General features: G+C 42.0%; 5 protein-coding genes and 2 pseudogenes across 16 annotated transcripts in view; 4 read left to right on the top strand and 3 right to left on the bottom strand.

Annotated features, from left to right (window-relative positions):
* Positions 1-55,224, top strand: part of PIGU (phosphatidylinositol glycan anchor biosynthesis class U) — an 86,549-nt gene extending 31,325 nt beyond the window's left edge. For all 4 annotated transcript variants that reach the window (XM_036092254.2, XM_078057110.1, XM_036092252.2 and 1 more), the window contains 7 exons: positions 1,257-1,357; positions 17,458-17,555; positions 29,004-29,158; positions 31,424-31,567; positions 34,312-34,436; positions 41,594-41,736; positions 54,788-55,224. In XM_036092254.2, the coding sequence (XP_035948147.1) occupies positions 1,257-1,357; positions 17,458-17,555; positions 29,004-29,158; positions 31,424-31,567; positions 34,312-34,436; positions 41,594-41,736; positions 54,788-54,901 (880 nt within the window). In that variant the 3' untranslated portion in view covers positions 54,902-55,224. The remainder of the gene's footprint in view (positions 1-1,256; positions 1,358-17,457; positions 17,556-29,003; positions 29,159-31,423; positions 31,568-34,311; positions 34,437-41,593; positions 41,737-54,787) is intronic.
* Positions 55,225-55,420: 196 nt separating this feature from the next.
* Positions 55,421-57,048, bottom strand: MAP1LC3A (microtubule associated protein 1 light chain 3 alpha). Its single transcript, XM_036092260.2, has 5 exons — positions 56,847-57,048; positions 56,503-56,558; positions 56,320-56,426; positions 55,865-56,034; positions 55,421-55,581 (listed from the first exon to the last, which is right to left on the bottom strand). The coding sequence occupies exons 1-4, from the start codon at positions 56,884-56,886 to the stop codon at positions 55,872-55,874; spliced, it is 366 nt and encodes a 121-aa protein (XP_035948153.1). The 5' UTR covers positions 56,887-57,048; the 3' UTR covers positions 55,421-55,581; positions 55,865-55,871.
* Positions 57,049-78,043: 20,995 nt separating this feature from the next.
* Positions 78,044-97,765, bottom strand: DYNLRB1 (dynein light chain roadblock-type 1). 2 transcript variants are annotated; one of them, XM_078057111.1, is made up of 5 exons: positions 96,956-96,978; positions 90,301-90,382; positions 88,755-88,830; positions 82,813-82,980; positions 78,044-78,398 (listed from the first exon to the last, which is right to left on the bottom strand). In XM_078057111.1, exons 1-5 carry the CDS (start codon positions 96,961-96,963, stop codon positions 78,355-78,357), a joined length of 378 nt encoding a protein of 125 aa, XP_077913237.1. In that variant the 5' UTR covers positions 96,964-96,978; the 3' UTR covers positions 78,044-78,354. The 2 variants fall into 2 exon arrangements, with proteins under 2 accessions (XP_077913237.1, XP_035948154.1); XM_036092261.1 differs by lacking the exons at positions 90,301-90,382; positions 96,956-96,978 and adding an exon at positions 97,643-97,765.
* Positions 97,766-100,152: 2,387 nt separating this feature from the next.
* Positions 100,153-221,842, bottom strand: ITCH (itchy E3 ubiquitin protein ligase). 7 transcript variants are annotated; one of them, XM_078057106.1, is made up of 26 exons: positions 221,722-221,842; positions 217,802-217,878; positions 209,195-209,329; positions 184,570-184,662; positions 175,268-175,409; positions 171,560-171,684; positions 170,181-170,318; positions 160,472-160,517; positions 145,829-145,986; positions 144,200-144,389; positions 142,887-142,982; positions 141,223-141,397; positions 137,026-137,095; positions 133,761-133,845; positions 128,926-129,054; positions 122,886-122,958; positions 122,004-122,075; positions 119,179-119,267; positions 117,311-117,470; positions 116,939-117,072; positions 116,481-116,621; positions 114,297-114,417; positions 113,732-113,836; positions 110,807-110,903; positions 105,921-105,993; positions 100,153-103,560 (listed from the first exon to the last, which is right to left on the bottom strand). In XM_078057106.1, exons 4-26 carry the CDS (start codon positions 184,637-184,639, stop codon positions 103,461-103,463), a joined length of 2,589 nt encoding a protein of 862 aa, XP_077913232.1. In that variant the 5' UTR covers positions 184,640-184,662; positions 209,195-209,329; positions 217,802-217,878; positions 221,722-221,842; the 3' UTR covers positions 100,153-103,460. The 7 variants fall into 7 exon arrangements, with proteins under 7 accessions (XP_077913232.1, XP_077913233.1, XP_077913231.1 ...); XM_078057107.1 differs by having other exon boundaries at positions 217,815-217,878; XM_078057105.1 differs by lacking the exon at positions 209,195-209,329 and having other exon boundaries at positions 217,751-217,878.
* A 22,308-nt stretch (positions 221,843-244,150) lies between these two features.
* Positions 244,151-246,658, top strand: LOC118527610 (MICOS complex subunit Mic10 pseudogene; annotated as a pseudogene).
* A 10,552-nt stretch (positions 246,659-257,210) lies between these two features.
* On the top strand, positions 257,211-257,307 carry LOC118527637 (U6 spliceosomal RNA; annotated as a pseudogene).
* Positions 257,308-277,110: 19,803 nt separating this feature from the next.
* Positions 277,111-288,358, top strand: part of AHCY (adenosylhomocysteinase) — a 12,856-nt gene continuing 1,608 nt past the window's right edge. The window contains exons 1-9 of one of the 2 annotated variants that reach the window (XM_036079500.2): positions 277,111-277,271; positions 281,829-282,019; positions 283,132-283,207; positions 284,693-284,842; positions 285,745-285,857; positions 286,320-286,527; positions 286,616-286,703; positions 286,804-286,921; positions 287,792-287,986. In XM_036079500.2, the coding sequence (XP_035935393.1) occupies positions 277,244-277,271; positions 281,829-282,019; positions 283,132-283,207; positions 284,693-284,842; positions 285,745-285,857; positions 286,320-286,527; positions 286,616-286,703; positions 286,804-286,921; positions 287,792-287,986 (1,167 nt within the window). In that variant the 5' untranslated portion in view covers positions 277,111-277,243. Of the gene's footprint in view, positions 277,272-277,594; positions 277,926-281,828; positions 282,020-283,131; positions 283,208-284,692; positions 284,843-285,744; positions 285,858-286,319; positions 286,528-286,615; positions 286,704-286,803; positions 286,922-287,791; positions 287,987-288,358 lie in introns of those variants that run through there. The other variant, XM_036079501.2, reaches the window with a different exon arrangement.

The raw sequence follows: 288,358 nt of genomic DNA, 5'->3' as shown, positions 1-288,358 counted from the left end.
ATATATCTCCTGGGGATACTTTTATAATAGTGGCAGCCATTTCTTTAAGGGTTGTGTAACAGGCCTAGCTGTAATTGTTGAAAAAAAAACACCAACAATTTCTGGGCCTTTGGCTTTAGAACTGCTGATCTTACAGCCCTTCGAGGTATTGGATTTAAGGTCTTTATTGGTGAATAATAATTATAATCTGTCCCTGACATGCTGGTATGTTTCTTCCTATCTAATAATCAGAATTATGTAACTGGTCTCCCTTTTCACTCTGTCTGCCAGGAAACTCAGAGCCAGATTTAAAGCTGATTATTACAGTGCTGTAGAAAGACCCTTTGGTCTTTTTTCCCCTGGCCCTTATTTTTTTTCTATTTACGTTTTTCCTGGTCTTAATTTTTTATTTCTGTTTTTATTTTGCTATTAGCTTTTATTATCTGTTCTCATTTGAGCGGCCTCAAATCTTTTGTGGAAGCAGGATAGAAATAAATAAAATAATCATCCATTATGACTATAAAATTTCCCTAATCAGCATTTTAAATTCATTTCTCAGTCCATTCCTTTCCACCTCAGAAAAAGACTAGGTTTTTCAGCTTAATTCCTTCCCAGTGGAAGTTCAAGATGCCCTGTGAAGTTCTGTGGCAACCAGCTTGTGGAATTCAGCAGATACTTACCCTGTCCTGAGGGTCTGGCTTGGGAGATACAGCTTGACTACCCAGAGGGCTAACCGCAAGCTGCTCTGGCCTCTTGGAGGAAAGGGGGGGTAGCCTGCATCAGAGCTTGGGAGCCTGATTGAGGAAAAATTACTTTCCTGGTTTTCAGAGATAACTGTAGCCATTCCTAAAATATATGACTCTGTGGGAATTGGTAAAATTTTATCATTTATGATATCGGAAGTAATAAAAAGAACATAGGCTTTCGAGCCAGAAAGTCCGGATTTTGAATGTATTGATTAGCTTATGAAACCTTGGGCAAGTTCCTTAACCACTGAGTCTCAGTTTCTCCATCAGAGGACTAATGGTGTTGCTAGTTTACTGGATCTCTGTGATGATATACCATGTAGCACAGAATAGGCAGTGAATGTTCAGCATCTTATACTCATTGGTCCCAACCCCATTTCATTCTTTTACTTAAGAGAACTCATTTCTAAGAAGTTGTCTTCCCTTGAGTATGGTGTTAGTAAATCTCTTGAATTGCCTGCCTATGGTGGCCAGGACTCCCTGGTGCTTTGACCGGGATTACTAATGCCAACATTGTATGTTTTTCCCCAGCTATCTCTTAAATCCCTACACCGTCTTGTCTTGTGTTGCCAAGTCTACCTGTGCCATCAACAACACCCTCATTGCTTTCTTCATTTTGACCACGATAAAAGGTAAGGCTCCAGAGGAAAGCGCAAAGCTCAGTCCCTGATTTGTGCAGGGTTTTGTAATACTTCTGCTGTGGATTTTTTTTTAAAAAGCAGTCCAACATATAAGAATATATTTTTTTAATTACACAAGTAATACAAGATTATTCTAGGAAATTTAGATAAGCTGAGAAAAAAATTAATTAAAAGATGCTGAAATCCTACTACTCAGAGAGTTATTATTAACACAGTTGGAAAAAAATAAACAATGGGACGCCTGCTTGGCTCAGTCAGAAGAGCATGCGACACGATCTTGGGGTCGTGTGTTCAAGCCCCGAGCTGGGTATAGAGATTATTTTAAAAAATAAATAAAGTTTGAAAAACAAACAGAAGAACTGAGAAAAAGCTTATGAGAATAGCAGCCCTCAGCCTCTCTTCCCATCCCTAGTTCAACTTCGAAAGAACTACTTTCTGGCTTTTGCTGGTATTTACTTCCATATTTCTTTTTTAAGATTTTATTTATTTATTTATTAGAGAGAGATAGAGAAAGCACAAGCAGGGGGGAGGGGGAGAGGGAGAGGGAGAAGCAGGCTTCCCACTGAGCAGAGAGCCTGGTGCGGGACTCGATCCAGGACTCTGGGATCATGACCTGAGCCAAAGGCGGACGCTTAACCGACTGAGCCACCCAGGCTCTCCTACTTCCATATTTCTAAGTAAGATCTCATATTGCTATTTCCTGAATTATAAATTTTAGACATTATTTATTGCATTCCTCTGCTGGGAGATAAAGATTCAGCTCTTTTGTATCATCACTTCCCCTTTACCTAATTTTCTTAGAGAAGTTGTATCACAGGTTTGATTAATCAGTAGTCAGTACCTATAGTTTATGACTCTGTATGTATTATTCATTGTTGGGCAAAGTAGTAACTACTTTTTCTTTCTTGTATAACCTTTTCTTTTTCCTGGGGTTAATAATTATCTTTTTTTTTTTTTTTTTTGCTTGTTTTTTTGTTTTTGCTTAGTCTTTTTGTAACAATCCCTTTCCCCCAGCTGTTCTGCTAGACCTATCAAGTGCAGTTTTTAAAAAATGTTTAATGCATCAAACAGTATATCAGTTCCATTATTTTTCTGAAGACCTCTCTCACACATCCTCCATCCTGCCCCAGTTCTGCCCTCTTTGTTTTCTGGGCCTGGTGCAAAGCTGTCGTACTGGGACTTCCCTTTATAATTCTCCTGTGTCGTTTCCCTTTTTTCCTGGATTCCTTCTCTCCTTCATTGATTTTTTCCTCCGTTTTGCTGAAGTATTTCCTCTAGTAGTTTCCAAAAAAAAGGGTGTATGAGGGGCACCTGGCTGGCTCCGTCAGTAGAGCGTGCGACTCTTGATCTCGGGGTTGTAAGTTTGAACCCCATGTTGGGTGTAGAGATTACTTAAAAATAAAAATCTTAAAAAAAGGAGTAGGTGTATGAGATACATATTTTGAGTCATTCTTTGTCTGAAAAATGTCTTTATTCTAGTTTAGCACTAAATAGTTGGGACAAGGTATAGAATTCTAGACTGGAAAAACTTTTCCTTCAGAATTTTGAAGGCATTACTTCACTGTCTTCTAGCATCCTGGTTGCTATTAAGCAGTTTGATGCCATTAAATGTAATCTAATGTTTTCTGAAAGATTCAGTGTTTTGAAATTTTATGATGCCATGTCTTGACATGGGTCTTTTTCCATTGATTATGCTGGGCACTTGGTAGGCCCTTTCAGTTTAGACACCAGTGTCCTTTAGTTCTAGAAGGTGTTCTTGTACTAGTTTTCAAATTCTATTTTCTCTGTCCTCTTGTTTGGGACATATATTGGATATTGGCCTTTCTTGACTGATCTAATTGGCATTTTATTTTCAGTGGACTTTTCCATCTTTTTTGGTGACTTTTGCTGGGACACTACTATGTTTTTATCTTCCAACTCTTCTACTGAATTTTTAAATTTTTAAAATTTTATATATATATATATTTTTAAATCTGTTTTTATATTCTTATGTTTATTTTTAAATTAAACTCTATGCCCAATGTGGGGCTTGAACTCATGACCCCAAGATCAAGAGTTGCATGCACTACAGATGAGCCAGCCAGGCGCCCCAAATTCTTTAATTATATTTTGAAGTTCTTTCTTCATCTCCAGTTGTTTCTTTGAAGCATCCTATTATTATTTTATCACCACAATATCCTTCCCTTATCTCTTGAGTTTTTGTTGTTGTTTTTTTAGTTTCCATCAGTTCTACACATAGTCCCTTTGTCTTTCTGGCCCCCCCCACCACCTTTTTCTTTTCCTGTTTGATTTGGGTTCTGTCTTTCACATGGGAGGGTTTTCTCTTATTTATAATCTTTGGCTGTCTGTCTTTTACTTAAAACTGGCACTAACATGTTCATTTGAGACCCTGTGAATGGGCAGAATCAGTCTTACCGAAAGGAGATCAGGCAGTGGGCTGGCCTTTTATCTTGAGGTATCCTTAAATGTCATTTATAGGTTTTCTTTTTCTCTGAAATGATTTAGGTTTTCTAAAGAAGAATCCGATGTCCTGCCTAAGGGTAATCAAGATGGATTTTGGGTGGGATGGGGGGCTCATGTGACCAACTGCTAGAGTTGAGAGAACAGGAACGGGTGATGTGGCTGATTACAGTATAAAGGGTTTATGTAATCTCATTACACTTCCCCTCAACCCATTACTGTGCATAGTATCCTCTAGACCTGTGCCTCTTTAGTGAGTGTTCTCTAGAACTGTGGTCTCGGGGGGTGGAGTAGTAGGTGGAAAGATGGGGTATGTAGGGGTTGTCACTTGGCTGCACATAGATGAGATGTGACCTGGGGTTCTGACTGGTCTGTATACAAACTTTCAGCTTGATTTCCATCTCTGTACCCCACTTTCGATAGTACCTGATGTCTTCAAGGTGCTGAATTTCTTGGAAACTCTAGGGGGTGAGTTGGCCTGATTTTTATTGCTGCTCCTCTCTGCAGGCCATTAAACTGTAATTTCTTCCATGTTGCTCAGTCATTTATCCCTCTTCCACCTGTTTTATGTTTCTGCTATTGTATTAAACTTTATTTTGCTATAATCTCCTCTTCTTTTTGTTTAAGACAAGTTTTATTCCTTTATTGTCATTTTAGTGAGGTTTTTGGAGGGAGAGAGGATATACATGTGATCAATCTACCAGTTTTAACAGGAAGTCTGTTAGCATTTGGAGTATATATTTCCAGATTTTTTTCCCCTCTTTTTTCTTTCAGACTTTTAAATACTGTTATTTAACTATTGCCACAAAAATGTTATTTAACAGGGGCGCCTGGGTGGCTCAGTTGGTTAAGCAACTGCCTTCGGCTCAGGTCATGATCCTGGAGTCCCGGGATCGAGTCCCGCATCGGGCTCCCTGCTCGGCAGGGAGTCTGCTTCTCCCTCTGACCCTCCTCCCTCTCATGCTCTCTGTCTCTCATTCTCTCTCTCGCAAAAAAAAAAAAAAAAATGTTATTTAACAAACTACTCCAAAACTCAGTGGCTTAAAGCAACAATAAGCCTTTACTTGGTTCATATATCTGAAAGTCAGCTAGGGATCAGCTGATCTAGGTTAGACTTGTCTAGGCAGTTTGTTGGTTTCACTGGGGGCTCATTCATGCATTAATGGCTGGCTGTAGTTGGCTAATCTAGGCTGGGCTCTTCTCCACATGTCTGTCATCCTCCTGGACCAGGGGACTAAATTAGGCATGGTCTTCTCATAGTGATAGCAGAGGTACAACTGTGAACAAGCCCGATCAGGCATGCACTTTTTAAGTTTCTGGTTGCATCACACATGCTAACATCCTGCGGATCAGAACAACACATGGCTGAGCTTGTGGTGGAGACTTCCATCCTGTCCACAATGGGAGGACATTGCAAAGTTATATAACAAAGAGCCTGGACATAGGGAGGGGTGGAGAATTGGGGTCAATAATATAATCTACACATATATTAATAAACACCTAGCCATGTTTAATGGCTACATACTATTCTATTGTATGGATGAAATGTGTAGAAATTTTTTTTTTTTTTTAAGATTTTATTTATTTATTTGACAGAGAGAGACACAGCGAGAGAGGGAACACAAGCAGGGGGAGTGGGAGAGGGAGAAGCAGGCTTCCCGCGGAGCAGGGAGCCCGATGTGGGGCTCGATCCCAGGACCCTGGGATCATGACCTGAGCCGAAGGCAGATGCTTAACGACTGAGCCACCCAGGCGCCCCTGAAATGTGTAGAAATTCTTTAACCAACTTCTACTATTAAATACTTAGCTAATTTTTTAGTTTTCAGCTATTTAAATAATACTACAGTTAATTTTCTATTGTATAGTAATTTCCACACCCATGTATAGTTATTTTCTTACAGTGAAGTCCTGGAAAGAGAATTATTGTATCACTGGGTGTGTACCTTCTTTAGGATTTCTGAAATTTGTTACTAAATTGCCTTCAAGAGTTTTACCAATTTATATTCCCATAAGAAGTGTATGAGAGTCTTTATTTCGCTACCTTGTTGCTGAATAGTTTGCATACTCAGGAAATAAAGAATCAAGAGTTATATAGAGTTTACATTCTCTTTCTAGGGTGGCATGGGAATGACTTAGGTCTTCATAAGACATTGTTTCTCTTGCAGTGGTTGTGGGTAGTCTTTCTGTAGGCTGTTTAATTTAACTTATTATCTGTGACTAGATATTGCATAACATGAATTTTCTTGTTCTGAAAATTGTGGTCATTTTGTTAGAAATGACTTTGAAATAGTGAAGACTCTTTGTTGTCTGTGCCTCAGTCCCTATTTCCAGAATGCCAGGCTCAGGTAGACCCACTCATTAAGGTACCTGGCTTTCATTAAAATAAGAACTCTATGCTGCAGCCTGGCAGAAGGGACTGAGCACCAGCCTTTGGAAATGCCACCTTGAAAATAGCCAAGTGCAGGGGCGCCTGGGTGGCTCAGTGGGTTAAGAGTCAACATTTGACTTTGGCTCAGGTCATGATATCTGGGTCCTGGGATCAAGCCCCATGTTGGGCTCCATGCTCAGCTGGGAGTTGGCTTGAGGATTCTCTCTCCCTCTCTGTCCCTCCCGCCACACATGTGCACGTGCGCACACACACATGCGCATTCTATCTTTCAGATAAATAAATAAATCTTTTTAAAAAAAATAGCCAAGTGCAGGGAAGCCTGGCTGGCTCAGTCAGTGGAGCATGCAACTCTTGATCTTCGGGTCATGAGTTTGAGCCCCATGTTGGGTGTAGAGATCAATCAATCAATCAATCAATACATACATACATACATAAATACATAAATAAGCAAGTCAGCCAGCCAGCCAGCCAGCCAAGTGCAAAGACAAAAAGACAGAAGACATGGGCTCTGAAGTTACATGCAAGAGGAGTTTCACACAAAAATGTGAGATATGCCATTTAAAAAAATGTCTTTTGTATGTTTCTTTAAATCAATGGAAAGATTTTGTTTTGGGGGAAGAACATGTAAAAAACTGTATGTATCTCTTTTGTGGCCACATTGTTTTTGGTTCCACAGAACAAAAATCCTTTTATTATATTGATCCAGATTTCTGTTAGATGAATACATAGACATTTTTGTAATGTTATACACACAATTTTGTTTTACTTTTTTTTCTTAAAGATTTTATTTAGGGGTGCCTGGGTGGCTCAGTCAGGTTAAGTGTTTGCCTTCAGCTCAGGTCATGATCCTAGGGTCCTGGGATTGAGCCCCGCATTGAGCTTCCTGCTCTGTGGGGAGCCTGCTTCTCCCTCTCCCTCTGCTGCTCCCACTGCTTGTCCTCTCTCTCTTTCTCTCTCATCAAATAAATAAATAAATAATCTTTATTTATTTATTTTAAAGATTTTATTTATTTATTTGACAGAGAGAGACACAGCGAGAGCAGGAACACAAGCAGGGGGAGTGGGTGAGGGAGAAGCAGGCTTCCCACGGAGCAGGGAGCCCAATGTGGGGCTCGATCCCAGGACCCAGGTGCCCCAATAAATAATCTTTAAAAAAATAAATAAATAGGGATGGGGCACCTGGGTGGCTCAGTCGTTAAGCGTCTGCCTTTGGTTCAGGTCATGATCCCAGGGTCCTGGGATCGAGCCCCGCATCGGGTTCCCTGCTCCGTGGGAAGCCTGCTTCTCCCTCTCCCACTCCCCCTGCTTGTGTTCCCACTCTCGCTGTGTCTCTCTCTGTCAAATAAATAAATAAAATTTTTAAATAAATAAATAAATAAATAAATAAATAAATAAAGACTTTATTTATTTATTTGACAGAGAGAGAGAGAGAGAGAGAGCACACAAGTAGGGGGAGCGGCAGGCAGAGGGATAGGGAAAAGCAGGCTCCCCGCAGAGCAGGGAGCCTGATGCAGGACTCAATCCCAGGACCCTGGGATCATGACCTGAGCCGAAGGCAGACTGCTTAACCAACTAAGCCACCCAGGTGCCCCCATTTTGTTTTACTTTTATCACTTATTTCATGTGAATTGTGTGACGTTGGTCACATGTTTGTCAGTTTCTATAAATCTAAATTTAGGGGTTTTTTTTGTTTGTTTTAACTTTTAGGAGCAGTTCATGTAAGTAGTTGAAGTACTTGGTAAGAATAAAATTCAAACGTATAAAAAGAGAAGTAAATGTCTTTCATCACCCTGCCCCACCTCTATTTCCATTCCTTGGTATATTTGTTGTGGGGTCCCAGACTTTCCCTTTTGTTGGACATTTAAGTTATTTTCCATTGTTGGCAGCTGTAAACAAAGACCATCACAAATAGCAATCTATTAAAATCTGTCAAAATATTTGAAGAATTCTATTTTAGTTGGGTCTCTGAATCACTCTCTTTGAGTATATTAATAATCTCTACTGACAGAATATACAATAAAGTTGGTTCACTTATAAAACCTGTGAGTCATTTTTCTACATTTCACATTTGTACCACATAATTCAATTTTAATAAAATTTATAAAGGAATAATTCACTCTTCATTTAAAGAAGAAAATAGTTGGGGGGCACCTGGGTGGCTCAATCAGTTAAGCATCTGCCTTCAGCTCAGGTCATGATCCCAACGTCCGGGGATCAAGTCCCACATCAGGCTCCCTGCTCAGTGGGGAGTCTGCTTCTCCCTCTCCCCGCCACCCCCTACCCTGCTCTGCTCTCTCTCTTTCTCAAATAAATGAAATCTTTTTTTCTTAAGATTTTATTTATTTATTTGAGAGAGCGAGAATGAGAGAGAGGGAGCACATAAGAGGGGGAAGGGTCAGAGGGAGAAGCAGACTTCCCGTTGAGCAGGGAGCCCAATGTGGGACTAGATCCCGGGACTCCAGAATCATGACCTGAGCCGAAGGCAGTCGCTTAACTAACTGAGCCACCCAGGTGCCCCTCAAATAAATAAAATCTTTAAAAAAATTTTTTTAAAGGGGCACCTGGGTGGCTCAGTCGTTAAGCGTCTGCCTTCGGCTCGGGTCATGATCCCAGGGTCCTGGGATCGAGCCCCGCATTGGGCTCCCTGCTCTGCAGGAAGCCTGCTTCTCCCTCTTCCACTCTCCCTGCTTGTGTTCCCTCTCTCGCTGTGTCTTTCTCTGTCAAATAAATAAATAAAATCTTTAAAAAAAAAAATTTTTTTTTTTTTTTAAAGTTGGGAGAGAACAGTTGGGAGAATTCACACAGAAGGAATATAAGTGACTAAAAAATATGGAAAAATATTCAAGTCCATAGATAATCAATAAAAGCAAATTGAAATAACACAGGAGTGGCTTATTTTTTTTCCCTTTCAAATTGGCAAAGATTTTAGAAGATAACTCTCTGTGCTGACAAGGGTGCTGTCAGATAGGCATTCTCCTACGTGGGGAGTTGACTTAGAAATCAGTACAGGCCTCTTGGGAAACAGTTTAGCAATAGTCTTAAAATGTTTGTACTTTTGATTTATTAATTCTACTTTTGAGAACCTATCCAAAAACAGTGCAGAATATAGACAAAGCTTTATGATACAAAGCCATTAACTGCAGGATTATTTATAATGACTAGAAAAAATGGAAAATACCTCAAAACAGAGAGGTCCCTCTGGCCCCCCCACCAATTGCATATGCCTGCATGCAAGTGCAAGCACTCTCTCTCTGAAAAAAAACAGATCTCAAAATAGAGAGAGGAATTGCTACATAAAGAATGGTTTGCCCATGTGTTTAAAAATAATTGTAGGGGTGCCTGGGTGACTTAGTCGGTTAAGCAGCCGGCTCTTGATTTTGTCTCAGTCACAATCTCGTGGTCCTGGGATCGAGCCCTGGGTCAGGCTCTGTGCTCAGCAGGGAGTCTGCTTGAGGATTCTCTCTCTCCCTCTTCCTCTGCCCCTCCCCCCACTCACACTCTCAAATAAATAAGTACATAAATCTTTAAAAAATAATTGCAAATTATGAGGATACTTATTTTTTAAGACAGAATACAAGATTGTATATTTTAATAAAATATAATCTCAACTATATTAAAACAACAAAAATAGAAAATAGATTCCAAAAGCATACTTATTTCTGTAGAGTAAGCTCATGTTTCTGTTTCCTTTTCATATCTGTTTTTTCCCAAAGTTTGTTTAGTGGGCACATAATTAAAAACAAATTTACTTGATTGATAAGAAGTTAGGGACAGTGGAAGTAAACTTGGCAACTCCCCAGATTTCCATGGAGCTAGTGTCCCACAGAACAGAGTGTCCTCATTGGCTCTGTCCCCTTCTCCTGCTTGTTCTCCTTTGGCCTCCTTTGTGGCAGTCTAGGGTTGCCTGGGACACATCAAGAGCTACAGGCCAGGACAAGGCCCAGGCCATTGTATTGTGATGTCCTTTTTGTGGAGTTGGCCAGCAAACAGGTCTAAGGTCAGGGTTGATGTTATTTTAGTGGAACAGTTTGGGTTTCACTTCAAAGGTTAGGGCTTTCGGTCAAGGGGTCGTCTGCTTTTCAGTGGCTAGTTAAAATATTCCATCTCTGAAATAATCATTAGGCTTTAAAAAGGGAAACAAACAGGGGCGCCTGGGTGGCTCAGTCGTTAAGCGTCTGCCTTCGGCTCAGGTCACGATCCCAGCGTCCTGGGATTGAGCCCCGCATCAGGCTCCCTGCTCCTCCCTCTCCCACTCCCCCTGCTTGTGTTCCCTCTCTTGCTGTGTCTCTGTCAAATAAATAAAATCTTAAAAATAAATAAATAAAAAGGGAAACAAACAGATGTTAATGGGTAGTCTTGCTTGTTCACTATTGGTGTTTGTCAATAATGAGATGTTCCAAACTAGGAATTCTTAAGATTTGCCACCTGAGGACCCTTCCAACTCTCCTTGTTTCACCAAAAGAGGTGTGTGTGCGCGACAGGACTTGCTTCTCAAGGAGAAAGAAGGACTCTCAGAGGCAGTCCAGGGCAATTAAGAGCTCAGGCTACTCTGATGTCGGACAGACCTGGTAGCTAATCCCAGCTCCCGTATTTCCTGGCTGTATCACCTTGACCAAATCAGTTAACTGTTCTGGTCCTCAGTTTCCTTATCTATAACATGGGATTGAGACAGTCCCTACTGTGCAGAGCAAATATAAAGATGGTACATGTAAAACACAGCATGGTGTGGGGGATGTACTAAGAGCCCAGTAAATAGTGATGCTGGTTGTTACTCTTAATAATGCCCTCTTTTTTAAAAGATCCCTCAGGATTGATAGGGGCTCCCTGAGCCTTCTGGGGAGGACTTGGAGGTAAAAATGAGAGGGTCTCTTCCTGGAGCTCAGCCCTGGAAGAGCAATGGCAGAGCAATGATCCTTAGGCCTAAGCCATCGCTTCCATATGGGGCTCCTCTAGGGTAAAGCCCTGCCCATGATAAAGCAGCCTGCGTTTTTTTCAGATCACAGCAGCTTCAAAACTTGCTAGTTTCTAGTTACCAGCTCTGTAGCCCTGGACAAATCACAAAGCCTCGGGAGCTTCCATTTGATCACAGAGATAATGTCTGCCTCATAGATTAGTGGAAGAATAAACAAGAAATAAAAAGTGCTTAGCATACTTCCTTAGCACAACCCATTCAACAAATAGTTGCTCTGCTTATCGTGATTTTTATGGATTGAGATCAAGAAGGTAGCATAGTGATGTAGTTAAAGAGTGTGGGGTTTGAAATGAGACTGGGTTCAAATCCTATTATTATTATTCACTAGTTTTGTGACCCTGGGCAAACAACCTTTTTGTGCTTCAGTTTTCTTTTCTGTAAAATGGGAATAATAATAGTACCCACCTTATGGAGTTATTGGAAGGACTTAATACATGTAAAGTGCTTACAGCTGTGGCCAGAGCAGAGTATGTGCTCAATTAATTATTATCATCACTGATATGGATGGTCTACTCCGAGGGTGCCTGCCCTGTTAAAAGAGCACTTGGCATGGAATGTAGTACGGTGGGCCAGCCCCCAGCATCAGCTCCTCTTTCCCAGCAATCTTGCTTTTTGCTCAGGCCCTAGTGCAGCTTCCTCTTCTGAGAGTCCTAGAGGATCTCAGCCCTTTTCGTCATGTTCTGGTCTGTCCCACTGTCTGTCCTGGTACAGGTCACTGTCTGTGACCCCTCTCTGCTCATTCCACTTATAGTCCATATCTTGAACCAGCCCCGAGAGCCCCACCTCGTCTGCATTCCTGCTCTATCCTGTAGCTCTGCCACTACCCGGGCCCAGATGGCTTCAAGGTACAGTGCCTGGGAGGCACTGTTACCCCAAGTCTTGCCAAGGCTTGATTTGGCCCCCGCCCTGATACAAAGAGAGAGTTGGAAAACATACTCAAAGCTAGATGGGTAGATAATGAAATTCCCAGATACTATAGCCTGGGCATACACATGTGACTGATTTACTTTAATAGTCCCATCATAAGGCCAGAGACTAGGGCTTGGACAGAAAACCTAGTATCCAAGTATCTGGGCCGTACTAGCAGATAAATAGTAGGCTGTCTTGTTTTGGTAAAACAGTCCTCTTGGCATAGTTCCTCCCGGCTAGATGAGTACGATGCCCTAGCTCTTGTCCAGATGGGGCTGCAGTTACAGGCATTATTTGAGATGTCATGTCTGGGCCTGTCGGTCAGTGCTTTGGGATGATTGTGCAGTCTATCACCTGACCCCTACCTACCTGCGTGCCGAGACTTTGTAGATTATAACTTTTTATTTGAAGTATTTATAAGATATATACAGAAAGTGCACAAATTGTTAGTGTACAGTTCCATGAATTTTCACAAAATGATGAGTAATCAGCACTCAGATTAAGAAACAGAATGTTACCAACATCCACAAGAGCCCCTTTTGTGCCCTTTCCCAGTCATTCCTCCCAACGCTTGCCTTGTTTTTGCCTGTCAAGCTAATTATAGCCCCCTCCACCCTTCTGTCCCTCGCCCTCCTGCCTGTGTTCTTGCTGTTCCCTTGGACTGCCAGGCCTCGCCTAATCATTGTTCAGAACTTAGGTGTCAGCTTCCCCTGATGGGCTAGCTTCGTACTTTCCTCCCTCCGTATTTTGCCACTGGTTACTGGGAGCTCCCTGAGGACAGCGACTGTCCCAGTTACCAGTCTTCCTGGCACCCAGCACAGGCTTGGCGTAGAGCAGGCACTCCAGAAGTGTTTGCACATCGCATAGTTTATCTAAAATATTTGAAGTCACCTTTTACTTTTCTCTCTCTCTTTTTTTTTTCTTTAAGTCGGCTCCACGCCCAGGATGGGGCTTGAACTCACGACCCTGGCTTGCTCTACTGACTGAGCCAAGCAGGTGCCCCTCCTTTTACTTTTCTTTATCTTTCCGGACCTTGCCCCAAGCACATATCATCATCCCTCTGCCTTCTTAATCCATTCATCTTGCCCCTTCAGGCTTTTTTCAAAATGTATCAGCCCTCTCTGAGTCTCTTATGTGTCTCCGTACTCCCCCTCACTTTTGCTCAGACTGTGCATGTGCATCCACACCTGGCCCAGCATCCCACACACCAGGCTCCTGACTGTTGGAGCACCACATTTCTGCCTCTGGACCACAGGCCTCTGCCATCCAGTAATTTACTCCACAGAGAGCCTTCTCTGTGCCCAGACCCCTGCCACAAGTCCTCAACTTCTATTCAGCAGGCTCCGTTGATTCAAAAGTCAGATTTCTTCTGTGCTTTGCCCATGTTTCATTACCTGTGTTTTAACACTTGCTAAGTTTTCCTTCCTTAAGAACCTGGTTTCAACTAGACTGATTGTGGTGCTCATTTAGCAATATACACAAATATCAAATCATTATGCTCTACACTTGAAACTAATACAATGCTATATGTCAATTATATCTCAATAAAAAAGAAACACTGGTTTTCTTTAGTGTGCTTGGATTTGTCAAAGGGATTCATATATATCACTGAATGACATTCATTCATTCATTCATCAGGTGTGCCAGGCACTGTGCTGGGTGCTGGAGGTTCAGAGTGAAGAGAGATTTATTGCCCTTCAGAAATTCACAGACAAGTGGGGAGAGAGAGCAACATTAGTAAATTGTTATGAGAGAGTATCAGTATTGAATGTGAGGGTATTAAATGAGGCTATTGAATGAATTAAGAGAATCGGCACTGGAATCATCTGAGTGATTCCATTATTTAAAATGATACATTATTACTTAACCTTCTGTTTCTGTACCTTGGTTTCTTTACCTGTAAAATGGGTAGAATAAAAATGGGTAGAAAAATAGAACCTTCACAAGATGCTTGTGATGTTTACTGAGGGCTTTTTTTTTTTTTTTTTTTTTTTTGAGTCCAGCGTTGTTCTGGATACAGAGGATAGGAGCCTGGCACCTAGTAAGTGACCATCATTAGCTATAATCACTACTGTTATCCTTTCTGCTTAGGCTTCATAGAGGAAGTAACATTTCAATTAGCCACTAGAGGATGGGTCTTTACCAGAAGTGGGGCAGGGAAGGACAGCTTGGGCAGAAGGAATAGGCTGAGAACAGACACAGGAATGAAAGGGCATGGTGTTTTCAGAAACTAGGGAATGGTCCAGAGTAGCTGGAGGATGGGATGTGTGTAGGAGAGCAGTGAGAGGTGAAGCTGGAGAATTAAGACCCAGATAGCGAAGTTTGTTGCTGGAGTTTGGACTTAATCCACTAGATGAAATAGAAGCATCAGAAGTGTTTAAAGAGGGGCTTGTCATGGTGTAATCTGTGTTTTAGGAGGATTCTTCTGGTACTTCTCTGGAGGACTAGATGGGAGGAGACTGGGATGACCATTGAGGAGGAGAAGCAACAGATGAGAGCAGGAACTGCAGGGGTGGATGTTCCAGAGGTTGACCAGCAGGCCGTGATGGCTGCTGGAGGGAGCGTGGGGCAGGGGAGGTGAAAGATCACTGCAGTATCCAGGGAGATATTGACACCACTTACTGGTAGAGAACAGCAGAAGGAACAGGTTTTTCCTTCTGAATGATTTCATCTAAGGAAGGAAGACTGCTTTTTCCTGATCTTCGGAGGAGGTGTTCTGAAACTCACAAGTCCGTTCTATTATGCTATGAGCCGTTTCTTCTCTCTTGGGCCTTATAAATAGTCAGCTGCTCCAGACAAGTAATTACTGATCTCAGGCAATTAAGGCAGGAGGTGGCTATGTTTATTTGGTTCCCTGGTGTCTCCTAGGAGAGAGAGGGGTGAAAGTCATGTGTTTGTTTTCGCCACATTTGTAAAAATGGATGGAGTTGGAACATCAGCCTCCCTCCTCTGCTAAAAGGGCCTCTTCTTTCTCTCACCCCAGTCTCTGCAGAAAGTCATGCTAAATTTAAAAGTTCTTTCCAGTTTTTTTCCCTCCCTTAGCTGGTTTCCTACAAAATGTTCAGATTTTTGGCCAAGTCAGGGAACCCTGAACCCACCCTAGCTGTTAGACTCCAGAACAGTACCTTCCCACCACTGCCATCTCCCTGGCTCAGAATTGACCTGGTCCTGGTTCTAGGCATCTGCGGCTCAGCGGGGATGTGGGGGCTTCTGCTGGTGGGCCAGCTTGGCTGGGCATGATCCTGTCCCTGCTCAGTCATGTTTACAAGTACCCTGGATATAGGACATCATGCCTGGCACTGATGAGCATGGTGAAACAGCCCACCCCAGAGAATTCTGTCCCTGGTCTTGTACTTCCAGCTTTTGCTCCTTTTTCTGCCTGCCTTCCATTTTCTTCAACCAGGAATTGTTCCTAGCTGCTGAGTTCCCTTGGTTTGAGGGGTGGAGCCCTCAAAGTTCTTTTCTCTCCACTCACTCTCCTATAAAGTAGTCACATTTGTAACCCTCCTCTTCCAAGGTGGCTCTGAGGTGTTTCAAGTATAGAGACTACTTTGGTCGGCAAAAAAAAATCCTAGGGATCGTCTCCTTCTGTTTGTTTTTGGAGCTGAGTTGGAAGAGAGGTAAAACCTCTCAGACTGAGTGGAGTGACTAGTCCCTCCTTTAATGAAATACCATTGAGAGGCTATATGTTATTTCCAGTAAACAGTTGACCCCACACTAATGAGAGTGACCATGAGTCCTATCATTTTATGAAACATTATCATTACAAGATACCAGCCTTGGACCATCAATCACACTCTCCTGATTTCTGGGCCCACTTTGAAACCTCTGTTGCAAATTTGGGTTCTCGAGCCTTGCTAAAGTTTTAGGGTACTCTGTGGTCCAAAACCAACTGAAAGAGAACAGCTATTTAGTTTTTTAGAAAAGAAATCAGTTGGGGCGCCTGGGTGGCTCAGTCGTTAAGCGTCTGCCTTTGGCTCAGGTCATGATCCCAGGGTCCTGGGATCGAGCCCCGCATCGGGCTCCCTGCTCCGCGGGAAGCCTGCTTCTCCCTCTCCCACTCCCCCTGCTTGTGTTCCCTCTCTCGCTGTGTCTCTCTCTGTCAAATAAATAAAATCTTTAAAAAAAAAAAAAAGAAATCAGTTTTGGGGCACCTGGATGGCTCAGTCGGTTGAGCATCCAACTCTTAGTTTCTGCTCAGGTCGTGGTCTCAGGGTCATGAGATTGAGCGTGGTGTTGCGCAGGCTCTAAGCTTAGTGCTCAGTGGGGAGTCTGCTTGAGATTCTCTCTCTCCCTCTGCCCCTTCCCCCCCAACCCCGCCCCTGCTCATGCGGGCATGCACGCGCCCTCTCTCTCTCTCTAAAATAAATAAATAAACCTTTTTTAAAAAGATTTTATTTATTTATTTGACAGAGAGCATAAGCAGGGGGAGCTGCAGTGGGAGAGGGAGAAGCAGGCTCCCCACTGAGCAGGGAGACCCATGTGGGGCTCAATTCCAGGACCCTGGGATCATGACCTGAGCCGAAGGCAGACACTTAACCCACTGAGCCACCAGTTGCCCCAATAAATAAACCTTTAAAAAAAAGGAAATCAGTTTTTTCTTATGACAAAAACAAAGCATGTTCATTATAGAAAGTTTAGAAAATACAGAGAAGCAAAAATTAAAAAAAAAAAAAATCTGTAACTCAACCACTAAGAGAAAATCATGTGAACGTGGGCCTAGTCTTTTAGTCTTTTTAAAAAAATTTACTTATGCATGTTTTTTTTAAAGAGATCATAGTATATCTTTTTTATAAATTTCAATTAATAGGATGTTATAGATATCTTTCCATGTCATTGCAAATTTGTTATATCATAGTGGTCCATTTTATGTAGGGAATGGGGACATTATTAATAAAAATTAATATACCTTAATAATAAGCACACGACTTGAAGATAGTGCATAAGGAAAGGGTATTGTAAAATAGGGATGGGTTTCCCAGCTCTGAATCGCTTAAGCGATAATTATGGGCTTTGTTGATAAGTTAAACAGGACATAGATGTTAATAGGCTTGATCCCTTTATTCATCTTTAGGCCAAAGTTTTGTGAAATCTTTCTTGGTCTGAAAATTTAAAGGAAACATAGTTGAGGTGTCTCAGGTTGCTAAAGTAAATAGTTTTGACTTCCTAGGTTTCCTTTCACAGGAAATCAAGCCAAGAAGCTCTCCCTGTGTGTGAGTTTGCATAGCATTTTGTACACAAGGAGACATGTGATAAGAACTTATTTGACCAGTTATGGGAAGTTTCTTGTTTGGGGGACTTGCCAAGTCTAACCCTGGTTGCTAAGGCTGGATTATTGCATATATTTATTTCTTTTTACAGGTAGTGCCTTCCTCAGTGCTATTTTTCTTGCCTTAGCAACATACCAGTCTCTGTACCCACTGACCTTGTTCGTTCCAGGACTCCTCTACCTCCTGCAGGTAAGCACTTGCTGGTCAGAAGCCAGCGCTCAAGTGACACTTAATACCTGGCCTGGTCATTGCCTGGGGGAAGGAAGGGCACGGCTCAGTTAAAGCAATGGGACTGGGTCCCTGTCTCACATTTACTTGCTTCTACTTGAAAACACGAACAGACACTTGACTAACTTTAAACAAAATGAGCCTAGTGACCATTAAATTCCAATTATGCACATCATTGCCAGTGTATGAGCGTATTTCATTTTACATGTTTATAGTTGGGATCTGCCAACCATCTTGCATTCTCCTCCTCTCATCCAATATTCATAGGCCCCTCTCTCAGCTCATTTTTTTTAAAAACTTCTGTATAGGGGCGCCTCGGTGGCTCAGTTGGTTGAGCGACTGCCTTCAGCTCAGGTCATGATCCTGGAGTCCCAGGATCGAGTCCCACATCGGGCTCCCTGCTCAGTGGGGAGTCTGCTTCTCCCTCTGACCTTCTCCCCTCTCATGTTCTCTCTCACTCTCTCTCTCTCATATAAATAAATAAAATCTTAAAAAAAAAAAACTTCTGTATAACAACACTCACCTTGTAAGGTTCTTGTAGGGATTAAATGTCGTGGGTGTCCCTAGTGCAATGCTGAGATCATGGCAGGTGATCAGTATTAATTGAAGAATACAGATTGCTGAAATTTATGGAGAACTTACTATGTCTGGCACTGTACTGAGCACTCTGCAGGCATCATTTCATTTCAAGCTCATAAGAACTTTATGGGGTAGGTCATATTATTAGCCATGTATTCGTCTAATATTAGCCATATTAGACACATGAATTGCAACTGGAATGTTGGGCGGTGCAGTCACTTGCCTAAGGTGACATGGCTGGCAAGTGACAGTGCTGAGATATGAACTCGGCCAGCCTGATGCAAGAGCCTGCCCTCTGTCTCTCTTTTCCACGCCATTGAGAATACACACATCTCCTCAAAAGCAAGAAACCACTTGCAGGTCCTGCATGGTCCAAATCCATTCTTAAACGAGAAACATTTCTTGAAAGTATACAGGGGACAGTGCTACCACTCAAACCAAGAAATGTCTGATTTCAGAGCCTTTGTTCTTAATTATAAGCACTGTTGCTAAAACTGAGTATATACCTCCATTTATTGAAATAGGCTATATGCTTGTCATTTTAAGTGACTTCATAATGTGTCTTTGTGTTGATGTACACAGTGATACATGATTTAGCTTGGTCTTCGTCCTGTGTGGGGAATTTGAAATGTGCCCTGGTTGTCACTGGTAGAAATAGTGTAGTAATTTGGTTTTCTTTAAGTTATTTCCTTAAGGCGTATTCCTCCAGCTGACTCACTGGACCCAAAGGTGTGAGAAGTTTCATAGTCCTAATTACGTAAGACTGGAGTGTTCACCAGAAAGCCTGAGCCAATTTGTAGTGCCACCATCAGCGTCTAGAGTGCAGTGCATCGGGGCGCCTGGCTGGCTCAGTCGGTAGAGCGTGAGAGTCTTGATCTCGGGGTTGTAAGTTCAAGCCCCATGTTGGGTGTAGAGATTACTTAAAAATAAAATCTTTTTTTTTTTTTTAAAGATTTATTTATTTATTTGAGAGAGAGAGATAGAGAGAGTGAGCCTGAGAGTGGGGAGGGTCAGAGGGAGAAGCAGAAGCAGACTCCCTGCTGAGCAGGGAGCCCGATGTGGGACTCCATCCTATGACTCCAGGATCATGACCTGAGCCGAAAGCAGTCGTTTAACCAACTGAGCCACCCAGACGTCCCAAAAATAAAATCTTTAAAAAAAAAAAAATGAAATGAAGTGCAGTGAACCATCTCCTCTCAGGTTTCCAGCACTGGCTTTTCAAATTTGACATATGATTGCTAGTCCAATAGATGTATCATTGCACTGTGAAGTTTTGCTTTGATTCTCTTTCTAGAGTCTTGTTGAATCCAAGAATTTTTCCACATAACAATATGCTGTTTGCATTTCCTTTATTCATATTTATAGTTCATTCTTTAGAAAGTCTGAACCCTAAGAGGAATGCATACAACCAGAATTTTTGTGCAACTATTTATCAAATAAATACCATTAAAAATATATTCATTTGTACACATGAACTGACTAAAATTTTTAAAATGGTTTTTTAAGCCAATTTCTAAATACTGCCTTTTGTAAAATCACTTTCATTTAAAACTCAAATTTCCTCCTGACATCAAGGGACAGTACAACTGAGTCACGGAATCGAGATGCTCAGCCAGTCACCTTATTCAGTCCCTTCTCTGTGCCTCAGAATGGGGATAATATAATATTAGTTACTGCAAAGGCTTAACACGTCAAGTATTAAAACAGAGTATAAGAGTTCATAGAAAGGACATGGTCATCAGTCTGAAGGTATGTGGGGTGATGAGGGGGGAAAGAAAATATTTCATTTTCTAGAGTCAAAGGAACTATAAAAATTAGTTTGTACTTCTTCCTTTGACACTACAAACCTACCTCCATTCTTCCAATGGAATCTCTAGAGGGTCCAGAAGGCAGGTTGCAGACAAGCTAATGTCTGATCAGTGCCAGAGGCAAAGCTGTTTTTCTCTTCCCAGGAAGAGACCCAGGAAGGCTTCAGGGTCAAAGGCAGGGGATGCTGCATCTGGATTCCTGGTGGGTCACTTATAAGAATGGTAGTTTAAGGGGCACCTGGGTGGCTCAGTTGTTAAGTATCTGCCTTCGGCTCAGGTCATGTTCCCAGGATCCTGGGATCGAGCCCCGCATCGGGCTCCCTGCTTGGCGGGGAGCCTGCTTCTCCCTCTCCTGCTCCCCCTGCTTCTGTTCCCTCTCTTGGTGTCTCTCTCTCAAAAAAAAAAAAAAAAAAAAAAAAAAAAAGAATGGTAGTTTAAGCTCATCGGGTCCCCTCCCCCCAACTTCACTCTTCCTCTGACCTTGGCTTATGGCCTGGTTTCAAATTAGAGAGAAGCTAAAATGTTACGATCTGATAGCATTCAGAATAAAATAGAGAGCCACTTTAGGGCACAGGACCTAGAGGCGACAGTGAAGGATATGCCAAGTGCATAGGACCTCCAGGCTGAAGCTATGGGGCTGGCAGAGGGAGGCTCATGGTGCAGTCAGGCAAGTTTCTAGTTCCCTCCTTCCTTTTGCTTGGGATTCCTAAGTCTTGGACCCCCTTAGATGGCTTGAGGTTCTTATTTTCTTTGAAAGAAAGTAACAGAAACCAGGGGGAAATACCTCATGAGTGTTCTTATGGTTTTTGCTTTAACCCAATCTGACCTTCTCTTGTCTGAACTGAAAAGGTTAATCCTGTGATCTCTGTACTTTCTGGAGCCTGGAGCAGCAGGTCACATGATATTAGCTTGCACCAAAGGAGCCAAATCCAACCAGGTCTTCCTTCCTTTCTTTCTTTCCTTTTTTTTTTTTTTTTAATGTTTTGTTTATTTATTTACTTGAGAGAGAGAGAGAGAGAGTGCCTGCCTAGAGCGCAGGCAGAGGAGGCGAGGAGGCAGGAAGGGAGGGGCAGAGGGAGAGAGAGAATCCCAAGCAGATCCATGCTTCGAGCAGAGCCCGGTGCAGGGCCCCATCCCACGATCCCGAGATCACGACCTGAGTCAAAATCAAGAACCAGATGCCCAATCTACTGAGCCACCCAGGTGCTCCCCCGACCAGGTCTTTCTTGATAACTGGGTCCTTCCCCAGGCCTTCTTTGGGACCTTATCTGGAATTTTCACATCTTACTCTCTTTCCCCAGCAACATTCTGTTGTCTCTGCTGCTTCCAGCGGGGACCAAGGCAGCGGTGGCAATTCTGTTAGCTTCCTTTCTCTTTAGAACAGGTGAAAATGAGTGTGAGCACTTGATCATGCAATTGCAATGAACTTTTCCACCAGCTTTGTTGCCTCTAATATACCTATCATGTAAAATATATCTCTTGGGTCTCATCCTGTTAGTCCAAGAACCTAGGTATAATAACTTTTGTTAGGTTTCAACCTCCTTCAGAGTTTTGGTTTTTTTTTCCTGGTAACTGACTTTTTGTCTTTTTCACCATATCTGAGAAAGAAACGGTTTCTGTATAGAAAATGCTTTTCTTTCTTTTTTTTTTTTAAGATTTATTATTTATTTGAGAGAGAGAGAGCACCAGTGGGAGAGGCAGGGGGAGAGGGAAAAAGAATCTGAAACAGACTTGGCGCTGAGCACAGAGCCGGATGCGGGGCTGGATCTCACGACCCATGAGATTATGACCTGAGCTGAAACCAAGAGTCAGACGCTCAACCAACTGCACCACCCAGGCACCCCTAGACAATGCTTTTCTCCCTAGTGCTTTAGAGAGTTGGGGGAGGGAGATAATTACACATTTCTCCCCTTTCTTATTGTAGTTAGGCTTTTCTTCCTAATTTTTTTAATACATTCGCAACCATATAACTTCTGGGATGTAACTACAGGTTACATTTTTCAGGTTGAGAGTATACAGCTCAGGGACCATACCTGGCCCACAGATGTGTTTTATTTGACCATGCTGTTTAATTATTTTAATTAGTTGTCAACATGTTAAAAATTCATGTTAAAAATGTATATTTCTGGCTTCTTTTGGAAAATTGGGAGATCTGTCTCCTTTAGACAAGGTACACCCTCTTCACAGTTTAGCATAGTTCCTGTGCTTCATTTCTATTACCCTTCGCTCATTTGTTACCTGCCTGGCCCCTGTAGGAATTTGAATATGTGTGTGTATGTATGTGTATGTGTGTGTGTCTATGTTTATATCCGCTAAAAGGTCTAGAAACAATGACCAACCCAGTATCAATGAGTATCCTTGGGGCTCAGATTGTGACCTTACAATACCATTTTTACCCATTAAAAGAAATGAGTTTCTCAGAGACATGGCTGATTCTATGTTTAGGGCAGGAAATGTACAGGATAATCCTAGACCATTGTGATACCAGATAACGAGGAAGCTATGAAAGGCTGCTGGGGTCATCTCAAAAGGACTCAGGATCCAACTTGAAGAGGCTCCCACTGACCAAAGATGGACGGTTTGAGTTTCATTAGGATTAGAATTACAATGGATTGAAACCCAAAATTATATTTAAATCCAGGTATTCATAATGATATTAAAAAGGTCAATTGGTAATTGGTCAAATTAGGAGAATTGACAGAAAACCAATTCATTACCTTGAAAACTGGAACTAAAAGGAAAAAATTAAGCATTTATCCTGTCTTTCCTGTACCATTAGGTAACCATATAGTAGGTGAGCTACTATATATTTTTGAGCTTGCAAATCAAGACAGATTGATAGGATAGCATCATTTTGCAACACTGGTTGATCTAGGCATTGAGCGTTAATAGCTACTAACATAAAAAACAAAAATCATGCCTCCTGAGAAAAGGATGCACCACCACCAGAGTTTTGCCAAGGGGATGCAGTTGCCAATTTGCAAGAAATACTGAAGAAAAGTATGTAATTAGCAAAAACCAGATTGTGGGAAGTTCTACAGGTTAAATGCCCAGGTTCTTCAACCCATGAATTGTAGGGGGAATGAGTGGAATGGGCTGGAGGACCTGTAAATTAAGAGACTTAAAAGTTGTATTAAATTTTTTAAAAATGGGCAAGCTAAACTATAGTGTAAAGGCATACACATTTTGATAGAAAATCATTAAGAAATGCAAGTAAGTGAGTACTCTACAAGCCGGGATCAGTGGTGACTTTGGAGGGAGGAGGAGACTGTGTGTGGGAGAGGTCACAGATAGAGACTCTGCGAGTGGCGGGACATTTCTTCCTCTTAACCATATGGATGTTTGTCTCATAATCATTCACTAGGTTACATATTTGTTTTATGTAGTTTTCTGTATTTTGTGTTCTATTTTACAATGAAAAGATTTCTAAAAATTGATACAAATATTTAGGGCACCATTCTCCCAACCCTTCAACTTACTCATTTCATTTTAAGTCAGCATTTGCTATTGAGAAAAAAAAGGTGGGCAAAATGAATGCTTATCTGCTCACTGGGAAATGTACAATGTGGACCTCTAGATTAAGTTAGGCTCTAGGGTTTATAAATAACAAGCCATCAAAGAAAGGATCACTTGAGTTTCTTTTTTAAGCATTTCAGGCGTGCCTCACTTGCTGTAATGGGAGTGGTCCTGAAAGATTACTTAATCTTTAATCAGACCCAGGTTTTTTAAATAGATTCAGTAAACATTCCACCTGACATTATATTCTCAAGGCTCTGTTTCCTAAAGCAAACCTGACCCCTAGACCAAGTCTTAACAAAAATTATACCTAAAATTTAATGCACATTTTACATCACAGATTTGCCAGGGGGAAAAAAAAATCATTTTCCACTCAAGCATCAATGGATTTGTGAAAAGCGAAACCTCATCTCCTGGATCTGTGCTTAGGACTCTCCTCAGAGAGTGGCTTTGAACAGTCTACCTGATTCAGTTCTTCATGGCTGTCTTTTTCACTTCCCACTTCCCTTCTTTTTAAATACCATTAAGTAGGGAGGAAGGGAAAAACAAACCAAAAGAACACTTTTACTTTCTCCCTCCCTGCCTCCCTTCCTTTTATGCTAGATGGCAGGCAGTATTTTTCAGGAAGAAGGGATCAGGATGATCAATTCCGCAGGGAACTCAGAACCTTAAGTGCCTTCCTCTTTGAATTTATCTCTGGATGCCTCCTCCTTGTGGAATCATTTTCCATCCCCAGAAATATAATATTCTCTTGAAACTTTGTTGTTTTAGAGCAGTGTTGTCAATAGAACTTCTTGTGATGATGGAAATGTTCTGTATTTGTATATTGTCAATTGTCAAAATATAAATAAGCTTTAAAAAAAGAAGTAGGTGCAATTGAAGTATTCAAAAGAAATGGAATTGATTAAACTATTTTAAAAACACTTACTATATTTGCATGAAAGGGGAATAAGAATCCAGGAAGGCCTGTAACTTCCTCCCTTGGAGATGGTGCCCGGGGCTTCATTCCTAATCCGTCTTCTGTCTAGCCTTCTTAGGAGGATTTCTGGTTGCTGATGTGACTCCAAGGACCACAGACCCATGCCTCTGGGATATTGTCATATTGTCACTTCTGCTTTGAGTGAAAAATTTTTTTGTTAAGTTTATTTATTTTTTTTAGTAATCTCTACATCCAGTGTGGGGCTCTACACCCAACATGGGGCTCACAACTCCCAGAACAAGAGTCACATGTTCTTCCAACTGAGCCAGCCAGGCGCCCCAAGTGAAGGTTTTTTACAATAGTTGATTGGAACAACTAAAAAGGGAGAGAGCTGGGACTTAATGGACCTTCTAGAATAATTTGTGTAAAGTGCTTTGTGCCTGCTTGCTAATGAATATTTGTTTAATAAATGTTGTTAAGTATACCAGAATCTGGTCTGGAACTTGCTTTTTTCGCAGAGAGAGTGTAGAGTGGGAGCTAACCCTCATCCACCTCAAACTTCTTTCATGGCAACCATTAAAGCACCTGAACTGCATACTTTAAAATAGTTAAGTGTATGTTGTGTGAATTTCACCTCAAAAAAAAAAAAAATCCAGTACTAATATTAGCCATTGCTCACATTTTTCTAGCTTTGACCTAGAAAAGGGGGTTCCTTTAAATCGGCTCTTGTGTTCGTTTGACAAGCCTCGTCTTTTTGAGCCTTTCCTTCCTTTCTTTCTGGTACCACAAGGTGATCCAAGTTCATCTTGTATTTTCCCTGCCCCAGCCCTGGAATCAACTACTTCTTTGAGGACTCCTGGTTCCTTTTATTGGTGAATGCTATTTAGAAACCAAGGGTTATGGGTATGCTTCTAGCAGACAGAGCTATGAAATACATACATGTACACTAACTGCCCCCCCAAACATGTCTGTAATTCTTTATCTGTCTCTTCATACTAATAGCTCGATCCCAATATCTGTTTATACTGATACCTGTGATTCCAGTCCAACACCACAGGGTTCACTTTAGTGTCTTCCTTTCCCTTGTGTATAATTTCTTTCTCTAATGCTTGGAAGCCCAACTTTCATTATTTACAGTTTATTTGCTAATATGTTCAGTTCTAGAACACACACAAAATTGTTCTAGAATTGCTGTGAGAAATACCCATGTCAGAAGTATATTTACTGACTTGATTATGGCACGTAACTATAATCCTTTTTGTCTTTAGCATGATTGTTTTGTCAGGCTCCTGTTTCTCAAAATCACTCAGATTTGTTCTTTTCTTCTCCCATGTGGTCCTTCAGTGTAGTTATCTTATTTATGATATAGTTAGGCTCATGTATTACTGTTTGTATCATTTTGGATTTACCCTACACCTTGGTTGGTTTTAATTTTTTGTTTATTTGGGGGGTATGTGAAGAGACTAAGAAATACTGCTATGGTTCCAAGAATCAGCTACACAAAAAACATATTCAGAGAAATATCACTCTATCTTCATCCCTGCTATCTTGTTCTTTCTTTTTTCTTTTTCTTTTTTTTTTTAAAAGATTTTATTTATTTATTTGACAGAGAGAGAGAACACAGTAGGCAGAGCGGCAGGCAGAGAGAGAGGGAGAAGCAGGCTCCCTGCTGAGCAGGGAGGCCGATGTGGGGCTCAATCCCAGGACCCTGGGATCATGACCCGAGCCGAAGGCAGACGGCCAACCGACTGAGCCACCCAGGTGCCCCTTGTTCTTTCCTTTTTCCTTCTTTCTCTGTCACCCTAAGTAACTATTTTTAGTTTCTGGTTTATCCTTCTTGTGGTTCTTTTGCACAAATGAGCAGGTACCTGTGTATTTCCTTCTTTCTTATATGAAGGATGGCATACTCTAGGTACCCTTTTGTGCTTTGCTTTTTTTACTATTATTTCTTGGAAGTCACTGCAGATTGATACACAGAGATCTTCATTCTTTTTTATAGTGGTGTAGTATTCCATTGTGTGGACATACCATAGTTTGTTCAACTTTTTGCAATTGCAATTGCAATCACAATGCTTTAATGAGTAACCTTGTGTATATGTATTTTCATATTGTCAGAGGGGTATCTTCAAGGTAGATTTCTAGAAGTAGAATTACTGATCCATAGGTAAGTATATATGTAATTTTTTTAGGTCTTTTAAAATTTCCCTCCACAGGGATTGTACAAATTTTTTATTCCCACCAGTAATGTATGATAGTGCCTGTTTTTCCACAGCCTTGCTAACAGAATGTGTTGTCACATTATAAAATTTTTGCCAGTCTGATTATGAGAAATGGTATCTCAGTGTTGTTTTAATTTGCATTTCTTTAAATATGAATGAGTTTGAACATTTTATCATGTTTGTGGATTGTCTGTTCATTTTTCCTCCTCATTTTTCTGTTGGATTTAGATCTGTTTTCCCTCAATTTTTAAGAATCCTTTATATATTAGGAATATTAACCCTTTGTCTGCAAATATTTTCTTCCAGTTTCTCATTTGTCTTTTTTACTTATTTATGGTGTTTTTCTTTTAACAGCTTTTATTTTTATCAAGATATAATTTACATAGCATGCAATTTACCTACTTAAAGAATACAACTCAGTGATTTTGGATATTTACAGAGTTGTGCAGCCATTACCACAATCAGTTCTAAAATATTTGTATCACCCAAAAAGAAATCTCATGCCCATTAAGCAGTAACTCTGTTTTTCCCCAGTGTCCCTTTCCCCTCTAGCCCTAAGCAATCAGTATTCTGCTTTTTGTCTTTATAGGTTTTCCTATCCTGAACATTTCATATGAAAGGAATCATACAATATGTGGTCTTTTTTTGACTGATTTCTTTCACTTAGCTTGAGGTTTTCAAGGTTCATCCCTGTTGTAGGGTGTATTAGTTCTTCATTCCTTGCATGTTTGTATTTCCATATGAACTTTAATCTTGTATAATTCCATAAAATAGCTTGTTGACATTTTTATTGGTATTGTATTATTGCATTGAATTTATAAATTAGGAAGAACTGACCTCTTTATAATTTTGAATCATCCTAAACAAGGACAGGGGTATCTGTCCATCTGTTCAAGTCTGCCTTAGTGTCTTTCAGGAGTGTTTTAAAATTTTCCATGAATCGGTTTTACACATTTCCTGTTAAACTTAATTCTAAGTTTTCTTTTCCTTGGTGTTATTGTAAATGTGGTTTTCCTTACCATTGTGGCCTCTAATTGTTTATTATTAGTGCATATGAAGGCTATTTGTATGTTAATTTTATACTCTGCTCCTTCACTGAATTCTGTTATTGCGTGTTATTTTTATCATAAGTAGTTGTTGCATATATCTAGACATTAATATGATTTCTTATTTTTAAGCTGTTTGTGTTACATATATTAATAGCTTTTCTTATGTTGAATTAACCTTGAGTTTTTGGAATAAATCCAACCTGGTCATAACCCAACTTTATCATGTATTGCTGAATTATGTTAGATAATATATCATTCAGCATTTTTGCATTTTTGTTGGTAAATGGTTTTGGTATAAAGCTTATGATATTTGCTGTGAAAGAGTTAATGTAAGATTAGAATAACCTGCTTCTTGAATGTTGGTAGAACTTTTCTGTAAAACTGGCTGGGCCCGCTCTTTCCTTTATGGGAAAAATTTTCATTACTAATTCAATTTCTTACATGTTTATAGGACCATTCTAATTTTCTGTTTCTTCTTGAATTAGTTTTTCCCTGATCTTTTATTTCATGCCTTAGAAAAATTAAAAGACTAGTATGATAAGTACCTTTTATTTAGATGACTCAGTTACCATTTTGCCACGTTTTCTATATCTATGTAGATATATAGATTTTTTTTTTCCTGACTCATTCTCAGGGAAGTTACAAATTTTTTAAAAATGTGCTATTCCTGTTTCCTACTTGGTTACTGATTTTTGTCTGTTTGATCTATCAGTTACCTACTGATGATGGTTATGTCTGTTTTTCTTTTGTAGACCTGTCCACGTTTGTTTTATATATTTTTATTTATTTATTTTTTTTTTTAAGATTTTATTTATTTATTTGACAGAGAGAGAGAGAGACACAGTGAGAGAGGGAACACAAGCAGGGGGAGTGGGAGAGGGAGAAGCAGGCTTCCCGTGGAGCAAGGAGCCGATGCGGGGCTCCATCCCAGGACCCTGGGATCATGACCTGAGCCAAAGGCAGATGCTTAACGACTGAGCCACCCAGGCGCCCCATGTTTTATATATTTTTAGACTGTGTTATTTGGTACATACAAGTTTAGAACTGTTACATCTTTCTGATAAACCTTTTATCGTTATGGAACATCTTTATTTTTGTAATTCTTTATACATTAAAGTTTATTTTATCTGGTAACAGTATAACTAAACTAGTTTTCTTATGCTTAGTGTTTATCTAGCATAAGTAAATCCTTTTCAGTCCTTTTGATTTTCAAAATTTTTCTGTGTCCTATGCTGTGCTGAAGGGATCTTGAAGTTTAAACTGATAATTTCCTTCTGTCCTTGACATCCCTAAATATACCATTTTGCCTTCTCTCCTAGCGGCAGTACATACCTGTGAAAGTGAAGAGCAAAGCCTTTTGGATCTTCTCTTGGGAATATGCCATGATGTACGTGGGAAGTCTAGTGGTAATCATTTGCCTCTCCTTCTTCCTTCTCAGCTCCTGGGATTTCATCCCTGCAGTCTATGGCTTCATGTAAGTAATGACTTCATTAGAAAACTCTGGAAGCTAATTTCTTTTTCCCAGCTCTAGCTGGAGTCAGAGTGTGAGCAACCACAGGGAGCATCTAGATATGGCGGTCCTCAAACTTCAATGTGCACCAGAACCACCTGCAGGGCTTCTTAACACCCAGATTTCCGAGCCCAGCCTCTAGAGGTTTTGATAAAGTAAATTTGGGATAGGAACCAAGAATTTACATTTCTAAGTAGTTTTCAGGTGATGCTAATGCCACTGGTCCAGGAACGCACTTTGAGAACCACAGGTCTAGCGAGTGTCTTCAGTCTAGTGAGATTAAAGATCACTCTCCAGGAACATCTGAAGCAACTACCAGTGTCTGCCTGGAAGGGTTTGGTTCAGTCCCCAACAGGAATGGATTCCTCTACTGCAAGCAGGTCTCTAACAGTTTTAAAATAAAGCCACCTCCCATGTGTCAAACTTTTAGAGAAAATCAAAATGGAGTATGAATTCTGCACACATTTCCCAATGCTCTCTGTGTGGTATGCGGAGGAGGCTGGTCGCTGCCCAAACCTCAAGGAACTCACAGCCCAGTGAGGTGTTAGTTAAACCTGTCAGGGTGAGGAAGGGATATGGAGTGGCAGACTCCCCTCTGGGATTCTGGACTGCTAATTTGTGTTAAATCCTTGCTGAGCATAACTGTTCGCTCTTCATGCTGTTTCTTAGATAGGAGTTTGTATTGCTGGCGAAAAGCTTTGCCTGTTTTTTTGCTGACCCGCAGACTGTGTTCTTTACCTCATTTTACAGAAAGGAAATGTAGTCACAGCAGGAGGCAAAGACGCGCCCTGGGTGGAGTGAACTCTGGTCAGTGAACTCTGACCATGAGCCCCTGCATATTTCTCCCTTCTCCATGCTCCATTTATTGCCCTTTTCACATTGTGAATTGACATCAGTTTCAACTCTGTTGTTTTTTTAAATAAAACATATAATGTAAATTTTTAGAAGAGCCAGAATGGCAACCAATCTTTATCTGATACAACTAGACAAAAAGTTTTCCAGTGAAATCCTTATTTCTCAGATGAGATCTGGGATCCTAGCTGGAACCTGCTGATGCTTCTGCAACACCCCAGAAGTCAGTGCCGTGTCAGGCACTCAGTTTCTGGCTCCTGCTGTGGGGATACAGAGCAAGAATGGGGAGCAGTAGGATCTTTGAGCTTGCTCCTCTAGGCAAGTCTTTGGAATGCCCCCAAGTAGATATTGTTTGTTTATTTTTTATTTTTTATTTTTTTTAAAGATTTATTAATTTATTTATTTGAGAGAGCGAGAGTGAGAGAGAGAGAGAGAGTACATGAGAGGGGGGAGGGTCAGAGGGAGAAGCAGGCTCCCCGCCAAGCGGGGAGCCCAATGCGGGACTCAATCCCAGGACTCCAGGATCATGACCTGAGCTGAAGGCGGTCACCCAACCAACTGAGCCACCCAGGCGCCCCTAGATATTGTTTGTTTAAAACCCATTCCTCGGGCGCCTGGGTGGCTCAGTTGGTTAAGCAACTGCCTTCGGCTCAGGTCATGATCCTGGGGTCCCGGGATCGAGTCCCACATCGGGCTCCCCGCTCAGCGGGAAGTCTGCTTCTCCCTCTCCCGCTCCCCCCTCTTGTGCTCTCTCTCTCTCTCTCATTCTCTCTCTCAAATAAATAAATAAAATCTTAAAAAAAAAAAAAACCCATTCCTCTATTGTTACAGTCATGGATATCTCCTAAATTTAAACATATGTATTTTAGGCAGTAAAAGAGGGGCTGGTCTTTTTTTTTTTTCTTTTTTTTGACAGAGAGAGAGACAGCGAGAGAGGGAACACAAGCAGGGGGAGTGGGAGAGGGAGAAGCAGGCTCCCCACTGAGCAGGGAGCCCGATGCAGGGCTCGATCCCAGGACCCTGGGATCATGACCTGAGCCAAAGGCAGACGCTTATGACTGAGCCACCCAGGCGCCCCAAGGGGCTGGTCTCTTGATTTCTAGCCTGAATGCTGCCTCATTTCAGATCTTTGATGCACGCCAGTTTGGTTCAGCTGATATTTGTTAAGGGTTATCATTTTCTGTTTCTCTGCCTCTTGTTTTTATTATTTACCTATATCCAGGGTGCCTGAAGAGCCCCTCACATCCTGATCTCAGTGGGGACAGTCATCCTTGGCTGCCCAGTAGTGACCAGAATCTTTAGGAGAAAACCAGGTCAAAGCAGACCATTTATAATTTGGCTCTCTTTTTTCCCCTCCCTTTGTTTTTTTCATTCCAGACTTTCTGTTCCAGATCTTACTCCAAACATCGGTCTTTTTTGGTACTTCTTTGCGGAGATGTTTGAGCACTTCAGCCTCTTCTTTGTATGTGTGTTTCAGATCAACGTCTTCTTCTACACCATCCCCTTAGCCATAAAGCTAAAGTAAGTGGTTGGACCTGCTGCTTCTTTGTCCACAGAGCCATTTGCAGTCTTACAGGTGCCTGTCAAACTGGGAGCATCTGCTCTCAGGTTTATGCCGTCTTTGCCCAGGGGACCTGCCCTCACTGGGCTCCGGTGCCAGGCGCCGTAGCCAGCAGTACAGTCACACACGAGTACAGGCTGCGGGGACGGCGCTTTGGAGCACCCTTGATACTTCCTCTGGCTTCACTCTGAGCCCACAGTGCTACTGAACCCCTCATATTTTGCATAAGAGGAAGGGTTTGGAGTTGGAAGGTGTCTTTGGAAAAAGTGGCTCTTGTTGGGCGTCCTCCATCACTATCCCGGTGACAGTAGGGACTCAGGATGTATTAGTTGGGAGGTTGGCTACCTGCAGCTCTGTTTAATCTTCTGATGAATTTCCTTCAAAAGGCTTATCTGTGGAGCTCTCTTCTGGAGTATAAGAAAGTGAACATGTATTGAGCCTGGCTCCATCCCAGCCCTTTTTAGGCTTTCTGAAAAGTGTTCATACTCAAGCGTTCCAGCATTTCTTGGAAGTAGGCATCATTTTATTACCATCACTTCCATTTTATAGTTGAGGAATGGACATTCGGAGAAGTGGAAAAATTTTCCCAGAGTCACACAGCGAGTGAGTAGTGGAGCTGGGATTCAGACCTACGTTTGCTTGTCTCCAAGATCTATCCTCATCCCCCTGCACCGTGCCAAACTCCTGAAAGAGATCACTTGTAGTAGCCCCTGGAAATTGTTCTGTTATCCTGGCTCGGGAAGGGAAGACAGGCTCTGACACACGGTCCAGGTGATGGTCCTGGGTGCCTGAAGGGCCCCTCACAACTGGTCTCAGTGGGGCCAGTCATCCTTGGCTGCTGGTCCAGGGAACCTGGAAGGGAATTTGGTTTAGATTTCAAGAGCCTGAGTTCTCTGTTCTAACCTTCCTGCCAGTCTTCATGGCCAGTGTACCAATGCACATGGTTCCCATTCTGTAAAAGCTCAGAGCTCATGCCTCCTTCCCACAACTTAGTTTTGGCCTGGCAGTCTCAGAACTCTGGCAGCCTTGCCCAGCCAAGCTCTCCAGCTGTCTGTCGTCCCCAGTCCCTGCCTTTGTTCTGGTCAGGCTTAGCCGCTGGGCTGAGAGAAGCCGGGAGCCCGGAACACCTTTCCTCATCTGCATAGCCCCTTTCATTGTCTGCATGGGAAAGGCCACAGGTGGCTCCTGGGTAGACAACAGCAGCACCGGCGTGTGACCCCCACCCACAGCCACCCCAGGTTGTAGGGACAGAGGGTATGAAGTGGCCTCCCCTGCTGGATCTGAAGCTCTGCTAAGTCTGCAGCCCCCTGCGGTGCTTGCTTCCGGTGCCAGCTTCGTGGGAACAGAGCCCTTCCGGCCACCTCTCTCCAGACAGTACTGCAGGAGCCTCGGGTCTCCATACTTTCTGTCACTGTACTTTCACTGGCCTTTTCATAGAAATGTTGCAGTTCTTACCAGCTACCTAAAAAGCCCGCAGCCAGTGATTTGGCTTATCTTTAGGAAGATGCTCACTGAGCTAGCTGGACCCTTCTAGAGCCTACAGGACTGTGAGACTTTGCCAAGCTGCGTCTGAAGCATTTGCTGTGTAAAACTGCTCAAGCGTTTGGGGTGTGTACGTGTTTGTCTCCACATCTCAGATTGACACCCACTGAGTCACCCTGACCTTTGACCTGCAAGTCAAGAATACTATTAATCTCTGAAGAAAACCTTAATGAGCTGGGCATCCAGGTACTGCGCAGAAGTAGGCCATATGCTTGTTGTTTAGGTACAGCTGAGGAGGGTGTAGATCTGGCCTTTTCCTGTTGGCTTCCTTTTAGCACTTGGTCAGCTCTCAGACGAACACTGGAGATGGAGCTCTGTCCCCACCCTTCCTGACGAGAGCTGTGATCATGCTAGGCACTCAGGAGAACAGTACTGGTGATGCTTAAGAGTTCTGGAGATAAGCAGTCCACTGCTTACTAATTCACCTACCTTCTCTGAACTTCCATTTCCTCATCTGCAAAGTGTGGGTGACGGTCCTGCCTACTTCGAGGAGTAGCTGACGCACAGTAGGGATCACATGTGATGGCACAAGGAAAGGGCCTGGACAGAACTTGGCAGAGTGAGGGTTTAGGAAATGGTAGCCGTTATTGTTAGTTTAAGGTAATAAGAACTCCAGTTCCAGCGCCTTGGAGCTGAAAAGCTGCCTGCAGCAATCAGTTCTCTTTCTGGAAAGGAGCGCATCATAGCTAAGGGTCTGGAGACTCCACTGACCATACTGTCAGAGAAGAAGAGCGTCGGCAAGCCCGGCACTTCCTGCCCTGGGTCCCGTTGTCAAAGGGGCCTCTGGCAAGGGAGGCTGCCTGATGACTCTAACAAGCAGCCTTTAGAGCCCAGTAATGAAGCTGACTTCATCTGTTTTCTTCCTTAATGGCTCCTAGGGGAAGGCCCGGAGCTGGGATGGGGGTTGGCGGGGGGGATGAGCTGTTTCTCTAGTGTTTGCTGGGCCCTCCTCCACCACCACCTCTGGACGTCTCTGGGTCCCCAGTTTTCTGCTGTGCTACTCGGTCTGGCCCCCATGTCCTGTGGGTAGCAGAGCCAGCCCCTGCCTGAAGTCCCCTGGAGAGCATTTTTGAGTTCAAGGGATGGGGTTAGGAGTCTCTGGGGGTGGACCTCGTCCCTGACTGATCTCTCCCTCTCTGTCTGTCTGCCTGCCCCACCCCAGGGACCACCCTGTCTTCTTCATGTTCATCCAGATTGCTATCATCTCCATCTTCAAGTCCTACCCAACAGTGGGGGACGTGGCCCTCTACATGGCCTTCTTCCCTGTGTGGAACCATCTCTACAGATGTGAGTACTCCCTCCTCTAAACCTCTGGTGGCAGATTTGTGTCAGCCGGGTCCCTGGATGAAACAGCCAGGGAAAAAGAAATTGATAGGCATTTGCTGGGCGTCTGGTGCGCCAGCAGCACTGGGAGAGAGACAGTGACCTGAGTGTCTGCCTGAGCTAGGTACTGCAGACCGGTGATGGTAATAACTAAGCAGCACTGTGGGCGCCTGGGTGGCTCTGTTGGTTGGCGGCTGCCTTCAGCTCGGGTCATGATCTCCAGGTCCTAGGATCGGCCGCGTCAGCTGCTTTTCCCGCTCCCTCTGCTCCCCAACTCCCCACTCGTGCTCGCTCGTTTTCTCTCTCTCTCTCTCAAGTAAATAAATCTTCTAAAAATGCTGCTTAGGGGCGCCTGGGTGGCTCAGTCGTTGAGCGTCTGCCTTCGGCTCAGGTCATGATCCCAGGGTCCTGGGATCGAGCCCCGCATTGGGCTCCCTGCTCCGCGGGAAGCCTGCTTCTCCCTCTCCCACTCCCCCTGCTTGTGTTCCCTCTCTCGCTGTGTCTCTCTCTGTCAAATAAATAAATAAAATCTTTTTTAAAAATTAAAAAAAAAAATGCTGCTTATTTTATTTCTTAAAAGATTTTGTTTTTTTGAGAGAGAGTGAGAGTCAGACAGTGGGGTGGGGGGGAAGAGGGAGACAATCTTAAGCAGATCTCCTGCTGAGTACAGAGCCTGACAAGGACTCGGGGCTCTATCCCACGACCCATAAGATCACGACCTGAGCCGAAGAGCTGAAACCAGGAGTCCGATGTTTAACTGACTGAGCCAGCCAAGGCGCCCCCAAATAACCACCATTTTTTGAACACTTACTCGGTAGCTACCTGGCCACTGTGGTTCTAAGAGTGTTATGTGCATTAGGTCAGTTTATCTTCACACCAGCCTTGGTGGGAAAATATCACCATTTTGCAGATGAGAAAACTGAGGTTCAGGAAGGTAGAGCCACTTGTTCAAGGTTACGTGATAGGTAAGTGGAAGGGCTGGCCATGAGCTTCTAGCTAGTGCTGTCCAGTAGGACTTTCTGTGATGATGGAAATGTCCTTTATCTGCACAGTCCAATAGAATAGCCACTGGTGTGACTCAGAAACTCAATTTTTAATTGAAATTTATTTAAATTTAAGAAGTCACACGTGGCTGGTAGGTACCGTATTGGACAGTGGAACAGTAGACCTTGGGCTTTGGACCGTTTCCCAGCACTGCACCTAAATGTCCACAGAAGGCAGATGGCAACACTGCACAGCTGCCTGCTCCGAAAACCCCTTCAGCTCTAACCGTCTCCTCCCCCTGCCTCCTAGGCCCCCAGGATTTTCCTCAGTTGGACTCTTAGCCCTCTGTGAGGGCTCTTTTCAGCGTAATGGGCTTCCTGAGGGTAGGCTGATTCACTCACCTCTGTGTCCCCAGCACCCAGGATCAGACCTGACCCATAGCTCAGCAGGTGTTTCTGGATGGGTTTTTTCAGCCTCCCTAATAAAGAGGCAGTGTCAGTGGCCCAACACCACTTGATTCTCTAAACTAAAATGGGAAGGGAGCTGTAGAATTTTCCTTGCCTCCAGTGGGTGCCCAGCAAGATGTCAAGAATGAACCTGGGGAGGGCAGGCTTCAGAGGAAGTAAATCTTTGTTATTATTTGGGGCTGTCTGGGTGTCAACCAGGAAGTGAAACCGACCAGCTGCTAGAAAGAAACCTACCTGTAAGCCGGGGCCTCTGAGCGAAGGTAAACAGCAGAGTGGGCGGGCCAAGCCTGGGCTGCCCTTGCAGGTGGTGACCTGTGGGGCGGTGACCAGTCCGACCTGCCTGAGAGAAGGAAGTGGCTGGTGTCTTCTGCCTGTGACATCCTCATTGCATAGATAAGAATCACCCAGTCCGGCAGGCTTACAGTCAGCCTGGTGCCCCTCAGCAGGGTGGCCAGTGACAAGTCATGAGGCCACCAAACATGTCAGCATGCCCCAGATTGTGACAGGGTGGGTCTTGGGTACATTGATCCTCTTTCCCCAAAAGTAGAGTCATTGTTTTCTTAGCTGGCTGTCCCACACGGGGCAGCTCTTGCTCTTGGTTAATCCTTCATCCCGTATTCCTGTACACGGCCTGGAGCCAGAAAGACTTGAATTTGGATCCTGGCTTTCCCATTACTAGCTATCTGTTTTTAGGAAATTCATCGAACCTTTCTGAGTCTCTGGGTTTTTAATCTGTCAAATGGGGAGAATATCTTCCAATGAGTGTTTTAAGTTTGAGAAAGAATATATGTAAAGAGCGCTGCAGTTATCACCAGCAATAATCATGCAGGGGGCCCCCTGCATAGTTCCGTGACCAAAGCTTCAGGCTAAGTAGTCAGAGTCATTGGAATAAACATATTTTTCAAAACTTGAAATAAGCTATTTTATGCTCTCTGGGGTTGAGGCAAAGAAAACAAGGATGGGGTTTCTAGAAACCTAGATGATCTAATAGATGCTGTAGCTGGCTGGCTGGGCAAGCAGTTTACAGTTCAGCTTGACCAAAGATCCTGCATGGAGCGTTGGCTGCCCCCCTCAATGGCCAGCTCCTGTGGCAGAGAATACTTGTGCTCAGGGTATCTGTGTGGGGCATGACAGCCGTGCGTCATTGCATTCAGCCAGGAGCATCTCCAGCCGAGTCCTTTGGACCTGTGGGCGGAGACTCGGAGAAGTCTGTAAGTCTAGGTTGGATATATTCACACTTGTAATGGGCTTAAGAATTCAGTTTAAACATTAGTTGCCAGTGCTAACCTGCCTGCTCACACATTCACCTTTTTGTTTTCCTGTCCTGGCCAGTGGGGAGAAGAACAGGTATGTGGGCCCTGCTCTGAATGCAGGCCCCAGACACAGGGGCTCTTTGGTGCTTGGGGCCAGGATGAGTCATACAGACACACAATTGCGGTGTTAGGGAACCGCCTGCTGGCAGAGCCCGTGCTAGTCTGCAGTGGCCTTGTCCAAAGAGCCAGTTACCAGAGGCTGCGTATATGTGTAGCATGTGTTTTGTTTTTATTAACTTTTGTATAAAGATAAAAGAATATGGATAAAAAACATACAAGTTATAGAGAATAATAATACAATAAGCACCTTTGAAGTTCCCAGTCCCCTCTGTGCTCCTCCCAGTGGGGCTGGCTTCTTCAAGTGGAATTTTATTTCTTTTTTTTTTCTTAAAGATTTTATTTATTTATTTGAGAGAGGGAGAGAGAAAGGGAGTGAGTACTAGTGGGGGGGGGTGGGCAGAAGCAGACTCCTTGCTGAGCCCAACATGGGGCTCGATCCCAGGACCCCAAGATCATGCCCTGAGCCTGAGCTGAAGGCAGCCGCTTAACTGACTGAGCCACCCAGGCGCCCCTAGAATTTTATTTCTGACCACCTGAGGCTCAGAGAGGGAAGGGGACTTGCCTGAAGTTTCAGTTTGTCAGTAACAGAGGCAGAGACTGGATAAGCCACCCTATGAGTGTGGTGGGGAATCTGATTCCCTCTGACCCAGTACGTCTGATGAAGGGTGAGCCTTTCGTCTCATCAGGCCCTAGTCATCTCTGACATCTCTGACACCTGGTGCCTGGAACAAGCTGTCCTGTGCCCCAGGTCCCCAGCACCGTGTGCTCTGGCATATAGCTTTAGTCCTCTGGCCTGTCAGCCAGCAAAAGTGAGTAGCAGCTCCCTGTTCCTGCAAAGGTCATCACAGGCCAGAAGCCAACTGGATGCTGGTGACAGTTCCTCAAGGCACATGGGAATGTATCTTTGCAGCTGTCTGTAATTGCAGCCGGGAGCTGCATGGGAGCCTCTCCTAGTCTCTTGCACTTTGTCACCTTCTTGTCACCCTGTCTGAAATCCAGAGTGGCGAGGCAAGGAACAATGACCTACCTGGGCTGTCAGGCCACAGGAGTTTTGTTTTAGGAATAGCGTCTATCTTTTTCAGCAAAATAATTTCCAGGGGATCAGAAAGAACCGCTGAGAGGGGCATCTGACGCTTCATTTCGGCTCAGGTTGTGATCTCAGGGTTGTGGAATCGAGCCCTGCTTTGGGCTCCACACTCAGCGCGGAGTCTGCTTAAGACTCTCTCTAGGAGGGCGCCTGGGTGGCTCAGTTGGTTAATCGGCTGCCTTCAGCTCGGGTCATGATCCCAGGATCCTAGGATCGAGCCCTGAGTCGGGCTCTCTACTCTGCGGTGGGGAGGCACTGCTTCTCCCTCTCCCTCTGCATGCCGCTCCACCTGTTCGTGCGCGCTCTTGCTGTCAAATAAATAAATAAATCTTTAAAAAAAAAAAAAAGAACCACTGAGAAATGTAAATAGTGATGTGGGAGTGGAGGAATGGCAAATAGATTTGTTCTCCTTTCTTGAGGTTGTAACATTGTTTACTAGTAATTCTCAATGCATGTATCCCTTTTCCCAGACTTCTTGTTCTGGGAGCAAGGAAGTCTCAGGAAGACTTGAGTCAGGTCCCTCCCTGCTTTGAAAACCCAGAATCATAGAAATTTCAGGTCAGAAAAGAGGACCCCTCAAGCACTCCAGGCCAGTGTTTCCAAATTGTGGGAGTTCACAGACCACTAATACTTTTTTAAAAACTCTGATGACAGAGTTGCCAACTTCTTATTCTGCTAAAGACATTAAAATAGTCAACTGCCAGCCATTCATCCCCATTTCATAAAAGAAAGGACTTTTTCACAACAACAACAAGCAACAAAGAGACACCTTTCATTTCTCATGAATCTTAAGTTCAAAACATTCACCTTTAACAAGAACTCTGAACTACCTTGTTCTGGTTATCATCACCGTGACACAGACCAGTGAAATCTCTGTTGCAGACTGGTCTGGGCCTCTTATTTGCCAAGGGTCTGCAGCTGTAATCCCACGCTTTGAAGCCTTGGCTGCATATTGGAATCACCAGGGAAGCTGTTAACAAACGACTATTGGTGCCCAGGCCCCACCCCTAGAGACTCTGATTGACTCAGACCAGGTGGGGCTCCCCCGTGATTTTATTTTGCAGCCAGAATTGAGACTCGCATGTGTAATCCAGTCCCCCTTCCGATGCATGAATCCCTGGTATAGCAGTTCTACCAAGTTTCTGTACAACCAAGACAAACAACCTTAATGTTCGGGAGGTTCCCCATCTCTGAAATCTCCCCAAACTCTGATTTGGAAGAAGGGATTTCCTGAAGGTCAGGATCAGAGAGGGGGAGGGAACTTCTGTTCATTAAGTGCCTGCTGGGACCCAGATCCATTGGTAAGTTGTTTTGTTTTTTTTTAAGATTTTATTTACTTTTTTGACAGAGACACAGCGAGAGAGGGAACACAAGCAGGGGGAGTGAGAGAGGGAGAAGCAGGCCTCCCACCGAGCAGGGAGCCCGATGCGGGACTCGATCCCAGGACCCTGGGATCATGACCTGAGCCGAAGGCAGACACCCAACAACTGAGCCACGCAGGTGCCCTCATTAGTTTATTTTAAATAATACTTACTAGTTTCTTTAAAAATACAATAAAGTGTAAAGAAAGATAAAAATAGCATATAATCCTACTGTCAGATACCCCTTATTGAGTTAAAAGGCAGGGGGAAGCACAGTATGATAGGCAGATTAATGCTGCCCTCCCCACAAAGATGTCCACATCATCCCCAGAGCCTGTGAATATATTACTTTATGTGGCAAAAGGATTTAAAGTTAAGGATGTTCAGATGGGGAGATTAGCCTGGAGGCTTATCTGCAGGTAGACCCAGTGTAATCCACAAGGGCCCTTAAAAAGTAGAAGGGCTTGGGGCGCCTGGGTGGCGTTGGTTAAGTGTCTGCCTTCGGCCCAGGTCATGATCCCGGGGTCCTGGGATCGAGCCCCGCATCGGGCTCCCTGCTCAGCGGGAGCCTGCTTCTCCCACTCCCCCTGCTTGTGTTCCCCCCCCCCCGTCAAATTAAAAAAAAAAAATAGAAGGGCTTGGAGGCAAGGGGCACATGGGGGATCTCTTCCACAGTTTTGCTGTGAACCTAAAACTGCTCCAAAGTCTATTTTCTAAAAAAAAGTGGAAGAGGGAAGCAAAAGAGGTCAGCGTGCTGCAGCGTAGGAAGGGACTTACTCTGGCCTTGCTGGGTGAAACCGGAAGGGAGTTGCGAGGGGGTTGTGCCTTGATTTTAGCCTGTGAGACCTGTCTTGGACTTCTGACCTCCAGAACTATAAGATAAACTGTATACTGTTTAAGCCACTGCATTTGTGGTGATCTGTTATAGCAGCCATAGAAAATACTCAGGAACACATCATGCCAGGTTTTTCACACATCTTGTTTAATCCATGTAAGCCACCTGAGAGTAGGCATTTTAGCCCTACTTTAGAGATGGGCAAGCTGAGACTCAGAGAAACTTGCTGGCGGAGCAGGGATTTTGTCTTTCTAAGGCCAAGTTTGGGTACACTGTCCTGGTCCTTCCCCTCCAGCTGCACCCCGCCTGCCTGCCAGTACCAGCCTGAGTTTCTGGTCCTCCCTGGGGTTTCTAGGAGAGCTTCCCCCCTGGTGGGATTTGGGATTCTATAATCCCTTTGGGAGTGTGGGGGTGTGGGGGGATGATGTCAGACAGAGAGGGTGTCAAAAGAGTTTTTCAAATCATCTAAGGAAAAGTAAAGGACATTTGAAGAGAAAGGCAGGGAACCTAAGACATGAATTAAGGAAAATGGAAAACATGTTCCTAAGACGCAGGGCTGTGGCACCATAGAGACTCTGTGTGGGGGAGGGGGCCTCTAACCTCCATGGGTTCATGCTGCTGTTCCCTTCTATGATCCCATGTGGACAGACAGCACCCTGCTTGGGGAGCGGGAAGGAATTACCCTTGGACACTCCATTGTCTTGCTGAAATGCCCCCGTTGCGGTGCCCAGAGGCCTTCACAGTCTTGCCAACGGTAGCCATCCAGGCCCACAGTGGGAGGTGCAGAGACCAGACCTAGGACTTCCCACCGGCTTTGGGCATGGGAAGCCATTGACTCAAGGGTCTGAGGCTTGCCTCTTGGCGCCGCAGGGCCTCTGAGTCTGGGGGGGGGATTTCTGCCTCTGAGCTACACCAGACTCTCCCTGGGCCTCTGCGTCCTGTGGGGCCATCCTCCCAAGAAAGGGTGCCGAGAAGAATCAGCATTCGGCTAACTATGACCATCTGTCTTTGCAGTCCTGAGAAATATCTTTGTCCTCGTCTGCATCATTATCATCTGCTCCCTGCTCTTCCCTGTCTTGTGGCACCTCTGGATTTATGCGGGAAGTGCCAACTCTAATTTCTTTTATGCCATCACGCTGACCTTCAACGTTGGGCAGGTAAGAGTCCAGGGCTGCACGGGGACAGGGATTCGTTTTGTAGCTTCAGACATTCAGCAAAGGCCGTGGGTTCTGCAAACTAGGCATTTGGACGTGAGTGAGGGGCCCATTCTTCCCCTGAAGTAGCTCCTGGTCCAGTAGAGAAGATTAAAGAAGAGAGCAGTAGAAAAGCTGAATTTGGCCAGCATTTATTGGGCACCGTGCTGAACCATCGCCCCAGTGAATTCTCCCTGCAAGCCTATGAGATAGTGTTATCACTGCTTTACAAACGCAACCAAGGCTTGTTCACACAGGTTGTCTCTTGCCCAAGGTCGTTGGAGGAGCCAAGAACCAAATTCAGGGAAGGCTCTGTTTCTGAGGCTACCCTCTTTCTGTAACAGCCCCTGGGCTGCGTGGCACTGTAGCATGGGCAGTGGGGGCGGGGGAGGGGGGAACAGGGATAAGGGGAGGAGAGACTTTCCAGACTGGGACAGCAGGAGCAAAGGCAGGGAGATGAGAACTAGTTCAGTCTAGCTGTTGGGTCAGTCGGAGCAGAAATCGTGGGACTGGGAGTAGCGGGTGAGGAGGCCGCAGGGGGTCAGAGAATGAGAGGTACAGCTGGGAGCTGCGATCTCCTCCTGACCCAGGGAAAGCCCCTCCCTGGGTGCCACAGAGCAGTGCTTCTCAGAATCGGGGTGAGGGGGCGTTGTTAAGAATGCAGATGCCCTGGTAATGTTTTAAATCCTATAGATATGTTGTGACTACCACAATTACACAGCTTCGTCCAAAAAAGCAAACAAAAAAACCCCCAGATTGCCTGATCCCACTCCCAATAGATATGGAAAACAGGGTCAGGAATTTGTGGTTTTAATAAGTTTTCCCAGAGATTCTGCTGCAGGTGGTCCCGCACACTTCTCTGAAGTTCCCTTAGGTCAGCTCCATCTTCCTTGTGGGGTCTTAGGAGAATCAGTTGTCCCGTTTACCACTTTAATTGCCGTTGGCACAGCCAGGCATTTCCTGTGCTTGATGGACTGGATGGGAAGCCAGGCGACTGGGGAGACGATGATGCCAGGGAGTGGTCCCCAGGGAGAGCCTTGCCTCCAAGGTTAGCTGCTGGGAAAGAAGAGGGGAGGAGCTTGGGCTTTCGCAGTGAGTGATGGGTCTGGTATTTCCTGCACAGACCTTTCTGGACAATTCTTGTCCAGCTGGGTTGTTTATCCTGGTCTGTGAACAGCAGGAAGAGAGAGGAGGGCCCTGTAGCCGGGGTGGGACCGTGCTGGAGGGTCCATCCTGGCTGTCACACACAGGGTAGTCATGGTGGATGCTCAGCTCCTCCTGCGGCCTGCCTAAACAGAAATGTGCAGGATTCGACTTCATACTCTAGGAAATCCAAAAGGTTGTTCTGGCCCTTCTGTCTTGCTGAAATCCCTTTAATTATCTTTGGAAAGTGATGGCTGGCGTGTGAGGGCATTGGGCCCGCCCTGGGCCTCTGCGGAGTTTGGCAAAAGCTCTGCTGAAATAGTCCACAGCTTGTCGTTGGGCCATGAGTGTCAGGTGTGGGTCAGGACTACAGTTGCAGTGATGACGAGGTATTCATGGAACTTGCCAGATGACTGCTTTTTTCCCTGTGGCTGCCTTTGTGAGGGAAGGGTCTCCGTCGATGGTAGGGGAGATGTTTGCAAGTGCTCAGGGACCATCGAAGGCAGGAGAGACTGGACCGTTGGAAGATGGGACTGGGGGTGGGAACGAAAGGCCAACTACATGGAATGTGCTAGTTGGTGACTGAGCTGTGGAGAAAAACCAGGCTGAGCCTTGACGTTGTCTTTTTACCTTTTTTTTTTTTTAATCTTTTAAAAATGTACTTTTAATCAGACAAGTAATACATGAATTCATTATTGCTGGGAAAAGAAATCAAACAAAATAGAAGCTTAGGGAATGAAAAGGGCCCCCAGGGTCCCCCTCTGTTCCCACCCCGGGCAGACGTCATGATTGGGATCAGTGTGGGGTGTCTGCAGATGTCGTCTGTGCATTTACGACCGCTGTCAGTACGCATGCACGCATGCTGAGCTTGTTTGTGTACCTGAAGAAATGGCCTCCTATTCTGGACACCGCTCTCGGACTTGCAGCGTTTCACTTGATGATCCCCTCTTGATATTGGTTCCAAGAGCCCATGGGCAGGAGGAACTTGATTGATTTGACTAGGTAGGCTCCTGCTGATGGACATCGAGGCTGCTTCTGGTTTTCTGCTATAAATGGAAGAGCCCTGGGCATCCCTCCACATAACCTTGTACACACAGGCCAGCGTTTTCTCAGGACAGACTCCAGGTGGTGAGATTTACTGGGTCAGAGGACATGGGCCTTGTGCATTTTGGCAGATATTGCCACGTTGCCCTTCAGACGGGTCAGACCAGCCTCCAGGCCTCCCAGCTGTGGCCCAAGTGCAGACATCACACACCTGTGTCATCGGCCGCCTCGGGTCTGGACTCTTGAGTCAGACAACTTTGTCGGGTCAGATGTTTTCTGGGACTGCTGGCTTTGTTTGGGCTCTGTGGCGGCTGCTGCCAGATCCCTGAAGGGACACATCACATGGGGGCACTTACTCACCAAGGCAGTCGCTTAAGTCCTCTCACTGTCCTGGAGCATTGACTGAGCAGAAGAGTGCCCGTCGTGAGGTTAGCACCTGCCTCAGGCTGTTGGGAGCCACAGAGCACAAATATGAGACAGAATTTTAGTCACTATTAAGTGTCCCCTCCTTAAAAAGGCCTTCCGTGAGGTTCCCCTGCTCCACTGTCTCCTTCTTAGCCCGTTTGTTTCCTTCCTAGCACTCTCCCAGTTTATAAGTTTATATTATTATTTCTCTCTCTGCCTCCGCTATTAGCCTCTGCACTTCATGCGAGCAGAGATCAGCCTGTCCTTCCCACTGCAGGGGCCCCAGCTACCAGCTCTGTGCTTGGCATAGAGCAGTTTAGCAACAGTTGCTGAATGAGTGAATGAACCAGAGATGGCCAGGGAGAACGGGGCGTGATTAAGGGCCCAGTGTGCAGAGTAACCACTGGAAGAATCCAGCAGGAACAAGATCCCCTTTCCTGTTGTGAGTGGTCATGAAAGCCCCGGGGAGCAAGGAGTAGCAGCTGGGCCTTTCAGACCTGGAGAACGAGAGGTGTGGGAGGTGGGCAGGTCGGGGGGCCAAGTCGCCCCCACCGGCCAAGGTTAGTGGGTAGCAGCTCTGTCCCTAACCCTTCTCCGGCTTCTGTCAGAACCTGGTCTCTGTGGCTGGGGAAGCCGCTACGTGTCCCCCACAGATCAAACCAGCCCTTGCTTCCATCTGACCTACAATCAGTGCTTCGGTTGCCATGTATGGCATTTGGGGACATGTCTTCAGTCCCATGGCTGGCTTTTCTCAGCTCTTCTAGCTGGGACGATACCTTAAAGTCCCCTGGTCCTCCCTCTCCCCTCCCTGGGCAAGACAGACCAGAGCTGTCCTGGGAGCCAGATGAGCATGGCTTTGCAGCAGGCATCCAGAGCCCAGTCTGTCGCTGGTGAGTGCGGAATTGAATGTGGAGAACATCTTGACCCGTAGATTTTAGGTCCTGCTCTGTTTGAGTTGGTCAGTGCCACACTCTTGTGATACGACAAACTACTGATAAATTCTTAGTAATAGGGGCGCCTGGGGGGCTCAGTTGGTTAAGCGACTGCCTTCTGCTCAGGTCATGATCCTGGAGTCCCTGGATCGAGTCCCGCATCGGGCTCCCTGCTCAGCGAGGAGCCTGCTTCTCCCTCTGACCCTCCCCCCTCTCATGTACTCTCTCTCTCTTTCTCGCTCTCTCAAGTGAATAAATAAATCTTTAAAAAAAAAAAAAAAATTCTTAGTAATACTGGCAAGTAAACCAGCGACTTAGGCTCCATCCTTTCCCCTGGGGCCATTAAGTAGTTTACAGTTTGTGACATGGATCATTTGTTAATTATAATTGTGCCTCAAAGTCAGTAACCAGGAAATGACAACAGTAAAACATCCATGGGCTGTGTGTGCGCACACACACGTACACAAGAAAGGCTGGGGAGAAGGAATGGTTGAGCTAGATTGCTTGGTTGAGGTCCTTTTTTACTTCCTCACAGTGTGACCTTCAGCAAGTGACTTCTCTGGGTTGCAGTTTTCTTAAAACCAGGCTTGATAACCCAGCCTCCCTGGGTGTTGAGAGGATAGGTCCTGTTGCCATTATTCATATGTTGATATGAGAAGTAGCACCGGTGACCTGCTCTTCAGGTAGCCAGAGCAAATCCCCAGGGAAACATTCAGACCGATAAACGGAAAGAAGGAGAACAAACTTCTTCCTTTTTTTTTTTTTTTTTTTTTTTAACTCTTTTCTCCTGCAGGTCAGTGACCAGCAGAAGAAAAATAGTCATCAAGGATTACATGTAAATCAAAATTAATATGTTAAGGGACACCTGGGTGGCTCAGTTGGTTAAGCATCCGACTCCTGATCTCAGCTCAGGTCTTGATCTCAGGGTTATGAGTTCAGGCCCCATGCTGGGCTCCATGCTGGGCTCCATGCTGGGCTCCATGCTGGGTTCCATGCTGGGTGTGGAGTCTACTTTAACAAACAAAAAAAGTAATGTGTCTAAATTTAGCTTTTTTGAATGAGTAAGATAAAAACATTCCACTCACCCCCATTCATCTTAAAAACAGGGAACATGAGGAAATCTCTTCCTAAAATTATAATTAATAGTGGCTCATGTTTAAAGAGTGCCTGCTAGGGGCCAGGCCCATATGATCCCTTTAATCTTCTGGATCATGTGCTTGTGTGGCCTTCTGAACCTTTCCTTGTGCGCTCGCATGTACTTGTATGCTCCTGGGGAAGAGTTTTATTTGTGTGTGTGTTTTATTATTGGCATCATGATGAAAATATGACTTTTTCCTTTTAATAAAACATCTTGGCGATCTTTCCCTGTTTGTGTAAGAAGGAAGCTCCTCACCACAGTTGACGCAGCTGCTCCCCTCCTCGGGGCCCTGTAAGCTGCTTTCCCTTATTTTTATCATAAGGAATTCACTTAGTCCTTATAACAGCCCTTTGAAGGAGGCACTAGTATTCTCTTCTCCTGGTGCCAAAGAGAAAGCAGAGGCTTGCAAGTCCCCAAGCTCTGAGGGGGGTGTTTATTCATGCTCTTGTTTCTCACGTCCTCTTGCTAGACAGGGGGTTCCATGAGGTCAGCCCCAGGTCTGTCTTGCTCACAACTATATCCCCAGCACCAAGAATATTCAGTGACTGTTCATTGATGAATAAGTGGAATGAGCTGGGATCCAAAACCACGTTTTATGACCAGTGATCCCATATAATCCTGTGTACCCTAACCTCCCACTTCTAGCATCTGTTAGGACAAAGCTGGGCCTGTGGCAGGTCTTGCTGGATTCCTAGGGTGTCAGAACCAGAACCCCCTTCCCATCTTCGCCTGTGGCTGACCCTGAGAGCCCCACTCCTATTCTATGTCCGTGTCTAAAATAGATTCCCTACTGTCCAAAACAGTGTCCCAGCTGTGTCTGGAACATTCCATGAGTTGCTGCCTCCTCACCGTGAGGTGCCAGCTCCGGTCCCTTCTCCTTATAGTGCAGACCCTGTAGATCCAAGGCTGGCCTTGCTTTGGCCACTCTGCTCTCGGTCTCCAGGGGGGCCTGGAGCCCTGGGGTCTGGGCACCAGCCCTCTCGTGTTGGGTCTGCTCAGGACTGGCTTATTTACTCCACCCATGAAAGCACAGTCCTGTCTCCTGGAATTGCCTTCCAGTTGGTCTGGTGTGTCATTCTGGGGAATGGGACAATGAGGAAGTAAATGTTTGGGGACGTGTGGGGCAGATCATCAGTGGTGGGGTGGTGTGTAACCCCCATTTGTGGACAGCCAGGGCCCATTTCAGATTTAATTCCGTGGGTCTGTGTAATCCTGGCTGCAAAATCCTGAGTCTGTGTGTGGGAAGAGGTGTTCCTCCTGACAGGAGGCGCCTGTGGCCCAGGCTGGAGTCCTTGTCCTCGTCCAGCTGCCTGTGCTTTGCCTTCGCACTGGTGGCATTTTGCCAGGTCTTCGTTCATTCCTTTGTCCCGCCATCCTCAGACTTTTAGCTCGGTGCTCAGCATCCCAAGCGTGGCTCTCACAGGCCCTTCCCCGCCTGCAGCCAGAGTGACAGGAAAAGCCTGAGCTAAATATAGGGAGGCAAGGCCAGCAAAAAGCCTGGGCTTTGGAGGCCCGGCCTCTGCAGTAACTCCCAGCCCCATCTGTCCTGGCTCGCTGGCCTTAGGCAAGTCTCCTAACTCCTTGGGCCTAATGAATTTGTTTGCATATAGTGGGCGCTTGCTATGTGCCAGGCACTCTGCTAGCAGCATGTGAGTGAGACACAGCTCTGCTTCCTGGGAGCCCCTGGTCTGAGGGAGAGAAAGAAAAGGAACCAGGCAGGGCCGGGGCAGCCGGATGGTGCCGTGAATGGGGTAAAAAGGCTGGGGAGCTCAGAGCTGCAGTGGGTAAGGAAGCTTCTGTGGGGAGGCAGCCCGTACATGGGGTGCCCGGGGGTGGGTAGGAGCTAACTGGTCTCTCTGTGGTGACACCTGTGCGGAGGAGAGCATGAGCGAGTGGGTGCGGAAGGCCGTCCCGCGGGCCTGGTGGGCGCCGCCAGAGAGTGTGAGCCCTGTCATGCTGAGGACCAGGCTGAGCCTGTGGGTTTTGGCTGAGGATAACTGGGATCCCATTCCTGCTTGGAAAACCTCATCGTGCCAGGAGGGGAAAAGGTGAGGGGTGTGAACCCGAACCGGGAGCACAGAGAGGCTGTTGAAACCTGGCGAGAGGTGCTAGCAGCTTCCGTGTCCTCCACCTAGAAGGTTGGCTGTGAGGACTCAGTACGGAGTTGGGTGGGGAAAGCTTTTGTGAATTGAAAAATGCCACATAGATGACAATTACCATCATAGCGACTTTGATCTTACCTTGTGACCTTCCAGACCCTGAGATGGAGGTCCAGTGATTTTCCCACTGTTTTGCGTCTTTAGAGCTGGAGGGTGGAGCTCTGTTTCTTCACCATCCCCTCCCACACGTGTCCATCCAGGCCTGAGTTGGGTCACGCCAAACCCGTCCAGCTCCACAAGTCGACCCTCGGCCCCTCCTACTCCCATATTCCAAGATCCGAGGTGGTGTGGGCAGAGGATGCTGTGCTTTGCCCATGGTGATGACCACGTGAGCTCCCCCAAGTGCAGGTCGGCTGTCAAGGGTCAGCATCTCCAGCCCAAGCAAGAGACCTGGGAACTGGGACATGCCTATGGCGAGAGCAGCTGCTTCTCTGGGAAGCTGGGGCAGCCCAGGGGCCAGTGTCGGCTGAGGCTTCTGCTCAGAGCCTTCCCCACCCCTCCGCCCCCGACACCCTGAATTAACAGCCTTGCTGGCTCAGAGGGCTCTGATACTTATTTTGCCTTTTCCCAAAAAAAAAACTCAGTCTTCTTGGCTAAGTGACAGGGCTGGGACCTGGGAGGACAGCCTCAACAGGAGTAGTGTAGACCACGGGTTCGCATGGGCCCATAACAGGACCCACATGTGTGGGTGCGCAGTCCTTTCACCCCTCCCAGAATCCTTAACTGGGAGGGACTCTGGGGGTGCCGGAGAAGAACTAAGGTTTGGGCCTCAGGCAGGACTAACATTGCAGCCTAAAGCTTCCCTTACCCGCCTGTGACCCTGAGTTTGCTCATCTGTAAGTGGCGCTTATAAGCCCTACCCCCAGAACGTTGTGAAGATTCAATGGTATGCTTTTTTTTTTTTAATTGAGGTGTAGTTGACACACAATGTTACGTTGGGTTTCAGGTGTATGACCTAGTGATTGTCAGCTCTGTTGTGCTCACCACAAGGGCAGCTGCCCCGTGTCCCCACGCAGTGCTCCTACCACCCACGGTGCCCCTATGCTGTAATCTTCATCCCCACGACCTGCTCACCACAGGAAGCCTGTCCCCCCACCCCACCCCCCACTCGCCTTCACCTGGTCTGCCCATCCCCCATGCCCTCATGATGCTTTTTTGTTAAAGGGCCTGGCCCGGGGCGGCTACCCAGAAGTTGTTGCTTTCCCAACCTGTGATGGAGCATGTTCTGACCATTTTACTCCACGTGTGAAGCACCCTTCCCTGTCCCCTGGCCGTCCTTTGATCCACTACCTTGTTACATCTTCATTGTGGCCCAGAAGGTAGTCCTGCAGCCCTCACGGCTGCTGGCGGAGAAGAGTGGTCTGATGAGCCCTCACTGGACTAATGCCGAGGGGCTGGGCACCCGCAAACCACTCCCAGAGCACCAGCCCTCTGCTGGGCCCAGGGTCCCAGAGCCGGAGCAGATGCCAGCCCGTCTGGTTATGGGGCAACAGGAAGTGACTCCATCCCAGGGGTGACATAAATGAGCATGGGCTTAGGGAAGACTCTGGGGCAGGAGATGCAGATGATCCCGCTCTAGGGATACGTAGGAGCTGTCTGTGGGAAGGGCCATTCCAGCCCAGCCGAGGCGGCGAGGCGTGGCCATCCAAGCACTGTTTGCGGGACCAGGCTGCGGTCAGGGCTTCTGGGGCGTGTGGGTGCGGTGCAGGGCAGAGTGGGGCACTAGAGGCTTCTGAGCAGGCGAGTGAAGGGTGCGTGCGCGTGCGCGTGTGTGTGACTGAGAGAGACCGTAAGAGACTCCCAGAGAGAGATGCAGAGATTGAGAGAGAGAGAGACACTGGGAATCAAGAGGGGCCAGGATGATGCAGGAGGCCTTCCGGCAAGAGATGGCAGTGGGAGGGAGACAAGGAGGCTGAGTTGGAAGTCTGAGGAAGGAGATTGGCAGGACTTGGTGGTTGATGGCAGGAGAGAGGCCGAGGAGTCCAGTTATAGTTTTCGAGGGCAGCTTTGAAGAATGGGCTGCCCGGGGCGCCTGGGTGGCTCAGTTGGTTAAGCGTCTGCCTTCGGCTCAGATCATGATCCCAGGGTCCGGGGATCGAGCCCTGCAGAGGGCTCCCGCTCAGCAAGGAGTCTGCTTCTCCCTCGCCCTCTCCCTCTGTGTGCTCTCTCTCTCTGTCTCTCTCAGATAAATCTTAAAAAAAAAAAAAAAAAAAAAAAAAGAATGGGCTGCTCTTCAGGTCTCTGAAAACACAGAGGAATGGAGCAAGGACTAGGAGCCACCATTGTGGGTAAACTAGTTTATCACTCACTTTACAGATGCAGAAAATGCAGCTTAGGGTAGGGAAAGTGACTTACATAGGGTCACACAGCCACTAACTCGCCCGTGCTATTTCTACTGCCCCTCACCCAACTCCCGCTGCCCAGACTGAGCAAAGGGGCTCTGGGTCTACAGCTGCTGTGTTGCCTGAATCCCGGCCTCTGGGAAATCCCTTCTCAGCCCAAATGGCAAGCCTCAAGGTCAGAAGAGGTTGTCTCGGCCAGCCTGCTACCAGCTGGGGGCATCACTCTGAAAGAGCCAAGCCTCCAGGCCAGCCTGGTGTCCACAAGATGCCTTCCCTGTGGGGGCAGGGCACCCAATCAGGACTAGTGACTTTGGTTCCAGACGGACCAAGCCAGCACACAGGGCTCTTTCCCTCCATGCCACCCTCCCCTGACACTTCATCCTGGAAAATTCCACAGACATAGCAAAGTTGAAAGACTGAACATTGAACACCCACATACCTACCACCTAGACTGTGCCATTAATGTTGTACTATACTTTTGTGATCACAAATTATCCATTCCTCAATCCATCTTATTTTTAAAATATATTTCAAAGTGAAGTACAGACATTTCCTGCATTTTCCTACTGAACAACTCAGCATGTATATCATTAACCAGAGTTCAGTACTTACTTACATTTTTCTTATATGAAATTTACATACAGTGAAAAACACAACTCTTAACATGTACATTTTCCAAAGCTGCCTTTCATTCAGCAGCATATTTTTTGAGGTTCATTTATATTATTGCAAATAACAATAGTACATTGCTTTCTTTCTTTTTTTTAAAGTAGGCTCCACACCCAGTGTGGAGCCGAGTGCAGGGCTTGAACTCAACCCTGAGGTCCAGACCTGAGCTGATATCAAAAGTCAGATGTTTAACTGACTGAGCCACGCAAGCACCCCAGTACACTGCTTTTTTAAAACTTTTTTTTAAAGATTTTATTTATTTGAGAGAAAGAGAGCACAAGCAGGGGGAGAGGGAGAAGCAGGCTCCCCACCGAGCAGGAAGCCTGACACAGGACTTGATCCTAGGACCCCAGGATCATGACCTGAGCCAAAGGCAGACGCTTAACTGACTGAGCCACCCAGGTGCCCCTTAAATAAACTTCTAAATTTCAGAATAACTTTAGATACAGAAAGTTCCCATATGCCCCACACCCAGGATCCGAGCCAGGGGACCACACTAATGTGTTCTGTCTCTCCCATGTCCTCTGCCCACTTTCTCACTCTGTCCCAATTTCTCATGATCTGGACAGTCTTGAGGAGCACTGGCCAGGTCTCCTGTAGAGTGTCCCCACTTTGGGTTTATCTGATGCTTTTCTCATCATAAGACTGTGGTTTGGAGTTTTGGAATGCTCAGGTACCATGCCCAGGACATGGTAGCCACCTGATCTCATACTGATGTTACCCTTCATCATTTGTTCAAGACAGTGTTTGGGGCTTCTCCAGTGTGGAATTACTATTTTCTCTTTCCCTGCACTGTTCTTTGGAAGTGAGTTACTGCATCTGGCCTGCCCGCAGGCAGGGGGTGGGGGGGCAGGCAAGAATTAAGCTCCACCTCCTGGAGGAGGGAATGTCTGCATATGTTACTGGAATTTTTCTGTAAGGATTCCAAAAGGAATTCTCCCTCCTTTATTTATTTATTCAGTCATTTATTGGCTGGCTTTTTAAATTGGTATTTTAGTCAATGTAATACAAATACATACTTTACAATGTTAAAGATTATAAGGAAATAGAATAGCTCCCTATGGCCTTAGAGTTATTTGCTCTGGTTCTTCTAAATACCACGCATACTCTGCTATTTGTATTTCTTGACTTTTTTTTCCATTTTATATTAGATTGAACTGTATGAAATTTCCAGTATTCAACCATTTTTGATCTGCAGAAATGGCTATTTCATATGGTTTGACCTAATACCTAGTATTTTGACTTTCTAATACTGGTGCAGCTGATTGTGTGTGACACTGGAGTTGGTTCCTTTTGTTTCATTGTGAATTGTGATTTTGTATTTGACCCTCATCGGACCCGGTTCAGGGGTCAGCCCCCACCCACTCAGCCCCAGCTCCAGGCTCTCCATCCGCAGACCGGGCACCTTGGGCCTGGGTGAGAAAGGGGCTGCAGGAAGTGAGGTCAGCCTTTGCTCTGGTACCTGCCCCCCACCAGCAGCTGTGGGGCAAGGCCTCCGGGGCTCCCTGGGCTGTCTACTCCGCGGATACCCTCAGCTGCAAGTTCTCTGCCCTGTGGCAGACTGGATCCCAGGTGCGTCGCCTTGCAGGGTCATGGCCACTAGGCCAGCTCTCCTGGTGTAGCCTTAGGCCAACTATTGAACCCTTTGTGCCTCAGTTTCCTCATCTATAAGATGGAGACCATCAGCCTTCCAGATGGGCTCCTCTGGTCATAAAATGGCAGGACCTTGTCCTGAGGCCAGCCCTGGTGTTGGTCCTCAGTTCTTCCTTCAGGCCCCTCCATGTTCTTCCTGCCCACAGTATGAGGCTGCCCAGGACAGGAGTCTCTGTGGGTCAGAGGCCAAGATCCCAGATTCAGCTCAACCTCTGACCTGCTCTACAGACCCTAGCCAGGTGTTGCCCCTGCTCTGGGCTTCCATCTTCTCATCTGTGCCAACAGGTGGTTGGTGCTGATGGTTTAAGAGGTTTCTGAGTGGCTGAGACCTGGGGTTGTGAGCCCCTCTGCCCTCCTCCTGCCCCAGACCCTGGGGGTCTTGGGATGTAATGGGATTGTAAGATGGCGCAAGTCCTTGTTCCTCTCTAGGCCTCTGCCAGGGGGATGGTAGCCTGAGCTTCTAGGGCCCTTTTAATTCTGTGGCCCATACAGGAAAGGCAGACTGAGCTGGGCATGGATACCAGGGTGGCAGAACCCCGTGGGGACCTTCCCAGTCCAGGGGAGGAGCCACAACCATCAGGCAGTCACACAGATGAAAGCAAAACTAATCTGGATGAATTTGTGTTAAGAAATAGAGGTTAATGGGGGCCATGACCCAATCTGGGGGGTGTGGGAGGGCTTCTCTAAGGAATCAGGATCCTTCCTGAGACCTGAAGGGTAAGGAGATGTTGACTGGATGAAAGGGAAGGGAACATTCCAGGCAGAGGGAACAGCAGAGATCCTGCAGCAGGAGGAAAGAGGCCAGTGTCGCTGGAGCTGAGGTGGAGCAGGAGAGAGGGTGAGGGACCAGGCGCAAGGCCTCAGAGCCCCAAAGGAGTTTGATCTTCACCTTAAGAGCCCTCGGAAGCCTTTAGAGGACCTTTCAGCTGGGAAGTAACAGGATGAGATTTTGTCCTGAAAAGCAACCTCTGGCTGCTAGGGAGAATGGACTGGACGTGGCGAGGGTTACAGGGGTGGGAGGCTTGGGACCAGGGAGCCCAAAGAGGAGACTGCTGTTGTTTAGATGACTGGCTTTGTCCAGGGTGGTAGCTCTAAGGACAAGTAGAAATGGGTGGATCTGAGAGAGTCTGGGATATAGAACCGCCAGGACTTAGCAGCCTTGTGTCCGGCAGGTGGAAGTGTCAGGTGATTCTGTGGCCTCAGCACCTGGAAGGAAGATGGGGGGGCAGGTGAGGGCTCCCAGGGAGCAGTAGCTTTGACAGGGGCTCAGCTGTACTGTGGAGGAGCCCCTGGGCACCCAAGCAGGGAGGCAGAGGGGCGTCTGGGTGCAGACATACCATTGTGGAGTTCAGAGGCCGGAGCTTGGGTGGGTGGCATAAACCCACAGGGTTGGGATGGGATGGGGCAGTACAGGCAGCTTCTGAAGTGCAAGACCTTGCAGGGTCTCCCCAACACCTGCCTAGCCCCTCAGCAACCCAAGGTTCCGGGGGAGGTTCCTCAGCACTGCTCACAGCTCCTCTCTCCCCGCAGATCCTGCTCATCTCGGATTACTTCTATGCCTTCCTGCGGCGCGAGTACTACCTCACCCATGGGCTCTACTTGACTGCCAAGGACGGCACAGAGGCCATGCTCGTGCTCAAGTAGGCCTGGCTGGGCCCAGGGCTGCATGGACTTCAGGGGGTGGAAGGGCCAGGAGCTGGGCCCAGCCCTCGAGCCGGAGTTGCCAGCAGAGGAGTCCTCAGGCAAATGAGGTTTGAGTCCAGGGTTCCGAAGCTCTGGCACCAGAGGGGAACTGGGGCTGGCAGCAAGGCCGGTGGGGAGTAGCCAGGAGCACCTCCCCTTGGACCCCCGCTCTTTTGGCTCTGCAGAGCAGGGAGCCCCCTCCGATGCTGGATAGGGGAAGAAGCAGGGGAGCAGGATTTGTTAGGTTGTGGCTACTTAATAAATGTTTTTTGTTATGAAATCTATCCTGGGCCCACACTGAACTCCTGGAAAGGGTGGACTTGGCCTTGAACACCACCCCCATATACTACACACTGGTGTGGGTTTCCAGAATGAGCCCCAGGTCCACAGCACACAAGTCTGTTCCGTGGCGAGCTGAGACTGGTGTGAGACAGCCCCGCTGGCAGCCCTCCCCACACCCCAAGCAGCTGGAGGCAAAGGGCCAGGCAGGCCTGAGCAATCTTTATTCTGCAGAGGGACAATGACCACAGATCCATACACCATGTCAAGACCAGGTGAGCCAGGGGCCAGTCCTTCAGGGGTGGGCAGGTCCAGGCAGGGGGGCAGCGCCTCAGGTGAGGGAGGGGCAGTTGGGCAGGGGCCTAAAAAAAAGACAAATCACACCGAGCAGGGGTGCTGGGGGCTGTTCCCTACCCTCCCCCATCCCAGCCAGCACCCATGGGGACAACCCTAACAATGGCCCAGGATCCACCCAGGGGCAGAGTAGGTGTGGTTGGTGCCCCCTGGCTAGGGGGGGCAGCATCCCTGCCTAGCCCATCTCGGGCAGAGGCAGTTCAGTTCAGGAGCCAGGAGCTCCCTGGGCAGAGCCTGACAGGGCCCTAACCGCCCCCCCCTCACGCCCAGGCCAACCCCCTCCCCCCCTACTGCTGGCTCAGAAGCCGAAGGTTTCCTGGGAGGCGTAGACCATGTAGAGGAAGCCATCGTCGTCCTTCTCCTGCTCATAGATGTCCGCAATGGGTGTGGACACGCTCACCATGCTGTGCTGGTTGACCAGCAGGAAGAAGGCCTGCGTGGGGTTCAGCTGCAGGCGGCGCCTGGGGTGGGCAGAAGAGCAAGCCTGCGGTGAGGGGGCCTGGCTGCTGGGTGGGTGGGTGGAGCCCTGACCCCCCCCACCTCCCTCTCTCCAAAAGGATTCTGAGGCAGCTTCACACCCATCCCAGGCCCTTCTATAAGCCCTCACCTCTGACCTGCCACTGACCCCAGCCCTGACCTTGACCTTTCCCAACCTCCCCAAAACAGGGATTCAAGGCCCGGCCCTGCGAGGGCCCCGCCATCCCCAAAAGGACCCGAGCCCCCTCTGACTGCTGCTGCCCACACACCGGATGATCTTGACCAACTCGCTCATGTTGACATGGTCTGGGACCAGGAACTTGGTCTTGTCCAGGACCGGCAGCTGCTTCTCACCCTTGTAGCGCTCGATGATCACCTAGGGGTGGGGCGGGGGATGCGTGAGCCGGGCGGGGCCGGGGGCCGCGGGGATGGGAGGGGGCGGCGGGACTCACCGGGATCTTGCTGGGGTGCTGGTCGCGGATCTGCTGCACCTCCTTACAGCGGTCGGCTGCGGACAGTGGGCGGGCAGTGAGGCGAGAGAGGTCCCGCTCGCCGTTCGCCCCGCCTGTCCCCGGCCCCGCCCCCCCGAGCCCCCGCCCCCGCCCCCAGGGCCGTCAGGCCCCAGGGCCTGGCACCCGCCGGGCTCCGAGGCGAGGCCCCGGCCCAGGCCTGAACCTGCCTCCCGGCCCGGGGCTCTAGCCCGAGTCTGACGTCACGGGGCTGACGTCGCCTGCGGCAGTCCGGGTCAGTCACGGCGCCCCTACCCCGCGCCCGCTGACCGCCCGCCGGGCCTCACCGAAGGTCCGCCGCTGCTTGAAAGGCCGGTCCGAGGGCATCGCGCGAGCCCGGCGGGGCGCGCAGGCCGGGGCTCCGGGGCGCGCGGCTTGGGGCTCTGAGGTTCGGGGGCTCCGCCGAGCTCAAGGGCTCCGGGGCTGTGAGCTGAGCCTGGCGGCGGTGGCTCGGGGAGGTAACTCGCCCGGGTGACGTCAGGTCACAACATTCCTTAAAGGGGAGGCCGGCGCGCCGCTCCCATTGGGCCGACGCAAAACCCGCCCGCCCGGACCCGTGACGTCACGGCGCAGAGAGCTGGACTCGGGGCAAGCGCCGGGAAGGGGCGGGGCTCCCCGGCGCGTCACAGTCCTGTGACGTCATGGGCTCCCGGCCCCTCTCCCCCGAGGCCGGGGCTGAGAGACTGGCGGGACTGCGGGCAGTTGGGGGGGCTGACTCGCTGCGCGCAGGCCAGTCTGGGGCTCAGCGGTCTCCGTTCCCACTGGTGCTAAGTCATCCCACAGCACACTCGGAGTCTGTTCCGTTCCAGAGATGGTGCGAGGCACTGGGGTGACAACAGTGAACCTAAAGACCTCCCCACCTTCGTGGAGCTCATGGTTACAGGAAAAAAAGCTGGGGGGGGGGGGAATTAAAACATGAAAGAGCAAGATGCTAAAAAGAATCACAGGTTTTAAAAGGAATTTCTAGAATTAGAAAAACCATTGAAATTCAGGTCTCAAAGGATGAGACCGGAAAGTAGATTAGACACAGCAGAAGGTAAGTCACTGAGCTGGAGGAGAGAGAAGCTACTCACCAGAGAAACAAGGTGATGGACAATGTAAAAGGTGAAAGGACAGGTCCGTCAGAATTCCAGCAGGAGAGAAAAAAAGTGGGAGAGGCAGTTCCTGAAGAAGAGCTTCCAAACTTGATTAAAGACCAGGATCCTCACATAAAATCTGGAGCAGGATAAACAAAAGTAGCATCTTGGCACTTCGTAATGACTTTGGACTTTGTAATGAATTTACAGAACTCTAAAGAGAAGATAGGAAAATGGTGAGCAACTCAACTGGTAAACATGTAAGTAGATCTAAAACACCGTGGAACATGAACAGTGATGATCCAATTTGTGAAGTACAAAATGAGAGGACACAGCAACATGTCAGACTGAAAAGGGTAATCAGTTCAAGTGCTCTTATTTAAGGGGAGCAGGATAAAGATACTGGTAATTGTCCAGCTTTGTATATCCAAGTGTGTGTTTCAGACACTTATGAGGGATCATTAAAAGAATGGAAAGTATAGGGGCGCCTGGGTGGCTCAGTTGGTTAAATGTCTGCCTTTGGCTCAGGTCATGATCCCAGAGTCCTGGGATCGAGCCCCACATGGGGCTCCCTGCTCGGTGGGGAGTCTGCTTCTCCCTCTCCTTCTGCCTGCCACTGCCCCTGCTTGTGTGCTCTCTGTCGGATGAATAAATAAAATATTTTTTAAAAAATGGAAAGTGTAACTGCCAATGCAGAAAAGGAGAAAAAGGTAGTAAAGAATGGTATAGGATACAAAAACTAGAGGTAAAAAAAGGTTTTACATTCACCTATTAAAACATGATCAGACTGGCCAAGGAAAATAAAATGCAGCTCTACATGCTGTTTACAAGAGGACATTTAAAATGTAAGTGCACCAGGCACCTGGGTGGCTCAGTTGGTTAAGCGACTGCCTTCGGCTCAGGTCATGATCCTGGGATCGAGTCCCACATCGGGCTTCCCTTGCTCTACAGGGAGCCTGCTTCTCTCTCTGCCTCTGCCTGCCACTCGCCCTGCTTGTGCTCTGTCAAAGAAATAAAATCTTTAAAATAAGAAAAACATAAGTGCACCAACAGTAAAATGATGGGAAGAGGTATACTAGAGAAAAGCTAACCAGAAGGTATATCTATAGCAAAATCAGACAAAATAGGCTTTAAGACAAAAGACATTATTAGAGGGCGCCTGGGTGACTCAGTCGGTTGAGCGGCTGCCTTCGGCTCAGGTCGTGACCCCAGGGTCCTGGGATGGAGCCCCACGTCGGTCTCCCTGCTCAGCGGGAAGCCTGCTTCTCTCTCTCTCCCTCTGCTGCTCCCCCTGCTTATGCACTCTCTCTCTCAGATAATAAATAAAATCTTTAAAAAAAAAAGACATTATTAGAGATAAAGAGGGTGACCACAAAATGATGAAAAGTACAACTTTTAGGAAGACATAACAACTCTTGTAAAATATACAAGTTAGAGGTTTAAAAGACTGAAAATGTATAAAACGAAAGTGATAGGATACAAGGAGAAATTGCCAGATCTTCCATCACAGTAAGAGATTTAAGACCTTTTGAAGTAACTGATTGACCCAACAGCCAAAAAAAGGATATAGAAGATACTAATGAACCCTGATAGAACCGTGATCCCAATATTGTTACTTTTAAGCACACAAGAAACATTTACCAAAAAAATGACCTAAAAATGGCCCCAAGATAAATCTCAAAGGTATCAAATAGCCCGTCCATTTCATGGAGACCATATTTCTGTGACCACAGACCGAGCCAAGTAAACCCCAAATGTTTGGACTTTTAAACATCTAAAAAGCAGGGCACCTGGGTGGCTCAGTCGTTAAGCGTCTGCCTTCGGCTCAGGTCATGATCCCAGGGTCCTGGGATCGAGCCCCGCATCGGGCTCCCTGCTCAGCTGGGAGTCTGCTTCTCCCTCTCCCTCTCCCCCTGCTTGTGTTCCCTCTCTTGCTGTGTCTCTCTCTGTCAAATAAATAAATAAATAAATAAATAAATAAATAAAACAAAAACATCTAAAAAGCTTTTTACTCAAAGATGAAATTCTGTAGAAATGAAAACTATTTAGATTAAAAAAAAATGAGAATACATATAAAAACTCATGGTAGGGGGAAGGCAACTAAAGCATCATTTGGCAGATTTATAGCCTTATTATAGTAGGTAAGAAATACAGAAAATTTACAAGCAGAGTGTTAAATTTTTTTAAAGATTTATTTATCAGGGGTACCCGGGTGGTTCAGTCGGTTAAGCGTCTAGCTCTTGATTTCTGCTCAGGTCATGATCTTGGGGTCATGGGATGGAGCTGCACACTGGGTGCAGAGTCTGCTTGCGATTCTCCCTCTGCCCCACCTCCTGCTTGCACACTCAAATAAATAAAATCTTAAAAAAAAATGATTTCTTTATTAGAGGGTCACCTGGGTGGCTCAGTTGGTTGAGCAGCTGACTCATGGTTTCAGCTCAGGTCATGATCTCAGGGTCTTGCTATTGAGCCCCATGTTGGGCTCTGCACTCAGCAAGGAGTCTGCTGGAGATTCATTCGTCTCTCCCCCCCTCCCTACCTCCTTCCCTCTCCCCCTCTCTCCCCCTCCCCCTGCTTGTGTGCACACACACTCTCTCAAATTAGAGAGAGTGTGTGTAGGGGCAGAGGGAGAGAGAGAATCTCCAGCAAACTCCCCACTGAGTGCAGAGACTTACTTGGGCTGATCTCATGACCCCGATCATGACCTGAGCTGAAATCAAGACTGGGATGCTTAACCGACTGAGCCACCTAGGTGCCCCTAAAGAATTTTTAAAAGGAGTAATAGTGTCAGCCCAAAGAAGTGGAAAGAAGATAATAATGAAGAGCAGAAATTGAAATAGAAAACAAAAACACTAGGATGGACCACAAAACAAAATGGGATCTTTGAAGAGACCAATAAAATGAACATTAATGTGCAAAATGGACATAACTATAGTTTCTAGCAGAAATGATAAAAATAAGAATGTTATAGGGGTGCCTGGGTGGCTCAGTCAGTTAAGCGTCTGCCTTCGGCTCAGGTCATGATCCCAGGGTCCTGGATCGAGTCCCACATCGGGCTCCTTGCTCAGCGGGGAGCCTGCTTCTCCCTCTCCCTCTGCCTCCTCTCTGCCTACTTGTGCTTTCTCTCTGTCAAATAAATAAAATCTTTAAAAAAAATAAGAATGTTATAAACTTTATGCCAGTCAATTTAAAACTTAGATGAAATGGACAATTTTCTAGAAAAAGATAATTTGCCAGGACTAATTCAAAAAGAAATAGACAAATGAGTAGCCATATACCTAAAAAAAAATAATAATCCAGCTGGTTTTCTAGGTGACTTCTCCCCCGCCCCCCAAAAAAACCCTGCAGCAAATATACTTTATGGCAAAACACTATACTATATGGTAAAATGTTAAGCATTATTCCCTTTAAAGCCAGGAACAAAATTTTGAATTTTGTCATTGAACACATTGCAACATTGTATCAAGGTCCCAGCTAGAGCACCAAGCCAAGAGAAAGAAAGGAGAAGCATAACTATCACTCACAGCCAGAAGATGCAGAGGAACCATGAACAATAGAAGACTGCTAACTAATATGAACTAATATCATACCATGTTTTAGAGAAAGATGGGGAAAATAGGAACTCTCCACACTGCTGATGGGAGTGTAAATCTTTTCAGCCACACTAAAGAGCAATTTGGCAAAATCTACTGAAACTGAAGATGCTTATATCCTACAGACCAAGAATTCCACTTGCTGTGTACCATATGAGCTCAAGGGAACACAGTTAAGTATGTTTAATTGGAGCATTTTCATAATAGCAAAAAAACTGGGACTACCTAAATGTCCTACTGAATATCTTGGGTATTCCTTTAACAGAGCAAAACACCGTGAGAGAGAAGGGGTCAGCAAACTTCCCCTTGAAAAGGCCAGACAGTAAATATGTTTGGCTTTGCAGGCCTTTTGATCCCCAGCAACTACTCAATTCTGTTGCAGTGTGGAAGCAGCCTTGGGGCCCAAATGAACATGGTTGTGTCCCAATAAAACTTTATTTGCTAAAAAAGATCTGGCCTGAGGCCTTAGTTCACGGACTCTTGATCTAAAGCTGTGTCAAAATGGACAAATCTCACAAAGTTACAGGACAGTGTGGTCAGAGCTGTTAAGTGCAGCTGAAAGAACTAGATCAGCCATGGCCTTGGGGAAGTGGTTACTCCTCTCTTTTGTCTGACTAAGCCCTGGATTGAGGCTACAGTGGGGGAGGGGCCCAACCCCCAAATCCCAAGGTCTGTGCTCACTCTTCCTCTTACCTGACCTGTCAGCAAGACTGACACTCCTTCTTCCAGTCTTCTGGTTTCTCTCCCCACTGCTTCCTCCTCTCCCCCATCTCCCTCGAATCCAAAGGTCTGGTCTACTCCAGGTCTCTACTTGAACGCCTAGGAGACATCTCAAATTTAGCTTCCCCTAAATGAACCTATGCTCTTCCTCTAAAATGTGCTCCCATTGTAATCTTCCCTGTCTCCAACCGTCATCTTTGACGCCTTTCTTTCTTTCACTACCCACACATCCGATCCATGCTCAAACCCTGCTGGCCCACATTTCAAAATAGCTCCAGAATCAGACCAGTTCTCACCACTCCCACCACAACCCCCAGGCCAGAGCTGCCATCATTGCTTGCTTGACCACTGCCAGTAGCTCCCCTCTGGTCTCCTGGCTTTGGTTTTGCAAGCCTCCATCTGGTCTCACTACACTGACGGCAGCTTTCCTGTGCACACAGGAGTTGGGTCCACGGTTTCTGTGCCCCACTCATTCAGAGCAAAAAAAGCTCCACAGTGGCCCATGAGGCCTGTGCCATCTCCCTTCCTGCTACTCCTGGGGTCTCATCTACCCTCACCCCCTTGGCTTCAGCTACACTGGCCTCCTCGCTATTCTGGGAACCCCAGACATACTTGCGCCCCAGGGCTTTTCTGTACTTGCTGTTCCCTTTGCCAGGAACATTCTTCCCCAAGATCTCTGTGTGGCTCACTCTCTCATTTTCCAGGTCTCCTCAGGGAGGCTTTCCTAAATGATTTTATTTACTGTTGCAGCCCCACTCCAATCACTCCTATCCTCCCTCCCAATGCCTTGCTTAATTTTTTGCCAGAACAGTTATCACCTTCTAATATGCAATGTAATTTTTCTAAGCATTATGCAAGTTTTCAGGTACATGGAACACTGGAAGTCATTGTCAGCGATCACCAATATACCCACCAGTTACATTCTACACTTAATGCTTGTTCTATTTGCTTTATCATCTGTACATCCATCTATCCATCTTTTTTATGCATTTCAGAATAAGTTGCAATCCAACGTTCATTTATGACAAGAACACTCAACAAAGTGGTTATAGAAGAAACGTATCTCAACATAATAAAGGCTACATATATGACAAGCTAACACCTGACATACTCAACAGTAAAAAGTTGAAAGCTTTTCAAGATCAGGAACAAGACAAGATGAAGGCAGAGAGGGAGACAAACCATAAGAGACTCTTAAGCATAGGAAAGAAACTGAGGGTTGCTGGAGGGGAGGTGGGGGGGGGATGGGGTAACTGGGTGATGGGCATGAAGGAAGGCACGTGATGGAGTGAGCACTGGGTGTTCTATGCAACTGACGAATCACTGAACTCTACCTCTCAAACTAATAATACACTCTATGTTAATTAATTGAATTTAAATTTAAAAAAAGGACCCCCCCCAAAAAAAAAGATCAGGAATAAGACAAAGATGCCCACTCTTACCACTTTCATTCAACACTGTCTTGGAAGTTCTAGCCAGAGCAATTACGCAAGAAATAAAAGGCGTCTAAATCAGAAAGGAAGAGTAAAACTGTCACTATCTGCAGATGACAGGATATTATTTTTTAAAAGAGTTATTTATTTACTTGACAGCACAAGCGGGGGAGCAGCAAGCAAAGGGAGAGGGAGAAGCAGACTCCCCACTAAGCAGGGAGCCTGATGTGGGGCTCGATCTCAGGACCCTGGGATCATGACCTGAGCTGAAGGCAGATGCTTAACTGACTGAGCAACCCAGGCGCCCCTGATGACAGGGTATTATATATATAGAAAGCCCCAAAGACTCTACCAAAAAACTGTTAGAACTCAAATTCAGTAAAGTTGCAAGATACAAAATCAGTATATAAAAATCTGTTGTGTTTCGGGGCACCTGGGTGGCTCACTCAGTTAAGCGTCTGCCTTTAGCTCAGGTCATGATCCCAGCATCCTGGGATCGAGCCCCGCATCGGGATCCCTGCTCAGCAGGGAGTCTGCTGCTCCCTCTCCATCTGCCTGCCTACTTGTGATCTCTCTGTCAAATAAATAAAATCTTTAAAAAGATCTGTTGTGTTTCTATATGCTAATAATGAACTATAAGAGAAATCAAGAAAATAATCCCATTTAAAATTGCATCAAAAAAGAAAAAAATACCTAGGAATAAATTTAACAAAGGAGGTGAAAGACTTGTATACTAAAAACCATAGGACATTGATGAAAGAAATCGAAGACATGAATAAATGGATATTCTGTACTCATGGATTAGAAAAATTAGTATTAAAAGGTCTCTATACACAAGCAATCTACAGATTCAATGCAATCCCTGTTAAAATTCCAATGGCATTTTTCACAGAAATAGAACAAACAATCCTAAGATTTGTATGGAACCACAAAAGATCCTGAATAGCCAAAGCAATCTTGAGAAAGAAGAACAAAGCTGGAGGCATCACACTTCCTGATTTCAAACTATATTACAAAGCTACAGTAATCAAAACAGTATGGTATTGGCATTCAAAACACATAGATCAGTGGAGTAGAACAGAGATCCCAGAAATAAGCCCATGCAAATATATGATTAATTTATAACAAAGAAGCCAAGAATACACAATGGAGGAAAGGACAGTCTCTTTAGTGAATGATGATGGGAAAACTGGACCACTACTTATACTGCAATGAAAACTAATTCAAAATGGATTAAAGATTTGAATGTAAGACCTGAAACCATAAAACTATAAGAAAGCATAGGTGGTAAGCTCCTTGACATTGGTCTTGGTGATGATTTTGGGATTTGATACCAAAAGCAAAGGCAACAAAAGCAAAAATAAACAAGTGGGACTATATCAAGCTAAAAAGCTTCTGCACAGCAAAGGAACCATCAACACAATAAAAAGACTACTACCAAATAGGAGAAAATATTTGCAGGACACCTGGGTGGCTCAGTCGGTTAAGCGTCTGCCTTTGGCTCAGGTCATGATCCCAGGGTCCTGGGATTGAGCCCCACATCGGGCTCCTTGCTCAGCGGGAGTCTGCTTCTCCCTCTGCTCCTTCCCCCGCTTGTGCTCTCTCTCACAGATAAATAAATTTTTTTTTTAAAAAAGAAAATATTTGCAAGTCATATATTTGATAAGGGGCTAATATTCAAAGTATATAAAGAACTCATACAACCCAATAACAAAAAAACCAAAAACCCCAATCTGATTAAAAAATCATTAGGGGGCACCTGGGTGGCTCAGCCGTTAAGCGTCTGCCTTTGGCTCAGGTCATGGTCCTAGGGTCCTGGGATCGAGCCCCACATCGGGCTCCCTGCTCGGTGGGAAGCCTGCTTCTCCTTTCCCACTCCCCTTGCTTGTGTTCCTTCTCTCGCTGTGTCTCTGTCAAATAAATAAATAAAATCTTTAAAAAAAATAAAAAATAAAAAAATAAAAAATCATTAGAGGATCTGAATAGACACTTTTCCAAAGAAGATATACAGAAGGCCAATAGACACCTGAAAAGATGCTCAACGTCACTAATCAGCAGGGAAATGCAAATCAAAACCACAACGAGATACCACCTCACACCTGACTACCTATCATCAACATAAGAAACAAGTGTTGGCAAGGATGTGGAGAAAAGGGAACACTCGTGTACTATTGGTGGGAAGGTAAATTTGTGCAGTCACTGTGGAAAACAGTATGGAGTTTCCTCAAAAAATTAAAAACAGGAACCTAGCAATTCCACCTCTGAGTGTTTATCTGAAGGAAACAAGATCTCTAGAAAAGATATACGCAACCCTATGTTTATTGCAGCATTATTTACAATAGCCAAGATACGGAAACAACCTAAGTGTCCATTGATAGATGAATAAAGAAAATGTGGCGCACACACAGGAATATTAATCCATAAAAAAGAATGAAATCTTGCCATTTGTGACAACATTGATGGACCATGATCTCACTGATACGTGAAATCTAAAAAAACAAACAAGCTCATAGACACAGAGAACAGATTAATGGTTGCCATAGGCTGGGAAGTGGGGTGGGGCAAAAGGAGTGAAAGGGGTCAAAAGGCACACACTTTCAGTTATAAATAAGTCAAGGGGGGTCCACCTGGGTGGCTCGGTTGGGCATCTGATTCTTGGTTTCAGCTCAGGTCATGATCTCCAGGTCATGAGATCGAGCCCCACCTCGGTGGGGCAGTGGGGAGGAAGTCAAGGGGATGTAGTGTACAGCATGGTGACTAGGGTTAGTAAAATGTATATTTGTGTATATTTGAAAGTTGCTAAAGAGTAGATCTTAAAAGTTCCCATCACAAGAAAAAAATTTTTCTAACTATGTATGCTAATAGTTGTTAACCAAACTTACGGTGATCATTTCATAATATATACAAATGTTGAATCATTATGTTGTATACCAAAAAGTAATATAAATGTTGTATGTCAATTATGTCTCAATAGAAAAAAGGAAAAAAACCAGTAAGTTGCAGACATCAGTTCACTTTATCTCTAAACCCTTCACATCCCTATCAATGTGTGGTTTTGGTTATTTTTTTTTTCCTTACAGGGACAAAATTTACATACAACTAAGCACAGATTTTAAGTGTGTGTTTGAGGCATCTTGGCACCTGCGCAACCCAAGCTCCTGCAAAGAAACAGAACACCACCATCACTTTTTGGAAAGTTCCCTCTTGCCCCTTCTCAGTCCATTTCCACCCTCACCTCCAGACGCAACCACCACTTGGACTTTTTCACCATAGATTGGTCTGAGCTGGTCTAGAACTTCATAGAAACAGAACCATACAGTACATGCTTTTGTATCTGGCTTCTTACCTCAGTATAAACATTTTGAGGTTCATATTGTTGCAGATACCAGAAGACCATTTCTTTATATTGCTGAGTAGTTTCCATTGTAGGGATGCACCACAGTTTGGTTATCCATTCTCCTACCGATGGACACCTGGACTGTCCAGCTTTTGGCGATTGTAATGAAGATACTATGAACATACCTATAACAGTCCGTGTGGACATACTCATTTTATTTCACGTGGACAAATATCTAGGAGTGGAATTGCTGGTTTATGGGGTAGGTGAGTGTTTGGTTTTATAAGAAGTTACCAGATCTTTTTCTTTTTCCTTTTTTTAAGATTTTATTTCTTTGACAGAGAGTTAGCGAGAGCAGGGACACAAGCAGGGGGAGTGGGAGAGGGAGAAGCAGGCTTCCCACGGAGCAGGGAGCCCGATATGGGGCTCAATCCCGGGACGCTGGGATCATAACCCGAGCCGAAGGCAGACGCTTAATGACTGAGCCACCCAGGTGCCCCTCCAGATCTTTTTCTAAAGTAGTGGTTCCATTTTAGATTCCTATCAACATTATATGGGAGTTGTCGTAGCTCTGTATCTTTGCCAACATTTGGTGTTGCCAGTTGTTCTAATTTTAGCCACTCTAGTGGGTGTGCAGTGGTATCTCATTGTGGGTTTACATTTAATATGGCATACAATTATTACAAAAATGATTTTATTTCTCCCTCCCACTTTCAAGCCTCTTAAGGGCAGCATTTACTGTGTGTTTGGTTCCTGCTCTATCCCCTCTGTCTGTTCCTTTACACAGTGGCAGAGAGATGTGGGTCCAAAGTAGCTTTACCTCTTACTGGAAAACTTTGAGCACATTCTTTTCCCCTGAGCCTCAATTTCTTCACCTGGAGACACTAACAGAACCTGCCTCTGAGGTCAAGGATCTGTATCAGTGAGTGACCAGGAGCGCATGGAGCTCGGGCCGGGAATCAGATGGACCAACTTTAGTACCCAGTGCTGTGGTATCTTATTCAAGGCAATGAACTCACTTATAAAATGGGCCTCAATTTAGGAGGACCCAGGAGGATTGAGGTCTGAGTCAGGGTCATTATCTCTGAGTGAGGATTGGTTGTTCCTGTTTACAAACTCTAAGTGGAATTTTCCAAAGATTAGAGGGAATGAAACCCGCCCAGGGGTCCCCAGGCCTCTGGCTGGGGCTGCCCTACCCTCACTCCTCGAAGTCTCTCTGGCTTCACGGGGAAGTATAGGCCATGACCACCAGTCCCACTGCCCACATGGTGCCTCGCTCCCTCTGTCCCCTCCTTTCCCTCTAGCCGGGGGAATGCTCAGCTCTCACCCTCCCTCCCTGAATGATAGGGCCGGGGTTGCTCCTCTTACCCTCCCCTCCTATGTCCTCACAGTCCCTGCCCTCCCCACACACTGGCCTTCAGAGCTGGCCAGTCCCCTGGTGAGGTTGCCTCCCATCAGCCTTTCCAGGCTCTGGCTGCACCTAGGAGATCTCATCCTGCCATGGCCCTCATCTCTCCTCAGCCCGCTCAAGTCATCCTGGGTCATGTTCCCATTCACACCCATCAGTGCCTTCAACATGACAGTGACTCCCAGATCCCTACTTCCGCCTCAGGTCTGGGTCCTGCCTCCTGAGCGAAGGTTGCCTCAGAATGTTTAGGCTTCTCAGGGTCAACACATCCAAGTGAAGCCACCATCTTCCCCAATATCCACCCCTCCTGCTTATCCCCACCTGCCCTCACAGCCCATCACCCCAGCCTGACCGGGTCTCAGCCGGGCTCTCCCCTTCAGTCACCAATCCAGTCACTCTCTGAATCCTCTCAGACCCCTCTGTCCCCTCCCGACCCTCCCCGCTGTCACTCTGCCAGGTCAGCTTGGGCCCCCAACTTCCCGGCTCTCAGCCTCGACCACACACTTCCCCACCGGCCTTGGAACACCACCCTCTATCAATCACTTCCCCACTGTCTCCACTCTCTCCTGCCGAGCACACACTCCACAGCCCACCCCAGTTATTATTTCCCACAGCCCAGAACTCCCTCATTCTGCCGAACGACCCGGCAACACCCCAGTCCTGGTGAAAGCTGCGCCCCTGCCTGCAAAAGATGATGCGAGACCGTTGACCCAGCACCGCTCAGCTGGGCCCTGCCCAACCAGCCGGCCACGCTTCCCCGCGCAGCTCCAGCCCTCCGACCCCGCAGCCCCCTGAGCCCTCGCCCTGCCGCCCCTTGGGGGCAGTGGACTAGCTGCCCCTGTGCTTGCCTAAGCCAGCCCTCCCCCGGGCCCGGGGGCCATCCTTCTCCTGGAGGCCCCTCCGCGTCTCTCACCAGCAAACAGACCTGTTCTGGGAACTCACACACCCCTCCTCCGCTCCCTTCCCAACCCACTGCTACGACCACTTTCTCCTTGAAGTTCTTCCTTCTCTTGGCTTCTGTGGCGGAGACTGCGGACTGTTGCCCCCCTGCGCCCCCCACAACCATGGTGCTACTCCCCCTTGGAACAGAACCCCGAATGTCTCTTAGGGCAGCCGCACACCCAGCTTAATTTCCCAGCTTCCACCGCAGTTAAGAGTGACAAGATGACAAAACTTTTGTCTATAAAACATAAGTGTTGCGGGACAAGATCATCCTACCGGACATGGTGGGCGTCTACAACAGCAAGACCTTTGACCAGGTGGGAATCAGGCCCGAGATGATCAGTCACCACCTACAATCCTGTGAAGCACGCTGGCCTGGCCTTGGGGCCATCCCTTCCTCCTGCTTCAAACCCCTCAAGTAGCCTGCTTGGTTGTTATAAGGGCATAGAGTGCTCTTGGGGCGGGGGGGGGGGGGGGGGGGGGGGGGGGAGGGTGGAAAGTGCTATGTGGGGCTTCTGGGAACTCTCCTTAAAGGGAAAGAGTACATCCTTCTGTACCCCCATCCTCCGTCAGCTGCCTAAAACTTGAGTGTGATGGCTGGGGCTCTAGCAGCTATCTCGGATCATAAGGACAAAGGCTATACCCTGGGGATGGTGGAGATGAAAGCTGAAAAGAGCCTGGGTCCCTGACGACTTTGTGGAGTCACCATTCCAACCCTGGACTGCTGACTGGATAAATTTTTATCTTGTTTAAGCCACAGTTATTTTGAGTTTTCTGCAGCTGAACTAAATCCTAATTGAAAGAGCTTTTGTCTCAATTGACTCTCCTAGCCTCCCTCCTTCTCATTCTCTGCTAGTGTCTGCTCCCGGAGCAGACCTCCAGAGGTGAAGTATCCCTGGTGATGCCTTCAGACCCTTCCTCTCTCCTTTTGCTCTCTCTTTCACTCTGGGTGAATTCATGTAAAGCCCTTGGCTTTAATCACAGGTTTACGGTCCCAAGTCTGTATGTCCACCACAGAATTGTGTATTCAACAGTGTGTTCAACATATCGGACACATTGATGTCTAATAGGCCCAGATTAAGCAGACCATTTCAAAATTGTTGGTCTCGTCCCCTCCAAAATTGCTCCCCATCTCAATCAGTGGCAGCACCTGGTTGCTCAAGCAAGCACCTAGGAGTCCCCTGGAGGTCTCATTCCTTCCCTCCCACCAGTTCAGCAAGTTCTGATGCTCTCCTTGGGAATCCCCCTCCTACACCCACCCCCAGCAAGGACCCCAAGTTAATCCTCTCACCCAGGCCACCATCAGTGCTCACCTGGCTGACTGGGCTCCGGATTCCACTCAAGTCCTGCATTCTCCACAGAGCCACCAGAATGCAAAATATGTGTACACTTTTAAAGATAGTAGGAGACGTCAAAGATAATTTATGCTTGCAACAGATTCTTTTTGATCTATCCCTCCAGATTCCCCCTGGAGTTCTAGAAAACTCTCCTCATTCTTCAGTTATTTCACTGGAAAAGGGCTAGAAGCACTAACATCATATTATAAGCATAGCTTTAGGTTATTGCAAACTCTCAAAATTTAACCTAAATAATACTGGTAAAATACAAAAGTCAAATAACAATTTAACTGCTTATTGCTGTTTCTTCTGATATTTACCTTCATGTTTCTTTTCTTTTTTTTGAAAGAGAGAAAGAATCTTAAGCAGGCTCCACGCCCAGCACGGAGCCCCAAGCTCGGTTTGAGGTCACAACCCTGAGATCATGACCTGAGCTGAAATCAAGACTTGGATGGACGCTTACCCACTGAGCCACCCAGGCACCCCTTACCTTGATGTTTCTAAGCACTGTGGTTTTCCTCTTATTTCTTTAAGGGAATTTGATGCTTTTTTTTTTTTTTTTTTTTATTTGACAAAGAGAGACACAGCGAGAGAGAGCATATAAGCAGGGGAAGCAGGAGAGGGAGAAGCAGGCCCCCCGCCGAGCAGGAAGCCTGATGTGGGGCCAGATCCCAGGTCCCTGGGACCGTGACCTGAGCCGAAGGCAGACACTTAACTGACTGAGCCACCCAGGCGCCCCAACGGGCTTTGACTCTTGCCCCTCATCACCCTTCCCTTCCCCCAGCAGCTGTAGCACCATTCAGGGTTTATAGTAGTTTGCCTACAAACTATGCACAGCTGAGCCACATGATATGTGCTAGATTTGCTTTTTATTGTACAATTTTGTATTTCCTGGAATTTAGGTTTACTTTTTTTTTTCCCTGCCCCAATATTAAATTATCCCTAAATTTGTTGCAGAACTAAAAATCTCTCTGAATCCACTCAAATACATCAAATAATCGATCAGTTTTTTTCTACTTGGAAACATCCTTCTCCCCTGTTTAGGACTTCTCACTAGGTTTACTGCCCTGGGCCCTTCACCATCATCCTGAGGTATCCCTTTTGTCTCTCTGGTGTTGGAGTCTCAAATCGCCTGAACCCCATGTCTTATTTTCTTTGCTTTATGCCCTTATTTTGATGTACATTCTTCGGTAGCTTCCTGAGAAAGGGTTCATGGCAGATAAATGCATGTGATCTTATATGTCTGAAAATATTTACCTTAATCTCACACTTAACTAATAGTTTGGCTGGGAACAGAACTCTGGGTTGTAAATAATTTTTTAATCAGAATTTTGAGGGCATTGCTCCACTCTGTTTCTAGTGATGCTGTTGGTCCAATGCTGTTGTAATTTCTAATCCTTGGCACCTGTTTTTCTTCTCTCTCTGGATTGTGTCTGTCCACAGTGTTCTGAGATGTTATGATGGTGGGGTCTGGCCTGGGTCTTTTTATTTAAAAAAATTTTTAAAGATTTTTATTTATTTGACAGAGAGAGACACAGTGAGAGAGGGAACACAAGCAGGGGTGTGGGAGAGGGGAGAAGCAGGCTTCCTGCCGAGCAGGGAGCCCAACGCGGGGCTCAATCCCAGGACCCTGGGATCATGACCTGAACCGAAGGCAGACACTTAACGACCGAACCACCCAGGCACCCCTTAATTTTTTTTATTTTTAAAAAATTCTTTATTTAAATTCAATTTAGTTAATATATGCTGTATTATTAGTTACTGGGGTAGAATTTAGTGATTCATCAGTTGCAGTTGGGTGTTAACCCAGTGCTCATTACATCGTGCCCTCCTTAATGCCCATCGCCCAGCTACCCCATCCCCCCATCTACCTCCCCTCCAGCAACTCTCAGTTTGGTTCCCATAGTTGAGTTTCTTATAGTTTGCCTCCCACTCTGTTTTCATCTTTTATTTTTCCTTCCCTTCCCCTATGTTCATCTGTCTTGTTTCTTAAATTCCACATGAGTGAAATCATATGGTATTCGTCTTTCTCTGACTTATTTCGCTTAGCATAATACTCTCTAGTTCCATCCACATCCTTGCAAATGGCAAGATTTCATTCTTTTTGATGGCTGAGTAACATTCCATTGTATATATATATACACCACATCTTCTTTATTCATTCATCTGTCGATGGACATCTGGGATCTTTCCATATCTTGGCTATTGTGGACGTTGCTCCTATAAACATTGGGGTGGCATGGGTCTGTTTTAAAATTAATTTCTCTGGTCACTCAGATCTTTTGATCTGGAAACTTAGGGCCTTAGTTCTGGAAAACTTTCTCATAGTCTCTTGATAATTTTCTACCCTCTGTTCTTTCTGGAACTTCTGCTAATCAGATGTTGAATATCCCAGAAGGATCCCTCAATTTTCTTAACTTTTTCATCTTCTCTTCCTTTCTTCCTCTTTTGAGGAGATTTTCTCAAATTTATCTTGCAATTCTTCTGTTGAGATTATTCCCTTCATATTTTTAATCTTTTGAGAGTTCTTCCTTATCTCTGAGTATTGTTTAGCTTCTTGTACTCGCAACCATGGCATGTGTATAAGGCTTGAATGATGTCCATGGTTCTCAATTCTAGGTGCATGTCACAAAAACCTGGGAAGCTTTTACAAACTAATGATGCTCAGGGATTATGATTTAATTGGTCCAAGATGGGTCCCAAGTGTAGTTTTGTTTTTCTTAACTGTTGTCTCATCTCCACTAGAAATAAGCTCTTGTTTCCGTTCCTTTATGTCTAGACATGGGGCCTGGTGCATAGTAGGCATGAGCTAAATAACTGTTGAATGAATCAATGAACAAAGCACTACTTTGTAAAGACTGTAAAATAAGAACATGTTTTCTCTAAATATATTTGAAAACTTAGTAAAGTTTTCAAAGTCAAACAAGTCTTGTATGTCAACAAAGTATTTAAAACCCAGAATTTTTTTAAAAAATCATGAAATTCCTATTTCATCTTGCCTTTAAGGCAAGTTTTTAATAACATATTTCTTGTGAACTAGGAAGTTAAAGTCTAGTAATTTTCATCTCAGTTTCTACTGAAGCTCCAAGGCACTAGTGGCCGCATGCTAAGAGAGGAGCGGGACAACGCAGGACTGCAACACAAGGGGGCCCAAAGTGAGTCCAGACTTCTGCCTGATAGCCAGCCTGTAAAAGAGGTGGAAGCTAGAGGACGATCGTTAGAAGCTGTCGATATGCTTTGAGTCTCCACCCATGGAGGGAAGTGGTGGATGATTCTGCTTCACCTCAAGCTGACAGAGGCAGAGCGTGTAGAGGGGGACCCTGAGAACCAGAGGCCAACAGGAAAGTTGTAAGGGGCCAGCAGGGAGCCTGCAGGTAGGAGGACAGCAGACAGGTCTTGAAAACATTCATGAAAGATGGACCAGAAGGATGTTTCAGCTTTAAACATGTCAGGCTTCAAGAGCCAGAACCGAGTTCCAACAGTACTGGTAAAGTGTGCACTTTCCTCTCCATCTCACTCCCCTCTTAGCAACATGGGGCAAAAGAGGTGACACCACAGTCAGGAAACAGGGCCAAGCACTTGCTGCCTACCCTGTGTCCCCCACCACGGAGGGCAAGGCTGGCAGTGGGCTGAAGGTGGGCAAGGGGCAGTCTCCATCTCCAAATTCAGTTAAAAGGTTTTGTTGTTACACTGGACCGGACACATCATCTACCCAAAAGTGATGAGAGAAGCCTCAGGACTTGTCAGACATTCCATCCAGGGGCAGGGGAAGAACAAGCCCCGGAGAATAAATTTATTTATTTATATTTTATTTTATTTTTTTAAAGATTTTATTTATTTATTTGACAGAGAGAGACACAGCGAGAGAGGGAACACAAGGAGGGGGAGTGGGAGAGGGAGAAGCAGGCTTCCCGCAGAGCAGGGAGCCCAATGCGGGGCTCAATCCCAGATCATGACCTGAGCCAAAGGCAGACACTTAACGACTGAGCCACCCAGGCGCCCCCCGGAGAATCAATTTAAAGACAGTGGGAGACCATAATAAAGTTGCCTTTTGATCCAACTGAGCTTGTTTAACACAACAGTTGAACTAGCATTTTGTGTTATTTTCTTTTGCAACTGAATACAATTGATCAGCTTAAGTTCATTGACATTGGATTGTGGCTCTACTGATTTGACCTGTTTGACAAATTCATGATTTCTACCTGCTGCAATAAATCTATGAGATCCACATTTCTCTTTTTTTCCCCTGGTAATTCACTAGAACCTGAATTTGGCGTGGAAAGTTGGTTTGGGATTCTCAATGAAAAGATGTACAGAATTACAGTTGGTCTGAGTCAAATATACATAAGAGGAGAAAGCCTATAGTTCCTGCAGTGTTTTGTTTTTTTTTTATATCCAAAGATTTTATTTATTCATTTGAGAGAGAGGAGAGAGCAAGAGAGTGCACATGAGAAGGATGGGCAGAGGGAGAGGGAGAAGACTGATGAGCAGGGAGTCCGACCTGGGGCTCGACCCTGGGACATGACCTGAGCCAAAGGCAGACGGCAGACGCTTAATCGATTGAGCCACCCAGGAGCCCCCTGCAGTGTTTTAAAGATTTATTTATTTTGAAGAGAGAGAGAAAGAGAATGCATGCATGTGAGCAAAAGCAGGGGGAAGGACACAGCGAGAGAATCTCAGGTAGATTCCCTGCTGAGCGCCAAGCCTGACCAGGGCTCAATCCCAGGACCCTGATGATCACGACCTGAGTTGAAATCAAGAGTTGGATGCTTAACCGACTGAGTCACCCAGACGCCCGTTTTAAAACACATTTTTGGAGGGGCGCCTGGGTGGCTCAGTTGGTTAAGCGACTGCCTTCGGCTCGGGTCATGATCCCGGAGTGCTGGGATCGAGTCCCACATCGGGCTCCCGGCTCAGCGGGGAGCCTGCTTCTCCCTCTGACCCTCTCCCCTCTCATGCTGTTTCTCTCTCTCTCAAATAAATACATAAATAAAATCTTTAAAAAAATAAAAAAAAAAAAAAATAAATAAATAAAACACATTTTTGGAGAAAGGCAATACCAGCTTACGGAGCAACATGAGAATTCCCAGACAAGTGGCAAGTGCTGAGGTGGATGTTTGAATGATGGATGGAGCTGAACCTTGGAGGGAATCTAAACAGGGGTTGCCTCTGGGGAATAGGGGTGGAGTCTGGCTGGTAAGCAGCAGGAGAGTTTTCTGGGGTGATGTGATCTTGAAAGGGGGCTCAGTTGGCTGGTAGAAGCACTTGTCACGGAAGTGGCACACTTAAGATTTGTGCATTTCACTGTACATAAATTTCATCCACCCTCCAAAAAAGGTAAACTAGTTAATAACATGCATGTTTAAGTGTTTAGGAGTGTCTACTGTCTTCAACTGTCCTTTGAAATATATCAAAAAAACAGGATGGATGGATGAAGGAATGGTTAGTTACATGATAAAAAAAATGTAGCAGAATGTTAACTGTAGAATTAAATGTAGGATATTTAATTATTTCAACTTCTCTGTATGTTTGAAAATTTTCACAATGCTGGCAGCCTTATATTATATTGGCAAATGTACTTCTGAGAGGCGCCTGGGTGGCTCAGTCGGTTAGGCGTCTGCCTTTGGCTCGGGTCATGATCCCAGGGTCCTGGGATCAAGCCCCATGTCCAGCTCCTTGCTCAGTGGGGAGTCTGCTTCTCCCTCTCCCTCTGTCTGCCGCTCCCCCTGCTTGTGCTGTCAAATAAATAAATAAAAGTCTTTTAAAAAAAAAAAATGTTCTTCTGAAACCCAGAAGCCATGCCCTCCCCCCATGCCCAGGACAGGTGTCAGCTTCTATCCTTAGTAGGTATTATATTCCCATATACTTGCTAGTTAAAGTACAGAGACCCTAGGGAATTTGCATGTGTTCTACCATCATTGAAACTTTTAAAAACCTGAGTTTTTACATCTTAGGATGAGTCCAGCGAGTTTTACGCATTGTATCACAAACTGGAACGCATCCAAAGTGGGCTTCCCATGTGTGAAGAAATCCCATTGCCCAAGGGACTTGGAGGCAGAATATATGTTCAGGAGTCATCTTGTTTTCACCAAGCCAGACTGAGCCTAAATCTTCCTTAGGAACTTGAAGGAAAGGTTTAGGAATTTTAAGGCAAATAAGCGGGCGTGGGAGGAGGACTAAGGGAAGAAAGGAGGGTCTGGTCTCCAAGCTCTTGCTCTGGAGCCAGACCACCTCCTTCCCTAGGGACAGAGCCCCTCTCCTCCTTTGGAAACCTGACTTTGCCACGAGGTCATTTATGTTGATCAGACCTTCTTCCCCCATTATCCTTCTTGGAGAAACTCAAGCCAGAAGGACACAGGAACCTCAGACTTAGATCCCAGCTTCCAGAAACCTCTGAGAACATAGATACCAGTGACCATACCTCACTTTCTTCTAAAAGATTACTGATCCAGGGTCATTTTGCTCTGGTCCTACAATCCCCCCTCTCCTCAGGTATGCTTCCTGAGCCCACAGGGACAGGGCAAACCTGCAATGTTTTCCCAGAGAATCAGTTTTCCTTGGAGATTTGGGGAAAATTATTTGAAAGGACTACTGCTATATTAAGACAAACATGGATATATTATGGAGTGGAAAATCCCTATTATCTTTCACAAAAAAGGGAGATTTTGAAAAAATTTTGCTGAGCCCTTATAAACTACACCCCCAGGCTCCCAAGGGTCCATCTTTTACTCCCCTGATACCATTAAGGAAACTTCACTGGAAAATTTAGAAAAGTATTTTTGCTAGATGGAAGAACTCACTGTAGACAAAGGTTACTTCTGGCGAATGAAGGGCAATGAAGAGGGATTTCAAGGTTTATACTACACAGTTTTGAATCTTTTCCCTCTGTAAAGAAACAAAAGACAAAAAGAAAAGCCTAATAAAAATAAATAAATACATGTGGTTTCTGGGGGAAAAGTCCCAGAGTGCTACTGGATGACAGGCTGCCTACAGCCTCACAGAGCAGCAGGCACGTTCTGGGGGCCCTTCCCCCCCGCCCCCCATGAGTCTAAGGGAAAGAAGGCACACGTTTACCTGTTTATGAGCTCACTCAGGTAAAGGGGACCATCGGGGAATTCTGGGAAGAAGGCGCAGAAAAAACAGCTTTTGGAGTCAGAGACTGCGCCACAGTTGTGAAACCTCGGGCAAGCCATTCTCTAGACCTCAGTTTCCTCATCTTTAATACGGCTTTAATAATGTCTGCAGGGTACTGTGAGGATGATAGGAGTCAAGGTATGTAACACACCTGGTGTATTCTGGGTACTCAACAAATACCACACCTGGTGTATTCTGGGTACTCAACAAATATCACTCCTTTCCTATCCCCGGTGTAGTGCAGCAGAAACAAAGTCTTTCAAAACAAGAGAAGTGGCTAGGGACGAGAGGCCCAGAAACCAGGGTACCAACTATAAACCGGACTCCACTCAGCAAGTGTGGCCACAGGCGCAGTAGGAAGCAGGCCTCTCTGAACCACAAATTCAATCCGCCATGGGGGCCGGAGGCAGCACCGGGGCTTAGCCTTCAGACCATGTGATTACGCCGGAAGACAGAGGGGCAGAGAGGCCTTTTCAACCTAGTGTTTAAAGACACACAGCAGGGTAAGCATTTCAGTTATTTTTAGTTAAAGAAAAACAGCCTTTTCCAAGGGTGACAAAGTGAACTGAAGGTCAGGAGGAAGTAGGGTGTGGGCTGCTCAAAGCTCTTGCTCCAAAATCTGGAGGTGAGGAAAGAAGGCCCTCCCAAGGATTCAAGGGTGATTGGCCAGCAGAGGGATTGATGACTTTGGTCACTGGGTTGGTCTAAGTAGGCTCTAAGGTGATTTCCACCTGCCAGTTGGTTGACATGATTAAACATTATTATTCTTGGGAGCTATTAAATTAAGGAATGATGCAGGGAGCCAAGAGACTGGCTTATTCAGTTGGATTCTGAATCACAATCAGGAAATAGTCTTTATCTGCAAAAGAGAAAAATGAAAAAATAAATCACTAAATCATTAAATCATTAAATCACCAACCATAAAAGGGGAGGGGAACAATAAAAAGCATCAATGCTCAGCCTACTTCCTACTGTCGGGAAAACGGAAGATGAATTTGCAAGTCTCCCAAGGGGGCTTCTGCCGGGAAAGCAGAGCCCCTCCCACCCGGCAGCCACGGCCTGCAGCACGTCCTCTTTTCTAATCTTCATGGTACGGCATGGTGCCAACAGGGAGGTAGGAGTAACATCCCTGTTTTCTGGGTACGAAAACTCAGGTTCAGAGAATTTAAATGAATTGCCTATGGCAGTGGTTCTCAAACTAGAGGGCACATGAATTACCTGGAGGGCTGGACTCAAAACAAACACTACTGGGCCCCACCCCTAGCCCTTTGGATTCAGTAGGTCTGGAGTGGAGCCCAAGAATTTGCATTTTTTTAAATTAAGTTTTTATTTTTAAATTTGTATTTATTCCTTTAAAGTTCTGTTTATTTATTTATTTACTTACTTACTTCTCGCTACACCCAACGTGGGGCTCAAACTCACAGCCCCGAGATCAAGAGTCACATGCTCCTCTTACTGAACCAACCAGGGGCCCCTAATCAAGTTTTTAATTTTAATTCCTGTATAATTAAAAGAATTTGCATTTTTAACAAGTTCCCAGGTAATGCTAATGCTGCAGGTTCTGGGACAACCACTAGGTTAAGGTTGCTCTTCATTTTATTTTAGAAGAAACTGGAGAAGCAGGGCATTTCAACTTTGCCCATTTAAACCAAAATATTTATCAAGGCTTCCATGTGCCCAGTCCTGGGCCACCTGCTTCTCATATGGTACCTCAATAAATCACTCTATGAGACAGACACTAGTGTTTTCCACTTCACTGATGCCCTGAGAGTTAAATGACTTGCCCAAGCCAAGGCAAAAACTCAGTGTGGGGTAGCTAGCTGGGTTTGACCCAGATGCTCTGCATGCCTCTGGTCTGCCCTCTGTTGAAGAGGGGAGAAATGGCAGGACCTTGGCCTTGTCTGCTTTGTGTGTGCTGATTCAAACCTAAAGTTTGCTTCTTCCCATGATGACAGGCTGTTGCAGATTGGCAGAAACAGATTTTATAAGACTAAGAGTTTCATGGCTAAGCAATCAGTATAAGTTAAAATCACTTACAAATAAAAATAGAAATAATTAACAAGCCACCAATAGAAACAGACAAAATTAGCAATATAGTGTCTTTTCTTCCAAATATCAAGCTCTAAATTCAATAATATCATTCCAAGTGCTTTGTGGGAAGCAGAGTGTTAAAGCTTGATTATGCTACATTAACTTGGCCTTATATTAATGAGGTTAATAAATGAAAACCAAAAGTCTACCTTAAAACGTCTTTTTGCACGGGCTATTCTGGGCCAGGATGGGGTGAAATCTGGCACACATATGGAGGACTAAACTATCTGAAACTACCTGTTGTTATTTGTGGTCTGGGAAGCAGCTTCTCAGTTTGATCAACCAGAATGATTAGGTGGGAAGAAAGGGACAGTGGACTTCCTTCCTGGGCAGAGCTCTTCCAAGTTGTTCCCATGGTGTGGGAAGCTAATTATAGTCGCAGAAGGACCCATCTCAACATGCAGCAACTAGGCCTGTTCTATGCTGGGGGCCATCCCCATGGGGCTTGTGCGCTGTGGAAACCTAAGGCAATCTAGTCCTAATGCTTCAGAGGCTCTTGTCAGTGGCTCCGGCCCACAAGAGTTCTGGCACCAAAATCCTATATATATTTTTTGCCATATCAAAGTGCATGAGTCAAGGTGTCAAATCATTGGTTTTCATCTTAAATACCATGTCCCACAGACATTCCTGACCCCCATCCCCACAGCTCACCCCACCTCTTACTCCCACAGTGCAGGGTCAGCAATGGAGGGAGATTTAGGGAAATCATTCATGTATTTACTCATCAACTATTTGTTAAATGCTTACTATGTGCTTACAAATCTGTCTTCTTAGAACTGTCTAGGCGGGGAGACTTAAAAATGCAGATGAGCAGGCTGGTTGGCTAAATGAAAAAGGCCAGATGGAGCGCTGCCAGCAGCAGGATGGCATGTGTGAGGGCCCAGGGAGAGAAGGTGGAGTCTCCTGAAGCCCTAGAAGGCAGCAGGATGGCTGGAGAAGTGGTGAGGTGTTCGGAAGGAACACTCACCCTGTTGAAGGCAACCTCAAAAAGTCACACAGCTCTCCAGCACAAGAGAATGTGTGTGTGTGGCACTGTGGAAGCGTGAGTGCGAGACAGAGTGAGCGAGCAAGAGTGAGAGGGTGTGCAGGCCCTCCCTGCAGGCCTCTGTGTGTTGCTCAGAAGGAGTCCAGCCATTCCATCCTCATCTCCACTGACAAACCTGAGGGGCTTCTGGGCCTGTGAACTCCAAGGAGAACCTCTAACTGGGGAGTTGCCAACCCTGGACTCAAGCACTAACCACACCCATTAACTGTGAATGCCTGTGGGTCCTCAAGGGCAAGCTGGAGATGCCTTTGCTGTCAAGGTGAGAATGGACAGTCAGGAACATACAGACGACTCTGCCGTTCTAGAGGAGACGTTCTTGGAAGCTTTAAGCTTAAAGAGAAAGCTGTCCATGGAGAATCTAATTTGGGAATCACATCATTTGTCCTTGCCTCACAATGTGTGCCTTCCTGTGGGCACAAAGTCTGCTCTGACATGCAGGGCTATGACATGCAGGGTCAACAGAGGGACCATTCCTAGCCTAACTTTTAGGGAAGTGGAGGTTTGTGTAGCCATACAACATGAGTCTTAGGAGGGATTTGAGTTCAAATATTTCCCAGTCTTTCTACCCCACCCAGAGCCAACCCACTCAATCAGATGGGGTGTCTCAGGAGACCAGAGCAGTATAGTACCTTACTTGACAGTTTATAGACATGGAAATAGTGGTTCAGACATATTCCGTGACTTAAGGTCACACTCAAAAGAGATAAAGCTGGGAAAACAGATTTTGTCTGCTGCAATCTGGTATTCCTCACAGAACCAGAGGCATCATAATGGGTTGGTAAGTGATGCATCAAACAGTGATTAAACTGATAAACACCATACAGCATGTTTTTGGAATAAATGCCTCTGAATTATCCTATGTTCTTCTCTGTGACCAACCTGCTCTGTCCCTACCCCTCTAGGAAGTGTCCCAGGGAGATTGTGAGCCCCTGTGACTGGGTCAATGGTTCTCCCTTTGTATCCTTCTAAGCAACCCGAATGGGCCAGAACAAGCCTGAGAAAAGAACCAACACTGCCCTGCTACTGGGGTGGTTAACCCATCAGATTACCCCAGAATTCTGCAACCAGCTTCCTCATCATCTGTGTTGCCAAGCCCAAGGACATTCAATTTCCAGAGCCTCCCTATGACCCTCCTTCATCCAGGTCCCAATCACAATCATATCACCTCTTGCCTTAAAAACCACCACAGGGTCAAGTCCACACAGGTAAGTTTGGTGTCTGATGCCTCTTCAAAAATGGACCAAACATCTCACCTCTCATTCTTTCCTACACATATTCTGATGGCCTAGACAAGCTGGACTGCAGCCTACCTGCATCATCACGTGCACACTTAACTGTGTGGCACAGCCAAAAAAGAGAGAGGGAGGAACAGAAATAATAATATAAAAATAGTCCTGGACAATTAATCTGTCCACTACTCCAGTCTGTGAGTGAGGTGATGCAGGCCAGGACAGGTAGCCCTGATGTTCCCTCCTGTGGTGCCAGTCCTTGTGGGCTCCTCCCAGGAGGCGCATTTCATCATCCTGCAAATGATCCTAAGACCTAAAGACAGGTATAGTTTGTACTACACAGCTCTTAATGCAGGCCAACCACTGCATGAGAAATAAAAGCAGCAATCTGTTCCAACACTGGAGGAAAAACTGGCCATATGGGGCCCAGAGAGACAGGACTATACTTTAGAAGTGGGCAATTTAACATTTTTTCAAGGATAAAACGACCATATGATATTTTTGTCTTGTGCTTTGGTTTCAAATTACTGAGTTCTTTTTCCTTCAAACATAGCTTTCCCACCCGTTCAACTTGCTTACACTCCTTCCTGTGCCTTCTAGATTCAGCCCAAATGTCCCCTCTTCTGGGAAGACCTAATCACACCTTCTCTATGTTCCGTGAGACCATGATTCCCCTCTGTGGCCTAAACCCTAGTACAGGGTCTGGCCTAGAGTCACAGTGCATAAGTATTTGTTGGGGATACCAGCCAGAGACTGGCTAGGCAGCGAGGCAATCAACTCTTACCTTCAATTCTTCAGGCCTTGCAATGGCACCTATGGGGACACTAATGTGCCAAGTATTCTTGATAAGCTATCCAGAATATGCTGTGACAGTTTGCTCCCAAGTGGGAATGTGGAAGACCTCTTACCTGGTGCAACCATAATTTCATTTTTCTTGGAGCGAATTCGCAGGAAGGTGAGGTCATTCTGGGGGTCGATTTCACGCACCGTGCTCCGGGCCTTCAAGATGAAGTTGTGCATGAGGTTGGCATACTGTGTGGTGGTGGGATTGTCCATGGTGCTCTTGATGGGAATGCCTGAGGGGAGAGCAGGGACTGAGTAGGAAGTTGGAGCCCCTTTCCTCCCAAATCCCAACCCCACACCCTTAATTCAAGAGTACCGGACTAGCAGTTAACAATCAATGCCACTATTTACTGAGGACTTGACAGGCACAGTGCTGAGCACTTTAAGTATGGCAGCACCAGTCCCCGGAATTATGTTGGCGGTGGAATCACCATCTTCACTCGCCAATGAGGCAACAGAAGCTCTGAGCCTTCACACAGCACAGAAGCAGTAGGGCTAGGATTCAAATGCAGGCCTGTTGGCTCCACTGCTGGGCTCCTTCCACAGGCCACACTGTCTTCACTGGTTTCCAGCAATAAAAGAAGAGACTATCATTCAGAATACTTAGAACCTGAACAAAGAGGACAGCTCTTGTGAATTTGTAAATACTGAAAAGTAGGAAGAAGAAAAAAAGGTCAGCCTATGCCAAGACATTACCATCACTAGTGCTTTGCTCCAGTTCCCACCAAGGGAGGCTTAGGGCCCAGCTGTAAACACATGTCTATACACATGTTGGTGCCCCTCAAATTAAAGCATGTTTCTCTGTCTGCATATAGACTTGTAAACAGCATCGCTATTGCTTTCATAGAGCCCACAACTGGCCATTCCACAGAATTAATCATTCCTTTATTGTTGGTACATAGGCTGGATTTTTTTACTTAATTACTATGCAGTGAACACCATTGTGTACCAAGCCTTTTCTGTTTTGAAGATTGTTTCCTTGCAATGAACTATTAAATGGACCTCCCTTACTGGTCAGTGCCTATCATCATGGAGGTGAAAAATGGGGCTCAGCTTGAGCCACCTCAGGACACAACTGAATCATCAGGTGCCTATGAATCACCAAGACATATCAGCAGAAGGCTCCACTGAGGAAGACTTAAGTGCCCACAGCTGACAGGCAGTTCTGATGAATGTGGCAAAAATGGCTCCTCACACATAAGTGGCTAGATTTGGGGGCCCATGACCCTGCTGGTCTGGCCCACAAGTGACCAGCTTAAGGACTGGCCAAAGGCAATTACCCTCAGGCCTACTCACAGGTGGCAAGAAGCTGGCCCAATCTTGTCTTTCTTAAAGCACAGGAACATGAGAGTGGGCAGAAGAGGACATAATAGCAAGAGAAGCAGCTGAGTCAGAGAGGCTGTTTTGAGCCAAGTGAAGTCATGGGGACAGACTGTAGTGATCACTTGCCTTCAAGGGACAAGAGGACTAGATCATTAGGGTTGCTATTGGGTCCTGGATGGGGACAATGTGCCCACCAGGCCCCACTCCATAGCAGAATCTTCCTAGGGATGGCAGTATGAGCAGCTGGGGTGATGACTGAGGAGGAACTCTGAAATCTGATGACCTGGACTTACACCCTGGCTCTACCCCTTCATGGCTATGTGGCCTTACACAAGTGATTTAACCTCTCAAGCTTCCGTTTCTTCATCTGTAAAATAATGCTTGTGCTGTGAGGATTAAATATGGCTAATTCATTTAAAAATGTTTAGCAAGAGGGCGCCTGGGTGGCTCAGTCGGTTAAGTGACTGCCTTCGGCTCAGGTCATGATCCTGGAGTCCCTGGATCGAGTCCCACATCGGGCTCCCTGCTCGGCGAGGAGCCTGCTTCTCCCTCTGACCCTCCCCCCTCTCATGTACTCTCTCTCTCATTCTCGCTCTCTCAAATAAATAAATAAATCTTAAAAAAAAAAAAAAAATGGTTAGCAAGAGTACAAATGTAATGTTGGCTTGTTATCAACATCACTACACAATAAATCCCATCCCCCAGGTAACTTGAGGGGCCAATCTCAAGGCCTGGAGAAGTTTGGATGATCAAAACTCTTGACCTTCTCTTCTTATATACCATAAGGCCATCTTCTCTCAGTCCCTCTGCCTGGAACTTTCCTTCCTTCCCCATTTTCTCATAATTCCCACTGATCCCTCAGGTGTCCATTTTCTGGTGGATCTACCCACCTCCAGATGTGGTCAATGCCTCCATTCTACCGATCCCACACAATTTTCCTTCAGAGCAGTTTCCTCTGGAGTTTGATATCACACCATTATGGAAGTGAGCAGGACCAGGTCTGATTTGCTCACCATTGTCCTTAAAGAGACTTCACTAAGCATTTATTGCAGACCATAAATGAGTGCTCTCAAGGGCTCCTTCAGCAGTTCGAATACTGCCATGAGTTTGATCACATTTCTACTAAGTGAGATGTGTATAAAGGAGACAAGAAGCTAACCATTTGTTGGCTCACTTTAAAAACAAGAGAAAATGTAGAGGTAGTAAGAAGGTGGGACAGGGACCAAAACTGGGGAGAATTTCAAATAAGGACAAGAGATCAAGTCCAGATTCACAGGATGTCAGAGCTGGGGACACCACAAAGACAGCCAAATGATTAGGTCGCCTACTCTAAGCTTCTGCCTTCACAAATGGGGACTGTGCAGCCTGCAGAAGTAGCTGGTCATGAGGGAGCACGATTTCTAACTTGGGGCTCAGATCTGTCAAGACCAAGGTTGAATAGCCAGGTCCTCCCACCAAACCCAGCTTCATCAATCAACAATAAAAAACATTAACAATATTTAACAGAGGCAGTAGCCCCCCGCCTTATCTGTGGTTTCACTTTCCATGGTTTCAGTTACCCGCATCAACTCTGGTCTGGAAGCAGATGATCCTCCTGATCAGGTCAACAGGAGCCTAATATTGCCTCACAATGCCTATGTCATTCACCTGACTTCACTTCATCATGTAGGCAATTTTATGATCTCACGTCATTACAAGAAGGGTGAATACTGTATAACAAGGTATTTTGAGAGACAACACTCACATAATATAGTATACTGTCACTATTGTTTTATTACTAGTTATTGTTGTTAATCTCTTACTATGCCTTATTTATAAATTTAACTTTATCATAAGTATGTACATATAGAAAAAACCATAGTATACATAGGGTTGGGTACTATCCTGGTTTCAGGCATTCACTGGAGGCTTTGGAATGTATGCCCCATGGATAAGGGGGTCTACTGTATTTATTAAGCACCAACTACGTGTCAACATTGTTCTAGGTGCTGGGGGTACAGCAATGAACACAAGAGACAACTCTCTGCCCTCGTAAAGCTTACACATTTGAGTCTTTTATGCTGCCCTGTGTGGGTAGCAGCAGAAGATGGCAGGGGGTCTGAAGAGGTACAAATGGAATGGAATATTCCTTAAGTTCTTGGTAATTCCATTTAAATTCACACTTTTACTATGAAACATCATTTAAATTTGGCCAGGGCAAAGATGTCAAAGGCAGTGGCAGATGGCTGGTAAGTGACTGGGATATGTGTCATTAGTTCAGGGGCAAAAGCAATCACTCTGGGCTGGGGTGGTCGGGAAACGCATCCTGCAGGAAAAGGCAGCTGAGCTAAATCATGGGGGTAGGAAAGCCCTAGATGGGATAATAGGAATCCTTAACTAATCATCCTTCCTGGAAGCTTCCAGAGAGCTTAAAGGCCCTATAGAGCAGTGAGTTCTGACCACCTCCATCCACAGCTGGGTGACCTTGAACAGGTCACCTAATTTCTCTCAGCTCTGGGTTTCTCATCTGAAAAATGGGCAAAACCCCTGCCTTGCAGGGTCACGGTGTGAAATGTGAGACTAAAGTGGAAGGTCTGTAGATGGGACACAAATTAAAAATAAATAAATACATGCAATAATTTTAGCATTTATATGGCAGTTACCATACATCAGGTACTGTTCTAAAAGCTTCCCTTAAAGGAAGGTAGTATAATTATCCATATTTTACAGATGAGGAAACTGAAACAGAGAGGTTAAGTGACTAGCCTAAGATCACACTGCTGATAAAAATTAAGTAGAGCCAGGATTCAAACCTAGGCAGTCTGGTTCCACATTCTATATTCTTAGCCACTGGGCAATACTGCCACATTAGTATATGAAAAAGAAGTGCCCATTAGTATCCAAAAGGTAAGCATTTGGTGCTATATTCTCCCAATGAAAAAGCTCAAGTTTGGGGGCAGTTTTAAAGCAAAACTGAAGGCTGTGACTTGCAAATACTGATGGAGGCCTATTCCCTCCCCATTTGGGAAACAACCCCAGGAGCTGCTCCCTCCCCATCTGGGGTCAAAAAATGTCCAGTCTAAGACAGTCTCTCTGGGGAGATATACAAATAGTCTTTCAGATCTTGGAGTAAGAAGCAGCCAAAAGAGATTGCCCGGATCAACCACTCCACTTATGGCAGCTGAGGTCTGAAGAAGGGAAGAGGAAGCCCCAGGCCCTCCAGCTGAGCAATGGCAGACCTGAGCTGGAACCTGCTCCTGCCTCCACAGTGTCCTAAGAGCCCCCAACCTGCTGCCTGCTTTGACCACATGGTATAATTAGAGTTTGACAAAGCTGCGGAGCATGTGCTATGCGCTGCCTAGTTCTGGGCTGGCCAGGGTCTGACAACTTGGAAAATAACATTCTAACTAAGGACATGCCACTTCTACTTTTTCACCCTTGATGACTTTCATTCTGCTCTATTTAAGTAGGCATTATTGAGAATTCTGCCTTTCTAAAAACAAGGGTTAGAATGACAACACATACACACAGAGCTCTCAAGGAGTCTCGAACAAATCAGAGTTGACTAAATGCACTGCACTAGAGAATGGGGGAGCCCAGCTGGGTGACCCTGGGCATGGCCTGGGCTACAGACCAGCAGCTACTCTCTGTTCCTGCACAGTACAGTGTGGGAGAGAGAGCACAAGTGCATTCAGACAGACTTGGCATGAAATCTTGGTTCTATAATGGCAGGCAAATCAATTAAATTTCTAGACTCCGTCTTCTCCACTGCAAAATGGAGACAACAGGGCTGCTTTACGGAATAAATGAAACAATATGTTTGTAAAGCACTGGCCTGTGGCCTGGCACTGAACAAGTGTGTGATAAATGTTAGTCGTTTTCTTCACCATGTCTACTGCAGTTTGGGAAAATTAGTATCTGTACTCTTCTAGTTGTTGAAATAATGCCATAGAAAAGGAGGGAGGGATGCCTGGGTGGCTCAGTCGGTTAAGCACCCGACCCTTGATTTCAGCTGAGGTCATGATCTCAGGGTTGTGAGATTGAGCCCCCCACTGGGCTCAGCGCTGGGCATGGAACCTGCTTAGGATTCTCTTTCTCCCTCTCCCTCTGCCCTCTCTGCCTGCCCCACAAAAGGAGGGAAAAGCTATAGGTATTAAGAAGTTGACCAGAGTATTATCTAGTAAAAAAGTAGAAACAGGGGCACCTGGCTGGCTCAGTGGGTAGATTGTGCAGCTCTTGATATCAGGGTTGTGGGTTTGAGCCCCACACTAGGGGTAGAGTTTACTTACAAATAAAAGTAGAAACCATATAAATGGTGGATGGTGGATAAACATCGTACTGGCAGTTAAAAATTTTGCTTATGTAAATCATGAAGAAAAAAAGCCAAAAAACAAGCTCATGAGTAAACATATGAAAAAGAGTAACAATTATAATTATGACCAAGAGAAGATGTACCTGGGCAAGGGCTAAAAAGCATGGCACAGTAAAAAGTATGATCTGTCAGGGCAGTGGGATTGAGTGAATTTTTTCTTTTTTAAACTTTGGAATTCCAATAATAGTGCTAGGACACTGGAAGTGCTTAAAAAAGGGTAAAAATTAGATCCTGTATATGAAAGGGCTTAGTAAACAATAAGTGTCATGCTGTGTTTGGGCTGTCTTCTTGGGGCCTGCCTGTGAGCAGGTCATGGCCAAAGGGAGGGTGTACCTTCTGTGTTCACCACGATGATGCCCTGTACTCCCTTCTGGCTCTGAAGTCGCTTCAGTGTCTCCTCCACCTCTGCCTGCCAGAGAGAACAAGACCCAGGTTAGGAGGGGTCAGGAAGACCAGACTGACTCCCTCATACTCCCGGCAGATTAATCACACATTTGTCTTCCAATAACAAACAAGTGACATCCAGGCACATGGCACCTCCTCAAAGCTCCCCAGGCCTGTTTGGAGTGGTCCCTGGGCCATCCACAGGGCTTAAACCATCTGCTCACAAACCCCAGCATGGGGCGTGGCTACTCCTGGCTCTTTGCCCACTAGGCACTATTACCTCTCCCTGCTTAGCTATTTGGGAGCAGAATATAAATACCTTTCTTGGGAGTATAGACACATCCATGACTCACATATTTGGGACACTTGGGAGACCAGATTCTGATGATTTGAAAAAACCCTAACAGTGGCGTCTAATAGGAAGGAGACTAAGTTGTCATTTGTGGCCCAAACAGCACAAATGAAAATATTCCGAAGGAAGAAAAATGACTCCATGAGGATAAATTCAGTGACTTAGTAAGCTAGCATCTGAGACAGTGTGACACACGGCACACAGCCACAGGAAATGTGCCTGGGGAAGGGGCTCATTAATCCTGATTCTCCAGAAACTAGCACATGGCATTTGGGACCTCACCCTATCATGCCAGGCCTTCTATATTAATATCACTCCCATCTCTTTTACCCTTCCTTCAACTCTCCATCTCCATGCCTATACCTCCCTATCTCTACATCTTTTTTACCCTAACAAGGAAATCCAGTAAATTCTTCTAGGCCATCTAAGACATACCTCTTCCACGAAGCCTTTACTGATCCCCCAACTCTGGAGTCTTTGCCCATTTCTGACTCCCCAAACTCTTGACTGTACCTCTCTAGGAATGCATTAGATACTGGTTTACTTGTTTCTATAATGCTCTGTAGAACAGGTGCTCAGTAAACAACTGCTTAACTGAACTAAGCCAAATGTGTGGATGGAAACTGGCCTTAAAGTGTGCTTGTTCTTAGGAGGCCCCTTCCAGACCAGTCCAGAATCCAGGCAGAAGCTACTCAAAGGCTGAGTCAGGCTATGTTGAAAACAGACGCCATCCACCTAAAGAAAGTGGTTCCCCACCCCCAAGGGCTAATGAGTTGGCCTGGAGGGGAGGAGCTTCTAAACAGTGATGGAGAGAGCACAATGAATTATTGTTTTTCTAGTAGGAACAAGGCTGACAATCCAATCACTACCACCCAGTCCCCAATGATGTAAGAATACTCAAATGCTGGAGAGAAGAGCAAACAAGTTCCTCCTACGAGATGGCAAATAGCCTGACACCTCATAGATCTGGAGCCTGAGTAAAAGGACAGGGTTAGCTCTGTGGACATGAGAACAATACAGTGGTTCATGCATGTATGAGGTCATAATTCATTCAAGACTTTCCGTGAGCTCCTATTAAGTGCTATTCTGGGGAGGGGGGGTAAAGCACAATAGTGGTCAATATTACACAGTACTCAATCTGACCTGGTAACTTTCCCGAAACTCATCCTGAGGAAATAACTTAGAAGAAGAATACAGCAGGATGTTTGCTGCTGTGACCCTGCAGCTGCAAAAAACAGAAAGAGCCAAAAATGCCCAATAATTAGGAAAAAAGCCAATTATATTATAGCATGTCTGTTCACAGGAATATAATACACACATTAACAACGGTAATCAGAATATTTATATCACTACAAAAAGTTTATGATATAACATTAAGTGAAAACAGCTAAATGCAAAAATAGAGTGCCTGATGAGGGCACATGAAAACAAGCAAGCTAGGGCTCTGAAAAAAATAAAAGCCACATTGAGAGCAGGGAATTATAGATAAGGTTTTCTTTTTTTTTTTTTTTTTTTTTAAACTTTTTTTTTTTTTTTAAAGATTTTATATATTTATTTATTCATGAGAGACAGAGAGAGAGAGAAGCAGAGGGAGAAGCAGGCTCCCAAGGAGCAGGGAGCCCGATGCGGGACTCGATCCCAGGACCCTGGGATCATGACCTGAGCCGAAGGCAGACGCTTAACCGTCTGAGCCACCCAGGCGCCCAAGGTTTTCTTTTTTTTTAAAACAGCGTCTTTTTACTCCATTATACTGTTTCTACTTAAAAACATTTTTTGGGGTGCCTGGGTAGCTCAGTTGGTTAAGTGTCCGACTCTTGGTTTCGGTTCAGGTCATGATCTCAGGGTCATGGGATTGAGTCCCTCCCACATCAGGCTCTGCACTCCGTGCAGTCTGCTTGAGATTTTCTCCCTCTCCCCCAACTCATGCTCTCTCTCTTAAATAAACTAAAAAAAAGAAAAAGAAAGAAAAAAGAAAACCAACAACAAACCACCAAACCCAAACATTTTTTTAACCCTTCTCCGTGTATCCAAGAAAGAGATCTCTAATATGAGGACTGTAGAGCTCTGACATGCTCAGCATTGACAGCTCGGTCAATGTGCAATCAACCTAAGAAGGGAAAGAAAGCTAAAATCAAAGGTGTCAGAATAGAGGTCTGAAATATCCCCTGGAGGTTCGAAAGTGGGGCTTAAATGAAAAAGATGAATACTTCATAACTGCTATTCACTTCAGCCCTACTTCAGGTATATGGGTACCAGAAAACAATGTGCCAGACATTGTTTTAGGCCTGGGGATGCTATAATGAACAAAATCTAACAAAAACCCTTGGAAGGGGCAGACATTAAAAAAAAAAACAAAAACAAGTAAAATATAGTGTCGGATATATCGGATATAGTAGGGAAGGGGATCTGGAATGCAGGGGTTGATGGCATTTTTTTTTTTTTAAGATTTTATTTTGTTTATTTGAGAGAGAGAGAGAAAGAGAGAAAACACAAGTTGGGGGAGGGGCAGAGGGAGAAGCAGACTCCATGCTGAGCAGGAGCCTGACGTGGGATTCAATCCCAGGACCCTGAGACCATGACCTGAGCCAAAGGCAGATGCCCAACCAACTGAGCCACCCAGGCAGGCAATTTTAAATAAGGTGGTCAGAGAAGGCCTCACCAAGGTGAGAGCTGAGTAGAGATCTGAGTGAAGAAAATGAGGGAACTAATGTGGATTTCTAAGGAGAGTGTTCCAGACAGCCTGAAGAGCAAGTACAAGAGCCCTGAGGTAGCATGTTCCAGGGCTCACAGGAACCAGTGTGGCTGAAGTGCAGTGAGCCGCAGGCGGCCAGATGAGAGAGGGAGCCTGGGTCAGACTAGATTTCAGTGGGTTTTGTAGACCACAGCAATGACTTTGATTTTTAATGGGGATGATATGGGGAGCCACTAGCAGGTTTTGAGGAGAGGAGTGACAAGATCTGATGTTTCAAAACAATGGCTCTGGTTGCTGTGTGGAGCACAGACTGCAGGGGGCAAGACCAGCCCGCCTGAGCCTGGGCCCAGACATGTGCCACTCCCTCTGAAGGAAGCAGCCTTCTCTCCCTCAGTCACTGCTTGATGTAACTAACTTGCAACTCTTTGGATTCAGCTCATGAGCCTTCTGTGGGAGACCTTCTCCCCTCTTCTGTCCCTCTTCTAGGTACCCTTGGCACCCTGCCTTCACAGCACTTACCACAATGGGATGTAACTATCTGTGCTCCTCTAGACCCAAAACACCCCAGGAACAAGGACCTCAACTTTATAGCCCCACTACCCGGCATAGTATAGGCTCAGTAAATACTTAAGGAACAAATAAAAAGCATTTTTACAACCATGTTTTATAAAAATCAACCTCTTCAAGTATAGGAGGGGGGACATAGCCTTACAATACCCAGGGTAAACAAGAGCTAGGGTTTAGGTGATCCTACGTTTAATGAGAACCTGCGACCAAGACCTGGCTGCTTAAAGAAAACACACACCAAGAAAGGGAGGATATACAATTTATACATTAACCTGCTCAGTACCTGCTACAGGTCAGATATTGGGATGAATGTTTTCAGACACCTCTCTCATCTGAACCTTCCATGGTTAGTAGGATCTCCATTTTACAATGAGGAAATGGAGATTCAGAAAGGAGTTTTGCCCAAGGACACACAGCAGGTCAAGAGAAGAGCTGAATATGCCACTGACCATAACTGATGAGGTCCCTGCCTGCAGAGAGCTCACATTCTGGTGAAGAGACATTCTTTTTTTTTTTTTTTAAGATTTTTATTTATTTAATTGAGAGAGAATGAGCGCAAGTGAGATAGAGAGCACAAGCAGAGGGAGCTCCAGGCAGAGGGAGAGGGAGTAGCAGGCTCCCTGCTGAGCAGGGAGCCTGATGCGGGGCTCGATCCCAGGACCCCGGAATCATGACCTGAGGGGAAGGCAGGCGCTCAAACTGATTGAGCCACCCAGGTGCCCCAAGATTTCTTTCTTTCTTTTTTTTTTTTTTCATGGCTGATGGCGAAGAGACATTCAAAAATCAAGTAACCATGATTCCTGCAGAGTACAGGGACAGGGCTAGGAGGCAGGGAAATATACTTTGGCTAGTGTGGTCTGGAACACCTGAGGATGTAATCTTTAAGCAAAGAACTAAATGATGAAAAAGAAAAGCACTCCAGGCAAAGGACTGAAAGCAAAGCCAGTGAAGTGGAAACAAGTTTGGCATGTTTAAGGAATAGAGAGGGCTAGTATTGCCAATGTTTTTTGATTCTTTGCTAATTTGATAGGCAAAAATCATATAACAGAAAGTCAACTTTTCTTTAACTTTTAAGAGTTATCAGTGAAGTTGAAATGAAACTTATTGACTGTTTACATCTCTCAATTTTGAGTCTTTTGATTTTTCCACATACTTATTGATTTTCAAAAACTTTTGTATGTTAGGAATATTAGACTTTCGACTAGTATATAGTTAAATATAATAAAAATATTTTTCTGTAAGACTAGAGAATAGTCTTTTCCAACATGATCCTAACCAGCAGGATGGGGCTAGGCCTGGGTGAGTTGGGGATCGTGAGGTCTAGAGGGGTCTCCAGGAGACAAAGGGCACCAGCTATCTATCTGGGTTCAGGAGAAAGTGCTTAAAACAAACCTCAAGTTCAGACTTAAAAGAGCCAACAAGAAAAACTAATGTTGCCAAAAAGCCACAAGCAGCAATCCTAGGCAGGCATCCAAGTCATGCCAGCTCTAGATCAAACTTTGTCATTCTGCAGAGCTAGCCAACTGGTACCAGAAATATGGTGGATATGTAATAGAGTGGATATGGAGTCCCTCAGGGTTGGCTCACAATCACAATCCTGTCCTGCTCCTAGAGAGAGCCCAACTAGTATCCTCCGCATCCTGGGTCCTAAGTACTACTAACATGGGTGTCTCCATCAGGCAAGAAACAAGCCTTCTGGGTTCTTTAGTTCCCAGCTGCGTGTTGCTGACAGATAGAAAAACAAGTAGCAGTAAAACTCCAGGATTATTTATTGGTTCAGCATAAGAGGATTAACCATCAGAAGCATATGATTCACAAAGAAACTGTGACCAATCTGACTGCTAAGCATAAACATTTGTATAATTTGTATTGTAAAACTTGTATAAAACAAAAATGAATCAAAAGGACAAAAAAACCTGCATCTAATATAACAAAAGAGTAATTCCAAAACATCACACAAAAATGATTAAGAAAATAAAGTCTAGGGGCACCTGCGTGGCTCAGTTGGTTAAACGTCTGCCTTCAGCTCAGGTCATGATCCCAGGGTCCTGGGATTGAGTCCTGCATTGGGCTCCCTGCTCAGGCAGGAGTCTGCTTCTCCCTCTACCCTTCCCCCCTACTCGTGATCTCTCTCTCTCACCTTCTCTCTCTCAAATAAAGTCTTAAAAAAAAAGAAAGAAAAATAAAGTCTAAAAGTTAAGTGGGCAAAAAGGATACTAGCAGAAAATATACCTAAGAGAAATTACAAACACACAAACATGTTCACTGTTTCTTGAAAAAGGAGACATTTCATTTCATTCCTAAAAAAATGAAAAATTGTAGCGATGAAGTACCTTTTTTTTTTTTAAGATTTTATTTATTTTTTGACAGAGAGAGAGACAGCGAGAGAGGGAACACAAGCAGGGGGAGTGGGAGAGGGAGAAGCAGGCTTCCTGCGGAGCAGGAGCCCGATGTGGGACTTGATCCCAGGACCCTGGGATCATGACCTAAGCTGAAGGCAGTTGCTTAACGACTGAGCCACCCAGGTGCCCCTGATGAAGTATCTTTTTAAATCTAGCAGTTATGGCAAAATTGGTACAAAGGCAATTCAACCTTCTGGGAAAGCTATAGGACAACACTACTGCAAGACCCATAAGTTTTGGTCCCTTGGCCTCGAAGTTCTTTTCCTGAGAATTTCTCCTAAGGAAATACTCTAATAATTTTTTTAAAATACTCTACACATACAGAAGTACTCATCACATCATTATCTCAACTAATGAAGAGCTAGAAATAACCCAAATGTACACCAGGGGGAATGGTTTCACAAATTATGGTACAGCTATTTTACTATTATTTGGTCACTAAAAATAACTGATCACAAAGGTGATGTAACAACAAGGTTAAATGTCTTTGGACATTAAATCAAACAAAAAAGAACAAGAATGTACATCTTGAAAAATAGGCACATGTGAACCAAGAGGAAGGAGAACATACAAAGATGAAAATAGTTGTGTGGTGAAGTAAAACTAGAGAGAATTATGGATGATTTTTATATCACCATTCTGAAGGGCAATTTGGCAGTTTCTACCAAACTATAAACTATGCATGCCCGGAGTAACACTTCTAGGAATCTATCCTATATCTGACATAGACACTAGCATGAGCACACACACATACAAAAAGATAACAGTTACTGCAGGGGCACCTGAGTGGCTCAATAAAATGTCCGACTCTTGATTTCGGCTCAGGTCATAATCTCAGGGTCCTGGGATGGAGACCAGAGTCCAGCTCTGTGCTCAGTGGGGAGTCTGCTTGAGAGTTCTGTCTCCCTCTCCCCCCGCCCACTTGCATTCTCTCTCTCAAATAAATAAATAAATCTTTAAAAAAGAAGACAACAGTTACTGCAGCATTGTCTACAGTGAAAAACTGTAAATCACCTAAATGTATTTATTGCAATGGAATGTCCCCTTAAAAAGAATGAAGATTTGTATATATTGCCATGGAAAAATGTTTGGTATTTTTAAGTGAACAGTGTAAGCTTTAGAAGGAGGTATCTCTTTATATAGCCTAAAGTAAACTTAATATGTAGAAATATAAACCTTCCAGTTTCATGTGATAAACAGCTTATATATAAATGTGCTTATGCACTAATCAAATCTAGGAGGAAACACACCCAACTGCCAACAGTCGTTTACCATAGCAGAGTGATCTGGGTACCACATGCACTTTCTACATTACATACTTTGAAACTGCTTGAATTGCTTAATATGTGCATCTAAATATGTTTTGCCTTTATGAGTATAAACACACAGTAGCATGGTACAGGTTACAGTAAACTACCATTTGTGTCAGAAAAAGAGGGAGCAGGGGCGCCTGGGTGGCTCAGTCAGTTAAGCGTCTGCCTTCAGCTCAGGCCATGATCCCAGGGTCCTGGGAGGACTGCTTCTCCCTCTCCCTCTTCCACTCCCCCTGCTTGTGTTCCCTCTCTCACTATCTCTCTCTCTCCGTCAAATAAACAAATAAAATCTTTAAAAAAAAAAAGAAAGAAAGAAAGAAAAAGAGGGAGCATATACATGCCTGTATATACATAAGAAACTAATTTTCAACTCTGGAGACTGAGGCTGGGGATCAGGGCTGAGTGGGAGATTTATTTTTCAGTTAGATCCTTTCAGATTATTTTTTCTTACTGTGTGCAAGTATTATCTGTTAAAAATTAATTTTTTTTACAGTTTAAAAAGTGATGTGAAAGATGAAGTTACATATGTTTTAGTGATGTAAACACATTCTCTGTGGTGTAATAATAAATGAAAAAAGCAGAGTCCACAATTGTACATTCAACAGGAGCTAAACTATATTAAGCGAAAACTGAGGACAGAAAGACAAGAATATGTCTTCTAATTATAAGTGCTTGCCTCTAGGTCATGGCACTGTTCCTTTTTCCTCTGCCATTTTTCTTGTGGGCTTTACATTTTTAAGTAAGATTTTTTATTTCACATTTCAGAAGTCTCTTCAAGCTTCCTACAAATCAGGAGGATAAAAAACACGAGAAAACAAACCTACAAAGGCATAAAGAGCCAACAGTTCCTGCCAGCAAGGTTTTGGGATGCCCAAGGGTGGACCCCGTCGATTTCTGATTCATGCACCAAGTTCCAGACGCTCGAAAAAACCACAGGGACAGAAAGGCGTCAGTCAAGCTTCTAGGGTTCAAATCAACCTCCGCCATTTCCCGAGGCAAGGCACTTCATTTCACTCGGCTTTAGACTCCAAGTATGTCAAATGGGGATACTGGTCGCACCTACCTCACAGAGCTCTGGTGAGGAGGAGAGCCACGGTACGGAAAGCGCTTAGCAGTGCCTGACACAAATTAAGCTCCCAGGAAACATCATTATTGTTATCGCGCAACGAGGCCCGGGACGCTAGGATGCAGGGGCCTGTGAGCCGGCCTCCCCATCTCCGTCAGACCCTTGCCGAGGCCCGAGCTCCTGCTTCCGGTCACGGTCAGAGGGATCCGGTGGCCCCCGCTTGGTCCCCTCTGTCCCCTCGGTCCGGGTCTGGAGGCCCGCGCTGCCCGGGTTCCGCCCTTCCGTCAGCTCGGGCCCAGCCCTGCCCAACCCTACCCAGCTCCGCGGATTCCCAGCCCGGCACTCTGAGACGCCCCCGGAGAATGGAGGGCCAGGCGCAGGGTGGTGGGCGGCCGTACTCGGCCACTTTCCGGCCGCCAGCCACAAGCTCCGGGCGGACACTCACCATCTCCAAACAAACGGGTAGCTCCGCGACCCCGGCACTCCGTCCAGTCCCGGTACCTTTCCGCGCCTGCGCACAGCACCCCTGTCAGAACGGACAGCTCTGGTAGCCTATCAGGAGCTAGCGTGGGACCGGTGGACAGGCGGGTCTTTGCTCCCCCAGGGCTTGTAGGGAATTTACCAGGCACTGTCCGAAAGTGAAAAGCAGAGGAGCGCTTCAGCTATGGAAAATTCACAATTCCTTCTGTGCCGATGCTGATTAGTGGTGTCAGAAGAGGATCTCAACTCTCAACCGAGGTCTGAGCTGGCTCTGGAAGCCCTGGGTGGACGGTGGTGGGCGAGCAGGAAAGCGAGGTCGGGGGTTGCTGAGACCCCCTTTGCGCCCCGATTAAGGCAAAATGAGGCGCGGTGCCAAAATGCACCGAAGGCACAGTAAAGTCAGGTAGTGGGACTGGAGTCATGCATCTCTGGGGTCTCCAGAGCGACCCCCTTAGGAATATTCCGGGCAGGTTCTCAGATGGAGTGGTCAGGGCTGGCCTGGAAGTATGCAGGTTTAGGACTCCGGAGTTCAGCTCCACCCCTGGGTTACCTTGGAGAAACCACTTTACATCTCTGTGCTCCCTCATTTTCTCACCTTTAAAAGGGGGGAGCCTTCTTCGCAAAGCCCTACGTTGTCCTGTTTTCTGTTCTTTTGCCTTTGTTAGAAAACAAAATTCGTTGGAGTAAATTTGAAGATCTAATTGGCTTTATTACACGAGTCATGAATCGGGCAGCATCCCAGCTAAGTAAATAGAGGGAAGCTCTCCTGAGCTATACAAAGACCTTTACAGTCAGAGAGAGGGCATAAAAAAAGAAAGCAATTTATCAGCAAGGAACGATTTATTTAGGCCCTTATAAGGGGAGAGGAACGGGTCAGTAAATTTACTAGTATTGACCAGGAAATTCCATGTTGACTGGTTCAAGATTACATTCCTGGGGAGGTTGCTCAATTCAACACAGATAATCTAACTCCAATTTTTCATTCCACAGCAGCCTCTCTTAATTAGGGAAGAATGTGGTGCTACTTCCAGGGGGGTCTGGATGTTAAAAGGATCGGATAGTGACTTTACAGTAAAGTGAGAAAACTGAGCAGACACCATCTTAATCAAAGGATCAAGGTTAACATTACTAGTAATGGAATATAAACGTTTAGGCAGGCAGGCTTTGGAGTCACAGTCCAGAATTCCAGTTTTCACTCTTTGCCACTGAATAGCCTCAAGTTAATCACTTTGAGCCTCCATTTTATTATCTGTAAAATAGAAACAATCATCCCTGAAAGTGGCCAGGAAGACTAAAAGACAGTTGCATGTGGCATATCTAACAATGTTTGGGGCATAGTAATAAATGTTGATAGTTGTCCTGGGACTAAGTGTGTGGTATTGGTTGCTAGGATGGGGAAGACAAACAGAAGAGCAGGTCTGAATTAGAAATGAGGAAGAATAATAGTATGAGTGTTTTCACCGTAGATATGACTGCAAATTCTCAAGGTTCTGTCCTGTGAGGTGCCTTGAGGAAACCCTCTTGCCCACCGCAGCTTTGCTTAATGGGAACCTGTTAATAAGGGACAAACATTATCCTTCTGAGGTCTTCACTGAAGATCCTCCTCTTGCCAAACAGCAAGATACCCTGGAATCCTCCGGCAAATGTCCTGACCACAAAGGAGCCCTACAGACACATAGGTTTGTTAACTGAAATAGGCTGGGAATGACAGCAATTTCTGTTCTAGAGTTACACCAACAGGGGACATTTCCTAAAAGTCCAGATAACAGCAGTCAGTCGGCCACAGCTGAGTCTTGTTTGATGTTTTTTGTATGGTCTGGGACCAGAAAGCCAAATGGTAAGAACAACTATTTCCCATGGAAATTTTCCACATGCTGGGAGGGACCAGTCTTCCCCCATTTTCTCAGCCACACTGAAACTAGATCTTTCTAGCTGCTTATTTGAAACATTAAACAGGATAGGGTCTACTTCTCCGGACCTAGGAGAGACCTGCAGTTTCTGTCCTCTAGTCACTGTTAGTTCAGCGTTAAAAACCAAAAACCAAAACAAAACCAATCCCCTTAGCCTCTCACCACTGGTTCCATTTTAAATGAGAGCATGATCACCTGGTGTCCTAATAAGAAAAAGGTCTACTGAAGCTAGAGAGTAGGACAGCTTTTTGAGGTCAGTCTTGGTAACGAGCTGGTGGTTCTCTACTCAGCACCCATGCTGGGGTCCTGTTTTAGAGCACCTTTGGTTGTCTTAGAAAAGCAGATGTCTTCATTTTGGTTCTCTTCAACATAGGTGACAAATCCAGTCTCACCTCAGTGGGTCTTTCCAGTTTTTTCTACCTACTCCACAGTACAGGCAGGTTATAACCTGCCCACTTAAAAAAGCAGAGAGGCAGAAATCTATACAACTCAATCATACAGAAAGAAGGCTTCACTGTAGGTAGGGAAAACCTCCTTACTCAAGACTAACAGAACAGTGTGCAAATAAAGGACCAAAAAAGTTTAATTATAAACGCAGTCTTACATCTTTTAAGGAAATGCAAGTGAGGCAGCCCCGTGAAGGACCTTTATAAGAGCACTTGACTCCCTGTGATATTTGTAGAGTTACCTGAGTATTTGAAGTTACAGTTCAAGAAAACAAAGGAACTCCAATACAGTAATACACAATCCAGTGCTGCCATTCCTTGTTTTTAGTAAATGAAAGCATACCATATATACAAATACTTTTGTAAATAACTCTAATAAAAGAAAAACAAAAAATAAGGGGGGGGCTGGAGATACCAATATTAAGTAGAAGTAATTAACCTAAAGGAGTTCAGATGGAATTACATCCAAAGCAAGGAGGGTAGTATAGAAATAAAGTCTAACTCCATGAGTCATCCCTGGTAACATTTTAGATTATTAACCAGATAAAAAGTGGCAGAGTGGGCTTGACTGAAATAGTTCATTTAGGATGAGATCTTTGTGGGCAAGTGAGTCATTTTTCACTTAAATTTCTGATGCATTGACATTGATACATCAATCTCTTGATGAAAAATTAATACCTGAATTTTAAATAGAGTTATTGTAAGTCTTATGAAATTAGATTCTTCTGCACTCTGATACAAGATCATAAAAGACAGAGCAGGAATTTATTATTATGAGCTGCTGGATCAGTTTTAAACCACTCTATCTGATGAAATGAGTGAGGTCCTTCCCTCCTGACCCAGGCTGTGAAATGCTGCCTTCCCCAATCTCCCAAAAGAGCAGAAGAATAAGGCAATTGCTCATTTTACTTTGTTTTTATTTCAACATAACATGCAGTAAAAAAAATTAACAGGATTTATTAGCATTTACAATGCTTACAAAGAAAAAGGACTCTAAAAGCAATTTAGTTCAGATTTAAGAAATCGCTCTAATTGAACACTTACAATAAATCTATTTCCAAATGTTCAGTTTGGACCAAAGTTTAAAATAGCATTTGGTAGGTATTTATGTCTGCTGTCTATTTGTAGTACTTTTATATAACCTCTGATTCTTGGGATATCCAGCCCCCATTTTCCTAACACAGCAGGGAAGACATATACATGTGGCCATTTAAATTAAAGGAAGAAATGGAGTAAGGGAGATCCCAGGCTGCAAAAATATATACAAGCATTTACCTTTTCCAGAACTAAACGTTTCTTCCATAAAAATATTAAATAGCCAAGCCCTATAGAACTAGGGCTGGGGCTACTTCAAATATAACTATTCTGTATTTTAAAAATATAGGGCAGAAAGCCTTTTGGGTAGTATTTATACATTTTCACACAATATTTCTAGGTCCCTAAATGAATCATCAAGCACTATGTAGAACAAAAAAAAAAGTCTACTTTTTTTTACATTATTTAATTTAATCTCATAAATCTCTAGGAAATATTGTAGATAACTACATTTTAAGAATTCACCTCAACAGTAAGACTTTATAGAAGGCTTTATCTCCACAGCCATATATTACCAAAGTTCAGATTTATATAATGAATGGATAGTTGGCAGACATTCGCTCTGTAAGACAAAGCAATAGCATTTTCCCCCTACCAACAAAAAGGCAGAGTCCCTACTTGGAAACAACTACGGCTTTTAGAGACCATACACTTCGTGGAGTATATGGAATAAAAAACAAAGATAGGGTTGGGGAGAACCTAATCTCCCCCCTTTACAGTGACAATTTGTAGATGAGGCAACCCTTTCACTCACTTAAGTCTGCTTTATGATGGCAGTGTTTTAGAGCACAGTTACACAAGTTTAAAAATGGTTTTGTTGTTGTTCCAGGATGTAAGAGTAGTTAGGGACAAAGAAAAACCATTTTCTTTCCATGTGGAACAGGGTTTGCTACTCTCTGCTTATTTTTGGCTCAGGGCTACTTGTTCATGTTATGCTACTGAAACCTGCCAAAGTCCTGTTTCACGAATTATGAGGCTGTCCTCAGGGTTCAGCTGTGATGGGGACTCAGCTGACTGAGGCTTCATCCCACTGTCCATAAAGTTAAACCTCTGACAGCAGCCTTCCTGACAGAGTCTAAGTTAGGCCAAGTTAAAAGAATTAACTATAGAGACATTCAAAAGTGCACTAATCAGATATCAATGGAGCAGTATGAAATTAAATAGTCACGGGAAAAAGAAGGAAAAGCCTGTTAAAATTTTTTGGAGTGAACAGAATATCCAATTCAGGACAATGTAAAGAATGGAAAGGACTACTCCAAGGTGTCAGAGAAATGATAATTTGAAGACTTAATTCATACAGAGAATACATTTCTGTGGTTACTAGAAATGTATTGCTAGTAAATGTATTACTCCCTTCTTTTTAGCCAGTACCACAGCTCTCCCTCCCTAATGAAAATGTAATTTAGAGGATGTTTCATTGACCTCTTTCTTTGGGTGTAAAGTACTCTAGTTATAACTTGAATTCCTTAGCAATAATTAAGTATAACTGAAGTTGTTGGATTATGATAGATGCAATTTACATATAGGAACATACAAAAATTGTCAACGATGGCCTTTGATGAATTTAGCTAAATTAATTCCAATTCTAGATTAACTTTTATAAAACCACCATGAAGGAAGTACAGTGTTAATATTGTTTGTAAAGTTTAGTATTTGCAATTAAAACAATAAAACTTCCAAATGAAGAGAGTTATAGGGCCATTTGCAGGCTGGGACCAACTTCTCCCTGAATTCAAAGTAACAAAACTGCTTTGTAGAGCGATGCAAGAGTCTTGCATCACTTTCCAAGGATAACAGCAAAATGATGCATGGATTCATGCTCCGGAAGGAAAAACAACAGTCACGCCAGGCTGAAATGAGAGGGAGAGCACAAGCCAGAAGTTTGCTCACATCCCCAGAAGCTGGGCTAAGTTTGCACTTTTAACAAATACCTCTCACCACGAGGCTTAAGATCTTACATATTTCATGTACCAAGGGACTTCCCTGCATATCTGCAGAAATCTCTAAAAGAAAAAAATCTACTCCCAAGTGAGATTTTTGACACACATATACAAAACTGTTGTTAAGGTAACAATCTAGTGGAATAAGACAAGGCAGATTTCATTGCTGTGTTAAATCTCATGTTAAGCAAGGTTTGATTAGTCATTTGCAGATCTGATTTCTGGAAACACTGAGTAGAAATCCAGAATCACTGGGAGATAAATCTTACTTACACTCAACTCTCTAAACAGTCACAGCCCAATTTTACAACAAGATGTGCAATAAGCAGAGAAGGAAAAGGACAGACATTGCAAATAAGTTCTTGTCCTTTGGTGGCACAAGTTCTTGGAAGTTACTCTTGTCCAAATCCTTCTGTTTCTTCAATGGCAAATAACAGCTTTTCTTTCAGTTGCTCATAGCTCTTGTACGGTGGCAGGTCCAGGCGGTTAAAACTAAAAGTAAGAATTGTTAGCTTGAGAAAAGGAAATATACAAAGAATCATATGAGCAGTCCAGTATATAACAACATTTGTTTTAAAGTCAGGCAAAATTGAGTTCAAATCCCAGCTCTGTCACTGGCCCTTTGAACAAGTGCTTTTACCTTTCTCAATTTTGGTTTCTTCTTTGGTAACATGGGAATAACAATATTTATCTTTCAGGGTAGAGTGAAGAACTAACAAGTGTATATAGAACACAGGGCCAAGAGTTAGTCCCCTCATACTCTCCCATTCACCCTAATCTAGATTAGTGGTCAGCAAACTTTTTCTGTGAAGGGCTAGATAGTAAATACAGGCTTTGTAGGCCACAGGTCTCTTATCAAAAGGTTTTTAGTACAGATCTTCCTTGACTTACGACGGGGTTACATGTGGATAAACCTATGATAAGTTAAAAATATCATTAAGTCAAAAATGCATTTTAATACATCTAACCTGCCAAACACCATAGCTTAGCCTAGTCTACTTTAAATGTGTTAAGAACAGCTTCATTAGCCTACAGTTGGGCACAATCACTGAACTGAAAACCTATTTTATAATGAATTGTTGAATATCATGTGATTTATTGAATACTGTACTCAAAGTGAAAAACAGAATGGTTGTATGCATATAGACTGGTTTAAATATACTGGTAGTTTACCCTGATGATTGCTGGCTGATTAGGAGCTGCAGCTCACTGCCACTGCCCAGCATCATGAGAGAGTATCATACACATATTGCTAGTCCAAGAAAAGATCAAATTCAAAATTCAAATTACAGTTTCTACTGAATGTATATTACTTTCGCACCATCATAAAGTCAAGAAATCTTAAGTCAAACCATCTTAAGTCGGGGACTGTCTGTGTACTACTTAAACAATTTTCTGCTTTAATATCTGATATTCTATTCCTACTGAATTTCTCTGTCCTATTCTTGGCTGTGAGGTTTTAAAGGGCATCTTCTAATTTGGGGCCATATTATTATCACCTTTATAAGGTAGTGAGTTTGCCATAAGACTCTGGCCCCTCTGCTATATTTTAAGGATAAGGCCTAGGCAAATGTTTGACATCAGAAGAAATAATGCTATCCACAAAGGGAAAATAAATCTACAATCATAACTTTTGTTATTTCTTGCAAATGAAAACCTGGAACTTAACAAAGTAATGAGGCTGGGTTTTGTGTGTGACTGAGATAAACTGTTCACAGGAGTGTAATGGTTCAATCTGTTCCAAGTTTGAAAAAATCAAATCAAAAATGTATTTGTACACGTGTACAAGGTGAATGTACAAAAATCAACTGTATTTCTGTACATTAGCAATGAATAATCTTAACAATCTGAAATGAAATTAAGAAAACAATTCCATTTATAATAGCTTCAAAAAGAATAAAGTACTTCCCCCAAACTGATCTACACATTCAAAGCAATTTGTATCAAAATCCCAGTTGACCTCTTTGTAGAAATGGACAAGCTGATCCTAAAATTCATATGGAAATCCAAACGACTTAGAATAGCCAAAACAATCTTGAAAAAGTTGGGAGAATTCATACCTCCTAATTTCAAAACTCATTACAAAGCTATAGTAATCAAGACAGTGTGGTACTACCACTAAGGAAAGGCAAATGTATCAATGGAATAGAACTGGGAATCCCAAAATAAACCCATGTATTTATGGTCAACTGATTTTCAACAAATGTGCCAGTGTTATATTTTAAAAACCATGTGTATGTATATGAATGAAAATATAAAGGAACAGACACTAAAACAAGTATAAAGGGCAGATGGGAGAAATAAAGGAATATCCAGCAAGGTTACTGAAATGTCTCACAAAATAAAGTTCAAATATTGTTGATGTTAGGTGGGATTCCGACATACTATATTTGAATTAAAATTAGGGTTGTTTTTAGTTCTGTACATTTTTGGAAATGTAGTTAAGTTACATTTATAATGAGAAAATATTTCTGTTCTCCCAAAAGCTATGAAAGCTTGATTTCTTCTGCTTTCAGAGAAAAGTTAAAAGTTTCCCTAGTATCACATTAAAAAAAATTCAGGGGTAGGAAAAGGGACTGACTACAAATGGGCATAAGGGATCACTGTGGAGTGACAGAAATAATCTAAAATTGGTTGATGGTTACTGCTCTGTAAATCTACTAAATAGAATTTAAATGAGTAACCTTATGATCTTTAGTAGTTTTACTGTACATAAATTATGCCTCGATAAAGCTATTATAAGTAATTCAATACCATGGGGAAATACTTCATTTCTAATTTCCAACAGGCTTTAATATCTACAGGGTAACTGGAAAAAGGCTATTTTCTCTACTCTTTCTGATATTACTTACCATGTATGACTTCTGGGTAACCAATTCTCTTTTCCAACTTTTTCAATGCAGAATTTTTGTGGTCCATTGCTCCCTAAAACAGTGAAATCATCAACAGTTTGATACTCAGTGCTTCTCAAATTATGACCCCCTCAGTTGAGCAGCATCAGCATCACCCGGGAACTTTTAAGAAACACAAATCTGGGGCTCCTGGGTGTCTCAGTCAGTTGAGCATCCAACTCTTGATTTCAGCTTAGGTCATGATCTCAGGGTTGTGAAATCAAGCCCTGCATCAGGCTCCGTGCTCAGCGTGGAGTCTGCTTGGGTTTCTCTCTCTCCCTCTCCCTCTGCCCATCTCTCCACTTGTACACGCTCTCTCTCTAAAATAAATACAATCTTTAAAAGGAAAAAAAAAAAAACAAACACAAATCCATAGGCCCTACCCAAAGCCTACTAAACTGAATCAGTAGTTTGTGTTTGAACAGGCTTCCAAGTGATTCTGATGAGTACTAAAGTTTGAGAACCATTTTGTTAATGTATGCCCAAGAGATGAAAATGCAGTTTTATCTGGCACTCCTTTGCCAGAATAAGAGAATGCTATAACTAGTATACCTAATAAAAGAATACCTAAAAAGCTTAATTTTAGCTTTAAACAAAAGAGGAAAACTACAATCCACTGTCTTATACAATAAAACTTTATTTAAATATAACCTAGCGAATTCAATATTAACAATGCTTGTGCTTATAAGTCCTACAGAACCCTTATACACTTATACCCACTTCTTGTCCCTCCTCTCAGTTACCTTCTGTTACAGACAGAGTGAATGGTGATCCTAAAGCACTGGTTTTCTAAAAGGTCACTACCAATCCCTAGAAAGTATTTATTGGTAGTCACAATGACTGGTAGTGTTACTGGACTTTAGAAGGGGCCAGGCAAACTAAATGTTCTGCAATGTGTGAGACAGTCATACTCAAAGAATATTCTTATGTCCTTATGTCCCTCTTGACCAGTACAAATATGCATTGGTAGTACTTTTGATTTAATAACATCAAAGTATTTGCACAAGCAGTTATGTGAAAAGCCCAGTAAGACAGGAAATGGTGATTATGAAAAAGGATAGTTAAAATTATTAAGCTCAAAATTATGTTAACTCACTCTGAACATTGTCTCTACTCAATACAGCATTTCTAACCACAAAGATGGAATGTTTTAATAGTGCTAATTAATATATAACAGAAGAGTCTGGATTGCATTCAAAAGACATAGAATCAAATATTAAAAGAAATAGGAATGATGGGATCTTAGTGAATTTCACCAATAAAGGCTATCTTACAAATATGTCATCTCATCCTAAATGCTTTCTAAAACTTTATGGAATGGTAAGACATCAAGTTGTATATATTATAATATACTGAAATTATTTTTAGGTTGCCTGCTGTTTTCAATCTTATTCTGACATTGCCCCTAAACCACACAAGTTCTATGTGGACTCTTGCACCTATGTGCCTATTTTCAACCCATTTCAACTTTCAAATAATATGGTCTCTGAGGACTTTTTATGTATCAGAGCCTTGGCCTGTGGTGGAATTTCATCATAGACACCACCTCATTTTTCTCTACTTTGATCATCTGTAATTTATTTTGGCAGGTCTATTATCCCTACTTCATTTCGATTATTTCCCTGTTTTTCTTTCTTCTTTTTTTTTTAAGTAGGCTCCACACCCAGCACGGAGCCCAATGTGGGGCCTGAGCTCACAACCATGAGATCAAGACCTGAGCCGAGATCAGAGTTGGATGCTACACCGACTGAGCCACCCAGGTGTCCCTCCCTCTTTTTTTTTTTTTTTTTTAAAGATTTTATTTATTTATTTGACAGAGACAGAGATAGCAAGAGCAGGAACACAAGCAGTGGGAGTGGGAGAGGGAGAGCAGGCTTCCTGCCGAGGAGGGAGCCTGATGTGGGACTTGATCCCAGGACCCTGGGATCATGACCTGAGCCGAAGGCAGACGCTTAACGACTGAGCCACCCAGGCGCCCTCCCCCTTTTTCTTAATCATATTTAATTAAGTCTATTATTTCCTGCCCTTTGTTTTATTTTTATTTATTTATTTTAAAGATTTTATTATTTATTTGACAGAGAGAGCACAAGCAGAGGGAGAGATAGGGAGAAGCAGGCTCCCTGCTAAGCAAGGAGTCTGAGGTGTGACTCGATCCCAGGGCCCTGGGATCATGACCTGGGCCGAAGGCAGCCGCTTAACCGACTGAGCCACCCAGGCATCCCTATTTATTTTTTTTTTAAAAGATTTTATTTATTTGACAGAGAGAGACACAGTGAGAGAGGGAACACAAGCAGGGGAGTGGGAGAGGGAGAAGCAGGCTTCCCGCGGAGCAGGGAGCCCGATGCAGGGCCCGATCCCATGACCCTGAGATCATGACCCGAGCCGAAGGTAGATGCTTAACAGTTGAGCCACCCAGGCGCCCCTCTCTTATTTTTTTTAAAAGATTTTATTTGGGCGCCTGGGTGGCTCAGTTGGTTAAGCGACTGCCTTCGGCTCAGGTCATGATCCTGGAGTCCCTGGATCGAGTCCCGCATCAGGCTCCCTGCTTCTCCCTCTGACCCTCCCCCCTCTCATGTACTCGCTCTCTCTCATTCTCTCTCTCTCAAATAAATAAATAAAATCTTAAAAAAAAAAAAAAAATTTAAAAGATTTTATTTGTCAGAGAAAGCGAGTGGACAAGTAGGGGGAGCAGCAGGGAGAGGGAGAAGCAGGCGAGCAGGGAGCCTGATGCGGGGCTCGATCCCAGGACCCCGGGATTATGACCTGAGCCGAAGGCACTTAACCAACTGAGCCACCCAGATGTCTCTATTTCTTGCTCTTTCTATCTGTTCTTTCATATTCTAGTGTTTCTGATACAGAAAGGTTGCTGATCTTATCTTAAACCCAAACCTTTTAAGTAGGAACAAGTATCTACTAACTAGTATCTTCTAACAGTTGTTCCCAAATATACATTGATTGAGATAAATATTTCATTATAAGTCACTTCTTAAAAATTTTAGTTAGTGCTAAGTTTATGTATTTTTTTTTTGAGTTTGTAGGTACTTTTATTTCATGTCTACCAATTTTATTCCAGAATATTGTAGAGGATATTATAAATATTTGTTATAGAAATGGGATGTTAGATCTGTCAAGGTTGAGAACCATCACATTACATTGTTATATACATCATTCTTGTAACTTTCTCCTCCTACACTGGGTGGAAGGTTAAACTAGATGGCCTCTAAAAGTCTGTGAACCACAATCTCCTCTCGGCCTTCCACAGGTATCCTCCTGTGTTATTTTAGATAGCTCCACCCAACCCAAATATTATTCCCAAGAGCTCTTAGTTCTCATCTCTTAAATGATCAGATCTCTAGTTTATACTGAAGCTTACACAGTTTTTACTCATTTTGGTCATTACCTTACTTCCTGAACCACCAACATGGGTTTTTTTTTTTTTTTTCAAATTAAGAGAGCATTCTCAAAAGGTGCCCCTCTCCAAAAACTTAGTAATAATAAACCTTCTTTGAGACCTCTCTGGTGCTGGATTAAAAATCTCCTTTCTATATTGCTTCTGAGAGATCAGAATGTGTAGTTCTCCTCTTTCCTCTCTGGGCTCCAAATTCTTTAAGTCTGCCTCTAGGCTATTTCTGTCTCATCCCTAAATACAAGGGTTTCTAAGCATCAGCCCTCTACTCTTTGTATTCTATTTCTGCATAAGCCAACCTATTCTAATAGCTTCAAGTGTCACTGCTCTACTCTTACCTCTAAACTCCTACTTTGGCAACACCTACTAAACTGCCCCTCTGGCTCCCTGGTTTTCTTCTGATTGTCTGGCAGTTGCCTTGAACTCAAGAGGTTCTAAGCCACTCGTTATCTTCCCTCAAAACCTCTAAACCATGTTCTTTACACTTTACAACTTCTCCATTTCTCTATTTTTCAAAACATGGTTTTATCCTTGGCATTCTTCCTTTATATCTCATCTTCTAATCAAGTCCTATTTCTACTTTTGAAACTTCTCTAGCATTTATCCCTTCTTTTCCATCCCTACCTCCATCTCCTAAGATCAACTGCTCCAATATTTTCTTCCTCTCTTCAGGGTTTCCCTTATCCTTTAATGCATGCTATACCTTGCTATCAAATCTTCCTAATATGCAGCTTCAGCAAGTTTTCCTCTCTTCAAAAGTTTCCAAAGCTTCTAATACCCTCAGAGTAATGTCCAAAATTCTTCTGGTCTGGCTTTTAGTCACTGTATCCAAAATTGCCTACTTAGTTCTTCAGTTCTCTCTGCTTCAGCTGAAACAGGCTTAGGGATCATAACTTCTGTTCTGTGGTACTTGGCATAATGCTGGTGTTAAAGATTTAATTTACTTAATTTATTATCAGTCACAAAAGTATTTTCATGGTCATTCATTTCCAAACAACACACATTTTGATCGGTGACTACTATGTGACAAGCACTATGCTAGGCACCAGAAATAAAAAGATGAAGACATGGATCTGTATCTCAAGGAGCTCCAGGTATAATAGAGGAGTGTTAAGCACATCATTAAAATATAACACAACCAACAGTGCCTGGCTCGTAGGAGACACTAAAATGTTTGCCAATGACTGAATGACCAAACAGATTTACATATCAAATATTGCTATCCTATGAAGTTAAAATGTGGGATCCAGCCTTAGGGTTAAAAATTTCTAGAGGTAAGGACTACAAAGTGAATTAATAGTTTATACAAATCCAGGTTAACTGTGACTGGTTGGGAAAATGTCTATTCTCTGTTATTTCTGATAAGTTTTATACACGCTGATTTGATATAACCATGTGATAAATAATTTTCTGTACAGGAAAAGTGATCCTGTATACATACCCATGAGGTCAGCAAATCCTCCAACTGGCAATCGGCAGGTTCCAGTAACAAACTGCAGAAGTCTCATTCTCTTCTCATTATCAATTTCTTTAACAAACTGTTAAAAAAAACAGCACACACAAAGATAGATATATATATATATATATATATATATATATATATATATGGTCCTATGTTACGTTTAGCATAAACAAGAATGAAAAACGATCATTTCAAATGAACTCCCAGTGTTAGGTGCACTAGATAATGACTATACCCCACCACTGTGGATGGAGGAGCTTCTCCATGTTTGTCAAAGCCCTGCCAACCTTCCCCTATATAAATCTTAGGACCACATCCTTTCAGGGAGATAGAAAGAGAAGGGTGCCCTCTGCCTAAGAGCTCCCTACTCACAAAGTCTCAAGATTAGCTCTTTTAGAGCAGCCCCTTATTTTACCTCCCAGATATGCTTGTCCTATAGGATATTGACGTGGTTACATGGGACACAAAGCTTGAGTCAGTATGGACTTTTTGGTTTTATGAAATGAGATCAAGCTCATAGAACTCTGATCCAAATACATCCCAATAACCTCCTTCTCTCAACATTCTCTAGGTTTTGGTGTAGCTATACACTATCAGAATCAGGTGGCTTTCAACTCCTACAACTCTGGTTCAAAACATTAGATTTATGGAAGATGCTTTCTAGCCTGTAGCACAAGTATTTTGACTCAGCCAAATATTTTTTGTGAATAATTTTTATCCTATTGTACTACTGTCAAGTATTTTAAAAGGCTAATCCTATTTGCTATAGAAGCTCAGTTTATTTGGGTTTCTTATTAATTTCTTTACATAAGTAACAGACATTTAAAAAATTTTTATTTTTTTATTGTGGTAAAATACATATAACATAAAATTTACCATTTTAAGCACACAATTCAATGGCATTAAGTATGTTCACAGTACTGTATAACTATTACCACTATTTCCAGATTTTATCATCCTAAACAAAAACTCTGAATTCATGAAACTTATTTCCTCATCCCCAACAGCCCTTGTTAGCCTCTATTCTACTTTGTCTCTATGAATTTGCCTCTTCTAGATACCTCATATAAATGGAATCATGGAATCATACAACGTTTATACCTTTGTGACTGGCTTATTTCACTCAGCATAATATTCTTAAGGTTCACCCCTGTTGTAGCCTATCAGAATTTCCTTTCTCCTGAGGGTTGCTGGAGTGCAGGGGGGTGGAAGGGATGGGGTGGCTGGGTGATGGACATTGGGGAGGGTATGAGTTGTGGGGAGCGTGGTATATTGTGAAGACTGATGAATCACAGACCTGTACCCCTGAAACAAATAATACATTATATGTTAATAATAATAATAATAATAAAAGAATTTCCTTTCTTTTAAGGCTGGATAATATTCCATTGTATGTGTATACCACCTTTTGTTTATCCATTCATCTGTTGATGGACACTTAAGTTGCTTCTACCTTTTGGCTACTGTGAATAACGCTGTTATGAATATAAGTACACAATATGTGTTTGAGTGCTTGCTTTCACTTCTTTTGGGTATACCTAGGAGAACTGCTGGATATGTTAATTTATGTTTAGCTTTTTGAGGAGCCATCAAATTGTTTTCCACAGTTGTGCACCACTTTACATTCCCACCAGCAATGCAGGAGAGTTCCAATTTCTCTACATCCTCAACAGGATGATTATTTTCTGTTTCTTGATAATAGCCATGACAGTAATGGATATGAAATGGTATCTCATTGTGGTTTTGATTTGCACTTCCCTAATGATTAGTGATTTGAGCATCTTCTCTTGTGCTTATAGCAGGTATTTTTTGAAGACACACCATTATGATTCCAAACCAGGTTGCTCCCTTAAGTTTTGCCTTCTAAACATTATATAATTCTTAATGAGGTATGAATGATGAAAACCATACTTGAGACAGTTCCATAAAATTCCAAAAGTATTTAGATCAAATGCAGGGGAATCATCATCTGAAGCTGTCTTATACCCTCGGCAAAGGTCCAAGGTGTGTGTTGCTTACTCAGCAATAATTTTTTAAAAATACTGTTATAATCTTTTTTTAAAAATTTTTAATTCCAGTATAATTAATATACAGTATTATATTAGTTTCAGGGGTACAATAGTGATTCAACAATTCTATACATTACTCAGTGCTCATCATGATAAGTGTACTCTTAAGCCCCTTCACCTATTTCACCCATCCCTCCACCCACCTCCCCTCTGGTAACCATCGGTTTGTTCTCTCTAGTTAAGAGTCTGTTTTTTAGTTTGTCTTTTTCTTTTTTTTAAAGATTTTATTTATTTATTTGACAGAGAGAGACACAGTGAGAGAGGGAACACAAGCAGGGGGAGTGGGAGAGGGAGAAGCAGGCTTCCTGCCGAGCAGGGAGCCCGAAGCAGGGCTCGATCCCAGGAACCTGGGACCATGAGCCAAGCCGAAGGTAGATGCTTAACGACTGAGCCACCCAGGCGCCCCTGTTTCTTAAATTCCACATGAGTGAAATCATATGGTATTTGTCTTTTTCTGGCTGACTTATTTCACTTACTATTACACCCTCTAGATCCATTCATGATATTGCAAATGGCAAGAGTCCAGTCCTTTTTTTTCCCTTAAGATTTCATTCTTTTTTATGGCTGAGTAATATTCCAGTGATATACACCCCCACACACATTTATATATATATATACATACATAGACCACATCTTGATCCATTCATCTATCAATGGACAGTTGGGCTGTTTCCATAACTTAGCAATTGTATAATCTGTTCATTTATTATAACACATAGGATGGAATAAGGGGCCTGAATATACTGGTACATTTTGTTCTGTGACTTTCTTCCATATGTGATAAGCAATTTCTAAAAAATTATGATGTTCTGCCAATAGAAATAAACAGACAAACCTGCCAAAACCACATGATTTGTTTGCTTGTCCTAGTGTAATGACGGTAGATGGCATGTCTTTGCCAGTCATTCAAATCAATCTCTTGCATTCCACATAAAAGGACCTTTGGAGATTTAAAAAAAAAAAAAAGATGGTTTCTTTACAGCCTGTATAAAACTGCTAGACATAGAGAAGAAAGACTAATATTCAACAACTTTCAAAAAACAAATTAATCAGAGGCGTAGGCTTATAAGCTGTGCATCAAGAATTGTGTCTAAATTACTTACGAAGGTTGAGTTTCCATGGATAGTGTCATATATACACATATTCAAAAAGAAATACACATATTCAGGTAAGTAAGTCATTCATTGTAGAGAGGTTCTGATAGTAATTCTTTTTTGGGGGGTAAGACTTTTATATATTTGATAAATTATGGACTTTTTAAACCACTAGGGATGCTTCAAAACATCCTGCTAGCATAAAAATACTATTGCTACTGGAAAGATGAGAAAGTGAGCTGAAAGCAGACACCTGAAGGCATTATTTACTAGCATGCTGCAGAGGAAATAAGAAAAACTCATTACCTCTAATTCCTTTGCATCAAAGTATTGCAAATACTGCTGGGGAAGAATTTCATTAAAGCCCTCAAAGAAAGCTTGTGTCTGTTCTTCAACACCTCGAGACAACCTCCATTCAGCTACCATTCTGGTAAATAAATATTAAAAAAGCTATCAGGAAGTTTAGATTTTACTTTTAAATTCTGAGTATAAAAGTAATTTTTAAAAACTTTATTATGAAAAACTTCAAATATTTATAAAAGTAGGATATAATGAGTCCTATGTATATCCCAGCTTCAACCCAACACCAATCTTATTTCATTATGCCCCTACCCGTACCTAGAAATCATATACTATCATTTTAAACATAAATAATTCAGCATGTATCTCTGTAAGATAAAGTCTCATTTTGAAAACAATCACAATTCTATTATCACACAAAAAAGTAAACAATTCCTTTACAGCCAAGTATTCAGTGCTCAAATTCTGACTGACTCAATTTAACATACTGCTTCAATCAGCATCTAAAAAGGGGTCATACATTGTAAAAGTCTCTTAAGCTTTTAACTTATAGATACCCCCTTGCAATTTTTTTTTTGAAAGAAAATACTTTTTTTGAAGATTATTTGAGAGAGAGAGAGAGCACGCGCGTGCATGCGAGAGCAACAGAGTGTGTGGTGGGGGGAGGTACTGAGGGTGAGGGAGAGAGAATCTCCAGCAGACTCCCTGCTGAGCAAGAAGCCTGCAGCGGGGCTGGAACCCACCATCCTAAGATCATGACTGAGCCACCCAGGCGCCCCTTGAATGAAAATACTTTTAATGAAAATTCTCTACTAAATATTCTAGATTTCAACTTTGACTTTTAAAAAAGATTTTATTTATTTGAGAGATCGAGAGAGATAGAGAGAGAGTACGAATGGGGAGAAGCAGAGGGAGAGGGAGAAGCAGACTCCCCACTGAGCAGGGAGCCCAATGCAGGGCTCAATCCCAAGACCCCAGGATCATGACCTGAGCCAAAAGCAGACATTTAATGGACTGAGCCACCCAGGCGCCCCTTGAGATTCTTTTCAGTGACTTGATATTACATGGCACAGTGGTTACAGAACTGGTATTGAAAAGAGTGATCTAGCACTATTTCTACTCTTAAAACTCCCACTTTTGGAGAAAAAGTGAAAGTTCTATATAACCAAAATTCTTTTCTATCCCTTTATTATCTTCGAATTGTGGTTAAACTGAAAATATACCAAGAAAGGTGTATAAAACCTATCAGTACCCATTAGATTAATTCTTTGTAAAATTTAGTTTGAGTTAACATACAGGATAGTCTCTCTACCCTGCTGCCTCCACAAGAATCTGTTATACCTTCTCATTCATCTGCTGCCAGACTTGTTAAAAGAAATTTAGATTGTCTACTGAATATGGTCATTAATTTCTTGTAATGTGGCTTCTTTATCTACCACTTGGATGTAGTTCTAACTGTTCTCTTAAGGGTTATTATAACTTATTAGCCTCCACATTTTCTAAAGATTCCTCATTTTCCTTGGCCTCTGAAATGCAGGACATGGCAGAAGGGGTATCAACTCTGAGCTGCCTGACAGCACCACTATGCTTCCCTATTTACTATTTGTGACTTGTGCTTTCCAGCCTTCCTATCTCTGCTTATAACTTTTTTTTTTTTTTAAAGATTTTTTATTTATTTATTTGAGAGAGAGAGAATGAGAGAGAGCAAGCACATGAGAGGGGGGAGGGTCAGAGGGAGAAGCAGACTCCCTGCCGAGCAGGGAGCCCGATGCGGGACTCGATCCAGGGACTCCAGGATCATGACCTGAGCCGAAGGCAGTCGCCCAACCAACTGAGCCACCCAGGCGCCCCTCTGCTTATAACTTTTGTTCTCATTTCTGCACAACTGAATTCTCCCCAACCTTCAAAGCTTATATTAACTATCATCAGTTACTTGCTCCATGATTACAACTAGAAGAAATAATGTCTCCCTCCCTTGACTTCCCATAGCACTTTCCTTGTTCCTCTAACAACACACTTGTTAAGGTAGAAAACGATCATGTCCTTGTTATATACGATCAGTTCTCATGATTAGTAAAAAGGCAAACATTATCTTTTGAAATACTGTCCACCGGTATTACTAGGCAATTATCAATGTGTGGTAGCCCAACAGAAAGGCTAAAGTATGTTAAAAGGAGCATTCTCTCTCACCTGATATATTCCTCTTTATTTTCTTCTGTCACAAGAATATTTCCACCATTAGGTTTCAAATCATGACTCTTGATTTCACCTAAAATTTCTTTATCGACAGAGAAGTACATTTCCAAACCACATTCCTCAATATTGTTTTCTCTGCACAAATGAAATTAACACTATTTGTTATACTAATTCAATCATATAAAAAGTATTTAAAGGATTGTGTTCTTCAATAATTACTATAAAACTATAACATCAAAATAATAAGAAAACTGGAGAGATTATACTCTGAAGTCATATTTTGCCTAAGATATTGGGTGTATTCTGTAAAATCTATTGTATTAAAAAACAAAACAAGTTTAATATTTAAATTCAATAAACCAACTGCATGCTTACAGTTTGGATAAGCTACCAACACCATAATGAAAGCATATAAGACTATATTTTGATAAATTAAATGGAAACAAACTTACTTAACCCAGATGAGAGAATTGTAAAATTCTGGATCAATAGATTCTAAATCCTTGAGTCCAACTGGTTTGTTCAATATACGCTTATAGAATGGCAAAGAAAAGCCTGTGTCTATGAATTTCCCATGGAACAGAGCCTATATGAGAAGAAAATAATACCATTTATGATAATTTTATAATAAAATATTAGATGAATTCTTCCCTGAAAGCTCCCCTGTCATCTATTATGGCACATTTTTGGGAAAAGGGCAAAGATAACAAACCAATCTTAAAAAATTTCTTAGTGATGAGAAATTTCAAATGAGAAGGTTAAAGAAACAATGCTTTAGTATTGTTGAGTTAGCAAAGTAAACACAGTTCTCCACCTGTACTTACCATGGCAATAAACCTGCCAATAAAACGAAAATATTTCAGGTGATCTGGATTAATGTAAGAAGCAGGATTAATCTGCAAGCAGTAGTTATCCTTCCCTGCATATTCAAACAGGCAATACATTGGGTTCAACACCTCGTGTGACAAAAGAAAGAACCACTCTCTGAAATCAAAAGAAAATTTAGGGTGAAAAAAACCATGCCAACAAATCAAAGAGCAGTGCTACAAAGTTCTCAGGGATCTACACTCCTCAGTTGGTGAGAGTTTTCTAATCCCATGTTGATTTTGAACTGCTTCTGTTCAAATAGACATCTAGTTTACAGAGATGATATTTACACACTGCATATTATATTTCAAAGAATCTAAGACATCGTCGACTTAAAAGACACCATTATTTGATGAGCCACTAAAAATTTTTCTAATTGTGATACATATCCCAATGTCAGAGACGTTAAAATGTTAGTCTTAGAATCAATGAAATACTATATAGAGGCCAAGTTTAAAATTCACTATTAACCCATGTAGTTAGAGCAGCTGAAAGAAGTCTAATATTACCCCATCTGTTACTCAACCTCACAGTAATCCTCATCAAATGACACTGCTCTCTAAATTTTAGGTAAATATGAAAAAACTTCCAATTTCACGAAGATAATAAAACACTTAATTGAAGTCACTCATTCATTAGAAAAATGCTCTGAGGAGCTCTAATTCAACTGTTGTGAAAATACCAACCAATATTAACATAAGATTATAGTTACTATATAACATGGGTGGGCCTGGTAGGTAGAATGGATCTGGGGCAATACAGATGATACTAGCTTGTGTCTGAGATTTCTTTTCGTGAGTTCATGGCCTCTGGTGGTAATGCTGCTTATACTTTAATACTATTTGATTTTCTAATTAAGAATAAATGATTGCCCTCCTCCTGAATTACCTTTAACTTATACAAAATTCAATGTTTCTATTCATATTTATTATTTACCAGTGGTTATTTCATACATTTTGAAATGTGAACTTTAATACATAACATAAATAAGAACTACTAAAATATAGCCATCATTTAGTGAGCACACAAAAATGGAGGGTCTGAACTAGGTCACTAATAAACACTAATCCTAGAAAACTAGATGTGACTATTCTTTTTTTTACAGATGAAAGATATTTGCCCCAGGTTGTACTAATGAGTGCAGAAAAAGGATTCAAATCCAATCTTGACTCTAAAGTCCTTGCTTTCCACACTGCCACTGCTATGCAAGTATTTAACCTGATGTGCTATATTGTTATGGAATAAGCAAAGGAATTTCTTGAGTTTGTCTTCTAGGATTTGATTAGAAGCTCCAATATTAAGAAAGCAGAATTTAACATTTTAACTCCTATTTTACACATCCCTCTGTATTCTTAAAACAGCTATATTAATCTCAGTTGGGAACTGAGTGGCTATTATCTGTATCAGTAATCTGTGATGGGGAAAATAACCTGATCACTATAGGGCCTTGTATGCTCGCTCTGTGGAACAAAAAAGAGGTGGTAGACTGAACACTGGCTTCTGGTTTGATGATACAAAGCTTGCATCCAGGCTCTACATCTTAGTTATGTGCTGTAGGTTAGTCTCTGAACCTCATTACTTATAAAATTCTATCTCACAGGGTTATCCTGAGGATTAAAATGAGTAATGTGGGGGAAATCTACTAGCAGTCCTTTAGAAAGTGCTGAATTAGTGTTTGCTGAACTTTGGTAGCTGCAGAATAAAGGTACAATAATTTGCTACATTCATTTTCCTGAAATAGAAGATTGAGAAAATACTTGCAAGCAAAGTGAATGATACCTTTGGAAGAAAGGAACTAAGTTCTGAGTATTCATATTATCACTACCTTGCTACACCTCCATAATCTAAGCCTTCTTCTCCTGGAAAAATCACCCACAAACGTCTTCGCAGATCTTGGGGATTGAAGCTCATTATCTACAAAATAATAAAAGGATTGGTAAAAGCAGTTGTTGAAATATCATTCTACCACTTCCAGGTCTGAGATATTCTTCCTTATAAGTAACTTGAGTTTCCCATGACATAGAATGGTGTTTGTGGTCTAGTCAACACCATACATACAGAAAATACATTAAAGTTTTATAATATTTTATAGATATTATACACATCTATATATTTTTCTTTTCTTGAAGATTTTATTTATTTATTTGACAGAAAGAGACATAGCGAGAGAGGGAACACAAGCAGGGGGAGTAGGAGAGGGAGAAGCAGGCTTCCCCGTGGTGCAGGGAGCCCGATGTGGGGCTCGATCCCAGAATCCTGGGATCACGACCTGAGCCGAAGGCAGACGCTTAACGACTGAGCCACCCAGGCGCCCCTACACATCTATATTTTAATATACCTTATAGATACATAATTTTCTTTTAAATAATCCTACTTTTGACTTATCAAGTTGCTTCTGTCACTTGCTTAGAGCAGAGTAACTGTGGGCATGGTCCTTTGTCAGGTCATTTGGGTGGTGAAGGGCTTGGTTTGGTTATGTTTGGGTTTGTTTTACAGCCAAAAGTACACATAACAGCGTTTGGCTAACCTGGAAGTGAAAACCAGTGGCTGCAGAAAGAATATAGTTAATTTTGGAAACTCATTCTCAGTGGAAACCTATAAATACCTGGAAAAATACTCAAATTTTGTGTCCTACTAGAGTGGTTAGTAAGATCATCTTCGTATTTGAAGGACAGCACCATTATTGAAATATTAATAATGAGTTCATGATTTGGGTTTTTCCTTTGTAAAACTAATTACTTGCCTAAAATTGGGCCAAAGAACATTACAAATATTACTCTTAGAAAAGAAAGTGACAGGGCCTGGACAAAGAGAAGTGGACTTAATGCCTCTGTTTTATGAAATTAGAATGAACTCTCACATTAAATATCCAAAGAGGCCCAGTAAGTAACCTGCTTATGCCAGGGCTCAGTTCCCACAAAATAAATATATCACTTTCATTAATTCATATACCACTAAAAAAATCCCAGATGTAACAAAAAATTCAATGCTTATGACAAATATTCTACAAATACTCTAGGTTAGGCACATAGCAATACAAATGACAGATATTAAAGGTTAAAACATTTGTTTTTGTTGGTTTGTTTCTTGCTTCCTCTGGCTATTCCTTGTCCTTAGGGCTGCTCCCCAAAACCTAAAGCTGTTTTTGATCTCTCTTGCTATTCCCCCAAACCTGAGACTGTTTCCCTTTGGAAATTCTGGTTGTTTTTTCTGCCCTGTGTCTGATTCTTTAGGATTTGCTGTTCCCTAGGAAAAATATCTTTTAAGTAGTACCCTTTAATAAATGCCTAATACTAAATAAATTTTTTTCTCCTGCAATTTCCCCAATGAGCAAAAACACTCACTACCCCAAACAACTTTATCCACCACTTAGGAAGAAAATTTGATGCTAATTTTGCTATTAGATTTGTCACTCTTCCAAAGCAATCAAATTTTTCTCCTAAGTTTTGGTTTCACATTTATTTGATGGATATCAGATCTAGGGTGACAATTTTAAACAACTGTTTTAGTACCATCTGGTCTGTCGGTCTGCAAAAGTCTTTAGGTTTCAAAAGTCAAAAAATAAAGGGATATTTAATCATGTTTTGCACCTTTCAGCACTGCAATAGCAAGTTATGGTCCAAGAAACTGGCCCACCAGAGACTGACTACATAGTTATGAATATGAAAATTAGAAGCAGGTAATGACTGGAGTTGGGAATGGCCTTGGAGACTTACATCAGATCAAGGGAATCACTAATTCTCTAAATGACCTTAGTCAAGTTCTGCTGCTAAAAAGCTATCTGCTCCTACTTAGCAGGATGTCAACTGGCTTTTCTCTTCAATGTTAATTACTGAGGTTCCATTAGGAAATGTACATAACTGTTTCTGAAAGCAAGTAGCCAGCTAAGTCAGACGGCCTGCCAACCATCTCAGAAAATCTCTTTTCCCTTTGTATTCATTTTGAAGCTGTAGCTACCACAATTATCAACAGGTGCTTGATAATAAAAAAATTAGGTCCATATCTGGCCATAAAATAAGGACTAAGTAGATGTTTTCATTTTAAGACAGTTTTTCACTGGCCATTTTAATCTCTACAACAAAATCACTTAACATTTATTTGCAGTTGGTTAAGTTGCAAAATAAAAGTAAGTGTAAATTAACTTGGGTTCTGAGGACAATAAAAAAATTTGTTGACTATATCTTTTTTTATTTTGGTATCATAACCAATGACCAATTTCTTTCCTACATAAAAATTTTTTTGTAAAAATTATGAGTGACAAATGCTTACTGTAAAAATGCAAGTAACACACAAGTATAAAAGCAAAATCATCCCCTCTTCCTTTCTACCCAGCCAATAATGTTCATATGGATATTTCTCTGGCTACCAAAAACCTACCTTTTTACTCAAATATCTATTTCAAACTGACCACTTAGCTTAGAAACGAAAATCTGAAACTCACCAATTACTTTAAATTACTCTGACATTTCAAAAGCACAAGACATATACATATACAAACATATACATGTTCCTACAGTGTAAGTACTAATGCAGCTGGCAGTACTTAATTTAAGGACTCCAACTCAAAAGCCCAAACTGTTTAGACCTGGAACCAAAAGTGGTTCTGGGCAGGCAGCCACAGGGCAAATTATCGAGTGAATAAGACAGTACCTGCTGAAAGGAATCTTCAAACAATGTCTTTCTTGTCACTGTAATCTTTATGTGCTGTGGCATGGCCAGTTGCTGAAACATAAGAATGACTTAAGTCAACTCTCTCTATTAAAATAGCCTATTGAAAAACCAAAAGAGTGAAGTTCTATTTACTTTTATCTTTGCTTAGAGAAACAAGTAGAGTATGAATATGAACTTATTTCAATACTGTTTAACCATGCATTTGTGAGCATTCATGCTAATTACAGATCATTTGATATATAACAAAAGAAAACAGATCTCATATGCAGTGCTTACTTAATGAGTCAAATAAATCTTTAATTTTATTTTCAAAAAGCTAACTTAGATTATTCTTGCTTGCCTGGGCCCAGTTAATTACATGAGTTTGAAGTTTAAAAATATTCATCATAGTAACATTTTGATTAGTACATTAATTTTATTTAGAACCCATAAAGAAATCATTAATTCAGAAAATATATATCAGAAATAACTGATCACATCTGGGAAGAATACTCAGAATGTAACTATATATATATATACATATATATATCAAATATTAGATATGAAAAGGGCTGGTTACAATCTATACACCAGAAAATGTTTTAACTCATTTGTTTGAAGATTTTTGCAATCTTAGAATTATGGGTACTGAAAGGAGAGTAGCACTTTTTTTATTCAAACTGTTTCAAGTTTATTCTTCTGGACTACAGAAGCCACAAATGATCTAACTGATAAATCTTTTTCTTTGCCCTAAAAATAGAAAAAAGAGATTCCAATGCTTCCAATTTTACCTGTTTTTCTATGAATTATTTTCACAATCACTGTGTAATATAAGCAACATAACAAAAGAAAGGGAGTACAGAAAAAAGTCCTGATACTAACCTGACACCAGAACCGGAAATACTGAACTTTTGCCTTGAAGTCCCGTACATAGGCTATCTGTGGTCCATTGTCTCTGAGGAGGAATGTTAATATGACATATTTAGCAGCTCGTAAGATAATATATAGAAGGAAAGCAAAATACCACACCCCCTTAGTACTCAGTCAAATATAAAAATACTGTAGCATAGCATACTCCTAAACACCACCTTAAAAAAAAAATTTCCCAGGACTAGTTTTTTGTTTTGTTTTGTTTTACTTATTTGCGAGAGAGAGAATGAGAGACAGAGAGCATGAGAGGGAGGAGGGTCAGAGGGAGAAGCAGACTCCCTGCCGAGCAGGGAGCCCGATGCGGGACTCGATCCCGGGACTTCAGGATCATGACCTGAGCTGAAGGCAGTCGCTTAACCAACTGAGCCACCCAGGCGCCCCCCAGGACTAGTTTTAAATGACAGAAATTTAGATCTTTTTAAAGGCACTGTTGTGGGATTTTCTTTTATATATAGCGAAATCTAACAGGACTAGGTAAAGGAAGTTCTATCTGGGAATGTTGCCTATCCCCAAATCCATTCTTTCCTTTATCCTTAAATCAGACTTCTGATATCTACCTGGGCAGACTGCTACCTAGAAAAAAGATTACATTTCTCAGCGTGGTTGTGTGACTTAACCATGGCTAACGAGCTGTAAATGTATAGGACTTCCGCAAAGGCTCTTTTAAAGAGAGTGAAGATAGCTAGAAAAGGATTTTCTCTTTCTCTCTTTCCAATTTGTTGTTCCTCCATATTCCAGCCTAGAGTGGATTGATAGCAGAAGTTTCAGCAGCTATCACACACTATGAGGTAACTGAGAAAAGAGCCCATGGTCTGGGATGGTAGAACAGAAAGTAAGAAGCCTAGATCACTGATGACACCATGGGGCTTCCAAGTAAGCCCTGGACTTACTTTCTTTTTTTTTTTTTAAGATTTTATTTATTTCACACACACACACACACACACACACACACACACACACAGAGGGAGAACAAGCACAAGCAGGGGGAGTGGCAGGCAGGGGAGAAGCAAGCTCCCCGCTGAGCAAGGAGCCCGATGTGAGGCTCGATCCCAGGACCCTGGGACCATGACCTGAGCCGAAGGCAGCTGCTTAACTGACTGAGGCACGTAGGTGCCCCGCCCTGGACTTCCTTTAAATTTGTTTTCTAAATGTTCAGTGTAGAAATACAATTGATTTTAGGGGTACCTGGCTGTCTCGGTCAGTAGGGTGGGTTTGGGCCTGTGTTGGGTATAGAAATTACTTAAAAATAAAGTCTTGAAAAGAAAATGAGGGGAGGGAAGTTCCCAATGAGTTGGGAAGTGTTCCCATTGCTTGTATTTTATGAAAGAATTTGAATAGGATTGATATTATTACTTACAGTTTTGATAAAATTCACCAGTGGAAGCTGTCTATACCAGAATTTTCTTTGTGGGAAATTGTTTAATTATGAATTCAATTTCTTTACTAGATATAGGGTTATTTAGATTTACTATTTCTTCTTGTGTTCATTTTTGTAACTTGTATCTTTCAAGGAATTTGTCAATTTGATCTAAAATATCAAACTTCTTGGGGCACCTTGGTGACTCAGTTGGTTAAGTGTCTGACTCTTGATTCTGGCTCAGGTCATGATCTTAGGGTCTTCAATTGAGCCCCACATTGAGCCCCACATCAAGCCCCACATTGGGCTCCATGCTTGGCTTAAGATTCTCTTTCCCTTTCCCTCTGCCCCTCCCCTCCCTCTCTTTAAAAAAAAAAAAAAATCAAAATTCTTGGCATAAAGTTGTTCAATATACACTTTGTTATCTTTCAATGTGTGCAGGATATGTAGTGATGTCCTTTCACTTTCATATTAATTTGTGTTTTCTCTTTTTTTTCTCCTCAGGTTTACTAGGGGTTATTGATATTATTAATTTTTTTCAAGATCCAACTTCTAGCTCTGAGTTCTCTATAGTTTCATTTTCATTTTGTTAATATCTGCCTTTATGCTTATTTCCTTTTTTGTGCTTATTTAGGGTTTAACAAACTTTTTAGAGTAAGGTGAAAGCAGTGATCACTGATTTTATACCTTTCTTATTTTCTAATTTAATCCTATACAGAGCAAGAAAATTTCCTCTGAGGACTATTTTTGTTAAACCCCACAAACTGTGATATGGTGTATTTTTATTATCATTGAATACAATGTTTCCTAATTTCTCATGACTTTATTGAGCCATGGGTTATTAGCAGTGTGCTTAATGATGGAAAGAAACGTATTTCTGTCATAAAGGAACCACTATGGTTTTAAGGTTTTCTGTTTTATATCTGTTATTTACATATTTAAATATTTTTAAACATTTAAATTCAATTAATTAAAATACATTATTGGTTTCTGAGGTATAGGTCAGTGATTCCTCAGCCTTATATAATACCCAGTGCTCATTACATCACGTGCCTCCTTAATGTCTATCACCCCGTTACCCCATTCCCCCACCTCCCTCCCCTCCAGCAAGCCTCAGTTTGTTTCCTATGATTAAGAGTCTCTTATGGTTTGTCTACCTCTCTGATTTCGTCTTGTTTTATTTTTTCCTCTCTTCCCCTATGGTCCTGTTTTGTTTCTTAAATTCCACATATAAGTGAGATCATACGATAATTATCTTTCTCTGACTGACTTATTTCACTTAGCATGATACCCTCTAGTTCCATCCACATCCTTACAAACAGCAAGATTTCATTTTTTTGATGGCTGAGTAGTATTCCATTGTGTGTATGTATATATACACATACACCACATCTTCTCTATCCATTCATCTGTCAGTGGACATCTGGGCTCTGATAGTTGGGCTACTGTGGACATTGCTGCTATGAATATTGGGGTGCAGGTGCCCCTTCAGATCACTATTTGTATCTTGGGGGTAAATACCCATATTTAAATAATTTTTAATTTCATTAAAACCAAGTGGCCTGAATTTCTAGTTTCTTCTTTACATATGAAAGTTTTTTAAGATTTTATTTTTAAGTAAACTCTACACCCAACGTGGGGCTTGAACTCACAATCCTGAGATCAAGAGTCACATGTTCTACCAACTCAGTGAGCCAGGAGCCCCCAACACTTTTAATAAGCAGAAATTATAAAATTCAAAAAGTAACAAGAGGTAAACATTGCCCTGATATCAAAGCCAGAGACACTACAAGAAAACTACTGACCACTATTTCTGATGAACTGATATGAGTCCACAACAAAATATTAGCAAACTGAATTCAGCAGTATATTCCCTCAATATAAGAGCCATTTATGAAAATCCCACAGATGACAAACTCAATGGTGAAAAATGAAAGATTTCCTTCAAAGATCAGGAAAAACGCAAGGCTGCCTGCTCTCCCTTCTATTCAACATAGTATTAGAAGTTCTAGCCAGGGCAATTAGGCAAGAAAAAGAAACAAAAGGCATCCAAATTGGAAAGGAAGAAGTAAAAATTATCTTTGAAGATTATATAATATTTAGAAAATTCTAGATTCTAAACAAAGAACTATTAGAACTAATAAGTACATTCAGCAAGGCAGGATATAAAACAACACAAAAATCAGTTGCATTTCTATACACTAACAATCAATAATCTGAAAAAAATTTAAGAAAACAATTCCATTTACAAATAGCATTAAAAAAAAAACCCAGGAATTTACTAAACCAAGGGGGTAAAAGATTTGCATACTGTAAAACTACAATACATTGTTGAAAGAAATTAAAGAAGACAAATAAATATAAAGACACCCTATGTTCATGGCTTAAAAGACATAATATTGTTAAGATGTCAAAACAAACCAAAGAGAATTACATATTCAATGCAACCCCTATCAAAATCCTAATGACATTTTTTTTTGCAGCAACAGAAAATTCTATCCTAAAAATCATGAAATCTCAGGGACCCTAAAAAGCCAAAGCAATCTTAAAAAAGAACTTGGAGAACTCACATTTCCTGAGTTCAAAATTTAGTAAAACCTACAGTAATGAAAACAGTGTGGAACTAGAATAAAGACAGACATAATGACCAATGAAATATAAACTCCAGAAATAAACCTTTTGCATATATACATACGGTCAAAGGATTTTTGACAAGGGTGCCAAGCCCATTCGACAGTCTTTTCAACAAATGGTCCTTGGAAAACTGGATCTCCATTTGCAAAAAAATGAAGTTAGACCCTTTCCTAATACCATTTACAAAAATTAACTAGAAATGGACCCAAAACCTACACCTAAGAGCTAAAGTTATAAAACTAAAGTTATAAAAATTTAGGTCAATGCACAGAATAGGAAAAAATATTTGCATATATTTGATAAGGGATTAGTATCCAGAATATAAAGAACTTCTAAAATTCAAAAAATAAAAAACAGGGCTCCTGGGTGGCTCAGTTGGTTAAGTGACTGACTGCCTTTGGCTCAGGTCAAGATCCTGGAGTCCTGGGATCGAGTCCCACATTGGGCTCCTTGCTTGGCAGGGAGTCTGCTTCTCGCTCTGACCCTCCCCTCTCTCAGGCTCTCTCTCTCTCAAATAAATAAATAAATAAAATCTTAAAAAAAAATAAAAAAGAAAAAGAAAATAAAAAACAACCAACCAGATGCAAAGATGGGCAAAGAAGTTGAATAGACATTTCCTCAAGGAAGATATACAAATATTTGGTCAACTAGCACATGAAAAGATGCTCAAAATCATTTATCATTACAGAAATACAAATAAAAACCATGAGATACCACTTCATACCCATCAGATTGACATTTTTAAAAAACAAACAGAAAACAACAACCATTGATATGGAAAAACTGGAACCTATGTACACTTTTGGTGGCAATGTAAAATGGTATACCCACTGTGGAAGACAGTCTTGAAGTGCCTCAAAAAAAAAACCACAGAATTACCATTGACCGGGCAATTCCACTTCTGAGTATTATACACAAAAGTGAAAACGAAAACTCAAACAGATATCTGTACACTCACATTCACAGCTGCGTTATTCACAATAGTCAAAAGATGTTTGAAACAACCCAAAAGTCCATGAACAGATGTATAAATAAAATATGGTATATACATACACTAAAGTATTATTCTGCATTAAAAAGGAGTGAAATTCGGATACAAATGTAACACAGACGAACCTTGGAGATACAATGCTAAGTGAAATAAACCAGTCACAGCACAAATACCATATGATTCCATTTATATGAGCAGTCAAATTCATAGAGACTGGAAGTGTTAAGAGTTATCAAGGGCTAAGGAATGAAGGGGACAGGAGAGTTATTGTTTAACAGGCATAGAGTTTCAGTATGGGATGATAAAAATCTTCTGGAGATGGATGGTGTTGATGGTTGCACAACAAAGTGAATGTACTTAATGCCACTGAATTGTACACTTAAAATGGTTAAAATGGTCAACTCTGCTGTAAGTATTTCACCACAAAAAAACACCTTAAATAAAACATGTTAAACAAAACAAAACATAAAGTTACTTTTTAAATATGGAAAAGAAAAACAAATTGGAGAATTGAAAGAAAGCAGGCATCAGAAATCAGGGATTAATTGGTGAGCAGTACTGTACTGATAATTTCTATTTTTTTTTTTTTAAGATTTTATTTATTTATTTGAGAGAGAGAGAGAGAGCACAAGAGGGGGTAGGGTTAGAGGGAGAAGCAGACTCCCCGCCGAGCAGGGAGCCCGATGTGGGACTCGATCCCGGGACTCCGGGATCATGACCTGAGCCGAAGGCAGTCGCTTAACCAACTAAGCCACCCAGGTGCCCTGTACTGATAATTTCTAAATAACCTTTTTAGTGCTGTGTGAATAGATAACATATGAAAGGTCTCTAGGAGAAAATATGGTGATAAATACATAGGGTAATAAAAATACAAAATATTTAGTGAACAATGACCTTTGGGCAACTCAACTCAAGAAACAATAAGAACTGTATTCCTTGCTAATTCAGATCTTCATAACAAAATCTTAGGATCAGTCTTACTTCTAATCTACAATGTTTAGAAAACTCACAGGGCAGATTTTCCAGTGCGGGGATCAATATAGGTGGTTGTTCTTCTATTGTGGTCCACAAAGTATGGAATTCCATCAACTGTGAATCTCATTTCCCAGCCTTCAGGTAAGGGCTTTTCATTTAATTGGCTACAAAACACAGGCATACAAATAAAAAATGTTGACCTGTTTGTTTCCCAAGTACACAAAACAAAAATTATCCATAAATGCAGCATCATTTAGATCATTTAGTCCAGTATTTCCCATTATTTACTAGACCTCTCTCTATAGATATTCTACAAGCATGTTAAACATATCAATAGGTTCATGGAACCACCATTCAGTTTCCACCTACCTGGCCTGTAATCCCCATCTAATGACCCACCTAAACAGCTTTTGGTAACCAAGTTCTGCCCATTCTGCCTTAGAAGCCTTCATATTCATCGCTTTTTCAATCCCCAAGAACATCCTTACCCTGGCATCATTCATCTCTCTTCTAAACTTTCATAATGGCCACCAAACTGGTTTTCCTGCCTCTAGTCTCACTCTGGTCCTATACTCATTTCATATTGCTGACAGAGTACTAAAACAGAGATCTGATCATGATTAGTTCTCTTCTTAAAGTGATATTCACTGTTCACACTACCAATGATAAGCCCTGAACTCTAAACAGCCAGCACTCACTCTGCCCTCAGCATTCCCTTTCAGGTTTAACTCTGCACTCTAACTCCAACTCCCTTCTGTGAACCCTGTGATTTCATAGTGTAGTGCTACTCACCATTTCCCTAAACAAGACATGATCTGTCATACCTCCAAGTGAAGCCTTTCCCCTTGTCCAGAAGATCTTAATTATTCCTCTGTTAAGGTAACTCAACTGTTCTTTCTGAAGTATTTCTAGCCACTTCCTTAATACCTATCTTTAGACTTTGGTTAATCCATCTTCAGTTTGTTAAGAATGTATATATAGTAAGACTATAAGAGGAGTAAGTGAGACAATATATTGTCTCTCAACTTCAGTTTGTTAAGAATGTATATATAGTAAGACTATAAGAGGAATAAGTGAGACAATATAAGTAAAAAGCTTCACACATAGTAAGCCCTCAAGTTGTAACTATTAGTATTCCCCCTACTATATATTGGTCATTCTCTTTGAGTCTCTCAAAGTACTTCCTTCATACTGCCAGCACAGCATTTGTCAAGTTTTTCAGCTTGTGTATCTGGCACCAACTTCCCACCCTGCAAATACTACATGAGTTTTAAAATAGGAACTAGATTATAAGGCAATAGTGCATTTTTATTTGTTATAATATTAAAATAATTGGGCCATTAAGCATAAATATTAAAAACTACTTACTTGTGAACCTAAGAAATTTTTACATTTTAAAATATTCCACTAGAATGGGTAGAGAATTATTGAATACCTCCTTTGTAGTTTGTATCTGTGTGTTGTCATATTGGCAGCTACTCTTTTTAATTAGTTAAGTATAATAAGTGTTCCAAGTTTTTACCCATATTTGCCAGTTTGTTTTCCTCTATTCTACAGCTTCAAATTTTCTCACCTGGTGGGTTTAGTGAGAGAGAGAGAGAAAATGGTAATGTCCAAGTTCACATCAGAAAGGAAGAAAGGGAGGGGTTGGGGGCATTTAAGCTGACTGGTTTGAGAGAGCCACTATTGCTGACAGGATTGTCATTTTCCTTAAGTGTACCTCAGAACATAAAAAAAAAAAAAGTGAACTTCAGAAGAACAAAAGGCTGAGAACCATTGTCTAGAACAGTATTTTGTAAACTATGTCGAAAGGTTAAGAACATTTAGCTTTATTCACGGAGCTGAATAGAAATGTCAGATAAAATAGATTATCAAAAAATTTTTAAAAGGTAACACTTATTTGTTATATTTTCAAGATAAGCTCAGTAACAAATTGTTGTCTTGAAAACAAAACAAACTGGATAGAACTGGGTCATTTGTATTATTTAGTAACATGATTCTCACTTTAGCCCTGACACTTTAAAAGTCTAAGGAGGAACAAAAAATGGTGGCAAATTACAGAAAGGTGACATGGTCTATTCTGTCCTTCAAGACAGAATTTTACAGAGCAATTTAAAATGTTACCTTTGAAATTCTTCTTCATTTTTGGGAAACTGAATATATTTAAGTTAAATATTGTAACAACATAAAAAATGCTGTGATGGGGCGCCTGGGTGGCTCAGACGGTTAAGCGTCTGCCTTCGGCTCAGGTCATGATCCCAGGAGGTCATGATCCCAGGGTCCTGGGATCGAGCCCCGCCATCGGGCTCCTTGCTCAGCGGGGAGCCTGCTTCTCCCTCTCCCTCTGCCTGCCGCTCCCCCTGCTTGTACACTCTCTGTCAAAAATAAATAAAATCTTTAAAAAAAAAAAAAGTTGTGATATTAGTATCCAGAAACAGATTTTATTTATTTATTTTTAAAGATTTTATTTTATTTATTTGACAGAGACAGAGACAGCGAGAGCAGGAACACAAGCAGGGGGAGTGGGAGAGGGAGAAACAGCCTTCCCGCTGGGCAGGGAGCCTGATGTGGGACTCAATCCCAGGACCCTGGGATCATGACCTGAGCCGAAGGCAGACGCTTAACGACTGAGCCACCCAGAGCCCCAGAAACAGATTTTAAATTTAAAGCATATCATTAGAACAAAGGTTCTTAACTTTCAATCAAGGGATGTGTGAAGAATTAATCATACCAAAAGAGAGGTCTGGCCTCTGCCCTCTGCTACTGGGAGGTGATCTCTAGGCCTCTGGAATGTCCTGCATGTCAGGAGTATCTCTGTTTGCTTGGGAACTCTGAACACCAGTCAACAATGTGATTTATGATGGAGGCTTTGGGACATCTCACATCAATTCCAACTTCTGGAGTAACTAGAAACTGAAGATATTAGCTCAAACTCTGGGACAGGCCTAGAGGCTAAAGGTTAGCTATCCAGGCAGTACATGATGGAGCCCCAATAAAAACTCTGGATATAAGACTTAGGTGAGATTCCCTGGTTGGCAATACTCCACGTATACTATTCCACATCAATTCTGGGTATTTAGATCCTTCTCACATTCTGTCCTGTATCTCTTCCTTCTGTTGCTTGTAATTTGTATCCTTTCCCTATGATAAATGTAACCGAGTATAATAAGCTTCAGTGAATTCTAGTCTCTCAAGTGAGTTATCAAACCTGAAAGTGGTTGTGGGAACCCCTAAATTCATACCCAGTTGGTCTGAAGAGCAATTCTGGGGATCTCCCAGTTTGTGGTTGATGTCTGAAGTGAGGGCATTCTTGTGGAGATTGCTCTCTGGCTTTATAGCTTGCCAACTTCCTTGCAGAATAGAACCCTCTGGTGGTCTGATAAATGTACAGGATTAGATTTCATTATGGGCTGAATTGTGTCCACCCACAAATTCCTATGTTAAAGTACTAACCATCAGTAACTCAGAATGTGACCTTATTTGGAAATAGGTCATTACAGACATAATTAGTTAAGATGAGATCATACTGGAGTACAGTGAGCCATTAATCCAATATGGCTGGTATCCTTATAAAAAGGGGAAGAAATTTGGACACTTGAGACATGCAGACCTGAAGAATGCTATGCAAAGACTGCAGTTATGCTGCCACAAACCAAACTACCAGAAGCTAGGAGAGGGGCTTGGAACAAATCCTTCTAGTGCCTTCCAAGGGAGCAAAGCCCTGCCTATACCTTCATTTTGGGCAGCTCTAGCAAACTAATACAAGTACTATTACATAATGCTACAAAGAAAAGCAAGTAGGGGTGCCTGGGTGGCTCAGTTGGTTAACGTCTGCCTTCAGCTCAGGTCCTGATCCTGGGGTCCTGGGATCAAGCCCCACACTGGGCTCCCTGCTCAGTGGGGAGCCTGCTTCTCCCTTTCCCTCTGCTGCTCCCCTTGCTTGTGCTCTCTCACTCTCTCTCTCAAAGAAGAAAGAAAGAAAGAAAAGAAAAGAAAAAAAGAAAGAAAGAAAAGAAAAGAAAAAAAGAAAGAAAGAAAGATAGAATATACAGTTACCAAACATTAAAAAGACAAACTTGTCTTTGAAATACAAACTTCCAGTTATGAAATAAATGTCACAGGGATGTAAGGTACAGCAAAGGGAATATAGTCAGTAATACTGTAATAACTTTGGTGACAGAGGGTCATTAGATTTATTGTGGTGATAATTTCATAATGTATATAAATGTCAAATCACTGTTGTATACCTGAAACTAATATAATATTGTATGTTAATTATACTTCAATAAAAAAGGAAAACTTGTAATAATAGTATGTGTCTATTAATACATTAACTAGCATGTTCTTGCAATATGTGTAAATAGTATTTTGAGATAACTGCAACAACTGCAAAATGCTATTAAAAACCTATGATTTCTATACTGGTGGGAAAGTCCTAGGCACTGCTAATTCTACTATGGTTGTAGCTTATGATCACAATGGAAGGAAACATTCAATTTCAGGTAAAGGTTAAAAAACTAAATCTGTATTTATTCCCCCTAAGTCACATATTTCCTGAATTTTCTCCAGTGATCCCAGGTTGCAAAACCCTGCTTTAGACTAATCTGGACTTACTAATAATAAATAGGAATATTTGAATACATAGTATATTGGTATAAACCAATGACTTTTTTCCCCTACTCTCAAGAAACCCACATCCATTATACGACAGTAATAGTGTAATTTTTTTCTCTTTCTAAAGGATATGGGTGAGTAATGTTTAAGGACTTTGGGGAAAGAACTTGTAACTTGATTTTTTCCATAACTGAGTCAGAAATATAGTACAATCTTTAAGAGATTATCTATATACTAGTAACTGAAAGTTTCTTACCCTTGACTTCTGGGGTCTTCCCATTGTGTAATACGAGTGTTGTGGTTGACAAAATATACTCTACCATTGCTGTCTGTTCTCTTCTCTTAAAGAAAAAACAAAAAGGCAAAGCATTACGGTTGGCATAGTCTTCTTCCACAAACTAAAATAAAATGTGCTGAATTTGCCCACTTCTCATTGCATTGATTTTATAGCTTTCAAATCACAACTTTAAAAGGTTTAATTTATTCTTTCACTTTTAATTCATATACCTGCTAGAGTTATTCAAATATCATTACATTCTAGAAGCTAAACAGATTTAATTCACAATGCCTGGCCCACAGGACTTTTTTGTTCAATCTAACCAAAGGCAGCAAGAATAATTAATGTTTTAACTTTTCATACATGACCTCATTTTATCCTTAACAGTCCCAGGAGTAGATGGTTTATCTTGAAGATAGGGAAACTTGGGACAGGTTAAGTGATCTGCCCAAAATCTCAGAATTGAGTAGCAGTGACAGGATGGAAAGTCAGGTCTCTATTCAGGCATTTTTTGCATACCGCATCACCTCCTTTCTTACAATATAATGGGGGAGGAGGGATACAACTTGTTTCTTTGTTATATGCTAGGCGTTACTCAACTACGGAAGACACGGTTTCAAAATATATCCTCTTCCTTAATACACTCAGTTCCCAAATCCTAAATATGTAGAATAACGTTCTACACAAAGGCTGGGCAAAGGGCTCAGTTCTTTAGTTTACTGCCTTTGAAACTGCTACTTCTTTCCCCCATCTACCTTTGCTTTAGGATTCTTCTTGTTTTCTTATTCCTGCTCTACAAAATTTCTCCTGTATTCCTCAGCTTTCTCAGTAAGGTTTAGAAGACATATGGATATCATTTTCTCTTTTAATAACAGAAAAGTCCTTGAAATTTTAATATTAAGTTCTGCTGTTTTGAACTACTGAATTCTCTATTCCATTACCAATTAATTCTTCATCAAGATAATTCCTGTACCTGAATTTTTTTAGATGTCTCCAAATGAGGTAAGTGAAGTAATGAAGAATATAGAATGGATTCCAACATTTTTAAAAGCATAGTTTCTAAAAATTAGCAATTTCAAACAAAATTTTAAGGTTAAATTCTAAGCTGATGAAGCCATTTTTTTATCCCTTTGATATCTTTTTTTTTTTTTTTTAAAGATTTTATTTATTTATTTGACAGAGAGAGACACAGCGAGAGAGGGAACACAAGCAGGGGGAGTGGGAGAGGGAGAGGCAGGTTTCCATGGAGCAGGGAGCCCGATGCGGGGCTTGATCCCAGGACCCTGGGATCATGACCTGAGCTGAAGGCAGACACTTAACGACTGAGCCACCCAGGTGCCCCTGATACCTATTTTTCAAATAACAATTATTTAGATCCTTTGGCTCTTTCTCTGAGCAAGCTATTGCAGGACAAGTCTTTAGCCAAATTATATAGTTTTGTCAAATTAGTATTTGGTGACTTTTAACTACATCTCCAGCACTAATTCCATGATTTCGAGTATAGTGGTAATATGGGAGGTTAGAAGGGATATACCAGTGAGTATCCTGAACCCCATCCTAACATCTCAGCTACTTATCTCACTTGAGCCTAAGATGGAAACAGAACCCCAAGTGTGCGTAATACACAGATAAATGGGATTCTGCATCTTGTGACACATTGTGAATATTAACACTGGCTTCACTGGTCATGGCATCTTGAGTGTGAAAAGTAACCAACTTTAAGTCTGTCTCTAAGGCAAAAAGAAGCATCCACAGTGCTACAGCTGGCTACATAATAATGTTAGTTAATATTCTTGGCAGTCACATAAATATAAAATTTTAAAATATATTTGTATCCAAATAATTTTTAAAGTAATTTTTATAATCTAAAAATAATACCCTAAGTGCATATCTGCCACGTAAGTTCAGACTTCAGGGCCAGAGATTTTCTCTTCAAAAATTAACATGAAGCAGGATAAATTCAATAGAAAACTTCTTTTCTATATATGTTCTAAGTATATACTGCTGATATCAGCATTTCTTGGAAGAAGCTGTGAAAAACAAAATTTCAAAAGGTGGATGCACTTGCAACTGAAGGCTCATCTGCTTTTAATGAGAGGAAGTACTGTGGCTTTAGAGCTGATTTTACTTTGTTGAAAAAAGTCACATGATAAACAATACTGAGATTACTGAATAGCAAAGTGAATGCAGATTAGAGCCCTTCCTGACTTGATGAATAAAACAGTAAAAAAACAGAAGCTTCTTGCCGTTCTATGTATTCACAGCAACTCTCAAAAGGAGAAAATATCTTTATACTTGATGGGTAAAACCAGCTATATAAAGTCCTATTAGACTACACTGTTGAACCAAAACCATTCTTTTTCTCCAGCCTCTTTAGTTTGCATGTATTAAAAATTCTTCATTGTCAGCTTGTGAGGTGGTAATGTCTGGTCCTAGCACATGAAGTCTGAAAGGGATGAGGAAGCTGGATTTAAAATACGTATCATGGAGGCACATGGGTGGCTAGGTTGGTTAAGCATCTGACTCTTGATCTCAGCTCAGGTCTTGATCTCAGCGTCTGAGTTCAAGCCCCACGCTGGGCGTGGAACCTATTTAAAAATAAATAAATAAATAAATAACGTGTCACAAAAATAATGCTGTCTATTTCAGAATGTAAACATAGGCTGTAAACTGGGGTTTTAGTTTCTGGGTCAATCCTGAAGATATGTCAGGTAGGGTTTCATCTGTTACAGTACCAGTGTTGTCACTGATTGCACAAATAAGGCATGTGCCCCAAAGGCAGAGAATCATAAAGCAGTGTTCAATCTAAGTAACAGGGTGATCATGAACTCATCTAGGAAGGGGGGTACACCTCAACTTCAGAAGTGTGAAACCTAAAAATAAGCAGAATGTAAAATAAGCAAGGCAAAATTCTGATAACCTGGGTAAGCTGGGATTGGGTCTTTAGAGACAATATTTTAGGGAAGTGTTGCTGGCTAAAGTTAGGAAAAAGAGCAAGATCCTAATGATGACCAAAATATTTTTAAACTTTAAAAGAGTAAAATAATTCTGAATTCCAATAAAAGTTAACTATTAAGACAGTCAACTTAGAACTTCTAGGAAATTTAATACCTATTTGGCACTCTGAATTAAACTAACACATCCAAAAACTTCCCACATATTCACTCAAGCAAGAGCAGGCTATCATCCATAAATATCTGATTTTTAAAATGACAAATGCAATGAAAAAAATCATGTGACTTACCCCATCCAGGTGGCAGGGGACCAAGGGGATCAAATTCTTTATTTTGTGATGTAGTAAACAAATCTTGATTCTAAAAAGAATAACAACAGCAACAACAAAAAGGTGAATTAATGAACAACCTAACTAGATAACCTGAAAGCAAGGTTACGAGTTCTGGTAGGTCTTCCTCGGTCATGTGCAATGTAACACAGAGTTCACATCTTAGAGATGTGTCACACAGTCAACAGATATATGCCAATACACTCTGGAGAAAGAAAAAAAAAATCTTTGTAAACATTAATGCTTGAAATTATTTGAAATTCAAATATTACAAATATATAATCCTCACCCTCAAATGATCGTTTTCTTCTTCAGCTATAACTCAGTAAATTAGAGAAATATATAAATCCCCAAAGAGTTATTTATAAACAACAGTACCCAGAGTCATCGGATGGCTGAGACTAACCTTGTATTTCTAACTCAAAAAGAAAGAATCATATACAAAACATGGGGTATATACAAACATTGTGGAAACAGAGTTGCAGGAGCAGGAAGAACAGGCTGTCAGATGAGTGAAAGGAAAGAATTCCAGTTGGAAAGAGTTGATAAATCTAGATCTGTAAAGAAGACTTCTTAAACTTCTGGTTTCAAATGACCACACTGGTAGAGACAGAAGTCTGGCTAGATAAAAGGAAACCATTTGGAAAAATGAGTCAACCATTAAAATAAGAGAAGCAGAAGTCATAGTGACTATGTAGGGTTAATGGGTATGTTTTGGTTTAAATGTATAATAAAGTGGAGATAACATGGTCTCTCAGGAAGATTTGGTTAAACCCTTTCTCCTTCAGTAAGATAAAATGAGTAAATAATAGATTCTAACTGCCCTTTTTTTTTTTTTTTTTTAAAGATTTTATTTATTTGACAGAGACACACAGCGAGAGAGGGAACACAAGCAGGGGGAGTGGGAGAGGGAGAAGCAGGCCTCCTGCTGAGCAGGGAGCCCGATGCGGGGCTCGATCCCAGGACTCTGGGATCATGACCTGAGCCGAAGGCAGACGCTTAACGACTGAGCCACCCAGGTGCCCCCTAAACTGCTTTTTAAACAAAAATTATTAATGGAAAAAATATATGAGTAAAATAAGGAGAGTGACCCCTATATACCTAGCACCAAGATTCAACAATTATCAAGACTGCCAAATTTTCTCTTCCCTCTTCTTTGCCGAGTCATTGAGTCATTTCACCCCTCTGTATTTGAGCAGGTCTTTCTAAAATTTGTGGACATCTTCTCACATAACCACAATATTGTTAATCACATCTACCAAAGAATCTATGTTAATTTTATCATCTAATAACCGGTCACTAATTACATGCATTTGATTATTTGTTCAAGTCAAAATTCAAACAAAGTCCTCACATTACATTTGGTTGAGTCTCTTAAGTCTCTATCTATAGCAGTTCCCCCTATTGTTTCTGGGGTTTTTTGCCCATGTTATTGACTTATTACAGAAACTGGGTAACTGACTGAAAGTTTTAAAGCATATGACAGATATTCTATTTCTGATTAAACAGCTCTTGGAAGATAGACCTATCAAGAACCGGCCTTGCTCCTCCTGATAGACACAATTATGAAAAGCAGTGAGAGCAGAGAGACCAGGGAGAAACACTATAAAAGGTCTGAATACTGGTTATGGAACAGGTCTAAAAAGTCTGGCATATGACAAACTATTATGATAATTTTCTAAGACCCAAGCCTATCCCAAGTCTAAGACCCAAGGCTCTTCCCTAGTTAAATAAACTGGGGACATGTACATTGAAGCCATGGGTGGGAAAGAGCCATTACACAGTGTTCCAACATCAACCATTTCCATTCTGAGGTTAAAAATGCTAGGTGTAGGGATGCTTGGCTGGCTCAGTCAGTAGAGCATGTGACTCTTGATCTTTTAGGATTGTGAGTTCAAGCCCCATGTTGGGTGTGGAGCCTACTTAAGAAAAAAAATAAAAGTTAGGTGTATGAGAGTCTACCAGGGGAACAAAGGCCACTTTATAAAACAATATGCCAACACCCCACCACTTTTTAAGCAGCTGATAGTAAGAATGTTTAATTCATTCAATGCAGTTAATATTGCTGGCTGTGTTAAAGGTAGCTAAAATAGACTGTTTAAGTTATGATTTAAAACTATTCTATAACAAGAGCAAAGTGGAAGAATTAAAAAAAAAAATGGTCAGATAATTTTGGATAAGAGTAAAAAAAAAGAACATGGACAATGAGATAAAAAGCTGCAATTCAAGAAAAGTTCCAAAGACTCTGAGTATCAAATTGGTGAAGTTTACAATGAAGCAATATATACTGTTGGTGCCCTGGAAATATATGCTAAATCAGTCTTTTAAAAGAATGTTTTAAAAGATGATCTACTGTAAAAGTAAGATAAAGAGCACATTTACAATGTGGATATGAGGGAAAGAAAAAATGAAAACTAACATTTCTATCCATCTAATATGTGCCAAACATATTAGGAACTTTATTTTACAGAATCCTCAAAAAAATTCCTGAGGAAATTTAATTATACTTTTTACAGATAAAGTAAATGAGTCTTGATGAGGTTAAGTAACTTTCTCAAAGTCATATACAGAAAGTAACTGTATCCCCAGGATTCAAACCCAGATGTGTCTGACTCCAAAGCCCATGTTCTTTCCAATGGACACCCATGTGGAAAATAGCTTTAAAGAAGGCAGGCAAGCTAGGCATTCAAACCTAGAAGAAATTTGGCCAGGTATACCAAAGCTGATTATAATTTAAAAGAAAGGAAGATGTTAAACAGCATAGAAAAAAAAAATGAGTAGGGTAAGACAGACAAGAGACAAATTAATTTCACTTCTAAAACCACTGGGAAGAAATATAATGACAGCTGCCTATAGAAGGTGGCAGGAGAAATCGTTATATGCAAGAATCTTAGTCATAACTAGGTAGTGAAGGGAAGGCTGGTAATAAAGATGATTTTTTTTAAAATTTTAAATCAATGAATGAAAACTATTATGGTCATGAGATCCAAGAAATAGACAGGAATATGGAGAAAAGGGGGGAAAAAAATGCTCAGAGAGGACAGTAATTTAATCCGATGTATTCTAACAGAGAGGATACCAAAGGTGGTAGAGGGGAAGAGATGAAAATGGAGGTCAGCTTCTCTTGAACTCTTGGAGAGTTGATTTTCTTTGGTCTAAGTTCTTTTTTTTTAGGATTTTATTTATTTATTTGACAGAGACAGAGCGAGAGTGAGAGCACAAACGGGGGAACAGCAGAGGGAGAGGGAGAAGCAGGCTCCCCGCTGAGCAGGAAACGTGATGAGGGACTCGATCCCAGGACCCTGCGATCATCACCTGAGCCGAAGGCAGACGCTTAACTGACTGAGCCACCCAGGCATCCTTTTGGTTTAAGTTCTAAATATTACTCAAATGAATCCCTTTTGTTTGGCCCATAGAATCATATTTCTCCAAGGACTATATTCCTTTCCTCAGAGAAAAGATCTATAATACTTTATGATTTGAGAGACTATAAAATTCCTAGCACCAAAGACTGCGTTAACAAAACATTAATGTATTTTGGTAAACTTATAGCTATTATTGCAATATTACTCTAAAGAAAAATATGTACAAACTTAAACCATTTCCAGAAAGGAAATGCATACCAAAGATAATATAGTTTTGAAGCTAGAATAATATATTTAGCATATTCATATAAGGAATCAAATTCCTTTAGTCTCCCAGGGCACCAATTAATTAGGTAAACTGTACTTTCATATGTTACAAAGTGATTCAATTCTGTCATTAGTTCTATATAACCACTTAATAGTCAGATGCTCTTAGAGCCAAACCTTCAAATATTCTGCCAAGCTAGGGAGTATTAAATTTAGAACTGTTTTAATTCTCTTCAAACCACTTGGGTTTATTTTTACTATCCTTTTGCCCATGAATTTTAAGTTGTCCTAACTTCTTTTTTATTTTTGACATTAACAAAGCAAAGGAGGTTGAACTTTAGAAGTTTTCAAAGAGGTAAGAATAGATCACATGCACAAGAATACTCAAGACAAGGTCTAAACATAATATCTATCAACAGCAACAACTTGGTGCCCTCTTACTTGTCTTTTATTACTTAACATTTCACATGCAAAAAAAGGTTAAAAACAAATACTTATTAAGTTTATAGTGTAACAGGCTACTTACCCCATAAATAAATCTCTGGTTAAACTGCTGCATTGCTCCTTGCAGCTGACTACGTTGGAGCTGCCACTGTTCATAGTTCCGGACAGATTCCAACGTTGGCCTCTGCCACGTTGTTGTTCTTGTGAAATGGTCAACATAGTAAATACGTCCCATGTTGTCAACCCGCCGTTCCCAGCTAAATCAGGACAAAAACAACCTAATTCAATAATTACTTGTCATCTAGATATGAACTAAACAGAACTTCATCATGGCCCTGGTGCAGGTTTGGTAAGATTTTACCTTAAAGTACTTTTGATTTACCTGAACTCTTTTATTTTATATATTTTTAAACGGTCCCTAAGTGAACACAAATGTTTTTAGAAATTTTTCCTTAAAAGTTAAGATGTATCAGGTTTTAAAAATACAGTGTATATTTAGTGAGTAAGTCTCAAATAGTAATTAAGAAAAAAGTTCTCATTTTCTTTCCGACACTCTTTTGACTGTTGAAATCCTAATAGGGAGGGACACAATTGTATATACAGCTTTTCAGAAATATCAAAAAGCACTTTTCCCGCAGAATTATAACTGATCATTTCAAATGGGTGCATAAACTTTTTTTTAAATTTATTTCAGAGAGAGAGAAAGTGCGCAGGAGGTGGAGGAGAGGGAGAGAGAGAATTCCCCACTGAGCGTGGAGCCTGACATGGGGCTTGATCTCACAGCCCTGAGAACATGACCTGAGCTGAAATCAAGAGTTGGCTGCTTAACTGACTGAGCCACCCAGGCGCCCCTCAAATGGGTGCATAATATTAAGTAAACATTAATACAATAACTTGTTGATTTCTACTTTGTTTATGGTTATTTCCAATATTCTCGTTTTATAAATAGTAAAATAATAAATACCTTTAATACATCAATTTTTTTCTTCCTTTGCATTACTTCTTTAGGATAAATTTCCTGGAGAGGATTACTAAGGGTATGTGCATTACTATAGTTAGATATACTTTCTGTAAGAGTTGCAACTAATTTATACTACCACTAGCAATATTATGTGGTAAAGTTCCTCTACAATCTCACCAATACTGGATACTATCTGCTAATTTAATAAGTAAAACAGTATCTTTTAGGTGTGTATTTGAGATCATAGCAAGATTAAATATTTCCCTATGTTTGCTGCTGAATTCCCTTGAATAAAAATATTTTCTTCCATTTTCTATAATGTAAATGTTAAATGTTTAACATCATGCATTAATATATCCTTTAATTCCCTAACTATTCTGCAGTGACTTCACTATTATAAAGTTTTTTTATATAATAGGGACTTTATCTTCATATATTATGACGGGCTTTAATAATTCTTATTCAGTTAAATAATTACTCTTGAAGAAACTAATTCTAAAACCTTGTGGTTTTAGCCAGGTAAAATACAGAAAGGAAAACATGGAAATAGCAAGACCTATGAAATCTTTAAGTCAGAAATGAATAAAAATAAATCATTCACCATGCTCAATCAATTCTCTCTCTTCTTTCTAATTTGCACCTACCACAACACAAAGTGGATACTTTATGGAAACTTCAGAAAAGACTGAAAGGAAGAGGAAAACTAGGGATATAGGGAAGATTTTGTACAGATATAATATTCTATAGTTCTGAATACTTTTTTCTTCTTTAATTCAGATACTTACCCAGGAGGTAGAGGTTCTGGTCTATCCCAGGTTGTTCTTTTTTCAATATGATCTACATAGTAAACTCGTCCATGCTGGTCCACTCTCTGCTCCCAACTTAAACACAAAATTTAAAAGGCACTTATCTTTGCTATTTTCTCTTATATGACCATATTACAGAACTGAGGCAAATAAGCATGTCAATATAAAAAGAAGATACCAAAAGAATTTAGGAATAAAGTCAAGAAATGTTATCCTGAGGATGACAGAGTGGGTAAGACTTCTTCTGCAGCAGTATCTGCTCAAGAGATGCCTTGTATTTGTAAAGAGGTTTGAGGTATATGCACTCAGGAAACAAAGTCTACCTCAATCTGATCGTGGTATATGAAAGACTTGGTGAAAAAAAAATGCTGTAATTAATGTTTTGAAATCTGAAGAAAGACTGAGCTGCTAACTGAAAGGCAAAACACAATGTGTTCTAGAAGAACTGAAATCAAAGACTAAGATTTTATCAGATGTGTCTCTGCACAGTCTAACAGACAAAATCAATCTGGGTATTCTAGTCTCCTTGATAGGTTAATCCCCAAAGAGAAGAAGACAGGAATAAACCATCACAGCTTAGAAGTACCAATCACTTTGGAGAGCACAAGTTTCTGTTTGCTAATCCCTTGCACAAATAATTTTCTAATTTGGCTTCCCGTGTAGGTTTCGCAAAAGGAAAATGGCCCAACTACCCACAGTAATATCTGTTTAGCAATTAAAATTTTCATCATAAGGGTTTATTAATTTATCAAGCAATTAATTTTAATTAGATTCCAAGCCCTGGATTAATTGAATGCCACAATGTATATAAGTATGTAAACTATTAGAGCATTAAATTTTTAAAATAATTAGAAGAGATTAAAATGGGATTATGAATACTAATTTTCTCAGTTTTTTAAAATTATTACCACTTTGCTATAATGACTTTATGATGGGAAAATTTTATTTTAAAAAGTGTTTTTTCCCCCTTCAAAGAGAGAGCAATCTGAATTAGGTGACTATTTTATATTACATGGCATTGGTTAACCTACTATGGTTCAGAGTCCTTCAATTAAAAACAAAAAAACCCCACAAAAAAACAAAAACCTTTGCCCTGGAAATGAGGAGGGGGTGGATTTCTAATGTGGTGAGTTTTTTTGGTTCAGTTTGACTCTAGGCACAGCACCCCCAAAATCAGTTACCACTGCTTGAAGATGGTTTTTTAAAGAATGGAGTTCAGTATTATTTTCCTTATTGGTAAGTATATGCAAAAGCTGAAAGCAAACAAATAGTAACCAAAAACAGTTACTTACCCAGGTGGTAGGGGAGCCTGAGGTACAGAATTTAATGGCCTAGGGCCTGAGCCTCCAGATATAGTCAGAGGAATTATTAATCCAGATGTTGCTCCTTCAGATGTATTTGAATTTATATTTGTTGGTGGCAGAGAGCCTGTACTGGATCCATCACTTTCAGAAGTGGCAGATGGTGAACCATTAACAGATGCTATAAAAGATTTGTGGGAAACAACAATCTTTTATTTTCAGATAAGTTTAGGATAGAATTTTAACTTTAAAAAATAAAAAGGTAGGGGCGCCTGGGTGGCTCAGTCGTTAAGCATCTGCCTTCGGCTCAGGTCATGATCCCAGGGTTCTGGGTTCGAGCCCCGCACTGGGCTCCCTGCTCAGCAGGAAGCCTGCTTCTCCCTCTCCCGCTACCCCTGCTTGTGCTCCCTCTCTCGCTGTGTCGCTCTCTGTCAATAAATAAAATCTTTAAAAAAAATAAAAAAATAAAAATAAAAAGGTAGATGACAAACAGAAATTTTAAGATGGATATGCAGGTGAAAATTACTTAAACTTTTTAAATAATTTTTTAGGTTCCATCTACCCTATGTCTCTTTATTAATTATGAAGCACATACAAATTCTGATTTCCTGATACAAGAAATAAAAACTATTTAAAAAATAAGGAAAGCACTGATATCCTTTGGTATTATAAGTTCATTTTGTAATTTTCCAGATCCTTAAAATTGTCTTTTCTATGAAACCCTGAAGATCAAAGACCAATTTTTGATGTTAGTTAAAATACAGAAGATCTGACTGTTAAGCAACTACATTCTTATAAACAGTTATAAAGTACATATTACATTTTCAAGAAAGACTTGACAAAACAATTCCTCAGGGAAGTCACCAATATTTTGATAAAGTAGTATATAATCTTAAAGGCTAGGAATATATTATTAACACATTTTCTACCAAAAAAGGGGGGAAGATGTATAATTAAAAACAAAGTCGTTTACTAAAATGATTTGTAGACAACTAATTTACTTTTCCAATAATATCTGGTTTAATTAATTCATATTGCCTGTCTACATACAGAAGGAAAAGTGAAAGATTAAATATTCTATTCTGGGTAATCGGGAAAAATGGATATTCTATCTACAGAGGTTTATATTTTTACTACATGAAATATGTTCATTTGTTGTATAATTTTTGCTTCAAAATGTGAGTATCATTTAGCATTATTGGGTTACTTGCCATTTCTAATTGTCTTTTAAAGGATATAATGATAATAAGCAAGCAGATCCTTGACAGTATGACATGCTTATGTCCACACTATTACAAACCCTGCCGAAAAGTTGCAATCTTATCTATACTGCCTATACTTTTAATAATGCACTTATGGTTCTCTTTTTTTTTTTTCTCACTCTCAATAAAGCACTTACCTCAAGAACTTCACCCTGGAGGAAAAACTTAGGGAAAAGGCACACATTAGTCTACCTATAGAAAGATCATTCTTGGCCAAAACTTAAATGTAAAAATACAGCTAGAACACTGACCTAAAAGGGTCTTTTGACACTTACCTGAGGATCAATTCCCAAACAGAATATTATTTACAATCACAGTATGGACAGGTACATCCCTAGTGTATGGCTGGAATACGCACCTGGTCTACATGGGGTAGGTGGAGGTGGTCGTGAAGGTCTTGGAGGCCTAGAAGGTTTAAAACCACCATTTGAGAGTGATGGAGAATTATTCCCATTGACCTTCCTATTTTCACCAGCCCCTGCATCCTCAGGCTCATCTGATCCATTTGTGTTTGTTCTGAGTAAGAAAGGGTGAAACGGAAGGGAAAACAAATGCTCTTTGAATTTAACAAAAATAAGAAGACCAGAACTTAAAATTTCTGGTCAGCCTTATCAAATACATAAATAGCCCTTGGGTAGAGTCTTATATACAACCCTCAGAGCCCACCCAGATATAGAGTAAGGGGTTGCCGAAGGGCACAGAAACACTTGTGAACCTTCAAAACTATTAGGTATGGTGATTCGGATTTCAAGTAAGTCTTTGGAGGCCCTATAAGCAGGAACAGAGTCAAATTCTCAAAATCCCAATACCTTAGAAAGGGCACTATTTTATTATGAGCACAGATAACATCACCATCATTTTCTTGGTTTCCACTGGCTCTTGATATTATTCAATTTTGGGATAGGGCTGACTGTTCTATGGCAGAAGAAAGAAGTACTTATATCCCAGAGAGAAGATGCTTTCTCTCCATCCCAGGAAATGGTATACAAAACGCTGAAAATTAGTATCTAGAGCAGAGGTGCCCACAGACCTTTTTTTTAAAAGGAGGTATCATTTCTTCAAAGCAATGACATTAATTGAGGGAAAGAAAAGAAAGGGGAAAACAATAACAGGAAACATCAGATTGAAAGTCATTACTATGGTCAGCTAAATATAGTTGATTCTTTTCCCAGAGGGATCTTGTCATGAATTAGAAAGCAAAGAGTGAGTGTATCCAGTTTGAAGATGCCTCAGCTAAGACTCTGCTATCTACTACCTGGTAAGCAGCAAACTACTACACAGTATTAATTCAATACTTTACTGGACCTTCAAAATAAGCCTGAACAAAGTAAAATCTAATTGATTCAGGAAATTAAAATTGACAGACAGCACCATATATTAAATCATTTTCAAACTATGTTCCCCTAAAGTTCTTTAGGGCCTTTCTATTCAAAGTATAGTCTTAAAACAGAAGCAAGGGCAACATATAAGAGCTTATTAGAAATGCACAATCTAGGGGCAATTGGGTGGCTCAGTTGCTTGGTTTTGGCACAGGTCATGATCTTAGGGTCTTGGGATCAGGATTGAGCCCTGCATCAGGATCCGAGTCTGCCTGTTCCTCTCCTCTCCCTCCCCCTCTGCCCCTCCCTTCACTCACAAGCATGCTCTCTCTATAATAGATAAAATCTTAAAAAAAAGAAAAAAAAAAGAAAAAGAAATGTACAATCTTGCACTCCACTCCCAGGATCCACTATATCAGAACTAGCCTTTTAATAAGATCCTCAGGTGATCTGGGCAAATAGTAGGATATGACAAGACTGCTTTGGGGGTGACTCAAATGCTTATTTTGAATAAAAGGAACAGGTCAGTAATTGGCAGTCGGCACCTGGTTAGTGCTGACTGCCCACAGGAAGGCCAAGCCATCCCCAAAAATGAACTGAAGGCAGGAGGAGGAGTCAGCTTTGACACTGCTCCCCCTCCCCTAGGTGCTGAGTTCCAAACCCATTTTGAGTAGTATGCCTTTTTAAGACTCTTGAGTATTGCCTCCCATACTATTTCAAGAGATTACTAATTAGTTCTTAATGGTTTTGTGTTTTTTTTTAAAGATTTTATTTATTGGGGTGCCTGGGTGGCTCAGTTGTTAAGCGTCTGCCTTCAGCTCAGGTCATGATCCCAGGGTCCTGGGATCGAGCCCTGCATCAGGCTCCCTGCTCCACAGGAAGCCTGCTTCTCTCTCTCCCACTCCCCTGCTTGTGTTCCTGCTCTCGCTATCTCTCTGTCAAATGAATAAATAAAATCTTTTAAAAAAATTAAAAAAAAAAAGATTTTATTTATTTATTTGACAGAGAAAGACACAGTGAGAGAGGGAACACAAGCAGGGGAGTGGGAGAAGCAGGCTTCCCACAGAGCAGGGAGCCCGATGTGGGGCTCGATCCCAGGACCCTGGGATCATGACCCGAGCCGAAGGCAAAAGCTTAACGAGTGAGCCACCCAGGCGCCCCAGTTCTTAATGTTTTTAAGAAGTAATGTTTTTTAAAAGATAGACAACAAATGATAGAATGGACCAAAAGTAGGAAATTGAGGTTTCTAGCTCTGACTCTGCTAAGTTAGATGACCAAAGAAAAGTCACTTAATCTTTTTTTTTTTGAGAGAGGGAAAGTGGGGGTGGGGCAGAGAGTGGGGGAGAGAGAATCTTAAGCAGGCTCCATGCCCAGCAAGAAGCCCATCACTGGGCTCTATCTCACAACCCTGAGATCATGACCTGAGCCGAAATCAAGAGTCGGATGTTTAACAGACTGAGCCACCCAGGCACCCCAGTTACTTAATCTCTTTGCACCTAGTGCTAGTCAAGTTTTAGGAATATTTGAGTAAGGAGGAACATTCAGGGCATGAGATAAATCTGTTATTACAAAGGTGCAGCAAAAACTGGACTCCAAAAATGCTATGTTCTCTTGAGGATTAAAATCTTGGGAGATTTTAACATCCATGCTGTTTACTCTTCTAACAACCTGGCCTCAGTTTCTCAACACTGTTATCCTACAACCTGGGTAATATGATGGCTCCTTAAATTTCCCTGATGCTTAGAATTGCTCCTGCTTCCTAGGTCTTTAAATTTTCAAATCTCTCTACCTACATATAGCCTTCTACTCCTTCTGCTGCCTCCTACTTTATCTGTGATTCACTCCCATCATGACCTTTAACACCCTCTATCTTCATAGTCCATCAGCTTCCTTCAAGTCCCACTTGGGCTCCACCATAGGCTACTACTTCCCCTAGTGTCTTTAATTCCTTCACTATTGCCCTACATCCCCCAGCCCCAAGCAATTTTTCCACTACAACTAATCCTTCATTTACTTTTTCTACTACTATTCTCTGGGGCCTAAAAGTAATGATGATGTTCCACTGGCAAAATCAGGTGTTATTTAGCAGAGTAAATAAAATAAACTAGTAAAAAAAAAAAAAAGTACCAAATTAAAGGGGCAGTCTGTTCTATAAAAGGTCCTTATAAATTTTCCACTGTGCCCAGTAAGGAAAAGTCCAGAGGTTTTCTTTTCCAATGTCTACAATATACAGTCTTTTCTTCCCCCCTGTTAATGTATGTGCTGCCGAGGTGAGCACTTTTTTTCCTGTTAAAAAGAAAAATCACAGCTCAAATCTCCCGGGAGCTAAACAGTTAGAAATAACAGAGGACTATGACAACTTAACACCATGGATTCATTGGGATTGGTGTACTGATGTTAAAATTAACAGTAATAAAAAAAAATAATAGTAATCTGGTAGGGCAAAGGACTTTTACTAGGTGCTATACAATTAAAAAGACCTATGCAAAAGACAAAAATTAAAATTGTTTCTTGAGTCTCCATCTTCTTATCCTGGCAGACATCAGTTTCCTAAAGCTTGCTCGTTTTAGAGATTGAGGCAACAAGTGCTACAGCTGACCTTATTTAACAACTTCAACTGGACTACCCACACTGCTTGGAAATCGATCATTTTCTACCTATCTAATCTACTCTTGACCACTTGCCCAATCTGTAGATGTCCCTGATGTTGCCTCTTCCCTAACATGATGATTATCTGCTATCCTTCAACTGTCTCATCTACCTTAAAACTTCTCTACTCTGAAGTGGCAGCAGGTGCCATGTCTGGCCACAAAGATGGCAGAAGCCCCTGAAGCAGGCCAAGGAGATGGACGAGGAAGATAAGGCACTCAAGCAGAAACAGATGAGGGGCAGAAAAACTCAAGGAGCTAAAAGCAATGGCTGCGGGGAAGGGCCCCCTGGCCATAGGTGGAATTAAGAAATCTGGCAAGGGGCGCCTGGGTGGCTCAGTCGTTAAGTGTCTGCCTTCGGCTCAAGTCATGATCCCAGGGTCCTGGGATCAAGCCCTGCATTGGGCTCCCTGCTCCGTGGGGAGTCTGCTTCTCCCTCTCCCACTCCCCCTGCTTGTGTTCCCTCTCTAGCTGTGTTTCTCTCTGTCAAATAAATAAATAAAACCTTAAAAAAAAAAAAAAAATCTGGCAAAAAGTAAGCTGTTTCTTGTGCCTGAGACAATGGTGTTCCTAATTCCACTCCTATTTAAACATCTGGATTCCCTATCTGTTGTAATATCTATTGCCAACTATAGCTAGAATAAGTCTTGTCTTAGATCCTGCTGTACATTTAAGAATAAACTTCTGTTAAAAAATAATAAATAAAAAAAATTAATCAATCGTAAAAAAATTCTCTGTGCCGCTAATCATTTTCACTTCTTTGTTTCCCTTTTTTGGGGGAAAAAGAAATTTCTTCACTCATTCAAGGCTAATTTGTCTGTGTGTCCTTGATTTCAGCCTATATCCTCTAGGACTTTCCATCATCATTTAACACCTTTCTTGTATCTTCCATCATCTTCCTTCTTCCAGATCTTTCCTCTCCCTTCACAAATATAATCAAACCCCTCAACCTAAAACACTTCCTCAATCCTAACTGCTCTTCAGAGCTGTTCTTTTTCTTTTTAATTTAATCTCTACACCCAATGTGGGGCTCGAACTCATGACCTCGAGATCAAGAGTCACATGCTCTACCAACTGAGCCAACCAGATGCCACCCCAAAATTGTTTGTTCATTCTGTTCCTTCATTATGATTTTTTGTATTTACGCAATTAATGTATTTAGTAATTTTAATTTTCCAAAGACATTCACTCTTTCAAAGTGAAAAATAACTTCTAATCATAAAAATCACCTTCCGTCCTACATTCTGGAGATCATTACCGCTAAGACATGGACTCCCATTTCTTGCCAATCCTATTTCATTGGCTGTGTATGTGATTGTTAAATGTTTCATATCTTGAGCAAATCTGTGTTTGTTTTGTTATTCATTATATACCGCACACTTCCCCAAATTACTCAAAACCTTTTATAATATCTAATGACTACAGAATACTCTAATGTATAGACATGTCATCACTCAAACATTTTTTCTTCTCTTTTGGTGGTGGTAGTGGGAGGTGGGTTTCTATTTCCTACAGACAGACTGCCAGAATAGAACACCTGGGTTAAAGTATGCAAATATTTTGAAGGCTGAAATACTGACTGCTAAATTTTTTAAAAAATATTTTCAAAGGTAATTTTCCTATCAGTTAGTTATGAAAATGCCCATTTCACCATCAAGTATGTAAATATTTTTAAGTATTTGCTAATTTGGTAAATAAAAATGTTAACGTTCAACAATATTTCATTTACAAGCCATCTGAGTTTCTTCTTCCATGAACTGTAGGTATCATCTGTAAATTTTTCTGTTTTAAAAGAATAGTTTTCCTTATTATTTGCAAGATCTTTTTACAAGCTGAGGATACTAATTTATCTTTTTAAAAATATTTTATTTATTTATTTGAGAGAGAGAGCACGAGTGGGGGTGAGGGGCAGAGGGAGAGGGAGAAGCAGACTCTCTACTGAGCAGGGAGCCACCCAGGCACCCCAAGAAAAATGTTTATTTTAAAAGATGGGAGCATTTAATGCTGTCAAATACTGTAGAAGAGAATGAGGTCCTAGACTAACTAATTAAGCCAGGGAAAACTGGCTGTGTGGGGGGGGAAAAAAAAGTCAGGTTAGAGCATCAGCTTGTTCCAAGATCAAAGTAGACTCCAGTTGATTTTAAAATTGATTTCAAGGGGCGCCTGGGTGGCTCAGTTGTTAAGCATCTGCCTTCGGCTCAGGTCATGATCCCAGGGTCCTGGGATCAACCCCCACATCGGGCTCCCTGCTCCGCGGGAAGCCTGCTTCTCCCTCACCCACTCCCTCTGCTTGTGTTCCCTCTCTCGCTGTGTCTCCCTCTGTCAAATAAATAAAATCTTTAAAAAATAATAATAAAGTTGATTTTAAAAAATGAAACTATGAAATCTTTAGAAGAAAATGTGAATAGTGAACTTATTTCTAAATAAATTTAATTATATAGAAATCTAAAACTCTTCTGTATATTTTAAAATATTGAATTAAAAGGCAAATGACAGATATTTAACAGTATGAAAAACGATAAATAAGGGGCGCCTGGCTGGCGCAGTCAGTTAAGTGTCTGCCTTCGGCTCAGGTCATGATCTCAGGGTCCTGGGATCAAGCCCCAAGTCGGGTTCCCTGCTCAGTGAGGAGCCTGCTTCTCCCTCTCCCTCTGCCGCTCCCCCTGCTAGTGCTCTCTTGCACTCTGTGTCTCAAATAAAATCTTAAAAATAAATAAATAAAAACATTTCTCTTAACTTCTGGGACAGTGCTTTTCTAATCTTTTACTCTCACTTCTTACCATCTCTTCTTCAGTTTGTCTTCTTCTTTCCATTCACTAAATACAGGTTCCTATGGTTCTGTTCTTGTCTTCCTTTCCTTTTCCAGGAATTTTCCCCTAGAGTCTCAAATTCCATGATTTCAAAGATCATCTCTGAAATGATTCCCAAATCAGAATCGCTCATCTTTGTCTCATTCTCATCCTCTGGTATCAAATTATCAACTAAATGCAGGAGATCTAGAATAACTCTCCAATTCTAAAGCTACTGTTCCTCCCATGTTCTGGTTCTGAGTGGTACTGCTATCTTCACGGAAACTTGACTTTTCTTCTCTCCTGTGCCTCTTGACACTGAGTAAAGTCTCACTGATTTCACTTCTACATTCTCTCTCTCCTCTTCCAACATCAGTGCCCCAGTTCTAACCCTCCTCCTCTCCTACTGGATTACTGTAACTACTTCCTGCCTAGGTCTTCCCATCTTCACTCACCACCATATAATCCAAACTATACATGATTATCAAATAAAGTAATTTTTCAAATGGAGTTCAAATATTTTCAGAGACTTTCCTCTCCACAGAAAGATTCCATGAGCCTATACAGGTATATCTCAACAATACTGGTTCCAGACCACTTCAATAAGGCAAGTATTAAAGTCAAATTTTTTTGTTTCTCAGTGCATATATGTTTACACTATACTACAGTCTATTACATGTGCAACAGTATTATGTCTCAAAAAACAATGTACTTACCTTAATGTAAAAATACTTTGTTGCTAAAAAATGCTAACCATCATCCACCCTGAAAGTGATTCAAGTCTTAATCTTTCTGCTGGTTGGAGGGTCTTGCCTTGATGCTGATAGCTGCTGACTATCAGGGTGGTGGTTCCTGAAGGTTGGGGTGGCTATGGCAATTTCTTTTTCTTTTTTTTTTTTTATTATTAACATATAATGTATTGTTTGTTTCAGGGGTACAGGTCTGTGATTCATCAGTCTTACACAATACACAGCACTCCCCACAACACATACCCTCCCCAATGTCCATCACCCAGCCACCCCATCCCTACCACCCCCCTCCATTCCAGCAACCCTCTGTTTCCTGAGATGAAGAGTCTCTTACGGTTTGTCTCCCTCTCTGGTTTTGTCCTGTTTCATTTTTAACTCTTTCCCCCTATTTGGCTGTGGCAATTTCTTAAGACAACAATGAAGTTTGCTAGAACAAATGATCCTTCCTTTCACAAATGATTTCTCTGTAGCAATGCTGTTTGATACCATTTTACCAAAGTAGAACTTCTTTCAAAATTGGAATCAATCCTCTAAAACCATGCCACTGTTTTATCAACTAAGTTTGTGTAATATTCTACATCTTTTGTTGTCATTTCAACAATCTGCACAGCATCTTTACCAGGAGTAGATTCGATCTCAAGAAACCCCTTTCTTTACTCATCCATAAGAAAAACTCCTCGTCTATTTAAGTTTTATCATGAGATTGCAGCAATTCAGTCACATCTTCAGGCTCTGATTCTAATTCTAGCTCTCTTGCTATTTCCACCACGTTTGCAATTACTTCCTCCACTGAAGTCTCAAACCCCTCAAAGTCATCCATGAGGAATCAATTTTTTTCAAACTTCTGTTAATGTTGATATTGTGACCTCCCATGAATCACAAATGTTCCTAATGGCATTTGAATGTTTAATCCTGTCCAGAGGTTATCAATTTATGTTGCCCAGATCCATCAGAGAAATCACCATCTACAGCAGTCATTAAGAAATACATTAAGAAATATATTTCTTGGGACGCCTGGGTTGCAAGGTAGGTTAAACATCTGACTCTTGGTTTCAGCTCAGGTTGTGATCTCATGTTCATGAAACAGAACCCCCCACTGGGCTCCATGCTCAGCCTGGAGTCTGCTTGAGATTCTTTCCCCCCTCTCTCTGCCCCTCCCGCTCGTGTGCACTCTCCCTCTCTCTGAAACAAAGCTTAAAAAAAAAAAAAGAAATTATTTCTTAAATAATAAAACCTGAGAAGTCAAAATTACTCCTGGATCCATGGGCTACAGAATGGATGCTGTGTTAGCAGGCATGAAAACATTAATCTTGTTGTATATCTCCATTAGAGCTCTTGGGTGACAGGTGCATTGCCAATGAGCAGTAACATTTGCAAGGAATCTTTTTTCTGAGCAGTAGGTCTCAAGAGTGGGCTTTAAATATTCAATAAACCTTGTAAACAGATGCACTGTCATCCAGGTTTTGTTGTTGTTTATAGAGCACAGGCAAAGTAAATTTAGCATTAATTCTTAAGGGCCCTAGGATTTTTGGAATGGCCAATGAGCACTGGCTTCAACTTAAAGTCACCAGCTGCATTAGCCCCTAGCAAGAGTCAGCCTGCCCTTTGAAGCTCTGAAGCCAGGCACTAACTTCCTTCCAGCTATGACAGTCTTAGTCGGCATTTTCTTCCAATATAAGGCTGTTTCGTCTATATTGAAAATCTGTTGTTTAGTGTAGCCACTTTCATGAATTAGTCAGATTTTCTGGATAACTTGCTGCGGCTTCTACATCAGCACTTGCTGCTTCACTTTGTACTTTTATGATGATGGATATGGCTCCTTTCCTTAAACCTCATGAACCAAACACCACTCACTTCAAACTTCTCTTCTGCAGCTTCCTCACTTCTCTCAGCCTTCATAAGCTTGAAGAGAGTTAGGGCCTTGCTCTGGATTAAGCTTTGGCTTAAGGGAATGTTGTAGCTGGTTTGATCTTCTATCCAGACTACTAAAATGTTCTCCATATCAACAATAAGGCTGTTTTGCTTTCTTATCATTTGTGTGTTCACTGAAATGGCACTTTTAATTTCCTTCAAGAACTTTTCCTTTGCACTCACAACTTGACTATCTGGTGCAAGAGCCCTAGCTTCTGGCCTATCTTTGCTTTCAAAATGCCTTCCTCGCTAAGCTTAATCATTTCTAGTTTTTGATTTAAAGTGAGAGACATGCAATTCTTCCTTTCACTTGAGTACTTAGAGGCCACTGTAGGGTTATTAATTGGCCTAACTGTCATAACTCCAGGAATAAGGAGGCCCAAGGAGAGGGAGAGAGAGACGGAAAAGCCTGTCAGTGGAGCAGTCAACACACACACAACATTTATCAGTTAAGTTCACCATCTTATATGGGCACAGTCTGTAGTACCCCAAAACAATTACAATTGTAACATCAAAGATCACTGATCACAGATCACCACTACAAATATAATAACGAAAAAGTCTGAAATAGTGCAAGAATTACCAAAATGTGAGTGACACAAGTGAGTGAATGCTGTTAAAAATAATGGTGCTGATAGATTTGCTCGCTGCAGGGTTGCCACAACCCTTCAATTTGTGAAAAACAAAATATTTGTAAAGCACAACAAAATGAAGTATGTCTGTATTTACAAACCAAAATCTCCATCTGGCCCCAACCTATGTAACATTAAAAATAACTAACATTTATTGAGGGCTAAGCACTTACGTGATTTAAAAAAAAAAAAGAGTCCCACTTTAGGTCACAGTAAAGCATAACAATTATGAATTGAGGCTCTGCAGGTCAGGCAATCCCAGGTTCAACTATGCTACCACAACATTAACTCAGGTAAGTTCCTTTCCCTTTCTAAGCCTCAGTTTTCTGACACCCATAAAAATGATACATACCTACCTACTTCATAGAAATGTTCAAGATTCATTGAAATGACAGGAAACATGCTCAACATACTGCCTGACATATAAGAGGCAATAAATACTAACTGGTTGATTCTACTCTCAAATTCACCACCTGCCAGTTTCCCTTTCAATTACTCTATTTTTAGCTATTTATGCATGCTGTGACTGAAGATCTCCAACAGAACACCCTGTGTTGTTCCCCCTCTCCATAACTGTTTTTCTTCCTTCCACCTAGAACTCCTTCCCCTCTCCAATTCCCCAAAGCATGCAAAGCCAAATTATAATTATGCTTTATGGTCTTACGTCAAATGCCATTTCTTCCATGAAGGTTTTAAACGTTTTATATACTGATAATAAACATTTTTTTAAAACCATCATGCATTGGGCGCCTGGATGGCTCAGTTGGCTGGGTGACTGCCTTCAGCTCGGGTCATGATCCCAGGGTCCTGGGATCGAGCCCCACATCGGGCTCCCTGCTAAGCAGAGAGCCTGCTTCTCCCTCTCCCTCTGCCTGCCGCTCTGCCTACTTGTGCTCTCTCTCTCTCCCTGTGTCAAATAAATAAATAAAATCTTTAAAAAAATAAAAAAAATAAAACCATCATGCATTATTTTCTTATAATAAACAAAAATTTTTAAAGTTCAACAAAAGAAACAAGATTCAAACTAGTTCTAAAGTAAAAGAGTATGAGATTAAGGCAGAATGACAATTCTGCAAGGCGGGATTTTCAAGAAATAGACTTCGTTACGTAACAAAAAATTTCCCATAATATTTTGTTGTAATCTAAGAAATAGCTATATGTCTAACCATAGTGGTTCTCAAAGTATATGGCCTGGTCTAACATCATCAGCATCACCTGGAAAAATGAGCACAAATCTTGAGCCCAAACCTAGACATAGCAAATTGGAAACTGGAGATAAGACACAATCTGTGGTTGAACAAGTCTCCCAGGTGATTCTGATGCACTCGGAAGTTTGAGAAACACAGCCACACTAAATTGCACTGGTGGTTTATTTCAGTTCCTTTAATAAGTGGGTATATGAAACTAAAACCTGAAATGGATTTTGAAAACATGGAAACCTATACGATATACAGAATTGTCAGTGTGAACTTACCACCACCAACTGTCTTTTAAAAGGAATTAGTTACAAAGTATGTGCTTTACTATGGCTTTGTTCCTCTGCTCCACAATCTTACAAACCTCTCCGTATCTCATCATACGTATATATCTAACTTACACATAAGCCTGGATGTTTATAGACAGGATAAAGAACCCTGGAGAACCAAGATGCTAATACAATAAGGTCATAACAGTCAGGAAGGTACTTGTAATAACAAAATCTTGAATACTAGGCACTGATCATCTTGAACTTCATAAAAATGACAGAAGACAACACTGAGAAACATAAAACATCCAGACATGTTACAGAGAAAAGCAGACTAACAACACTATATTCACAATATACACAGTGCCTGAATTAGGACAAAAAAGTAAAATAACCTAAGGTTGTTTAGTCATCTTCCTAAATGATAACTGGGGCAACGGATTGGAGGAGAGGGGCACAAAGCCCTTGCCCACTGGGTATATATATTGCCCTGCTTTTTAATCTTATAGTTAAGAAGTTTGCAAATAAAAGCAAAGGGGAAAAGCCAGTCATGGCCATGATTATTGCGGAGTAACATTCAAAAACATCTGACAATTTACAAAATGCTTTTCAAACCCATCACCTCAGAGGTATGCTCTCTGGAATAAAAGCTAATGCAAAGGAATTCATGCTTAACACAAAAGACAGGCTCAAAGATTACTCTGGCAATCTCAAAAACCTGTAAGACACTATTCCTCAGATTATTTATGACAGTGATTCACTTGGGAAGATGTAAAGCATTGATTAAATAGATGGCATGAAGCTAGGCTCTAGGAACGCCTTTGCAAGAAATTTATAGTTGTCTAGAGTAGTTTCATAACGTATTTTAAGAATGAGATTTGTAGGGGCACCTGGCTGGCTCAGTTAGTAGAGCAAGTGACTCTTGATCTCAGGGTTGTAAATCTGAGCCCATTGGGTGTAAAGCTTACTTAAAAAAAAAAAAAAAAAGATACTTGCAAAAAAAGAAACAAAATGACTTAACCTTTCAAGGAGCATACAAAATTCTATCACATTCTCACTAATGGAAAATAAGGATTTATTATGCAAAAGAGTTCTCAACTCATGAATGCAAACAAATATTAAAATATTATTATGCAGAAATTTTCAGGAATTCAAAAAACTTCTATTAAACATATAACTAAAAAGAGGCACAAAAGGCTTATGTTCCAGTCTACAGAGATATTTATATAATTTTAAAAACCTTTTCTATTGCTTTTTAATCACACTGAGCAAGAAAAGCAGTTATTATTGGGGTGCCTGGGTTCAGTTGGTTAAGCATCAGACTCTTGATTTCAGCTCAGGTCATGATCTCAGGGTTGTGAGATTGAGCCCTGCATTGCTGGGCTCCACACTGGGCATGGAGCCTGCTTAAAATTCTCTCTCTCCCTCAGTTCCTCCCACCCTTCTCCCTTAAAAAAATTAAAAAATAAATAAATAAATAAAGCAGTTACTAATCCCTGAACAAGATGTTACTAGTCCTTAATATTTCACCTCTTGTGAGATTAGTATGAGAGATGAGTCTTTGTCGCAGGAGTGACTCTGAAGGTAGATCTCTATTAGATAAAAGACAATAGTTTCATATACTTTAATTTCCCCAAAGATCTTGCTGAGTTGTCTTTTCCTTTAACTTTTTATTATGAAATTTTCCATACATCACAAAAGTAGACAGACCTAGTACAACAAACTCCCTATCAACTCAGCTTCAACAACCATCAACATTTTGTTCTACTTGCTCCACCTCTTCTCTCCTGCAACACTTGACGCTCTAATACCTCATCTCTTGGGGTATTTTCCCTTATGTTCTGTGATACTGCTTTTCTATTCTTCTCCTCTGATCATGACTTCTGTGGTTCATCATCTTCCTACTCACTGCTTACTCAGTTTCGGAAAAACAAAGAATTCAATGGGATTTTGTAACGCTTTAAGATACATTACTTACTGCTTTAAGACTAGAAGCATTTCCTTTCCTAAGTTTATCTCTGATAATCAGCTTCTAGGATAACTACTAAACACTTAAAAGTTTAAGTCAGGGGGCACCTGGGTGGCTCAGTCCGTTAAGTGGCTGGGCCGACTCTTGATTTTGGCTCAGGTCATGATCTCAGGGTCCTAGGATGGAGCCCTGCGTCAGGCTCTGTGCTCAGCTGGGAGTCTGCTTAAGATTTTCTCTCTCTCTCTCTCTCTCAAATAAATAAATCTTTGAAAAAAATTTTAAAATAAAAGTTTAAGTCAGTTAACACAACCCAAGGCATTCAACATTTTTCAGGCCCCAGACCTCAAGGCAGATAGGTACATGAAAGTACTGAATCTATTGGCACCTGGCTGGCTTAGTCAGAAGAGCATTTGACTCTTAATCTGGGCATCATGAGTTTGAGCCCCATATTGGGTACAGAGATTACTAAAAAAATAAGTAAATAAACTTAAAAAAAAAAAAAGTGCTGGGGCGCCTGGGTGGCTCAGTTGGTTAAATGTCTGCCTTGGGCTCAGGTCATGATCTTGTGGTCCTGGGATTGAGCCTGCATCATCGGGCTCCATATTCAGTGGGGCGTCTGCTTGCACCTGCCCTGTACCCCTCCTTCCCTCCCCCCACACCCCCCACTCATGCTAGCTCTCTCAAATAAATAAAATCTTAAAAAAAAAAAGTGCTGAATCTAGGGTAATAGTGAACAGCTGGTACAAATCTCTGCTCCTTCTAACAAAGGCCCAAAAGATACCACAGATCATGACGACCTTCCCATATACCGAAAGCTTATATCCCAGCTTTCCTAGAAAAAAAATTTAACAGTCCAGTGATGGCCCTAGGATTCTGAACTCCCTGCTATTGTAAAAGTGCCAATATATTCACTTTCTACAAGCTGAAGGAAATACTAGCAATTCAGGTATCCCTGGCCTACTCTGGAGAACTGCAATCAGATGAGTTAAGAGTCCTGAAACATTCACAGATACTTCCTTTCTTACCCTGAGCCCTGAATTTTTTTTAAAAGATTTTTTTTTTTTTTTAACTAATCTCTACACCCAATGTGGGGCTCAAACTCACAACCCTGAGATCAAGAGTTGCATACTCCAGGGGCGCCTGGGTGGCTCAGTCGTTAAGCGTCTGCCTTTGGCTCAGGTCATGGTCCCAGGGTCCTGGGATCGAGCCCCGCATCGGGCTCCCTGCTCGGTGGGAAGCCTGCTTCTCCCTCCCTCAATCCCCTCTGCTTGTGTTCCCTCTCTCACTGTGTCTCTGTCAAATAAATAAATAAAATCTTTAAAGAAAAAAAAAAAAGAGTTGCATACTCCAGCCATTGAGCCAGCCAGGAGCTCCTGAGCTTTGAATTTTCTGACCCTTGTTTATTCTTATAGCAGTCTGAACTTTTGTTTTAGTCAAACTAAAATTTTGACTACAATTAATATTCGTTCTCCCTTGTCTCTTCTTATATTCTGTGGTAAAGCAACAAGTGAACTCTTACCTTGTTTCATCCTTGGGTCTGGAGCCATCATCATTCTGTGAAGCACCTTTAACATCAATAAAATTTACACAGAAAATGAAATTCAAAAAGTGGTTTTCACCTTCTTCCTAAACATGCAAAGCCTTTCATTAAATCTTGTAGAACATACTATAACTTAAATTTCAACATGATAAAAAAAAAATTTCAACATATTTAAAAGGAAAATGTGATAAATGTTCATGTGACTGAAATTAGAAAAGTTTTACCAAAATGTTGTGTCAATGCTGATTATGTGTAAGAGATGTTAATTAGTCAAGGTACTATTACTCATGTCCTACTTCTGCCTTTTGAAATATATGTTTGCTTGATTCTAATTCAAATCTAATACTTCAGCCATCTTTTATATTCCAAGTATCTCACAAAAAATTCTGATCACCATCAGGATGATGGATAAAACAGACTTTGAAAATAAAAAAACTAGTAACATCTCTCTTATGCAAGGGCCTGGCAAACAACTTCAAGAATGGGAAAGGCACCAATTAATTTCAAAGTGGCAAATTAATGTCACAAATTTCACACTTTTCCAATTTTATTCATGGAAAATATTCTGAGGATTCAGTAAGGGACTGTGCACTATAAAAGTATTAAAGAGTAGGCATAGTGATCGCAGCAAAAATAGTAAGCAGAGAAGGAAAAACTATAAAATGCAGAAACAAGAATTCAAGCTTAACAGTCTACATCAATGTAGTTAAAGAACAATAGTCCCTAAATACAGTCATAGTTTTAAACAGTAAAATCATCACTATTATTGCTCCAAAGCATAATTAATGGATTAGTTCATTTAAAAAATGTTGAATCACCACTACACTATACCGCCTCAGCAAGGTTGGCAGGTATAACATCTTGTCTAGAAATATTACATTAAAAAAAGTGGGGGCATAAAAGATACAGCATAAGGAAATACAGTCAATAGTATTTTACTATTTTGTTACCATACAACAAAATGGTATGGTAACAAAATATCCAGAAAAAAACAAATTTTTGGAGATAAAATAGATTAGTGGTTGCATGGGGTTAGAGGTTAAGAACAGAATTTTGTGTAAATAAGTTAAGAGGGATCTTACCAGGGGGATGAAAACGTTCTAATCCTGATTTACAGTAATGGCTGGACCACTCAGTTAAATTACTAAAAATCATTAAATTGTAGACTTGCAATGAATGCATTTTATGAAATATAAAATACACTTCAATAAAGCTTTTAAAAACATGGTACAATGAAATGCACTTTAGCTGAAAAGGGCACATTTCAGTTTTACAAGAATTATTTTTATATAGAATATATTCACCTACAATAGCTGATGAGACAAATGAAATCAGAAAAGGAAATAAAAATATACAGCATTAGTTACTACAATCAGTCATTTAGGATCCCACTTTTCTCAAAAATTAAGAAAATCATTTGGAATATTCTATTTAAATCTACCAATAAGTGCCACTTCTAAACTTCTTTTATTACACAGAAGCACAGTGTTTAATCACAAGGACTTTGAGGCCAGACTGCCTGGTCTGTATCGTAGCTTCATCATGTACTAACTTCATGACCTTAGAAAAGTACACTTGATTTTCCTGTGCCTTTTACCTCACATATAAAATGGGAAGAATAAGGACACCTACTTCATAGAATAGTTGTGAGGATTAAGCATAAATATTTAGAACAGTGCCCAGCACATAAGCACTCCATAAATATTAGCTATTACTGTTTCTCAAAATTTACATTTCATCAGTATGTATAGACAAGGGCCATTTTTGTTCAATCTTCTATTTCACTTCAATACAGAGGTGAAGCCATAACTATGAAATGTATGGCATAAATTAAATAGACCTAATCCTGTGTTTCCAGAGAATAGTTTTGTTTTTGTTTTTTTTTAAAGATTTTTTTTTTTTTAATTTATTTATTTGACAGAGAGTGAGACAGCAAGAGAGGGAACACAAGCAGGGGGAGTGGGAGAGGGAGAAGCAGGCTTCCTGCCGAGCAGGGAGCCCAATGCAGGGCTCGATCCCAGGACCCTGGGATCATGACCTGAGCTGAAGGCAGATGCTTAACAACTGAGCCACCCAGGCACCCCGAGAATAGTTTTGTTTTTTTTTTTTTAAAGATTTTATTTATTTATTTGAGAGAGAGAGAATGAGAGACAGAAAGCACGAGAGGGAAGAGGGCAGAGGGAGAAGCAGACCCTCTGCTGAGCAGGGAGCCCGATGTGGGACTTGATCCCGGGACTCCAGGATCATGACCTGAGCCGAAGGCAGTCGCTTAACCAACTGAGCCACCCAGGCGCCCCCGAGAATAGTTTTTTTAAAAGACACAAAATATCTGACACTTACACAATGAATGTCCAAGAAGGAAACAATGACCATACTTAAAAGTTTGCATTTTATAAATGTATTGTTCTTTTAAAGTATTCCTGCTCCAAATTTCCTCAACAAAAAATGGGATTTCTAAATGCACACATTTTACCCACAGGACACTTTGGAAGAAGATCTACAAAGATCTCTTCTATTCAGGGAGCTACTCAAAAGGGCTTTCCTGCCACAAAATAATAGCTGGTAGATGAAGCAGTTTAACACACTGTTCTATTTCCTGAGTGCCTAGCAATCTTAAAAGCAAAACAAACAAACAAGTGAACAGATACTAGAGCCGGAACAGGGTGCAGGAAGCAAATATGAAAAAAAAAAAAAAAGTTATCCTGATGGCTATTATCAGCTCTGAGATGGATCAGAAACAAAGGCTTGGGATCCTGTAAAGGAGCTGAAGTGTTCCCAGGTATGTAGCATACCCTGGCACTAGCAGAAGCAAAAGAAACTTTCTCTGGGGCAATTAATCCCCAGTTTAGGCCACTGATTCCCAAAGACAATAATAAAAAATAAACTGGCAATCAAAGAGTAGCAAAAACATAAGAAAACAAGCCTCAATGAAGGAGAGACATAAAAACATATCCCCAAAGATTTCTGATATTGGAATTTCTTTATATATATATATATATATATTGGAATTTTCAAATGAATATAAAAAAACTGTTATCAAAAGAAAATTAACAAGCAAAAAACAAGAAACTATCAAACAAGCACCAGCAATTCCATTCCTAGAAATATACCCAAGAGAAATGAAAACATGTGCACAAAGAAACTTGCACACAAATGTTTATAGCATCATTATTTATGACTCATTAAAGGCAAAAGGTGGAAAATTTTAAGTCACATGTCCACCAGTGGAAGAAAGGATAAACAAACTGTGGCATATACTATTCAGCTGCAAAAAAGGAAGAACTGATATATGCTTCAACTTGGATAAACCTCGAAAACAACATGCTAAGAATCCAGACATGAAAGGTCACGTACCCTCTGAGAAACAAACTGAGGGTTCTAGAGGGGAGGGGAGTGGGGGGATGGGTTAGCCTGGTGATGGGTATTAAGGAGGGCACGTTCTGCATGGAGCACTGGGTGTTATATGCAAACAATGAATCATGGAACACTACATCAAAAACTAATGATGTAATGTATGGTGATTAATATAACATAAAAAAAAAAAAAAAGGTCACGTACTGTATGATTCCTTCTTTATAATATACCCAGAATAGGCAAATCCACAGAAACAGAAAGCAGATTAGTGTTTACCAGGTGATGGGGGCGGGGGGGAAGTGATTATAGAATGGACAATGGTTCATTTTTCTGGGGTGATGACAAAGTTTTGAAATTAGAAGTGGTAGGTACTATCATTATGAATATACTAAATGCCACTGAATTGTATACTTTGTGAGGTTAATTGTATGTTGTGTAAATTTCACCTCAATTAAAAGAATCACAACAAAAACGGTCATATTTGAAGAAAAAATAAGTGCTATAAAGCTGAAAATGCACATATCAATATGTACCAACAATTCCATTCCCAAGTATATACCCTACACAGACTCTTCAACCTGTGTACCAGGAGACATATAAATGTATAAATGCATAAATATTCAATCTGTGACTGTCCATAATGGCAAAAAACTGGGAAGAAACCAAATGTCTTTTGACATAAAAATGGATAAATTGTGGTATATTCACCTAATAGATTATTATACAGCAATGAAAGTAAGTTACAGATACAGTAATATGGATAAATCTTAAAAGGCAAAATCTATTTTTATAGAGCTCAAGAAAAAGGGAAAGTAATACACTGTTTAGGGACATGCATATGTATTAAAAAAAAATTTTTAGGGGCACCTGGCTGGCTTAGTCAGATTACTTAAAAATAATAAAAAATCTTAAAAAATATTTTTAAGCAAGGATGTGATAAAATCTAAACCAACAATGATCATATTATATAGCCTTAATACTTGGATTTTTTGGTTTTGTTTTTCAGGATTTCAAATATTTTATTATAGGAAAAAACTTAGGAAAAGGATGATATCCTTTTCTGGTTTTATTCATTTGGTAAACAAGTATTTATTAAGCATCTACCTGTGTCAGCCCTTCTAAACACTGGGAAAACATTCAGGGAAACAGAAAAACAACCCCTATCCTCATGGAGCTCACACTAAACTAAATATATTAAAGTTACACATAATGTAAAATATAATAGAAGGCAGAAATAGGATAGGAAATAGAATTTTTCTATGGAGAAAAGAGACAGGACTTGATGAGAGGGCTGTTGAAACATTGGACAGATGGCTGGGAAAGACCTTGCAGAGAGGGTGACGTTCCAAGTGAATCATAAGGAATACTGAAGGAAGAGAGCTCAAGCCGACAGAAGGAAACTGTAATGGCCCTAAAGCAGGCGTGTTCCTGGAGTGTTCAAGAAACCACAAGGAGAGTGGTGTCACTCAAGAAAATTGCATAAGAGAGTAAGAGATTAAGCCATCAATGTAGAAGAGCTTTGGATGTGGGGCCACAATAGGCCTTATAGACTTTTAAGGTACTATAGAAAATCACTGGGAGCTTGGGGCAGGCATCTGACAAGGTCTGTCTCATGTTTTCACAAAACTACTCTGGCTGTGCATTAAAAAAAAAAAAAGGCCAAGGGAGAATAGGGGTGGACATCACTCTCCAGCCTTCTTTTCCTGCTCTGTGCCCCACAGGGGTAACTGTAGGACATATATTAACCACTAATTGGCTTCTTTGGCTCTGGCTTGCATTGGGTTCAACTAATGAGACACAGGGGAGATTGGGAGGAGACTAAGATTTATCTCTTTATTACCCTCTTCTGCTGTTTCAATACTTGGATTTTAAAGTAGAACTAGTGGAAAGTTTTCTTGGCTTCTTGAGGAGGGCAAACTCGTTAATGTTCTGAGCATACATAGAAAAACAGTCAAAGATAAGTAAGTTTCCCTCCATAAAATCATTAGTTGGTGCTCAGACCCCATTGAGATCTAGTAATTTCAAATAATATTTGGGAAAGCAAAAAATTTAAGCTAGTTTCTTAGAATCTATTATACTGATAAGAAAACATTATAGATATATTCATATAAAAATCGCTATTTATATTAAAATTAAAAGGAACCACAAAAAAAACTAGAGTCTAACACAAGAAAGTAAGATAAAGTCAAAACGGAATGGAACACACAATAAGAAGCAAAGGTCAGGGCGCCTGGGTGGCTCAGTCAGTTAAGCGTCTGCCTTTGGCTCAGGTCATGATCCCAGGGTCCTGGGATCGAGCCCTGCATCCGGCTCCCTGCTGAGCAGGAAGCCTGCTTCTCCCTCTCCCACCCCCCCTGCTTGTGTTCCCTCTCTTGTTGTGTCTCTCTCTGTCAAATGAATAAATAAAATCTTAAAAAAAAAAAAAAGAACCAAAGGTCGCATGTGCTGAAAAACCTATCCCTAAAATAATTTTAAATACATCAAGAGTATACATGGTAAAGAATAAAGATCTTTACAAGAGTATGCTCCTTATTTATAATCATGAATTTAGAAGTAAAATAGATTTTTATTTGTCTTTAGGAAAAATAATGTCTTTGACAGTAATACTTTTCAGGGGTATATTTGGGAAGACAGGTGTTAAATTAATAATCTACCACGACAACCCAAGAGGTAAAAATAGATGAATGGGAAGTACTTGCAGGTATGAACAACTGCCCACACTCAATTTGTTGAGTTAATTTAGATCTGAGTGCTAAAACAGTAAGTCTATCTAACTAAAGGATTCTTCCCAGAGATGCATAAAGACCTATTAACTCTGTACTTAAGTAGAGGAAAACACCAGAGCAAATTATGAAGTTATTTTCTAAACCAGAGAAATAAGAAAGAATATCAAAGAAAATGCAACAACTACAACTAACACTCATTTGCATATTAAACTTGTTTTCTGAGCCAGGGCAGGGGGTGGGAAAGTGGAGCGGAGATTGAAAGCTCTCTAGTTTTCAAATACAGCTTGAAGATAAGTGGGAAGAAAAAACAAACATGCTGAGTAAGTTTTGTTTCACCTGAAAAAGGTTTACTTATGTAACTGCCATTTTTAGAAAATTTATCCACCAGGGGTGCCTGGGTGGTGTAGCTGATTAAGCATCCAACTCTTGGTTTTGGCTTAGGTTATGATCTCAGGGTCGAGAGACGGGGCTCTGGGGTCGGTGCGGAGTCTGCTTGAGACTCTCTCTCCCTCTGCCCTTCCTCCCCTGCTAAATAAAAAAAATAATAAATCTTCAAAAAAATCTGAAAAACTAAAAAAAAAGAAAAGAAAGAAAATTTATCCACAAAAAAGAATGAACCAAAAATTTCTAAGTACCCAAAGAGATAATACTATCCCATCAGGAAAACCAACTTTCACAGTATATTTAAATATACAGCAAGCTATTATTTGGTGACTTTTAATACTAAAAGTCAGACAGTGATTTCTTTTCATAAATATCATTTAAGGGTGCCTGGGTGGCTCAGTCATTAAGCGTCTGCCTTCGGCTCAGGTCATGATCCTAGGGTCCTGGGATCAAGCCCCGCATCGGGCTCCCTGCTCCACGGGAAGCCTGCTTCTCCCTCTCCCACTACCCCTGCTTGTGTTCCCTCTCTAGCTGTCTCTCTCTCTGTCAAATAAATAAATAAAATCTTTAAATAAATAAATAAATAAATAAATAAATATTTAAAACTTAACCAAAAATATTTACATCTACAAGAACAAATTTCTTCTAGGAAGCATCCTACGTTTTCTTCCACAAAAAAACTTCTAACTGAGGCTCCTGGCTGACTCAGTCAGTTAATAGAGCATGTGACTCCTGATCTCAGGGTTGTAAGTTCAAGCCCCATGTTGGGTGTAGACATTACTTTAAAATAAAATCTTTCTTTAAAAAAAACAAAACAGGGGCACCTGGGTGGCTCAGTCGTTAAGCGCCTGCCTCCGGCTCAGGCCATGATCCCAGAATCCTGGGATCGAGCCCCGCATCGGGCTCCCTGCTCCGCGGGAAGCCTGCTTCTCCCTCTCCCAACTCCCCCTGCTTGTGTTCCCGCTCTCGCTGTGTCTCTCTCCATCAAATAAAAAATCTTAAAAAAATAAAAAAAATAAACAAAACAAAAAAACAAACTTCTGACTAACATCCTTAGGGAAAAAACATCTAAAAATCTTTAACAATAGAAAATTATTGGAATACAAAAGCAATCTCCCTCATCCCCCCCCCAGTTCTTATCCAACCAAACAACTGCAGGTGCTAGAAATTCAATTTTCGTACTAAACTCTAATTTTCATTTCTAGCCTGTAGTTAAAGTTACAGAAATGGAACCAAAGAACAATACAAGTGTAGTTCCCACCACACATGCTTGTGCATTCAACTGGATTGTTTGCTTACAACTCATGATTTGATTCAAAGTTTCTAGGTTTTTAAGAGTGAAACCAATAATATACTGGAAAGAATAGGAAACATCAATAAACATTTGTGTCTCAGTCTTGACTCTGCATCATAGCAGTTGGTATGATATTGGACTTACTATTTGAATTGTCAGAACCTCACTTACCTTATATGGAAAATATAGGTTTTGCCTTACAAATCTATGATGGTTAAATGAGTGTATATGTAAACACACCAACATAGTGGTTGGCACATGGCAAGCATTCAAAAAATGGCAGCTATTTTATCTGGCAACCACTGTGACTTTCCAGTTAAAAACCTCTTTCTACTTCAAAGTATCAGGTTAAATTCTATCAATTATTTTCCTACCTGAGTGGAAAACTGGTGACACAGAAATGTTCACTTCTGTGGGCAATAAACAGTAAAGTCTTAAGTATAAATATGCAGTTTAGATTCTACTCTGAAAAATGAAGACTAACATGATTTGTTAATTATTAAATATTATGCATTAGTAATAGTTTCAACTTGTAGGGTGTAAAAAACTTGGGAAGCTATAAATACTGAGTTTAGAACAATTTAACAATGAAATTTAACTTATATATTATCTTCCAGAATTCTGATTTACAGAAAAATTTGACCATTCAAAGTTCCTGTGAATGGTAGTCAATTAAAATGAACTCATCAACTCTGAAGTAGTACAGTATGACCATTTCAGAAATTTCTCTCCACCCTCATTAACCTCAAAGAACCAATCTGGAAGATACACTGGGACTATCTTGAAGGTCCTGCTATTAAAAAAGAGTGTTAAGTTGGGGCGCCTGGGTGGCTCAGATGGTTAAGCATCTGCCTTCGGCTCAGGTCACGGTCCTGGGGTCCTGGGATCAAGCCCCACATCGGGCTCCCTGCTCGGCAGGGAGTCTCCTTCTCTCTCTCCCTCTGTCCCTATCCCCCTGCTCATGCTCTTTCTCTATCTCTCTGTCTCAAATGAATAAATAAAATCTTAAAAAAAAAAAAAAAAAGTCGTAAGTTAAAGAAGTAGGAAGTCTTCCAAAGCAGAAACAGAAGAATAATAACACCTGACAACTACTAAATGTTTCTAAATAATGCAGTTTCTAAATAAACAAAAACTTCGTCAGACTAATCAAGGAAACCATTAATCTGCTCTTTGTCTTGGGGCCTCTAAGTTTCACTTGAAATCTACGTTTCAAGTGAAAATACACTTAGCACATTAGTAAGTGATGAAGTATCTAAAAAGGAATCCACTAAGTAGTTTTATTAAGCATGCTAGCTATACAGGCTACTAATTCAGGTGCCGAACTTCTTTCAACTACAGTTCATGTTTCATGTTTATTATTCCCTTTAACAAAAACTATTAATGATAAAAGATATATTGGCCTACATATAATGAATTGATTTTGTTATTATTGTAACACAAAGACACCTTTATAAATGTAAACTACAGAAATGGCAAAGGAATGGCAAATGGACTTCAGCTTGTATTGGCAGTCTGGTACAGTACTAAATAGGATTACCAAGTACTAAGCAGGATTTCAAGTCAAATTTAAACTCAACCAGATACTGCTACAGGCAAACTATCTCTGCCATTGGCACTGGAGAGGATGTGGCATCACAAGCCACATTAACTCTCATCACTGGCCTACAAAATAAATACTTTATGAATCAATTCATTACACAGTCAGCTCTGATTCAACTTTTATGTGGCTAGCTTTTCAACTTATAGAAAAATGTTTTATTCACAGAAACAATGCACTAAAAGGAAAATGATTAAAATTATCAATGTCCCTTTTTAAAAAGGAAATAATTTCTTTAAGATGAAAAAGAATAGCAGTAATTACATCAGCATTCTTTGGTGGCTACTGTTAAGAAGAATCATTAAAGAGCCTATACAAAAAGTGATTACTTACTTTCTGAACCTGTAGTTTCACCATTGGTAACAACTTCAGACTCTAACTGCAGCCCATCAAGACAAACTGACAAGTCTCCTATTGTCTCTGTTGGCTCTTTGTCACCTACAAGCTGTAAAGTCATAACTACTTCCTCAACTGTAAAAGAATATAATTACAGAACAAAAGGGTCACTTTTTTTTCTTTAAGTCATCTTAACTGTTAAAAACAATGTCAGAAAAACAATATTTATGTGTTTATAAGTTTTTAGTATACTTCACTGAGGCCTTTTGACACAAAACATTTAAAAAATAGAACAAAATTTGCTAATGCTTAATATCCATAATGTAAAAAACTAACTAGCTCAATCATCTCATTTGTTATACTCATTCCATCCTTGCATAAAATACACCAGCAGGATTATTCAGCTGAATAATTCAACATATGCCTGAATTTTATTGAGTGAAAACATGTAACTTAAGAATGGATTGTATCTCAGGAGCGCCTGAGTTGCTCAGTTGGTCAAGCTTTCGACTCTTGATCTCGGCTAAGGTCTTAAGCTCAGGGTCCTGAATTCAAGCCCTGTGATGGGCTCCATGCTGGGCGTGGAACCTACTTTAAAAAAAAAAAAAAAAAAAAGAATGGATTATATCTCTTAAATCTTAAATGAGATTAGGAAGTATGTTTTAGATAGTCAAGGGGTAGAAATATATCTATGTTTAATTTTTTTTAAAAGATTTTATTTATTTATTTGACAGAGAGAGACACAGTGAGAGAGGGAACACAAGCAGGGCGAGAGGGACAGGGAGAGGAGAAGCAGACTTCCCGTGAAGCAGCGAGCCCGATGCGGGGCTCGATCCCAGGACCCTGGGATCATGACCTGAGCCGAAGGCAGACGTTTAACCACTGAGCCACCCAGGTGCCCCCAAAATATCTATGTTTTAAAATCATGATATTAATCAAAACAAACATGTTTCAAGCTTATTATCTATATGTTATATATACACACACAAAAAAAACCACAGCCACTTAAATTAGGAAATTTTAAAAATAAGTATTTGAAAAGAAAATCTGCCAAAATATTAACCCTATTTGTCTCTGAAATGGGGTTACATTTTTCCTTCACCTCTGCTCTATATTTTTTAGTTTTCCATAATTGAGCATGTTGTATTTTAATAAGTACCTATTTATTAAATTTATTAAAAATATTGGGCCAAAATGAATGGCTAAACCAAGGTTACTCAGAATGCTTTAATAATTCAAGGTTCTTCTCCTTATTATTATAACCAAGTAAACTTAAAAACAAATAGTGAACATAGTCATTCTATATCTTTTACACATGAATTTTATATAGAAAAACAAATAGCCTAGCACAATTTCTGTTACTTTTATATACATACGTTTCATGTTGTTTGACTTTAAGGTTTCAAAGATATCTAATGCAGCACTTCCCAACAAAACATCAGATTTCAGTGTCTGGTGACTCCACACACGAAAATGTAATTTACTCACAGGGGTGACGATACTAAAAGTAAAGAAAGGTAAAAAATATGTATTATTTTCATTAAAATACCACAATGGGATCCTAAATAAATTACAATTAAATTTTAATGTCTAAAATCTATTAACTGTAGACCTTATAGCTTACTGTACAACCAATAGTGCCCATTTTCTATAATCTTATGGAAAACATCTGAATGTTACATGCTCACATCATTTTCATTTGTAGTTGAACTACAGGCGCAACTTCATGCATGTATCATCAATAAAAGTAAAACTGCTTATCATGCTACAAACTGTTAGAAATCTAGTTTTACTTTAGTAAAAAGTTAATTTACCTTTATAAAAAAGTTAATTTATAAATTAAATCCTTATTTTAGGTCAGGTAGTATAGTAAGCCTGAGGTTATATCATTTAATCTTCACAGCAACCCCAAGAAATGGGAATTACCACCCCCATCTTCAGACATAGAAACTGCTATTCAGAGAAGTTAAGCAAATGCCCAGCATCGCACAGCTAACTAGTCAGTGGCAGGCTGTAATTTGAACAAAGGTCTGGCATTAAAATTTGTATTGAAAAGTTCCTCAGTCTTGGGGAAAAAAGAAACAAAAAAGTTCTTCAGTCTGCTACATGATTTGAGGATTGTTAGATACCCCAAGTTTCACACTGCTAGAAGGAAAGCGTCCATGATAACTGTCAAATATAGACTCACTCACACCTTGCCAAATGCCAATAAAGAATACTATCTGGGTGCACCTAGGTGGCTCAGTCCTTCTAAAAGGTAATCAAATCTGGAGGGGGACAAATAAACACTTTCTCAGAAGTCTACCTATATGCCTATTCCCCCCATCATCATATTTCCACCACCATTTTATTTTATTTTAAGATTTTATTTATTTATTTGACAGAGAGAGACACAGAGAGGGAACACAAGCAGGGGGAGTGGAGAGGGAGAAGCAGGCTTCCTGCCGAGCAGGGAGCCTGATGCGGGGCTCGATCCCAGGACCCTGGGACCATGACCTGAGCCGAAGGCAGATGCTTAACAACTGAGCCACCCAGGCGCCCCTCCACCACCATTTTAACAGTTTAAACAAACTAAAAAATTTTCATCTTAACACTGCCTCTTCTTCTGGGGGATGGGGAAGGAGAATGTATTCTTTCTCTTTAAAATTCTCAGATGTTATGGGACGCCTGGGTGGCTCAGTTGGTTAAGCGACTGCCTTCGGCTCAGGTCATGATCCTGGAGTCCCAGGATCGAGTCCCACCTCGGGCTCCCTGCTCAGCAGGGAGTCTGCTTCTCCCTCTGACCCTCCCCTCTCTCATGTGCTCTCTCTCTCACTCATTCTCTAATAAATAAAATCTTAAAAAAAAAAAAAATTCTCAGATGTTATGTTCAGAAGAACATATAGTACAGATCAAGAAAACACTTCTCCATTAGGTATCTGGTAAATCATAATGGGGATAGAATAAAAGAAATGATTACTTTTACTTCAATTTGAGAGAGGATAAAGTATACTGTCAAAGATGGTCTTACCTAAATTATTTCAATTCAATTCTAGAGAGAATGCCTGCAATGGAAGCCATGTTAAAATTGCAGACCAATCTGTTGCAACTTAAAAATTCAAAACTTGAGCTATGTGTTCCCCCAAACATCTGGGCTCAACAAGAGCACTATCATAAGCGGCTACAAGGAGAGTTTCTTTTTTCTTAACTTTTAAACCACTAAGGAATTCACATCATTATCAGCTTAAGAGCCTCAAAGTGCACATCTAGTGAGCACAGTCAGTAGCTGGAAGAAACTAGATGAGTATTCAGTCAATACTCAATTATTCTGCTGAACATCTCTAGTCATTATGGAGGCTGCGAACTTTTACAGATTTCATTTGCTTTTCTAAAAAAATTTTACGGGGCGCCTGGGTGGCTCAGTCGTTAAGCGTCTGCCTTCAGCTCAGGTCATGATCCCAGGGTCCTGGGATCGAGCCCCACATCGGGCTCCCTGCTCCGCGGGGTGCCTGCTTCTCCCTCTCCCACTCTCCCTGCTTATGTTCCCTCTCTCACTGTGTCTCTCTCTGTCAAATAAATAAAATCTTAAAAAAAAAAAAAAAAAATTTTACTCATATAATTTAAAATTTAGAGACAATCTCTAACAGATCATTAATTAAAAACAAAGACTAAACATTGTTGAAATAAATACAGATGAGAAACATTAGAATGACACTTCTTAAATTTCACTCATTTGCTCAAAATCATCATAAAGTACATCAAGATGCCCTAGAATCCAAAATTCATGTTAAAGAAAAATTTAGGTATATCCAATTTGTTTTGTCATTTATTAGGAATAAATACTATACACATAAGCATGTATTGTATGAAGAGCATATAGTTTCAAATATCTTATCTCACCATTTAAAAACAAAACTTTTCTTTAGTCATTGGTTTATTTCTCTAGGGGAAAAAATGCAAGAATTCCAAATGTTAGTTAATAAAAAACAATTTTTGTGTATTTGATGTGGTAATAACCAATGATATTTTGAACTACATTTTAATATAGTTGGTCCCCAAACTAAATATGCTATATTATTTTGAAATCCATTTGTTGATAAATCATGTTTTCTTCCATTTTAGTAAAAACATTAAACTTAATCTATAATTCTCTTCAGTGAGTGTACAATACCAACACATGGGGCTTTGTCAGTAAGTTTTAAAAATTGAGCTATCTGCTACTTCTGTGAATTCATTCCACAGATAAAAACACCAACATACAGACACAGGAACATGGATGTATAATACAATGCTGTGTGATAATACAACATTAAAAACCAAGTGATAACAGGAAACTAGTAACATAAATAAATAAATAAATAATAAGGAATATTATGTAACTATATAAGGTATGTTAGATCTATATGTATACAGCTAGAGAGATAACCATACTAGGTAAAGTATAAAAACAGAGTTCTAGAATAAATGTATAATTTCTTTTAAAAAAAGGAAGAAAACCCCTGTGTAGGTTCCATGTGGGCATTGTAATTAAAAACACAAAAACAAAACTATTTTTAAAAACTAAACTAAAAAATAAAGTGAGCAGGACACCTGAATGGCTCAGCCGATTAAGCTAAGCGTCTGCCTTCAGCTCAGGTCATGATCTCAGGGTCGTGGGATCCAGCCCCTCAGTCTCAGGCTCCCTGCTCAGCAGGGAGTCTGCGTCTCTGTCTCCCTCTCCCTCTGTCCCTCCCCCCTGCCCATGTGAGTTCTCTCTCACTCCTAAATAAATAAATAAATAAATAAATAAGACTAAAGTGAGCTACTGATAGCTCTAAATTAAGGAAAGAGCTGCTAAGAATCTTTCTAGGCCCATGACCATGGGCTCTCCAGATACTGTTCAGTAGCAACAATGATACCATCATCAACTAAACTAGAGAAGGTAAAGGAGAGACTGGAAAAATAAATATCTAAAGAGAAACAAAAAGGGGACTAAAGAAAGGAGTCCTAGGAATAGGGGAGAAAGAAAAAATGAAAGAGGAGGAGGAGCAAAGAAATTTTTAAAGCTTCATTTCTATTCACCTACTAAACTAAATATACATTATAGAAAATACTTTCAAACCTACACTGTAAGGGGTTGCTTCCATTTGGGACTGTTCGTATTGTTGCATTTTTCTGTCTTCTTTGACTGTCCGTCTACTGTGACTTCCACATAAGGACTTGGTCCAAACCAATTCTTTTTATTTTCTTTAAGTTTCGCTGAAATGACTAGGCAAAAGAAAAGGGAAAATATTTAAATATTTGAAATGTTAGTTCATCCTTCAAATCAATTTAATTTCATAAAGGTTACACAGAACATTATTACCTTTACTCAGAGAGGCAGTTTTGCTCTAAAATATTTACTAATTTTATTCAGTCATGACCTTTGTATTTCCTTCCAACCTAGTAAATAAACATATTACTTCCCCCATATCATGCACCCAAATTACTATTACTATACCCCCAATGTTGGTATCAATAGTCTCAGAACTCTAATGTCAATTAAAAAGTACAACAAACCTGGTCAACAAGTATTTGAATGCCTACCATGTACCAGATACTGCTCTAAACTGTAAATAGAGTAGTTTACAGTATAGAAAAGGCTCTGGCTCCAGGGAGATAATATCCTAGTTAGAGAAAGTCCATGTGCTGAAAAACAGGCTAACATGGCAGATTATGACTTGGTAGTAAGGAAGGCCTCTGAGGAAGCACTTTTAAGCAAACATCTAAACGACAGGGAGTTAGCCACTGAGAAGAGAAGTGGGAAGAGCATTCCAGAGAGAAGCAAAAAAAACTTGGCATATCTGAGGAAACTATAGCAAACAGGGAAGTATGGTAAATGAGGTGAGATCACATTTAGCTTTGTAAGCCCAGATAAGGAATTTGGATTTTATTCTAAGCATGCTGGAAAGCCACCAGAGGAAGAGAGTTACAAACTAGGATTATTTTTTAGCATCTCATATATCTCATATTATAAGAGCTTCCTACAAAGTGCATCTTAAGATACTGACTCCATCATCTTCACCCTTGAATTAGTCAGTTTTGCCAAAAAATAACCTTGTCCAAGCCCCTTGGACAGTGTAACAAGTAGATCTGAATCTAGCAGAGCACCTCATGGTTCCCACAAATGAGAACTCACTGCTCCCCAATAAAGGAGGTGATCACAGCCATGGAAATATTCTACAACCTGGATATCTATTCTAGCAGCAAAGCACAGAGAATGCCAGTGCCTATCAAGGTTAAGGGACCCTTGGAGTTGCTAGAGGAGTCTGTATAGCAGCTACCCAAGAAGCTCAATACATAGTTCAAAGCACAGACAGTCTGGGCATCCCAGAAGTCCAGTCCCAGGTAGCAGCCATGAATCTCCTGACTTCACAAGTACCACATACTTCTGTCCTTTGGCACTTATGTGCCTTTTTTTGGTAGCATGCAAGCCAGCTACAGGGTTAGTACTCCAACAATGTATGCACATTCTATAAATTAGAGTTTCATTATTATTTTGGAATACTTGGTATAATAAAGTTCAATCACAGATTTGAAATCAATATGCAGTACCAAAAAAAGTATCTGTCAAAGAAAGAAAAAGAGCTGTAAGACATATTACTGAAGTAGGCAATAAGGAGCCCTGAGGAATTTTAAGTAAAAGAGTGCGATTCAACAAATTTACTGAGTGCCTACTACATATATCAGGTATTATCTGGGGCACTGAGAATACAACGATGATCAGACTAATACTCAAAGATCATTCTATTGCTGTGGGAAAAATGAAAGGGAAACAAAAGTAGGAGTTAAGAGACTACTAGAGTCATCTAATCAAGAGATGACAGTGGTTTGGACGAGGATGGTGAACATGGATATGGGGAGGAATAAATCTTTTCTAAGGAGAACCAACAGGATTAGATTACATGAGCAAGTTGGGGAAAGAAGCAAGGATAACTCTCAGGTTTCCAGCATGAATAAGTGGATGGAAGACAGTATCATTTAATAAGATGGAAAAGATCTGGGAAACAAGTTTGAGGGGGTGGCATGGGCAAGAAGAAATCAAGAGTATTATACTGAATGTATAAAATTTGAGATATGTGAGACATCTAAATATAAACACTAAGAAGTCTTTTTCAGAATGGAAAATATTCAAGTGGGGACCAGACCTATCTCTGATTAATATGTACTACAAACCTCTAATACTTAATACAGAACAAAATTCAATCACAGATTGCCACAGAAAAAATATAAACCCCTTATTTTTCATACATTTCTGGTGTGAGAAAAGGTGAAAGAGCCTAAACAATTATTCAAAGCCCACCATTGTATTTCAGGGACTCTTACGATCCTCTGAAACTGATTAAACCTAGAACAAAGCAATGTAGGCCTGACAGGAAGGAAATGATCTGCCCTCAGGGGTTTTTTTGGATTCAAACTTTTGGGGCGCCTGGGTGGCTCAGTCAGTTAAGCGTCTGCCTTGGGCTCGGAGGCTCAGGTCATGATCCCAGAGTTTTGGGATTGAGCCCCACCCCACATCAGGCTCTCTGCTGGGCGGGGAGCCTGCTTCTCCCTCTTCCTCTGCCTGCAGCTCCCCCTGCTTGTGTGCGTGCACGCGCTCACTCTCTATCAAATAAATAAATAAAATCTTGGGGGGAAAAAAGGATTCAAACTTTTGAAGGTTATTTTGCCACATAATCCCACCCAACCCCACTAGAACCATTTTAGGAAACTTTGGTAAAGGAAACTAACACCAACTATTAGTGTTTGCTATGTGTCTAGATGTAAACATTGTCATTTCAATACTCAAGACTATTCTGTGAGATAGACTATCATCTTAATTTTTACACATAAAAAGACAAACTCAAAAGAACTTAAAAGTTTGCCCAAGGGTCACTTGTAAAGCCTGAACAAGAGATATTAAGTGCTCAAATCTCAGTTTAGAATGCATAAAACTTTTGTTATAGTCTTAATATTAGAAAATAGATCACCTACTACTGCCTGTAATTTAAATTCCTATAGTAAATTAGAAGAATAAAAACAGTAAACTGTACAAGAGGGAACCAAAAAATGTCAGTATCATCTGTTACATGGGCTACTGCAAAGGTCTCTAATAATTTTTCGTTTTTAACCTCACATCTGCAAACTCTCACAACTTCTAGAATTATCTTCCTAAAACAGATGTGATCATGTAAGTACTTTTCAAATACTTCTCTAATGCCTGCAAAATGAAATTTAAACTCTGGGGTATTTTACATTGTTATGTACCTTTTCAGCCTCCTCCTATACCAAATCCCACCCAGCCCCCTGGGATTCTAACCACCCTTAGCTGTTTGCTGTCCCTCACAAGGGCCATGCATTTTCATGTGCTACTCTGGAAGATCCACTCACAAGGATCCTTCTTCCTTTTCTAACTAGTAAAATCCTATTTCTTGAGAAACCAGCGACCCCTTCTCTTTTGATTCAATGCTTCTTTATTTTTTTTTTTTTTTTTTAAAGATTTATTTATTTATTTATTTGAGAGAGAGAGAATGAGAGACAGAGAGCATGAGAGGGAGGAGGGTCAGAGGGAGAAGCAGACTCCCTGCCGAGCAGGGAGCCCGATGCGGGACTCGATCCAGGGACTCCAGGATCATGACCTGAGCCGAAGGCAGTTGCTTAACCAACTGAGCCACCCAGGCGCCCGATTCAATGCTTCTTTAAACCTAAGAAGTTAAATTGCTCCTGCCTCTACGTTTCCACTGCATTTTCATATTTACATATGGTTCCTACAGCTTTTCATTCTGTCTTAGCTTTTAGTAAATTTACTGGTTTTTAGTTTAAATCACCCTGTAATCCCTGTCATGACAAGGATGTAGACAGTCTTTTAATTCCTACAGCACTTAGTAATTTAAACATGAGAGACATTTAATCTATTTGTTGAACCAAATGATTAGTAATGGTAAAAAACAAGTTTCCCTGCTTTATTGTTACATATACACATACAGTATCTATTGTATATAGTTTCATGGCATATATTAATGTTCTTCTGGGCGCCTGGCTGGCTCAATCAGTAGAGCATGCGACTCTTGATCTTGGGGTTGTGAGTTCGAGCCCCAAATGGGATGTAGAGATTACTCAAATAAAAAACTTTTTAAAAATTTTAAACTTTAATGTTCTGATCCTTTCTGAAGGTCAATGCTTTGACCTGGCTTTGGTTCCTCATCCTAACTCTCTAGTACAAAAAACTAGACAATTTAATTTTTTAAAAAGATTTATTTATTTATTTTGGGGGGGTGGGTAGAAAGAGAGGGACAGAGAGTCCCAAGCAGACTCCCCACTGAGCATGGAGCCCAATACAAGGCTCAAGATCATGACCTGAGCCGAAACCAAGAGTCGGACACTTAACCAACTGTGCCACCCAGGCACCCTAACAATTTAAATATAAAGAAATTAAAGTGAATATCCTAAGCTTATCCCATCCTATTTTGAGAACTGGGAGGCTACAGTGAACAAGGTAAAACAAGTAAGGGTGCGGAGACCCGGTAAATTAGCAGTATGAACTGATAAGAAATAAAACCAGTTAAGCAAGGGCTAGCTTTGTGGTCAGAGTTAGGCCACAAGAGGCCTCTGTGGCAGAACTATGTGTTGGTTAGACAGAATTTTATATAAACTCTGAACTTTAAATTTAAGTAAAAAGGGCGTTCCTAGTATCCAGAGATTACAGTCTTCTAGTAAATTTGGGAAAGTACAATATTATTTAATTCCAATTAGTAATAAAATCAAGATGGTTTCTCCTCTTCAAATGATCAGTTCTAAGTAAAGATTGAGGGAAAGAAAGTTCTAGGAAATACCAAAGTTACTTATTTTGCCCACATAGTATAATGCTAGCACACAGCAAGCATCAAATAAAAAACACAGATGAGTTCAGAATAATAGCTGAGGTTATGTGTAAAACATAATCAAACAGGAAATGGCTAAAGACAGGGAAGGACATAAGAAAACAGACTTATGTCCAAGGTAAGGGACCAGGCCATTCAATTAGAGAAAAAGAGGACCCAAAAACTCCAATTGTCAAAATCAGCAGATTCTGATGATGGACAGGGATGTGAAGGATAAAGGACAAAGAGGGAAAGAAAATTTTAAATATGTGATCCACCAGTTATCCTCCTCATAACAATGTTAACACTTCCATTCTGCTCATAAATTAAATTTTTACATAAACATCGATGATCTTTCACAAATACTACCATTCTTGCCATTCATTCTGACAATATTCTTTTAAATTTGGGGTGCCTGGGTGGCTCAGTCGGTTAAGCATCTGTCTTTGGCTCAGGTCATGATCTCAGGGTCCTGGGATCGAGCCCCGCATTGGGCTCCCTTCCTCAATGAGGAGCCTGCTTCTCCCTCTGCCTGCCGCTCCCCCTGATGGTGCTCTCTCTGACAAATAAATAAAATCTTTAAATAAAAAAAAAAGACAAGAAACTAGAGCAGAACCAGAGTAGGATTTTAACTTTGACACTCAATTCTCCTATCAGTCTTTCACACCAACTTTCTAAAACACAAATACAATTGATTACTGTTTGTTAAAAGCCCTAATTACTTCCCATCTCTTCCAGCAATGATTTTTTTTGTAGCCCTGACACATATCTGAAGGAGATGACCCACTCGCATAAAATTTTCATGGCTCCCCACTCTGCAGCAGTGGCTTTTAGGGGCACTGGCGAAGTCTTGTGCATTTCCCTGCTTCGTGCCTCTTTTTTTTTTTTTTTTAAATAAAGATTTCATTTATTTATTTGACAGACAGAGATACAGCGAGAGAGGGAACACAAGCACGGGGAGTGGGAGAGGGAGAAGCAGGCTTCCCATGGAGCAGGGAGCCCGATGCGGGGCTCGATCCCAGGACCCCGAGATCATGACCCGAGCCGAAGGCAGACGCTTAACGAATGAGCCACCCAAGCGTCCCCTGCTTCGTGCCTCTTGCTCATATTCTCTCCTAAAAAGATTCCTTCTACTCCCCTACATTTTTTAAAAATAACTTCCTACATTTAAATAGCAAGATGCTTTAAGCACCGCCTCCTTTCACAGCAACTCTGGTCAAATACTGGTATCTCTCTTTCCTGACCAAAGTTGTTCTCTCTTCTTGCCATTACCATATGCTATGGCATTTATTTTTTACACTTGAATATTTATGCCCTCCTTGATTCTAGAAAAATGTTGAGGCAGCTTACCAAAAAAAAAAAAAGAAAAAGAAAAGAAAAGAAAACAATACTATAACTGATCCATTAACAGAAAAAAATACAATGTCATTAAAGGGATTCGTGCAAAAAACTTAGTTCTGAGGTTTCTAGCATCAAAAGCAAAGAACTAAACAATGACTTACGAAGAACAGTTGATTTATTCAACTTGGCACATTACTCTTTATAATCTTATGCTATTTGTCTCATATCTAATGATATATTTACCAAATACATAATTTTTATCCATTCTTCATGGGTTTTTTTTGTTTTTTTAAAGATTTTATTTATTTACTTGACAGAGAGAGACAGAGAGAGGGAACACAAGCAGGGGGAGTGCAAGAGGGGGAAGCAGGCTTCCCATGGAGCAGGGAGCCCGATGTGGGGCTCGATCCCAGGACCCTGAGATCATGACCTGAGCCGAAGGCAGACGCTTAACGACTGAGCCAGCTAGGCGCCCTCTTCATGTTTGTTTTTATTAAATTATTTTTGCCGGGGCGCCTGGGTGGCTCAGTGGTTAAGCGTCTGCCTTCGGCTCAGGTCATGATCTCAGGGTCCTGGGATCGAGCCCCGCATCGGGCTCTCTGCTCGGCCGAGAGCCTACTTCTCCCTCTCCCACTCCCCCTGCTTGTGTTCCCTCTCTCACTGTGTCTCTCTCTGTCAAATAAATAAAATCTTTAAAAAATAAATAAATAAAATAAAATGTTTTTGCCTTGTATTTGTGCATTCTCAGAAAATGTAGAACCAAGATTAAAATCTAATAAATGGCAAGAATTTTGTCTTCTTGAGGTGCATTCAGGCATTTATTAAATGTTCTTCCTACTATAATAATGATGATAGCAAATATGATAAACAGTATACAAAGAAAAAAGTCAAAAGTAATATAACTGAAACCTAAAGGAATAACAGTATCATCTCTAAGGACTAAGATGATAAATAAGACCCCTATTATTTTACCAAGTTTTTAAAAATAAAAAACATGTGTATTACTTATGTAACCTGAAAAGGTAAAGATTTTTTTTTAAAGATCATTCCAATCCAAGGTTTCAACATTAATCTGCCCAAAAAAAGAAAAGTAATTAAGAAGCTGGCTCAATTTAAATCAGCTACTCAGGCTAGCTTCAGGATGGGGAGCAGGGGAAAACAATCAGAATCTTGCTTAACAAAGAAATATTAGTATCTTTCACTGAGAATCAGACAGTGCTAAGGCAAGACACTAGTGAAGGAATCCCCCAAAATAAGTTCTAAGATACTGTCACCTTACAAAAGTCCTATTTTTATATAATTCAATCACTTTTAGGTTTTGAGGAAGATAATAATAAGGATATGGTTTGTGGCCTAATATTCATAATCCAGAAGTGAATATAAGACAGGTGTAATAAAGGGGCTCCTAGACGGCTCAGTTGGTTAAACATCCACCTTCAGCTCAGGTCATGATCCCAGAGTCCCAGGATCAAGCCCTCCATCAGGCTCCCTGCTCTACAGGGAGTCTGCTTCTCCCGCTGCCCCTTACCCTGCTCGTGCTCTCTCTCTCAAATAAATAAATAAAATGTTAATTAAAAAATAAAGACAGGTGTGATAAAAGCTAAAATAGTGGGGTGGCTGGGTGGCTTAGTCAGGTGACCATCCAACTCTTGGTTTCAGCTTGGGTCATGAACTCAGTGTCCTGGGATCGAGCCCTGTGTTGGAGTCTGCTTGAGATTCTTTCCCCTCTGCTCACCACACCCCTCACTCGCTCATGAGCTCCCTCTCTAAAATAAATAAATAAAAATTTTTAAAAAGCTGAAATACTATACAGAGAATAATTGTCCTGTAAGAAATAAATGCCATTAAAAGGATAAAGACTAAGGTTTCACTGTGTGATACAGATACATGCATGTCTGAAAAAACTCCGGTGACTCACCAAATAATTTATCTATAAATACCTACAAAGAGACCATATGGAGCCAGACTGTTAAAGCTCTTAGCTCAGGCTACAGAAATTCTATACTATAGCCAAATAGAAGCACCAAAGGTTTTTGGGCAGGAATTGTTACATTCCATAACAAATGGCATATTAGAACATTAGGAATACTAATGTGAAAGTGATACACTTGGTTGTATGGTTAGAGAAAGACAGATATATTAAATAATAATAGCAACCAAAGGATTTAAATAGACATTTCTCCAAAAAAGATACACAAATGGCCAATAAGCTCATGAAAAGATGTTCAACATCAATAACCACCAGAGAAATGCAAATCAAACCCACAGTAACATACCACTTCACACCCACCAGGATGTCTATAATCAAAAAGACAGGTAACAAGCATTGACAAGGATGTGGAGAAATTGGAACCCTCATACATGGCTGATGGGAATATAAATGGTGCGGATGCTTTGAAAAATAATTTGGAATTATTCCTCACAAAGTGAAACATACATACTATATGACCCAGTGACTCTACTCCTAGGTGTATACTCAAGAAAACTGAAAAGACAAACCTTCACAAAAACTTGTACACAAATGTTCATAGCATTATTCATAATAGCTAAAGAGTAGAAACAATCCAAACATATATCAACTGATAAATGGATAAATAAAATGTAGTATGTTCATACTTGCAATATTACTTGGCAATAAAAAGAAATGAAATACTAATGCATGCTACAATACAGATGAACCTTGAAAACATGCTAAGTGGAAAAGAAACAAAAAGCCATACATTTTATGATTCCATTTATATGAGAGATCCAGAATAGACAAATCTACAGACAGGAAGTAGATTAGTGGTTGCCTAGGGCTGAGGGTGGCTAGGAGACATGGGAAGTCCTCCAGTAATGGGTAGAGGTTTCTAAAATTGACTGTGGTGGCAGTTATTCAACACTGTGAACATACTAAGGATCAGCAACCCTCTATATGAGTAAACTGTGTGGTCTGTGAATTACCTCTCAATGCTGTCAATACAAAACAAAAAACAATAGCAACTGCCCAGACACCAATATTTAATAGGAGAGAAAAAACAAAACCTGCAAAATACCCAAGAATATCCCAAAATAAAAGCATAATTTTTATACAACTGAACATTCTGTTCATTCATTCATTAAGCAAATACTAATTCAACACCTGATATAAAAGAGCCACTGAAGATTTTCTTAAGATTATTTTTATCTTGGGGGAAAAAAGTATAGCAGTAGATCTTTTTAAGACTTACCAGTGATCTGAAGTTGTGATTTCATGGTCAGGCTACCCATTGAACCAAGCTGTGATCCACTGCCAGACATACCACACCAACGGGACGGCAAATCTGAGCATGGAAAAGGAGACACTGTAAACATCAAAAGATCCCATATAAAAAACATGTATAGCGCTAACCAGGCTATTTCCATGTCTCACTGAAGACCACACAATAATAGTGGCCTTAGCATTGCTAAATAAAATTTTCAATTCTAGTATTCATCCTGCCTAACCTATCAACAAAATGACATTGCTTATCATTCCTTCTTCCATGGTTTACATTCTTCCCTGGAGCTCCCAAGACACATTCTCTAGGTTTACGTCCTACCTCACTGATTGTTCTTAGGCTCCTCTGACAATACCTCCTGTTTTCTCCCCTCTCTTAATGTTGGAGTGCCCTAGGGCTCAGTTCTTGGTTCCCTCTTACCTCTCTATACTCACTTCCTCAAGGATATCATCCAGTGTTATGGCTTTAAATGTCAGCTATATACCAGTGAGTCCCAACTTTATATTTCTATCCCAGATGTCATTCCTAAACTCCAAACAAGTTCCCTTGGGTATCTAAAAGACCCCCCCACCCCCCACAAACTTCACACATCAAAGTGAACTCCTGGTAACAACTCCATCCTTTCAGATGCTCAGGCTAAAAACCTGGAGTCATCCTGCCTTTGTTTTTTATTTCCCTTCCTATCTTGCCAGCAATTCAACACTCTCTATTTGCAAAATATATCCAGAATCCAACCATTTCTCACCAACTCTACCATCAATCTGTTCATAGTGGCCACTGACAGCCTGACTTTTTTTTCATGGATTATGCCTCCCTCCTAAGGTACTCCAAGTATGAACAGGTCTCCCTGTTTCTACCTGGTGTCTAGCTTCTCCCTCTTCCTCGACCCCTCCCCCCTGCTCGTATTTTTGCTCGCAAATAAATCTTAAAAAAAAAAAGTTAGATCATATTCTACTCTGCTTAAACACTCAGTAACCTCTTAGTTAAAAGAGAATCCAAACTCCTTCCCCTGGCTTACAGATGCCTGACTCCATTCCACCCATGACTGACTCTCTGATCTTACCTCATATCATTCTCCCCCTTACCCATTAAACATCTAGCTTTCTTTCTAATTCTCAAACACACTAAGTCATTCCAGCCTTTGTACCTAACTGCTCCCTCTGCTTTTTCCTCTATCTTTAAATCTCTAGAGGCACCCGAGAGGCTCAGTTGGTTAAACATTCTGCTCTTGATTTCCGCTCAGGTCATGATCTCGGGGTCCTGGGATCAAGCCCCACATGGCTCGGGGGGTGTCTGCTTGAGGATTCTCCCTCTGCCCGTCCTCCAGCTCATGTACACACGCTCTCTCCCTTGATCTCTCTCTCAAATAAATAAATAAATCTTTAAAAAAAAAAAAAGCTAACATCTTGTATTTAGGCTTCAAGTTAAATATCACCTCGTCAGAGAGGTCTGGACTTACCCAATCTAAAGTAGTCATCCTATCACTTTATATGACATCACTGAAAATTTTCTAGTTTATTGACTCTAAAGTCCACAAAAGTAGGCACCTTCTCTACCTTGTTAATCAGTGCCTGGACTATTCTGGAAGTTTTTTTTTAAGTCCACAATTTCACCTGTCACAATACCTAGTATCAAAAATACAAGAAATAACAAGTATTGGCAAGAATGTTGAGAAAAGGGACCCTTGTGCACTGTTAGTAAGAATGTAAATTGGTACAGCCACTGTGGAAAACAGTATGGAGGTTCCTAAAAAAATTAAAAATAGAAATACCATATGATCCAGTAATTCCACCACTGGGTATTTATCCAAGAAAACTGAATACATTAATTCGAAAATATACGTGCACCTTATTTTTACTGCAGCATTATTTACAACAGATAAAATATGGAAGCAACCTAAATGCCCATCAGTAGATGAATGGATAAAGATGTGGTGTGTATATATATATAAAATGGAGTATTAGGGGCGCCTGGGTGGCTCAGTCGTTAAGCGTCTGCCTTCGGCTCAGGTCATGATCCCAGGGTCCTGGGATCGAGCCCCGCGTCGGGCTCTCTGCTCTGCAGGAAGCCTGCTTCTCCCTCTCCCACTCCCCCTCCTTGTGTTTCCTCTCTCGCTGTGTCTCTCTTTGTCAAATAAATAAATAAAATCCTTAAAAAAAATAAAATAAAAAATAAAATAAAATAAAATGGAGTATTAGCCATAAAAAAAAAATAGGATCTTGCCATTTATAAGAGCATGGATGGTCCTAGAGGGTATTATGCTAAGTGAAATAAGTCAGAGAAAGACAAATACCATATGCTTTCACTTATATGTGGAATATAAAACACAAAACAAAGGAACAAACAAAAAAAGCAGAGGCAGACCCATAAATACAGAGAACAAACCGGTGGTTGCCAGAGGGGAGGGGGTAAGCAGACAGGCAAAATGGGCAAAGAAAGTGGGAAGTACAGACTTTCACTTATGAAATGAGTAAATCACAGGGATGAAAGGTACAGCATAGGGAACACATCAATGGTGTTGTAATAGTGATGTATGGTGACAGATGGCACCTACACTTGTGGCATGTATAACATATAGAGCTGTCAAATCACTATGTTGTATACCTGAAAATAATGTAACATTGTGTGTTAACTATACTTCAATTTAAAAAAAAAGTCCCAGGGGCACCTGGCTGCTCAGTCAGTGGAGTATGTGACTCTCGATCTTGGGGTTGTGAGTTTGAGCCCCACATTGGGTATAGAGATTACTTAAAAATAAAATCTTTTAAAAAATTAATAAAATTTTTTAAAATAAAAATAAATAAAGCAAGTAAGTAAATAAGTCCAGGGGTGCCTGGCTGGCTCAGTCCGTAGAGCATGCTCGAGCAGTCGATAGAGACTCTTGATCTCAGGGTTGTAAATTTGAGCCCCACACTAGGTGTAGAGATTACTTAAAAATAACATCTTAAAAAGTTTTGCCTCTTCCAGAACATCAGGTAGGTGGAATCATACAATTTGTGGCTTTTTCAGATTGCCTTCTTCTACTCAGCAATATTACCAAAGGTTCCTCCATACGTTTTCATGGCTTGACAACTTTTTTTTAAAGTGCTGAATAATATTCCATTGTGTTTGTACCACAGTTTATCCATTCCCCTATTAAAGGACATCTTGCTTGCTTCCAGTTTGGGGCAATTATGAAAAAAGCTGCTATAAATATTCACATACAGGTTATTAAGTTTTCAATTCAATTGAGTAAATAGGTATACAACTGCTGGATAATGGTAAGCCTATGTTTTAACCCTGTAAGAAACTGCCAAATGGTATTCCAAAATAGTGGTACTATTTTGCATTCCTACTAGGATTGAAGGAGAATTCCTAGGCAGCTAGGTGGCTCAGTCAATTAAGTGTACCTAAACTCAGGTAGTGATCTCGGGGTCCTGGAAATGAGCCCCAGGTCAGACTTCCTGCTTAATGGGGAGTCTGCTTCTGCCTCTCCCTCTGCTCCCCTTTCCCCCACCAGCTCATGCTCGCTCTCACTCTAATAAATAAATCTTTTTTAAAAAAAAAGAATTCCTATTGTTCTCTATCTTCACCAGCATATGGTATTATTAGCTTTTCAAAATTTTGCCAATCTAACAGATGTGCCGTGACATTTCACTGATGGTTTAATTTGCAATTCCCATGACATGATGTTGAACATCTTTTCATATGCTTATTTGGAATCTATGTTGTTTGGTAGGGTATCTCTTCAGATCCTTTGCTCACTTTTTACTTGTTTTCACATTATTACATTTTAAGAGTTCTTTATATATTTTAGAAACAAGTCCTTTACCAGATTTGTGTTTCACAAATATTTTCTCACAGCCTATGGCTTCTCCTTTCATTCTCTTAACAGTGTAAAGGTTCCAAAATGTGGGTGTACGTGGGGGATGGGGGTGGTTTCCTCACACCAACGAGCAATTCTCCGACACCAGCCAGGTGTCCTACAACTTAATTCTGACACTATCCACCCAGAGATAGCATCAGATCCCACAGGTTAAGTGATCAGTCCTACAAGCTCCCCCACCCCACTTCAGATGCTAGTCCCAAGTCCAGGATGCCTTGTGCTGACTAACCAGCTACAGATTGGAGGTTCTAATGATTACCACCTTGGGTCTGATTAATTTGTTAAGAGTGGCTCACTGATTCCTAGGTTACCAGTTTATTATAAAAGGATATCACTAACAGCCAGATGAAAGAGATGCATAGGGCAAGGTATGGGGAAAAGGTGTGAAGCTTCCAGGTCCTCAGCCAGTGCACCACTCTCCCCAAATCTTCCTGTATTCACCAACCTGGAAGCTCTCTGAACCCCGTCCTTTCAGATTTTTATGGAGGCTCTGTTACACAGGTGTGGCTGATTAAGTCACTGATCATTAACAACTGAACTCAGATCTTCAGCCTTCTCCTCATTGTGGGGGTGGGACTGAAAGTTCCAATCTCTAATCACATGGTTAGCTCCAATGGCAACCCGCTTCTATCCTTAAGACATCTTCTAGGGGCGCCTGGGTGGCTCAGTCATGAAGCCTCTGCTCAGCAGGAAGCCTACTTCTCCCTCTCCCTCTCCTGCTTCTCCCTCTCCCTCTCTCCGTTTGTGTTCCCTCTCTCGCAGTCTCTGTCAAATAAATACATAAAATCTTAAAAAAAAAAAAGACATCTTCTAAAAGTCACCTCATTAACACAACAAAAGACACCTTTATCACTCTCATCACTTAGGAAATTCCAAGAGTTTTAGGAGCTCTGTATCAGGAACAGGATTGAAAACCAGATATACATTTTTTATTATAAAATCACAGTATCACATAGTGCATTTTAATAAAGTCCAATTTCTAAGTTTTGTCTTTCACGGATTGTGCTTTTGGTGTCATATCTAAAAACTCATTGCCATCTCTTCAACAAACGGTGCTGGGACAACTGCACAACCATATGTAAAAAAATTAAGTTGGACCCCTACAAAAGAACTGTGGTTGTATGTTTAGACCTGTCTAGAAGTTACATGAAGGATTGGCTCAAGAACTTCTCTTGCCTTTGTTCTCCCTGCCTGGGAGCTTCCTTCGGGCTGAGATAGCTTCCCAGGCAGTGTTTGTCAAAAGAATTTAAAAGCAAATGTATTAACCACTGCCACCTGGGGCAAAGGATAATAGGTGGGGCACACAATAGATATACTGAAAAGACTGGGAAGGAAGAGACTAGCGAACAAGACATTTGGGGGAATGAGGGCTTTGAAAAACTCTTGGGTATTATGTTAAATATAGAAGTCCTTGCACAGGCCCAGGGGTGGATGCATGCTCAGAAGGGTCAGAAGATCCTGGCTCTTAACTCTGACCTTCAGGCTCCATGCAAACAGGAAGTAAAGGCTAAGACAGTTTTAAACTGCCTGGCTAAGCACAGGAGTGTCCAAACACAGCCAATCTGCAAACATGGTAGTGTTTGGGGGGTTTTTTTGGTTCCAAGTTTTTAAGGATATCTGTCAAATCACTAGCTGACCACTAATCTAACAGAACACAGACTTTAGTGGCCATACATAACAAAGAATACAGACTATACAAAATTAGTTTGGAAATGTCACCAAATAAGCAAACAACCACAATGAGCAGCAATAAGAAACCATGAAGTGGGGGGCACCTGGGTGGTTCAGTCGGTTAAGCGCTGGACTCTTATTTTGGGCTCAGGGTCATGATCTCAGGGTCCTGGGATCGAGCCCTGCAATCCTGGCTCATGCTCAGCAGTCTGTCTGAGGATTCTCTCTCCCTCTCCCTCTGCCCTTCCCCCTGCATGCACATGCTCTAAGATAAAGAAGTAAATCTTATAAAAAAGAGAGAAAGAAGAAAAGAAACCATGAAGTGGGAGAAGAATGATTTCCAGAACATTCAAAATGTTCAGTTTTTCATACTAGCAAACCAAATTCAACACATTAAAAGGCTTACTATACTATGACCAAGTGGGATTCATCACTGGGTTGCCAGGATGGATCAACATATAAAAATCAGTGTTATAATTAAAAGGCTAAAAATCACATGATCATCACAACTGATGTAAAAAAAAAAAGCATTTGACAAAATTCAATAGTCTTTAATGATAAAATCTGCCAAACTAGGAATAGAAGAAATTTACCTTACAAAATGAAGGATATACATGAAAAGCCCACAACTTTCACTCAGCGGTGAAAAATTAAAAGCTTGTCCTCTAATACTAGAAATAAGACAATGCCAACTCCCACTGCTTCTACTGAACATAATACTGTAAGTCCTAGCCAGAGTGATAAGGCCAGAAAAAAATAAATAAAACAATCCCACTTACAATAGCACCAAAAATAAAATACTTAGGAATAAGCTGAACCAAGGAGATGAAAACTACAAAACTCAGGGTGTCTGGGTGGCTCAGTTGGTTAAGCATCTGCCTTCGGCTCAGGTCATGATCTCGGGGTCCTGGGATTGAGCCCTGCCATCAGGCTCCCTGCTCAGCGGGAAGCCTGCTTCTCCCTCTCCCACTCCCCTTGCTTTTGTTCCCTCTCTCGCTGTGTCTCTCTCTGTCAAATAAATAAATAAACCTTAAAAAAAAATAATAAACTCTAGCAAAGAAATTTTTAAAATAAAAAAAGTAACTATAGTAAAGGTTAAGGAAAAACAGAAGTAGAGATAACAAGCAAGTAACTTCAGTAAGCTACAAAGCAGACAGACCAATGCTAATTGACAGCACACTCAAGAAAGTTGACTCCTATGTTGGTAATAGAGAAAAGCCTAGAACCAAGATGGTTTACACTGTAGCATCTTCAAGAAAGGCACCAGGTAATCCTGGAAGTAGGGCGTAAAGTTAAGATACATAAGCAGGATGAAAGCTATCTACCAAGCAGTTTGATTCCTAAAAATCCCCTACTTCACACCAGAAGGCTCAGAGGTTTTTTCCTCTAGAGACAGTAAAGTAGAGCATCTCTGGAATGGGAGATGCCAGGCACAATGTAAGGATGGACAATAATATCAAAAACAGGAGAATTAAAAGACATGTTCAAACTGAATGACAAAACTCCCATCCTCCTTTCCCACTGGCTGTAGCTCACTGTAGTTAAGACTTAACCAACCAGGCAGTAGATAGGATAAGTCTTTTTATGAAGTACCCCAACATCATAAAAGGTTATGCAATAGATAACCCTATAGTGAGGTTCTCTGTTAACAAGCTTCTCCTTCCTACACACACACTCAGAGCTCCCACCCTGATTCTTAGTCTCCCATCCTTAAACATGATAAAATACTAGCAGGCAATATGAAAAGCTTCTATCAGGAAGTGATGCCAAAGAAAAACAAGGAGAACTTTAAAAAATGTATTAACATCCTCAGAGAGATGAAAAGATACAACATTCATGAAACAAAAATAGGATGCCATAAAAAAAGAACATTCAGGGGGGAGAAAAGGAATTAGGATGAAAACTGTTCCCAATAGGAACAGCCTATACGATGGAGATGGGCTACACTAATTTTGTAAGCTCGAGTAGTCTGAAATTGCCAGTTCTGTACATAGGTTGTCAAAACACTAGAATAGGGATCAGCTGATACATGCTGCTGCCAGACTGACAAAATAATTTGGTTGCCAGAGCTATGATGTAATTTTAAATAATCTTGCAGCTTTAAACTATTTTTTGGTCCCTGTTGGGACGGCTAACAACGTGTCCTATTTTTCCTATGAGACTTGACTGCAGAGTTGAGTTTTCCATTCTTTATTTTCATAAACATCTTTACATTTAAAATCCCGTTACCTAAGAAACCTTGCAATTTGGGAAAGGTTAACTAATATAATTTCCAAATACATTAAGGAAGTAATGTAGATTCTGAATGACAAATGTAGTTAATGTCACCTAACTAACCATGACCAATATATAATATTCATCATTTTATTCATTCATCACATTCATTTTAGTTATTAGATAACAAAGTATCTTCAATCTGATGCTCTGAAATAGGGAGTTTTTCTGTAAAGGACCAGGGAGTAATCATTTTAAACCTTGTGAACCATATGATCTCTGTTAAAACTACTCAACTACCTTTTTGTGTGACAGCAGCCATAAGCAACACATAAAATGAATCAATGAGACTGTGTTCCAGAAAAACTATTTACACAAATAGGCAGAAGGCCAGATTCCTTCAAGCATGGGCCATAGTTTGCTAACCCCTTGTCCTCAAGAATCAAAGTGAAAAATGGAGGTACTATTTAAGAACACCCTACTTGGGGCGCCTGGGTGGCTCAGTTGTTAAGCGTCTACCTTCAGCTCAGGTCATGATCCCGGGGTCCTGGGATCAAGCCCCATGTTGGGCTCTCTGCTCAGCAGGAAGCCTGCTTCTCCCTCTCCCATTCCCCCTGCTTGTGTTCCCTCTTTCACGGTCTCTCTCTGTCAAATAAAGAAAATATTTTTAAAAAATAAAAAATAAGAACACCCTACCAGGGGCACCTGGGTGACTCAGTCAATTGAGCGTCCAACTCTTGATTTTGGCTCAGGTCATGATCTCATGGGTCATGAGACTGAGCCCTGTGTCAGACTCTGCACTCAGTGGGGAGTCGGCTTGAGTTTGTCTCTCTCTATCCCCCACCCCATTATATAAATCTTAAAAAACAACAACAACAACAACACCCTATACACATCACCATTACAGCTGAAAACTGGGAAATATGGAAGGGCAAAATACCTTGAGACATTAGGATAAAACAATTGGATATGAGCGGAAAATCTTGTAATTAATTGTTTTACATTTTCTTCTTTATCCTCATCACTACTCCCTTCATTTGGCTCTCCTTATACTTACCATACTAATTTCAAAATTTCTCCTTATCTAACCCCAATCTGTCCATATGGTGTTGTCAAAATGTTTTTTAAGATGAATTTTCTACACCTCTAATGACCCTCACTTGCCTATTCTTTTAACTCACCTTCCACTCTCTCATATATACCACCCATGCTTCAACCATACAGAATTACTCATCCGACCCCAACACTCCATCTGTTTAATACTTCTTTGATTTACTTATCCTGTTCCTTCTATTCAAAATGTGCTCTGCTCCTTCCTTAACTTCCCATTCATCTGGTCTTCCTCTTATCCTTCAACATTCTTCTCAAGCATTTTATGTGGTAGCCTTCCCTCAACTCCAAAGCAGAAATAATGAATTTCTTCTCATCAACCTTACTGCATGTATTCCAGGAGATATTATAACATGGTAATTAATTGTGCAGGCTTTGGAGTCAGAGCTAGATCCACATATCATCACTGTTATTTACTGTGCAAAAGTGAACAAATTACTTAATCTCCGAGCCATGCTTTCTTCATCCAAAAAACAGGGATCATTTTATCGTAGTTTTAAAGACTGAGATAATACCGTAAAGTGCTATAAGACAGCTTTAAACCTAACAAGTGTTCAATAGCTGTCCCTTAATATCTGTTTGCAAATCTTTCTCCTCTTTCAAACTGTTTTCTTGAGATCAGGGGCCATTGATCTTTACATTGCTACAGCTGGACACAATGCCTGAAGCACCTTAATAGTAAGCCCTCAAATATCTGTTGAATCCAATCAACAAATATGTAAAACTTACGATAGTCAAGGTGAACATTTCTCTAACACCTCAGAAGAATTTAGGATACCTTTCTTATTAAACATTAAAAGGCTTAAAAATATCTATTACAATCCAAACGACTCACCACTGTCCAATATTTCTCTAAATAAATGGGAGCACTAGTAACCTGTACAAAAGAACCTCTACTTGTAAATAAATGAGGTTACAAAAGGGTGTTGTGTTTGTTCTTAGGTTTATAATAAAAATATAAAAGCAACCAATGAATACATGCTGCAGAAAGTTTCCCAACATAACAGTAAAAACCACAGATTTACAGACACACTTGGGTGGCTCAGTTGGGTAAAGTGTCTGACTCTTACCTCAGTTCAGGAGTTCAAACCCTGCACGGAGCCTACTTAAAACAAACAAAAAACCCCACAGATTTACAAAGATAAGAAGGCTTTTGCCCTACTAGAATTTAAAATGTGAGAAAGAGCCAAAAATAATTAAAATTATAGAAAATTGACACTGGGGGCGCCTAGGTGGCTCAGTCGTTAAGCGTCTGCCTTCGGCTCAGGTTATGATCCCAGAGTCCTGGGATCGAGCCCCACATCGGGCTCCCTGCTCGGCGGGAAGCCTGCTTCTCCCTCTCCCACTCTCCCTGCTTGTGTTCCCTCTCTCGCTGTGTCTCTCTTTTTTTAAAAAAAAAAAAAAAAGAAAATTGACACTGTGTTCTCTATATGTGCAAGTAACATAAGTAAGGAAATACAGGCTGTAGTAATTAATTTTGACTTTGTAGGCAGGGAGAATTCAGACAAGATGCCACAGAAGAGAAGCACTTGTGGGTGAAAAAGGGAATAGGAAGAGAACAGGAGATTTACTTAAATTTGGCCAACAAACAAGGCACAAAGGGGGAAATGATACAATACTAAAGAATGGACTACAAAAATCAATACACTGGGCACCAAGCCCTAGCTCTGTTGTTACAAACATTAGAAAGAAATAAAACTTGTAATTAACCAGCAATGTGAATGTCTTCCTAGAAAAGCCATAAGCCTCTATATAATACAACTAATAATAAACCTAGAAAACTGACCAGTTATCATGGACAAAGTGGAAAGCAGAAAACCTTTAAGTGAAAAAAGTAAAAAATATTTATCTCAAAAGCCAACTATTTTTGGATAACTATACAAATGTGTAAACATAAAACATATTCATAACAGGGCAACACAAAGAGAAAACAACAACAAAAGCTAGGTTGGCACTCCTGGAATTCAGATGGAGTTAAGAAAGAAAGAATATATAAAAAGATTTTAATTCTTGGCCAGTTAGAAGTCTAGAAGCCATGGTAGCCAGCCTCAAAAATGTCCCCCAAGGGATGCCTGAGTGGCTCAGTTGGTTAAGCGTCTGCCTTCAGCTTAGGTCATGATCCCAGGGTCCTGGGATGGAGCCCTACATCAGGCTCCTTGCTCAGCAAGGAGCCTGCTTCTCCCTCTGCCTGCCACTCCCCTTGCTGGTGTTCTCTCTCTCTCTCTCTCTCTCTCGCTCTCTGACAAATAAATAAATAAATAAAGTCTTTAAAAAAAATGCCCCCCAAAAATCCTTATCTCCTGATATTCAAAACTCTTGTGTAATTCCCCTGACAGTGACACATGGTTGGCTTATAAAACCAACAGAATATGGTGGAAGTAAGAGTGTACTATATTTAAAGCTAGGTCATAAAAGGCATTACAAATTGTTGCCTTGATCCCTAGGATTGCTTGTTCTGAGAAGTCAGCTACCACACTATGTAGACATTCAAGTGGTCCTATGGAAATGCCCAGGTAAAAAGGAAATGAAGCCTCCCACCAAAAGCCAGCACCAATTTGCTAACCATGAGTGGGCGACCTTGGAAGTAGATATTCCAGTCCCAGTCAAGACTAAAGATCAATGCAGCCTGATATGTAACGGATATCAGGAGGTACCAAGAGAGACCTTAAGCCACAACTGCTCAGCTAAGCTACTCCCAAATTTTTCACCCACAGAAACTGCAGAAGATAATAAGTTATTTTTTTTTAAAGATTTTATTTATTTATTTGACACAGAGAGAGACCGTGAGAGAGGGAGCACAAGCAGGGGAGTGGGAGAGGGAGAAGCAGGCTTCCCGCCGAGCAGGGAGCCCAATGTGCGGCTCAATCCCAGGACCCTGGGATCATGACCTGAGCTGAAGGCAGATGCTTAATGACTGAGCCACCCAGGCGCCCCAGTTATTATTATTTTAAGCCCTGAACTTCAGGATAATCTATTGCATAGCAATAAAACACTAACAGAGAAGCCAAGGTATAATCTTGGCTAAGTACTAGGGTAACGTAAGATCTTTGCTCTAAATTACATGAAGAAAACTTACACTGAAGTACCAACCTAACATGCTTAGAACTTATCCTGAAGTTCTTACTATTCAAATAGAAGGGTATGTACTTATCTGACATTTGGTAATGATTTATTTCTTAAAAGGCAAAATAAAGGGTAGGATGAATTATGGGAGAGTGACCATTTAATTTTTCACACAAATTGGGATGGTTCTGATTGTGAACAGGGACAAGATGAAATGCTATGTCAACAGGAATAAACCAGATCTATACTAGGCAAACCATGACATAAAGCCACACTAATTGTGGATGATAGGTATGGAAATTTAAACTGCTAAAATAAGGTAGTATAAAAGAAAAAGTATTAAATTCAGGAGGCAGCAATAAACTACAAGCATCATCATCATAAAAAATTACTAGTTTGGGCTCAGTCGGTTAAGCATCCAACTCTTAATTTTGGCTCAGGTCATGATCTCAGGGTTGTGAGCCCTGTATCAGGCTCTGCAACAGGCTCTGCACTGAACTTGGAGCCTGCTTAAGATTCTTGCTCTTTCACTCTGCTCCTCCCCGCCTTAAAAAAAAAAAAAAAAAAAAAACTAGTTTGGGGCACCTGTTGGCTCAGTCAGTGGAGCATGCGACTCTTGATCTCAGGGTTGTGAGTTCGAGATCCACTTGGGTGTAGACATACTTAAAACTAAAATCTTTAAAAAAAATAACTAGTTTGCTGAATAATCATGTGCTGGGAACTGTTGTAAAGAATTTTACATTTAGTAACTCATTTAATACAATCTCCCCATAATGAGTTGAGTAGTGGCTCCCAAAATACTATGTCCACATCTGATTTCCTGAAACCTACAAATGTGACCTTACTTGGAAAAAGGGTCTTTACAGATATAATTAGGAATTTCAAGATGATATCATCCCGGATTATCCAGGTGGACTTTAAATCCAATGACAACTGTCCTGTTAAGAGACACACAAAAAGCAGAAGAGAAAAAGGCCACGTGAAGACAGAAATTAAAATTATGCAGCCACAAGCCAACGGACACCTAGAGCCACCAGAAGGTGGGAAAAGGAAGGAAGGATTCTCCCTAGAGCTTTTAGAGCAAATGCAGTTCTTCTGACATCTTGACTTCAGACTTCTGGCCTCGAGAACTGTGAGAAATTCTCTATTTTAAGTCACCAAGTTAGAGGTAAGTTGTTATAGCAGTCACAGGAAATTAATACATTCCCTATGACATAGATACTACTATCCACATTTCACCAATGATGAAACAAGCACAGAAATGTTAAGTAATCTAATAAACCAGAAGATCTGGGGATAAGAATAAAAAGTAATAAAACAAACTGAGGGTTGCTGGAGTGGGGGGTGGGGTGGGAGGGATGGGATGACTGGGTGATGGACACTGGGGAGGGTATGTGTTCTGGTAAGCGCTGTGAATTGTGCAAGACTGTTGAATCTCAGATCTGTACCTCTGAAACAAATAATGCAATATATATTAAGAAAGAAAAAAAGAAGAAGAAGAATGTAGCAGGAGGGGAAGAATGAAGGGGGGGAAATCGGAGGGGGAGAAGAACCATGAGAGACAATGGACTCTGAAAAACAAACTGAGGGTTCTAGAGGGGAGGGGGTTGGGAGGATGGGTTAGCCTGGTGATGGGTATTGAGGAGGGCACGTTCTGCATGGAGCACTGGGTGTTATGCACAAACAATGAATCATGGAACACTATATCTAAAACTAATGATGTAATGTATGGGGATTAACATAACAATAAAAAAATTAAAAAAAAAAAAGAATAAAAAGTAATAAAACATAATAAAAAAACTGGTTTGGAAATAGTATTTGGAGGCTGGTCATGGGGACTGACTTTCCCTTCAAAATTTAGCTGAGCTTAATAAATGAAGAAGAAATGAAAGAACCATTATTTTGCAACCTCTAATGTAATAATTGAGTCAGGCAAGAATCATCAATAGATGATGGCATTTTAAAATATATCCATAAACTATTTGATACTACTCCCTTCAAAAGATGGAACCTAATACCCTGCCTCTTGAATGCAGGCCAGATTTAGTTACTCTCTTCTAATGAATAGAATGTTCATGAATAGAAAGGACAGTATGTGACTTCCAAGGCAAGGTCATAAAAAGCAATGCCACAACAATGTGTAAATATGTAATTTTGTAACATCAACAACTAAAATGGGTAGTGACAGAGCTCTAAAGTAACAGCTTTTTATATTATTGAAATTAAGCAGTTATAAATTCAAATTAGAGTATTATAACTTTAGGACTTTAAATGTAATCCCCATGGTAACCACAAAAAAGTTATAGAATATACACAAAAGGACACAAGAAGGCAATGTAAATGTTTCACTATCAATTAAACACAATGACAGTAATGAAGGAAATGAATGACCAAAAAAGCTATAACACATATGGAAAACAAAGAGTAAAATGAGGAAGTCCCTCTTTACCAGTAATTACTTTACATGAAATGGACTGAACTCTCCAATCAAAAGACAGAAATTGGCAGAATGGATTAAAAACATCATCTGATCATATGCTGTCTACAAGAGACTCATTCTAGATCCAAAGACACAAAAAGGCTAAAAGGATGGAAACAGATAATACATGTAAATTATAAATAGTAACCAAAGGACTGCTGAGGTAAGTCTACTAAAGTCACACAAAGTAGACTATTTTTTTTTAAGATTTTATTTATTTGAGACAGAGAGAAAGAGTACGAGCGGGGGGGGGGGGGGGAGGGGCACAGGGGAGGGGAAGAGCAGAGGGAGAGCGAGAAGCACACTCCCCGCCGAGCAGGGAGCCCAATGCGGGACTTGATCCCAGGACTCCGGGATCATGACCTGAGCCAAAGGCAGACATTTAACCAACTGAGCCACCCAGGTACCCCCAAAATGACTTTAAATCAAAAAAGGTTATGAGACAGGGGAGCCTGGCTGGCTCAGTTAGGGGAACATATGACACTTGATCTCAGGGTAGTAAATTCAAGCCCCATGTTGGGTATAGAGATTAAATAGATAAACAAACAAACAGAACTAAAAAAAAAGGTTATGAGACAAAAGATGTTACAATATTAATAAAAGGTCCAAAACAGCAGGAAGATACAGCAATTATAAACATTTACACAACTAGTAACAGGCCATCAAAATATATGAAGCAAAAACTAACACGTTTGAAGGTAGAAATAGACATTTCTCAGCATACTGAAAGGATTATACACCAAGTAGGTTTATTCCTGGCATTCAAGGATGGTTCAACATATAAAAATTAATCCATATAATACACCATATTAAAAGAATGAAGGGAAAAAAACCATGATCATCTCAATTGATAGAGAAAAAGCATCTGACAAAATTTAATATCCTTTCATGATAAAAACATTCAACAAAGTAGGAATAAAAGGGAACCACCTCAGTATGTTAATAAAAGCCATATATGAAAAACCCACAACAGACATCATACTCAATGGTGAAAGAATGAAAGCTTTTTCTTGAAGACCAGGAATAAAGCAAGGATGCCCACTCTCACCACTCCCATTCAACACAGTCCTGGAAGTCCAAACCAAAGCAATTAGGCAAGAAAAAGAAATAAAAAGAACCCAAATTAGAAAGGAAGAAGTAAAATTCTGTTTGAAGATATGATCTTTTATATATAGAAAACCTTAGAGATTCCACACACACAAAAACTGTTAGAACTAATAAATTCAGCAAACTAGCAAGATACAGAAATCAACACACAAAAATCTGCTGCATTTCCATTCATTAACAATCAACAATCCAAACAGGAAATTAAGAAAACAAATCCATTTATAAATTTAGTAGGTTAAGCATCTACCTTCCACTCAGGTCATGATCCTGGGGTCCTGGAATCAAGCCCCAGTCTGCCTCCCTGCTCAGCGGGGAGCCTGCTTCTCCCTCTCTCTGCCCCACCCCCGCTCCTGCTTTCTCTTGCTCTCTCTCAAATATATAAATTCTTTAAAAAGAAAACAAACAGTAAGACATTTATGAATTAACCAATGATGTAAAAGACTTTTAACACTGAAAACTATAAAACACTGCTGAAAGAAATTAAGACACAAATAAATAGAAAGACATCCTGTGTTTATGGATTAGAAGTCTTAATATTAAGATGTTAACACTACCCAAAGCAGTCTACAGATTCAATGCAACCCCTATAAAAAACCCAGTGATGTTTCTTGCCGAAACAGAAAATCCATCCTAAAATTCATATAGAATCTTCAGAGACCCTGAATGGCCAAAACAATCTTGAAAAAGAACAAAGTTAGAGGACTTATATTTCCTGATTTCAAAATTTAGTACAAAGCTGTAATAATCAAAACATTGTGGTACTGGCATAAAGACATACAAACTTATTCCACTGGACTAGAACAGAGAGCCCAAAAATAAACTCTTACATATAAAGTAAAATGATTTTTGACAACTGCCAAGACCATTCAATGGGGAATGGTGCTGGGAAAACTGGATGTCCACTTGCAAAAGAATAAAGTTGGACCTTTACCTAACACCATTTACAAAAATTAAAAATGGATCAAAGACCTAAATGCTAAGACCTAAAAATATAAAACTCTTAGAGGAAAATAGGACAAATGCTTCACAACATTGGATTTGGCAAGGAGTCCAATGACACCAAAGGTATAAGCAACAAAGAAAAAAATAGATAAACTGGACTTCACTATAATCTAAAACTTTTGCACAAAAGACACTATCAACAGGATGAAAAGGCAACCTACAAAAGAGGAGAAAACACTTGCAAATCATTCATCTAAAGGATTAATATCCAGAATATACAGAGAACTCCTAAAACTCAACAACAATAAAAACTTAATTCAAAAATGGATAGTGTTTGAACAGACATTTCTCCAAAGAATGGCCAGTAAGTACATGAAAAGACACTCAATACCACTAATCATTAGGGAAATCCAAATCAAAACCACAATAAAATACCAACTCATACCCATCAGGATGGCTACTATCAAAAAAAACCAAGATAATAACAAATGTTGTCAAAGATGTGGAGAAATTATAATGCTTGGGCACCGATGGTGAGAATGTAAAAGGATATAGCTGCTGTGGGAAACAGTATGGTGGTTCCTCAAAAATGTAAAAATAGAATTACCATATGATCCAGTAATTCCACGTCCTGCTATATACCCAAAAGAATTCAAAGTAGGGTCTAGAAGAGGTGTTTGTACACACAAGTTCATAGCAGCCTTATTCATAATAGCTAAAATGTGGAAGTTACCCAAGTGTCCATCAATGGATGAATGGATAAGCAAAACGTGGTATATACATACAATGGAATAGTATTAGGAAGGAAAATAAAAGGAAGTAAATTCTGACACATGCTATAACATGGACAGACCTTGAGGACGTTATGCTGAGTGAAATAAGCCAGCCACAAAAAGATGATTCCACTTATATGAGCTACCGAGAGTAGTCAAAATCAGAGACCAAAAGTACAGCAATAGTTACACCAAGGGCTCAGGGGAGGAGGGGATGCAGAGTTATTGTTTAATGAGGTAGAGTTTCAATTTTGCAAGACAAAGAGTTCTAGAGATGGATGGTGGTGATGAATGCACAGTGATATGAAGGTACTGAGTACCACTGAACCATAGACTTATGATGGGGACGCCTACATGGCTCAGTTGGTTAAGCGTGTGACTCTTGGTTTCAGCTCAGGTCATGATCTCTGGGTCCTGAAATCAAGCCCTACATCAGGCTCCACACTCAGTGGGGAGTCTGTTTCCCCTCTCCATCTCCTTTTGCCCCTCCCTGTCTCCTTTTGCCCCTCCCCCGACTCACCTATTATCCCTAAAATAAATAAATACATCTTTTTAAAAAATGGTTATGATAGGGGATGCCTGGGTGGCTCAGTCAGTTGGGTGTCTGCCTTCAGCTCGGGTCATGGTCCTGAGGTCTTGGGATCAAGTCCTGAGTCAGGCTCCTTGCTCAACGGGGAGCCTGTTTCTACCTCTGCCTGCCGTTCCCCCTGCTCGTGCTGTCTCTCTCTCTGACAAATAAATAAAATCTTTAAAGAAATCCTTAAAAAAATGGTTATGATGGTAAATTTTACTGTTACATGCATTGTACCACAATTAAAAAAAGGGAGGGGCGGGTGATGCCACTTTCCCGGGTTACTTGCTCTCAGGGAAGCCAGCTGCCAATTTGTGAGGAGACTCCAGCAGCCCTATAAAAAGGTGTATGTGGCAAGGAACCGGGGTGCTTGAGTGGCTCAGGTCATGATCCCAGAGTCCTGGGATCGAGCCCCACATGGGTCTCCCTACTCAGCAGGGAGTCTGCTTCTTCCTCTCTCTCTGCCCCTCACTCATGCTCTCGCATGCTCTCTCTCTCAAATAAATAAAATCTTTAAAAAAACAAAACAAAACAAAGAGACATAACAACAAATGTGTAAACCTTGATTGAATCCTAGATCTGAAGGCAAAACCATAAAAGACTTTTGGGGGCAACTGGGAAAATCTGAGTATGAGTATTAGTTGATATTATGGAATTAAGGATAATTTTCTTTGAAGTAATAACACACTCATGGTTAGGAAAAAATCCTTTTTCTTGGGAGAAGTAATGCGAAAGTGTTTAGGGGTGAAATATCATGATGGCTGCAACTTACTTCCTTATGATTCAGCAAAATCAAAAGTATCTAGAGAGAGAGAGAAAGTAAATGTGAAAAGATGTTATTAACTGGTCAATCTAGGCCAAGTGCTTACAAGTATTCACGATACTATTCTTCTGACTTTTCTGTAGCTTAGATTTTTTTCAAAATAGCTGGAGAAGAAGAGGAAGAGGAAGAAGAATATAAAGAGTACCCCATCACAGTGAGATACCATGACATTCCTATTAGAATGGCTACAACAAGAAAATACTGACAATAACAAGCACTGACAAGGATGCAAACATCCTTATATTGCTGGCTGGAACACAAAATGGTAAAGTCAATATGGAAAATATTTTGCCTACTTTGCCTAATTTCAACACATTTACCATACAACCCAACAATCCCATTTCTAGGTATTTACCTTAGAGCAGAGTTCTTAACCGGAGGCTATTTTGTACAATGGGATTTTTTTCTTTTTTTTAACAACTGGCTTGGAGGTGCAGGTGGCTGCTGTTACCTAATGGATAGAAGCAAGGGATGCTCCTAAACATCCTACAATCTAGCCCTCCACAACAGAGAATTAATTACCCAGCCCAACATGTCATAGTACCAAGATTAAGAAACCCTACCTAGGGGTGCCTGGGTGGCTCAGTCAGTTAAAGTGGCTGCCTTCGGCTCAGGTCGTGATCCCAGGGCCCTGGGATCAAGCCCCGCGTCCGGCTCCCTGAACAGCAGAGAGCCTGCTTCTCCCTCTCCCTGCCGCTCTGCCTACTTGTGCCCTCCCTCCCTCTGTCAAATAAATAAATAAAATCTTAAAAAAAAAAAAAAAGTTACATATGTATTATTCTGCTTACAGTGACAATCTCCAAAAGACAAAACAACAGAGACAGATAACATCTATTGCTGTTAAGAGTAGAGGGTGGGTAGAACTACAAAGTGCAGTACAAGGGAGGTTTTTGGCGTGAGGGAATTATTCTATATCCTGATTATGGTGTTACAAAAATCTGTACATGAGTTAAAATTCATACAACTGTACACCAAAAATAAGCCAATTTTACTGTATTTTTTTTTTAAAGTAGCATTAAAAACATTTTAAAAGCAGATATTTTTAAAAAAGATTTTTATGGGGCGCCTGGGTGGCTCAGTCGTTAAGCGTCTGCCTTCGGCTCAGGTCATGATCCCAGGGTCCTGGGATCGAGCCCCGCATTGGGCTCCCTGCTCGGCGGGAAGCCTGCTTCTCCCTCTCCCACTCCCCCTGCTTGTGTTCCCTCTCTCACTGTGTCTCTGTCAAATAAGTAAATAAAATCTTTAAAAAAAAAAAAAAAGATTTAAGAGAGCATGGGTGCATGCATGCGGGGGGGGGGGGGGGGGGAGGAGCAGAGGGAAAGAGAATCTCCAGCACACACCCAGCTAAGCACGGAGCCTGAGGTGGGGCTTGATCCCACTACCCTGAGATCATGACCCGAGCCAAAATCGAGTTGGACGCTTAAGCAACTGAGCCACCCAGGTACCCCCCAAAAAACACATTTTTTTTAAAAAGCTACATACCCTATGTGCTATGCTGAATAGTGTCTCTCCAAAATTTACGTCCACCTGCAACCTCAGAATGTGACCTTATTTGTCTTATAGGATCTTTGTAGATGTAATCCTTATGATGAGGTCATACTAGATTAGAGTGGGCCCTAATTCAATGACTTGTGTCCTTATAAGAAGAAAATTTGGACATACAGACATGCACAGAGTAAAGATGATGTGACAACACATAGGGAGAATGCCACACAAAGACAGAGGCAGAGATTGGAAAGAAGCATATACAAAGCCAAGGACTGCGAGGATGGCCAGCAACCATCAGAAGCTGCAAGAGAGGCATGGCACAGATTCTCCTTCTGAGAAGTTCCAGCCCTACTGATATCTTAGTTTGGTCTTTTAGACTCCAATACTGTGACAGAATAAGGTTCAGCTGTTTTAAACTAACCAGTATGTGGTAACTTGTTACAGCAGTTCTAGGAACTGATATATCCTATGATTCTATTTATATGACATTCTGTAAAAGGCAAAACTACTGGGACAGAAAACACATCCATACTTCTTAGAAGTTAGAGCTGGGGAGAAATGTATGACCACAAAGGAACACAACTGTTTGTCAAAATTCAAAGACCTGTACACTAGAAAAGGATGAATTTTACTATGTGCAAGTTACATCTCAATAAACCTAACTCCAGGGGCACCTGAGTGGCTCAGACAGTTAAGCGTGTGACTTCAGCTCAGGTGATGATCTCAGGGTCCTGGGATTGAATCCCACATCAGGCTCCTTGCTCAGCGGGAGCCTGCTTCTCCCTCTGGCTGCCACTCCCCCTACTTGTGCTCTCTCTAACAAATAAATATAATCTTTAAAAAAAATAAAAATAAAATTTAAAAAATAACGGACTTTTTTACATGATTTTTAAAAAAACCTTCACCATCAAGTACAGTAGAGTCTCTATCTTCACCTGGTAAACCACTGTGACTTGAACCGCTCAAGATATCAGTTTGAATCTAAGATCTAGTACAATATTAAAATAATCTATTACCTATTAGTCTGTCAGTTACAAAGAAACTTAAAATAGGGTCAATTCTTAACACTTTCGTATCGTTTATTTTGAGTAATATTTACTATCACACTAGAAAAATGTGACAATGTCTAATGTAGAAAGGAGGTGCTAAAACACTGCCAGAGGTAAAAACTAACCTTAACATCTTCCTGAAAGGCAACAGAAATAAAAATGTGGAAAGAGAAAGACACATTTCACAAGATTATTTCAGTAATATCTTGTCCCATAAGCAACAAACAGCAAATTACATTTCTAGCCTTATTTTAAAACATGTATCTTATTTATAGAAAAATTATTAGTCAGGTATTATGAAATTTGCTTGGTTTATTTTCAGAAATAACATATCTAACATAATCCGTTATTTTTAGAGGCCACAACTATTCTGACCTAGAAAACTTTTCAATAATTTAATATGGGCCTATTATTCTTAAAAGAAGCCATCAAGGGGCGCCTGGGTGGCTCAGTCGTTAAGCGTCTGCCTTCGGCTCAGGTCATGATCCCAGGGTCCTGGGATCGAGCCCCGCATCGGGCTGTCTGCTCAGCGGGAAGCCTGCTTCTCCCTCTCCCACTCCCCCTGCTTGTGTTCCCTCTCTCGCTGTGTCTCTCTCTGTCAAATAAATAAATAAAATCTTTAAAAAAAAAAAAAAAGAAGCCATCAAAAAAGACATTTCAGAAAATACACTAGGGGCAACTCAGTGGCTCAGTCAGTTAAGCATTTGACTCTTGATTTCAGCTCAGGTCATGATCTCAGGGTTGTAAGACCGACCCTCCCCATCGAGCCCTGCATAGTCGGGCTCTGCACTAGGTGTGGCGCCTGCTTAAGATTCTCTCTCTCCCTCTACCTCTGCCCTTCCCCCCCACCTCTCTCTCAAAAAAACAAAAACAAACAAACCCCAAAAAACCACACACTAAACTGGTAAGGAGAAAAACTGCTTGTCGAAGCACAAGTACATAGCTCAAAGAGCAAAGTACACCGTGGTATTCAGAGAACTAAAACCTAAATAAGTCAAACTCTCAAACAGCCTTACTACAATACGGAAGTGGGGCACCTGGGTGGTTCAGTCAGCAGAGTGTCTGACTCTTGATTTCAGCTCAGGTCATGATCTGAGGGTTGTGAGATCGAGCCAAGTTGGGCTCCACACTCAGTGGAGTGTCTGCTTGAGATCCTCTCCTTCTCCTTTTGCCCCCCCCCCAAATAAATACATCTTTAAAAAAATAAAATAAAATACAGAAGCATACATAGTAACTGTAAATACTGAGCAGTCTCCTTTGGACAGGGCCACTTAGCCATGTTCTCAAACCACCACTTAAGTGAAATAGCTGTGTCTAAAAGAATCGGTTTTTAAAAGTCTGTATTCATTCACCAGCCACTACTGTGAAGAATGGAGCCTCAATCCAGATGGAAGTAGAACCATGGAGGTGATAATGGTTCTTGTGTATGCAACCAGTAGTTACACTACCCAGCTGGGTTGAAAACTAGATCCTGCTCTCTCTAGTCATAGTAGCAGAGACTAACTAGAAGGAACAATGTTTAGATCCCATTCTCTACTAATGATGGCAAGGGAACTGAACTTGATGTAGGAGTTGAAGGTATTATCAGAGGGGATAAGAGTTCTTTGGGTTGTAGAAGGCAAATGCTCATTTCCATAACATTCTCAATAAACTAAGAGGAAATGGAATTCAAACCCACTGACGATGGGGAAAAACTGCCTTTTTTTTAAATTTTATTTTATTATGTTAGTCACCATACATTACATCATTAGCTTTTTTTTTTAAAGATTTTATTTATTTATTTGACAGAGAGAGAGACAGCGAGAGAGGGAACACAAGCAGGGGGAGTGGGAGAGGGAGAAGCAGGCCTCCCACAGAGCAGGGAGCCCGATGCGGGGCTCGATCCCAGGACCCCGGGACCATGACCTGAGCCGAAGGCAGACGCTTAACGAATGAGCCACCCAGGCGCCCCACGTCATTAGTTTTTGATGCAGTGTTCCATGATTCATTGTTTGCGTATAACACCCAGTGCTCCATTCAATACATGCCCTCCTTAATACCCATCACTGGGCTAACCCATTCCCCCCCACCCCCTCCCCTCTAAAACTCTAATTTTGTTTCTCAGAGTCCATAGTCTTTCATGGTTCGTCTCCCCCTCAGATTCCACCCCCTTCATTTTTCCCTTCCTACTATCTTTTTTTTTTTTTTTAACATATAATGTATTATTTGTTTCAGAGGTACAGGTCTGTGATTCATCAGTCTTACACAATTCACAGCGCTCACCATGGCACATACCCTCCCCAATGTCCATCACCCAGCCACCCCATCCCTCCCACCCCCCACCACTCCAGCAACCCTCAGTTTGTTTCCTGAGATTAAGAATTCCTCATATCAGTGAGATCATATGATGCTTGTCTTTCTCTGATTGACTTATTTCGCTTAGCATAATACCCTCTAGTTCCACCCACATCATCGCAAATGGCAAGATTTCGGTTTTGTGGGTTTTTTGATGGCTGCATAATATTCCATTGTAGATATATACACCACATCTTCTTTATCCACTTGATGGACATATTGGCTCTTTCCATAGTTTGGCTATTGTGGACATCGCTGCTATAAACACTGGGGTACAAGTACCCCTTCGGATCACTACATCTGTATCTTTGGGGGTAAATACCCAGTAGTACAACTGCTGGGTCGTAGGGTGGCTCTATTTTCAACTTTCTGAGGAACCTCCATACTGTTTTCCAGAGTGGCTGCACCAGCTTGCATTCCCACCAACAGCGTAGGAGGGTTCCCCTTTCTCCACATCCTCGCCAACATCTGTCATTTCCTGACTTGTTAATTTTAGCCATTCTGACTGGTGCGAGGTGGTACCTCACTGAGGTTTTGATTTGTATTTCCCTGATGCCGAGTGATGTTGAGCGCTTTTTCATGTGTCTGTTGGCCATTTGGATGTCTTCTTTGGAGAAATGTCTGTTCATGTCTTCTGCCCATTTCTTGACTGGATTATTTGTTCTTTGGGTGTTGAGTTTGATAAGTTCTTTATAGATTTTGGATACCAGCCCTTTATCTGATAATGTCATTTGCAAATACCTTCTCCCATTCTGTCGGTTGTCTTTTGGTTTTGTTGACTGTTTCCTTTGCTGTGCAAAAGCTTTTTATCTTGACGAAGTCCCAATAGTTCATTTTTGCCCTTGCTTCCCTTGCCTTTGGCGATGTTTTTAGGAAGAAGCTGCTGTGGCTAAGGTCGAAGAGGTTGTTGCCTGTGTTCTCCTCTAGGGTTTTGATGGATTCCTGTCTCACATTTAGGTCTTTCATCCATTTTGAGTCTATTTTTGTGTGTGGTGTAAGGAAATGGTCCAGTTTCATTCTTCTGCATGTGGCTGTCCAATTTTCCCAACACCATTTGTTAAAGAGACTGTTGAAAAACTGCTTTCTTATTTACTAGAAAAAGTTACCTTAACAGAGAGGTAGAGCGTAGACCATTCTCTCTCGTTCTCAAAAGTGACACCTTGGCTCTGAACATCATGTAAATGATCTCAGATCATTGAAAGCTCCTTTCCCATTTTCCAACCAAATGTATGTGTGTGGATCTAAAGCATATGCATAAAAAGACAATTATCTTATTCAAAGAGAAAAACAGAAAGATGTAACTTTCAAGGTTCAAGAGTATGACAAAAGAATTTAAGAAAATTGGCACTAGAATCAAACGTTCAGTATTCATTTGCTGGTTTGAACTCTGTACCCACTACTTCAGAAGACAACTTTCTCCCTGTTCTCCCAAACAGCTGACAAACATTTTAATATTAACTACTATGACAAGCTGCTTCCTGGTTTTGACTATTTACTGCTAGAGTTTAAATGATTTGATATGCCACAATAAATATAACTACCACTGTGCTACAATAAATATTGCTTTCTTTTGCAAACAATGCTTGTACGAAATTATACAACCTAATTACATATAAAGTTGAATTTCCTGGCTCCCAAGAAACTCGTGTCTGACCATCTCTTAATACCCATGGATTGTCCTCAAAATACAAAATCCTGATAGCCACCATCCCCATCCTTCCAACAAACCTTTCTCAGATCACTTCCAAACATAATTTAAGAACTATCAAGTAAATTACATGTCAATACTAATGAGTTACTAACATGTATGTACACTTTATAAATAAATCTATATTTTTATTAAAAGGAGCCAAAAACCATTGTTATTCAAATTGTATCAAAAACCCAGAAAAAAATCACGGAGAATCATTTACATCCAAGAGCCCTAAATAATTGTGGGGGGGGGAGGGAAGGAGAGACAAATTACCACTTACCCATTAGGAAACAAATAGGATTATGAAAGCAGAGTCAATTCTATATTCTAATATGGGTCTGTAGATTTTCACCTTAGTATTCTATCCCAAGACTACCTCCTCTACTTTGAATCCAAAAAGGCACTGAATAAAAATACTATTGCAAAGAAGTCAAAATACACACACATCTTATTTGTTCTTACAGGTAAACAAACTGAAATCCAGGAAAGTTAAATGGATTGCCCAGTTAGGCAAAGATTTCTCACATATGGCAAAAGTACAACCCATAAAAGAAAAAACTGAGAAATTAAGCCTCATCAAAATTAGGAACTCTACTTTTCAAAAGACATTATTAAGAAAATGAAAAGACAACCAAAGGCTAGGAGAATATATTTGTAAAATGCGTATCTAATAGAAGACTTATATCCAGAATTTACAAAGAATTCTTAAAACTCAGTAACCCCCCAATCAAAATGGATTGTCCAAGGTCAGAACAAAAGATGTGGCCAAAAACAGAGATCTCTAGCCTTGTTCAACATTAATTTCACAATTTAAAACCATGGTTCCTTAAAGGAAACAAGAAAGACAACAGGAAAATTCAAAGAAACAGGAGGGGAGGGAGGTGGAGGGATGGAGTGACTGGGTGACAGACATTAAGGAGGGCATATGATGTAATGAGCACTGGGTATTAATAAGACTGATGAATCACTGACCTCTACCTCTGAAACCAATAATACATTATATGTTAATTAACTGAATTTAAATTTTAAAAAATGAAAAAAAAAACAAATTATACTTATGTCATTGTTATACTTGAATTTATTCAGGTTGGTCCTTTTCAAAATTATTAACATCTATATTGAGTCTAGGATCACTCCTAATCCCCTCTTGTCTAAAACAGAAACAAAAATCCCTAATAAAGAGCAGCCTCAAAATAAGAAATTCCAAATCATTACACAATAAAAAGTTAAGTAAGAAGTGAATCACTGAGAGGCACCTGGCTGGCTCAGTTGGTAGAGCATGAGACTCTTAATCTCAGGGTTCTGAGTTCAAGCCCCATAATGAGTATAGAGAGTACTTAAAAAAAAAAAAAAAAAATGAATTACTGAAATGATTAAAACAGATTTTCTTCCTTTGAAATCACAAAAAGTAAAATCCTTCTTTGGATACCTCAAGCTGACTTATATTTTCTTAGATAAACAGTAATAATAGCAAGCTTCTCAGAGAAGAATCAAATTTCTTTCAAGAAGATCCTATATTTTCCTTCTCTAAAATGAAATCAAATGACACATGGACTTCTTTCCCTAAAAGCATAATCTTTCATAAATGTCTACCCAACCAGGGGCGCCTGGGTGGCTCAGCTGGTTAACATGATCTCAGGGTCCTGGGATAGAGCCCCGCGTCAGGCTCCCAGCTCAGCAGGAACCCTGCTTGGGGATTCTCTCCCTCCCTCTCTCTCTCTGCCTCTCCCCCGTGCTTGCTTGATCTCTCCCTCTCAAATAAATAAATCTTAAAAAACGGAGGAAAAAAAAAAAAAAAAAAAGGTTTACCCCACCAAGTAAATGGTTAAAAGAGAATAGGGAACTCCAAAACTAGAGAAAAATGTAATGAAGGTCTTGCCCCAACCAACCTCTACCTTTCCACAAAGCCCTACTTTTAACCTTTAATCAAACATTTACTAAGGGACTATACATTGGAGAGAATGGTTCTAGCTGCTCTGTCAACAATAGGAAAGGAGGAGAATAGCAGTAGACTAAGAAACAGAAAAGATATGGGCAGAAGCCTACAAAATTATTAGGATACCAAATACGAAACAACCCTAATTTAAAAAATGGGAAAAGGACTTGAGCAGACATTTCTCAAAAAATATACTAACAGCCAATAGGTACATGAAAAGATATTCAGTATCATTAATCATTAGAGAAATGCAAATAAAAACTATAATGAAATACCGATTTACTCGTTTGGATGATTTTAAAAAAAAAAAACAGCAAATAACAAATGGTATGAGTGTGGAAAACTGTAATTCTTGTGCACTACTGGTGGGAACGTAAAACGGTATAGCTGCTGTTGAACAGTATGGTGGTTCCTCAAAAAATTAAACACAGCATTACCACCTGATCCAGAAATTCCATTTCTGGGAATATACCTAAAAATACTAAAAGAAGAGACTCAAACAGTTATTTGTGCACCCACATTCACAGCATCATTATTCACAAAAGCCAAAAGGTGAAAGTAAGCTAATTGTCCATCAACAGAAGAATGAATAAACAAAATGTGTTCTTCACATTAAAATGGGGTATTAGTCAGCCTTAAAAAGGAATGAAATCGGGGCGCCTGGGTGGCTCAGTCCTTAAGCGTCTGCCTTCGGCTCGGGTCATGATCCCAGGGTCCTGGGATCGAGCCCCACATCGGGCTCCCTGCTCAGCGGGGGCCCTGCTTCTCCCTCTCCCGCTCCCCCGACTGTGCTCTCCTGCTCTCTCTCTGTCAAATAAATAAAATCTTAAAAACAAACAGATAAACAGAACAGATAAGTCAATCATTTTCATTGTCCCTTAGAGATGAAAACATCAATTGATACAGTAAAATCAACTAACTGGGCTAAATGAACATAAGCACTCCATCTCCATTCCCTCTTGAAACACCAGCAAAATAAAATAAAGTCAAAATCCTCAAGGACAAAGACAAAGGGCAAGGAGATGACAGCAGATGTCAGCAACATTCTAGACAATGAAAAGCAGTAGTAACTAGGTTCTGCACATTTCAGTATATATAGAGAATATAGTTTTTAATTAAGACCTGTAGTTAAATATCTTTCCTCCCAAAAATTCAAGAACAGAAAAAGATAATCTGCGATTTCCTTTTCACTACCGACTTCTCACAGAAACAAATGCAGCTAATCCCTCTCTCATGTTCCTTACCTTCCCACTTCCAAAGCAAATCTATAATTAAATGAACCACCTGAAAATCCCTTTCAATATTCAGAACAAATGAATTCCAAAAACTAGGTTAGACCATGCTTTAAAAAAAAAAAAAAATCCCTTCTCCATTAAACAGGTTTAGATTTAGCTCAAATCTATTTGACCCTATTGCTGCATCTCTCTGACAGCAGCAACTTTTTGTACTTTTCAGAGGCTCAGTTCAGTACTTTTATTCATCATTGAGGGAAATACTGCTGCATCTCAACTATTCTTAATACTCAGGCTACACCTAACATACTACTCAGCTTACTTACCAAAAAAACTACTTACAATAACTACATTTGGCATTTTAGCCAAGAATAAGAAATAACTTCCCCGTGTATGTCAAAATTTTCATGAGACAGTATAAACAGGACAAAAGGCCTGGTGAAAATAAAATCCTAAAAATCACTTTCTCAAGTTACACAGAATAAACACATTCCACCTTTCTACAACGTTTATCAGTTTCTTTAAACATTCTAAATCATGAATTATTGTGTCAAGTTTCTGCAGCAAAATTCTACATCTTTTCCATGAGCAAACTGCCAGTATTTTCAAACTTTGGTAAATACAAAAATCCATGTATAAAGTCTAATGAAACTTATCAGAGGTTAACTGAGATTACCAAAAATCCAAAACTAGAAATGTGATAAGCAGCTGAAAATTTCTTATTTTTTCTATTCTATTTGTGCAACCTGGGAAATCATAACACTATGTATGTGATCCATCATTAAGGAGGGTGCTGGGGTGGAGAAAGTGATAAAGATCCACAACACAAAAAAGGAGGGATAATAGTATTATTCTCACATACCCAAGTTCTTACAAAAGAGTGAATAGGGGAAAAGCTTTCAAAATTGGCTATCTTTATCTACTGCAGGGTCCCACTGTCACAAGGTGACCCATATATATGCTTTTGTCTCTTATGCAAGCTTTTGTCCCTTCCTTTCCATTCCCACTACCACCTACCTCCCTAGCCTGTTCTCCCTGCCTCCAGACCCTACCAGCCCTAGTAAATACTGCAGACCTCAGTATTACCTAATAAATCGCCACAAAACATCATTTTATCCTGTCAGCCAATAGGACTTAAGGTTATCCCAAAACAAGAAGGCTGGTCTCTTAACTTTTCCAAACTTTCTCCTATTACCAGGCCCATATAAACCCTCTTCAGACTAATCTAAACTCCAACTAATCTATTCGCTGTACTACCACCATCTCAAGTCCATTCCTGCCTCCATACCTTTGCCCATTCTAAATCCATCTTAAATAACTTCCCTCCTCCTCTCTGCCTTAATAATTATTCTGCATACCTCTCATTCAGCCCTAGACTGAGGTATTGCCTGAACTGTTTTAAATCTTTATGTGGGTAAGGACTTTCTTCCCGGAAGGCAGGGAGCATGGGCTTTGATGCAAAAAGTCAAGCTCCAGAGCAGAGGTTGCAAAGCGGCAACCCACAAGACAAATCCTGCCCGCAGTGGTGATTTGCTTGGCCCACAGTGTTTATATTACGATTTTCAAAAGTTGCCAACATTTAAAAATAAAGACTTCTCACAAAATCTGGATTCCCAGCTTCTGTTTAGAAAAAAGTTAAGATGTTCAGTCCACACTTGGTTCTATACTCCCCACTAGATCAAGAGTGAGCCAACACTGAATTAGGTATTTTTTAATGGTTAAAACGGTCAATTAAAAAAGTAAGCCAAAGCCGCTTAACAGCTACCCTATTAGAGGAACACGAATTCCCTAGTTCACTTAAGTATCAATTTGATCTTTACTATTTAAAATGTTCCGTTTAAATTTACAATGCTCACCCTAGATAAGTTTACTTAATGAATTAAAGAATTGAGACAAAAATTTTAAGACAAGGTTGGTGGTAATAATGATAATAAAACAATTATAGCAATGAACACCTCATACTTATTGTGAGCCAACTATTGTTCAAGCAAAAATACATTATCTTATTTAATCCACACAACAACCCTATGGATATATGCAATTTCTAGTCCCAATTTACAGATGAGGAACTTGACCAAGGTCATACTCCCAGTACACGGTAGAGCCAAAATTCAAAACCAGACAATCTAACTCTAGTACATACCGTTAATCCCTACAGTATGATTCCTTTAGACTAGCATCCTCTCCTCTGTGACCAACTGAACTGATTCCCTGGAACAAAGAATCAAGGCTAAATTTTAGATACCCCTCTTTCTCTGAATGAATAAGAAGCAAACCAAAGTTCACCTAAACATGCCATCCAGATGGCATCTGGATTTTTTCCTTACCCTAAAAGAAAAATTTCTGTCATTGACAGAGAAAACATTACAGATCCAATAAAATAATACAGATTTTCTCAGAAAGGAGGTATGTTATTAAACATTTCTGGAGTGAGGCAAGCTCAATATGCAATGAATTCTTAGTTTAAAACTATGAAGTGATGATACAATACAAAACTTCTTTCCTGGGACAGAAGGGTAAATCTATTAGGGTAAGCAGTTTCCAGACATGAAAAAAAACCCTGCAAGTTTCTTGAGGGCAGGGACTTTCTTTTTCATCCTGAGTCCCTGCAATACCTAGCATAGAGCAGCACTTAGCACATATTCAATTATGTTAAAAGAACCAAGAAATCTAAAGTTACTACCTTAAATTGCAATGCAATGCAATCCTTATTACAGCACTTATCACCTTGCTTTTTACAATAATTACTGGTGAGCAAGTTTGTTTTCCTGACAAAAACACAAAATCCTTGAGGCAGGGGTTTTATATTAAGTACCCATTGGGACCTAGCACAACAGGAGCTCAATAAGTGCTTGCTGAATATTACAAACATTTCTATACTTGGGTTTTCTACAAGTCTCTCTTTCTGCCAATGTTTAAAGTAGAACTTAAAATATAATGGCTTCTCATTTATAAGGTAATGGATACTATGAAGTTCTACTATAAGATATTTCTAAGACCAATCTTATATTGTGGTATCAACAAAGCCCTGAAAAATTAGTGAGACAGAACATAAAGCACAAAATATAATCAAAGAGTGAGAAAACGGAGAGATCATCTGATACCTTAACGGACAAGTGAGGAAATGGAGGCCCAGAGAGATTTAAGTGAATTGCCCAAGATTACAGAACTAAGTAACAAGAAATACCAAGGCTAGAACCCAGGTCTCCTGAATTTTGCCTTAGTTTTCTTTCCACAAAGAACTACTCTGAGTTCAGGACGTAGGGGATACTTTTAGAACTATTTTAAAGATACTTGGTATGGGGGCAACTGGGTGGCTCAGTTGGTGAAGCATCTGCCTTCGGCTCAGGTGATGATCCCAGTGTCCTGGGATCATCAAGCCCCACACTGGGCTCCCTGCTCAGTGGGGAGCCTGCTTCTCCCTCTCCCTCTGCCACTCCCCCTGCTTGTGCTCTCTTCCTCTCTGTCAAATAAATAAAATCTTTAAAAAAAAAAAAAAAAAGATACTTGGTATGAAGAATGATCTTTCCCAGCACATAACTTTTTGTGAGGTATTATGTCACCATTAAAGAAATGAAAGCTGTTTTGTTCCTTTACTGCAGATAACACCATCTCCTTTTCCCCTTCTCTTTTTGCTCTATGTATTCTTCATTTTCATTTATTTCCTTTCATTATTTTTTGAGAAATTCTTCTTACCATGTCTTATTTATCTACTTTCCCTCTTAGCCACTTCCTTTCCTACTATCTCTCACAAAGCGACCCCATCTCCTTCCTTTCTCTCCATAATTATAAAAAAACAGTAAGCACACATTTGATTATAGCAATGGCCTGGGACACCATAACAAGTAAATCATAGTCTTGGTTTCTAAGCATTTATAAGATAATTAGTTAACAAAAATATAAACTAAACACAAAGGGTCACATAGAGGTATGAATAATAAATACTGATGTTTACAGTGAGGACAGGAATCTAAGTATGGAATCTAGAACATTTATGTGAAGGTAGTAATGACAATGACAACGAAGAATTGCAAGGTTAGAATTAGTGAAAGGGACCACTCTCTATCCTATTCAGCTTTCTCACCTACCAATTCAATAGTTCTACGTCATTCACTCCTTACTCTTACTGCTTGAGTTTTTTCATGCTCTACTTTTTTTCTTACCCAGTAGAGTCTTCCTTTTCTCTCTCCCGATCTTTTAAAGTCAATCTGTCCTGTCCTCGTGTATTCCTTCTCAGTATTACTGCCAATATCTCCCACCTTATAGACCTAGATAGTGTCTTAAGTTGTGAATTCATTGTTTTCTAAAGCTTTAGCATGTATTATTTTATTTGATCTTCACAACAATGTCAGGAAGGCAGGTAGGAATCAATACATGTATTTTACAGATATATAAACTGAGACCAGGCAAGATTAAATAACTTGCCAAAAGTCACAGTTTGTCAGTGGCAAAATCAAATCAGACCTTTTCTTTCCAAATTCTCTTTCTCCACTGCATGTTGCCTTCTTTTCACTTCTTACACTTTTTAACCATAATGCACATATCTGGACAAGTATACAGAGAAAAACATTTATAAAACAGCACAAATGGGAAAAATGTGTGTATGTCCAGGAAAAACAAAAACAGAAAAGTCAGAAGACCCAAAGTAAGAGCAAAGTGTGGCTCACAGGCTAATCCTGATAGAGGAGACTCTGAGTTTCAAATCCAAGTGGAAAATGCCTATTTCAACCAACTGATGTAGTCAGCAACAACATCCTCTTTCCCCATACCTCCCCACAGCAGTTATATGAGTAGAGCTCACCCTCTGCACCATTCCTGTCCCCCAATCTCTTTCACAGGCCTGCCACCATACCTGAAGTTCTCACCGTTCAAGTCACTTCTTTGGGTTAAGGCGTTGTCTCCAGAAGGCCACTGTTAAATGCATGTTACCTGAGAGGGAAAGGAGGGTCCATTAACACATTATTCCTATGGTTAAACACATCAGATTAGCATTGACCTTGGGAATCTGACAGCACAATGTCTTTTTAAGTTTCATGGGATTAAGGGTGCCTGGCTGGCTCAGTTGGTAGAGCATATAACTCTTGATCTTGGGGTCATGAGTTCAAGAACCACGTTGGACACAGAAATTACTTTTTAAAAAATAATAAAAAATAAAAGTTCCATGCGATAATTTGGGGGGGGGATAGATAATTTTTGATGGGGCAGGCAGGGTAAGAAGGTGAGTCAGGGGAAAAATGACTCCTACAGCGTATGGGGTGATGCCCACCTGAGTATGATGGCTACATGGCAAAATGAAGATGGCTATAAAACACACACTCTACCTACGGGGGTCACTGTAAGAATGGTCCCTGCAACTTGGGAGGCTCCTAAGGATAGGAAAAGAAAAAGCACTTCAAGGATCAGAGTATAGTCAGTTCTGAAAAGAAAAAAAGCTGAGGTGGCAGCAGTTTTCCAAGGACAGTGCACTGCTAGACTGAAGGAGAACAGCTCTTGGTTAATGGCTACTAGTTGTGAGGCTATTTCCAACCCAATATTTTTAGCTGAAAGCCGACCTACCAACCAGATAATGCTGCAATTCAATTCTGCATACTCCCCCACCCGCTAATTTATGTTAACTCAAAACCAGTATCATGTACAGCCACAAAAATCAACATGCCTTTACTAAGAGCTTATTATGAGCCTAGAATTCGGCAAGGTGCTGTAAATACAGGAAAAAATAACTTTATACACTTTTGCCTTAACTCATATAAAGAAAACCAATCCCCAAAACCCAAAATTGAGAGAGGGGTAAGGAACAAGAAGTGAGGGGTGAGGGGGGGAAAAAAAACACACAAGCAGGTGACTATTTCCTATAACAACAAATTTCTTAAGCCAGAATAAATAAAATTCACTTCTAGGCCAAAGTTCCTTGTTAAACTCTTGCCTAAACAGTTAAGAGGCACAAGCTAGAAATATCTTTTTTCTTTTGGTCTAATACCAAAAGCTCTTGAGCAGCACACATTCATCTTGACACACTGGAGAATAACAAACTAAACTCAGTTCTAATTCTAGCTCTAATTCTTAACTAGTTCTAGGTAAATTATTGAACTTGCTTAGGATTTTTTTTTTTTATAAACAAACAGAAAATTAATAGTTTGGAACAGTCTAAGGATGGCATATACCTGGCACATATATCACCTACTAGATAACTATGTCCACAGGAAGCATCACTAATCAATCATAACTCCCTTTCCCAGAGAACACATATGACCAAAATCCTTCTCAATACAGTGCTCTGGCAGCTACTTCAAAGCACTCTGCTGGTCCATAAACTAAAATATATTTGCCACTGTGGACTAGATAATCTCTGCAATCTCTTCCAACTCTAAAATTCTAATACCAAGTTTCTGAGTATGAAAGAAAAACACTTCGAACAAGCTTAGAGCAACAGTGTTGATAGTCATAAATTGCAGTCTAATCTCCAAGTTCTCCTCCAAACTGCAGCCAATCTGATTCTAATTTTTCAAAAGTGCTAATTAACAATATACTCTGATACCATCAATATATATAACCTGGCAAATTATTCAGATTTGCTAGTGGGTTCTTTTTACAGAATAAGAGCCTTTTTACCCAGTCTGGTCCTAAAAATTCTCATCCAAAAATATGGCAACAATATTGCACTAGTAAACTAAATCCAATCGCTGCAGCCTCTCTCCAACATCAAGCCTTTTCACCTCTCACCTAGACCTCGGCAATAGCCACTCTTCCACCCTTTCACTCTCATCACTAGAGCCACTTTTCTACAACATACATGTAACTCATATCACTTCCCTGTTCAAAATCTTAATCTACTGCTAACATAAAACTCAAGTCTTTTAGCATTGTAACTTTTCATATAGTTACCTCCTTTTACCTTTCTGACCTCACGTCCCACAGTGCTCTCCTTCCCCATCCCACTCCCTGCTCCATGAACCCTTTTTCTCCCACAATCTTCTGCATTTACACAAAGCATTAAGGGGTTTTCTCTGTCTGCCCTGTCCTTCCCTTTCCCCATCCTCATCACACTCCTACCCGTCATATAAGACCCAACTTAGGACCAGGGGTAGGTCCTGCCACCTTCTATGGCCAACCCCCAGACAGAACTGGTCACTTTTGTCTCAAAGTTTTTTGAGCATTCCTCAGTAGTTTCACAGTATTGTTTGCCTCATTGGTTCCCAAGACCAAGAGAGCTGCCTGAGGCATGTTTTAAAAATAAATTCTTCAGGGCCAAAGCAGACCTACTAAATCAATCTCAGAAAAGGAGACCCTGGAATTTCTACCTTTAAAAAGCTCCCCTAATTATTCTAATGGGCAATTTGGGGAACTATTGGTTTGTCTATCTCTTCCCATAGGTGAACAGATGTGTTTTTTTAAAAAGAATTTAGAAATGATTCCCTCTAGAATACTGTGAAAAAGTATTCTACACTCGTTTTTTATTTCATATCCTTTTTGACTTGATTCTTACACTGAACGTGAAAGAATTCCTTCTTTCACAACCAAAAAACTTACTTTCTCTGTTGGTAACTGTACCTCCAGTAAATCTATGAATACATAGTGCAGACTCTCAGCATTATCTGCCATGAGAATTTTATTTCAGCTGAGAAATCCTTAGCCGATTTTGAGGGTGGAAATACACTGCCTTTACACTACTTCCTTAAAATCTAGTTATATTAGGAGTAGATGCGGGAGACCCCAACTAGGTGCAATGGTAAGTGGCTGGCTCCAGTGCCTCCATAATTTCCAAAGAAAAAAACCCCACTTTTCCTTCCCCAAAAGTATACTGACGCTGTAGAATTATGGCAGAAAATGTAACAAGAGGAAGAGGCGAATGTAAGCAAAAAACCAAGTTAAGTTGTGACTGGGGAATCGTGAATTGCGGGTAGTTTGCACGTTCACCTGGTTACATCTCTAACTTTAGGCCTAACGTCTACCTTGAGTGCAGAGACCCGGCGTTTCTCTTTAAGCCGTGGCCTGGGACTATGTCTGAAAACTTGAGTTCCCCACTTAGTTCCCGCTAAGTCATATCCTCATCACGTTTCGACCCTTAGAATACGTTCATGGCTACTTTTTTCTTTTCTCGGCTAAAGAAAGGGGCACTCAAGGGGGAGGGCAGTGACAGCTCCACGTCTGCAAAACTCTGCGCCGGGAGGTGCCGGCGAGGCCGCGGCAGCGGGCGCGGGCGCGGAAAAGGGCGCCCGGGCGGGACCACCACGATGGGGGACAATGGAGGGAGGAGGGGAGTGGAAGAAAGAGGAGGCAGCCGCTGTGCTGGGCCCGCCTCGCGACTGGGAGCTCCAAAAAGTCTCGGGAAGGCCAGCCGAGTGGCAGGTGGGCCCGGCCGCCGCCCCTCACAGGGCCACGTCGGCCGCTCCGGCCGCTGCCGCCGGGCCCCGCGCGTAGGCCGGGCCGCGGGAGAGTGGCCCCCGGGCGGGGCTGAGGGGCGCGGGGCCGGACCCTGCAGGCCCCCGCCACAGCCCAGCCCTCTCACACCTTGGCGCCCGCGAGGCGAGGGGCTCCACCATACCCGGCCATACAGTGGTTGCTCGGCGCCTCCGGCCAACCCAACCCTCGGCCACTAGCCCGAGCTCCCCGCGCCCCCCACGGGCACCGGCTGTGAGGGAAAAGAGAGCAGTTGCGGCTCTGGGGTCCTCCGCCCGCGCGCCGCACTCCTTCACCCCTGGTTCTCCTCGGACACTCTCATGCAGGCTCGCCCCTCTACCCAGAACTGCCCCCAGTCCGCCCGCGAATGTTTACCGGGACTCGGGGCGGCGGCGACTCTTCAGTCCCTCGACTAAGATGGCAGCCGGTCCCGAGCCCCGACCACAGCAACTAGAGCGAGTTGGCGGCCAACGCGCAGGCGCCTCTAGCTCTGGAAGTATTTGACCACAAGCCCCAGAAGGCTTTGCGCGCCAGCCGGGAGAGTTGGCCGGAGCTGGGGAGCGCTTCTAAACAGTTCACTCGCCCTTAGATGGGAGGGCTCTGGGATTGCTCCCAGCCACTCTAGGCTTTTTGTTTGTTGTTTTTAAAGCACCCACCCCCACCCCCGAACCTCTGAAGACTGTAGCTGTGGTTCCCAAACGCTAATGTGCATCAGAATCACCTGAGGGCTTGTTGAAATTTAGGGGCCCCACCCCCAGAGTTTCTCTTTCAGCAGGTCTGGGATGGGATCTAATAATTTGCATTTCTAACTCTGGTGTGCTCCTGGTGGGGGATCACACTTTCAGAACCACTGGATTATAGTTTATTCCTTAAGAAAGTACACTCGGGAGTTAAATTGATTGGGTTCAAATCCACCTTTTAACAGGGTGCGCTCAAGGATGATGAAATAGCCAACATGTAAGTGGTGCCAATGTGGCAGGTGTTCGAAGAACTGATCAATAAGCTTCTTTAATCCTCACAACAGATCTATGAGGAAAGTACCTCCATTATCCTCACTTTACAGATGCATAAACCAAGTCACAAGCTGGATACAAACCCAGGCAATCTGGCTTCAGAGTCCATCCTCTTAACTTCTTCATGGGTTGTTTGTGAGAATTAATAGGCTGTGCAAGTAGACTCAGAGGCCCAGCTAAGTGCCTAGTAATTAGTGACCTTCACTATTATTGTTTAGCCTGTTTCCTCCTTGTGAACTTATTTTACCAACTGGAACGTCACTTGCGTTTTTCAAAGTACATTCAAATCTCTATGTCAATGTTTCCTGCAATATGACTTAGGAGAGCTTGTTAAAGGTCCAGACTCAGGGACCCTACCCCATTCAGAATCTCCAAGGCAGTGGTTCTAAAACTTTAGTGCCCATCAGAGTCTCCTGAAGGATTTGTTCAACCATAGATTGCGGGTCCCCACCCCCAGAATTTCCGATTCAGTAGGTCTGGAGTGGGGCCTGAGAATTTGCATTTTTAACCGCAGACCACACTTGGAGAATCATTGCTATAGGGCAGTGTTTTTCAACCTTTTAAAAAAATTATCAGCTCTCTAAGGAACATTTTTAGACATTTTTCTCTAATTATTCCCCCCATAAAATTTTAATATCACAAATATACTATATATCTATTAATGTACCATATGTATATACGTGCTTTTACATAAGCAAGGAAAAAAATTTTCCTCTCTACCCACAACCAATTTTTGTCCTATTAAGAATGTATGCCCTGGGGAATGTGGGTTTTTTAAGTAGTTCCCTAGGTGATTCTTGACAACACACAAGTTTGAGAAACGCAGTGTCCCTTTAAGGTTTGAGATATTTCTATGACCATTATACAGAGAAGGAAATGAGTCTCAAGGAAATTAGATGACTGATTCAAGATCACTTAGTAGGAAACCAGGGATCCAATCAAAGTCCGCTGGGTCCAGATTCTGTCTTCATCTACAATTTTTTTTTTAAGATTTATTTATTGGAGAGAGGAAGGGTGGGCAGAGGGAGAGAGAGAGAGTATCTCAAGCAGACTCCCTGCTGAGTGGGGAGCCCCAGTCAGGGCTCGATTTCACGACCCTGAGATCATGCCCTGAGCTGAAACAACAGTGGGTCACTTAACAGACTGAGCCACCCAGGTGCTCCATGTCTTCATCTGTAATTTTTTAAAACATATAATGTTAGGCAAAACTAATCTATGGTGTTTGAAGTCAGGATAGTGATTATCCTTTGAGGAGAAGTAGTACCAGGAAGGAGCACAAAGGGGCTTCTCCAGGCTGGTAATAATGTTCTGTGTCTCCGTCTGGGTGCTGGTACATAAGCATCCTCACTTTGTGAAAGTTCATTGAGCTGTATACTTATGATTTGTGTCTTTTTCTGTATTTATATTATATGTCAATAAAAGTTTACTTAAAACAGGGGCGCCTGGGTGGCTCAGTCGTTAAGTCTGCCTTTGGCTCAGGTCATGATCCCAGGGTCCTGGGATCGAACCCCGCATCAGGCTCCCTGCTCCGCGGGAAGCCTGCTTCTCCCTCTCCCACTCCCCCTGCTTGTGTTCCCTCTCTCGCTGTGTCTCTCTCTGTCAAATAAATAAATAAAATCTTAAAAAAAAAGTTTACTTAAAACAAATATGCTTTAAATATATAATTTTTTTTCAAAAAAATGCACCTCTTTCTACTATACACCAAAATTCTCAAACTTCAGAGTGCATCAGAATCACCTGGATGGCTTATTAAAACCAGATTGCCAGGTATTAGCCTCAGAATTTCTGAGTCAGAAGGTTCTGTTTTCAGGCCCAAGAATTTAAATTTCTTTTTTTTTAATATTTCATTTATTTATTTGAGAGAGAGGGTGAGAGTATGAGCAGGGGGCAGGTAGAGGTAGAGGGAGAAGCAGACTCCTGCTGAGCAGAGAGCCAGATGTGGGACTCGATCCCAGGACCCTGGGATCATGACCTGAGCTAAAGGCAGATGCTTAACCAACTGAACCACGCAGGTGCTCAAGAATTTACATTTCTAACAAGTTCCCAGGTGATATTGATACCCGGGGATCACATTTTGAGAACCACAGGACTATGCTATCCTAACTTGCTAATGCCAACAGGGTGGATTAGCTCTGATCTGGGAGGCAGTACCTAGCAGAAGTTAATAATTTAGGTTTCTTCAGAAACATATGGATCAAGGATCTAGTCCTGACTGTCAACAATTTACTTTAGGGATCTTAGGCAAGTCCCTTAACCTCCGTGTCCAAATCTCTAAATGGACATAATAGATTCTACCTCGTAGGATATTGTGAAGATTCTGGGAAATCTATGGTAGGTAGTTGGTGGTTCTCCAAGGAGAAGCTAAATTGGTGAGAGCAGAGAATCCCGGTGTGGCCACTTCCTCATCTCCCATGCCGTGGCTCTGGCTCCCAGGTTCCCTGATTCAGAAGTCAGTCTAGACCTGGTAAGAATGCAGACCCTGTGATTGATAAAGCCTTGAACCACCTACACCCTCCTTCTGCCTTGGACACCCAGGTCAGCCTGGGACAGGACCCAGCCCTGCTCTGGAGGCCCCAACCAGCAAGGGAAGGAGCTTTCCAGGCCTCTGGGGAGAGAAGGAGGGAAGGAAGCAGGGATGCAGAGCTGGAAGGAGTGGGAAGAGAAACCCCAGCAGCCCACATGCCGCCTGTCACTGGCTTTCCCTGCAGAACACTTGGTCATTTCTGCTGTCCCTCTCTTCCCTGAAGCCACTCGGCATTCAACTGCCAGAGGCAGGGGAAGACTTGAAAAGTGGCAGAGCTTCGCATTGATGAAGAGCAGACACAGGATGGAGCTTCTAGGAGCCCAAGATCTGGATCCAAAGATCTGGATCCACTTAAGACCTCATGGCTTTCTCATTTGCCCTCTTTAAGACTTTTTCCTCGGGCGCCTGGGTGGCTCAGTTGGTTAAGCGACTGCCTTCGGCTCAGGTCATGATCCTGGAGTCCCTGGATCGAGTCCCGCATCGGGCTCCCTGCTCAGCAGGGAGTCTGCTTCTCCCTCTGACCCTCCCCCCTCTCATGTACTCATTCTCTCTCTCTCTCAAATAAATAAATAAAATCTTTAAAAAAAAAAAAAAAAGACTTTTTCCTCATCTGCAAAATGATGTACACAAGTTCTGTCCCTAGTTGCCTTAGTCACTTGCCAGGCTTAGAAAATAAAAATATAGGATGCTCGATTGAATTTGAATTTCATGTAAACAATGAATAACTTTTTAGCATTAATATGTGACAAATTTGATGTAACATAGTTATGCTAAAATTACTTTGTCTATCTAAAAAAATTTTTTTTAAAGATTTTATTTATTTATTTGACAGAAAGACACAGTGAGAGAGGAACACAAGCAGGGGGAGTGGAAGAGGGAGAAGCTGGCTTCCCGCCGAGCAGAGAGCCCGATGCGGGGCTCGATCCCAGGACGCTGGGATCATGACCTGAGCCGAAGGCAGGCGCTTAACGACTGAGCCACCCAGGCGTCCCTGTCTATCTAAAATTTAAATTTAACTGGACATCTGCATTTTATCTGGCAACCCTATTCCCAGGGTTTTATACACTTTCTCCATTAAGAGTAATAAACTTAAATTCCTCTAAGAGGGATGGCCTGAGTAGCTCAGTCTTTAAGTGTCTGCCTTCAGTTCAGGTCATGATCCCAGGGTCCTGGGATGGAGTCCCGCATCAGGCTCCTTGCTCAGCAGAGAGCCTGCTTCTCCCTCTGCCCACCACTCTTCCTGCTTGTGCTCACGCAAGCGCTCTCTCTGTCAAATAAATAAATAAATAAAATCTTTTTAAAAATATTTAAAAATAAATAAATAAATAAATTCCTCTAAGGGCCAGTAAAAAGAAAAATAACAGTTAATGTTTACTGTCTACATTGTAGTTACAATGTAGAGTCTCAGGTGCTTTACATGCACTAGCTCATTGAATACTCCTGGCAACTAGGTGGGGTGCTGGGTTTCCAAATCTACAAAATGGAAACAGTAATAGATACTATCTTGTGGGTCATTATGAGGATTAAATGAGTATGTAAAACACTTGGAACAGTGCTAAACAGGCACATGGCAAGCATTCAATAAGCAATAGCTGTCAGTTTTCCCATTATGCAGATTGAGAAAACTGAATCTCAAAGAGACAAAGTAACCAGCACATAGTCACATATCTAGCAAGTAGCAGAGCCAGGATTTGCAGCCAGACATACAACACCGGCAACTGTGTGTTCCATCAACAGGAAAATTGATAAACTGTGTTATAGTCACTCATAGAGTGGAATACTACTAGGGAATAGCAAAAGTACTAATACGCAAAAAATAGATAAGCCTCAGACATCATGCTAAAAGAAAGACACCTTAGGGGCGCCTGGGTGGCTCAGTCGTTAGGCGTCTGCCTTCGGCTCAGGTCATGATCCCAGGGTCCTGGGATCGAGCCCCGCATCGGGCTCCCTGCTCCGCAGGAAGCCTGCTTCTCCCTCTCCCACTCCCCCTGCTTGTGTTCCTCTCTCACTGTGTCTCTCTCTGTCAAATAAATAAAATCTTTAAAAAAAAAAAAAAAAAAAGAAAGACACCTTATACAAAAGAGTATACCCTCTATAATTCTATTTGTATAATGTTCTAGAACAGGTAAAACCTAATCAATGGCGAAAAAAATCACAATGGTAGTGGCCTTTGGCAGGAGGGAATTTTCTGCTGTTGAAATGTTCTCTCAGTACCTTGTGAGGGGTGTGGATTACACAGTTGCATCCATTTGTCAAAACTCCGCAAATGGTATACTTGAAATCTACGCATATCACTGTATGTAAATTGAACCTAAAAATAAAAACAAATATCGAGGTCTAATGATAGGGGTGCTGAAGTGTCTAGAGGGATAGTGAACTCTGCAGCTTCTTTGAATTGCATCAAATAAGATGGATGGGGGCGCCTGGGTGGCTCAGTTGGTTAAGCGACTGCCTTCGGCTCAGGTCATGATCCTGGAGTCCCGGGATCGAGTCCCGCATCGGGCTCCCTGCTCAGCAGGGAGTCTGCTTCTCCCTCTGACCCTCCCCCCTCTCATGTGCTCTCTCTCTCAAATAAGATGGATGGATGGAGAGCTAGATAAATGAATAAATACATGACAAAGCAAATATAGCAAACAGCAACTGTAGAATCGAGATGGTGGATAGATGGATGTTCACTGTACAATTGTTTCAACTGTTCTATGTTTGAAAATTTTCATAATAAAATGTTCGGAGGGGAGGGGAAAATCCTGCACAAACAAAATGCAGTCCACCTTCAGGGCTGGATTTGTAACCCTTGATTCATTCACACACATCTCCATCTCCCACCTGTCCCCCCTCTTTTTTTTAATAGGCTCTACACCCAATGTGGGGCTTGAACTCAGGAGCCTGAGATCAAGAATCGCATGCTCTACTGACTGAGCCAGCTAGGCAAGCGCCCTTGTTCCTCTCTTTTGAACTACAAACTGGCATAATTTTATTTCCAAAATTCCTCTCTCATTGCTTCTGTCCCAATAGTCCTCTTAACTGTGTTCCAGTCCCCTCCCTACTACTTCCTTGCTCTATTTCTTGGCCTCTCTGGGCCTCTGCTGACATCTGAAAATTGGAGTCACGTGCCTATTTTATCAAAAGGCAGCTGACTGGACCATTTAATCTCTCCTTCCTCAAACCATAAGTTCTTGAAGGGCAAAGACACAGTCTTATCCATCCCTATATTTCCTCTGGCCTGTAATAACACCTTAAAGATGCTCAGAAAATGCTTGAATGAAAATTTCTTATAAATTGTGAAAGAAGGAGACAGAGACGCACTGAGTGCCCACTGTATGCCCTGAACTAAATGTGCCTATATTCATCCCCAATGAGGGAGGAGGCATTGTGAGTACCACTTTTCTAGAGGAGGAAACAGAGGTCAGAAGGGTTGGGTGACTTGCCAAACTTCAGAGAATGTAAGAAACAGACCTGATATTTAAACCTAGGACTGTCTTTTTCACCTACTTCACAACTCCCTCTTCTTGAATCAGTGCAAAAAAAGAGACGTTGTGCTTCTCTGTATCCTTCAGATTTTCTGTACTGAATATAGAAGTAGGAAAAAAAAAGTCATAAAAATAAATAGCCATAAGGAGCTCTGAGCAACTCCTCCTGCAGTTTTTGGGAGGACTAAAATTTGGATGAGCAATTGTAGGACTGAAGAACTCCCTTGGATAATAAACAGTATGTCAGAGCTTCTACTCCTGCTCATTATCCCCAGTTCCCTCTTTTCTTGCTTTCAAACCTAAGGTTGTCCTTCTCCCAGTAAAGCCCCATTGCCCTATCTCTACAGATTGCAGATCAGAATCATTTCTTGCCTATAGTACTGGAAATGTCTGTCCTAAACCAGAATTCATATGTCTTTAAAAAAAAATTTAAGTCATGCCTGCAGTTCCTCAGGCAAAGACAGAGTCAAGCAACAAGCATCCAGGTCACCTTATGCAAGCTGGGAAGATGTCAGGCCAGAAACAATCCTGGGAATCTTAGAACTCAGCCTCCATTTATGTAAACTTCTGAGGTGGCAAAGGGCGCAATCAAATATACAGGGAGTGTGACTTTATTTTCAGTCCTTGAGGACCTTCTAAGGTTGGAGGGAAGGAAGGGCAGGTCCTGCAAGTTTAAATAGTCCAGTCACCCTGTGTTTCATGGTAATGTATGCTGAAGCAATAGGTAGCTAATAATACACGGAGCCAATATATTTCACGGTAGTGCTTAGGTTGTGGCTAAAGTAGGAATTTAGCAAGTAAAGCTATGAGATGCTATATTTTCATGATTAGATTGGTCAAGAACAAAAAGTTTGATATCTCAGTTGTATTAGCAAGGGTGTGAGAAAACAGCCATGCTCACTGCTGATTGGTGTGATGCCAGTTGTGTGGTGGGAAGACAATTTGGCCATATTTATTGAAATTTAAGATGTAAAAAGATGGACTTTGACCCTATTTTACACCATACACAAAAAATAACTTAAATTGGATCAGAAACCTAAAGAGAAGAGTCAAACTATAAGACTTTTAGGAGACACTGGAGAAAAATCTTTGAGACCTTGGGTTAGAAAAAGTGTTCTTAGATATGACACAAGCATTATCTATTAAAAAAATTTAATAAATTAGACCATCAAAATTCAATTTTTTTCTTCAAAAGTCACCATTAATGAATTGTTCAATTTTTGTTTTTAAGATTTACGTATGTGTATATTCTCTACACCCACACGGGATTTGAACTCAAGACCCTGAGATCAAGAGTTGCATGTTCTTTCAACTGAGCCAGCCAGGTGCCCAGAATTGTTCAATATTAAATGGTTGATTTGATGTTTTGTGACTTTTGCTTCAATAAATTTTTTTTAAAGACACCATTAAGAAAATGAAAGGGGTGCCTGGCTGGCTCCGTCCGTAGAGCATGTGACTCTTGATCTCAGGGTCATGAATTCAAGCCCCACATTGGGTATGGAGCCTACTTAAAAAATAAAAATGGGTGAATACTGTCTTAAAAAAAAAAAAGAAAGAAAAGAAAAAAATGAAAGATAAGCCACAGACTGGGAGAAAATATCTGCTCAGAACACATATATTGTAAAGGATTTGTATCCAAAATATACAAAGAACTTTCAAAACTCAATAATAAGAAGACAAACAACCCCATTTAAAAAAATGAGCATTTTTACCATTTCACCAAAGAAGGTACAGGAATGACTAATAAGCACATGAACAGATTCCCAACATCATTAGTCATTAGTGAAATGCAAATTAAAACCACAATGACATGCCATTTACACCCACTAGAATGGTTATAATAATAATAATAAAAAAAAAAAACCAGACAATTACAAACGCTGGCAAGAATGTAGAGAAGCAGGAAGTTTCATACATCGCTGATAGGACTATAAAATGGTACAGACACTTTGGAAAACAGTTTCTTGGTTTCTTAAAAAGTTGAATATAAATTTATCACATGATCCAATAATTCCACTTCTACGTATCTACCCAAGAAAAATGAAAATATATGTCTACCAATGACCTGCATGTAAATGTTGACAGCAACATTATTCATAATAGCCAGAAAGTGAAAATAAAAAGAAACAACTCAAATATCCATTAATTGGTGAATAAATTAAAAAATGTATTATATTCATACAATGGAATACTATTAAGTAATAAAACGGAATGAGTTATCGATACATGCTATGTCATGAATGAACCTCAGAAACATTAAGCTAAATAAAAAAACCCAGACACAAGAGATGACATATTGTATGATTCCATGTTCAGTATATGAAATGCCCAGAAAAGGCAAATGTGTAGAGACAGAAATGTGTAGAGATGAGTGGTTGCCCGTGGCGGAGAATGGGAATGGAAAATAATTGCAAATGACTATGAGGGATCTTATTGGAGTACTGAAAATATTCTAAAAATAGATTATGATGATAGTTGCGTAACTCAATAAATTTGCTACAAATCATTGAATTGTACCTTTAAAACGGGTGAATTTTATGGTATGTTAATTATACCTCTATAAAGTTTTTTTATTTATTTTTTTAATTTTTTTATTGTTATGTTAATCCCCATACATTACATCATTAGTTTTAGATATAGTGTTCCATGATTCATTGTTTGTGCATAACACCCAGTGCTCCATGCAGAATGTGCCCTCCTCAATACCCATCACCAGGCTAACCCATCCTCCCACCCCCCTCCCCTCTAGAACCCTCAGTTTGTTTTTCAGAGTCCATCGTCTCTCATGGTTCTTCTCTATAAAGTTTTTTTTAAAAAATGCATTATGTGGGGGCGTCTGGGTGGCTCAGTCGGTTAAGCTTCCAATGCTCAGGTGATGATCTCAGGGTCGTGAGATCTAGCCCCGAGTAGGGCTACCCCCTCCCCAACCCTGGGCTCCAAGCCCAGGGTGGAGCCTGCTTTAAGATTCTCTCTCTGCCCCTCCTCCCCTACTAGGCGCACATGTGCACTCGCTCTCTCAATCTCTTCCCTCCCTAAAAAAAAAAAAAAATGCAAAAAACAAAAAACCCACATATGCCAGTTGTTCCAGCAGTTCCATCTCTAGGAATTTACAGATAAATATGCAAAGAGCAAAATAGCAGATGAATCAGGTTATTTATCATAACATTGTTTGTAATAGGAAAACACTGGAAATAAGGTCAATGTCCATTAGTAGGGGATGAGATAAAGCTTGGTACTGGAAAACTATGCAACCTTAAAAAAAAAAAAAGCGAGGAAGATCTATATACACGGATATGAAACAGTCTCCAATTTATTTTATTTAGGAAATAAAGTCTAAACATTTGATAAAAAATAAAAGTAAATAGACTATCCATTTGTTTATATATGCATAGAACATCTCTAGAAGACACAAAGGAAATTCATAAAGTGGACATCTCTTAAAGGAATTGGGTGGCTGGGAGATAAGGGCAGGAGAAAAACTTTTCCCTTCTACACCTGTTTGTACTCTTTGAATAATGTCTCAGATGCTTATATTAGCTATTTGAAAAATTCAAATTTTGAAAAAAACTGAAATTGGTTTTTTTTTTGAAGAACAGTTTTTTTTAAAGATTTATCCATTTATTTGAGATAAAGAGAGAGAAGAAGAGAGAATATGGGGGAGGGGAGTGGGGGAGAACCCCAAGCAGACTCCCCGCTGAGCACCAAGCCTGAGGTGGGCATCGACCCCATGACCCCGAGGTCATGACCTCAGCCAAAACCAAAAGTTGGGCACTCAACTGACTGAGCCACCCAGATGCCCCTAAAGTGGTTTTTGAAAAGGGAGTTGATTTAAAGAAAATAAGAATAAGTCACATCACAGAGTATATACAAAAGAGGACAAACCGCTAAGGCAGATGATGATGAGTTCAGCTGGGAGCCAATGCAAGGCCATCCATCAGGGTGGCCAGCCTCAGCCTGCCTGCCTGGTGACTCCACAGCCCACTCTGCCTGACCTAGGGTTGGAGAGAGACAGAGGCTGGGCCCCTGAACCTTGAGCCTTCCAAACCTTGCCTGACACCGTGGTTGGGGAAGGGGCTGTCAGGAACTTGCGGCTGCTGCCTGAGAGGGTAAGAATGAGCTCATGTCACAAACACAGAGCTCCCAGCCACCAAGCTGCATCACAATCCTCTGCCACCAGGGACGGTCAGGCCACCTGGGTCGTTTGGACACCCATGGCAATCCCCCAGTCCCAGAGGGTAAAAAGAGGAAGGGCCTTTATTCCCCTCCTCTGCAGCTGAGATTTAGAACTTAGGAGTCAATCCTGGTTCTACTGCTTATTTGCTGTGCAACTTCAGGCAAGTCACCTAACTTCTCTGAGCCTCAGTTTCCACAGTTGTAAACATGGGAGATGACACTTTTAGAAATACAAATAGATGAAATAAAGCAATACGCAAAGGAAAGTAAGAGAACAACCCAAATGTTTTCAACAGGAGAATGAATAAATTATGGCATGTTCATACAATGGAATACATATAACAATAAAAAGTACAAACTACCACTACACGTGAAAACATAGATGATTTGCACAAACATAATGATGAATGAAAGAAGCTAGACAAAAAAAGAATTTACACCCATAAAAAGTATACTTTTTCTTTTAATGTTTAAGAACAGACAAAACAAATATAAGGTAATAGAGGTAAGAATACTGGTTTCTCTGGAGCATCAGGAATTAGATGGGAGGGGTCATGAAGGAGCCTTCTGGGACATGGGTAATATTCTGTATATTGATCTAGTTATACAAAAACCTATACAGACATATAAATTTGAATTGTACACTTGATATTTGTGTACTTTACTGTATATAAGTTACAATTCAATAGAATTTTTTTAAAATAAAAAGAGAGGGAATGATGAACACAGGGTTCAGGAGGATGGTCACTGTGGTCAGGGAAAGGTTTGGGTGAGGAGGAGGACAGACAGACACAGGTTACTGTGAGGTTCTGCATTTTATTTTGGGATGGTGGATTCACAAGCACCTATATTATTACTTTAAAACATTAATTAAATAACTCAAAAATACTTTTAATACAAAAAACACACATACCTGATAGAGTTGCTATGGAACATATCAATCAGAAAGCTTAGTTGCAGGGGCGCCTGGGTGGCTCAGATGGTTAGGTGTCTGCCTTCGGCTCAGGGCATGATCACCAGGTCCTGGGATCGAGCTCCATGTCAGGCTCCCGGCTCAGTGGGGAGTCTGCTTCTCCCTCTCTCTCTGCCTCTCCCCCTGCTTGTGCTCTCTCTGTCTGTCTGTCTGTCTCTCTCTCTCTCCCCCAGATGAATAAATAAAATCTTAAAAAAAAAAAAAAAAAGGTTAGTTGTAAATAAAAGAAACCAACTCTCTTCAGTTTGAGTAGGAAAGAAATTCAATAAAGGATGTTGGGTGGCCCATAGAATGTCCATGAAAGCCAGAGCACCAGGCCTGGGGACTGTGTACAGTTAGGAACAACTCCCCATATCACCCTGAGAATTCAGGTCGGGAAAGATGCCAGGATCACTACTGCAGGGATGGACACTACAGCTTGTTTTTCCAACCCTGAGGTCTGGATGCTACCAATAGCTACCCACCTTACTTCTCTGTGCCTCATTTGTGAAGGAGAAACAGTATTTTTTATATTTATATATATAATTTGTTTATATTTTATGTAGGTATATTAGGGGTGTGTGGACATGTATATGAAATCATGTGCATAGAATGCTACGCCAGATGCCAGGCACACTCTAAGTACCTACTCAATTAGGGTGAGCAATGGTAAGGTCACGTGGCAGCCAACAGGATCTGTTTTGGAACACAGGAAAGACATCCCCAGAGAATTCTAAAGAATTCTTGAAGGAGATTTGACAGGGAATGCCAGCATGCTCTGGCAGATGGAGGTCAGGAAACATGCAATTCTTTTGAAAAGTTATTTTAATAAAAATGTGTTATACTGGAACAAACACTATTATGCCCATTATTTAATTTTTTTTTTTTTCCAGAATTTGCAAAGGACAAGGACTTTGAGAGCTAAACATTTTCAGGATTAACTCCAGCTCTGCAACTTCCTGGCTGTGGGGTCATAGACAAGTGACTTTATCTCTCTGAGCCTTTGTGTTCTCATCTGTAAAATGGGTACAACCAGATGTCATGAAGATCAAATAAGAGGGGACAGATACCAAGTCTGGTGTAGAGTGGGTGCTTGTGAGGGTTCACAGAAGCAGGTGCTGTTATTTGCTTTATGACTATCATTTCCCTCACAGTCCACGTCAGAAGAAGGCCTGGCCATGGGACAGGCTGTGTCATGAACAGCATGATCTGGAGCTATTGACGCAGCCTCCAGGGTAGAACAGGTTCTGGAGACAGATCAGCTAAAAGGGAGGAGAAAAAGTCCATGACAGTGAACAGAACGCAGAATTCTGAGAAGATGGGGGCAGGTGGCTGGGGTAACCCATGCTGATGGTTGGCATGAAGTGGCCTGGCAAAGGCTAGCCCTGCAGGAGAGGAGACAGAAGCCCTCAGGGCCCTAGCCTCAGAGGCTGAACTCACTGATTGAGCAGAGTAGAGGTGTGACCCAGGCTCCAGGGTTAGGTAGAGGGTGGCCTCAAATCCCAGCTCCCCTGCCAGCATCACTGTGTGACCTTAAGAATGTTCCTCAACATCTCTCACCTCCATTTCCTCCCCTGTAGAAAAACTGGTTGTTTGGGGCGCCTGTGTGGCTCAGTCATTAGGCGTCTGCCTTCGGCTCAGATCATGATCCCAGGGTCCTGGGATCGAGCCCCTTGTCGGGCTCCCTGCTCAGCGGGAAGCCTGCTTCTCCCTCTCCCACTCCCCCTACTTGTGTTCCCTCTCTCGCTGTGTTTCTCTCTGTGAAATAAATAAATAAAATCTTAAAAAAAAAAGAAAAAGAAAAACTGGTTGTTTTACTTCTTACCTCTATTCCTGACATTCTTCTAGGATGATTGGTTCAACATCAGAGCTTTCCTTGGTCTCCTCTCCTCCAATGACCTTGGTCTCCCAGGTCATATCTGAAAGCCAAGTCTGAACCCTTGATTTCCTTTTACCACCTCCTCTCCTTTGATCTGTAGGGGCCAATGGCAGACCACCCAAAATGTACCACAATAACACCCTGATTATTCTGAATTGAAACTATTTGGGAAGCAACTGGTGGAAGGACACTTCCTCCTCTGTCCTGCTGAAATCAGGAAACAAATCTCCCATATGAAAAATACTCTCCCTGTACTAAGAAGTAAAAAGACCTCCTTATCACCAGAGAGAGAAACTTTAAAACCGAGAAAGCTGTAGAAACAAACCTTGTTAATTTTTTACTAATTTACTACCTCAGCACAAATTCCTCTTAGATTTCCTTATTAATTATGGGGCGCCTGGGTGGCTCAGTCTGTTAAGCATCTGCCTTCGGCTCAGGTCATGATCCCAGGGTCCAGGGATTGAGTCCCGCATTGGGCTCCCTGCTCAGTAGGGAGCCTGGTCCCCCTCTCCCTCTGCCCCTCCCCTGCTTGTGCTCTCTTTCCCTCACTCAAATAAATGAATAAAATCTTCTAAAAAATTCCTTACTAATTAAAGCTTCCAAACATCTATTTTCTTTATCCTGTCAATTCCTCACAAATTTATCGTCTCTTTGTCTAAACTGTATAAAAACTGCCTATGATGGTCATTTGTTTAGGTCTCAATTTCATCATCGGGCCTCTGTGTGCATATAATAAAACTGGGGTTTTTTTCTCTGTTAATTTGTCTAATGTAAATGTAATTCTTAGTCCAGGTGGAAGACCTTGAAGGGAAGAGGAAGAATTTTTCCTTCCGTACATGTCGTTGACCTCCATGAGACCACAAATCCACTGGCCCTGACACACTGCCCACCCATCCCCTCTGTTTCCATGTGCCTCCTGGTCCACCTGGATTCCCTGCTCCATCACTGTGATGGATGAAGGATCCTTGTCCCATCCTCTCGTGGGTAATTCCCAACGCAGAATGAGCCCATCATTTATCTGCCTTCTCTGGCAGCCATGTTGAACACAGCTGGAGAAAATTATATGTCTTAGCTTTGTTTTACTTTTGAGTCAAGTACACAAACCCCAGTGGGGTCTCAACCTTACCGAGATAACTCTTTTGGCTCATTCTATCAGACAACTGTTTCATACATTCTCCTCTCCTTCAAACCTCTCTCAAGAACTCTCTCCACATTCAGTTGGCAATGTTGTCTCAAGCTTCTTGAAGAAATGGAAGTCAAGAGAACTCACTTACTTTCCCCTCTGTCCTGAAGAGATATCTCTCACCCTATCTAAAACCATCTCCACCGTTGATGCTCTGGGTCTCAGGGTCCCATGCCTTTCACCTTCTCAATTCTACCCTCTCTCTTGCTTCACTAATTTCGTCCTCTCTATTGGCTTATTCTATCAGCAAATGAATATCTTTTGGATCCTACCATATCAAAAAATAAGTAAGCAACTCTCCTTTGATTCTACATCCCCTTTCTCTGCGTTTCTATCCTCTGTTCCATTTCACAGCCAGACTTCTTCAAAAATCTGACTCAGTTCAGTGTCTCTGCTTTCTTCCTCCACATCTACTCTACTGTACTCCAATCTAGCTTCTCTCCCCTTCTTTCCAATGAAATTGTTTCTTTTTTAAAAAAATATTTTATTTATTTATTTGACAGAGAGAGAGAGAGAACATGAGCAGGGGTGGCAGGCAGAGGGGGAGGGAGAAGCAGCCTCCCAGTTGAGCAGGGAACCCAATGTAGGGCTCAAACCCAGGACCCTGGGATCATAACCTGAGCCCAAGGCAGACACTGAACCGAATGAGCCACCCAGGCACCCCTGAAATTGCATTTCTTAAGGAGACCGACAACTGTTGTGTTTCCAAATCCAATGGGCATTCATGATTAAGAGCTTGCTCTAGAGGCAGACTGCCTGGGTGAGAAACCAGATCTCCTCGCTTGCTGTGTGGTCTTGGGGGAGTTGTTCAATCTCTCTGTAATTCAATTCCTCATGTGGAGAATGGACATGGTAATAACGTCGACCCCACAGGCTTACTACAAAGATTAAATGGGTAACAGTGTGTAAAGCACTAAACACAGTGCCTGGCTGTGTAGGAAAAACTCACTATTTTCCTTTACTCTCACACTACAACAGCCATACTCACAACACTTCTGACACTACATGTGTGCGTTTTCCACACCAAGCAATTCTGACACCAACTGCCTGGAGTTAGCACAGTTCCTACAGGTTAAGGGCTCAGTCCCAGAAGACTGCCCCTAACTTCAGATACCAATCACAAGCAGTGGGTCCCCGGGTTACCACAACTTCTGTCACACTTGGCTACAAACTGGAGGTTCTCATGACCCTGCTTCCTCAGGTTTGGTAATTTGCTAGAATGGACAGAACCCAGGAGAACAGAACCCAGAACTTACTATTGCTGATTTATTACCAAGGATATTTTAAAGGATACAAATGAACAACCAGATGAAGATACACATAGTGTGAGGTCTGGAAAGGTCTGTCCCATGGACTTGGGGTGCACCACTGTCCTGGCATGTGAATGTGCTTACCAACTCAGAAGCTCCCCAAACCCCAAACTTTTGGGATTTTTATGGAGGCTTTATCACATCATTAATGATTCTTTTCTTTTTTTTTTTAAAGATTGTATTTTTAAGTAATCTCTACACTCAACATGAGGCTCAAACTTACAACCCTGAGATCAAGAGTTGCACGCTCCACTGACTGAGCCAGCCAGGCACCCCTTCATAGTTAATGATTCTTGATCATTAACTCAAACTCCAGCTCTTCTCCATTCTCTGAGGTTGGAGGATGGGGCTGCAAATTCCAAGCCTCTAATCATGGCTTGGTCTTTCTGGTGACTAGCCTCCATTTCAGAAGCTATCCAGGAGCCCACCAAGAGTTGAACCATTAGAATAAAAGATGCTCCTATCACCCAGAAAATTCCAATGGGTCTAGGAGCTCTGTGTTAGGAACCAGGGTTAAAGGCCAAATATTAGAACAAAAGATACTCTTAGTGTTTTTATCACTTAGACAATTACAAAGGTTTTAGGAGCTCTGTTCCAGGAACCGGGGGCAGAAACTTATACATATATATTTTTTCTATTTCACACTGGAATATAGAAAACTATTCCCTAAATATGTTTTTTGTTATTATTGGTAGCATCTATCTGTCTGTGTCATGTTTGAGCTCTATGCTGCTGTCAATGCAATTTTGGGCCCTCCACTGGTAATGAAAAACTATCCTGAGTCCCTGTGACACCTCAAATTCCTGCTTTTCTTCCCGCCAACTGTTCTCCTCAGGGACCAGTTCTCTTCTCCATCTAAGTGATAAAATTCATTCTCATGACTTAAAATGAATAAGGAACAATAGAATGACCTTTGAACACAGGAAGTCTATACACTTAAAGGGATGTATTCTGAAGACCGAAACTTCAACTGGTGTTTTTATTGTTACTATTAATATTGGTATGATAATTTTGGAACTAGTATATGTATAGTACAGAATAAAGCAAATAAGTAAATATGTGATTATCAAGAATCAAAATATTCTATACAAGAGAAAAAAAGATCCCAATATAAAGTCAAAGAACTTCAGAAAAACACTTATAAATTGGAAATAACAATATAACCTCATGATCATATATATTCCTAGATTTACCCAGTGAAAAGGAGGGCTTGGAAGTAATAACAAGCCAGTAGCAATGAACCCAAATCTTAGTCTTTAAGTACCTTTCCCCACTGGGGAGCCTGGCTGGCTCAGTCAGTAGAGCATGTGATGCTTGATCTTGCGGTTTTAAGTTCAAGCCCCACATTGGGTGTAGAGATTACTTAAAAAAAAAATAAGATCTTAGGGGCACCTGGGTGGTTCAGTCGGTTAGGCGTCTGCCTTTGGCTTGGGTCATGATCCCAGGGTCCTGGGATCCAGCCCTGCGTCAGAGGCTCCCTGCCTCCTTGCTCAGTGGAGAGTCTGCTTCTCCCTCTTCCTCTTCCTTGCCCCACCCCTGCTTGTGTTCGCTCTCTCTCTCTCTCAAATAAATAAATGAAATCTTTATTTTTTTAAAGATTTTATTTATTTATTTGACAGAGAGAGCACAAGCAGAGGGAGCTGCAGGCAGAGGGAGAGGGAGAAGCAGGCTCCTGCTGAGCAGGGAGCCTGATGCAGGGCTCCATCCCAGGACCCCGGAACCACAGCCCCAGCCGAAGGCAGACGCTTAACTGACTGAGCCACCCAGGCATGCCTAAATGAAATCTTAAAAAAAAAAAAAAAAAAAGATCTTAAAAAAACCCACCTTTTCTCATTAAAAGTGGCCAGGGCTCTTTGGAGAAATCCCTGATTCTAGAACTTGGGCAGAGAAAGTATAAGTAGAGCCTAGAACATTTTGTTGTGCCAAAAAATAGGGATGCACTCAAGATTAATAAGGGTATGTCAATAAGAAACAAAGGCAGCTGAAGAGGCTTTCACTGCCTGAATTTGGGACAATTTGAGTATCAACAACAAAAAATGAATGTAACTGGGGTGCCTGGATGGCTCAGTTGTTAAGTGGCTGCCTTCGGCTCAGGTCATGATCCCAGGGTCCTGGGATCGAGCCCACATCGGGCTCCCTGCTTGGAGGGAAGCCTGCTTCTCCCTCTCCCACTCCCCCTGCTTGTGTTCCCTCTCTCACTGTGTCTCTCTCTGTCAAATAAATAAATAAAATCTTTAAAAAAAAAAAAGAAGAATGTAATTAATGATAAAACATTGAATAAATAAAAATCTATGGGTTTATAAAATGAGAGAGAGAGAGAGAGAGAGAAAGTCATTTGCCATTGTTGGAGATGACTATTATAGTGGCTCTTTACTCTGATTATTGGTTATTAGAAGGAGTTAAGCGTTTAACCCATCTTTCTAGTAGGACCTGTAATTCATCCTCAAGAGAAAGAAAACTCTTCTTTACCAAAGAGTGATGCTAGTAAACACATAAAGAATGATAGAATAAAAAAAATTTTTTAAAGATTTTAAAAGATTTTATTCACCCATTTGACACAGAGAGAGAGAGAGAGAGCGCGCACAAGCAGAGGGAGCAGCAGAGGGAGAGGGAGAAGCAGGCTCCCCACTGAGCAAGGAGTCCGATGCAGGACTCGACCCCTGGGATCATGACTGGAGCTGAAGGCAGACGCTCAACTGACTGAGCCACCCAGGCGTCCCTAAAAAAAATTTTTTTTAAATTACCATTTTGCAACCCCCAGTGAAATAATTGATGAAAGATCATCAATGCCTGCTAAAACTTAGATTTTAGCTATTTGACAATAGGATATTTCCACTGTGACAATGTATCACCCCACAGATTATTTGTTAATTGCAAAGGAGAAACAGATCTTTTTTCCAATAGCAAGAGCTGGCTATCTGTCACCCCCTCACCGGTTGATCAACATCAGCATTATTTACAGAGAGACCCCTGACATGATGTGTCTATAGAAATGATACAATGTGAGGTACCCCAACATGACCTATGAAGCTCTGTATTTTGGCCCAAAATATTTATCCCAAATATAATGAGGACTTGAGACCTAGTTTCCAATTTATAGGAAATACACAAGACAGAGGAGTAAGTTAAATAACACCACAAGCAATTACACAATGACAGAATGTAAGACATTACTCAAGACAGTTGGCCCTGTTACTTCAAAACATCAGTGCCATGGAAAGTAGGAGGGAGGGGGCACTGCTGTTCTAGGTTAGAGGAGACTGAAGAGCTGTAAGACCAAAACACTTTATGTGAAACGTCAGTGGATTCTTGTTAAAAAAAAAAGCTATAAAATGGGCAATTTTGATTATCTGATTGCGGGGCTGCCCATGTGGCTCAGTCGGTTAAGTATCTTAGTCTTGGTTTCGGCTCCAGTTATGATCTCAGGGTCATGAGATCAAGCCCTGCATGGGGCTCAGTGCTCAGCAGGGAGTCTGCTTGAGATTCTCTCCCTCTGCCCCTCCCCCTCCTCCTCTTAAATAAATAAATAAATAGATAAATAAATAAAATTTTAATTATGAAAATGTTCAAATATACAGAAAAATTGAAAGAATAATACAATGATCAACCAAATACTCAGATTTAATAACTGCTAACATTTCCCATATTTGCTTTACCTACACATAGGCATGTGTGTACTTTTTTTGTTGTTTTTTTCCTAAACCTTTTGAAAATAAGTGTTAGACATCATGACACTTCAGCAGTACATATACTTCAGCATGCATGCCCCAAAAAGGATGTGTCCTTCCTAACCAAATCATTATCGCACATAGGAAAATGAATAATAATTCCCTAATATTGAATTTCTACTCCATAATCAGATGTCCTTTTTTTAAATAATGGTTTTATTTATTTATTTATTTATAAATAATAAAGAGAGAGAGTGTGTGAGCCGGGGCAGGGGGCAGAGAGAGAGAGAGAGAGAATCTTAAGCAGACTCCCTGATGAATGCAGAGCCCAAGTTGGGCTCTATCCCATGACACTGAGATCATGACCTGAGCTGAAATCAAGGGTCAGAGGCTTAACTGACTGAGCCACCCAAGCACCCCTAAAATTTATTTTAAAAAATCAAAATCAAAATTACCATCCCTGTGTCAGTGACTGCAAATTTTATTTATTCTTAAAATATTTTATTTATAAGTAATCTCTACACCCAGTGTGGGACTCAAACTTACAACCCCAAGATCAAGGGTTGCATGCTCGGCCAACTGAGCCAGCCAGGCTCCCCTCCAAATTTTGTTTCTACAGCTGAGACCTTTCCTCTGAGCCTGGGAGAAAATATACTAAAAATGTCAACAGTGGTTATATTTGAGTAGTGTGATTATGGGTGATCTTTTCTCTTCTTTCTACTTTCTATATTTTTCCAGATTTCATTGGGCATATATTACTCTTCTGATAAAAAAAAAAAGAACGTGTCATAAGTAAATGTATACAAATTTGAAGACAAGATTAGATGATCCATCAGAATACCAACAATAAATTTGTTGGGATTGTATGGAATTGTGGGGTTTCTTTTAAGCTTTAAATGTTCTGTAACAGTATTCTAAATCTATGCTGGGTCTTAGAATCACTTGGGAAATTTTTACAAACAGCTTTATTTTATTTTTTTAAAAAAAGATTTTATTTATTTATTTATTTATTTATTTATTTATTTATTTGACAGAGAGATAGAGAGCACAAGTAGGCAGAGAGGCAGGCAGAGGGATAGGGAGAAGCAGGCTTCCCGCCGAGCAGGGAGCCCAATGCGGGGCTCGATCCCAGGACCTTGGGATCATGACCTGAGCCGAAGGCAGCCACTTAACCAACTGAGCCACCCAGGCGCCCCAAGATTTTATTTACTTATTTGACAGAGAGAGAGAACACAAGCAGGGGGAGTGGGAGAGGGAGAGGCAGGCTTCCTGAGGAGCAGGGAGCCCGTTGCGGGGCTTGATCCCAGGACCCTGAGATCATGACCTGAGCCGAAGGCAGACACTTAATGACTGAGCCACCCAGGCGCCCCTAAAACAGCTGTATTAAGAAGCAAATGACAAAATAAACTGTTCATATTTAAAGTGTGCAATTTGATAAACTTTGACATATGTAAAGACCCATGAAACCAAATATATCCATCACTTCCCAAAGTTTCCTCATGTTCCTTTACAATCCCTTCCTTCTGCCATGTCCCAGGAGATCACTGATCTGTTGTCTATCACCATAGATCAGTTTAGATTTTTTAGAATTTTATATAAATGAAATCACACAGTATGTACTCTTTTGTGTCTGGTTTCTTTACTCAGCACAATTATCCTGAGCTTCATCCATACTGTAGCATGTATCAACAGTTCATTTCTTTTTATTGATGAGCAGTATACCATTGAATGGATATACCACCATTTGTCTATCCATTCACCAGTTGATGGACTATTGGATTGTGTCCAGTTTTTGGAATATGTACTCACTGGAATAAAGCTGTTGTGAACATTCATATACGAATCTTTGTATGGACATATGCTTTCATTTCTCTTGGCTACATGCCTAGGAATGAAATTTCTATATAAAAGGTAAATCTACTTTTAACTTTTTAAGAAACTGCTGAATTAATTTCCAAAATCACTGTACAATTTTATATTCCCAACCAGCAACGTAAAAGAGTTCCAGCTCCTCCAACACTTGCTGTGGTCAGCTTTACTAATCTTAGCCATTCTAATAGGTGTATAGAGGTTTCTCTTTTGTTAACATTTTTTTCTAAGTTTTATTTATTTAAGTAATCTCTACATCCAACACGGGGCTCAAACTCATGACCCCCAGATCAAGAGTTGCATGTCCTCTAACAGAGCCAGCCAGGTACCCCATAATAGGTGTGTAGTGGTTTCTAATTGCAGTTTTAAGTTGCATTTCCCTAATAACTAATTATGTTGAGCATCTTTTCATGCACTTATTTACCAACCATATCTCGTCTTTGGTGAAGTGTCTATTCAAATTGCTTGCTCATTCTTGGGTTGTTTGTTCTCTTCATGAGTCTTGAGAGTTGTTTATATATTCTGGTACTTTATTTTTTATGATTTACAAGTATTTTTTTCTTAGTCTGTGACTTGTCTTTTCATTCTTCTAACAGTGCCTTTTGAAAAGCAGAAGTTTTTTATTTCCATGAAATCCATTTTATCAATTTGTTCTTTTATGGATTGTGCTTTTGGTATTGTATCTAAGAAAACTTTGGTTAACCCACTGTCATAAAGTTTTCAGTTTTACATTTAGGACTACAATTTGAGTTAATTTTTGTAGATGGTGCAAGGTATGAATCAAAATTCTTTTTACATTTTATTATATTTTTCTTTTGCATAGGGATAACCAGTTGTTTCAACACCAGTTGTAGAAAAGGTTATCCTTGCCTTAGAATCTTTGTAGAAAATCAGTTGTCCATATACTACGTGGATGTGTTTCTCAAATCTGTTCTGTTCCATTACTCTGTTTCTCAATCTTTCTGCCAAGACCATATTGTCATGACTACTATAGTTTTATATAGTCTTAAAATCAGGTTTTGACTATCCTAGGCTCTTGCATTTCCATATGAATTTTAGAACCAGCTTGTCAATTTCTACAAAAAGCCCACTGGAATTTTTAATTGGGATTGCATTGAATTTATAGGTCAATTTGGGGAGAATTAAGTCTTCTGACCCATAACACAGTATATTTCTCAATTTATTTAAGTCTTTTTTAGTCTCTCAGCAATGTTGTGTAGTTTTCAGAGTAGAGAGATATTTCATATTCTTTACCATACTTATCCCTAAGTATTTCATAGTTTTGGATGCTACTACAAATAATATATATATATGTTTTTTCTTCAGAGAGAGAGAGAGCATGGGGAATGGGGAGTGGCAAGTAGAGGGGCAGAGGGAGAGGGAGAGAGAGAATCTTAAGCAGGCTCCACGCCCAGTGTGGAGTTGGACATGGGGCTCGATCTCATGACGCTGAGATCATGACCTGAGCTGAAATCAAGAGTTGGATGCTTAACCAACTGAGCTACCCAGGCGCCCCTATAAATAATATTCTTGTTCCAATTTCCAATTATTCATTTCTAGTATAGAGAAATACAATTTATTTTTGTATATTGATCTTTTTATTAGTTCTAGTAGTTTTTTTAAAAAGTAGATTCCACTGGGGTTTTTCTTCTACATAGACAATTATGTCATCATACTTGGAAATTTTTTAGCCATTATTGCTTCATTTTTAAATTTTTTAAAAAGATTTTATTTATTTATTTGAGAGAGAGAGAATGAGATAGAGAGAGAGAGAGCATGAGAGGGGGGAGGGTCAGAGGGAAAAGCAGACTCCCTGCTCAGCAGGGAGCCCGATGCGGGACTCGGTCCCGGGACTCCAGGATCATGACCTGAGCCGAAGGCAGTTGCTTAACCAACTGAGCCACCCAGGCACCCCTAAATTTTTTTTAAAAGATTTTATTTATTTATTTGACAGAGAGAGACAAAGTGAGAGAAGGAACACAAGCAGGGGGAGTGGGAGAGGGAGAAGCAGGCTTCCCGCTGAGCAAGGAGCCCGATGCGGGGCTCGATCCCAGGACCCTGGGATCATGACCTGAGCCGAAGGCAGACACTTAACAACTGAGCCACCCAGGTGCTCCCATTGCTTCATTTTTTTTAAGATTTATTTATTTATTTGAGAGAGAGAGAGAGAGAGAGATCTGGGTGAGGGGCAGAGGGGAAAGGGAGAGGGAAAGAATCCCAAGCAGACCCCCTACTGAGCGTGGAGCCTGACATGGGGCTTGATCCCATGACCCTGAGATCACGACCCAAGCAGAAACCAAGAGTTAGATGCTCAACCGACTGAGCCATCCAGGCACCCCAACCATTATTACCTTAAATAATTTTTCTATCCCACCCTCATCACCTTCAGAGGTTCTAATTACATATGTATTAGACTGCTTAAAGTTGTCTCACAGCTCACTAATGCTCTGTTCATTATTTTGACATTCTCTTTTCTTCTGTTTCATTTTGGATATTTTCTATAGCTATATCTTCAAGTTTACCAATCTTTTATTCTGTACCGTAATGTCTAATATGCTGTTAATCCCATCCAGTGCATTTTATTTTTATTTTATTAAAAAAAAATTTTTTTTTATCTTTAAGTAATCACTACACCCAATGTGGGGCTCGAACTCACAACCCCAAGACCAAGAGTTGCATGCTCCAAAGAGTGAGTCAGCCAGGCACCCCTCATTCAGTATATTCTAAAATCTCACTCATCTCAGGAGCAGGGCAACCCCCCGCCCCCACCTTAAGGAAAGCGGGAGCTGTGGGTGGGGAACCCCTGGGATTCAGAGCTGGGCAGGAAGTGGGACCGGTGCATGGCGGATGGGGTCCGTGAAAATCGGGACTAGTTTCTGAGTAGGACTTGTTTTCTCACTTACCTTCTTTAAAAGAAGAATGTGGCCATTAGCCTTTAATTCTGGCATGGGATTGGGAATGGCCTACTCCAACTGTCAGCATGATTTCCAGGCTCCGTATCTTCTACATGGAAAATATGTCAAAGAGCCCGGGCAGTGACTTATACCTGAGAACACCCCAGTGGGAGGAAAAGAGAAATCATGTTTATTCCTCAGGAATACTGAAATGCCCTGGAGTAAACTGACATTCTTCTGTAACAATGTTATCAGTAATGCTTTAAACTCCAGCACACTGTTTATGTATCTGAAACAAAGTCTGTTTCTTGTTTTGTATTTTCTCTTTGGAAATTGCAAGGAGGTGGTCTTAAAAGAAATAAATTAAAAATAGGCAGCCCAGTAATAAATAAATAAATAAATAAATAAATAAATAAATAACATCTCACTCATTTCTAGATGCTTGATTTCTTTTTTATGTCTTCCATGTGTCTGCTTAACTTTTTGGACATGTACAGTTATAATAGCTGTCTTAATATCTTCTCTGCTAATTTTGTCAGTTCTGGGTCAGTTTCAATTCCTTTTTCTTCTCATTATTTCCTGCTTTGCATGACTGGTAAATGTTTTTATTGGATGCCACATACCATGAATGTTACCTGTTGGCTGCAGGATATTTTTGTAATTCTCTGAGTATTCTTACACTTTGTTCTGGGATGCACTTATTTGGAAACAGTTTGATCCTTTTGGGTCTTGCTTTTAAGATAGGTGGGACCAAAGCAGGGCTTAGTCTAGGCCCAGCTTTTCTCCACTGCTGAGGCAATACCCGTGTGTGTATTCTACCCAATGCCCTATGAATCATGAGGCTTGCCAGTCTGGCTGGTGGAATCAGGCACTATTCTTGGCCCTTCATGAGCACTGAACACTGTTCCCTCTAACCCTTTTGTCTGGTTCTTTCCTTGTCCTTGGATAGTTTCTTCACATGCACGTGCTAGTAAGTACTCAGCTGAATATTTGAGTAGATCTCCAGAATTCTCTCTCTCTCTCCACTCTTTGGTACTCTTTTGGTCTTCCCAGACTCTCAGCTCTCTGTCTCCCCAACTCAAAGTGGCTGCTGGGCTCCATCTGGGTGCCCCCTCCCTGCACCATATGGCCTGAAAACTCCCTCTCAAGACAGTAATCTGGGGAAATCATAGCACCCACCTCACTTGTTTCCAGGCTCTGGGGGATCACTGTCCTTCATTACCTGGTGTGGGGTATCTTGAAAACAATTGTTTCATTCAGGGGAGTAAGGCAGGGGAGCTTTTAAAAATCCCAATGTCCAAGCCACAACCTAGATAATTAAATTTAAATCTCTGGCGTCAACATGAACTCCTCAGGGGGATTTCAGTGCCCATCCAGATTTAAGGTCAGTATTCTATACTGTGATTTTATTACTTTGATTTAAAAATAGTTTATTTTGAACCGGGTCTTTGGCATAGGAAACATGGTACTAGAGCACATTTTCAACTTACAGCTGAGCCCCTGATTAAAGAAATCAAATCTCGGGGCACCTGGGTGACTCAGTCGTTAAGCGTCTGCCTTCAGCTCAGGTCATGATCCCAGGGTACTGGGATTGAGCCCCGCATGGGGCTACTTGCTCAGCGGGGAGCCTGCTTCTCCCTCTGCCTGCCACTCCCCCTGCTTGTGCTCTCTCTCTCTCCCTGTCTCTAACAGATAAATAAAAACTTAAAAAAAACAAAATATAGTCCCCTGATTAAAAAGTAAGGTTGGTCTCAAGCCCAAAGAGAGGCAGAGGCTGCCTGTGAGAATTCAGTGTGGCCGCTGGGAGGACGGGGCAGAGCAGGGAGCTGGGGACAGGCTTGGGGGCATTTACAGTTTATTATTTCCACTTAACAAAGCATTCCTAGCTCACTGTCTTGCTTCATTTTCTTCCCCCAACAACCCTGAGGCGAAATTCACTATCTCTGGTTGCCAGATGAGGAAATGGGGCTCAAGAGGTTGAGTGACTTGACAAAAGGTAAATCAGGAGCAGAGTTAAAATTTAAACTCAGTTCTCAGAGATAGAATAAGGAGCAAAGCAGTCCTTAGCTGTGTGGCTGCCAGGGGTAAGGGAACATCCCTGCAAAGTGCTGAGATGAAGCAAATTCTGTGCATCGGGCCGCCTGGCAGATGAGCAAGAAATCACTAGATCAGCTGCAGGGGTGAGGATGCCAGAGACTGAGATGGTCAGGTGAATGCTCCGAGGAGCATTGGCCCAGTCCCACCCTGCCTCCTAAGGAGACTGAGGTTCCCGTAGGACTTCTGTCCCCTGAGAGGGAAGGCAAGTAGAGAGTCAGAACTGAGAGGCCAGGAAGATAGAGAAGATACCGGGTGTTGCTATGTCATCCTCCCTCCTGGCCCTTCCTCACACAGTATTCACCTCTGCTCTCAAAGAATAAAGACTAGGGCGCCTGGGTGGCTCAGTCGTTAAGCGTCTGCCTTCGGCTCAGGTCATGATCCCAGGGTCCTGGGATCGAGTCCCACATCGGGCTCCCTGCTCGGCGGGAAGCCTGCTTCTCCCTCTCCCACTCCCCCTGCTTGTGTTCCTGCTCTCGCTCTCTCTCTCTCTGTCAAATAAATAAATAAAATCTTTAAAAAAAAAAAAAAAGAATAAAGACTAAAGTAATACAGCAATGTTGGCTCCTCTCCACGAGCGTTCGCCAGGAGCCAGACCCTTCCCAGGCATCATTCTACTGAATCCTCCCTGTGATTCTCTGGAGCAGGTGTTTCTTCATCTCCATTTCAAAGGTAAGGAAAGGGAGGCTGAGAATGACTGACTATAGTCATTATCTATTGCTGCATAACAGATTATTCTGAAGCTTAACAGCTGAAAACCACAATAATCATTTATTATCTCACGCATTCTCTGTGGGTTGGGAATTTAAGAGCAGATTAATGGGGTGATTCTAGCCTGGGGCACCCCATGAGACTCCAGTCAAGCTGTCAACCAGGGCTGCAGTCATCTTCAAGCTTCACCAGGGCTGGAGGATCCGGTTCCAAGGTGGCCCCCGAACAGGTCTGGCAAATCGGTTGGCAGTTGTGTCAGTTACTTGCCATGTGGATCTCGCCACGGGGCTGCTTGAGTGCGCTTAGAACATGGCAGCTGACTTCTCCTAGAGCAACTGATCCAAGAGAGCAAAGTGGAAGCCAAAATGCATTTTCTGGCTTAGCCTCTGAAGCCACACTGTCATTACTATAGTATCTTAGTGGTTACACAGGTCAGCTCTAATCACTGTAGGAGGGGACCGACTATACAAGAGTAGGAAGACCAGGTGGTGAAAGCCACTGGGGGCCATCATGGAGGCTAGCTACTGCAGTGACAAAGTAATTTACCCAGGATCATGCACAGGGGAGGTATTAGGGGTGGGCTTTGAACCCAAGCAGTTACTATGTCACAGTACAGATTGGCTGGAAGGAGTGGGAACAGGCAGGTGCCCACAGATCTCCCCTGTCCTGGAGATGCTCATACTTCAGGTCGTGCGGATCTCATTCCAGAGATCGTGTGGGTCAGACACTGTGTCTGAAGTGTCAGTCACTTCATCAAAACCACGTGACCTGGGCATGTTTATAAAGGATTGCACAAATCATCGCTTGACAGTGCACTTGGTGAGTCAGAGGGAACCTGGGTCCTGGCTCCGGCTCTGCCTCTGACTTAGTGTGTGACCCGGAGTAAGTTTTAGCCCCTTTGAGGTCTTTGATTTCCTATCTGTACAATGGGACTGTTGAATCCCACCGGCCCTGCAGGCCCCTGGCTAAGAGATTCCGGGATTTCACGCACAGAGCTATTCACCAGGGATGTTGAGGCGATCCCCTCTCCTCTTTGCCTGGATCTCTCAGACCTTTTGCCCCAGTGGAGTGGATCCCTGAGGTACAAGGGTCACTTTTTGGGAGCCGGGCCAGGCTAGGCCAGTCTGCTCAGCCCTGCCTCACCCACAGCTGGCTGGCACCATTGTTCCCCCATAAAGCCGGGCCCTTTTCCAGCCACTGCTGCCCTCAGGGCAGGGGAGAGGCTCAAAGAACTTGGTTGTGTGGCTTCCCCCCTCCCCCAGGGCAGGCCTGGGTCACCCAACAGGCTGACTCAGCCCATGCAGGGGAACAAAGAAGACGAGATATGGTTTAAGGAAAGAATTTGACATTTACTATTCCCCCCACCCCGAAACTTCAAAGTAATCATCACAGGGAAAATCCTGTTCTACTTATTTTACAGCTTAGTAGGATGTTAAAAAATGGGGGTGAGGGCATTATAATTTTTCAGTGCTTTAAGGACCCATATTTTATTTTATTTTATTTTATTTTTTTTTTATTATTATTTTTTTAAAGATTTTATTTATTTATTTGACAGAGACAGAGATAGCGAGAGCAGGAACACAAGCAGCGGGAGTGGGAGAGGGAGAAGCAGGCTTCCCGCCGAGGAGGGAGCCCGATGTGGGACTCGATCCCAGGACCCTGGGATCATGACCTGAGCTGAAGGCAGACGCTTAACGACTGAGCCACCCAGGCGCCCAAGGACCCATATTTTAATGAGTCTACAATGCACATCTGTTTGCCTTTTAATCTTTGAAATGGGGATGCATGTAATAGTTGAGGTGTGTGTAAAAAGCACATGGTGTTGCACAAAATAATGGTACATATTACAACGATGGGTCTTAAATTGGATGAAATGCAGTCCTTAGGCCCTGTTCCTGGAGACCGGGTCCGGCTGCGTCCATCCCTTCCTCCACTGTCCCACACCCAGGCCCACTCTTGGTCACCACCCACGGGCCTATCTTTATCCTGTGTCTCCAGTACAATCCTTCAAACTTTCTCAAGCTTTTCCTCTACATAAAACTCTGAAGGAGCTGTGAGGGGGTAGCTGTTCCCCACTTCTGACCAAGACAGAGAAATTTTCAGCAGAGTAAAAGAGCACAAAAGAATAAAAAGAAAATTTCATGAGTAATAGCTAACAGTTCTCTACACTGTGTTACAGGCACTGTTCTAGGTGATTCGTGTGTGTTAATTCTTTTTTTTTTTTTTTTTTTTTGCGAGAGAGAAAATGAGAGACAGAGAGCATGAGAGGGAGGAGGGTCAGAGGGAGAAGCAGACTCCCCGCTGAGCAGGGAGCCCGATGCGGGACTTGATCCTGGGACTCCAGGATCACGACCAGAGCTGAAGGCAGTCGCTTAACCAACTGAGCCACCGAGGCACCCTCGTGTGTGTTAATTCATTTAGTCCTTACAACCATTTATCGGGTAGCTACTAGCGTACCCCCATTTTAAAGATGGGACAACTGAGGCACAGAGAGGCACTGTAACTTGCCCAAGATCACATAGCTAGTAAATGACAGAGCCCAGGGGTAATTCCGCCTTTGCCCCAGAGGTAACACTGTCAAACATGTGGTCCATATCCTGCTAGGTCTTGTTTTTTATGGATCTGTGGCATAACATATAGGAAAATATATGCTTGCTTTTCCAAGGGGGAAGAGCAACTAGAAATGTTGTTCTGCAACTAGCTTTTCCTACTTCACCCTAGGACTTAGAGATTACTTTTCTATACAAGTACATAGAGATTTCCTAGTTCTTTTTATTTTTTAAAAAAATTTTTAAAATACTTATTTACTTATGTAATCTCTATATACAACATGGGGCTTGAACTCATGACCCCGAGATCAAGAGTCACATGTTCTTCAACTGAACCAGCCAGGCACACCTCCTAGCTCTTGTTTTCTTTTTTTAAAGTAGGCTCCACCCAATGCGGCTTGAACTCCTGACCCTGAGATCAAGACCTGAGCTGAGATCAAGACATGAGCTGAGATCAAGAGCTTAACTGACTGAGCCACCCAGGCGCCCCCCTCCCCCCAAAACCTAGTTCTTTTTAACAACTGCCCAGGATCTCATACTGTGTATGCTGTGAAAATATGCCCAAGTGCCTCCGAGGGACCAGGCCCCATCCTCCCTCTGGGCTTCATGTGCATATCTGATTTCAACCAGACAGCCTTTGATCACTAGCATTCTTTCCATTTTAAAGGTGAAAAAAGTAGAGGACCTGGCCAGTTCAGTTGGTGGAGCCTGTGATTCTTGATTTCAAGATTGTGAGTTCAAGTCCCACCATGGGCGTAGAGCTTACTTTTAAAAAAATAAATATAAATAAATAAGTAAGTAAATAAATGTGAAGAAAGTGAGGCCTAGAGAGGGTAAATATATTACCAAGTGAATGAAACAGGATTTCAACTGAGAGTCCACACTTCTCTTTTGCACTTCTAAGAGCCTTTCCAAATGCAACAATGCACCTCAGTACCCTATTGGTGGGTATTTGGATTGTTTCCTATTTTCCCCCATGACAAACAATGCTGAAGTGAACATCCTTGCACATGCTTCTTTCCACAAAGACATATTTCCTAGGGCAGGTTGTGATGGTGAACTTGCTGGTCAAAGGCCATTATATTTTTAATAATGACACTGCCAAACCTCCCTCAAGAAGGCTTTTCTAATTTACCTTCCCACCAGTTGGAGATCCTGTTTCCTCTAAGAAGCACAGGATTTGGAGTCACCATACCTGGGCTTGAATCCCACCTTTACAGCATGACTTTGGACAAGCCATGCTGTTGTGTGTATGAATTTCTTCCTCTCCTCTTCTTCTCCCACCCCCCCCCTTTTGTTATGCAGTGTCCCATCGTACGAATAGTCCACAATTGATCTGTTTTGCTGTTGACAGGCATCAGGGTTGTTTTCAGAGAAGAAGGCTGCCATGAACACTCATGCATATGCCTTTTGGACATATTTATTTACTCCTCTTGGACATATAAACCTAGGGGTGTTGCTGAATCATAAGGGAGATGTAGATTTAGCTTTAGTATGTATTGCCAAATAGTTTCCAAAGGGGCTGTACCAAATTTATTCTCTTACCAATAATGTATGAGAGTTCTAGTTGCTCCACATTCTCATCAACACTTGATATTGTCAGCCTTTTACATCTTAGCTATTCTGGTGGCACTATGCTCTTGTAATCCTCATATCACCCCCGAGAGGTAGATGTGTGTGTGTGGATACTGTTGGCCAGTGACTGACCTCATCAATATCCGCCTCTCTAGCTACCTTCTAGGTAAGGGGGGCACTGTGTAAAGTTCTGGCCAATGAGACAGTAGAGACTGCCCACTGGGTAAAACTTCTGGGAACACCTTGGCTTTCCAAGAACAGACTCAGGTTGCTCATCCTTCATTCTTTTACTTTCTTTTTCTACCTGGCACATGGACATGATGTCATCCATGAACAACATATTCCATGAGGCCACAACAGAATCACAGAGACCCTGGCCATGACATCATTAAGCCAGTGAAACAACCCAAGCAGCCCCCTGTGTTGAGACTTCCTGTAAGACAAAGTCCCCTAACCTACCATTGGTCCGGTTTTCTATTACTTGCAACCAAGAGCATTCTTTGGTAATACTTTGACTATCTCCACTCTGCATCTGAGAAAAGAGAGGTTCAGACAGTTCAACTGAAGCAACAATGTGCAAGGAACACTAGGGAATGGAGAAAGTTCTGAGATGCATGGAGTTGACAGGAAATGAGAGCCCTCTGCTTGAGACGACTTAAGGGGATGTGGTACCCTTTCTGAAGGCTCAGGAGGGGAAATAAGGCTGCTATAAGGACCCCTGTGAAGATTAGGATATCTCTCTGGACAAATTTTACAAAGTATTCTTCCTCCAAGTAAAGTCAACCTCAAGTCAGGGCCCCCCTTTTACTCTAGTACAGTGGCTCTGAAAGGAAACATTCTGGGAAGGTCAAGAAGTGTGCTTTGTATAGAAAAAGAGGTTCCGAGGCCACAGAGGAAACATCTAAAACAAGGACCTATGTGGGCGGGACCAGGGATAGGGAAGCCTGAAGCAGCAAGGAGTGATGGGATGGCTGAGTGGGGGAGTGCCACAGGCAGGGCAGGCATGGGCCCAGGATGGGAAGTGAGTTTAGATCCTGATGGGAGGAGGATGGCATCCATATCTTCATTCTGCCCCAACTCCCTTTGGTGGCAGCACCTGCTGAAGGTCCCTGAGCAATCCTGGCCTGGTCTCAGAGAAGTGGTGAAGATGTCCCAAGATTTGTGATGGGGCAGCTGGACCTTGAGCTGGCCATAGGACATCTCTGTGGGCAGAGTGTCCCTACACCCAAAACATGATTGTGCTTACCATCCCCATGTGTGAAACTGCCTCCCACCCCCAAGGAAGCTCCCTGAACAGGGTTCATAACTAATTCCCTTTCTATCCCTAGGGATGAGTACTGGGTTGGGAGTATGAAAACCTAGGCCTCCCCTGACTTGTTCATTAATTTGCTGTGTGACCCTGGACAAATGGGTCAGCCTCTCTAGGTCTCAGTATCATTATGTCTAAAATAGAGCATGGACTTGATCTTTGAGGCCCTTCTAGATCTACTACCTATGATTCTCTACCTCTTCTCTCTAACCCACCTGGTATGTATAATTACATTACATGAGTACACCACATCTTATTATCCTGTTGATGGACCTTCAGATTGCTTCTAATATTTCACATTTACAAACAGTGATGCAATGAACAGTGTTGTACATGTCTTCTCGTGCACATGTGTGATATTCTCTCGGGTATAGACTTGCAAACGGAATTGGTGGGCATGCACAGCTTCAACTTTGCAAGTTATTGCTAACTGGCTCCCCAGAGAGGTTATGTGTATTTACTTCTCCCCTACTAACAAAGCATGAGAAGTCCTGGTACTCCTCATTGTTGTCAACATTTGGTATTGGCAGACTTATTAATGTTGTGATTGAGACATAGCATACGTACAGTTAAGTAAATAAAATGCACCTGTCCTAAGCATCCAGCTTCATGCATTTTTACTTTTGTTAAAACCATGTAACCTCTACCCAGACTATTTTCAGACCACTAGGTGGCTCCTTCATGTCCCTTCCTAGTTAGAGTCCCCAGTCCCTCTGCCAAAGTAACAACTGTCCTAATTTCTATAAACATACTTTAGTTTTGCTTGTTCTTGAACTTCATACAAGTGGAATTATCCAGCATGTACTCCTTTTTGTTTGGCTTCTTTCACTCAATTTAGTATCTGAGATTCATCCATGTTAAAAAAAGGAAGAGAGAAATTTACTTTGAGGAATTGGCTCACATGATTACAGAGACGGAGTCTCATGACCTGCCATCCTCAGGAAACCTAGTGGTGTAATTCAGTCCAAGAGCAGGAGAAGACCAATGTCCCAGCTCAAACAAGTAGTCAGAAAGGGAAAAAATCCTCCCATCCTCCACCTTTTGTTCTATTCAGGCCCTCAGTGGATTGGATGATGCCCACCCACATTGAGGAAGACAATCCACTTTACTGAGTCCACTGATTTAAATGCTACTCTCATCTGGAAACACACAGAGACACTCAAAAATAATGTTTAATTTGGACACCCTGTGGCCCAATCAAGTTGACACATAAAATTAACTATCACAAAGGGTGGGCGCCTGGGTGGCTCAGTTGGTTAGGCGGCTGCCTTCGGCTCGGGTCATGATCCTGGAGTCTCTGGATCGAGTCCCGCATCGGGCTCCCTGCTCGGCGGGGAGTCTGCTTCTCCCTCTGACCCTCCCCACTCTCATGTGCTCACTCTCTCTCATTCTCTTTCTCTCAAATAAATAAAATCTTTAAAAAAAAAAAAACTATCACAAAGGGTGAGGGTGGCGGGTACTCTTTGCCAACCAGAGCAGAGTCAGGAGGGGGATCTGATGTTGGGCCTGCCCCTTCCTTTTCGACTCCCATGGTGCCTAATAGAGGCTCTGCACTCAATAGAAACTCGGAAACTTGATAAAGTGACTAATATCATGGGGCCATCCCCCAATAATAACAATTCAATATTGAGCACCAACGTATGTGGGGCACCTTTTTATTCCTGACTTCATCTTTCCCTCTTGACAACCCTAGGAATCCGTGCCATTGTCCTCTTCTGTAAAGGTGGAAACAAACCCACAGAGGCCCTACTTGGTCTGCCTTAGATCCTAGAAAAATGAAGTGCAGTGGGTTGAACAGTGGCCCCTCAAAAGATATACCTACGTCCTACCTCCAGAACCTGTGGCAATTCAGTTAAGGATCTCGAGATGAGTTTATCTGGATGGGCCCTAAATCCTAAATCCAATGACAAGCATCCTCAGAAGAGGCAAGAAGAGGAAAGAGACAGAGGGAGAAGAGGAGGCCATGGGAAGATGGAGATAGAGATTGGAGGGATGTGGCCATAAACCAGTGAACTCTCAGAGCCACCAGAAGCTGGAAGAGGCAAGAAAGGATTCTCCCCTAGAGCCTTCGGAGCAAGTATGGCCCTGTTGACACCTTGATTTTGGACTCTGGTCTCCATCACTCTGCAAGAAAAATTTCAGTTGCTTTATACCACCAGTCCACGATAAGTTGGTGCAGGCACAGGAAAGGAACACGTGAGGATGGTGGAAAAGGCAAAGGAAAAGAAGGAGAGTCGGCCTCCCCTGCTGAAGCTCACGGTTCTCCATCTCCTGGCAGCTTTACAACCCAGTTTCCTCTCCTCTGCCCCTAGTTCATTTCACTGCAGCCTCAACGGTGTCCTCGTCACTCCTGAAATGTGCCAGGCATATTCTCACCTAAGGTCTTAGTGCTTGCTGTTCCCTTTGCCCAAAATATGTCTTCCCCCCGACACTCAGTTCTCTGCTCCTCAGACAGGCCTCCCTGACCTCCTCTCTAGAGTATCTCCCATCTTCCAAGTCAGGAGACCCTCTCATTTTTCTTCATGGCACTCACCACCACTTGATGTGACGTTTTGTCCATGATATATGTGTTTATGTATATAATACCCCCTCCAACTAAGACATTAGCTCCTCTAGGACAGGGGCTTTATCCCCAGCCTCTAGCATAGTTCCTGGTCCATAGTAGGTATTCAATAAATATTTGAATCAATAGCTCGCTTCGACAGCACATAGACTAAAATTGGAATAATATAGAGAAGATTAGCGTGGCCCCTGTGACAGGCAAATTCATGAAGTGCTCCATACATTTGTATGTTAACTAACTGGCATTAAAATTAAAGCTTAAAAAAAAAAGGAATAAACTAGTTGACTAAAAAAAAATTTGAACGAATGAACAAATTACCTACTAATAGTGATGGGAATGAGGAGGAGGAGGGCCCAGATGTGGAGCTGTCATCCAAGATGAAGAGGCAACTCTGTGTGGGAAGCTGTTGGCCCTAATAGGGCCCCTGGTTCTCAGCCCAAGTGTGATTAGGAACCTCAGAAAAGCCTTTCTCCACACCACTCCACCTGGCTTGTCTTGTCTTTCTGCTGGCCACAGTCCCCAAGGGTTCATTTGATTCAAACACCCTGGGAAGGTTTGAAAGCATTCTTTGTTTCTACATCTTCTCATTTTTTCCAAGCATCAAGCATGGACAGATAGGTTTAGGAAAACACACAGACTCATGCACATACATACACAAAATCTAACACATATGCTTGGCCATATCCCACACTCTCATGGACCTTCATGGCTCAATCTACCCACATCCAGTACTAACTGTGCATAGCTGTGGACATACACTCACCCTCAGTCATTCTCACTCCCCTGTCTCACATACCCACACTTACCCATGGTCCTGCATGTGCCCTCCTTGATGGGCAGGCCTCCACTCAAGGTTCCCACCTGGGTAAGTGCTCATACTGACACATATACTCACTCATTCAGCTCCTCTGGGCATGTGTGCATGGGCCCATGTGCACACACATCCTTGAACATCCTCCAGGCTTCCTCACACACATAAAAACAGGCAATGGCCGAGTATGGTGACTCACACTCGTCAGAGCTTAGCATGATGACCTATCCCAACAACAGTGATATTGACTGAACACTGGCCATGTGCCAGTTACCCTGCTCTTTGGGTCTTTGACTCATTCAATCCTCAGAGCAATCACACGGAACAGGTGCTATTATTAGTCTCGTTTTAAAGATTTTATTTATTTGGGGGCGCCTGGGTGGCTCAGTTGGTTAAGCGACTGCCTTCGGCTCAGGTCATGATCCTGGAGTCCCGGGATCGAGTCCCGCATCGGGCTCCCTGCTCAGCGGGGAGTCTGCTTCTCCCTCTGACCCTCATGATCTCTCTATCTCATTCTCTCTCTCAAATAAATAAATAAAATCTTTAAAAAAAAAAAAAAGATTTTATCTATTTGTTTGACAGCGAGAGACACAGCTAGAGAGGGAACACAAGCAGGGGGAGTGGGAGAGGGAGAAGCAGGCTTCCCGCCGAGCAGGGAGCCCGATGCGGGGCTCGATCCCAGGACCCTGGGATCATGACCTGAGCCGAGGGCAGACGCTTAACGACTGAGCCACCCAGGCGCCCCTAGTCTCGTTTTATAGATAAGGAAACGAGGCTCAGAGTCCTAAAGGGTACTGCTGGGATTCTAACCCAGGCATCTGACTGCAGAGCTCCCCACCTCCTTATTTGGTGTGGTAGAGTATACTTCTCAAAAATGATCACATCAATATCTCCCATCCCTCATGCTCTTCTAGAACCTTGTCACTCTCCAATCAAATGGTAGAATCTATGGCCCCTTCTCTTGAATTTGACTGGGTCTTTGTGACTGCTTGAAATAACAGTATGGTGGAAGTGATGCCAATATAAATTCCAAGGCTAGATCATAAAAGGTGATATCAAAAAATGGCCAAGACATGGAAACACCTGAGTATCCATCAATGGATGAATGGATAAAGAAAAAATATGCCACTTTTTCCCACACAATGGAATATTATTCAGTCATAAAAAGGAGGAGATCCTGGGACGCCTGGGTGGTTCAGTCTGTTAGGTGTCTGACTCTTGGTTTCGGCTCAGGTCACGATCTCAGGGTTGTGAGATGGAGCCCCGCACCAGGCTCTGTGCTGGGCCTGGAGCCTGCTTGGGATTCTCTTTCTCTTTCTCCCTCTGCCCCTCCCCCAACTCACATGTACGCTCTCTCTCTCTCTTTTTTTTTTCTTTCTTTCTTTTTTTTTTTTTAAAGATTTTATTTATTTATTTGACAGAGAGAGAGATAGCGAGAGAGGGAACACAAGCAGGGGGAGTGGGAGAGGGAGAAGCAGGCTTCCTGCCAAGCAGGGAGCCCGATGTGGGACTCGATCCCAGGACTCTGGGATCATGACCTGAGCTGAAGGCAGACGCTTAATGACTGAGCCACCCAGGCGCCCTCTTTCTTTTTTTTTTTAAGATTTTATTTATTTGACAGAGAGAGAGCGCACAAGCAGGGGGGGCAGCAGGCAGAGGGAGAAGCAGGCTCCCCTCTGAGCAGGGAGCCCAATGTGGGGCTCGATCCCAGGACCCTGGGATCATGGCCCAAGCTGAAGGCAGATGCTTAACCAACTGAGCCACCCAGGCACCCCTCTCTCTCTTTCTGAAATAAATAAATCTTTTTTTTTTAAGATTTATTTATTTATTTATTAGAGAGAGAGAGAGAGGGGCGCCTGGGTGGCTCAGTTGGTTAAGCAACTGCCTTCGGCTCAGGTCATGATCCTGGAGTCCCGGGATCGAGTCCCGCATCGGACTCCCTGCTCAGTGGGGAGTCTGCTTCTCCTTCTGATCCTCCCCCTCTCATGCTCTCTGTCTCCCATTCTCTCTCTCAGATAAAAAAAAAAAAAAAAAAAAAAATCTAGAGAGAGAGAGAGAGAGAGCATGAGAGGGGGGAAGGGCAGAGGGAGAAGCAGACTCCCCACCGAGCAGGGAGCCCGATGTGGGACTCGATCCCGGGACTCCAGGATCATGACCTGAGCCGAAGGCAGTCGCTTAACCAAATGAGCCACCCAGGCACCCCTAAAATAAATAAATCTTTAAAAAAAAAAAAAAAAAAGAAGGAAATCCTGCCATTTGGGACAACATGGATGGACCCGAGGGCATTATAAGTGAAATAAGTCAGACAGAGAAAGGCATGTCTTACTTGTATGTGGAATGTCAAAAAGCCAAACTCATAGAAACAGTAGAATGGTGGTTGCCAGGGGCTGGGAGGTAGGGGAAATGCGGAGATGTTGGTCAGAGGGCATAAACTTCCAGTTAGAAGATGAATAAGTTCTGGGATCTAATGTACAGATGGTGATTATAGTTAACAATACTGTATTGTATACCTGAAAGTTGCTAAGAGAGTAGATCTTAAAGGTTCTCATCACCACCATTACCACCACAAGAAAAAAATTACTGAGAATGAAGTGAGGTGAATGATAGCTATACGGTTAACTAACCTTATTGTGTTCATCTTTTCACAATACATATGATTGTCAAATCATCACATTGTACACTTTGTTTTTTTAAAGATTTTATTTATTTGACACAGAGAGAGAGCACAAGCAGCGGGGGGGCGGCAGGCAGAGGGAGAGGGAGAAGCAGGCTTCTCGCAGAGCAGGGAGCCCGACCAGGGGACTCAATCCCAGGATCCCGGGATCATGACCTGAGTTGAAGGCAGACGCTTAATGACTGAGCCACCCAGGTGCCCCTGTATACTTTAAACTCACACAGTGTTCTTTGTCAATTATATCTCCATAAAGCTAGAAAAAAAATTTTTTTTTAAAGAATAGTCAAAAGGGGTGCTTGGGTGGCTCAGTCAGTTAAGCATCTGCCTTTGGCTCGGGTCATGATCTCAGGGTCCTGGGATTGAGCCCCATGTTGGGCTACCGGCTCAGTGGGGAGTCTGTTTCTCTCTTTCCCTCTGCCCCTCCCCACCACGTGTCCTCTCTCTCTCTCAAATAAATGGATAAAATCTTTTTTCTTTTTTTTATTAAAAGATTTTATTTACTTATTTGACAGAGAGAGACACAGCAAGAGAGGGAACACAAGCAGGGGCAGTGGGAGAGGGAGAAGCAGGCTTCCCGCGGAGCAGGGAGCCCAATGCGGGGCTCGATCTCAGGACCCTGGGACCACGACCCAGGCTGAAGGCAGACGCTTAATGACTGAGCCACCCAGGCGCCCCATGGATAAAATCTTAAAAAAAAAAAAAAAAGTTAAAAAGAATAAAAGGTGATGCCAATTCTGCCTGGCTCTCTCTTGGGACACTCCCCCTTGGAACCCAGCTACCATGCTAGGAGGAAGCCCAGGCCCCATGGAGAGGCCGCATGCAGTTTCCTGCTGACAGCTTCACTGAGGTCCCAGCTGATAGCCAGCACCAGCTGGCAGCCACGCATGTGAGGAAGCCTGTAAGATGACACCAGTCCAGCCACCATCTAACCGCAACCACACAAGAAACCAAGAGCAAGAACTGCCCAGCTGAGCTCAATCAACCCCCACACCAAAAGATAATAATAAGGATTATTGTTGTTTTATGCCACCAAGCATGGGTAGTTTGGTACACAGCAGTAGATAAATGGATGCCAGGGCAGAGACTTACCAACATTTAGCCTCAGACCACCATGGGTAAGTGATGCCAAGCTCTTTGTCCTCCCTCCGGACCCTCCTCTTCTACCCCCAGGAGCCAGGATCTCAGAACACAATCCTCATCATCTGATCCTCATACCACGTGACCACTGGACGTCAAACCTCCTATCTGGGTGTGAGCTGTTCAAGTCAGCAGTGGACTCGGGGATAAGCTTCAGGCAAGTGCTTACCCCTATTTACTCTTCTGTCAAATGTGTAATAATTCCAGCCCTGTCCACCTCAAAGGGAGGCTACAAGGATCCATCCTGGAAGCTTGAGTTTAAGGGGTTATTATTATTATTATTATTATTATTATTAAGATCTTATTTATTTATTTGACAGAGAGAGAGAGACAGTGAGAGCAGGAACACAAGCAGGGGGAGTGGGAGAGGGAGAAGCGGTCTTCCCCCCGAGCAGGGAGCCCGATGCAGGGCTCGATCCCAGGACCCTTAGATCATGACCTGAGCCGAAGGCAGATGCTTAACGACTGAACCACCTAGGTGCTCCTAAGGGGTTATATTTTTTTATAAAGATTTTATTAAGTAATCTCCACACCCATCGTGGGGCTTGAACTCACAACCCCAAGATCAAGAGTCGCATGCTCTACCGACTGAGCCAGCCAGGCGCTCCTAAGGGGTTATTTTTAATGCTTGCATTTTAGGATCTCGGTGGCAACTAGAAGATAGGTTATAACCTATCACATTTATAACCAACACAGGAAGTCCTGCAATGTGGGGACATCTAGCATAGGGGCAAACAACTTAGTGGTTGCTGTGCAAATGAGAATGGCAACCAGTGGCCACTGGGATGATCGTGGACCATTGAGAAAAGTAAGTCAGGGATCAGACTGGCAGAACTAAAGTGGGCCTGGGGCGGGGATGTATGTTGGCCTAGAGAACTTAAACACCATCTAAAGAGGACAGTTAACATCCAGCTTGCCCACCCATTGCTATATGACAACATCCACTCAATTGCCAGACCTGATCATCTTTTCAAGAGAACCTAGAAACATGGATTTTCATTTGAACTCTCCCAATTTAAAAAAATTGGCAACTAATTCATATTTTATACTTTTTTGGGGGGGGCCCTATTATACACTTTACTAAGCTGTTTGCCAAAACCAAAACAATACAGTGTGGTCTCTGAGGGCACACTAGTGGAAAGTTCTTCTTGGGCAGGAGGCTCCAGGATGCTTAGATGAATTTTGAAGGGAGTGGGGAGGGGGACAGTATATTGTTGCACCTGTCAAGGGCCCCTTCAGCACCAGAAGGAGAGAGAGGAAGGTTGTGTATGTGTGGGAAGCAGAAATGATCACAGCCAAAGCAGCAGAACCCTGGCACTGTGAGTTTACATCTTGGAGCTAGGTGAAACTGGGTTCAGATCCTGACTCTGCAGCTTACCAGCTGGGTTTTCCTGACCCTCAGTTTCCTTATCTATAAAATGCAGTTAATAATGATTTTTATCCCATAGGATTGTTGAGGGGGTTAAACAGGATAATCTACATGGAGGGTTCGAAAGAGTTCATGATGTTAGCTGCTATTTCCCCCCACTTTTTTACTCTGCCATGACTGCAAATGTTTCCACTCTGGAGCAGGTCTCTTTCTGCTTTCTCTGCTTGGCTCTTTCTAGACCCAGGTGGGCACCTCTTCCTCTGAGAAACCTCCGAAGCCCCCAGGCTGGTGCAACATTCCTTCCCTCCCCTCTGGACACTTTGCTCAGATGTGCCCTGGCATCATCGAAGGTCTATGTGGTGGTTCTTGGTGAGTCTTTGGCCCCTAGGGCTAGGAAGTTCCCCAAGGGCAGGAACCAGGTCTGAGTCATCCATGTTCCCCAGTAGTCTGCCCTCGAGTGGCTGGCCAGCAATGTTTGTGGACTAAGGGAAGGGAAGAGGAAGGGAGGGGTGTCACAAACAACACTCAGATCACTGGCTGAACCCTGGGCCCCAGGGCTCTGGCAGTTAAAGCACAAGTGGAGGGCTCATCCTTGTCTAACACTTAACTGTGTGTGAGTGTGTGTCTGAATGTATGTGAGTATGTGGCAGTGTGTGAATGTGTGTGCATGTGAATGAGTGAGAATATGTGTGTGTGTATATCTGTGTGTGATGGTGAGAAAAACGTGTATGTGTGAATGAATATGTGTGTGAGGGTTTATATGATTGCATTTATGTGTAAACACACACACGGTCACTAAGATGGAGCTCCAGGGGAAAGGGTCTTTGTGTTGTTCCTCTCTGTGTCTTCACATCTCGCATCTGGCACTCCCCAGTATGTGTGTGTGTGTGGGGGGGTATCAGGAAGAGCATTATGGGAAAACAGAATAGCGCAGTACTTAACCAGCAGGGGTCCAAGAGTCAGATGTCATCAGTGCTTCTAACTTTGGGCCAGGTGACCACTATAAGCCTCAGTTTTTTCGTCTGTAAAATAGGTATAATTGCAGCATCTAACCTATAGGGTGGAGCATAGGAAGTAGTTAATAAATGTCAGCCAGTATTATTATCCTGAATGTCACTATCAACACCCAGAGTGGATGCTTCCATGGGCTAAAAACCCTCAAAATATGTCAACAGACTACTAACCGTATCCGTCAAAATTCTCTGAGCCTCAGTTTCTTCTACAAGAGGGAGCAATAAACTGTATTTTGCCTCCCAGGGCAGCTGGGAGGTTTATGAGATCCCAGGACTCGGGTAGGCAGAAGCCAAACGTAAGAGCAGGGTGCCCTCTCCTGGAAGTATGGGGTAAAGGTCCCCGACTAGTCGCTGACCTCATAGGTCAGGACTGCCAGCAAACTGAGCCAGGAAAGGGACAGCCCTGGGGAGGGGATTTCTACAGCTCCCTAGCATAAGCTGCCTCTCCCCGACCCCCTTTGTCTGCTGGACTCCTCCTTCCTCCGATCTCGCTTTAGGACAGCCAGCCTGGGCCAGGCACCCCTGTTACAAGTTCTCAGAGCAAACCGTATTCATTTTGCATTCTTCTGTGTGATTATTTAGACAATGTCTATCTCTTCATGAGGGAAGGACTCATCTGAGAAATGAAAGGGAGTAGCAACATCCCAGACCATTGGATTCCTAGGGTCCCTGGACTAGGCTCTCAGTAAATGCTGGAGTAAAAGGATCGTGGGGGACACCTGTGTGGCTCAGTCGGTTAAGCATTTGCCTTTGGCTCAGGTTATGATCCCAGAGTCCTAGGATCAAGTCCTGCATCGGGCTCCTTGCTCAGCAGGGAGTCTGCTTCTCCCTCTCCCTCTGCCTCTGCTGCTCCCCCTGCTCTCTTTCTCTCTGGCAAATAAATAAATAAAATCTTAAAAAAAAAATAAAAGAATTGTGGAAGCCCAGATTCTAGTATGCTAGAATCAAGAAAACATTTTTTAAAATTTTTTTTAGTCAAGAAAAAATTTTTAGTCATTTTCTAGTCAAGAAAACATTTTCTTTAAGTTTTTTATTTAAGTTCAATTTAATTAACATATATTATATTATTAGTTTCAGAGGCAGAATCCAGTGAGTTATGAGTTGCATACATCACCAGTGCTCATTACTTCGGGTGCCTTCCTTAATGACCATCAGCTGGTTACCGCATCCCCCTTCCACCTCCCCTCCAGCAATCCTGTTTGTTTCCCATAGTTGAGTTTCTTATGGTTTGCCTCCCACTCTGTTTTCATCTTATTTTATTTTTCCTTCCCTTTCCCCTATGTTCATCTGTTTTATTTCTTAAATTCCACATATGAGTGAAATCATATGTTTTTTATCCTTCTCTGACAGACTTATTTTGCTTAGTATAATACCCTCTAGTTCCATCCATGTCATTGCAAATGGCAAGTTTGCATTCTTTTTGATGGCTGGATGTTTTCTTGGGTCAAGAAATGTTTTCTTGATGTCTGGGTAAGAAAACATTTCTTAACCCAAGAAAACATCCAGCCCCCTCAGGGGAAAGCTCCAGCTTCAGCCGGGGACGTTAGAGACCTGGATTTGCAGAGTTCCTGACCCCCACCCCAAGGATAGCCAGGTCTGTGGGCTGAAGCCAAGAGATCCCACACGGTGGGTTCCTGGCCTACGTCGGAGAGCGTTAATTCATTCCACAAGTATTGGGTGCCTCTGCGTGCCAGGCACTCAGCTGGACAATGGGAATACAGGGGTGGGCAAAACCAGATACATTCCTGACCCTCCTAGAAGCAGTGAGACAGACACATAATCAGATGATTTTGACATAATGATACATAGTTGCGCATACCCCCATTTGAGTCTGAGGGCTCCTCCAAGGGAAATAACATGTCTGTGGGTGGGCACAGTTGGCTCCTGGGACTCTCATAGGCCCCCTCACCACCCCTGATGCAGCCAGCAGTCTAGGACGAGAGGATTGAGGGGGTCTGGGGGAGTCCTGTTCCAAGCTCTCCAAGAAATCCCCCACCTCTGTACCCAACGCCCCACAGTGACATCAAGGCCCACCCAAGGGACGTGTACAAATCTGAGAGGGCCTGGAAGGAGGGTTGTGGAAGGAGTTGGGGAGGTGGGGAGACACCCTGATAGGTGTGGAACAGTGAGAGGGGTCTCCTCAGAACTGCATTATTCCATCTCATCCCCATTGATGGGCATCCTCAGGATCTGGATCCCAATCCCCCCATCTGGCAGCCTCCCAATTAATTTAGAGTCTAAGAGCTGGTCCCTGGAGCTTGGGCAATCCAGAAGGCCCCTTGGCCAATGGGAGGCCTCCTTCCGTCTCCACCCCTCTCCACTTCCCAAGTTGAAGGCCTAAGTGTCTGCAAAAGCAAACACCCAAAGGGCAGGTTCAGAGGGCAGACAAGGTGGCCTGTCTCTGCCTATTATTCAGGGTGCCTCACAGCCTCCCTAGAGTCCTAGGCTGGCGCCTGGCTCGGAGAAGGCCAGTCTGACAATTTTTTGTCCACTGTGGCCTTGAGCAGAGTGGGCATGAGTGGGGGACCCTCCAGGAAGTGCTTGTGTATTCAGCCTGATTTTTTTTTTTTTTTTTACATATATAGGCAAATATTTGTTTGTGGTTTTTTTTTCCCTTTTAAACAAATAATGACATACCAGACACACTGTCCTGCAGGGTGCTTTCTTTTTTCTTCACTTAACATTTTATCTTGATGACTGAATATTCCATATCAATAGATAAACACCTTCCTTTTTAAGAAGTGGCGGCACTTCAGTAATCCACCGTTTGGACTGTACCATATTTATTTAACAAGTCTACTGAAGGGCATTTCGACTGTTTCCAATTTTTTGCTCTTACCGTCATTTTGCTCACATGTGCTTATGTCTTTGGGATAAATTCCTAAGAAGCAGAACTGTTTGACCAAAGGGCACATGAGTTTGTAATCTTGTTCCTGGGATGTTGCCCATGAAAGTTGGGTCAATGTACCATGTATGACGGGCCTGCTTCCCCACAGCCTCACCAACAGATAAACAACTGTTATCACACTTTTTAATTTTTATCAATCTGATAGTAAATGTAAAAAGAAATTTGATCACTCCCCCATAAACCATACGAGGAGCCTAGTTTCCACCCCCAGGTGCCACTAATAAAGAATCCCCCCTCCCTCTGATTTTTTTTTTAATATATATTTTTTCCTACTATGTAATGATGAAAGGGTCAATCCACCAAGACGACAAAGCAATTCTAAGTGCATATGCACAAAACAACAGAGCTGTAAAATATGTGAAACAAAACTGATAGAACTGAAAGTGGAAGACAAATCCATAATTACAGTTGGGAGATTTTAATATACCTCTTAACAATTGATAGAACAAGTGGATAGAAAATCAGCAAGGACACAGAAGACCTCAACAATATCACCAACTACAGTATCTACTTGACACACACAGAATAGTGCACCTACCCACAGAACACACATTTGCTTCTAGTGCCCAAAGAACACATACCATGATTGACCCCATCCTCGATCACAAAAAAAAAACAAAACAAATCTTAACAAATTTAAAATAATTGAAATCCTACAGAATGTGTTCTCTGACCACAGTGGAATCAAACTTAGAAATCAATAATAGAAAGATAATGGGAAGGTTTCCAAACACTTAGAAACTAAATAACAGGCTTTGAAATAGTCCTTATGTCAAAGAGGAAGTCTCAAGGGAAATTATGAAAAATAATGAAAATAAAAGCATAACATTAAAATTTGTGCCAAAGCAGTGCTGAGAGGGAAATTCATAGCACTAAATGCATATATTAGAAAAGAAGAAAAGTCTCAAGTCAATCATCTAAGCTCCCACATCAAGAACATAAAAAAACAGAGCAAAATAAATCAAAGCAAGCAGAAGGAAGGAAATAGGGGCACCTGGGTGGCTCAGTCAATTAAGCCACTGCCTTACACTCAGGTCATGATCTCAGGGTCCTGGGATCGAGTCCCACATCAGGGTCCCTGCTCAGTGGGAAGCCTGCTTCTCCCTCTCCCTCTGCTGCTTCCCCTGCTTGTGCTCTCTCTCTCTCAAATGAATAAATAAAAATTTTTTTTAAAAAAGAGAAAGGAAATAATAAAGAGCAGAAATGAGTTGAAAACAGAAAAATAGGGAAATTCAATGAAACCCACAGCCAGTTCTTTGAAAAGATTGATAAAATTGACAAAACTCTAGGAAGACAGACAAAAAAAAGAGAGAAAAGACACCAATTACCAATATCAGGAATGAAGTAGGGATATCACTATAGACCACACAGACATTAAGAGCATAATAAGGGAATACTACAAATAACTCTACACACATAAATTCAACTTCAACAAGATGGCTCACTCCTCAAAAAACACAAACGACAATGTGAAATAGGTAATTCGAAGAGCCCTGTACTATTAAGGAAATTAAATTCATAATTTAAAAACTCTCAAGGAAGGAATTTTCAGACCCAGATGGTTTCATTGGAGAATTCTATCAAAGTTTTAAAGAAGAATTATCACCAATTCTACACAATCTCTTCCAGAAAATAGAAGAGAAGGGAGTACTTCCCAATTCTTTTTCTTTTCTTTTTTTTTTAGAGAGAGAGAGCGCGTGCGCGGGCACGTATGTGAGCGCATGAGTGGAGGGAGGGGCAGAGGGAGAGGGAGAGAGAGAATCCCAAGTAGGTTCCCTGCCTAGCATGGAGCCCGACATAGGGCTCAATCTCATGACCCTGAGATCATGACCTGAGCTTAAATCAAGAATGGGAATGCTTAAGCGACTGGGCCACTCATGCGACCCCTCAATTCATTTTATGAAGCTGTATTATCTTGGTACCAAAACCAGAGAGTACGAAGAAAAAAAACTACAGCCCATTATCCTTCATGAATACAGATGCAAAATTCTTTTTTTATTAAATCTTAAAGTATTAGCAAATATAATTCAGCAATAATTGTAAAGAATTATATACTATATAATTCTTTCAAGATCAATGGGGCTTATTCCAAGGGTGCAAATATTTTTTTACCCATGAACATAACCTACTATAATAACAATTTAAAGAAGAAAAATCTCATGATATCAATTAATATCAGAAAAAGCACAAGACAGAATTCATCATCTGTTCATGATTAAAAAAAAAACAGAAATAGGAAAAGAGGGGAACTTTCTCAACTTGATAAAGAGCATCTACAAAAAAAATCTGTGGCTAACATACTTAATGGGGAAAGACTGAATTGAATGCTTTCTGCCTAAACTCAGGAACAAAGCAAGGATGTCCGTTCTTACCATTCTTATTCAACACAGTGCTGGAAGTTCTAGTCAGTACAACAATGCAAGAAAAGGAAATAAAAGGCATACAGATCAGAAAGAAATAATAAAACTGTCCCTATTTGCAGGCGACAGGATTGGCTACACAGAAAATTCCAAAGAATCTACAAAAAAACAAAACAAAACACAAAATGTCTATGACATGTGAGCTCAGCAAGGGTAATCTTTTATCCATAAGATACAAAAGAAACACAAAATCAATTGTACTTCTATATATTTGCAACGAACACATGGCCACCAAAATTTTAAATGCTGTATCACTCAGGAAGAGGAGGAGAGAAGCAGAAGAAAAAGAAGAAATACCTAGGTGTAAATCTAACACCACAGGTACAGGACTTGTATGCTTAAAGTTACAAGATGCTAGTAAAGGAAATCAAAGAAGATCCAAATAAATGGGGAAACATACCATGTTCATGGATTGTAAGAATCAACATAGTAAAGATGTCAGTTCTCCTCAAATCCATATACAGTTTAATGCGATTCCTATCAACATCCCTGCAAGAATTTTTTAGACATGGACAGGATTATTCTAAAATTTATGTGGAAAGACAAAGAAATTAGAATAACTAAAACAATTTTGAAAAAGAGTAAAGTCAGAGGAATCAGTTTACCTGATCTCAAAACTAAGTGTATAGCTACAGAAATCAAGATTGTAGTACTGGCAGAGGGACAGACACATGGATCAATCAGGGGAATAGAAGAGGGAACTTAGGGGCGCCTGGGGGGCTCAGTTGGTTAAGTGTCTGCCTTCAGCTCAGGTCATGATCTCAGCGTTCTGGGATCAAGCCCCGCATCGGGCTCCCTGCTCAGTGGGGAGTCTGCTTCTCCCTCTCCCTTTGCTGCTCTCCCCACTCATGTGTGCGCGCTCTCTCTCTCTCTTTCTCTCTCAAATAAGTAAAATCTAAAAAAAAAAAAGAAATCACTCGTACTTTGCTGGTGGGCACATAGCACAATAGTACAGTCCCTCTGGAAAATAGTTTGGCAGTTTATTCTTATAAAATTAAACATGCAATTACCATACAACCCAGCAATTTCACTTTTTAAAAAAAGAGATTTTAATCATTCTCCACATCCAATACGGGGCTTGAACTTACAACCCCAAGATCAAGAGTTGCACGCTCCACTGACGGAGCCAGCCAGGTGCCCCCAGCAATTCTACTTCTCAGCATTTGTCCCTGAAAAATTAAAACTTACATTCACATAAAAACCTGTACATGGATAGTCATAGCAACTTTGATAATAGTCAAAAACTGGAAACAATCCAGATGTCTTTCAATGGGTGACTGGTTAAACCAATTAGTGCATCCATACCAAGGAATAGTACTCAGCAATAAAAAGGAATGAACTTTGATAAATGCAGCAACCTGGATGAATCTCCAAAGAATTATGCTTAGTGGGAAAAGCCATCCAAATAGGTTACATAGTGTAGGATTCCATTTATATAGCATTCTTCTCTCTTTAAAGATTTTATTCATTTATTTGAGAGGGAGGGAGAGAGAGAGAGAGAGAGAGAGAGAGCGAGCGAGCGAGAGCGCATGTGCACAGAGGGAGAATGAGTGGGAGAAGCAGACTCCCTGCTGAGTAGAGAGCCGGATATGGGACTCAATCCGAGGACCCTGAGATCATGACCTGAGCTGAAGGCAGATGCTTAACCAACTGAGCCACCCAAGCACCCTATATAGCATTCTTGAAATGACAAAATTATAGAGATGGACTAAAGATTAGTGGTCGGGGGAATAGAAGCAGGAGAGAAGTAGGTGTGGCTATAAAAGAGCAACATGAGGGATTCTTTTTTTTTTTTTTTTAAGATTTTATTTATTTGACAGAGAGAGACACAGCGAGAGAGGGAACACAAGCAGGGGGAGTGGGAGAGGGAGAAGCAGGCTTCCCGCTGAGCAGGGAGCCCGATGCGGGGCTCGATCCCAGGACCCCGGGATCATGACCTGAGCCGAAGGCAGACGCCCAACGGCTGAGCCACCCAGGCGTCCCTTTTTTTTTTTCATTTTAAATGACACATTTATTTCAAGATCTAACAAGTATCCCTACTAAACTGAGATTTGATGTTACAAACTTGTTATTCTTTTTTTAAAATTTAAATTCAATTAATTAACATATAATGCATTATTTGTTTCAGCGGTACAGGTCGGTGATTCATCAGTCTTATATAATACCCAGTGCTCATTACAACACATACCCTCCCCAATGTCTATCACTCAGTTACCCCATCCTCCAACTCCCTCCCCTCCAGCAACCCTCACTTTGTTTCCTAAGATTCTCTTATGGTTTGCAACATGAGGGATTCTTGTGGTGATGGAAATGTTTTGTATCTTGACTGTATCAATGTCAATATCCTGGTTGTGATATTGTGCAGTTTTACAAGATGTCATCATTGGGGGAAACAGGGTAAAGGGACCATGGGAATCACTTTGTATTATTTCTTACACCTGCATGCAAATCTTCAATTATCTCAAAATAAAAAGTTTATTAAAAAAGGATAATGCTTATGGTTGGAGGGTGTATGGCCAAGTTTTTCTCACCCAATAAATTAGAAAATACTTGAAATTTTATAATTATACCCAATTTTGGAGAGTATCAAGAATAGGAACCAAATTTCTGGAGGGTAATTTGGCAAGTTGGACCAAGACTTTGACAAATATTGGGGCTCCTGGGTGGCTCAGTCAGTTAAGTGACCGAGTCTTTGTTTTGGCTCAGGTCATGATCTCTGGGTTGTGAGATGGAGCCCTGTGTCTGGGCTCTGCGCTCAGTGGGGAGTCAGCTTGAGATTCTCTCCCTCTCCCTCTGCCCCTCCCTCCCACACTCTCCCCCCCAAAATAAATATTTTTTAAAAAAAGGACTTTGACAAATACTGATATTCCTTAAGCAAGCAGTTCTATTTCTGTTTGTTTATCTGAAGCCGCAATGTATCAAAGGTGGGACATGTTATTTCAGGGAAACTGAAACGAGATGTTTGGCTACATAAATTGTGATACATCCATAGGCTGGAATTTCTGTAATAAGAAAAACTGCCTAATATAGGAGTTAGGAACAAATTTTGGAGTCTGACCACCTGTGTTGAAATTCTAGTTTACTTATTAACTGTGTTAACTATGGAAATTACTTAATCTTTCTGTGCCAGTCTCCTCATTTGCAATATGAGGAAAACCTACTTAATATTATGAGGATTAAATGAGCTACTATTTATGAAGCACTTTGAATACAACCAGGCACAAATTGAGAGCATTATGAAGCTAGCTCACGTGATAATTTTAGGTATAAAAAAAGGAGGTATAGGGGCGCCGGGGTGGCTCAGTTGGTTAAGCAACTGCCTTCGGCTCAGGTCATGATCTGGGGGCCTGGGATCAAGTCCCTTGGTTGGGCTCCCTGCTCAGCGGGGAGCCTGCTTCTCCCTCTCCCTCTGCTTGTGCTCTCTCTCTCGCTATCTTTCTGTCAAATGAATAAATAAAATCTTTAAAAAAAGAGGTATAAGACAGTCTATACAATATGATCTCAGATATAGAAAGCATATAGATATAATGAGAAGAGACCAGGAGGAAATTTATCAAAAAGGTAATAGTCATAATCTCTGAATAGTCATCTCTCTGAATTAGTTTTTCTTTTTTATACTTTTCTATATTTTTTACATTTCACATAATCTGTTTAACAGAAAAATTTATTAATTTTCCAAAGTAAGAAAATGGACTTAAAAGTGCTGTGTAACCTGTAAATTGCTGTATCCATGTGAAGGTAAAGTACTTTTTGATTAGCACTAACCCTCTAAAGTGATATTATTATTCTTATTCCCATTTTAGAGTAGAGGAAAATGAGGCTCAGAAAGAGGATGTGCCTCCCCAAGGTTCACAGCAGGAGCACAGACAAGGAAGTTTGAGACTTGACAGGCAATGGGCCAGGTGGAAGTTCTCTCCACCAGAGGAGGATGACAGTGAAAGGGGGATGGAAATCACTTCTGAAGAAACAAACTGGAAAATAAAGTATCTGTGCTATATATAAGCACAGAATCAGATAGATTGTGGGCAACTTTTAGTGGGATGTTCTCGCTAGGTTCATTCTGGAGCAGGAACATTTTGTTCCAATGGTGCAGAAATGTACATTTCAACAATGTATCATTTTCACCTACTAAATTAGCAAAAAAAAAAATAATAATAATAATAACCCAAACAAAAACAAGGATAATATAGATGCTGGTAAACATGCAGTAACATAAACTCAGACACCACAGATAATTTTTAGAAGCTATGGCAATAAAATCAGGAGGAGCCTTAAAAATGCTTATGTTCAGGGGCACCTGGGTGGCTCAGTTGGTTAAGCATTTGCCTTCTGCTCTGCTCATGATCCTGGGGTCCTGCTCAGCCTGGAGCCTGCTTCTCTCTTTCCCTCTCCCTCTGCTGCTGCCCCTGCTTGTGTGCTCTTTCAAATGAATAAATAAAATCTTTTAAAAAAAATGCTTATGTCCTTTGATCAAGTTACTCCAAATTCTAGGATTTTTCCCCTCAAGGAAATGATCCAAAATATATAGAGAACTCTGTGTGAATGAAAACTCATCGCAGTTCTAATAGTGAAAAAATGGAAAAACCTGTGTGATACATCCACTCCATGTAAACTTTAAAAAAAAAATTATCCTCGTACATACTCTCTCATCTTGCTGGGGTATAGGTTACATGGATGTATGTATTTGTCAAAATTCATCTGCATAATACTTAAGTTCTGTGTATATCACTGTTTACCAATTGCATACTCTCTTTTTTTAGATTTTATTTATTTGTCAGAGAGAGAAAGAGAGGGAGAACACAAGCAGGGGGAGTGGCAGGCAGAGGGAGAAGCAGGCCTCCTGCTGAGCAGGGAGCCTGACATGGGACTCTATCCCAGAACCTGGGATCATGACCTGAGCCAAAGGCAGACGCTTAACCGCCTGAGCCACCCAGGCACCCCATAAATTGTATACTCTTGAAGAACATGGTGGCCGGGGTGGAGGGGGGCTTCCCCTACCAGATATCAAGATTTACTAGAAAGCTTTAGGGGCTCCTGGCTGGCTTAGTTGGTAGAGCATGCCACTCTTGATCTCAGGGTCATGAGTTCAAGCCCCACATTGGGCATGGAGCTTACCTAAGAAAAAATAAAAAAATAAAAGATTTACTATTTACTGTAAAGCTTTAGTCATTTCAACAGGGTAGAGTTGGCATAGATCAATGCGTCAAAATACAGAGTGCAGAAACAACCATGTATTTATGGACATTTAATCTGTGATGGAGATGGCACTGTAGGCCCCTGGGGAAAGGATGCACTCAGTGGCACTGGGACAACTGCTTATTCATATGGGAAAAAAAATGAAACAGAATTCCTACCTCATACCAACCACATACATATTTGAATCATAAAACTTTGGGAAGACAATACAGGAGAAATTCATAAATCATAAACCCGGAGAAGATATCTGCAACACGTTCGATTGGTATTTACCCAGAATATGCAAAGAATTCCTATTAATTGAAAAGGAAAAACAAACCATCTATTTTTAAATGGGCAAGACACGAATGGAACTTTTACAGAGAAAGGATCGCAGATAGGATTCATATAAATGAATAGCATATGAATAAGTGCTCAACCTCATTAGTAGTCACAGACATCCAAATTAAAACCACAATGAGAGATCATTTCATACCTGCCAGGTTGGCAAAAAATAAAAATTGATAACAGGATATGCTGGTAATGGGACAGAACAATAATTTTTATCCAGAGTTGGTGGGGGTATAGACTGATGCAACCACTTTGGGAAACAGTTTCGTATTACCTAAGTTGGACATGAGCATACCCGAAGAATGTTAGAGCAGCATTATTTGTAGTAGAAAAAACTGTAACAACTCAGGGCCCATCAACAATTTAATGAATTGTAAATTGTGGTGTATTCATTCATACAATGGATTATACAGAAAATAAATGAACGATAGCTACACCATTTACACAAATGACTCAAAAACATGTTGAGAGAAAAGCAAGTTGCAGAAGAATATATACAGTATGATTTCATTTATACAAAGGCAAAAAGCAGTCAAAACTAAATTGCTGTTTAGGGATAGTCACATAGGTAGTAAGGCCCATTAAGAAAAGCAAAGAAAAAAAAAAGAGAGAAAAGCAAAGGAATGATTAAGACAAAATTCACTGTAGCAATAACTCGCAGGGTGGGGAGAAGGGGCACGAGATTGAGAAGGGAAACAGGTGGCTTCTGGCATAAGGCACTGTTTTAATCCACGGACACATGGATCAACTTGACACAAATGGTCACAACAGCCATAAGTGTGGGTGAAATGGCAGAGGAAGGAGCAGAGCAAGAGGAAAAAGGAACATCTAAAGGCACTAGAGAAAGAGGAAGCTGCTAAGGTCAGAGAAGCAACTGAGTGAACTGGAATAAATACTGGGAGGAGAGACAGGAAAGAGAAAGCCAAAGGTCTATTGTGTTGCTGCAGGGGGGTGGGAATGCAGGCTGAGGCACATCTGTTGGATTCAGCCAGGTTTCCTGATGACCTTGGCTGCAAAAATTTCAGCCAAGACCTGGGGGCAGAGGCCACATAGCTGAGAACTGAGTGGGAGGTGAGAAGTGCAGATCCCGAAAGGGACAACTCTGAAAAAGTTTGAGAAGGGGAGGAAGAAAATGGACAGCAGCTGGGGGGTTGGGTGGTGGGGTAGGGTTCCTTGAGAGATGTTAAAGGGTCTTCAGGTGGCCAGTTAAAAATACAAGGAGACGCATTTTCACATCCATCAGGGCAACAAAAATTTGCTAGACTGACAAGTGGTCACAGAGATATGGAAAAACAGGCCCTCTCAGGTAATACTGGGGGGGTGGGTGTGGGTGGTGGTAAATGGTAAAACTACCTTGGAAAGCAATTTGGCAATATCTAGGAAAGTTACAAATATGTCAGCCCAGAAACTCCACCCCCGGGTACATTTCTGCCCCAGAGACACCCACACGTGTGCACTATGAGACAAGTACAGAAATGTCCATTGCTCCATGTATGCAATAGCGATAGACTGTATATAACCTGCACATCAGCAAATAGAACAGATAATCATGGAACATATACATGAAATGCTGTCCAGCAGCAAAAGTAAAAACAAGTACATTTTTAGCTATATGCGTGACTCGTACAAATGTAATATTGACAGAAAAAAGCAAGTTGCAGAAGGCTAAGTACAGTATGGTACCATTTATATAAAGGTCTTAAATACAGAAAGAATTCTATGAAACGTTTAACGATACACACATATGTAGTAAAAGTAGTAAAATGCATGCAAATTTACCTAAACTCATAATAGTAGTTACCTGGAGGGGAGGGTGGAATTATCTGGGATGTGCTGGGTACCTGACATATTGCAACTTTACGTATAATCCGTTTGGTAGGTATCATTCGGTCCATTTTACTAATGAGGAAATTGCGGCTCAGGGAGGTGAGCTGGTTGGAATAGCAGTTTCACTAGGTTTTGACTATGGATTTCCCGGCTGAACGAATGAAAGAAAGGGAGCCTCAGGTTTGCTCTCAAGCCTCTCCCGGAGCTCTCTTCCAGACCCACCGCGGACAAAATCGGGTTTTTTTCTCAGCAGGATTCGAAGTCTGTTCCAGCCCCTGCGCCCTCCCACCTTGCGTTGGGCCCCGCCCCGGACCACTCAGCGCTAGCGGGACTCATGAATATGCAAGATAGAGGAGGATATTTAAAGGCGCCAGCGCCTACCGCACATCCCTGCCCAGCGCCGCCCTTCCTGTGCCAGTCCCTAGCCCCAGGGCCAGCTCCCTTCGTCCATCATTCTGTGCGGAAACTCTGCCAGCATGTCGGACAAACTGCCCTACAAAGTCGGTGAGTTCCAGGAGTGCAGCTAGCTGGGTCGGCTCCGCGCCCGCCGGGGGTCTCTCGGGGAGGCGGCCGCGGGGCCCTCGCGGGGCGCTTAAGGTCCCCTGAATCTTTGGCTCGGCTGATCTTGGCCGCGCGAGGCCGCCTGGGGGTTGGAGTTCTCGTGTTGCAGCGAGCGGGTCGTCGGAGGCGGCCGTGGACTACAAGTCCCGGCGTGCCGCGCGAGGCCCGGTGCACGGGCGCGGGCTGCGGAGCCGCCAAGTGGCGGCGTGTCGCGCTGGAGGAGGCTGGGCCAGCCGGAGAGCGCGCACCTGGCCGCGGCCTGGGACTGTTGGCACCTGCAGGGACCTACTCCAGGAGGCCGAGATCCTGCCGTCTGGGCCTGGACCGGCCCCTTGGCCAGCTGGGTGGACCCGAACAAGTGCCTACGCCGGTCTGGGCTTCCTGTAGGGAAGGCGAGGGCACTGGAGTCCGTAAGGCGTGTGCGGAGGAGAGGCCTGGAGAGCGAGCCAGAGGCCGGCACTAGTCCACCCACAAGGGACTTTGGGCTCGTTACTCAACCTCTGGGGTCACTCTCCTGGTCAGCAGGGACAGTCGTGCAGAGAATCTCGAAGAAAATTGGGAGTGCTTAGAAAAATCCTTGCTGTCCTATGGATTGAGGTTGATAAACTGGCAGTTAATGTTTCATGGGCGTTTACTATGGGATGGGCACCACCTTTGACCTTTATTCTACATCAATTCATTTTATTCTCACGGTTTTTTAGGGAAGGGACTATTACTTTCTCATTTGATGATGAGTATGCAGAGAAACAGGAATAAAGGTAGCTTGCTCAAGATCGTACAGCTGGGAGGTGTTGGAGCAGGGTAGGAACGTAGGCCTTGAAGGCCTCTAAGCACACGTTTTCACCACTGTATATAAGTGAACACACTTGGAGCAAACCTAATGAACTCTCAGCACGAACCTGTTCAGGCTGCTAGCAGTTTTTAAAGTAAATTCAAGACACCATTTAACCTAGAGAAAGGCATCAGTATTTTTGGAGCACTTGCAGTGTATTTGGTGATTTGCATGTGTTTACAAAATAGTCTTTGGAAGTGGACTTTATCCCATTATACAGAGGAAGAAACTGAGGCACTAGTAGGAAGGACTCGTAAAGATTCTGTGGAAATAGGGCACCTGGGTGGCTAAGTGGGTTAGGTGGCTGCCTTGGGCTCAGGTTATAATCTCAGGGTCCTGGGATGGAGCCCCGAGTTGGGGTCCTGCTCATTGGGAGTCTGCTTCTCCCTTGCCCTCTGCCCCTCTCCTGGCTTGTGCTCTCTCAAATAAATAAAATTTAAAAAAAAAAAAAAGATTTTGTGGAAATAGTAGCTTATCAAGTAGCCAGTTGCCCCCATGAAACTGAAGCCCAGAAAGGTTAAGTCAAGGTCTCATCAGTGCCTGAGCTAGAATGGGGGCTTGTCATACTGTGGCGAGATCAGCTGGTTAGGGTTGAGGGCCCATTTGGAATGTTGCTGATGGGCTGGAAGAGGGGGAGGCAGTGAAAGGGGAAAAGAGGAATCAAGAAATCTTAAGATTTTGGGTGGAGTGGCTGGTCAAATGGTGGTTTCATTTCCTAAAATGGGAAGATTGGGGAAGTAAAAGTTTGAGAGGGAGGAGGAGTCCCAAGGGCTCAAATGTGACACATAGTAGATCCAGCTGGGTGGGTATCCAAGTAGAGATGCTGAGTAGATAAGTTGGATTATAGGAGTCCTAAATCCCGGGGAGAAGTTTGGGCTGGAAATGACATAGGAGTTGTTGCCGTAGGGAAGGTATTTAAAGCTGTAATGTGATGAGCTCATCGATAAGAGAGGAGAGGGAGATGATGGAGCCCCGAAGTCTTCCAAACATTAGAGTCAGTTATAGGAAGAGGAGGCAGGAGGGTAGGAAGAAAACCACAGGACGATAGGCATAATCCTCAGGAGGACATAATTAGTGGGAGCATTGCTTCAGGGAGAAACATGAACATAGATAATTGGCCTTTAGATGTAGGATCAGGCCAGTCTTGGGAGACCTTGAGAACAGATTCAGCGGAGTAGTGAAGTTCTGAAAGGTGAGAGGACAGGGGATCAAGCCCCATCCAGCAGAGACTGTTCTCTTAAAGTAAGTGCTTGATGTATTGTTACGGAGGAGGAGGACTAGTGGATTGCATGAAGGAAATATGGCATAGTTCTGAATTCTTCTCAATGAATTCTGAAGTGAGGTCATTAGTTGATGAGGAGAGGTGTTAAGGGTTTGGACAGAGTAGGAAAAGATTAAATTTTTCTTTTTCTTTTTTTTTTTTTTAAGAGAGAGTATGTGCGCACGCAAGAGAGTACAAGGTAGGGGGCAGAGGGAGAGAGAGAGTCTTAAGGAGGCTCCACGCTGAGCATGGAGCCCAACGCAGGGCTCAGTCTCACAACCCTGAGATCATAACCTGAGCCGACCTGAGCCGAAATCAAGAGTTGGAAGCCTAACAGACTGAGCCACCCAGACGCCCCCACATCATGCATTTTTTAAAACAACTTTATAGAGGTATAATTGACATACCATAAAATTCACCCGTTTAAAGGTACAATTCAATGATTTGTAGCAAATTTATTGAGTTGTGCAACCATCATCATATGGTTGTGATTTTCCTCCTGCTGGGCTCACTGGCTTGGGTGCAGTGGAGGGTTGGGTTTAACTAGGGTGGGAGTTTTGCCGAGGAGTTTTCAGAGGGAACAGGGGAATCTTAAAACTGTGGAAGAAGTTGAGAATAGAAGGTGGTGTGGTGAGGGACTGTGGAAATTGGTAGGATTAATGCATTAGAGGTTCTGACCTGATCAACTTTGCCTTTATTGGAGTTGGGGCTCCAGAGGGAGAGGATTGGAAAATGGGACATGGCCAGAGTTGGTTTTGAAATCAAGATTTCCAAAGAGGGGGGGCGCCTGGGTGGCTCAGTTGTTAAGCAGCTGCCTTTGGCTCAGGTCATGATCCCAGGGTCCTGGGATTGAGCCCTGCATCGGGCTCTTTGCTCTGCAGGAAGCCTGCTTCTCCCTCTCCCACTCCCCTTGCTTGTGTTCCCTCTCCGCTGTGTCCCTCTCTGTCAAATAAATAAATAAAATCTTAAAAAAAAAAAAATTTCCAAAGAGGGGTCAGAATTGGTGATGGCCTGCCAAGGTGGATGGGTGGGGGTGGGGTGGGAGGGTGAAAGGGGAGGGGGTGTATATTGAGGCACTGTGGGAGTCGTCCCTCCCATGAGGGAGGAATATTTTCTTCTCTGAAATTGTTTAGAGGTACAGTAGGAAGCGGACTTAGTTTTATTTATTAATTTATTTTTTAAAAGATTTTTATTTATCCATTTAACAGAGAGAGAGCACAAGCAGGCAGAGTGGCAGACAGAGGGGGAGGGAGAAGCAGGCTCTCCGCTGAGCAGGGAGCCCGACGCGGGGCTCGATCCCAGGACCCCGGGATCATGACCTGAGCCAAAGGCAGCCACCTAACTGACTGAGCCACCCAGGCGCCCCATGGACTTAGTTTTATTATTTGTTACTATTAAATTCTCTACGGTCCTTTCCCTCCCACCCACCGCCTCTTGGGGTGATTGGCAGGATCTAAATTTCCCTAAAGATAAAAATCACCAGGAGTCCCCTCATCCTAGAACTATTGAATCTTTTTTTCCAGGGGAGATTTACAAGTATGCCTGATGACTCTTATCAGGGAAGTTTGTAACCACTGACCTAGGGAATGGGCTAGTGTGGCCTGGGAGAGAGAAAGGGTGAGATTATTAGAGAGAAGAGTATTGAGATGGTGAGAGAGCTCATTCTAGTATTCTTCTTTCCTGTCTGAGAATTTGGACAAATTTGAGACATTTGGGGTGGCAGATAGAAGCCAAAATATAACTCTCATTACTGATAACATCAAAGCCAGAGGCTTTGTAGATGAGCGTTGCAGTCCGATGATCCTGCTACCAAACTGCCAAATTCAGCAGTTGCCCTCCGGGTACAGGCAAGGGGAGCTTAGGTAGGTCTCCAGAATGATGACCTGGAAGATGGAGCGCCAGGAGCCAAAATCTTTAGGGAATGAGGGGGTTGGTAGGTGACATCAGAAAGGGTAGTGGGGGGCACCTGGGATCAGTTCAGGGCTCCCTGCTCAGCGGGGTGTCTGCTTCTCCCTCTGACCCTCCCCCCTCTCATGCTCTCTCTCGCTTTCTCATTCTCTCTCAAATAAATAAATAAAGTCTTAAAAAAAAAAAAGGGTAGTGGGAGGTATGTTATAGGCTGATAGCTATTTTTCAAGGGGCACTTACTTGTGTTGTAATTTTCACATACCTGTGTGATTCTTTGTTTACATGTGTTCTCCCACAAGGCTGTAAGCTGGGGTTAGGCAGGGACCGTGTCTGTCTTTGACTGCCCTGGCTCCGTAAGTCCTTGTTGAATGAGTGAGAGTGTGGTGACCAGATGGCTCACTTTAGTGTTTTGTGTCCACAAGTGGATGAGTGAGATTGGTGGTGGTTTGTGGTTGGGAGGAGGCGGCTCATGGAACTCCCATCCATCTTGGCCCTGCAGCCGACATCAGCCTGGCCTCCTGGGGACGCAAGGCCCTGGACATCGCGGAGAATGAGATGCCGGGCCTGATGCGCATGAGGGAGATGTACTCGGCCTCTAAGCCCCTGAAGGGTGCCCGCATCGCTGGCTGCCTACACATGACTGTGGAGACAGCTGTCCTCATTGAGACCCTCGTGGCCCTGGGTGCAGAGGTGAGGCCCTCAGCATTTCCTGTGGGGGGTGGAGAAGTCCAATGTGGTGCCCCTGGGGTCCAGCAGGGGCTCCAAGCTTGTCACAGTGCCACCACCCTTTGTGGTGACTATTCTTATGCATATTTTCGCCCTGACTGGAAGATAGTTTGAGTTCCTTCAGCTCACATCCTCCTGACTGAGGAGCTCTGGGTAGCAAAAACTCAACGGTGATGTCCCACTGAGTCATCTAAGGACTGCCTCTCATTGGCCCTCCCAGGGTCACATGCCCGCCATGGAGCAATCATGGTGCCAGAAGCATGGTGCTCTCTCCTTGTTTCAGCCTGGGTTGTAAGTACCAATGGCTGGCAGCTCTTCTAAGCTCTCTGGGAGTTTTGGAGTAAGATGGTTTCCCAAGACGGGGCAGGAAGAGCAGCCAAAACCAACTAACAGAGTATACCAACATTCAGTCCTTGGACCTCTTATTTCTTTTCAACATTCACACTCAGTGGTCTGATTTTATGGCTTTAAATACGGTCTGTATGACTCCTAAATATATGTGTATATATGTAGCCTGGACTTCTCCCTGCAACTCCAGACTTATGTATCCAGCAGCCGATGTGTCAGTCATCTCCACTTAGAGATCTAATAGACATCTCAACCTCAACATGTCCAAACTCATGATTTCCTGTTCCCCTTCTCTTCCTGCAGTCTTCCTCATGTAAGTAAATGGAAACACCAGCCTTCTAGGTTCTCAGTTCATCCCCGACTCCTTTTTCTCTCTCACCCCAACAACTAATCCCACAGCAAATTCTGTCATCTCAACCTTCAGAATAGACCCATCATCACCTCCACTGCTACCATTGCATTTCTGGTCTGAACTCTTACAGCAGCTTCTTCACTTGTCTCCTTGCTTCCTTGTGGAGCCCTTTGCCCTCCACACAGCACCAGGTGATGTTTTAAAACCTAAATGGGGTTTTGTTAATGCTCTGGCTCCAGTCCACTCACCAGTTGTCCCCAGCCTATGGTTGAAGAACCTGCTGGGCCTCTTCCCCCTCGATGCAGGGCTTTGCTTGATCTCTACCCAGTGGATAAGCTGTCTGTGACCAGCAGCCGTGTCTTATTGGCCATTCTAGGTGCAGTGGTCCAGCTGCAACATCTTCTCTACCCAGGACCATGCAGCTGCTGCCATTGCCAAGGCTGGCATTCCAGGTGGGTCCTGTTTGCTGCCGAGGGATGTGGGAGTGCGTGCTGGGGCTCTGCTTCTCCCTGTTTGCTTCACTGACCCCCACTGCGACAGGTTTTCCCATGGCGGGGGAGAGGAGTCATGGTTGAAGAATTCTAGTCTAGTAATTTAAGGAAAGAGTTGTTTTGTCCCACTGTCATCTAAAATCCTATGAAATGCACTTATTGGCTCATCTCAAATCATGTATCCAGGGAGGGTGGGATCTTATGATTGGGAACCACATGATGTTGAGGAGAGGAAGTTCCTTAAAGGAAGATGTAGGCCTATTTCCAAAAGAATCAGGGAGGGATACCGGGCAGAAAAAGAGCCTCAGAGGTCCGCTGCCTCGGGTCTGATGGTCTAGGGGGCTGAGGAAAGACTTTATCACAAGCTGCTAGAGAAACAGGCACACGTCTGCTGGGATTTGGGGAGGGAAGTGGTTAGCTCTGATGGTGATTAATTAGGACATTCACAATTCCCTCTAACCAGCCACAGGTTTGGGTGGGGGAGGAGCCTTCCAGAGCCTGGACTGGCAGGTCCCCCACTCCTTAGCCTTATTTGGCTCCATGACCCTTTTCTGGGAAAGGCCTTGTTTTCAAGACCACTGTCTGCTGTAGTTTGGGGGAGGGGGCAGCTGGGCCTGTTTGGCCAGTTTCATTTGCTCGCAGGAGATTCATGGGAGCCCAACATCAATGACCCAGTCTGGGCTGGCAGTTAGGAGTCCTGGATTCTGGAATGCCCATGCTGAGTGACCTGGGCACCTTTTAGCCCCTCTCTGGGCATCTGTGAATGATAATGATGGTCATGCCTGCCTCAGAGTGTTACTGTGAGGAAGGATGAGATGGAGCATGAGGTTGTCGGACTAATGTCTGGCACAGAGAAAGTGCTCCATGCATAGTAGCTGCTATTAATAATTCTTTGGCCAGACTTAGCCCAGGACAACCCACCACAGAGACTGCTGGGCCCTCAAGTCCTTCCAATGCAGAATGCATCTTGGATCTTGGCTCGTGGGTCCACTTAAGTGTGGCTCACTGATCCTATAGCACCTTCATTCCAGCGGTAGACATTGTGGGTGGGAGCCCCGGTCACTAGGCTGATGTCCCAGTCCTTGGGGCCCAGACAGAAGCGGGTAGGGAAGGAAATAATTATTTCCAGATACCTATATCTGGGGGGCTGTACTTGGCTTCCATCTCACTTAAGCAGTACTATTGGAGATGAAGAAACTGAGGCTCGCAGAGGTAAAGTGATTTGCTCAAAGTCACACAGCTGGTGAATGTAGAACCAGGATTTGCACTCAGATCTATCTGGTTCCAAGTTCTGTTCTTTTCACTGCCTGAGTCCTCAGAGGGGCTGGAGGTGGCTGGGGATGGGAATTTGGTAGGAGATTGAATTGGCTGTGCTCAGGTGGTTCCCTGGAGCAGGCATCGGTGGGGAGGGCCAGGCCCTGATGTACTGTGCCGCTCAACCTCCAGTGTACGCCTGGAAGGGTGAAACGGACGAGGAGTACCTGTGGTGCATCGAGCAGACGCTGTACTTCAAGGACGGGCCCCTCAACATGATTCTGGATGATGGAGGCGACCTCACCAACCTCATTCACACCAAGTACCCACAGCTCCTGTCAGGTACGTGGGGTAGGGTAGGTGGGTGGGCAGGGTGTTGATAGTCTAGATGGGGCCTGCTTGCCCATGTGAAAGCAGCAGGCCTGGCAGAACTCCACTGCCTAGAGCAGCCCATTCTGTGGAAAATGGGAAGATGGCAGGCTCCTGCAGACATGTTGGGGCCTGTCCTCCTGATTTCTGATGGTGTGGGGCTGAGGCAGTGGGGGGAGGCCTGGCTCAGGTCTGGTTTGAGGGCAAGCATAAGGCCAGGGCTGGGAACAGCTGGGAAGGAGTCAGCTTTGTTAAATCAGGGTGGGAAGGAATGTAGAGGGGGGGTAGTGAGTACAAAGGCCCTGAGGCAGGAAAGGATGGACTATTCCGGAAACTGAACGGAAGCCAGCTTGGCAGCTTCCTTCACTGGGGAGAGTTGCAGGGTGTGGCTGGAGCTTTAATTAAGGGTAGATGTGTAAGGACTCAACAGGCCAAGAGAGAAGAGTTTGGCTTGATTCTGAGAGCAAAGAGAAGTAATTGGGTGGTATTAAAAAGATTTATCTGAAAATATATACATTAAAAATGGCTGCTGGCTTCTGTGTAGAAGATGGGTCGTGGCTGGGAGACCAGGCAAGAGATGATGGTGGCAGGGACTAGGGCGGGGGCAGTAGGAATGGAGAGCTTAGGGATTGCTGGGAGACAGAATCCTTAGGCCTGGTGATGGTGGTGACTCGTCTTGCATGCTGGTCTGGAGGATCAGGTGACTGGTATCAGTCAGAGATGGGAACCCAGAAAGAAAAGCAGCTTTTGGGGGCAGAGATGAGGAATTTGGGTGAGTTGAGGTGTGGGCTCTTTGAGGCTCTCGGGGTCTCATCCCAGAGGCACCGCCGTTATCCCTTCCTGGCCTTAGCCTCATCCCCTCCTCTCTTGTCCAGGCGTCCGAGGCATTTCTGAAGAGACCACAACGGGGGTCCACAACCTATACAAGATGATGGCCAACGGGAAGCTGAAGGTGCCTGCCATCAACGTCAATGACTCTGTCACCAAGGTGAGTCTGTGGGGCAGTGTCATGTTCAGCTGTTCGTTCCCAGTGCAGCTCAGGAGTAGGCCTCTGAAGAAAGGCCCCTGGGAAGGCTGTAGGCTAGGGACTTGAAGCCCTCATTTGAGGGGGGGTAAAGGGGTAATAAGTGACTGAGGGTAATAAGTGCATTAAAGAGGGAAGAACTATACCATGAGTTTTAGAGCTGGGCAGCAAGAGCTTGAAAGTGAAGCAGATTCTAGGCAATCTGTCTTAGCAGTTGATCCTTAGGAAGCCTTCTAGACTGGCATAGAAAGGCGAGGGAGAACGTCTTGGGCTGATTCGAACAAGGGGCATATGAGCACATTAGCTGGTGGGGAGAAGTCACGAGAAGTGATCAGCCCAAGACCCGCTAGGCCAAGATGCTGAGAGCAGGTCCGAGGCCCCAGGGCCTTGCCTGCCCCACCACCCCTCTGCCCCCTCTTCTTTCAGAGCAAGTTTGACAACCTGTATGGCTGCCGGGAGTCCCTGATAGATGGCATCAAGCGGGCTACAGACGTGATGATCGCAGGCAAGGTGGCGGTGGTGGCAGGCTATGGCGATGTGGGCAAAGGCTGTGCCCAGGCCCTGAGGGGCTTTGGGGCCCGCGTCATCATCACGGAGATCGACCCCATCAATGCACTGCAGGCTGCCATGGAGGGTATGATAGGGCAAGGGTTGGATGTCAGCCACTGGGGCCAGAGGGGCAGGGCCACCCTGGATGACCCGTGGACACCGTCTCTGCACAGGCTATGAGGTGACAACTATGGATGAGGCCTGTCAGGAGGGCAACATATTTGTCACCACCACAGGCTGTACTGACATCATCCTTGGCCGGTAGGTGCCACGTTGGGGGTCACAGGGAGTGAGGAAGAAGGCAGGCTTGGGGCTGCTCTTTGTCCCTGACAGTCTTCCATGGGTCGGCACTCCCCAACAGGCACTTTGAGCAGATGAAAGATGACTCCATTGTCTGTAACATTGGACACTTTGATGTGGAGATTGATGTCAAGTGGCTGAACGAAAATGCTGTGGAGAAGGTGAACATCAAGCCCCAGGTGAGAAGCCCCAGCAGGGTGGGCAGATGGAAGACAGGGGGGGATGTGTTTGTGGGCTGGTCACCAAGGAGGGTAGATGAGGAGGCTCTGCAGCCTGGGCAGTGGACTGGGGGAGGACGAGGGCCTGGTTTTAGGGCCACTTAAATCAGAATCTTAGAGTGACACCAAGGCATCCCCATTTTTTTTTTTTAAAGCTCCCAAGATGATTCTGCTGTGCAGCTAAGGTTGAGCACCACTCCAACTTTGACTAAGCATGATGATTGAGAACATGGGATTTGTCTTCAAAATGTCCAGGCTCAAAGTGCAGCAACTTAACCCTTTAAACTTCAGTTTCTCTATCTGTGAAATGAGGATAATAATAGTACTTAAATCATAGGGTTGTTAGTAGAATCAAATGTGATAATTACACACACACACACACACACACACACACACACACACACACACACATATACATATAAAATTAGTTTGTGAATGCTCTTAGCCCAGGGCACATGGCAATAATAATAACAACATTAGCTAATACTTACTAAGTACTTAGTATCTGCCAAGCCATGTGTCAAGTACTTTACACGTGTCAGCTCATTAAATTCTCACAGCAGACCCGTGAGGTCTGTAGCTCAGAGCTACAATAAATATTAATAAACATTATATCTTAATAAATATTAATATTCTTAATATTAATAATATTAATATCTTACTAATGGTGAGTGCCAGGCTCTGTGCTGGGGGTTGTTCTAGGACAGTCCAGTCCCTTCACAGACACTGTTGGAGGCAGGAAGTCCTGCTGGACAAGAAGGTAGGATGAGGCAGGGATGGACATTGGGAAGAGTGTCCCGCCTACCCTCACTGCTGCTCTGCCCATTGCAGGTGGACCGCTACTGGCTGAAAAATGGGCGCCGGATCATCCTGTTGGCCGAGGGCCGGCTGGTCAACCTGGGCTGCGCCACGGGCCATCCCAGCTTTGTGATGAGCAACTCATTCACCAACCAAGTGCTGGCACAGATAGAGTTGTGGACCCACCCAGACAAGTATTCTGTTGGGGTCCACTTCCTGCCCAAGAAGGTGGGTTTGCATTTCTGTCCTCTTAGGGGTCCTCCCAGGGTCCTCCATAGGGCAGAAATCATTCTCTCCATTTAAAGGAAGAGGAAACTGAGGCCCAAAAGCAGGGAATGACTCCCAGAGAGTGGCTGTTGTCATCTGAAGGCTTGACTGGGGCTGGAAGATTCACTTCATGTCAGTGTTGGCAGGTCTCAGTTCCTCACCGCATGGGTCTATCCCCATTGGGCTTAAGTGTCCTGATGAGGACCACCACATGGGTTTGTCCCCATGGGGCTGCTTAAGTGTCCTGACGAGGTGGCAGCTGGCCTTCCCCTAGAGTGAGTGATCTATGGGAGAGCAAAGGAGGAAGCTGCAAGTGCCTTTTAGGACCTAGTC

Source organism: Halichoerus grypus, chromosome 10 (assembly GCF_964656455.1).
Source record: "Halichoerus grypus chromosome 10, mHalGry1.hap1.1, whole genome shotgun sequence".
Classification (NCBI taxonomy): domain Eukaryota; kingdom Metazoa; phylum Chordata; class Mammalia; order Carnivora; family Phocidae; genus Halichoerus; species Halichoerus grypus.
Note: the sequence above shows the minus strand (reverse complement) of the source record. Positions and strands in the feature narration are given on the sequence as shown.

Bases quoted from the DNA above. Each gene is read 5' to 3' on its own strand.
- MAP1LC3A (XM_036092260.2), bottom strand. From the start codon at position 56,886: ATGCCCTCGGACCGGCCTTTCAAGCAGCGGCGGACCTTCG. The intron at 56,559-56,846 runs GTGAGGCCCGGC...CACTGTCCGCAG, and splicing joins CAAGCAGCGGCGGACCTTCG to CCGACCGCTGTAAGGAGGTG. The intron at 56,427-56,502 runs GTGAGTCCCGCC...CCCCACCCCTAG, and splicing joins AGCACCCCAGCAAGATCCCG to GTGATCATCGAGCGCTACAA.
- DYNLRB1 (XM_078057111.1), bottom strand. The intron at 82,981-88,754 runs GTACACCCTCCC...CTCTCCCCTCAG, and splicing joins CATCGTGGTGAACACAGAAG to GCATTCCCATCAAGAGCACC. The intron at 78,399-82,812 runs GTAAGAGGTCTT...TCTCTTTTGCAG, and splicing joins TGAAATTATGGTTGCACCAG to ATAAAGACTATTTCCTGATT.
- ITCH (XM_078057105.1), bottom strand. From the start codon at position 184,639: ATGTCTGGCAGTGGATCACAGCTTGGTTCAATGGGTAGCCTGACCATG. The intron at 145,987-160,471 runs GTAAGAGTTCAC...TTTCTTACTCAG, and splicing joins AGACCCAAGGATGAAACAAG to AACAAACACAAATGGATCAG. The intron at 142,983-144,199 runs GTAAGTAACTGT...TTTGTGTTTAAG, and splicing joins CAGGCTCCCCTACCACCTGG to TTGGGAGCAGAGAGTGGACC.